Raw genomic sequence first — 243,190 nt, forward strand, 5'->3', positions numbered from 1 at the left:
TTTCTACAAGTCTCTCGCATTCCTTTTTAATAGAAAGTGGGTAAAATCTGAAAGGTGACATCTTCACTTCTGCATAGCTGTCAGCTCCCCTCCACAGCCACCAGCTGTCTACCAACCTTTCCTCCTTGCTCCCCTGACTCTTTGGGCTGCCCCAGTTCCTTCAGAGGAAGAATGGGTCAAAGCTACCACACTTAACTTCAGGACGTGGCAAGAAGGAGAGATAAAATGAGCATGTGCTAAGAGCGTGTGCTAAAATAATGTGCTAAAAGTACTGGCTGTGAAGATGCCAGGAAAACAAATGCTGCCAAATTTTCTTAGAAGTGAACAAAGTGAACATATTTTTCAGTGAGCATTTATAATCCCTTTCATTAAAAGAATTTCCCTGCAATTGAAAACAAAGCTTTATGGAATGGTTTTTACTGGTTTGTACCTTTACAGAACCCAGCAGGTGGGCAACCTGAACCCATCGGGGGCACTGGGTGCTATTGTAACAGAGCTAGTAGTGTCATCACCAAGGTTTCTGTTGTCACACACATAGTAAAAGCACAATCAATTGAATGGTTTAAGTCACAAAGGAAATTTTACATCCTTTGAACAGGACAAAAAGATGAAAATGTGACTGTTACCATTTTTTTTCATTTATTTCTCTAAAAATGGTCGTTTATAAGTGTAGGTTATCCCTTCATTTCCCTTAAGTGTCCTTCCACTTCTAAACAAGCACCCTTATGCACGCCTTGCCCTAGCTGCTTTTGTTGGCCAGTAGGAATCTTCAGACGTGTCTGCATTTCAAAATTTGGCAATTTATTGCCTAAGCATCCCATACAAACCCCATAGGCTTGCTGAAGACCTAATATTTTCAAAAGAAGGACAATATGTTTTTAATTTTTGCTAAATGCTGAGCATCGGATTTGACAAATCTTTTCTGAGGGAGTGGTTAGCCATTAGGAAAAATTACATTTCTTCTCAGAGACAAGCCATTACTTAAAGAAAGACCAATATAAATCCATATGCAGATTATCCAGCAACTCTGGCCCATCTTAGCTTCTGGATTTACTGACGCAGCTGCATACTTATTTTAAGTGACATATAATAATTTTGAAAATTTTCCCACTTTCTTGTTACCTATTTTTATGTTAGATGTATTCTTGAAAGCAACTGCTAAACACAAGAAAAAACACAACGCAGGAAATAAAAGTCTTTCTGCTGCTCGATTAATTCTGTTTTCTTCTTGCATATGCATAGATGTGCTACAGTTCTGCAGTCTTGTTTATATGGAAAAGTAAATGCTGGTTTATTAATGGAAAAATGTGGCTAATTTTAGATTGAAAACTCTTGATATCTCCAGATTAGCAATATCAAGCTAGTCCTGCCTGCTAGAAAGAAACCATGAATATTACCATGAAGAACTGGGCGCTGTCTTGATCCAAAGGCATGGCATGTGATGAGTCTGCGGGACTGGCATTCCCTATGTCATCAAATTCCAAACAAATACACACATATGTGCACATGCACACGTTGGCAAATTGCTTTGCCTTCCAGGTTGAGCTCTGTGACAAAGTACCTGAAACTAATAAGCTAAGACCCTTATGACCCGAGCCTGTTGGTGAGCTCTCCATTTTACTGGATTCATGCAGCTCAATACTGACATCCGATGGCTGGTCCTAATAACCCCAAGTGTTCCAGCTCCTCAGAGGGACGGTGATCTGCAGGTCCAAAATTACTAAACAGCACACAGACAACAAACATAAGCACAGGTGACTTTTTTTCTGTATGGATTACTATGGGGTAACTTTTCTGTTCTGGCTGCTATATGAATAGGCCAAACTTACTGCAGGGTCTATAATTGCCCTAGGGTCTATAATTGCCCTAGGGTCTGTAATTATGACACTAGAAACTTCACAGCCCTATTCAAACGAAGACGACTGTTGCCACTGAAGGACTGAGACCAAGAGAACATCCTCTTTTCCACATTTCCAGTGTGGTTCTGCTCAGAGGTCAACTGAGCTTGCAGCCGTGCAGGAACGTGATAACCAGTTTCTATCAGCATGAGCCAGGTCTCTTGGATGAGGGAACTTAAGGAGAGGCTCGGGGATGCGACGCTTGCAGAACGGATACATTTGTGAATTTTTTGACAATGATGCAGCTTGCTTCATGAAGATATTTTCTTTAAATACCACCTATAGGAATCTGAACAACAGATATAAAATTTTAAAGACCAAAGTAAAAGAGTGATCAGCCTAAAGCAGCTTTGAGAAAAAGTAATATCCTCTCATGTTTTCACCTCTGATTATAGCATATCAAAGGCTGAACTTGAAATATAGTGGGGTATTGTCCAACTTTTTGCTTCTTTTTATGCAATTAATTGCTCCCTTGTTTGACTAAGGAATACTGTATGGATACATAAGGGTAAAATGATAATGAGGGGATTTTAGGAAGAACACAGATGCAGCTGTAAAAAAAAATAATCGTAGGCTAATTCAGAGTTTTGAAAAATAAAAAAGGCTGCATTTTTTTGTATTAGGATGTCACATTTGCAAAAGAATTAGGAAAGCAAAAGGATCTGACAATAGACTGGAGATCCTTATCAGTTATTAAGCCAGATTAATTCAACTTTCAGTTGTTAATTAAATATCTAGAATTTCATGCACTAGGACAGAACTTTGACCAGAGAAATAAGGATGTAGTCTAAAGCAGACTCAATAAAATGGAGATGCAAGTCTGAAAAGAATCCATTCACATCCTAAAGAAGTTAGGAGACATTCAGAAGTGGTACCTTGGGCTGATTTCAGGAATCAAATTTACAGTATTTAACCTAATTTACTAAGGTCATATTTTAAATAAATTTATACGAGGAGTATTGAGGGCTGCTGGGCACTGAAGCTCCTGGGTCTTTGGTTTTGATGCATATTGATAACATGTTAAGGCAACTGTAGAGTTTCAAGCAACAAGGCAGTGCATTTTGGGGATTCTGGTGAGATGTGATGTATGATATTACTTGATATCCACTAAGGGAATAACAACAGTGGACCTAGATCTCTTTAAGAATTGCACTGTGGGAATTTTCTTATCCAAGCCAGACCACAGCTGGCATTTTCTGTTTAAAAGTCTGAGATACAGTTACAAATATAATGTTTGACAAATCAGTACTTACCTGTTGTTTTAGAAAAGAAGTCATATGATTCTGACTGAGCAAGCAGCCCTTTCCACCGTAATGGAGATTACCTTACTTATACATCATATCTTGAAAGCAAAAACTACAGCTGGTCCCATCACTGGCAGTCTTAGTGAGGAGATATTACACCTAGTGGGACAAACACAGAAATTTTGCATTTCCCTCTTTTCTGTATCTTTTCAGATATGAAAAGCCAGATATTCTGCGGCATAGAGCTCCCAAAACTCCAGTTAATTCTGTGGATTTTTTAGTCTCTGAAAGTCACCTACTGTCAAGAGACTGGAAATACAAAACTGAGGTACCCTGTTTAGAGGCCATGTTTGATGATATTGGTCCTAATAGGCAACAGATTTTGCTTACAGTGCCTTCCATATCAGATTTCTTTTGGAAGACTTTTGACCAGAGTCAACAAGATATGGGTGCCCACTTACCTCTTCCTTCATGAATTTCCAAACTTGTTTTTTATGCACTTAATAATATCTCTTATGTAACACTGGTATGGCAGAAAGGATCAGGGGAATATAAAACATGCATCATCCACAGCAGAGCCCCGGAACTCTGCTATTTACTCTCATAACAGCTGAAATAAAGAAAGACTCTAAAACCAACTGTAAAAACCAGAGGGCAGGGATTTTTCCACTTTACCTAAGAAAAAATGATGGAAAAATCTAGAGGAGTTTGGCTGTACTCAGGGTAAGCAATACTTGAAAAAGAAATCTGAGCTGCCTAAATGACACTCCAAAAAGGAATCGATTGTGTTAACTGCTTTGAACAAGTAAATTGATTCCTTCGCAGTTTCGCCTTGGACTGGGCAGGAGCATGCAAGGTTGTCTCCTGTGGCAAGCTCTTCCCATGGGACGTGCTCGTGTACAGGGAATAGTACCAAAATTACTGATCTGAAGTTGTCTCACACCTATTTCCAGAGCTCACCCCTTGCTAACCTTGGCTTTTGGTCAGAGCCCCTGTGTCTACCAGACATCTCCTGGGCATGAACACGGGAAATGGCAATGGCTCCCTTCTGAGAGTGCTTGGGACCTTTCAGGATCAGTCTGCTCTTGCCCTTGATGCATTGATAGCTTGCATGAGACCCTTGAATCTTATTACTGGGTACAAGACCAGTGAAATGAATCTTCTAGAGTGTTGTTTGTTTTGTTTTTTTTTTTTTCTTTTTAAGGTCATATGCTCTTTTTGGATCTATTTAGCACTGCATGCTTCATGCCACAGAGGATTATCTATTTACTACCTGAGTAAAAAGGAACTGAGATCATTTAAAAAACAACTTTAAATCAAAGTAAACACTGAGTCATTAAAAAGCTACAGCGAATTAAGAAATTGTTTGCTTAAATATATTGAATTTTGTGGTTTACTAAATCAAGAGTTGTTGTAGTCTCCATGGAAAAGCAAGCTCCATTTGTCGACCTTTATATTTATGTGCAAAAATATTGGAAAGGGATCAAAACATTCTCTGCCTCTAACTCAAATTTTCTCATTTTAAACTTTTACAAATGAGATACATTATTTTGACACCTTTTGTATTTATTGTGGTAGAGAGTCTTGCAAATTCCATATGCAGTCATAAATTCAGGATACAACAGCTAAAGGCAAATACATTTCAGACAACTAATGTTAAGGATCCTCAGACCTGAGACAAATATCTGTTCAGAAGAGACCGTGCTTATGCCGTGGTCAAACATACTGTCACCATAAACATGCTTTGGAAATTTCTGTTGGAGGTAGCCACTTTTTCTTTTTGGTGGGCCTTCATAACAGACCTACCTGACTCAAGAGGTGGCACCCCCCAGGAACCGTAAGCATACTCTCTCTCAGGAAGGCGAGAGGTTTGGCCAGCTACTCATGCACATGTGGAGGAACAATCCTGTTTTGCACTGCATGTCTTCACCAGCGCAACTCCTGCTGCAAAGGAATTTGGGCTGATGTCTCATTTTAAATCATTCCATCATCTTGAACACTGATTAGGGCTTTTTTCCCCCCTCTTCTCCCTGTTCTTTTTATTTTTATATCTCGGTGCACGTATGACTCCATTTGTCATATCAAAGCTACTGCAGAGGTGTTCCTAAGACAGGGCCTGAGGCTGTTCCTTAAAGTTTGAGTCTGCGATCTGAAACAGTGTTGCCTGCACGTACATATCAGTCTGCTCACAGGTATAGACTGCTCATTTCATTGCTTTATCCATCATAGCCCTAAAATAAGTGGACAGTCCTCTATGAAAACAGAAAGGCACTTAGTACTGCTTTTCTTGTAATGTATTACACAGGGAAATATCTTTCAAACACAAAGTAAAAACGTGATCCAGACATTATTTCTATTTCAGGTTGCAATGTTCCTTTCTTCTTACACAGCCCTGGTCTCTGATGACTGATTTTTTTTCTTCTTCTTCTGTTTGCTATGGAGGCATATTGCATTCAACAGCAAGCATCGATGGAAGAGTAACTTTAAACTGTCTAATGTGCTTGCTGAGAAATTGAATGGTTGCAAAGCCAGTCTATTCCTTCAATTGCCAAAGCGCATTTTATTCTTACTGCTTTGCCTATGGAGGCATTTTTCTTCCTCGAAGGGGGAGATTTCTCTAATCAGCATCAGTGATTTGTTCCATTGTAGGCTTAGTAGTCAAAATAGACTTAGAAAGAGAAGAGGGAAAGGACAGGTGCCTATTTCCTGCTTTTCAAAGTATTGGAAGATTTTTTTGCACAGCTGGCGATGGCACTGCGACGTGGAGTAAGTGCAGATATGGCTAGCCACAGGTCAGTGGTGAAAATACAGAACTGAGAATAATTACAATGATCTCTTCTTTGGCACAAGGCCTGTCTTTGCCCACACATGGATATTTGGCAACTAGCACAGAAGAGCTCTCTTTTTATAAATGATAATGTGTATTGTTGTATTTCCTAAATATTGTGAGCTAGAAGAGAGAAAACACTGGATTCAAAGTTCATTAGTTTGGCTAACACTGTCAGGCTAACATGTTTCATATTTAAATTCTAAATTAATGCAGGAGCGTTGGGGAGGCATAGAGACATTTTAATTTTGAAATCACATGCTACAACACTTGAAACACTATAGAAGAAAACACTACAACACTATAGAAGAAAGATGACAGTAGGAATACTGCCTTAGGTAAGTGGAGATTGTGGAAACTGCAGGTGAATGGTGAACTAGAGATTTGAGGGGCTTATAAAGTCACCTGCAGCCCTTGAGATCATGGTTTTAACTCTTTTGGGCTTTTTTCAGCATCTGGTATGTCTGAATTTCTCCTCCTGAAACAAACAACCAAACAGCGCCCCCAAAACCCAAATTCAAATCTCCAGACATCCAAATAGAGAATCTCTGAAAAAGCATACTGGGAGAGTTAGGTTGTGGCTTTCAGGAGGCTGAAAGAAATAAAATCAGCCAATCACTTTAGAACTAGTTATCGAGTGGAAGAAGCCCCAGCAAAAGCAGAAGACTTCTTTCAGGCATGTTAGTAAAAAGCAGCTAACAGTCTTTCACCAATGATCAAAATGAATTCAAAGAAGTGTTGAATGCACTGTTTTCACATTTGCCCACAACTTCCACTATAAAAATGGTTAAAACCCATCATTAGGTTGTTTAGGTTGAGACTAAAAAAGCACATAGTTGTGCTTGACGTAAGTTACAGGATGGCACTCTGGGGAAAACATGTCATTCAGCACTCTGCAACAAAAACATTGCTATTGTTTGTAGCACTAATTGCAAACAAAGGGCTGTACCTGGTAGAAATAGTCAAGTTATTAATAAGAAAGTTGAAATCTGTTTCAGAACACAGGCTTTGCTACCTGATAGCCTTAAGGAATTTGGACATTGTGCATGAGAATACTTGAATCAATGTGTTTTTATTAATTGCAGCTTTTATATGAGCACTTAGACAATGCATTAAAATAATTACTTTCAGTGAAGCAGCATTTAACATACTTTTCACTTTTGTTTTTGTGCTAGAAAGAGTCATGCAGCTCAGTGACAGCAGGTAATCAGAGCTCTTCATAGCATCATTTCCCTAAAAGCATGCAAAATAGTGGATGAAATTATTTTAAAAAGGGTAGTTAGAGGAGGAAACTATGCCCGTCTTTTGTGCTTTGAGGCCCACTTCAGCAAACATTTAACCACATGCTTAACTCTAAGTACATGCTTGCATGTATTACTGAGCAGGCATAGATTGCTTTTCGAAGGTGAAATGGAGCAGCCGGGCTCTCAGCTGGTGTAAATCAGTGCATCGCCACTGTCTGCAGTCAAGCTGAGAGCCCACCACAAGGTAGCTCACAGTGCAAAACTCCGCCAGTAAAACTCTGCCTGTAACCATTTAACAATATAGTTCTCACCAGCTTCAGCAGGGCAAGAGTTTTGTCTGGTGGGTCTAACTCCTGAAAGCGGCTTTTAGTCTCAGGGAGACCTCCTACTCAGCAATAAATAGTTTTGCCTGAGTCAAGACTCATGGTAGTGAGATTTCCATACTAATAAATGTATCATTAAACTATACACATGAGACCCAGACCTAGCTGCGCACATGTGAAAGGAATAATTACATTTGTCATGAGGCATTCAACCAAGTCAAGGAAGGTACCAAATGACATCTGAATGGAAAAAACACAAAATACGTGCTCACACAAGGCTGCCAAGAAATTTGTCAGCTGCTTTATCAATTGGGAATTTCGAATCTTGATTTAAAACTCCAGACTACGAAGAAACAAGCTTTAGGGGCTCATATTTAATGAAACCCCAAATAGAAGGTAATTTAGTTCATAAAAAAAGTCAGCAGGAACAATGCTCTGCCTATTGCCATCCGGGATCTTGCATGCGGTTTGTTTTTTTTTTTTTCCCAGGGCTACTGTTTTCAGGTTGCCTTTTTTTCTTTGTAGAACTAGGAACTAATATTGGAATTAATTTGAGCTTCATTGCTAGTGAGCAATGCAGAGCCCTAGTGACTCTGCTGCTTTATTGACAAGGAACAAATTGGGCTGGCAGCCGCAGTGCAGACGTTGGCTTGCAAATGGACACGCTGCCCATCAGAGACCACCAGCTGGGCAGGGGGGGAAGGAGCTAACACACACGACCCCTCCACACTGCCTCCCAGAACCAAGGCGTTGTCATATTTGCAGTCCTTCACTGCTCATACTATGGTAGATTTATTAACTAATATGTGCTTTTCAGCGACAACTGATTGGAGTCAATGGCTTCCCCTCATGCAAAGCGAGCCCTAAGGGTGTGCTCAGAGATGCAACTGCTCACTGGAGATGTATCATGAAGGGCACGGGTGTAGCAGTAGAGTACTTCTGAGGTTTCTCCAAAGGATGTTTCTGACCAGACCTGTCCAACAGTAGGCAGGTCCCAATGAGCATCATCACTCTAGCATTTTATGACTATTTTGACAGGTTCTCCTAGCCTCATCCTGCTGGTTCCCAACATCTCACATGAGGTTTCTGCCTCTCCAGGTGTGCACAGGCATTGTCTCCTTTGCTTGTGTAGCTCCTTCATTTTTAACTGTTGTTCATTTTGTTTCCCACGTTGACTTCAGTAGTACCTTCCCAGGTAAAATTAAGAGCTCCATTTGGGACCTGGTATAATGGAAAAGCAGCTCAATGTACCTTTTATAGCCCAATTGTCTCATTTCCATGCTGTGATACAGGTAACAGCTGAAAAAACAAAACCGTATATATTTTTTAAACAAGTTGCAAGATTAAAGCTCCTTTCCTTTTCCATGTACAAAACGTTTAAGTGGAATATTTTATAAACTATAAAGGACCTAGCAGAGGAGATGAATGACAGCCAGAAGAGCAGCATTAGTGCCAGCAAGCTTACTGTAGCTGTGAATCTAAACAACTTGCAAGCCCTTCTCAGCTCACAGGTGGCTAAAAATGTTTTGCTAACCAGATTTACTAGAAGAACTAAGGAGACTACAACCTTGTTTAGCACCTTGGGGTCTTGCATTAGGGAATTGTTTGTGTGACTGGATAAACTCACCTAAGTGGGTTAGTGAGGCAGTTTTGAGTATCCATAGAAAATTAATGTCAGAAACATGGCTATAGTCCCAGTTGTGTTGAATCCAAAGGGAATATTGACTCCTGTCAGGGGAAGGTACTGCTCAGTGTGTTCTTGCTAGTTGGAGTACAGCTGTGATTTCTCAAAGAACTTGATTTCAGAACAGAGCAAAATAAAGAAATCTTTAATATTTTCCCCTTTTCAAAAGCATTATGTTCACATCTCTTCATATTCTCACATTTCTCTAAAAATGGCTGTAAAACTAGTCTTCATTTTAAAACTACCTTTTTTTTTTTTGATAAAGTATTTCCTTTGAGTCTATCATGTTTTTTCTATTTCACTAACTTTTTAAAGTATATTTTTAACTAGGTGCAGATACATAGAAAATATATGTTTTTAATAAATGGCAGGATAGCTCTTCATCCCTGAAATATTCAGGTGTGCTTGTTTTCTAAATGCTGATGAATGACAGAACTCCAGAATTACCAATGGACTCCAAGGCATGCACAACAGGTGCTAAGGTGTGCTGCTCATACAGAGAGGTAAGTAGCATCTAGTACTGGCTTATGGCATTTGCATTGCTAGGGAGACCTAGTAGCCTGCTCCAGCTCCAAATAGCTCCTCCATGCTGGTAATGACTGGAAGTTGTCACTCTCACATTGTGCCCAAGGATAGGCAGTGGGAGACCTACAGCTGGGGAAAACTGGTGTACTTCTTTGAGGCTGATGGAGTTGTGCTAATTTACCAGCAAAGTATAAACATTTTTTCTTATAGGAGCATTCGTTCCTTCAATCAATGTCCAAAGATTCTGCCATCATATGTGATCACATAGCTTGCAAACTTAGCAGCCATAGTTGATAGGAGTAACTTTTAGCATAAATAACCTGTGATCAAAGCCTCCAAAGTAATGAGAAGAGTTGCTGCCATTGTGATTTTGGACTCCCTAAGCAGAGCAGAAAGGGAGATGGAAAGTGAAATGATGCCAACAAGTGAATGGGCACAGACACCAAAGTACTCTCTTACTCCCAGGTGTAATTGTGAGGACAGTCACTAAAAGGACATGTATTTACATACATTGACAAGATCCCCCTGACCCTTCTGTTCATCAGGATAAACAGTCCCAGCTCTCTCAGCCTTTCCTCATATGTGAGGTGCTCCAGTCCTTTCATCATCTTCAGGCCCTTTGTTGGACTCTCTGCAGTGTGTCCATGTCTCTCTTGTACTAGGGAGCCCAGAACTGTACCCAGTACTCCAGGTGTGGCCTCACCAACGCTGAATAAAGAGGAAGGATCACTTCCCTCCACCTGCTGACAACACTATGTCTAATGCAGCCCAGGATATCATTAGCCTTCTTTGCCCAAGGGCACATTGCTGCCTCATGTTCAACTTCATGGCCACCAGGACCCCCAGGTCCTTTACTGCAAAGCTGAAATGCTCCTGAACTGTTGAACTTCAGTATCTTCTTCCTGTTTTTGTCAAACTACAATGCATCATAATTCCTTCCTGCTAAATCTAGGAATCCCTTCTTGCTCTACTCTTGACATATAAAGTATTCTGTAATATATTTTCAGTGTGCAGGGTGACTGGTCCTTAGCATGCGGCTTCTCAGAATTCCCTCCACATTTACATGTACAATAGAAATATATCTATTGTTTGTGTGACTGCAACAAGAAATTAATCATGAGTATATAAAACTCAGTTTCAGGTCAATGCTGAACCATTCCAGGAACACACTTTTGCTTTAGTTATTGCAAACAGGTCCACAAAATACTGTACAGTCTTTTTTGTTATTTATGGTTAGAAGTGCGTAGAACCCATCATATTCCTCTTTGTCTCAACCGCCTGTCTGACAAATACATTTGGTAGTTGATTGCAAGTATGGTATAATCTTAAATCACTTGTTTCAATCATGTAAAATTATGTCTATAGCAGTGACATCTATAAGGGAAATATTTACACACAGGATATTTCTTCTACCTAGAATATTAAAACTCATTTCCAGATGGAAAATATTTTTGTCATAAAAGTTATAATCCATACAGTTAGAAGCTTGTTTACTACTTGTGTTTTCATAGAATAATACTGTAGTGTATAGAAAGCAGTAAAAGGAAAACACTAAAACCCTGGTAAGTGCATTTGGCCAGCAGTGTAATAGAGAGATGCCAAGAGCTGAATCCTCATTTTCAACGTTCATTATTCTGAATAGCTACAGTTTTAAAAGACCTTATAAGACTAACTGTATTGCATCAGACCAAAAATCTTCCTGCCCCTTCTTCTGTTTTTGATATGACCAGAAGTACACACTCAATGAAAAAATATCATAGCAAGCGTAGAGTAATATATCCTGCAGTTTGCTCTCCCCATTTTCAGCGATCGGTATTTTAGGGATTTCTTTAGCCAGAGGTTGTAATTGGAGCCTTATGTTAGCTCCTCAGAGAGGAGCTGCTGCTTCCTCTCTGCATTTGCCTAGTCACAATCTGTCAATGAGCTCCACAGTTTGGGGCGCTTTCTGAAAAAGTGCATCTTTTTGCTTGTCTTAACATGCCACCTGATGATTTCCTTTGGCAAGTGCTAGTTTTTGTGTTTACAGAAGTAGGGAATAATTATCCCTTATTTACCTTCTCCCTGCCATTCATGATTCCTGATCCTTTTGAAATTGCCTCTTTTACAAACTAAAATGTCCTGCTCTATTCAGTCTCTCCTTCTTCAGAAGTCCTTCCCTGCTCCCCCTCATTTCCCTTCATCTGAACTTGTCTGGTCCTGTTACATACTCCTGAGGTGACGGGCTTGACAGGAGTGGCACACGATATTCAAGGCATCAGGTGAGCTGCTTATTTTCGCAGTGACACAATGATGTCGTCTATTTTCTTCTCTCCCACTTTTTAAATAGTTCCTAAAGACCACAGCTGAGCAGTAAATTGACTTTTCCAGTACATTTCACGCGGTGATTCCAAGATGAGTTCCTAGCGCATTCGGAATTGATAACTCTGTGTACTTGTGTGTGCAGCCATATAGGCATAGGAAAACACATGGGAAGAAAGAAAGCACATCTGTTAAAGCTGCTTTTACTTTGCATTTTCCTTGTTGTTACTGTCATATACCTTTTCAGCATTTGGTCAATAACATGAAGGGATGCAATTATCTGACATATAAATATCTAGTCTTGTGATCGCTATAATGGCACTTAGATGAAGAGAAGACCTGCTCTGGCCCGTCAAGTGTGAAAGTGGCAGACTTCATGAAGCACATAAATGATCTCTTCAAAAACAATAAAGATAAATGTCAACAGTGTTGTGGTGTATGTTGTGGAGAGGAAATCTATGCATACGCGGGAAGAGAGGCTCAGGCTTACCAGACCTACACACGGCAGCAGAAGGAGAGGCAGAGACTCAGTGCTTCACTGAAAACCCAGTGCAGGGACGGACAGTTGAGATTTATTACTATCTGGGGAGGACAGGGTCTGTGTAATCCAAAACTGAACCTGGTAACTGAGAATTAAAATGTTAAGGGGGAATTTTCAAGCTAAGACTGGGAGAAAGTCAAGACACGTGAAAGAGCACATACTACAGGATGGTGCATTTCACAGGGATAAAGTGCAAAACCACTATATCCTCAAATAAAGGATGAGGTGGAAACACAAAATGCAGCAAAGCAACAGCAAAGTGCAACTTAACACGTAAATCCTCATTTCAAAACATAAAAATTGGCAAGCAAACTAAGACCGAACATACATGCTTGTTTGTACTGGTGCTAGAACTCTGAACCACACCAAGGACAGAGAAACTGGAATGTCTGGTTCAAAATTGATATAATGAATAAATTAATATCTCAGAAACTTGGTAAAGGAACATAATCAGTTCTGATTTCAGGGAGTAAAATAATAATTTAAAGAGTGGCTGGAATCAAATAAGGTACATATCCTGTGTGTACTGGTCTTGGCTGGGATAGAGTCAATTTTCTTGGTAATACCTTGCATGGTGGTACATTTTGGATTTCTGCTGAAAACAGTGTTGATAACACAGGGATGTTTTCATTATTGCTGAGCAGTGCTGACATAGAGTCAGGGCCTTTTCTGCTTCTCACCCCACTCCACCAGCGAGTGGGCTGGGGGTGCATGAGAAGCTGGGAGGGGACACGGCTGGGACAGCTGACCCCAACTGACCAAAGGGCTGTTCCACACCATATGGCGTCATGCTCAGCATATAAAGCTGGGGGAAGAAGAAGGAGAGGGGGGATGTTTGGAGTGATGGTGTTTGTCTTCCCAAGTAACCGTTACGTGTGATGGGGCCCTGCTTTCCTGGAGATGGCTGAACACCTGCCTGCCCATGGGAAGTAGTGAATGAATTCCTTGTTTTGCTTTGCTTGCATGTGCAGCTTTTGCTTTACCTATTAAAATGTCTTTATCTCAACCCACAAGCTTTTGCAGTTCTACCCTTCCAATTCTCTCCCTGCCATCCCACTGGTGGGGAGGGAGCCATCGGTTGTGGGGTGCTTAGCTGCCTACCAGGCTTAATCCATGACACTGTGTGAATCATTATTGCAGAATCCCTCTGGGCTTTAATTCTTTGCCAATACAGAAAGAGCACAGTCATAGGTCTATACTACCGAGCATCCCACCAAGGTGGGACAACGACCATAACATGATAAGGAAGACCAAGGGACTACAAGATTAGAAACCATAATAGTAATAGGAGACTTCATATCTTCCAGATAGACTCGATACCTGTCATGACAGGGCATGTTGCAGACAATATTATTTTAAACACAGTAAAGGATTGCTTTTTCAATTAATTGGTCAGAAAATCCACAAAGGAAAAGCCATGCTTGATTTAGTTTCAAGCAGAGTATGTGACCTGTTTCAAGATGCAGCCACTGAAGTTCTCTCGGTAAAAGAGACTATAAAGTATTCCAATTTGACCTTCTTGTAGGACTAAAAAGTCAAAACAAATCCACAGTAATAACATTAAACTTAAGAAGTGGAACTATAATCAAGTAAAGAATTTTATTGAGAGGAAATTAAAAGGAACCACTAAAAAGGTAAAATGTTTGCAGGTAACCTAAAGACCATTTCAGGACATCACCGTATTCCAGGCTGAGAATAAAACTTTAAAATGATTTTCAGAGGGCAAAAAAACCCCCAAAACATCCCAAGCAAAAATGATTAATAGTTCAGTGAAAGAGTAAAAAAAATTGTTTCCAGAAGTGGGAGTTGAATCATTATTTGGGAAGTAGACCGATTAATTCCTGACATCCAGAATTACACATTCTAGAGAAGCTTTCAGAGTTTTGCAGCCTTCCCATGAGGGCCACTGTATGAGCAGTCTGAGGCACTAAAGGGCTTCAGCTATGAGAAAAAGGTACTAAAGGGATTCAGATATGCAGCTGCTAGCCCACTAACTGTGGCTGGTAACCTGTTGCCTAAAGTAGCCTTGATGCCAGTGGAAGAGACAGTGATACCTGTAAAGACAGGTTTTTTGAGAAAAATTCCCAGACAGGAGAAATTCAGGAATTACAAACAAATAACTCCAATTTTTGCATTGGTAAATTAGTCAGAACAACAGTAAAACCCAAGTTAGTACATGCATAAATAAATAATGGGCATGTATCCGCACAACTTCTGTGGAGGGAAGAAATGCCTTGTGAATCTGTTAGATTCTTTTCAAATTAGCAATGAGACTAATACCTGATAATAAAAGACAGATGATTTTTTTGTCCTTTTTTTTTTTTTTTAAATTGGCTTTCAGAGAAGCTGAATATATGTATATCTCTGATTTAATTTGGAACTGTTTCTAAAACAGCTCAGCATTTTAGAACTGCCCCAGAGTACATCAAGTTGGCAACAAAAACCTGACACATCACAAGCGAACATATGCCTTCTTTGAAAAACTGTGTTTGAGTGTTTAGATACAGCCTACATCTTCCAAAATGCAGCACTGAAGTGATGTTAATGTCTATTGGGAAACACAAAGAATAAAAAAATACACTTCAGTAATTTCAATTTTTGAAAATTTTTCAGTGATAAACTTAGAACTCATCACTAATTTCAACCTCTCTTTTTTTTACCAACTACTCTATATAATTGTTCACTTTTACTATTTTATACTGTAGACTTTGTTTTTATTTTCTTCCTATGTCTGAAGCTATCTTCTGACCTTTGTTTAGACCAGGACTTTGAAAAATTCCCATCGTTCCTGAACTTTCCTGAAGTTTTCTTTTTTTCATTTCCTTGAGAAGGCTACAGACTGTTACTCATTGTTTTAATTTGCAGTTTCTGTAATTTCACATCAAACCTAAGTAGACCATTTAATCAAGGGAAAACAAGAACATTACTCAAAAAGTAAAACAAATAATGGCAAAAGCAACATTGTTTCATAAGGGGCTTTAAATGTTTATTCCAATGTATACTGATTGTGCCTGAGAGCAGCAAAATGTAAATTAAATTAGTACTCAAGCTTATCATTAGGAAACAAGCCTTTTTTTAAAAAAAAAAAGGAGAAAACCCCCTAAATTAAGCCCGATGTGGGTTAGGCCCACACGTTACATAAGCCACTAATCCACATCAAAACCTTTTTGGTAACATATGGGCCATAATAATTTCCGGTGCTCTTTACTTCTTAAGCATAACAAGCTGTTAACTGAGAGGGACTTACATTTGCATTTGTAGTTACTAAAGAGATCAAAACTGGAATTTTCCCATAAGGATCATTAGAGCCCATTAAAAAGTCTGAGATTCATGGTTAACAATATTAGTTAGTGAAGAGTAGTCTTAAGGCATCAGAAATAAGCAATCCAAATCACCGTCCCTGATGGAAACGCAATGGCAGAGGTACAGTTTGTGCGCAGGATGTTTTGGGGGCCCTTGAAAAATCCATGCAGGCTGTCTGCGTTAACTTCTGCCGAAGAAGTGCAGTGGTGAGAGAAATGGTGTACTTCGGTCCTTTTGGTTTAGAATGAGAACGCATTACGCAAGAGTATTTTTGTAGCTTCTAATAACAAGTCTAGATTTATTTTCTTTAGAAGACAACCTTTGTATTACAAACAATACTTGATGATAGAGTATCCAATTAATTGCTAGCTTTATATGCATACAGCACATAATGAATTTGCATGAGTGTGGAAAAACAAAGCAATATTCATCCTTAGTGTAATCCCCCTAATTATGGATGTATGTTTCAGTTTTCATCTGTTCCATTATTCAGAGCACCCATTCTCCTTCCATTCATTCTTTTGCATCTCTCAAACCTTCCTCCATGGCCATGCTGCCCCTTAAAAATAGGCTCTCATTAAGACATAACTAATCTTGTAGGAGAGACGAATGAAATAACCACTATTCCTCATGAACGCCCAGGATTTACTTTAAATTGTGAGGTATTTGCAAGTACAGTTTGAACAAATCACTTTTCTCTCAAGCTGTTCAGGGAAATATAGGGATGTCACTGAAACATAGAATATATCTCTGCAGGAAAGAGAGTCCATGGTTGCCTCTTTGTTCTGTGTAGTGTAATACTGGTCTGAAAATACAGAATTGGAGCTTTAAACTTAAATGTTAAGCTCTGCAGAGAAGGAGATGGTCTTTTTATTTGGCTATAAAGGGCCATGCTCACCTACAGTGCTGCAGGAACCAGAATAATAGTAATGCTTTAAAAAAAAGTAGATATAGGCCAAAAACTGGCATTAGCTAAACTCTAATAGCTGCTGCATTGACTGCAATCCAAACAAAAAAGATGAAAACTAGTCAACCTAGTAAAGAAGGGGAGAGGACCTCCAAGTACAATGCTGATTTTTGCCCTTTATTGGTATTTAGCTCATTTAAAGGTAAGCTGAAGATTTAAAAGCCATTTTTTCAAATTGAAAATTATTCCTTTTTTTTTTTCCCAACAATATGTTCTAAGCTTGTTCACTTTACTTGAGAACATGGTGAAAACTGTGTGGCAATGACTTTCCTGAATGGAAAGACAATGTCAAACAGGATTGCTCTGTGTGCATGTGTGCCACAGAGAGGTGGTGGATCAGCCTCTCTGTCCGCCTCCAGCAGAAGGAGCAAGAAACTCCCAAACGACAGCTTTGGTCACATCCTCCCAGGACCTGCTGGGCTCCTCGAGCACCACCTTGAGGAAGAAGCTTCTCTTCCTCCTTTCCAAAGTATAAACCAACCCCAGCCTCAGCCGATTTATAATTCTGGCTAGAGGGTCTTCTTTATTTGTCAGACAGGAATTATGTGCACAAAAAAAGCCTTTTTTGCTTTATATTTCTCCTCTAATTTGTACCCAGTATCCCTCTTACCTTCTTTTGTCACCTTAGGACTCCCCTATAGGAACCACAGCACTTTCTAAATAAATATCAGCACAGTACAGTGCAGAAATTCAGAAAGAAAAAAAGGTTATGTGCAGTCAGAAAGCACACCCACTTTAAAACTCCACTTAGTTCAGCCAGGTGTTGTCAGTAACATTTATTTCCTATGAATTCCCCCACGTTTCTCTCTTCCAAGTCAGCGCTCATTCTTGAGGAAAGCGAATCAAACATTAAAGACTCTTCTTGGAGTCATTTCTCAGAGCAGGCATCATCCTTCTCCAGTCAGAAAGTGTGAAGATTGATGCCCCAACTGAACTAGTTCCTGTGGAGTTGATGGATAGCATCTCCATGGTCCTTTCACTGATTCTGTCATTGGCATGAGCCAATGCATATTTTATGCAAAAGATGAGGAGTTTGAGGGAGGGAGAAAAAAACTGCTTGGCCTGCAGAAACTGAAATCAATAGTGGTGAAACTCACTGTTTTAACATACAGGACTTATAGTTCAGTAATTAAACTTTACAGTTTCACAGAATGAACTCTATCCATTAGGAGCACGACCTTTCTTTTTAGGAGAAAGATTACTTAAATGCAACAATCCGCAAAACCTTTGCTGACAGAAAATGAACAAGTGTCTACTCATGAAAGGCCAGGTAATTGGTATGAGATTACCGAAGCTGTTATTTGGAAATTTTGGGAGGGCATTCTCTCTAGATTTTGCACAAAATTGAGAGAAGTTTGCCTTACAGAGACAGATCTAACAGAGATGCTGCCTGCCTTATTGTGACTTTCTAGGCCACAGGTGCCACTGAGCAGTTGCATACTCTGTAAAAACCCTATTTTGCTTTTCCTTCCACCCATGCTGGTCTCTGAGAGAAACTCTTGAGAGAACTAAACAGAAGGGAGGAAAGTTTTGCCACCACATGGCCAAGTGATGGTCAGATGCCACAGAAATAAGACATCTGAATACAAGTAGGATAAATAACCATATACAGTCTTAAGCACAAAAAGTCTTGTAGGGGGATAAAAGAAGCTTTATCTTTGCCCTGAAGTGGTTTATGAGAGCAGCCTTTAGACCTGTAAGTTACAAAACAGATAAACTGTCTAGGAAATACTTAATTCCCAAGAAAACTGATCAAAATCAAGCTCTCCAGCAAACGTATCCTTCCAGGAGAAGGCAATCCCAAACAGCCAGTTACTCTCCCTTTTGGAAGCAATTTATTGAGCACATGCTAAGTCTTCCTCTCATACACGCTCTCTCAGCATATGGAGAAGCTAGATACAGCAAAACAAATATCATCTGTTCCCTGAATATACACAGCCAGGGAAGTAAGACTCCTAGGCTTGTGTAGCTTACCATCCGGCTCAGGGTTGTAGTCATGTATAAGGCTTTTGAGCCTGGAAGATTCACAGGAAGATAAGGACAGGTCAAGAACAGTATTCTTATCTCAGTTACACAATAATTTGCAATCAGAACTTTGTTCAAGCAGATGCATTATCACTATTTGGGGAATACTGCTGCTCTCTGCAATGTGTCTTAACAAATTAACACTTGCCAAGTGCTTTGAAGAGAGCTCTCCCATGAGGACTGCCTTGTTGTTTCTTACTGCTGACGTGCGACTTATGTCCAATCTCAGGAAAAAACGGGGAGGAGCGCTGTCGGTATCTGCCACATTCCCCGTGCGACTCTACTTCTCAGTGCCACGGCCCTGTTTTTGCCATCCAGGGACGCTGCAGGGGAGAAGGTTGGATGGCACAGGTCCAGCTTGTAATAGCAGTGGTACCGTGCTGGTCAGATGGTTAACCCTCTCTCTCTGCAATGTATGTTTCCAAACATACATTGCCCGCAGCTAGCAACATATTATCTTGGCCTATATACCCTCTTCTCAAATTGCTTTGGAGTGAATGAGTGAAATAGCAGGCTGTAAGTGCCCATGGTACACGGGCAGTGACACATACAGATAAGGGCTTTTTCACTTTTACATGCTTAAGGCACTGCATATATTGGCTTGTGATCTTGCCCTAAAAATATATATATCTATTAAACGAAATTGACTTCATTCACTATAGACTCCTGCATAATTAAAAGCCTGACTGGCCTATTAAGCAGAAGGTTTTAATTTCTTCCAGCTAGCTATTTAAAGATTATATATTGATATTATCTAGGTATATTTATGATATCTTCTTTGTTTGGAAGAGTGACTGCATTAGCAAACAGTTAACACAACTTAATCACACATCCCAAAATTATTTAGTTAGATGGTACACAGTCATGTATCCCAGCAGACATATCTAACTGAGCACCATACAGACCTACAAGAAGTCAACAAAATCAGTTTCATTACAAGCTTGTTTGGATTTCAGTCAAAGTCACAAGCCTAATATTGCACAGGGCACAACTGCCATTTTAATACATCAAAAGGACATAATTGAAATGAAAGCAAGTAATTATGACATGCAGATAAAATGTATTTTAGTGCAAGCAAATCTACTGAAGTTCAATTTTAATGTATGTCATTGACTGAAACAAATTCTGGTAATATCTATCTGTAACACTACTCCCTTCTGCCCTTTCCTCCTGTCTACTACTCTTCCCTCCCCTCATACACTTCAAACTGAGATAACTATAATGAGTAAAATACACCAAATCATTATGATAACACGCTTCAGCGGGAATAGGATATTTCATTGATTTTTCTGCTTGCACTGTAGGAACCACTGTGTTGAAGAATTCAGAGGAGCTGAAAACTGAAGGACATATAATGAGAATTTTGTGTATTTGAGTCACTTAGTGCATTTGCATCCTCATAATAAAATTAAATGACCCCTCTTACTCCATTTTTATTTCTCAGTACAGCATTTAACATTTTCTAGTCATTGTAAAAATGTTTGGTTTCTTTCTTAAGAGTAAAGATGTTGAAGTTATAACAGTGATGCTACTAACAATTCACACTTTTTTCCAGAGAAATGTTGTTCATCACGTTATACCTGAAAAGCTTTAAATGTTTTTGAAATCTGTTTTAAGAGCAGACTTTGAAAAGGCACTTGCTGTAAATCATTTGAGAATAGAGGCATATGATATGACAATGAAGAGCGCTGAGGCCAGACGTATTTGCCTCCCCAAATTAAAAAAGACTGTGTAGTGTTTAAGAAGTGTCATTGATGTAATGCCCACTAGTCAAGCACAAGAGAAAGAGTTAAATCACCAATGTGAATTTAGGAGATTTTTGATTTGGATTTTGGCTTTGCTGTTGGGTTCCTTCTAATTTGATGCTGGGCATATATACTTAATCCCTGTATGCTTTATATTCTGCTGTATAAAACTAAAATAATAGTACTTTCTGCCATGATATGTCTTTCTTGTCCTGCTCTGTAAGCTTTTTTGGACAGGTACTGTCTCTTACTATATATCTGTGTGGTGCCTAAACATGGAGCTCTGAATGTGACTGATGCATCTTAGCAATAATAAAATAACACTTTCTATCAATGCTTCTCTGTACAGGGTGCTCCTGGCAATAAGATCTGAGGACTTAGTCAATTCGTCCTAATTTACATCATTCTCTGAGGTATTAGCATAACATCTTGCAGTGGATGACTTTAAATGAACACATTCAGAGGTATTACAATGCATGTATATTATCTCAAACACTGACTCCCACAAGGACAGATGAACATCATGTACGCACACTGAAGAGGAATGTGTAAGTTTAATTTGCAACTCTGGCTCTTTCATGTGAAACAGAGCTTAAGGCTGACAAAGATCTGCTGGACCAAGAGTGCATGGCTGTGCCTTGTGCAGCTGTTGTTTCTTCTGAACGTCATTTTGATGACGGGCTGAAGTAAAATTAATGGCTTAACTTGAATTGGTGGGCATGCTTTGTGGTTGCTTGTTGACTAACTTTAGGTGCCTAATTACTAAGGTCATCTCCTAGGCTCCTTCTGTGCTGAGAAAGGGGCATCTCAGAGCACCTGAAACAGGCTCCTGCTTTGAGCTACCCCCTGGAAGAACATGTTTCTGTCGACTAACTACAGAGGAAACCTGCTTCCTAGTTTAAACATTTTAAGGTCAATGCCACAAGTTATTCAGTGTGAAAGCCGCAACCCTACCTCAAATCCATGGTTGGGTTTTTAGTTTTGTTCTGTATCAGTCCAAAAATTCAGTCTCAGCCAAAAAATCTTCACAATGGTAAATTAATTCTCATCAATCTGAGTATGAAATACAGCAATATTTATTAAAAGACTCAAATACCAAGAGGCTTAATTAGGACAACTTTTATTTTCGCAATTAAAGTGTGGCATCAACCTTTCTGGTGTGCTACAGCCATTTTGCGCCAGGCACATGATGTTAAATGGCAGGTATTCCCTGCACAGCCAGTGGTGGTGGCAGGAAAGTAGCACAGAGCACAGCTGGCATCCTGAGAAGCATGTTGGTGACCCTTGTCCTCTCTTTTGCCATGGCGACCTCAGCCAAAGTCAGGGTTGACAGATACCACTTATGAGACTTGAGTTCTTAAGTTACCATAAATATGTAGCTGCTACTGTGGCTGCTGCTCTCGCATTACTCTCGCTTTTTCAGTGGGACCATCCTGATACCATTCATCCTGTAGAGTACTGCCTTCAGCTGGGGTGGTTTTCTGGCTTTCAGCAAGGCTGTTTCTGTGGCATGGGCACAACTGTTGACAACTGACACTCTTCATCCAATAGCTTTCCTATATTTTATATTTTTCAAGATTATTATTAGTTTCACTAAACGTCAATATAGATTCAGTTCCCTTTCAGAGGCGTTGTTAGAAGGGCCTAACACTATTTGACCGTAATTTATTATTATAAATGACCACATTAAATATGGCCATGGTCTTCCAATAAAGAAAGTGCAGAATAAATTGTAGAATGCAACATTTTACTGAGGTTAAATGGTAAATGGCAAAGTTTCTTCATTTCTTGCAACGCCAGCTGCCACTGACATCTAAGTACTCTAAAATAAATACCCTAACATAGTCTTTTGAACCTTTTGCCCCCACAATGGAAATTTCACTTGGCTGACAAAGCATGAATTAAGTCTTACCTCTAGTTCTTCTATGGCATATAGCTGGTGACCACTTTTGAGAAAGAAAATATTTCCTTTGACATTTTAGATAAAAGTAATGCATTCTGTTTTGTTCTATGGGTATTTCGCATAAGGGCAAAGTCCTGTTATATTAAAAAAGGCAGAGTTCAATGGTGGTTTACAAGTACCTTTTATATCTGTGAAGACAACTACTCTGTTGCAATAGCATCCAGATTCAAAGAGAACAGTCTTTCTGCCATAAGCAAGACAGTTTATTTTTGTGTCAGCAGAAAGCTTTGCTTTCCTTCATAGCTGGGGATTAAAATAGGCTTATTTATTTAAAAAGTTACAAGTTATTTTCCTTGGCAGGTTATTCAGAGAAAAACACTAAGTATCCTGTAGTGTTTTCACTGGAAACGGGAAAGGACAAGTTTTTGAAACAAGGTAACGGAGTTACCACTCTAAACTTCCTTTAAGATAAGCTTCCCTTAAGAGTGAAGAATGGGGTTTACAAATGAATCAAAGGAGGAGCTTCTAACTCCGGTGCCAATAAAAGTAGCTCTCAGGATGCTATGTGTGAATATAACAGGCTTGACATGAGCTAAACTAGAACTCCAGGCATGCTTAGCTTCCTTGCATTAAAAAGTCAGGTTGCAAATAATGTTTGACTAGTGATAAGGCCACGTCAAAAACAGTATCTGCCTTGGGGGCATATATGAAAACATTGTGTGGGTGATGCTTCAAAAAACTGATAGCAAAAGATATGAATTCTGGGCACACATTCTACTGCTCAGTTCTACAAAATTGTCACTAAACTGTGAAGCTGGGAGTAGATTAGGATATCAGAACAGTCAGAATTTAAGAAAGGAGATTAAACAGTAATACTTTCTGTTAAGAAAATGACACACCCTTAGTGGCCAGATGTAAATACTCCTACCAACCAGCTCTAGAAAAGGCAGAATAATCACATATACTGCAACAGCACAGCTAAGAATAGCAATTGGGGTGGTCCCACAATACGATGGACAGGGAATGGCATAGTCTATTAATACATTTGCTTGACCTTTGCATTCAGCCACGCTGCCGTATAAGTAGGCATTGATGCATAGCTATGTAACTTTGCAACAGTAAATGCCTAACAGTGTAATATTGAACGGGTTCTGTCAGTGAGCAATGAATGGTAGAACAGGGGAAACTGTTAAACTCGGAAAACTGGCTTATTAGCTAAGCAAACAGCAGATACTTAATGCACTGGTTTCCCACATACTTCTGTGTCAGACACCATGTGCAGAGCAAGAGAGGCAGAAGAAGGGAGAACTTCATACTTTCCTCAAGGACTGTGATTGTACAAGACTGACTGACCTGGGAAAGTGGGGACAGGATTTAAAATAGAGTAGCAGCAAATTTAATTCATCTTGTGGATGCAGTGTGCTTTGTCCTGTATATGTTATAGGAAAGAGCTTCCTGAACAGCCCTGACAAGAGCCCTGATCCTTAGATAGCTACAGGAGTCAGAGAAACCCGACACACCTTCAGCCAGTGGAGGGACGTCTGATATGTGACAACTAAAATATACCAGACTACAGCAATGATATCTGGTTTAACATTTTGTCTTTTCTCCTGTCAGAGAGGAAAAAGCACGCACATTTAAATCAGTGGCCCATATATGTAGACAAACATGACACTTTTTCATATGAAAAAGAGATTCCAAGTGCCCAGGAATTTTGGAGGTCCATTTCTCTTCTGCTGCTGCTCACCTTAGAGTGGCCCGATATTTTATTTTGAAGTTCAACTTTCAAATATATTTTTTTTCACTTAAAACTTAAGTTATTCTTCCAGTTATCTGCAACTTGGTGAAACAGTGGCCATTCATTTACTTAAGGTTTGGCCAAAAGTATTTCATCATGAGGTCACAGACATTAAAGGTCTGCATGCAGAATTAGTGCCTCCCCTCTCTTTCTCCAGAAATGTAGCATGGGAAGATCATAGAATCATAGAATTATAGAATCATGGTATCGTGGAATTGTTTAGGTTGGAAAAGACCTTTAAGATTATCAAGTCCAGCCATTAACCTAGCACTGCCAAGTCCACCACTAAACCATGTCCCTAAGCACCACATGTACCTGTCCTTTAAATACCTCCAAGGATGGAGACTCAACCACTTCCCTGGGCAGCCTGGTCTAGTGCCTGACTGCCCTTTCAGTGAAGAAGTTTTTCCTCATATCCAACCTAAACCTCCCCTGGCGCAGCTTGAGGCCATTTCCTCTTGTCCTATCGCTTATTACTTGGGAGAAGAGACCGACCCCCACCTCGCTACAACCTCCTTTCAGGTAGTTGTAGAGAGCGATAAGGTCTCCCCTGAGCCTCCTTTTATCCAGGCTAAATAACCCCAGTTCCCTCAGCTGCTCCTCATAAGACTTGTGCTCTAGACCCTTCACCAAGATAGATGAGACTAAGTTTTATTCTCAGTGCTGCAAAATTTGTGCTCTGAAACATGAATGAGCTCTTCACAGAAATATTTGTGAGGTTTGTTTGTTGTTTTATAACCTTGGGAAATACATACTTTTTTCTCCTGGAAATGGCCAGACTGCTTCTTGCTAACTTTTCAAGAAAGTTAAGTTAAAAACGAGGCATGACATCTTTTGAAATTTAGTTAGGTAAGTCCTAAGAAATTACATTTAGAGTTTTGTCAGTATCGCTACTAGACCATCATTAGTGACAGAATAAATCTTCAGTGTTTGCTGGGTTCCTGTTAAAGTTATGGAAATCTGTTTGAAAAATGAAGGCTAAAATGTGCATAGGTACTATATAATAAATCATATATTTGAAAAGGGATATGCAAAGACAGGAATCTAAGCAATAATTTTTATCTTTTCCTTAATTTAACATACAGAATCACCACACTACACTGAGTTTTATATATGTCACACCTCTGCCTGGAAAACTTTTAAACTATAATTATTACAATTAGAAAAGTTTAAAGGATACAAATGTTTTTCACTTATTTTGTGCATTCTACACTATTGCATACAGTGAATTGCTTTATTATGTGTCTTAACTGATTGGGTTTTTTTTCTGATTCCTTGTCAACCACTCTGTTTTTTCTTTTCATGTGTTTACAAGGGAGGGAGGCAAGCCTTATGCACCATTTCTCAGATTGTTCCACTGAGATCAGTTGTCTTCACCACCTACAACAAATGAAGAGATTTTGAGATTTGCTATAAGTACATTGCATTTATTTGATGTAAAAAATTCAGGAGACTGGTGGTCCTTGGACCATAAATCTTCTTCTTTGTCACAGGCTTAATGAAGTGAAAGCCTGTTAATTTAGGTGGACCTCTGATATGCCTGGGACATGGGTGAGATGAAAGATGTATCACCAATGTTTTTTCTTGAATAAGAGTTTTAAAAGGATGTTTTAAAGCTGTGTACAAGATTCTGACAGTCTACTCCCCCAAGGCGGAAAGAAGTTTTTCACAACCAGATTTTTTTCTAGAAAATGTCATAATCCTTCAAGCTGTCCTTGACCTGTTTCTATAGCTGCACTGTGGAACATGTAGCATATTCATGTGTAGCATATATATATGGACTATGTCAGAGAGTGGCCTTCACATGGGATTAAATCATCCCAGCTCCACTGAACTTGGTGCTGTGGCACTGAGAAGTCCCTGGGCCACAGATGGGATGAGCTGGGATGGGGGGTGGGAGAAAATACTGGCCAACATCTTCCTCTCTTATGCCTCTTCTTACTCTCCTCACCTGTGGATAGGATACAGGGCTCATGAACCTTTACTCCAACCCCTGGCAGCTGTTCCCATAATCGTTTCCTTAGTGTGACTTCCAAAGCATGTTGAACTCTCCTGTGTTCACATTCAAACTCTCTGAATTTGTCTCAGAATACCTTTGGGGCAGAGAATTACTGTTCCTTGTGCTTCTCTGTAGTTAATAGTTAGAGGAACGGAGATTCCTAAAAGTCAAATTTTATACAGGACACTTGTTCTTTAAAGAGAGGAATAGCTATCATTCCAGCTTTGGTCTTTTAATATAAATGTTTTCCACAATGTCGTTTTTTTTTTTCCCTGTCAAACCAAGAGCAATAACCATTCAATATCAATTAATATTAATACTTAAGAAAATCATAGAGAATGAACCATTTATGAGATGCGAGCAAAGATTTTGAGCTCAACAAACAAGCAAGTGCATATGTAGGTCGATTCTTGTCTGACTCACACTTTTCCTGATGAATGAAGTAAGAAACTGAACATTTTTTTACTTTATTTTGCTGTTGCAGAGAGGAAATTTTTAAAATATCTAGAAGATTTTGTAGCACAAAGCCTTTGCCCCATTATTAATCTGGCTTCAGATGGCTTCTCACTTGGGATCTGACTTCTGAACATAAGAAAAGGACTTTTTTACTGTAAGGGTCATCAAATACTGGCATAGGTTGCCCAGAAGAGTCTCTGCCCTGGGAGATACTGAAAGCCAGACTGGACATGGCTATGTCTTAATATGGATAATCAGGGAGACTTGCAAGTTTATCCACTTATGGGCACAGAATAATTAAGCTTTCTCTGGTGTTTTTTTTCAATATTTCATTTGTAGTGATGAAATACCTTTCTATTTTTCTTTCTACTTTGGTAAAAAACATAAAGGCAGAAGTAACTAAAAAAAATTCTATTTATCATGGTTAGAAAATTAGCATATTCCCAGCAATGTATAGATTGCATAAGTAGGAAAGAATCAGGAATTAGTGCTGTGAAGGAAGACTTAAGTAATCCAAAGCAGTAAAAATAACTGTGCTGAATAATTTCTCAGCTTATGAAAGCATTTTATTCATTCCTAAAAGACACTGCACTAAGTATCATAGACACAGCTATAGAAGTAGCCCTGTATCAACTGGATTGTTTCAATTAACCTGTACTTCCAGCTAATTAAGAACCACAACAAGTCAAAAGAGATCTAGGAAGGCTGGCAGTGGATTTCTCAATTACAACATCATTGTTTCAGGTATGATCCCGACCCTGGCTTTGATTTACATAGCAAGCTATCAGTGTTGTGGCTAGAGAGAAAAAAGATACGCTTACAGCCAATTTGAGTCTTGTTATATATAGTGCTTTCTCCAAGGGGGCATTTTAGCAACTGGTGATGTCAACCCCAATTTTTCAATGCAACACAAAAAAATGAGAGATTTTGGCTGAGATGTATTATCCTCTTCTGTTTCCTACAGAAAAGGCAGAAAAGTGTTTATAGTTGGTCAAATAATAGGATAGTCATCAGCTAGTTGCAGAGAGCGTTCATGCAGCAACACAACAGAGTGGACAGAATGTGAATTAGTCAGGAGTCAGGACAAACCCAAAACCCAGGCGGGAATGGATAATATGGAGAATGTGACTGTTTTCAACTCACAACATAAAGCTAATCCCAAGGTCTTCAGCACCATTAGCTATGAGAGGCAAAAAGCAAAACATGCAAGAAATTGGCTTACAGATGCAATAGAGCAGCTTAAGTTTAATTTGAACACTGCAGAGGAGAATCACTTTAAAAATATATACAAGTTGCTTACAGAAATGCAGTTTGTATAGGCTTTGGGTTATTAAAACAACAGTAAAAGAATATCATATTAAGGCAAAGGCTTTAGAATAACACAATTTGTTTGTACATAGGAACTTCAGGTTGACTCTGAAAGAACATTTCTCCTTAACTTGATTGCATTTAATACTGGAATTGTTTTCATGTATAATTCCTTTTGTAATTATAGGAAGTATATTAGATGAGAAGCTCACTTTAAACATCAGAATATTAAAGAACTTGATCCAAATCCCGAAGTCCATGGAATGGGCAGCCCCCCAAGGAGCTGAACACAGCTGGAAATGAAATGTTCTATCTCAGTCCCAGCAAGACCAACATGATGTTAGCTGCAAGGGGAGGACCAGCTAAGAGGAAGCTCCAGACACTGTCTGTTCAACTTGTCATTAGAGTTAGGGTAAATATCTGCACTGCACAATCTACCAACATTTAGACACGTGGCATGAACAGGAGCTGATGCACCTCATTATCAGACATGTGAACAGAAGGTACTGGACATCCTGCACTGCCCCAGCTGCTATGCACTAGTAAGAAATACAGTAAATTAGCCTGAGCAGAGCACTGTGTTAGTAATGCTAGACTGCAGAGTGACACAGAGGTGTCTTTACATGGCATGACCTTGGTGACAGAGGAGCCACAGTGGCTGTTATCCTGCTTTTCCCATTCATCTTGCCTGGAGATATGTCTTCCCCATTGGGGTCTGCACCTCCATCACCCTCCGGGGCAGATCTGTGTAACGCCATGGGTCGAGATGTGGGAGCTGTGTGCAGGGCTGGCTCGTATGGACCAGAGACAGTCCAAGGTGGCTGGATGATGTTGATCTTGTACTTCTCTGCATATATAAAAGTATGCGTACACAAGTACATACTGATGACCCTTGTCTGAACATGGAGGAGTCCAAAAAAAGAGTTTCTCCAAGTCCACCCAAGACTCAGTGATGTTGCAGCACTGCTGTTTGTCTATAAGCACTTGTCTCAATGTTGAGATCTTGCCTTGCTGAAAACCCAGCAATGGGCATGGGTTATTTATCAGTATTAATAAAGCTGTCAAGAGCTGTAGCACTGGGAGAGGCCCAGGTGGATCCTCACGTTTCACAACAAGTAGCGCTGTGGGAAGTACAAATGGGATTGCTAATGAAAGCTTCCTTTTCATCCCCCAAGGAATAAAATCCTGCCCCTTCCCCTCTGCCACATGCCAGCCTCTCTGCACGTAATTCAGGCAGTATTTGATCCTCGGGTTGCAGCCACAAGAGCATACTGTTTCTGAGATATATGAACTCCAAATAATTTTTGGCTGCTTCTTAGTGCCTCCCTTCCAGCCCCACTTGCCTGTCTTTTTTCTTCATCTTTCCTTCTAGGACTCCCATTTCTCCCCTCCATCCTTCATTCTTAATGGGCTTCCTTCTACTTCTTTCCTTTCCTTCACACTTGTATCCTAATTTACTCCTCTAGTATTTGTGCAAACTCTTCATAAAAATTAAGCATCATCAACATCAAGGCAAAAATGGAAGGCATAAGCTGCTTTTGCATGTTCTCCTTGACTGTGCAGGTGAAGTATGGTGCCTGCTTTGCTGCTCATCTCTCTACTTTTTCTAAGTTTTTCACAGAGGGGAGAAGATCTCCCTGTGGCTGGTGTCTGAAGAGGGGAAGAAGCACAAGCGATCCCGCATTCAACCAATTCCTCTCACACATAGAGAGAGGAGATGAAAGTCTGCTAATAGATGATCGTGGTGTTCCGACCAGGGCTGGTATGGCACAGCGATGCATACTGCTTCATTTCCAGCACTGCCAGCATGTGTGCCTGCGACAATGGCTGGAAGTGCTGTGCGTTGCCCCAAAAGAAACAATAAATATAAATAAATAAGACCCAGTAACTCAGATGATTAAAAATACTCATATATAATATATACATACGTTATATATGTATGCAAGTATGTAATATACAGATATTAAAATCTTCTAAGTAGCTTTTTAAATTATGTGCTGACATGTGTATATATTTAAACCTGTTTCTCTATACACATATTCAAAATCTCATATATTGTTTTTTACCACAGATAGCATGTCATATTTTATTATCTGTGGATATGTAAAATAGATCATGCAAATGCCAAGTGAAAGACAAAACATTCACTGAGCAAACACAGTTTCTGTGATCCTTAGAATGCAGAGCTTTAAAAATAAAAACTACTGCTCTCTGTGAATTTAATTTTGCCAGGTGCTACATAAATGATGATGCAAGCTATCAAAATATAAATCATACATGTTTAAAATGAAACATTCATTGTTATGGACAAACTTATAGTCTTTCTTAGGCAGTGGAGGATTTTTTCCAAAATCCTGATTCATGTCTCTGGATGAGTGGAAAAAGGCCTACAAATGCCAGAACTGCTCTTGGCACTCCTTGCTACTAGTCCAGCTGCCCTGGGAGTAGGGGCATTTTGGTCTGGGATGAACTGGGCTGCACAACACAAAGGATGAGTTGCAGAAAGGAGTAGGGCACTTCCGAGGGACCTCCAAAGTTTGCACTAACCCCTGGGATCTGCTGAAGCATCGAAGTAGCTACCACCCCAGAGCTGCTCCAGCTGGTAATAAGAGGTGTACTATCTGCTGGAGTCCTTGAGAGGACAAGCAGAAGCTCTCCCATCTCTTCCTGCATTGCTGAGTGCATCAGAGCAGGAAAAAATATATTTCTAGAGAATCAAGGGAACCAATTCCCCTGCTCTTGTCAATCCAAGAAGAAAAGGGCAGAAAATAGCAGGTTCATAATATCCTTTCTCCCTCAGGTCCCACTTGATTTCATCAATGCTGGGGTACTACAATAATAAAGTGAAATACTCTCTTTTTGACATTTAAGTCACTCTTTTGAAGTAAGTGTGGAAGGAGAAAAATGAGTTAGGACACATTTAAATAATACTGGGTAGAGATTTGGAACAGTCATTAATTTACCCCACCAGCTTACTCATAATTAATATTAACTCAATAGCAGAAAAGAGAAATATACACTGGGGAAACAGTGCAGTTTAATAAAAAATAGTATTAATTCTTCTCCCCTCTGCATTACCTGCTAAAAGGTGGTGGTTTTTTTTTTTTTTCTGTAAAAAGGAAATGTGACAAGAGCTTCTCAAGGCAGAAGCATTGCTCTTGGTCGAATGTTGGAAGCTCACATTGACTCCACTCATTTTAGTGGAACTTTCTAGATTTCTATTAATGTGACTAGGCAGAAATTGATAAAAGTCTCTTCTTCAGTGGAAGATGTGCCAGGATGTTCTATGTATATACGGTAGAAGTTTTCTTTTTCAAAAAGTCTCTGGTGTACCATATATAGGAGAAAAAATGTAATAGGTCTTTGGCTGAGAAAGGTTCTCAGTGAGTTGCATTTGAGTTGCAGGTTATTTATGTCTTTTAGCTAAATAGTATGGTGGATAAAAGTATCTACTGCTCAGGAAAAGGCAGTTTTGCAGATTAATGTTAGACCAGTTCAATGGAGTGGATCAATGTTAGTTTGTTAAGAGATTCACTGTAGCATTTTTAGTGAAAAGAGTTTAGAAAGGGGAGAACTGCATTTATGGGTTTGGGAACATAAATAAAGAGAGCACTTGAACCAAAAAGAGCTTTTTAAAATGTGATGTTTAAACTTGCTGTAATCATGGTGCTGTTTTCATTGGGGAAATAATTTATGTTTACTTTCCTATGTATTATGATGCTTCAGTAAAGATACTTGTGTGTTAACATTTTTAAGTTTAAAAATTAATTTAACCTTACTTGCATGAAATTCAGTGGCATTTTGGTAACATGCTGTTGAAGAGAGAGAGAAAAGATTATAAAAATAATCTTTGATTTCAACTGAAGCAAAATTGAGGGCATGTCAGGGGAATATGGAATAATTCCACTCAAACAGCTCTCTCCTGTCCCCTGCCAACACTAGCATGCTCCAACACTCACATCCACCAGCTCTGCTCTACAGACCAGATTTCTTGTCTCGTCATGTCGCCTTCCACAGATCTCTGTAGCGGCTCTCCCAGGGTAGCTGTTCTTCACGGGCAACAGCACCCTCAGAGGCATAAAGGTTATTTGTGTTCCTGCTGGCTGCAGGGATGCTTGGGGCTTGCTCCTTGTGTGTTCACAGTCAGTGAAGTGGAGGACAAATTTCCTTCCTCTCCTCTCCTCTCCTCTCCTCTCCTCTCCTCTCCTCTCCTCTCCTCTCCTCTCCTCTCCTCTCCTCTCCTCTCCTCTCCTCTCCTCTCCTCTCCTCTCCTCTCCTCTCCTCTCCTCTCCTCTCCTCTCCTCTCCTCTCCTCTCCTCTCCTCTCCTCTCCTCTCCTCTCTTCAGGATTTTCTTCTCAAGCACAGTGGCGTGATGTCAGGACCAGAGGCAAGACATGTGGAGACCCAGAAATTAATTTGCAGGGGGGTAAATGGGGCAAGTTAACAGCAAGGAGATGAGTGAGTAACAGCAGAAAGTGTCGAAGAGGTCAGTGGGCAGATAGCTGACAGGAATGGAGGGTGGGAGATACTTGGGCATTTGGTTGGTCTGAGAGGGAGAGAGTGGCTGAGAGGGGGGATCTGAGCTACAGCACCGTCTTTAAAAAGTTCATCACATGAACAGAGCCTGTCTCTGGCAGTGGCAGAATTTTTCAGGCACATGACTTCACTGCGATGATAGCGGCTTGATGCTGGGTGAGACAAGGTCTCTGTGGAGGGGCAGCACTAACCCAGGACTGACGGTCGGGCACAGGAGAAGGTGTGAGGAGGCAGGATGCACAGGGGAAGTCTGAATGCTGATGGAGCAGCCAAACCCAAGCCTGCAACCAAAGGAGCCGCAATGGATGCCAGGGCTCAGGAGATGAAGAACTCGACAAATCATTTGGGTTTTCAGTTCCTATCTCCTCTGGAGTGATATTTATTTTGCAGATGATCTTGAAAGAAAATGTTTGAGCAAGTGGAAAGAGAAAAGGACAAGAAAGGGATGTTTTTGTCCTTTCCTTTACTCTTCAGTTTCTTACAGTTTTTTTCTAAGGTACACTTCAAGTGAAAGATATTTTTGAAGATCCCGGCTATTTGTTGGAAGAGCAGGATGCTGATTTGGTATGATTATTTTTAGATGATGCTATCAATTATCAGGTGTTGCATGTAGGTTATGAAAGACCTGGGGAAATCTGTTTTATGATGTTTCCATTTGGAGGTTTTACTACTGCGATATTCTACAATCTATTGCTGAATCTTATACTGCATGATGGTAGAAGGCTATTGGGAGACAAATGTGGAAAACACAGCCTTCCCAAATGAATGCTAACTGTAGCCTGTCGTTTCAACTCAGTAAGAAAGTAGCTTAGACTGGATGAGGTCTGGTTAAAGTCCTGAGGACAACATAACTCAGCTAAAATTTCTCAGAACTCGACTGAGAATTTGAGAAAATTTCCAGATTTTCTGGAAACTCCCAGATTTTCCTATGCGTTTGCATACACTTGACCTTCTGATACTTTGGCCACATCCAAACCCCAAACCAGAATTCTGAAATAGATGCAAAATGTGAGGGAGGTGGTTTACATCCCCAGACTCAGTCATGAGGCCCTGATATCAGACAAGGTTTTAGCTATTAGCCTAATAGTATTCCTTAAACGGCAAATTGCATAATAATTATACATTATATCTAACTGGAATTTGATCTTGTGAAACAAGAATAAAGACCCCAAATTCCTGTGTAAAGGACTCTGTGTTACTATTTGTAATATTAATGTGCCATGTGATAAGAACACACTTTGATTACACACACTACCTTTCATTCTCAAGGTACTTCAACACATCTTACTAATAAATTCATCTAAATATTGGCAATGCAATGAATGAGTAAGCAAACGTGTCAGCCAGTATGAGCTGAACAACAGCTCACATGTTAAGGCTCTGGGCATTCAAACCTGCTTAACTGGGAGAAAAAAGATTGGCAAGACACCTGGGCTTTTTCCCTACTCTTTCTGAACGAAGTCCAAAAGGAGATTAAGGATTTGAGAATATCGATAACTGGAGACCAGCAAGATGAACTGTATTGAGACTTCTCGTTTTAAAATATCAGCCAGAGATAAGACAACACTGCTTGTAAAGCATGCCATGATTTTGTGGGACAGAGCTTACTGGGTGATTTACTATGTTGCAAGCAACAAAAGAGCTGTATGGATTAGAGCTTACTGTAAAATTAGAAACCTGGAAGACACTTCCAGGGAAATTTCAGTCAATTTAAAACTTTCTTTGTCCTTTTGTGTTTCAAAATGGTACCTTTCTAATTCTAAAACATTTTTTGAGAACTATTTTGAGAAGAGGAAATGTTTCAAATCTCCAAGTGGGCAGTTTAAGTACCCTCTCCTTCTCCCCGAGTTTTCCCGTAGAAGAATTGTGAAAACGCAACCTTCCACTTCATGTCTGCTTCGACCGGTACAGGACACAGGGATCATATACACAAGTAAAAGCAGAAAAACTGGGCAAAAAAGATCTTCCACAATAGCAAATGGACTATTTTTCATTTTAAAGTTTGGCCAGTCTTCGCAGCATTAGAGCCAATTTGAATTTTTCCATAACTGTTGGTAGTTTTTTAAAAGCCATTGCTCTTTATGTACGAAGCTGTAGAATACAAGCTAGGTAACACTTAGCTACCCCCTGAAGCAGAAGCTAGTACCTGTTTCAGGTTTCCTATGAGCCACTCCTGCCACAAGGGGTTAGCAGAGTTTGAGCTGTTCAGGTTTCTACTACTGGTAGCAAGTGTCCGCAGACCTCTGCCACTCTATTGCAGCCATTACCAAGGTCTTATTTTTCCCATTCTGTCCAGTCCATGTTCTTAAGAGCTTCAAAAGAAGCAGAAGACTAAAATCAGTGGTATTTTCAAAAGCCTATAGTTTTGGTCAACTTCTTATCTCACTGAAATGAATGCTGAGGTGTCTTTGATTTTTGCAGGAACCCATTTACACTGAGGACAAGTGGTTCTGAAAATATCAGTAGGTGTATTTTCCTGACAAAATATTTTCCTTTTTTTCCTTCAAAATAGTACCATTTCTCAGTCAAGTGGAACTAATATGACTTCCATCTGGAAGCTGGTATTTGCTGTTATATCACTGTTATTTGCCATGCCAGTGTGCCACGTACGGCGGGTGAATGCGTACCTAAAGGGTAGCTGTTATTAGCCATTGCTTGGTGGCCAAGATTTTCCCAGATTAGGAGGTGCATGCCTTCTCTCATGTACAGCAATTTGAAAGGCAATGACAGATTATAAAATTGCACCAAAGTTACTGAGCCATTCAGTCCAGTCCAGGGTGGCTTGACGGATTCCTTTTCTGCCTCCTACGCAAGAGCGTACGCTGTAGTTACTAACCACACCAGTGATTTAATGTAATTGCCACCTTTAGCCGGTGTGACGTGCCTGAGACAGGTGAGGGTGCAGGCTGAACCTGTCTCACCCTATGTTAGGGCACGTCCCGCGGGAGCAAGAGATGGGGGCGGCTGGTCACGCAGAGCTGTGCAAGTGGGCGTGGGGCCGGAGCAGCGATGCCGACATCCGCAGCTGACACATGGAGCTGCGGAGTGGTGGTGGCCCCGGAGGAGGCACGGGCCAAGCTACGCACCGGCACCGTGGCAGGGCAGCAGGAGACGAGGCATGAAAGCTAACGGGAAATGTAGCTGTGTCACCCTGGGGACTGGGAGGGAGCTTGTGCCTGCCAGTGGATTTAGCTCTATTCCTAAGGAAAGGATGTCTCTTACGTAAACAAGCAAAAAATAAACACCATGGGCAAAAATTCTCCAAGATGCATGTAAAATGTGCCATAAGAAATGTAAAGTGGGGCACTAACTAGTATCCTGGCTGGGAATCTCGGTAGTGAGAACTCCTGAATAGCCTAAATGGCTCTGTAAACAGTAGAGGCAGGCTTTTCAGGAAACATTGGAGACTGACTGGGAGATATAATGTAGACGCTTGCATTTCCATTGCCCTTCAGCATGTGCTGTGACTGCTCCGAGGAGTTACTTTCTGGAACAATAGTTAGAGTGTAGAGGAATACAAAATAAACAAATTTAAATTATTTCAATTTTGGATCTCAGCTATGCAGTTTTAGTTCTGTTGCTAGGTGGGAGTCATTCTCCTATTATGTTTTTTTCTTTTTTCAGATCAGCTCAGGACCCATATGTTTACTTTATAGTGAAGCATTTTGAGTTTCATTGAACCTTTAAAACTGAGATCTTCAAAATAATTTGAGAACGTCAAGTCACGGGGTAAAAGCTATCCGTTGGCCAAGTCAAGGACGGAGAGTGTCATGGTCCCTGCACCCAACTGTTCAAAACTGGCCTTGAGTTTTCATCACTTGAACTTTGTGAACTCCTGATGCCAGATGAGCAGCCCTGCGGTCCCTTCACTGAGGCTCCTGCCACGTCTGGGGAGATGCACTGCGGGGATGTCTCCTGTCCCTCACTTGGTTGCGGAGCTCCAGGCTAGCAAAAGCACTGCAGAAAGTGCTGCTTTCCTTCCACCTTGTCCCCACGGGTGTCCCTCAGCCTCCAGATATTTTGCATCATCGCCTTATCCAATGCCCGCCCCCCCCTAGAAGGGAGCTGTGCACGCACAGGGACCTCCTGGCCCAGCTTCGCCTCTCCTCTTTATTTCAACCCCATACACAACTGGGAGGAAAAAAAGCAGGAATTGTGGGGCTGGCAGGCACGGGGGGGGAAAGCTTCCCCCAGGCCAAGGGGAGGACTCCAGCCTTGCGGGGGGAGACCCGCGGGGGACAGAAAAGCACACAGCACAACGCGGGGCAAGTGGGCTGGAGGGACCAGGGGCAGGGAGCATCTCTGTCCCTGCCCCTGCCCTGCCCTGCCCTTGTCCCTATGTCTGTCCCTGCCCAACGCGGGCCGTGCCGGGGAGCAGCAGGACAGTTTTGTGTGCGCGTGTGCGTCCCCCGTGTGCGTGGTGCCCCGCCACGCCGCCCGTCCCGCTCAGCCCCCGGAGCCGCCCCGCCCCGCCCGGGGCCGCCCAGCGGGAGGAGCCGCCCCTCCCGTCCCCTCCCTCCCCTCCCGGCGGCGGCGGCGGCGGCGGCGCGGGGGGCGAGGGCAGCGGGGTGGCGGGAGCCGCGGGCGGCGGCGCAGCGCAGCGCGGCAGCGGCGGGAGCGCGGGCGGGCGCGGAGCCCCCGCGCCATGGGCGGGCGGCGCGCAGCGGCGGCGCGCAGCCGGCCCCGCCGGGGGTAGCCGCCCGCGCCCCGCACCCGCGGAGCCCGGCATGAACTGAGGCGGGCGCGGAGGATGGCGAGCGCCCTCGGCCCGCGGTGGCCCCGGCGCCCGGCCCCGGGCGGCGGCGGCGGGGGGCTCCTCTTCGTGCTGCTCTGCGCCTCGGCCGGCCTGCCCCGGAGCGGCCAGCAAGTGCTGCGGATCGGTGAGTGCTGCCCGCGGGCCCTGCGCGCCCCGCTCCGCGGGCCCCGCCGGCGGCGTGGGGGGCTTCTCGCTCCTGGGCTCTTCCCCTCCCTCCTGCCCCGGGCGCTGCTGTGCGGGGGCTTGCTTCTGCCGGGGCAGCGGGACCCCCGTACCTCCCGCGGGGAGCCGCCGCGCCGGGGCCGGGGCTGGGGCTGCGGGCGACGCCGGCTGGGCTGCTCCCAGCCCGTGGCTTTCCTCGGCGGGGCGTTTGCCCGGGGAGCGGGGCGCAGCCCGCCCCGTTTGCTCCGCTGCCGGGCTCTGCGGGGCTCCGCGGGTGCCGCTCCCGAAAGTTTGCCCCGGTGCGCGGCGGGGGGAGGCGGGGAAGTTGGGCGCGGGGATCCCGGCGGAGCGGAGCGGGGCCGGGGCCGGGGCCGGGGCGAGCATCCCGGGAGCCGCTCGGGGCCGGCGGCGGGCAAGGAGGTGTCACCGCTGGAGCGCTCCGCGGCAGCGGGTGTGAAGCGCGCCCGCAGGCAGTCACAGACCGCTCTCCCCGCCACGCCGGGGGCCGCAGGGATGGGTCAGTGACCTTAAAATGCGTGCCGAAAAGTGCCGAGGTGTCCTGGGCCGGAGCGGGGAGCCTGGGAAGGGCGGCCTCTTAGGATGGGGGACGTGTTCGCCCTCCTTTGCCCTCGGCCCCTAACCCTGGGGTGCGGGGAGCTCCGCGAGTGCTGTACATACGCGTGGCCCCAGAAAAGAGGAATTTATTTTTAAGTAGAAAACTCCGCACCATGGAAACGGGGCTGAGTTCACAGGAAGCCGCTCTCCCTACAGTGGGTTTCTTGTGTCAGTCAAGTGAGACAGTGAATACAAAGTATCAAAAGAGTTAGGGGTTAGGAAAAACTGTGGAAAAGATGTAGGCAGAATCTGCCGCGCTTCTGTCTCTCTGCCTATCCCTCTTTTGCTTGACAAACACTGAACATGATGCAAAAAAAAAGAGAAAAGAGGCTGTTTATGGCACCGGGGGAGATGCATTCCTAAAGGCATGTTCTGTGCGAAGTAAAAGATTGATGCCTTTTGACCTGGCAAGCGTTAACCCCACTCAGCTTTCCTCACATGAGTGCTCCTTTAAACATCAAGTGGAAGCCTCCTCATACGCTTAGAGAGCAAGGGACCCGATGACTGAAACATTTAAATAAATTAAGGGACACAGTCCCTCAAAGTGCTGAGCAAAGGCAAGGGGGGGGTGTAAAGAAAAGCTGAAGGCGCTCTGCACCTTGCAGCTGAAAATCTGTAATGAGTATGCAACTGCCTATATTCAGCGTGTGCTCACTTCTTTTTTCTCACGGGATGCAGGTGAAGTTTGCTGTTTCTCTGCTTGCCACTACAGTGTAACTGTGCCCCGTTTGGAGCCGAGGGGAATGTCTGTGCACATGCACAGAGCACATCAAACATAAAGCTTTGTGCTTTCACAGACCGGTAGATTTAGGGCCAATGAAACTTGTGGAAGAAACTAAAACATGTTCAAATAACTCAGCCACATGCTACAGCAGGATGCTTTGGAAATACACAAGCATCATCACTGCTACTAGGCAGCCTTAACTTGCTTAGCTTTAATGGGAACAGCCTCTGAAGGAAAAAGGAGCATGCCAGAGTTTAAAGGGAAACATATTTGCTTGACTGTAGTCTAAATGCCTAGCTCTGTGCAGGATGAAACCTCGGCTTCACAGCTGGCATCAGCATTGCAGGGACCCAGGCAGAGATTTCGGGTGTGCACTCCTCCCTCTGTCAGCCTCCTCGTTGGAAAACTTGCTTTGCTGCTTCTGTGTGGTCTAGCAAGGCTCCCAGGCATTGCCCGCGTTGCTTTTCCCTAAAATTGCTCTGCGTGGTTTGTAGACTCTCTGCTGCAAGATCTGTGTGTATCTCTGATTTGGATTCACTCCTTCAGCGTGTGCAACGATGGTACCCTAACATTGCTTAGACTCTGTTACTTCCACCACAATATAAACAATGATAAGTGTGACAAACTGCTCCACTTTCAATCACAGCAACTAAATACATATCCAAAGAGATGCTGCCGGAGAATAAATACTCCTTGTGTGTTACATGGTTGTGAATGCATAAAATATTAAATGTATTCTTATTACTATAGCTATCCTGCCTATAAAGTAATGATGTTATAAAATATTAATCCTTCACATTCGTTAACAGCAGCAAGTTTCTCTATGGAGTCTGTCACTCTTAGAGGTGACAAACAGAAGTAATGGCAATAACTCCTCCAACACTCTTTGTGATAACATAATAAAATCATCCCAAAGTGTTTCTGATGGTGAAGAAAATGCTATTAAGCCATCAGATTTTCTTGTTCATATTTTAGTTAATTAAGGAAAGTACTGCTATACAATGGTGCAGCAGTTTGCACCTGGATTAATACACTGGTAGTTTAATTGCGTTTTCCACTGTTAGGGAGCTTTTGGATTTTTTTTTTTTTTTAATTTTTCTGGCTTATAATACAAATGAATGGATTCTCTTGTTGGTATTTAATTAATTGAGAAAGGACATGTGAGCAATAGAAATTCTAGCTATTTCTCAGCATCTAGCTAATGACTGCTTTTCTAGCCCTCTAAACAAGAAAATGAGGGATGGCAATATGACCAGTAAAAATAACTCGTTAGGATAAAAATAATGGATTTTGAGATAAGATATAGTTTTCAATCTCAGGTAATGCAGTACTTAAATTTTAGTGTCTTACTGAGTATTTCTTTCAGGTTCATGTTAAAAAGCTTTTCCCTTGATATATGAACTAATAGAGCTGTCCAAGGAAATACCATCTTTATCTACAAATAACCCACTAGACTATATTATATAAAGGTATGTTTAAAGTTCATGACCCTAATATTTTTGATTTAATACCAAGGAATTTCTGGTTTTTACACTGAGTCAACCTAACCTTCTTCTCTATCCTACTTGTACCACTTGTATAAAATAAATGAACGCAAATAACAGAAGGAAGAATATAAATTAAGACAAGCAGGCACTAAGTCGCAGAAACATCTTCCAAAGCACCGAAATCTCAGCAGCAACAAAATTTATTTGTTAATACTGGATGCAGAGCTTTCTCATTTCTTACTGTACATCCTTAAGGCCATTACAACTTCTAACTAGGTTATAAGATTATACTTCAGTGATATTACATGGAAATTTATAAATGGTAGTCATTCAAGCTACACTCTGGATTAGAACTAACCAATAGTTGAGAAACTACGCAAGTTATTAACATATCACTGGAGTTAATTAAAAAGAGAATATGGCAGTTTTCAACAAATACCTGAAGGAAGTTATACTTGGATGAATCTTGGAATTAATCTCTAAAATTAACAACTCCTGAAAATGAGAAAATGAGTAATTTTTAGGTTTCATAGAAATTGCTTTCGGTGCTGAAATAGATACCCTTCAGTTCGTACCAGAAGTAATTTTCAGTAATTTGTGTGTTTCTGTAGTTAAACGGAATATTTAAGTATGGGTTCATACTCTTCACTGATTTATTCCTTACTTAAGCAAAATTCCCAATGGTTTAGTGAATTGTGTTTTCGAAGATGCAGGATTAGCACCATAATATTTCTCTCCAATTGAGAAATATAGATGTAAAACAGACACGCATAAGTCAACCTAACCTGCAAAATATTATTTTTTAATAAGGTGAAATTTTCAATATAGATTTCAAAGTATATGTCTATGTTTCCCCAAGCAGCGCTAGAGCTGTGAGGTTTTTTCCTGTGTGATATTATCATTCCCAGACTGTGAGAATGATAAAGACAAAAACCTAATTAATTTCACTGCAAATTCGCTACTTTTTGTCAACTGTTTTTGAGATTTTGTTTGTGAAGGGAATGATATTAATACACATTTGAACTTCATCAGTGTGACATGGCAAAAACTGTATTTGTAAAGTCTCTACCATATTTGAACATCATTAAAAATGTTAATTTTCAAAAGCATTTCTTACTAGGTGTTTACAAGTTATTCTATTCCATAATGTTGTGAGAAGTAGGACTACATTTTCTATCATTAGATGATGAGACATTAACTACATTTGGTTCACCAGATCCTGAATGCTCAGTGGTTTATCATTTCACTGTAATACAATTTGCCTAAATTTCCTCATTCTACAATTAACAGAAAATTATTTTGCTACAAATATTTCTAAAGGATTGCTACCGAGACATCCAAACATCAGTTTTTAAGCATCTTCCTCCTCACTGGATTTAACAGTACTGTACAAGTGTGAGAGTGCAATGTTTGGCTAACATGCTTTAAATGGTTAATCAAGTTGAAAATACCCTATAAAAAGCAGATGAAAAATTTATTTCCAGCACCTTAGCAGGGCACTCAAAAGGTCAGTGGAGCCAAGTGGCCTCAACGTATGTAGTGAGCTTAGGGAAAACAGTTGACTGCATAATGACTTGCATGGTTTCACCCTAAATTATTAAAATCCAAACCTCATTGGTGATTTCTTTGTGACCTGCCATTTAGGCTCAGTGATGCAGAGGGGTGGATTACTTTGGGTTCCATACCATTGTATTTCCAGGCATTTATACTGTGGAAGGTGTTTGCCGTACTGGGTTGCTCCATTGGGGAATATTAAAAAGTCGTGAAGCCAGTGCTCAGCTGATGTAAATGGGCATCCTTTTATTGAACTCAAGGGAGCTATGCTGGTTTAAATTGCCTGAAGAGCTGCCTGGACATACTTAATGTATTGAGAATGATGAAACTTTTGTAATTCCCCTGACTGACCTACCTACTTACCACCCTTGCTAATGACGGGTAGGATCTGACAAAATCAGGTCCTACGCATCTTTAGCTGTTATTTTGTGCCAGTGCACTCTACAGAGCGTTTCTGGAGCTCGATCCCGAGGCCGAGCAGTGGGGGTCATTGAGCACATGAAGCTCACCAGCGTTACGGTGACCCGTTACACCGTCAGCTCTTGATACCTCATTGAGGGTGTTTGCTGAGTGGCTGTGCCGTGGCCAGAATGTCCTTATTGCTGGGGCGGTGTAAAGTGCTGCTCAGGAGCTGAAGAAACTATAGAGGAGACCTTTGCTTTCCAGAAAATTGGCGGTTTGTGTTTCTGTTGTCAGAATATCTACGTCCTAAATATCTGCTTTAGCGTGAAATAGATGAGCTGCAAAGGCGCATGATAGTCTTCAAATAGTCTATAATACTGTGGCTGGATGATTATGCAGCAGGCAGCCAGCCGCTCAGGGCTGTGTTAACAAAAACACTGAGCACGAGTTGCTTCTGTCCTGGACCACTTCTCAGTAAATGTTGATGGAGAACAACAAAGAAAAGGTACTGAGACCAGAAAATGAAAACTAAGGAAGCAAGGCTGGATTTGCCTAGCTTGGACCAGAGCTAGGACAGTTTAGACAGTACTGACAGAGATAAAAACATTTAAAAACTACATCATGAAGATATGTTAGTCCTGCATTTCACACCTTGGGAGATACGTGGTTAACTACGGCAGATTTCACATAGCTGTCTTGGCCAAAAGTCAAGTAGGTTACAGGAAAATGAAATGGAAAGCAAGCCAGGGCATTGATATCTGTGCTGTAGTACTTTATTATTTTCTCTTAACTTATGCAAGGTGTATCCTAATGTGCGCCTGTGCAAAACAGGTCCATAATGCTGCAGTGAGCTCCAGGTGGGCAGATAAATAGGACATCCTGCTGTCATTCACCAAGGCTTCAAATGCATTTATGTAACATGTGTGCATTGATTGAGACAGTTCAGACTTCGGTAAAATACAGGACGAAATCTTCAAAATAAAATTGATTAAATAGGATAAGAATTTTTCATCAAATATTTTGTTTATGCAAAATGGTTGATACTTTACCTAGTGCTTTTTCAATTAACAATTCATGCACAGTACAGTGATCATTGCAGGGGGAACAATCCTTATAAATAAAATAAAATTAAATTTCTTTGAATTTCTTTTCTTGCTTAATAGCCTATTTGTAGTGTGCAGGTGTAATATATTTTTTTTTAAAAATTCTTGCAACTTTCGAATAACACGTAATTTCACTTATTTAGAGGGCATTTGCCTCAGCATCAGTTCTTGCTGTAACTACAAGCTTGTCCATATGGCCCTGTCTTCGCTTAACGTTTTCCATTCAGACCACAAGTACAATCTCAATACTGTTTTTTCATTACAGTCTGGTTTTCTATATCCTGTCAGTAATAAAGTTTAAATCCTGCTCCCCCCACAAAATTTTAAACAACTGCCTCTAATCTTCTTTTCTCAGAAAGGCTTGATTTGACCAACTAGACTATAGATTGTACTGCAGTAAAAAAAAAAAAAAATCCTATCCAAGAACTGATTAGTTTTACTCCACAGCTTTGGATCTGTAACCCGCAAGCCCAGTATGTCCTAGTTTTTGGTTGACTTTAGATTTTAGTTTGCAGTAATGAGTTTATGATTTTGGGAAAGCTTTGCAGTGGGAATGTTATTACGCTTCCCTCTCTCTTTCTGCTGAAGGTGATACAGTATTATCTAGAACATGATTAGCTTTCAAATGATGAATTTGCTTTCACTGAGCAAAATCAAAATTAAAACTGTTTCATTATTCCAAATAGGCATCCTTTTCATTTCAGCTAGAGGAGTGAGTATCTGATAGGGCTGCTAAAGTATCTTTTCTTTTTTTTTTTTTTTTTGGTTCCTCTGACAGTGCAGAAGATTCCTTATATTATCTTTACAGCTTCACCTGTACTGAGATCCTAAATTAGGGTGGCACAAACACTGGGAAATGTGAATCAGTTATACAGCCCAGCAGTATGGACAAAGAGTTAGAAGTGGTCTCAAAGGCTCAGTTTTTAGCTTCTTTTCTCGGGTCCATCAGGCTCCTTACAATTACACCTTCTACCTGTTTTTTCCTTTGGGCTTTCAGACTGCACCACCACAAGTTTAAAAGAGGGACGTTATAAATTCTGTTAGCATTGAAACTGTTCCCACATTCTGCCATCGGATCTGCACATGCGAACTTGGTCTATTTCAAGGAAAATTATGTTTACAGCACATTGATTCTGGCTGGGGTTCAAGACCAGCCATCCTTCCATATTGCTCAATGGCATGGAGGTCCTGGTGCAATGCTGAGTAGGTGGAAGTGACAGTCAGAGCACAGAAGTACTTCCAGAAATATGGAGCAGGACTTGTTCTGAGTGAGCAAGTGTGCGAAACTCATTGTTCTACTTACATATGAAGGAGCAGCAAAACTTCCCACAGCCGTTATGTCCAAGTGACACTTCTGCTAGAAGCATTATCACAGATGCTGAGGCTTTGCTTTGGCTCTCAGGTGGAGAAGGAGCAGAGCCCTCCCTGAATTCAGTGATGCACCACTGAGACCTTAAAATCACTGTGATTTTGCATGCTCTCCTACAGAGAAAAAAAACCCCAACAAACCAAAACCAACAAAAGCCCATTACTTTTTTTTTAAAGATCAAGCATGCTAAAATATAGTAAGAGCCATTCACTACACTGTAAGTAATACAGGCTTTTCAGTTCTAAACGTTTTGGACAGAATAAACAGGAAAAGACACTACTCTATGCTGTGGATCAAAGGGTTTGGAAAAAATGTTATTTTAAAAGAACAACATTAAGTAGCCGTAAGAAAAGAAGAAAAAATGTTTGAATATACAAATTTATTCTCCCCTTCCTCTGGGATGAACGATGCAGCGGAATCCTGCCACGATGTTTATATGGCTCTTGCTGCCACTCACGTCTACTAAAGATCACCTCCCCTTCCCCTCCCAGGGAGAGATGTGTCATTAATGTCCTCAGCATGCAAGTCAGATCCCCAGGTGAGTAATTAGGCTTGCCTAATCTGCCACTGCTGTTTCTGCAGTTAATGGCAGTCTGTATGTCAGCCCAACATATCCTAAGTATTACTTTAGTTGCTTACTTCTTTCATGCTAAGTGTCTTCTCCTACCCACTTTGGTCTTCATGGTCCATGAGAGCGCACACTGAAGCCAGCAGGTTTCTAACACTCTGCTTTCCTGCAGTGAATAGCAAGAGCGTCCCACGCATCTGGGCTTACAGCTATGTCTCTAAACAGGTAAATCAAAGGATGCTACTTCTCTTTATGAGTCTTGCCTCATTATAGCTTTGCCTAGCTATAGTAACACTACTACTGTATATTGTAATGCAGTAGAACAATTAAACAATGAACAACTACTATGAATTGTGCTATCTTTAGGGGAAGCCAGATTATATAAATTGGGTTTAGCATGAATCTGCAAGACAGCACTGAGAAGAAAAGCTGTATGTACCTTATATTCTTGGATCGTACTAGAAGGCAAATCCATGGAAATTGGTGCTTTTGGGGTCTACCGTGTGATGAAAGGTTGTATTGAACTAATTTCCTTGCTGCTTTGTCGCATGTACTATGAACTCTGTCATATTTCAACAAGAATTGTAATGAATAACAACAATATTGAGATCTTCTGAAGCAGTAGAGCTCAGAGTACTTCATAAAGTACGTACAATTAATTTTACTTTATGATTGGGGAAGCCAAGGGCAGATAACTGAAGTGTTTTGCTGGCCAACTTGTGGCAAAGCTGTGAGTGACTCCAGGTCTCTCGAGTGCCATCACCCCCGACCTTTGCCCACTTCATCACAACTTTGACATTTCCTTATAGTGTGTGTATTAGGTGAAAATTTGCATAGATCCTTTGGAAATTAGTAGTATGAAGTGCTAAGTATTGCCACTACAGAAGCCCAAGTGTCTTTAACTACACAATTTATAGATAGGTGTTTTATGACCTGAATGGTTTGCACATGCTTGGAGCTCAGCCCTGGATGTGCAGTGCAAAGCAGACAATGCTGAAGATTTTCCCTGACACTGGAGGATTCTCTGAATAAGCAGAGCACGTGCCTTCCTCTCCCAATTTGGGTAGTAGCCAAATATCGGGTGCTGTATCTGACCTTAGCCAGAAGCCCCTCAGAGGCCACCAGCAACAGGCCCTTGGAAGTGCGTTTTCACTGCTCAGATTTCTTCTGAGCATCTTTTCAGCATGGTTTGCCATGTCCTCTCCAGCCTTCGGCTTCCACCTGCTCAGCAGAGTGGTGTTCTGCTGAAGATCAGGTGTGGTAAGTCTTATCAAAGGATGGACACCTTTAGGTACAGAAGAATTTCAAATATTTTTCCCCATTTTGGCACTCCCATGGACTACTCCACTATGGCACCCATGCCCTCTGTAATTATATATATTTTGAGTACAGAAGCATTTTGTTGTTTATATTTATTTAGGATATTATGTACATTGACAAGGTAGTTAAAAGTGTTTTACTAGGCTGTAACTCCCAGGCAAATACAGCAACCCGTGTGAATTGGCCTGACTCATTCTCTTGCACCATGTTTGTTCCAGCACTGTGTTTCCCCCTTCTACCCCAAGAAAGGGTCTAAGCAGTCAGAAAGAGGCTTTCAGAGCATTCAAACCATGTGCAGTGATGTAGACTGTAATATCAAAACTGTTGAAGTCTTTATCAAATATTCAGGTGTCCTTATAAAATTCTACAGCCACGCTAGCTAGGAATTATCTCTGGCTTCAGGAACTACACATCTCAGTGCTTACAATCCTCTGCTTTCACTGTCTCGGTCTCGTCCCTGACAAGGATGGAGAACTGAAAATTAGATGCACTGAGATGTAAACATCCAGAGGAAAAAAAAACCCCAAATTACAACTTTTGCTTTCGCAAAAATAACCTTTTCTCTGCTTACATTCAAGAAAACTACAAGAAAAGCCAGAGCCATTTTAATCCTCCTTCCTGCTGTGCAAATGGCTTTCTCCTAAATGTCTTGGGGGCCCATTTCTATAAAGGTTATGAATAGGAAGCTCAGGCCTGATGGAATGTGAAAAGTAGTTTACTTGAAATAGTTACTTCATTTTCGAGGAACTGAAAATTAATCGTGATTTCTCTGGAATGGTCCCAAGAGATTAATCTCAAGACATCTGAGCCCATATCAAGCTCAGAGGCTCCCTATCAGTAGTCAGAGGAGAGACGGCCAGGTTGCTGCAGCAACAGCATGACATATGTAAAACTCTATTTGATTATGTCAGTATCACAGAGAAAGCTGTTTAAAAGTTAGGTCAGGTTTTTCAGCTGTACTATATTTTTCTAGAGACTGTCAGTCACTGTCAGGTTGGCCAATGAGTCAAAATGCATGATGAATAACTTCAGCAATCTTCTGTGGATAGCGAGTAAGCTGTTCACGTAAAATAATATAGTAATAAGCCATTGGAGAACTATTAAAGAAACTATAATAAGCCACTTAAGAATTCTTCCCTGCAATTTGGAGACAATTAAAATTACAATTTCTGATTAAAATATTTTCATGTTTTGTTTTTGAATGCTTTTATTCGTCTTAGGGTTCAGAAAGAGCATAGGAAATTACTTAGAAATCAAACAGATGATCTTTGATAGTCTGTTGAAATGAGAGATGAATGAGTAAGTATCTTGTACAGGGCGCAAGAAGGACATGGAGTCACCGCTGTACTATTTTCCCTTATGATTGTTCAGATGTCTTCTGTATGATAAACAGTGCTCACGCTAAACAAAATTGCTTTGTTAATAGAATCCTATATCCCCAATTTATTCATCCATACTTAAAAATATTAAACGCAAAAGACTATAGTAAAAGAGTGCAGTAAATGAGGCAGAAATCTTGAAGAATAATGTCCGTAGTTAGGTAACTAAAGATGGGATTTTGAACTTGTTCAGTCAACGTTAATTCAATATTTCTCATCTTCTGGGGTTTCACTTTTTTTAATCTTACGTGTTTATATAAAAAGCTTTTGGTATAATTCTCTATCACTGTGTAAGAAACAGTCAGAAATGCCAGGAGTGTTCCCCTCACACCCTATGGGCACGGCTAGGACCTCGAGTGGTACAGGAGCTGTGCGGTGTGGGATGGAGACTTGTGCCACCCTTCACCAGTAGATGTGGCTGTTCTCCCTGTGGACCAGGCCCTAGAAGAGGACGAGACAGCTTCTGTTGCTGTTTTTCCAGAGGTGTTTTGTGATGGGAAGCTGGCTGGCAGCACAGCAAAGGGGCAGCACAGGTTCCTGGCTCATACTGCTGCAGACACCAAACCAGACAAAGGACAGGCTTGTTTCTGCAGCTCTGGGCAACACGTGCATCGTGCAAATGGGTGTGGTAGGTACTTCTCTGGCCATTGGTAAAAAGCTGTCACTGACTGCATTCACAGCACCAGGCCACCAAATTTTAAGTCCCTGCATGAAGATATTCTTGGTGAAAACATTCTCAGTGAAAAGATAATCAAAATCTTTGTAGTTTGGGCAATAAAAGAGTATTTGTTATTCTCAGGAACAGCTAAAACCTCCTGTATTCAGTCTGAGACAGCTGCAGGATAGGGGAAATGTCACTTTAGATGGCTAACATTTGACAGATAAGCAGCTAAAGACAAGGTTGCGTAGTGGACAATGTCTGGAGTCCTTTGACAGCTGCTGCAAGACCTTACTGACAACGCTTACAAAAGATGAGGTGGAGCTCCCTTGTGGGAAAGCTCTTTTGCCTTTGCTGGTGTGAAGCACTTTTAACACCTAAGTCATCAGCCAGCATGACAATTGCCAGCCTTGTAGGTCTGATCTGGATGGTCCAAGTTTCAGGTCCAGCATCTGGTGAAGGACCGTGGAAACTCTGGGTACAGTGACAGGATGGTGGCCTGTGGCAGTGCTGACAGCTGTGGCAGGGAGGTCTGGCTTGTCTGAACCAGGCCTGCTAGGACAAGCCAATGCGGGCTGTTCTTCTGACATGTTGCACAATGAAGTACTGTGATCTTTACAGCGACATGCTGTTTCCTTCAATGGAGCTCTGTCTGCTTAAATAAACCCATTAAAGATGGGCATTTGTTCTTTCTTGAATGAGTTTCCATTTGTTTGTCTGCTAATGGCCAAGTAGTGCAGAAAGGAGAAGTACAAGGTTTCCTGCTTCTCCATTTGGAAACGGTTCGAGGAAGGTGCCTCTGAGGACACACAGTACTCTTGTCCATAGTACATGGTCCCTAAGCCTGATAGCAGGGATCTGGGCAGAGAGGATGCTCACTGCAGAGAAAGGCTTAGTATGCAGTTCATATAAGCCAGCATGTGGGGGGACTTTGGAAAGAGACTGCTTGACTTGTGACTGCTGAGCTTCACTGGGGGTGATTTGCCGGTCTGCGATCTCCTGCTAAGCCGTCGCGGTGATGGTGTCGGGATGACTTCAGCACTCACCCGCAGCTCTCTGCTGCAGACAAAGCCCCACAGAGCCGAGCGGACACCATGGAACGCAAAGTTCAACGTGCACGTAACTGAAGATTTTGTCCACAAAGCCCAAGGAGTCTGCGGTTGTAAGGAAGCTGAATGTCGATGCAACTCAATGCATTCAGTGGATCTGCTTCTCTGCGTAAGAACCTTTAAACTTCCCAGCCTTGCCCCCTGTGTTTCTGCTTCCCCTCTCTCTGAGCGTGGAGATGTTCATCTTGCTCCAGCCACGTGCTCTGGCGTGCGATTCGATCCTGCCACCAAGGCTGCTTTCAGAAAGTCGATATAAAAATGATGTCTTTCTTCTCGCTATCTCTGATCCAACAACTTGTACACAAAAAGCTTTTTATTCTTCTAAAGCTGCTTCCTTTCAACTATGCCAAACCACCCCAAAAACTTATCAGTGGGGCACTGCAGCTGAAGTCTAATATGAGCTGATGCTTTTCCAACTGTAACTATCTTGAAAATTTTCATTTCATGTCCAAATTGTTTACTTATCTGCTAGAACATATGTTAAGAGAAGTTAAGGCTCTGTTGCCCAAGGTGCATTTTAATACAGGGGAAGAACTGCTTCAGATATTTCACATTACATCTTTTAGCTTTATCTGGTGCTGTAAATTATAAAGCTGCTCCATTGAACTGAATGAAGATTAAATTTTTGAACACTGTTTTCTGAAGAATGCAGATTTTTCTCTTTGAAATGAAGAACCTGTCCTGCATCAGCATGGCTCACCGTATACTTTGCTGCCCAAGCCTTTCTTTTTTTTACATTAGGGTGCCAGGCTGTTCCCTGGGGACCACGTCCTGTCATTGATCCATGTACTGACATTAAAAAGCATCTGCAGATGGAGTGAGTGTGGGATGTGCCCTGAACAGCAAGTGGCCTGAGAAACTGTAATCCTTATGCTGTCGTCTTGAAATCAGAGCTATCATGAAGGAAAATCATCAAGAAACGTTTATCTTCTCATCTGCATAGACCTTCTCCTGTAGATGCCCAATGTATGTGTGATACACAGATGTGTTTTAAAAAAAAACAATTGCCTGCAGCATCCAAGTGAAATACTTATTCACTGCTGTTTTACTTTGACACATGCCTCTATCAGGCTGAATTCCTGGCTTCCAGCCCTCTTCTCTTAGCTCTCCCAATGTGGGGATATCTCATCTGTGTTTGTTTCCTTCTGTGCCTAACACAAACCCCTGTGAGGAAGCTGAATGGGTGCCTCCTTTAAAGCAACATAGTACCAATAGGATCGAGTGTTGCAAACCGTTCTGTTGCCTCTGTATCAAAGGATGAATTTAGTCATGTTTCCTCTTATGAATTGTCTCCCACATATACCCACATGCACACAAAAGCCAGACACTGCAGCTGCCCCAAACGCCGCTTGCTCAAAATTGCAGCACAACTATCTGGTGCAGACACTTCATGGGGCTGGAGGATGTTAACCAACATGGGAAGAGCACCAGCGTCGAGGTTGCCCGTGGCCTCTTCTCTGTGTTGTCCTCATCACCTTAATGGAGGAGAGCGGAGGGGGAGACACAGTATCATGGCATCTTGTTTTCTCCCCCCATGGCAACTGCTCTTCCCCTTCTTCTCTGCTCTCCCCAAGAGCAGCGCATGGAAGAGCAACAGCATCTCCTTTCCATTGAACAGAAAGCAGTGGTGGGAAGCATGCCTGGGACTGCTGCAGGCAGTGTTTTTCTGGGTGAGTGGGTTGAGGCCATGTCCACCCTGTCAAGTTCTCATTCAGCAGAGACACTCGGGGCGTGCAGCATCCATCTCAACCTTTTCAGGGGCACTGGGGTTTGCACAAAACCAGAGGAAGAGAAAGAAAATGTTTTCTACTAATTAGATGGCTATATGCTTTATGCTCTCTGGTTCTTTGCTTTAAATGGGAATATTTCTGTGTGTAAGCAGATTACTTCTGTGTTAATCAGGGTGTTTCATAGCCTATTTTATATAAGCAAAAGGTAGTCCAGTTTTCCACAATGTACTGAAATACTTTGCACAGCAAAATAATGAGAAAGGGTGATGAGGGAAAAGATAATCATTCCTTATAAATCCAGAATAATTAATATGACAACTACTGTTTTAAGATGACTTGTGTACTAATTTATCTCTACAAGTCCATAAGTGAAAGGGCGATGAGATCCCACCTTTTCTTCCTTCTCACAAAGGTGATTTTAGGAAGCTGTCATATGAATCTTTGTCCTGAGATTTTCTGTGAATGCTAAATTGTTATTATGCATTGTCAATAAACAGGTGCATCTTGTTTCTGGGCAGCTGTACTTATCACTTTCCCTCTTTCCTGTGAGAAACTTCTTCAGAGTCAGTCTTGATCTGTTTTCTGGGTTACGTAGTGTTTTACAAGTACCATGTGCAAGAAAAAAACCTTTGGAAATAATGCTTATGACTTACTGAAACTGCTCCCAGAAACAAACACAAAACGCTGCCTGGCAGTGAGGAGTGAAGGGAAAAGTGTGAGAAACAGCCCTGCGAGCACCAAGGGGAGAGAAGGAGGAGGGGAGGAGGTGCTCCAGGCACCTGAGCAGGGATCCCCTGCAGCCGCTGGAGAGACCTGGAGAGACCCTGGAGCAGGTATTGCCCTGCAGCCCCTGGAAGAGACTACGGTGGAGCAGATATCCACACTGCAGCTGTGGAGGACCCTAGACTGGAGCAGGTGGATATGCTCTGGAAGAACTGTGGCCCGTGGGGAGCCTATGCTGGAACAGGTTTATCCTGGAAGATTGCAGCCCATGGAGAGGACCCATGCTGGAGCAGGGCAAAAGTGTGAGGAGGAAGGAGCGGCAGAGAGGAGCTGCTATGGAATGACCGCAACCCCCCATTCCCCATCACCCCTGCACTGTGCAGCAGGGAGGGGGTAGAGAAGTCAGGAATGAAGGAGTGAAGTTGAGCCTAGGGTAAGGGTGGTGTTTTAATTTGTCTTTGTTTCTCACTATCCAAATCTGTTTTCATGGGCAATAAATTAAATTAATTTTCCCCAAGTTGAGTCTATTCTGCCTGTGGCGGTAATTGTTAAGTGATCTCCCTGTCTTTACTTCAACCCACGAGCTTTTTAATCTTACTTTTCTCCTTCTGTCCTGTGGAGGAAGAGGAGTGAGAGAGCGTCTGGGTGGGCATCTGGCAGCCAGCCAAGGTCAACTCACCACAACTAGGATGTGGAAAAATTGAGAAGTATTCTTTCCATGGCATTTATATTGGAATTGCTCGTTTTTAGTAACTTCTAGTAGGAATAGTGTGAAGCTACTTCTCTCCAATGACTTTTAACTGCTGTTTTAAGGGCTGGAGTTTCTTAGGTGGGAGATGGAGCTGCTCAGTGAAACCAGCTAACTATGCATTTGCACAGTAAGAAATGGGATTTTTAAAATAATTTAAATAACTAAGTTAGTTTAGAAGATTCAGAGCAAACTTTGCTGGGGAGCTTTAATTAATGCTAGAATTCCTGGCTTTTGTATTTGCAACTCAGCTGTTTTCAATACCAAGAGCATATTTTATTACAATTCTTAGAATGATGCAATGATTCATGGTATTTTATAATGAAGTAATATGAATGCACATTTATATTAGTGAAATCTCTTCATTGATTATTTGACCCGTAATTCCTAATCCACAGGAAAAATCTGAATGAAATGTGGTTACTGCTCATGCCAAATTGTCATTTTTTATATCTGATTATAACTGCTGAATTAATCCATATTGGAGAATTAACAAGAATCAAAGAAGCATTTTAAAAGGAATATTCAACATATTTAGTTGCACATTTTAGAATTTTAATACACACAAGTCTGTTCCTTCATTACTCTGAGTTAAAACAGATGGGTGGGATACAAAGTAGCGATGGTCAGCCATACTTCTGATTTAACCCCTTGAAAGCAAGGCTTATTATGAAAACGCTGATTCCTGCTACGTAAAGTACTGCTGACACGCTCCTTCAGCATACATTGTATTTAAAATCCCTTCCTACTTTTGGCAGGGGCTGAAGGAAATGGGCACAGACTTTTTCAGAGATTCAAAGCTCAATCCTTCTTCCATAGCAGTGAATTTTTCATAAACTTCGTTGACGACAGGTAAAGCCCAATGACTGCACATACAGCTTCTCCAGGAAGTTTGATTGATATGAGCTTTAAACTGCCTATCTTTATCAGATTTAACTGCAAAACATCTTTGAAAACCAAGCCCTCACTCTTATCTATGAGTTCTTACAGAAAATCTGTGAGAAAATGGGGTACAAAATCATCTCTTCTAATTCTCTCTCCTTTGTTTTAAGTGACAGACCACTTTTTCCCAGAAAAGAAAATATGACCCAAAGGCTATTTTAGCTCTGCCTCTCCCAGATTCAGTGAAGCTGCGGCAGTTTATAGTGATGAGGTTTTGACAAGTGTATTATTCTGACAGAAGAGAACAGTTGGGCAATTTACTGCAGTTCATCCAAACTGCAAATGAACGTTCTGGGCTCCATTAGTTTGAGGAAATCAATGGTAAAAGGCCTCCTCCTACTTCCTTTTTCTTCAGCTGCTGATTTTATCAAGGTCTCCCACTTTTGTGAAGGTTTCCGATGATACTAAATTAGGAGGAGCTGTGGACTCCTTCGAGGGTAGAGAGGTCTTATAGTGAGATCTGGATAGGCTAGAGAGCTGGGCAACCACCAGCTGTATGAAATTTAACAGGAGTAAGTGCCAGATTCTCCACCTGGGATGTGGTAATTCTGGTTATACATACAAACTGGGGGACGAGAGGCTGGGGAGCAGCCCCATGGAAAGAGATCTGGGGGTCTGGGTTGATGGCAAGTTGAATATGAGTCAACAGTGTGTCCTGGCAACCAAAAAGGCCAACCGTGTCCTGGGGTGCATCAAGCAGAGCATAGCTAGCTGGTCGAGGGAGGTGATTCTCCCACTGTACACTGCACTGGTGCAGCCCCACTTCGAGTACCGTGTGCAGATTTGGGTGCCTCAATATTAGGAGGACATCACACTATTAGAGTGTGTCCAGAGGAGGGTGACCAAAATGGTGAAAGGCCTCAAGGGCAAGACTTAGGAGGAGCGGCTGATGTCACTTGGTTTGCTCAGCTTGGAGAAGAGAAGGATGAGGCGTGACCTCATCACATTCTACACCTTCCTTAAGGTGGGCAGTGGAGGGGGAGGTGCTAATCTCCTCTCTCTGGTGACCAGCGACAGGACATGAGGAAATGGAATGAAGCTGCATCAGAGGAAGTTCAGATTGGACATTAGGAAAAGGTTCCTCACTGAGAGGGTGGTCAATCACTGAAACAGGCTCCTCAGGGAAGTGGTCACAGCACCAAGCCTGTCAGAGTTCAAGGAGCATCTGGACGATGCTCTTAGTCAAATGGTTCAGTTTCAAGTAGTCCTGCAAGGAGTAGGGAGTTGGACTCGATGATCCTTATGGGTCCCTTCCAAGTTGAGATATTGTATGATTCTGTGGTTTCCTTCTCTGCCTTGCTTGTTCTCACCAAAGTGGAGGTGAACGCCAAAGAATGCCAAAATTCACTAGTTTATAGTAAGAACAGATGCTGTCAGGTGTAAGTTATTCCAGCTGCTGATGGTGCTGTAAACAGGCTTGAATAAGAGAGCTGGAATGTCTTCTAGCCACAGTTTCTAGAAATAGCATTATTATTTACATATGATCACATGGTTGGAGCTAGCACAGCAAACACTAAAAGCACAAACCTCTATTTATATAGAAGAATGTCTTGTTAGAAAAGAATCTTCCCTTGCTTTGTGCAGCTTAGCACAGAGCTTCTGATTCAGCACACGAATATATCAAATAAGGTCAAGTATGATACAATTTTGGTGTCAGGCTGAATTCATGGTAGAGCTAATATTGTTACAGTCCTGTTGTGACTGACATAAACCTGTCACATTTTCAATAGGGTGATTCATGAAAGATACAGAAGAATCAATGGAGATAAAAATAGGTAATGCAATAACAGCATCCATCTCGTCATAATTTTGCTTGTATTATACTGAGTAACCTGATTAAAAGGGTCATGTTTAAATGTAATCTGGCAAAACTGCTTATAAAAATGAGAGTGAGAGAGAAGGAACCCAAACTGGTGAGCTTTGCAGGTAAGCCAAGGGGTAATACATCAGTCTCCACAGGACATGCGGCCCCCGTCGCCAGCAGCGAGCTCCCTGTATGAAGGGGGAGAGCAGGCAGCCCCCACCATTCGTGAAACGTGTTCTTAAGTGGAGAACCGCAGGCAGTCTGGCACATTTCTACCCAAGGAGAGCCAAAATGAAATAAAAAGACCCTGAATGCTATGGTACAGAGTTAAAAATCTCCTTTGTATTCATACCTGGGATGGTACAGGGGTCTCTGGGTCCCCATGGCCTGTGATTCTGCCTGAATATTTTGAGGTCATCCTATCTGTCCTATAGCTAGTAGGAATAGCGCATTCTGTATTTTAGGATGGATTAGTTTCTACCATTCTTCATGACATACTTGATGGACTCTGGAGCGTGTTACTCAATGAAAGGAACGACAGCTGTGAACATATAAAACACAGTGTTACAACTTAGTTTATTTTAATTTTATTAATTTATTTTTTTTTCCCACATTATTGATCTCTAAATACAGAGGAATACTTTGGGTGAGGTCTGATACAATCTGAAGAGCTCCCTGACCTTCAAAGAGCCCCATGGACTTATATCATCCAAGGATCATGGGCTGTTCAGTTTGTTTGTACCGTATCCTAAAAAATAAAACATTGCCGCTAGATCCCTTTTGCTGCATAATGATGCTGCATTTATTCTGAGACACACTAATGCTTATATTGCAAGTGAAAGAAAGAAAGAGAGAGAGAGAGAGAGAGAAAGAAAGAAGGAAGGAAGGAAGGAGGAAAGGAAGGAAGGAAGGAAAGAAAGAAAGAAAGAAAGAAAGAAGATAAAAGGGCCCGAGAAACAAACTATTTGCTGAATAGCTGACCTAATGAAGCCCAGACTTGTCTTCTGCTTCTCCCCATCCTACAGCTACTGCAACCTCAGCTGCCTTTCTTGTTCCCTCTTGTCCTCCTTCCCACAGCAGCACCTGTGGTTCTCCTCTTTCTCCAAAGTCCTCTTGCCTGTCCCCAAATGACAAGCAGCAAGAGGCAGTGGTGGTGGTTCCAAGAGACACACAGCCAGCAGACCAAACCTGCAGGTCACTTGAGGTTTTCCTTCAGTGAGGCCATTTACTACATTCCTCAAACTGGAAAAAAAAAATTTGTAGGAATTGCATGACTTTGAGACATCTCTCATTTGTCAAACTTGGCTAAAGGTGGCCAGTGGTTTAATTATTGGTGCTAACAGGACTGAGATAGTTGAGCAGATAGCATGATTTTGCAAACCTCATTTCCACAGAAAATCTTGCTAAAAAGGAACTTAAATTCTTTGGCTCAAGAAATCAGATGCATCTGTTACCCACAAACTAGATTATATCTGAGACAGATAGCCAAAATACAGGTTTCCTCCATTCTACACCCTGTGAAGGTGTATAATTGAAATCAAAGTGCCGCTACTCTTGCTGTGAAGCCTGTGCTTTTGCAAAAGATTAGATCTGGGGAGATTTGTGTTCCTTGTGGGGCAAGAGCAGATTAAGATGTTATGCTAGTTCCATTCAAGCCACACAGCATTATGCCAACAATATCTTTCCTTCTGCTCGAGCCTGGGAGACAGTGTGATCAGGATGTAGACAGACATCAAAGGGAAAAGCTTTGATAGCAATTTCTGGAATATCAGGCCCATCAGTGTAGCTCAGCTTTCTCTTCATTACAGGGAAAAAATGTTTCAAGAAATCAAGGAGCATAGTAAGTTCAGAAGTACACTGACGTTTTCTATTCAAAAAGTGTGATCTACATCCTTCATGCATCTCAAAATTTATCCTGCTCTTATATTGAGGATGATAAGTAAAGCACAAAATCAAAGAGAGTGTTTTTAATATTACTGTAAAAGCCCTTTACAATGCAGTATATTCACCAGTAGCTTCATAAACATCTATGTTTGAATTAGAAGGAAGGAAAAAAACCCTCGCAAAGACAGCAGAGAGCAATTGAGGGAGATGATGTCCTCTACTATCTAAAGTAGTGGAAGAAGATCTGGGACTTGCGTGTTGTTTTCTTGGTGACTCAGTCTGCTGCAATATGCAGAAAGGACACGGAGACATTACGAAGGCAGATGATACATTTGTACAGTGATACCTGCATATGGTGATACAGCTTATATGTATGGACCACATATGGTAACAGGAACGGCAGTCCTTCTGAAGCAGTACTGTACTGTTTGGTTGTAGTCCTTTGCTGATATATTAAGGTAAGTAATAGTCCTCCAAATTCCTGCCTGTCACCATTTTTCAATCATCTGTGCTCCTTTCCCCTGCCCTCACAGCCCTAAAAATTGGAGCTGGAGGCTGCTTCTGAAGCCTGCAGTCTTGCCTTATAAAGGTGATCATTTTTATGAGATTCAGTGATTGGAGTTCTGCTACAATAGCTCTTTACTGCAGTCTTGCTATCTCCTGTCATCATGAGCTCAAGCACTGGTACACAAGGAGGATAAAGAAAAGGAAATGGAATGAAAAAATCTTAGATAAGAGTGAATTGGCAGGTTGATGATAATCTTAAGTATGTGGAACTGTGTTTATGCACGTTTTCTAGTTAAACTCAAGTACTTTCCAGCACGGAACATGCTTAAGAGATTATGGAATGTTGGATTTACTGCAAAAACTGTCATGAAATTCTCAAATACACTTCCATTATCCTGGCATATTGCATTGTGGCCCAAACTTGAAAGAACACTTCAGTGTGAACTCAGACATCTAGCAAGTCACATGAACGTGCTTATAAAACTACCAAGACAGTATAAGAATGCATTTGCAGCTAATGGGGAATAAGGGATTTATTAATTTGTCTTTCAGTAGGGACACCTTTTTATTAAGTTAAGACTCAAAGACGTTCAGTATTTCTGCCAGGATAAGAAAAAAAAAATGACCAAATTATAAGAAAGGCAGCAAGTTTCCTGACTTTGTAAGTCTTAAAAATTTAAATAACTGGCAGTGACAAAACAACAACAACTCTGACTGCTGCTGACAGTCTGTTACTTTTACAGTCACCTTCCAGAGCTTTATTGCTTATCATCAGATAGAACAGTTGGCCCCAATGGAAAAGACAGGTTGCTACAGATGACAGGATCTTTACAACGGGCAATCATGATGGCACTAGTGTTTATCCGCTGCAGTAAGTGTATAAATCACAGCAAATGGGCTTCCCCTTGGAGTCGGAATCTGTTGTGTTATTTTTGCCCAGCCACAAGTATTTATCCACCAAATGGTGAAATTGCCAGACACACTTTACGCCTAGTCCAGTGAACAGTTAGAGATTACTGTCCACAGATCACAAACCCGGTATTAGAATGCCACTTGGAGACACAGTTGTTAAATTAAAGGTAGTTTGTGTATTTATTAGAGAGCTCTCCCTACTCTTTGTGAGCTATAGGTGTTTTGTAATCTGTCAATGTAAATGAATATAAGGTTTAAATGGGTGCTATTGCTTTTTGAGGTCTTTGGTGGGAGAGTGAGTTAACATATTATGGACACAGGGCAGTATGATGTCCCTGATTCACGTATGAAACTCACTGTTGTCAGCAGCTTAGAAACAGAAGGCTAATTTTACCTAGGTAAATACTGATATGCAGTTTTAGCTCCTCAGTCAGACTGTTTATTTTTATAGAACAGGCACTTCCCAGAAAATTCTACATAAGTCAGAGGAATTACAATACAAGCATTCTCTGGAGCTTTTTCATTCCAGTTTACAATGTCAGACAGTATCCAGTGTTAGAGGTTTGAAAGGAAGAAATTAGAAACCCTGTAATGGAGAATTATGGAAATATATCCCTCAAGAAAGCTCTTTCCCCGCTTCTTACCCTCTGGTGTTTCACCTATTACTAACATGCATGAATTCTGCATTTGGTCTTATCTGACATAATCGTAGCAGTTCTCATTCTTCCTGTGTGTCTCATCTTTTCTTGAATCCCACTGAACTCTCAGTTCTCAGTATCACCTTGTAGCAACACATTCCCCAAGTTAATTATTCTTTGTATCAAACAGCATTTTCTTTTATCCGTTTCAAATTCGGTGCTTTCCTATTTCATTGAGTATCTGCATGTATCCATACAAATGAAAAGGATAAGCTGGAGAGGATAATCTTCTGCCTGTGTCCCTCTTGCTATTTTCTGTATATGCATCACATTTTCTCTGCTCGGTTCCATCTGTTGGCCGCTCCATCCCCAAAGGCAGAGCCTGAGCTGTATGCTAGTCTTCATTCCCTTTAGTATTAACAGTCAAATCCAAATCTTAGTTGTGGTTAAACAAGGTGCTATTTTGTTGAGGGGAAAGGAAAGAAACAGCTAAGAGAATGGAGGGAGATTACTTTTCCCTCTGGAGGCATCCTAATGGGAAAATTTGGTCCTGAGAGGAAAATTCCAAGGTTAAACAACAGTAGCAGAAATTTCAGAGCTTGGAGCATGCATCTGTGCTTTTGCTTCTGCTTTCTCTCTTCCCTTTGTCAGAAAAGGATACCCTAAGAGGAGCAGCATCTTCTGATCTCCCAAAAAAGCCATCCCATTTCCCTAACTGCCCTGCAGAGGTGAGCTCTCTCCTGTAAAACCCTGCTGTGGCACTGTATTTTTTTGATATGGCACTCCGAGGTCACCCAAATGTGCTTTTTATAGCACTCCTCCCTCTGCCTCTGGAGGACACTTTCTTGTACAGAACAAAGCTTAACTTCTCTCATATAGAAAGCCTATGATGTTAGCCTCTAGAGATACAACTATAGATAGGTATCGACTCCTGTGTCACACTGATATAAAGGAAAGGGTAATTTTCCATATGTAAATTATAATATCAGGTATACCATCAGACCTTCCATCCTACATAAAGTTAACTTTTCTGAAAGTAGGCTGTCCCCCTCACTAGACAAAGTTTCCTTTGAAATCCACTTCCCATTTTTTATTCAACACCCTATTTCCTGGAGCTCTCTCAATTGGCCTATTCTGTAGAAGGTTTTTGGTCACTTTATGAGAAAGAAAAGGTAGAATCTTGCTAGCTTTATTTGTCCACAGATAATGGTCTACTATGTATTTCAGGCAACAGCAAGATAAGCATCCATATAAAAAAAACACAAGGACATGCTCTCTGATCTTGTCTGGAAAGGCTAGGATGCTTCCTTGGGGCCGAGTTCAGATCTGGAAGTAAAATATGCAGTGATTTAAATCGTCCTCTGGGGTTTCAAATAGAGACATAGCTTACCGCACAAAGAATAAAAATGGTGGTTTTCTTTAAGTTCAGCAGTTTTGTGTGTGTACAAGTCAGAGGCAGGCATGAGCAACCACAAAGGGCTGAGTCCATTGTCCTATTCAAAAAGATGAAAGCTATCTATGAAATCAAGAGAGCAAAGGGTGTACCCTTGGCATCTTACGCTTGTCATCTAATTTTAGAGCTACAAAAAACAGGAGTCTAGTTATTTGTGTCCACATTACTGTCACCCTCTTCTGTTCCCATTTGTGCTATGTATCTCATCCCTATGAAATGCGCTTCTGCTTGCAGCAGCAACTGTTTTCAGCTTTTTCTTTAAAACAGGTGTTATTCTTTGTTTTATTATAAACCAGGGAGCTACTCTGCTAAGCACAGTGTAACCAAATACGTGTATTTTCAGTGTGGGATTTACAAAAGTGCTGTAATTTGTCTTGCTTGCACTAGATGTTCTTGATGGCAAAAACTCAGACTTCATTGGAGTAGGGTTAGCCCAATGTCAAGCACTTCTAGATATTTCTGTCTGCTAGTTTTCTGTCCTCAGTACATCAACAGATGCAAAACATGACTCTGTAGTGGTAAAGTGAGTTTTTCCAGGTATGTGTTGCTACAAAGGAATAAAAAGATATTTGTAATGATCCATATCCAACTATAATGATGCATATCCAACTAGGTGCTTGGAAATGTACCAGAAGTCTTTCCTGGTTGTCCAGCCCTAACAGTGTATACAGGAATATTAATATTTATTAGTCCCATTGCTTTTACTTCCCATGCAGGAATTCTGGCAACTGCAGAATTGCTGAGAATTCATTTTTGATAAAAAAAGAAGAGCAATTCTTTAAATACATAAATCTACTGAGAGCCATGTCAGGAAGAGCTACTTGGATTTGTTTTTTTGTTTTTTTTTTTGGGGGGGGGGGGGTGTGGTGGGGTAATAACAAGAAGGAAGAGCTCACACTGAAGGACTCCTAAGATCAAGAGAACAGGTTACATGCCTACTCCCAAAGGAGAGCCACCCCTGCAGCAATGGAGTATCTTTTTAAAATGCACTGTACAGCCACAATGAGCCTGCCAGTACTCCTTCTTTCTTTGCCTAAAAAGAAAAGGAAAAAGAAAAGAACTAGTCTTAGTTAGGCACCAGGAGCTGAGTAAGTGCTATTTCCCTTTTTCCCCAGGGTGAGAGTTAAGCATTTCACCAAGGAGCAACCCTGAGGAATACAAACATGCTGGAGAAATTCACTATTGTATTCACAAATAAGCCAAGATTGCTTGAATTAAAATCACCTTCACTTTACCTGCTTTTCACTTTCCTGAAAATCTACTTTTTCAGAACTCTGAGAAATACGAAGTATACAATATTTACCTGTGTAAGTCCTCAGAGGTTTGTAAGGACATACCTGCTCGGATGTGTACATGCAGACACAGCCAGCGCAGTCCAAGGGAGGTATCAATGAATCATTGCAGAACACAGCCCAGGCTAGCTTGCTATGTCAAGGGAGCACTAGTGTGGCTCCACAATTTTGACTCCAATCCTTGCTTTTATTCACCCACCTTGGGATGCTGATAGAGGTGCTTAATATCTGTGTAGACATGCCTTAACATGATCTCTACTGTGCAAGGTGCTATACAAGCACACATTTCCCAAAGAAGCAAATGTGAAATGTAATTTGAAATAGGAGTGAAATCCTACAGCATCATGTTTATATCCACTTAATAGTCTAAAAATTGCAAATCAGTAGAAATAGAGAGGCTTACTATCATTTAGCGGCCTTGACCCATGCTGTCACAGAATAATTTGTTATAGAGGGAACATTGTGAGATTGCTTAATTTATACTTATAGTAAATAGAAATAACCCTTTACTACCTAGGTCAAACTGTTCATTTTGTATGGAAAAAAACCCCAAACATCCTCATACTGTTTCTGTGATAAGCATCTTGTCCTCATAATCAGGTGAAAATAACACAGGCCTCAGAACATACACATTTTAGCACTGAGAGGCTACCCCCTCTTCAGTTGTGGTGTCTTTAGACATGTCTGGGCATGAGGCTCTTCCTGCATTAGCAGAAGGTGCTGTAGACCCATCCACCAAAACAGGCGACAGCCTGACTTGAGCGGCTGCAGGCATTCATGGTGGCTGAGCTCTGCTGTGCTCTCACGAGATGCCCGATCGTAGTAGGCTTGTGTTAGGTTACACTTCTGGTGCACATCTTCCTGTTTAGCTTCATCCAGATGCAAAGTAGCTTGTGTGGCCCAAGATTGCTCCAGAATGCAAGCAAAAATCTGATAACTGAGGGCGATCAGGAGATTAACTTCAAAAACACAATCTGAGCTTTGGCTGAGCTAAAATGCTATATGTATGTGCTCCATAACGAGCTTTTCACTTGACACCTAACAGCAGTGCTGTCACTACTGAACAAACTATGTATACACACTGTGTGCCCTATATCTTAAAAAGGATATGCTATATGTTTGTGTGCTCCAAATTTTTGCTCCATACTGGATCTGTCACTCACAGGCTTGCGTGCCAAACATTTTATTTGGCAGTTGTCCTTCTTTGGTAATCCAACAAACCCCGGTTGTGCTAATAACAGAACAAAACCACTGTCAATTGTGACATTTCAAACTGTAGCTTTTAATGGAAGCATGGGTAAATCTTTATAGGAGTGCAAACATCATCATCATCATCCTAGCAGTCGGTCTTGCTGAGGAGGATGTGTGACTGTAAATTGGGGACATTGACAAAAGTGACGGTAAGAGCAGTCAAAGAAAGTGTGAAAAATTGCACACTGGCTGTGATAAAGTTAGGTAAGGAAACTAGCAAATGAAAAAGCAAATATACTGTCAGGAGACACATGTTGTACACAGTGAAAAAGTATAGCTGCCATAAAGCAGGGATGGGCTGGAGCCCCAGGAAAAGAATCCCTGGGGCACTGCGGGCTAATTTAGTAAACAGGATTTAAATTTAGTTCAGCTTTGTCTATTATAATGGGAACCAGTAACAATAAACTGTAATTTCTTGGAAGTTTCTGTCCAGTTTGGGAGGAGGGAAATGAAGGCTGAAAGAGAAAGAAGCCACATTTTTTATTTTTATTTTAGATTCCTTGAGTTAATTATAATACTATGTAGCAGAAGAATAGTGAGCCAGGGACCAGACTCTGAATCCAATATAGCTCTTCTTTCTTTAAAATAAATATAAGAGATTTATCATAAATGGGTTGAAAGAGACAGAAATGTGTAACTTAGCTTCAGAACCACTCTGGTTCTTACAGTGGTTACTTAATCATCAGACTCAAAATATAAGCTCTATCAGTAACAATGATATGTTTGGCTGTGGATGGGAAGCATAAAGGAAAAAGAAATTCCTGGGCAGAGTACATAGCCCTAAAGATGACACTGAAAACACTGGACTTGTGCTTTGAGCTCACTTGTTAACGCGAGTGCAACACCAGACTAGCCCAGGGTGTGCGGAGGTGTCACACTCAGCCCCTCTGAAATGGGAAATTCCATGGGAATTTGCAGCCGAACAGGAGGGACATGGGTGCCTGGCATGCCCTGTGGTTCAGCTGCTGTTCAGGAGTTAACCATAGGTCAGGGCAATTGCAGTATATTAGAGCATCCATGCCACCATACAACTTCAATTAATTTCTCCCCTGACCTGTTCCTACAGGGAACATTAGACAGAAGGAAAAATACAAACCAGTCTGTTTGCCTTTATTCACGCCACTGGCCCAAGGGCCTTTCCATAGGTTTTCAAGTTTAGGGTATTGCAAAAAAACCCTTCTTTGTCCTTTTTTTCTTGTCACAATGTGAGATGCTCTGTTGGACACTTTGTGCTTCCTTCCTTAAATAAGTTCAGAACCAGTTGGGAACTCTCACAGATTGAAAATCCAGTGAAATGTAAATATCAGGGCAGTTTTTCCCCAGGTAATGTGATCTTAATTGCCCCAGGAAACCTCCTTTAAATGCCATTTGCTGCTCCCTATCTGTTTGCTTTTGTTTAGCCATACAGAAGATGAAGAAATGATCTAGTTGGAAGTTTTATTCATGCCTAGAAGATTAAACCCCTATTTATGTATTTCAATCCTGTGAGCTATAAAGCTCTTTTTGGCTTTTTTTTCTTATCAGCTTTGTTTTTCTTCTATTTTGTGGTGGCAAGCACAAAGGTTTTTATGAGGTGTCAGTCATTCAGATTTGGAAAGATGCGCAGGAGTTGTTTGGTGTACAAACAAGACTGTCGTGAGGAAACTATGAGATGAGAAATTTCAGACAGAAGCACGCTACCAGTGCTTTTGCAATGTGCAAACACAGTTTCCCCCAAAACCTATCTATAGATAGAGCAACAAAATAAGTAAATAAATGAATAAAAAACCAAACACACAAATAAAGTATTTGGTGAGCCTATAGAAAATATCCTTCTCGTGAACCCCGCACTGGATGGCTCGGCACCATCTGGCCTGACATATTTTTAAGTACTGAAATGTCACATATTTTTAACGTTTAGTAATTTTTCAAAGAAAAGATCTGTGGAGCAGAGAGAAAAATGAGTGCATACAAGCGTTGTGTGCAAGTCAGGTAATTTGGTGGCTGTGTTCCCTGTTCATGAGACTGGGGTAAGGAAAAAGTGGATCCCAAAACAAGCTCTGCCTGTGTCCCACTCTTAGCTGTCTATTTTTAAAAAGTTTCTCTAGGAGTCATAAATGACTATTTGTGCATGGTTTATAAGGGGAAAGTGTGGGACATGGTGATTTTCCTGAAAAATGGCAACCGAGGTTGGGTCGATAACTGATATGTTGCCAACTGCCTCAATGTCTGTGTGGTTACAACCATGCACCCTACTAGGTGGATTTTTTTCCTTTTTGTGTGTGTGCTTAGAGATGAACATAAGTCTACTCTCCTCACATTAAAACAATTTTTTTCATAAATACAAATATTCTGCCGTGGGGGTATTCATCTGCTAAAAACAGAGTTTGTTATGCTTTTTATTTACACAGGAATAAATAGTGTCTTTGATAGTTTGATTTCCATTTGATTCAATACCTTATATTTTTGATTCCAGAATCAAAGGAAATTGAAGGATAAACTACAGTTTTATCTGATGGGGATAACTGTGATCCGATGAGGCATTTTCCTAGAGACTGGATGAGCCTCAAGAGCTGAACTGATCACAAAGGAAGTTTAGGGGAAAAAAAAGCCAATTTGACAGGATTCATTTGTCAAGATCAATGGTGTGCAACCCGGATGAAAAAATAGTAACTGCATATTGTCCATGCGGAATTGTAGTAATTTTTTCTACTGCTCTCATAAGAAATATGAAGACTCCCACCAGTACATGTCCAAGCTGAGAGTTACTATAAGTGGCAATTAATTCTCTGAAGAGGTTTTTGTTATAAGTATACATTTGACTTAATAACTCGAACATTGGAAAATGACTTCAGATTGTGTTTCGTGTTTATATTCCAGTCCAGATTTTTCTAAACAGATGTGGTGTTCAAGCAAAAATTAAGCTGTTTACTCTTTACTGTGTTTATTTATTTTTTGTTGTTGCCTTTTGGATACAAACACTGTTACACAGAACTGGCATTTTTAAAATGGATGCAACTTCTTTTCAAATACACAGCAAGTTAGACACTTCACTCCAAGCAAACCTCAGAGTAGACTCAGCAGGGGGGGAAAAACCAGCCTCTTGCACAAGAATCTTTTTACTTCTCTTTTTAGATGAGCTGAATGTCATAGCAAAGGGAGTCTGGTACCATTCTTGGTTTACAGAGTGGTTCACGTTTGGAAGAGCCAAATCTCAACTGAAATAAGCTGAGTTGGCCATAATGGGCCCTTCAACGTCCTGAGCCCCTTCAGGGATGTTGGTTCTTCCCCGAGTCTCCTCTGCCAGCCACACGTGCACGGTCTCTGGAAAGGATGTGTCTGATATGTGGGAAGAGTGAGTCTTATGGAAGTGTTGTCTAAGTGAAAGCGATGAAGTAATCTTGTGGATTGCCACCACAACACTCTTGAGACACATTGTGTGTATAACAGCTGTTGAATGTTTGTGGCATGCTCACATATATGGCAATATAGGATGAAGAAATGGATTTATTTATGTATTAATCAGGAATAATACATTTTGTGGCTACGTTTGAAGCTGCCAAACATGTGCTGCTGTGGGAGATGAAATTTTCTGTCTAATTTGGGATTTAAATGGCCTTGGCATCATGATGGGCTGCATGGTTTTGCTTGGAGTTACAGGGTTCCATCCTGCTTCTGGTTGCAGCTCTCCAGCTGATCCATAGATAAATTCTCCCGAATTTTGATTTCCTTTGTATGAGTCTCATATTTCAGATTATGAAGGTTTCAGGCTTCCCTTTGTAGGCAGCAAACCCAAGTAGAATATTCTGCAAAATTGTATCTATGTATAAATAGGACACGAGAGAAGTTATCAACACTGCATGAAAATGTTGGTTGTCTTCAGTAAGAGAGCTGCTCTGCAGGACTATGCAAGGAGCCCAGACCGTTAGGGAAATTTGGTAGCAGCAAGTTGGATAACTTTGTAGCTACATGAAAGCCACCTCAGTAGTGTGCTCCCCTTTTGCCTTGCCTCAACACTCCTAGACACTACGGTACTTTATGCATACAATGTTGTTTAATATATTCTTATCCTTAATTTATATACCATTTGAGTTTTCTCTCAGATAACTGTATTATAAGTTTGGCCATATTTTCCCAATCTTTTCTTTTCCTCAGGCACAAAGTCTTTGTAAAACTGGCAGCTTGCTTAACTAGCAGTGGGGGTAATGGCATCATTGACATATCCTGTGATGGGTGTCCAGTTCTTTCTAAAGGTGCAATCTGTTTTAAGGAATACATTTTCCTTTGGGATAGTCAGTAGATTTTTAGTGTTATTTAATTACACTCACTTGCCTTTTAGACAGTGCTCTCTGATCACTGTAGCACTGTTCTTTGTATGAGAATTAGATGTGCTGCTTAGAGAATGAATTTAATATCCTTTTCCCAACTTCACTTCTGTATCTTCCTCTTCCTTGCTTTTGTTTCTTCTATTTCGCCTGTCATGACACTTTCATTATAGCGGACCTTCTTTGCTATTGTATCCATTTGATCGTTTTCCGATTTTTGCTGAATTTTACTTCCTCTGGTACAATCGTACTCCTCGCCCCTTCTCCCTGCTACAGATCCATTTCTCCCTGTTCAGTCTGTTGGCTTCCAAGTGCCATTTAATAAAGTTCTGACCACTGCGCTAAGTGCTTGAGATAATAAATTTCCTTTACCTGCCAAAACAGTCCATGCAGAGCAGAGCAGTAGAGATGGAAAAGACACAGGCCTCCTGCCCTGCACGGCCGCCTCTGCAGAGCTCAGATCTGGACTGCCCTTCATGCAAACGACCCCACAGGTATCAGACAGAGGAGAACTGAGCTGTGAGAGGGGGTGCGCCACCCTCATCCTTTGCCGGTGCATAAAGGCAAGACTTAGCAGGCTGAAGACCCTCTCATTATGGAACAAAGCATTTTTCCAAAGATATTTTCTATCATTTACTAGTTATCAGTATGGAGCTGGTGAACAACTGGGAAAAAGCTTGAATCCAGAATATAATTATATAGATGAATATCTAACATAAAAAAGAGCCCTTCTGAAAAAGACTTTTCTTCAATACCGGTGTGCATGCTTGCAAAGACGTGAAAATTAGTATATTAAAGTACCTGAAGACACACAAAACATCTCTTAGTTTTCTTCCCAGAGATGTAATATTATTAATTCAGGAAACTGGAATAATAGCATAGCTAAGAAATAATTATGCAGAGCTAAGATCCCTGCTCATTCTGTCTTTCTACATGGTACAAACTTCTTTCAAAATGGGCTCTTCTGCCTATTCCTGAATTTCTTCTGGGTCCAAATTCAGGGAAGTGTGCTTAATCCTATAAGAAGTCACCCTCCCTTAGGGTGACCCCATGCACTTCTGCCGCCAGGCTGCTTTGAGCCTTGTGCCCTGGCAGGAGCAAAGGTGCAGGAAATAAATAGTGCTCAGGGCTCCCCCTCGAATGGGCCATAGTTACGCCGTTATTGGCAAGGCAGGGTGCATATCTCTGCGTTGCCCACCAAATGCGTTTGAAGGGACTGTCTGGCTGTGCATCCATGGGAGACACCCTCCGAAATGTGGATGGACCGCGTGCTGCCTGCAGGCTCAGCCTCAGCAAAACAAAAACACCTGCAGAATCTCACTGGGAAATGTGAGGGTCACAGTGTACCAACGTGCCTTTTTTGGACCAAACTCTCAATCTTCCCGTGACAAGTTGGGATTTGATTACACTACTGCATCTCAGTGGAAAAATATTCTTTTGAATATAGAATGATTTTGACCAGCTCTACCTGCAAGGCAGAACTGAAAATTAAATCCTTTTTGTAGGCGTCATTCATTTATTCAACAGAGCCACTGCCTCTGTTTTAAATTATGACTGCTGCAGAAAACACTGATAAAGTTAAAAATTATTATAACTATTCCTTAACATATTATCCTGTAGTGTTTTGCCATGATAGCTGCCTCAGAGAGCTGGAATATTCACTGTAGTTAACTTTGGACACCTAACTGTGGTGCCTAGGTTGGGAACTTAAGGGACACATTGCCAATGGAGACTTTTCTCCATAAGGCACTTCCCTGTTATCCACTTACGTACCTACCTCTTTCCATTGACTTTATTAGACTGCTAATTTAAACACCTTAATTAGATGTCTGAAAGGCAGTGGTGTGAATTCTCCACTTGCCTGATGTGATCCTATTTCTGCATCTACCAATTCAGCTGACACTTTGCTGTTCTTATCTGGTTTAGTGGAGTCTACAGGCAGAAATATAAAATCACAGGGAACCTGCTCTGTAAATTTTTGAAGGAAAATGAAAATAGTGACCAAAAGATTATTTTTGTCACACGTACTTCTTATCCGATTTTATTCTTTTCTCTAAGGAACACGAAAAAATGAATAAGCCACAAATTCAATCTCTTCCTTATGTTCTTATCACAGACATCTCAATGTGGTGCATTTTTTCTCACCCTGTGTTTACTATAAAAAGTGGAAAATTGAAAAGTACAAGTATCAGATCTGTCTGTACGCAAAAATTCTGTTGACCCAAAAAATTCAAATTTAACCTAAAAAATGCATTAGTTGCTGTCGTGCCAATATAAGGAATTTTTTTGTGTTAATAAATCCATGATTTTACATCATACTTAATAATAAGACAAAATAAAAAACAGTTTCCAAATTAGAAAAATTAATTAAAATGTAATTATGTGTGACCTATCCTGAACTGATGTTCCTGATGAGCTGAGCTAATCCTGCGCCACTTTCAACCTGAATGGAATTGAAATGTAAAAGTCAGAACCCTAGGAAGCTGAATACTTGAAGAATTTTGAGTAGATGCAAACACTGAAATGAGACATTTCCTGGAGTGTTATAGGCCCAACCAAAAGGCCACAGAAATCTTTATGCCTCATAACTCCAATATATTTTTTGAACACTTAAAAATGAAAATAATTTTCTTCTGAAACTAAGTGTGACTTTGTTAGGTGAAAAGTAACTACTTTGGCGTATTTCAGAAGGACCTAGGTATGGATCTGAGCTCTTGCTGTGGAATCCTCACTGTGTTTCCATGGACAATTCTCGGAGGGATAGGAGTTGGTAATTACTCTTTGCATCCTTTCCTGGTGCCAGTGAAAGTCTGTGTGGGCAGAGTATATACAGAATACAAATTCCCTTTCCAGAATCAGTTTCTTTTTTCCTCACAATCCTGGAATGAATAGGAGAGGTAAAGGTCAGAGTCCAGGCCAAACTAATTAATTATATCCTTAAACAATAATGGATCGATATCCTAATACAGAGGCTGCTGTTTTTCCCCTCTGTGTAGGATGTCCCTTTTAAACCTTTCTGTTTCTTTATCCAGATTGTCAGACAGCTCCACTTCGAGGTGTATTGACAGAGGAAAAGTGATCATTAATCCTGGCTTAACATCTCACTCAGGTGTTTGTGCCAGCATGCCTGGTATGTATTTTGGATCATCTCTTGAGTGTGGAGGTGAAGACAGGCTGAGAGATGTAACATCCTGAGGCAAAAAAAAAAGGGCAGATTATTTTTCAGTGTCTTTTCTGAAAAACAATGCACTGTGTTACAGGCACATAATGACACTGCTGATATGCAACATTTCTGTTCTGATTAATTTACTGCATGGATGAGATCATTCTGTATTGCAAGATGTCTTAAATGATGGTTCTGAATGTTTGGCAGGGCTGTTATAAAACATTGTTCTGGAAAGTAGTATATTCAAAATTCACAACATGGGTTTTTTTCACTCTTGCTAGACCATATGCAAGTAGACAGTTTGCATCAGGCCCCCGGTGCCTACTTCTGAATTACTGCCTAAATAGGGAATATTTTGATAAAAGCAAAAAGCTTTCTGATGGCATTTCATGCCCCATTAGAAACTCGAGGACCAATCACTAATAAGGTTATACCAAATGTGTACTTATTCATGTTCTTTTTTCTCACTGTGCAAACATTTCCAGCCTTCGCCCATTATGAATGTTACAGTGTATGATGTGCGAATCAATCCTATCTGTGCAGACACAGCAGAATGAAAGGTATAATGATGTGGGAGTGAAGTGTCAATGCATAATTCATATCTGACAGCGCACTCTGTGGAGTGCTATCCAGCAGCCTTCCATGGCAGAGAGGTCCTCACGCGCTCGGGAAATTCATCTGCATCAGCTCATTGTGTTTCTGCTTGGGTGGCAAGCTCATCATTTAGGATGAGTGAAACGCCATTCAGAGGCACTGCCGTAGTGGAGAATAAGGACAACGTAGTTCTGCGCTACCCCGTGGAGACCTTTTAGCCCAAAAAACTCGTCTGGTGGAGAGTTTCTCCTCTAGGTCAAAAAACCCCACCTCCAGCAAAGATCCAAACCCCTTCAACACAGTAATTTAGTGTTACCAAATTACAGAACAGAATAGAATATTTCAGTTGGAAGGCACCCACAATGATTACTAGTCCAACTGCCTGACCGCTTTGGGGCTGACCAAAAGTTAAAGCATGTTGTTAAGGGCATCGTCCAAATGCCTCTCAAACACTGCCAGCCATGGGGCATCGACCAGCTCTCTAGGAAGCCTGTTCCAGTGTTTGATCACCCTCTCAGTAAAGAAATACTTCCTCATGTCAAGTCTGAAAACTCCTTATAAACTACTAAACACCCTCTCAGTTCCATCCTGCAAGTGCTAGCACCCTGACCTGCTGGGGTTGAAGAGGTTACCAAAGTGGAGGGGTGCAGTTGGCTCTGTAGGTGGCTGCTGTCTGCAACCTGCAGCAAAACAGAAAATTCATGAGCTAAAGTTCTTTCCTCAGTTCACTTGAGCATGTTTATATATTATAAAACTTAGAACCATCAGATTGTCAGCACATTTAAATCAACACCATGCATTGAAAGCTAGTGGAGCCGTGCCAATTTACACCTCAGCAGTGATCTCCCAAACAGTCATTATGTATTGGCATAAGATAAGGACCCAGAGCTTGGTCTCGCACTAGGAAGCAGTGGGAACAGGTCCTGATTTTGACCCAAAAGATTCAGTTGCAGCTGAGTGCACTTTGTGAATCTCTTTGAGTTTGAAATTTCATTTTATCGATGGGCTTTTTTTTAAACCTTTACTTTTCTGAATGAATGCTTTTGTGTACCATGCTTAGTGATTCCTTTCTATTCCAGGATCATAATAACAAGGTTTATTATGTTCTAATGCAGTGTGTTGTGACAATATTGGAAAATTATTGTTTTGTTTCTCCTAAACTCAAGATTTTTTGTAACAGTAATAATAATAAAAGACATACAGGCTGATGAATTATCTACCATATCAAACTGCAGCACAATGGAATCTGAAATAGCTGAGAGAGTAAAACTGAAAAATATCTCAATTTACCAGTGAAACACTAACACATACTAAACTCTTGCTGCAGTATTCCTCATCTAATTTTTAGTTTTGTCTTTGCAAGCAGACAAGACTCACGCTGCTCAGGTGATGAATTTTAAGCAGATTGTAGGGATATTCAGCGCAGGCTTTCTCTGGAACACATAAATTGCGTTCTTTGTGCAGGTTCAGGCTCAGAGGAAAGCAGTACTTCTCAGTCGGGTACAAGATGTATTTCCAAAGGAATAAATAATCACTATTGGTGCACAGCTAGATAATAGCTAACTTCTTGTATAATGTATCAGGTAGAATAATTTGAAATGAAATTGCTACCGCTGACTACGTGCAGTTAACATTTTTCCGTATATAATTCTTGTGAGGTTTACAACTTCGGCCATGGGAGTTGGAATAGTTATAATTTGTTTCGATTTACACTAGTGGGCAGCTGCATCATCTGAAGGCATAGCAAGAAATGTACACTAGCATCTGTTTTTCACCTAAGTTACAGCTTATCTCATCCTGAGATCATGGGAAGGAGGAACAGGAACAGTGGTATGGCAGAGGGAGGTGCAGCGCTCCAAGCCTGGACCTGTGCTAGTTTTCGTAGATGTGGATGCTGCTGCATCTGATCTACTGTGGCCTCTGTCAAGGCAAATTCCTCACCTGGGATCCCAATACTTCTTGGGCAGGAACCCCAGCTGTTCTGGGATTTTTGTAAGCAGAAACTGTCAACTGTGCAGTTTTGAGAGATGGCTATCCTCAAACCCTTGACATCCTTCCTACTAGTGAGAGGATTTAAATCTGAGTCTCCATCTCAGCTCACATGGTATAGTGCATCGTCCACCTTCCCCCTCTGAAACTAAATTCTCATGAACATAAGGAGCATGGGTAAGTAACAGTTATTTAAAGAAATTCCTGGGTAAAGGTAGTGATATTAATTTTCTGTCACCGTAGCAAATATTTATGTCTTACAAAAGGTTGTATCTATTCTGGGAGATAGGGCATGCTATTTAACATCTGTTAAGCTTGCTGAACTACTTTGTATTGAACTCCATACACCCTTTAAATTTCACCAGTTCTAGGGCATGTTAAAGATCCAGTGCTTTATCTGCCCTGGATTTGGAGGCATTTGGCACATTCGAGCATCCTGTGCTACTTGAAATCATGTTCACAACAAAACGTGAAGCCTCAAAATAGGACCCTGATGGGATTTTAGATGTGCATATGCCCTTCGCTGGCCCTCTGTGTGGGGGTGAGCTCCAAGCAAAGCTGGGTGGCTACCTACCTCTCAGTTCCTCACAAGCCGATACGCCAACAGAGTGGGCTTTTAATACTAGGCTCTGATTTCCATTTCAGCAAGCAAGTATACAGAGAATAGCATTAAGTACATTGTAAGTGAAAAAGAAATTGAAGGATTGTTCTGGATTTTCAGATAAAGTGTTGCACTGCTAAAGATTTGAGATGTTGTGTAAAGGCTGGTCATTTAGTTTTGTTATTCACCTTTGTCTCATCAGGCTACAAGGTTTGAGGGCAGAAACCATTTCTCTGTGTGCGCTTATACAACATAAAGAAAATACTCATTTTTCCCGTACCTCTGACTGACCTTCAGAACTGCCCAAACTACTTGATTGGTTTAAGTGAAAAAAATCTTTTCATGGGAAACTAGTATAAAAGACTGAATGAGGGTAAGTGTGCTTCAGATGTCAGACTATGGTGCAGGACCTCTGAGCTAGAGAAGTAGTTTTTGAGGAGCTGGTGCTAAATCACGATTAAAGCTCTTTGCAGCATCTCAACCTGCCTCTTAAAGAATGACGCAGATCACCAGATCGTGCCACCTATGTACACTGAAAAACTTAAAAAGGGGAGGGCTGGGGGGAGCAGTGTTTCATACCTGCGAGAGCTGGTTTTGCGGGAGAAACCCCATAAGAGTGACCTCTAGACACCTTGATGGGAGTCAGTGTCTAGATGGCAAACAGTATTGATAAGGTGCCCATAAAATGATAAATACTATTTTCAAGGGAGTTAAGATGTTCACTGTTGTATACAGTCCTCACCTAGTCTGCTTTCTGAGGAGCATACACCTGGAAATAGTGAGCAAATCAGCTCTACTAGCCTTTTTGGGACCGTCACTGCCTGGGAAGTTTGCATTAGGCTAAGTAAAGGAAGGAAGAGGAACATTAAACAGGAAAGGAAAATGACAGCAGAGTTGGTCAAGGGACATTTAAAGAACCAGCCCCCCACCCCTTCCCATAAATAAATAACTTATGCAAATCTGTTTGCCTTTCCTTACCATTCATCTGCCATATGCTCTGTATCCTCATTGGATTCTTTTCATGCTTTCCTGTGCGCAGAATTAACATGAATCCTCACTTTGTACTGCAAAATTGTGAAGGTAATTTAGCTTTGATTAATTCTAGTTGCAAGTGAATGAGAAACATGCATGAGGGGCAGTTACTCTTTAATCTCTGCTAAATCCCAAAGTTCCTACTATGAAAATATTAATCGTTATCTTCACAATTGCATACGGTAAAATGCAGCACTTGCTGATTATGGGGGAAATCATTTTATCGGTTGCAATTGGGAAAGTAGTGCTTAATGTTATTACACTGAGGATGTCTAGAATGAAAAGGTACTTTTCTGTGCAAACACCCTTGAGGAATGCAAGAGGAAAAGGCCAGGAAAACCTACAGGACTTTTCTTCCATGCATCCCCTCCGCTTTCCAGCTCATTTGGTGTTACAGAAGGCTGCGGAGAGGTGGTATCTTTGATTACCTGATACTCCTGGAAAAAAATGGTCAAGCTCTTAGATGCATAGCCCCTTCCACATGATTTCATAGTGTGAACATCTCTGCTGTGCCTTCACACAAATCCTCTTTCCAAGTTTGAGCGATAAGGCATCCTGCCAATGGGATTCTTTCCTTAATAAAGATTATTGTAGTTAATTTGATTATGAATTAAAATGTCATTAATTCTCTGGTAATGTAAGTAGATTCAAAATGAGGCTTTGCCCAAAGAAGATGTGATGAAGAGTCACTGCAGGGATCCATATTTATTGTGCCCCCCTGATTCTGTATCGGATTTACCCAGAATAAAACAGCCTTTTCCTGTCCTAACCTCCAGGTTCTCTGTGGATTCTGAAACTCAAGGGGGTTTCTTTCCTCTCACTCATCATCATTGTAAGTAGCCAAATTATGCCTTCAGGTCACTTTGTGCAACCCTATTACCTTCAAAGTGAATCCAGTGATGTACAGCCTTATTAGATTTGAGGGAGTTTGCATAGGTTTCTCCAAAGGCACAGTCTGAAAGTAATGGAGTTATAGAATATTACATTAGCTGCAGAATATCTTTCTGCTGATGCTGGGAAGGACCTAGCTATATTGTCAAAGCCTTGGTGGCTTTTTTCAAGGGGGAAGAAAATATTTAGAAGAAAAACATAATATGAAGTAAGTGGGACACAGTACTCACATGGGTTTGGTCCATTTTTACAGCTCATTTGAAGCTGATTCACATTTTCTTACCAACATTTCTGTTAAGCTAAGGTTTCAGTAAAATGAGGAGTTGAGTTACTAGGGGAGATTTACATTTACATGCTGCATCTTTTATGTGTCTACTAAAGAAGGCATTCTGAAGCATAGCATCCCAAATGATTCAGGCGTCAGATTAAAGAGCTATTCAGAAGCGCTAAGCAAAAGTAAACATCAGAAATCACATGTCACAGTCAGAGGAAAATGAAGGATGTATTAAAGGCAGCTTACTTTTTAATAAGAGTTCTAATTACTTTTTCTTACATTATGTCAACATTACCATAGGAAATCAAATGCCTCATCACCTTATGTGTCCTTTTAAAAAGTGCACTTTTTCCTCTGTCTTTTCAAACATTTTCTGGAAGGTAAATGCTCATTAAGTTCTTCAAGCTGGCAGTGCTGCCATGCCAGTTGTTCTTCATGCTGGCAATGCTGCCATCCTATTACATGACGTCATTTTGAGCATCTGTTTTGAGAGCTCCAGTTACAACTCCGTGGCCATGAAGTCCAGTGGAACTGGACACTGGTCAGTGTCTCAGGAGAATAACATCCATGCCAAGCTGACTGAAATACCATTTGATTTTGGTAATATCTGTGGTCTTCGGGTTTTCATTCTGTGCCATACCTTCTACTTTTTCTCTGACTAGATTATAAATTCTTTGGTTCCTCTCACATAGATTGTGCAGCGCCTGGTGCAGGAGAGTCTCAAGGCTCAGATGGAGCAGTAAGGTAATACTCATCTTCGCTTCAGAGCCAAATGCTGGCAAAGTTTGGACTTGACCATAGTTTTGAAAATGTTAAATTTTAGTGAACACTTAAACAGCTTTAAATTTTAGTAAACACTCGTGCTTATTCAACTTCATCTAATTTGTCAGTGGAATTTCAACATGCGTATCAATTTATTTTTGTCCATTTTTTAAATGGAGATATGCAAAATATAGTACGAAATAAAGGCAGTGATAGCCTGATGGCTGTGTCTCATATTCAGGCCACGTGCAATTTAAAAAGAGCTACAAAGAAGCATTCTTCTCCTCTGTGGGAATGAGGTAAACACTGATCAAGTTCAGTAAAACTTGTCTCTAATCAGACTGAAGTAATTTTTCCAAATGGCTCTATAAATTAAAATATTTGCTCTGTCATAAGCACCAGGGGAAGACAGATTGTAACACATTCACCATAAAAGGTCAGCAGACCCAATGAAAATGCAGAAACATCAATTGTTTCCATTCACTAATCATATATAATTGGTCTGGCTCACCTGAACTAGAACACATTTGTTTTTATAATGCATAATTAAAGTTCTTTTCATTTTGCTGCTTTCCAGTTGCAATTATTTTTCTTTTAACAAATGTATGAAAAGGAAACTTCTTGTAAAAATGAAGATACATTTGACAAATTAGTATAATTAAGAAAATGTCCCTGAAAGAGGAAAAAAATTGTAAGTATGAACATTTTCAGTTCCAGATTACTTATTGACTGTCCTCTGTGAATTCCATGAGACAGAAGAAATTCTGATTTTGTCTCCTATGGATGCATTCAATTTTCTGTTTAATTTTAACATGCAGTCAGGCATATTGGGGAACCAACATTCTGAATTAAATCATTAAAGGACAGGGCTAATTTTGATTATGACTGAGAAGTTTAGCATTAAAATGACATGTAAAGACACCAATAAACAGTATAAAGCTATAATTCTCTTGAGTAACTTGAAGAGATACCATAAAGCAACTGAGCACTAAATGTTTTTGTGTTCAACAGCATTAAGGAGGTCTATCACATAATGTGCCATGAATAGGACATTTTATGTTGTCCATTGCTCTGTGATATCTTCTTGCCACTACATATTTTCTGTTAGCAGGAAGACTACAGATCTCCTTTGCTGGACCTTACCCAGTCGTCTTGTTTTTCAGCAGATAATTGTAAGAATTAAAACTTGGAATTTTCTGTAGTTCCACATGCACAGCAGAGTGACAACTTTGCCTGTGAGAAATGAAATTGTACAAATCAAAATGGCTGAAACATTTACATCTTTGTTTTGCTTTTCACCTTTAAATCTTCTCACGCTTTAGTTTTGCTCTTAGAAAAATAAATTTCTCCCCTTCTTCTTCCCATTTCTCTTGTACTAAAATGTCCCTCAAACACACAGTGTCCCCTACCTCACCTGAATTTTCCCAGTCCCACATCCTCCTTCCAGTTCCCTGACTAAGCTGTGTGCGTCATGTCAGGGGTTCTTTTCTTATACATTGTACCTAGACAAAATAGATTAAAGTAAAACATGAGATAACGCACTTTGGAAAAAAAAGTTCCTTTCAAATTGAACCTCTAAAGTGAGATAATATTTTAAGGCAAAGCTAAAGGTATTGCTTTCAAGAGGAATGTAATGCCAGTGAGAGATATTGTATTTTAGCCTTGGAGACACAATTTTTCAGAGCAACCCCAGCCCCCTGTAACAATACAATGTGTCTCTGTGAAAGCAAGTGTTTGAGGGGAATGGGAATATGGACACTTCTCTCCAAAACCTGACTGTGAAGTGAAGACCAAAGGTGAAGATCTCTGAGTTACTCAGGCCTTGCTAGTCTCAGTCTGTGAGAAAAAACTAATAACTGGTACTGCCATATGCACCATCCCATACTCCCGCTGTTTCAGCCTTACCCTTTCTGGGCATGAACAAAGAAATCCCACCCTCAAAATGACGGCCATGCACCGATCGCAAGCTCTGCCATCACTTAAAAAAAGTCTCTGCCTGAAGTCTTATTCCACCTACTTTGTTTGTTTGTTACCACTGCAAGCTTCTTTCAAGGCAGCTTTTTCTGCGAACGTGAAATGATGACACGGCACTAACTGCTACCTGAGTCTGCCAAGCCCATCTCCAGGGGAGAATAAGCTAAATTTGAACAAAGCAGCCTCTTTTAAGCTAAATCAAAGAAAGAAACCACTGCAGCTGGTCCCAGTTAACCATGAATGCAAAATAGGCGCTTTATTAATACAAAAGTTTAAGTGATATCTCACATTCTGACCTACATGTATTTTGTCTTTTTCTGGTGTATAGCTACTTCCTGTAACTTAAAGATAAATTTAAAATTTTAGAAGTGTTGATAATTTTTAAATAATGTTGTTAAAGTCAGTGATGGGTTAGAGAATTATTAGTATCTTAAGGGATCTAAGATTAAAGTTTATGATATTAAGAAAAATGTATGCAGTCATTAATGTAATTTCGAAGTGTAAAGCCTGTCTAATCTAATTTACTATTACAGCATGATATATAATTTTGACTAATTAAATGTCTCTAATCTTTTTGCAAGCTTAAGCTTCAATTAACCAATATTTACTTTCTTAAAATAAGATTAAATTCCTTGGTTTCCAAGGAAAATCTTTAAAAAGTCTAGCATCCCAATTTCAATTGAAGCAATGCCGTGCAGGGTTACTGAGAGCCATTTTAGAGAATCAAAATGCGTTCAATGATTGAGTACAGCATTTACATAAGGAGGACTATTAAACCTCTAAAATGGATTTAATAGAATGTTTTAGGTGCAATACTGTGACAGCACTGTTATCCAGAATTTAGGACGTAGAAAAAGAAAATGGCTTTGTTCTTGTCTGTTTGTGCAGCACACAATGTAAGGCAGGTCTAAGCTCATTAGCAAGATGCTTTAAGGTTCACCTTCCATAGGTTTTCACCACAAAACAGAATGGGTGATAACTATTTCTGTGTGCAAAAGAGGAGACACCACAAAAAGAAAATGCAGCATGACTGGAGGGCAATTTATTCAAATCTTCAACACTGTTAACTGTAGAATGAAAGTTGCATTTACCAACCATGGAATGCATCAGGCAAGACAAGATATAATAATGATAAACAAACTAGAAAGCAGAAAACTTCTTAGCAGAAACAAGCTGAGGCATCACAGCAAAACACTGTTTAAAAATGTGTCTGCTATCAGATATTTCATGCAGCACAGCAGCAATTCATATTTAAGGCTTGTCAAATATACCTATTCTCTGTATAATAAAATACCCCCAAACCAACACAAGCAGTTTTTAAACAGTCACCAAAAGGAGAGGCAAGAGCCTGGAAATCATTGCCTGTCATTTCCAGCTGAATGATGAGACCATATAAACGCAGCTTCTCTTCCCCTGAAGAGTGGCTGGGAATCCTGAGCAGTCACTCCTTTCTGCTCCCGCCCTCCCTCACCCCTGTCTTAACCTCTGTCATTTCTTAGGGGAGGGGGGGTGAGGGGAAGAGAGGGTTTTTTTCCCTAATCCCTTCTAAGAGCTTGTCTTTTAATTTGTGAGCAAGAAAGAGCCTGTCAGGATGGGAGGCTGCTCAAGAACCTCATTTTCATTACTGTCTGATTTATTAATGACTACTTCATATCCACTTCTCTATGTGCTGCTGGTTGTGTCCTTCGGCCTTTGCCTCCCTGTGTATCAGACCCCTCCATGCCACCAAAAAGTGGTTTTAGAAAGAGAAACCTTGTTCTTTTGCAGCCTTTATTTTGCTCTGTGATCAAGTCTTTCTCATCTGTTCTCCACTCGGAAGATGGATTTTCCACCTCCTGAGCATCCTGGCAAGGCATCCCTGCACACCTTTTTGGAATATATAGGTGATGAGGATTGTGTGCTGTCTTCCTGGTGAGCTCTCACCAATACCTAGTGCAATCCCACCAGTATTTTACTCTCTCTAGGGGACAGAGCTTAACAGAGGTGTCCAAAGATTTCATTTTCCTTGCTCATAGGAGCACAGTCATTGAAGAAAATAAATTTCTACATAAACACCAGTCTACTGCAATTTTGCTACTTTATTATGAGCCCCAGAAACTGCTCTTCATTCAAAAGGGAACACTCCCTTTCAGCAGCAGCTGTGGAAGTTCAGTATCACTCCGAGGTAAATCAGGCTGCTTCTTGTCCAGTCACCATCTGGCCACTGATTGCATAAAACAGAATCAGAGGTTTATTTTGTAAGAGCTACAGACAAAAGACAAGCTTGTCAGGAGGAACGGAAGGGAGGATGACTCATTGAAAAACAAGGTTTCAGAAAAGCCAAAATTGTTAGTACATTCAGGTCTATGGTTTTGAAGAGTGTTCATTTTAGTATTTTCACATGTGGGGTAGATTCATAAATTATGACACTGCTGACAGAGGAGGAAGGCAGGTGCTCTCCCCAGGCTCTCCGCAGCTTGCACGTAGGGCAGGGTGCTGGGCCAGGTCCCAGCTCTGCCCCCGAGAGTCTTCACTTGCCTCTCCCCCCTCCCGCCCCAGCATCTCCGCCCTTAGAAGCATCTCTCAGCAGTTGCACTTGATTCTGGTACACCTCCCATTAAAAAGCAAATAAACAAACACTTCTTTCAGTCAGATCCTAGGTTTCCAAAGATGTTTTGCTTTTCTTTAAAAAGTGCTTGAAAATGCTCCAGACTATTTTTGGTTTTTTGTTTGTTTAAAAGGTGTTTGGTTTCAAATCTGCCCTGCTGGTATTTGTTTTGTTTTGGTGTTCTTTGCAGGCAGTCCTAGCCCCAAAAGACACATAGCAAGAAGCATTTAAATACAACCTACATAAATAAACTCCCTTTTGAAACCTATTATGGAATAACAGTTTATTTTTTTAAAGCTTATTAATATTATGTATTCCTTACAGTTTTGACTTACAAACCAAAGCCAGGCTATGAAGCACAGAACAAGTACAACCAAAACATAAGGAATATTTTTTAACTTGAAAATAGTGTGGTTGAAAAGCATTTTCTTAACACTTCACAGTGTAAAATGTACCATTTCACATGTGTTTACAATAATTGCTTTTATTTGGATGCCTAATGTAGTAAGGTGTAACAAATGGTAACACGAAGTAGTAGACTGCCTGTTTTGATCACTGCAGTGGAACATAAATGATCAAATTAAATGGATATGATTGCACTAAATATTACTGTGATGGAAATAGAGCGATTATCGTAAAATGAAACGAAACCAAGAATAGAATAATTTCTTTAGCACAATTACAAAAAAGATTTCCATAAAGTAACCCAGATCTTACACAGTTCTTGTGCATCTCTTGCAATGATTGTGCCTCACTTTAAAAATGTTGTTTTAACTCCACAGCGCTTTATAAGAAGAAATGGCTTTGTTCATTGCTGAGTTAAAGCAATACCTGTCAAAATATACAAGAATTTTTAACAGTGGTTTGGGCTAGGGAGACAGAAAAGATGCTGTGTCTAATAGAAATGCCACAGGAAGATGTGGGTGGAGACAAAGCCTCTCCCATGAATTGGAGCTGGCCACGGATTTGGGTGTAATTCTCTTTCACCAAAGAGAAGTGACAAATGGCCTTTATTTTTCTTGAACAGTCAGAAGTACTGTTATTTTCTGTTTTATCCAAGAACTAGCACTACAGAAGACTGATTCAGTGCTGAGTGAGAACAATGTCAGCTCCTGAGTCATCACCACCTTCTGGGTTTACCCTGGAAATCTGCCACTCAAGAGGTGGCCAGGACTGACACATCTCAACCTGTTGGGAAGTGAGAAAGGCTTTGGTCCTTTAGAGGAATTTTTAGACATTGCATAGACCAAAAGTTTCCTGGGGGTAGAAATCTTACAGAAAACATCCTATTGCTGATGAAGCATACATTTGGGGGAATTATCACTTCCTAATAACAATGCATGAAGAAATACGTTCATGTATCATAATGCTAGGGATATTTATAAATATATTTAAAAAGCAGGAGGGGAAATAGCAGACAATTTTGCTTCCAGAACATAAGTCAGGTGTGTATTATTAAGCCTAAATAGACTGGATTAATCAAATGTCATACTGGCACTTCTAATAATGATTTTACATTGCAAATTCCATTACCTAGCTTTACCAGCCAGGAGAAAAGTTACAGAAGATCAATTAAACAAACAGGAAATTACCTTTTTTCTTTATAGTCCATGACTTCCAGCACTTACAATGGTGCCAAGATTCCTGAAAATTAAACAGGCATTTGCATAAGATTAATAACTCACTTGCTTTCTACCTAAGTCACTGTAGCTTATTTAGGACCCCAGAGTTATCTAATGTCTACTAGAGAGGCTGGAGATGATGAGAGCGAATTAAAAATGGCTTAATATGTCAGAAAGGATCACAGCATTTTAACATGGGACTCTTAAATTAATAAATGCACCTGCAGCATCCCCAAGATTAATGAGTAAGATCTCGGCAGAATTAATTTAAGTAGGACGCTGCCTACACGTGTTCACCAGTACACTTGCCTGCCCTGAAGCAGACAGTGAGGTCCCATGAATGTGTGGGAACAACCTCTTTAGAGACAGACACCCTGTCTGTAAGGAAGGAGCCTTAAATTTGGCTCCAGGGGGCACGTCTAGTTTTAGGAGGAACCTGAGACTTACTGGGTTTAGAGACAACGTACCTTGCCCCATCAGCAGGGAGCTCCTGTTTGAAGCCCAAGCAGCCAAGCTGAGTTAGCCAGTACATCTTAAAGTAGGACTCATTTTCCTCAGTATATCAGGAGTGTGTTTTAAAGGATGCTGTTTGGAAGGATTTCTTCTCCCCCACAGAAAAAAGTGAGGGGTGCATTTTCCTGCCCCCAGTTTTGCCTGCCTTCCCCCTCGCAGCGCTGAGGGCAGGCTGGGGTTTCTTGCCACCAGCCACGCGGCACAGGAGGTGGCACCAGGGGTCAGTACTTCTGAGCTGCACGAGCTCAGAGTTTGGATGAGGCTGGGTGGAGAGCAGTGTTTAGGATCCCAGATGGCTTCCTTGCTTCACTGCTGCATCTGTCCGATGACCGGCTCTATTCATCTGCATGGCTTACAAATCCTTGCGTTTGGGGAGAGACGGTGTCAAGCGGCATGAAACTGGTGCTGTCACAGGCACAGGGTCCCTTTTGTGATAACTGGGCTCATGTACACTAACTAATAATAATTGCTATAGGGAAAAAAAAAAAAGAAAAAGAAAATAGGTTGGCTTGACAATTGGAGGGGAGGGGAATATACATTTCTTGTCGCTTATTTGACAGCCCTGGCTGCACGTCCACGCCCCAGATGGGGCCAGGGAATCTTGCTGGACCCAGGTTTGCACAGACCGAATAAATGATGTGGTTGTTACTACTTGAGCTGCTTAGCAACGGTTTGGGGGAAGAGAGTACTTCCTCCTCCTTTCAGCGGCTGGCTCCTAACAGGATGTTTAGCCAGATGGTGTACATAAGATTACTGGAAAATGATTTTCAGATAAACCATGAGCCTGAACAAACTAATGTAGTTCCAGGTGCATTATATGGTAATCCATAGCAGAAGATCATTTCAGAGGAAAGCGCTACTGAATTTGTCCCTGAAAAACCTGCAAGTTTCTTTTTGTATATCTATCTGTCTACAGAGCCCCAGCAGCAACCTTAATTCTTTAAAAAGTGAGTATGGAGGGGGCTGGAATGAGGCAAAAGTTTCCTTTAGTGGCCGTTCTTTGAAAAGAGGCACAGAATGTGGGAAGACAGGATACGTGGGGATGAGGGGATGAAGGCAGCAATCATCTTTATCCAATCTGAATGAGAATTAAGTTTTGTTTAGGGTAAAGAATTGTGGGTAGCTTCACAAAAAAAAAAAAACCAAACAAACAACAAAACCAACCCCCTATCATTCCTCTTTTTGGTACATGAAATTAATATACTTTAAAACAAAAACCAAACAAATAAAAAACCAAAACAGAATTTGGCAGTTAATTCCTCGATGATTAAAGGATGCAGAAACATATGAGGCAAAAAACAGCTTTTGAGGGTGATTAAATGCTGAAATGAATCCAAAGACATTTGATAACTGCAGAAGCAATTTACTGAGAATGTTCCTTCTATTTTTGACAGTAGCTATAGTATTCATTGAAGGAAAATAGGTTCAAGAAAACACAAAGCACAGACTATATATATGTATATAGTAGTTATAAAAGTAGGAGTTTAAAAGTTTGTATTGCTGCTGGGGTTTGGTTTTGGTTTGTTTGTATTCTGCGTGTTTGCCACACTGAGATCAGACTCAGCTGAGTATTTATTTGACTGGAGCTCACCAAATGGGTAACCCTTGAGAGCAGGATTAAAAAGCCAAATAACATTCAGAGAGCGATGTTGGAAATGCGCAAGCAACTGTATTGGCAAGCCACATTTACAAAGGTCATTTGATCCCAGCATGTGCAGAATGTATGCACATACTAATTGAGAGGCATATCTGAAAATCTGACAGCCTGTTATTTGTGAGAGCATTGCTTGTATTTTCAGAAATAGGGGAAGTTCAGATGAGGGCAATAAAAATAGCTTGAAGCATGACAGGAAAGTGTATAGAGCCGGCATGCAAAGATGGTAACGCTGAGACAGAGGGCTGTGAAATCACCAAGGTGGTGGAGAAGGTGAATCAGGAATGAGCTTTCCTCGCCTTTCCGAATACAAGGACTAAGGGGCAGGAAATGAAACTAGCAAAGGCCAAACTTGCGACAGCGACGTAAAGCGGTTCCTCACACAACTTGCAGTTAAACTGTGAAACTCCTTGCCACAGGGCACTGAGGAAGCTAACAGCCTTCCACAGGTTCAAAAAGGCATTGGAAAAAATCGTGGTAAAATAATCCAGCAAAGCCTACTAAATGCCTAGACATCACCTCTGGCTCTGGAGCTGAGTGATCTACAGACACCCAGATACTGACTACTCAGGGAAAAACTATTACATGCTTCCCTGATACTCATGCTGTTTGCTAAACATCCACAGTTTGCCACTGTTGGAGACAACAGAGCAGGAGAGCCTGCCCTTTGGCCTGAGCCAGCACAGCTGCCCTCTGTTTCTCTTCTTTAGATTGCTTTCACTAGCAATCTACTAACCACCACAAGAGTATCAGTAGGGTATCAGCATGACTGACTGCAATAAAACCAGATCTCACCCCTGAGTTAGATGGGTCCCTTTCATGTGCCCCAGTCACAGGAGAGGAGAGTTGGGGGACCCTCGGGTGGCTGTTGTCAGCCTCCGTGAAGGCATCCAGAGCCAACCAGCATGGACCCAGAGAAAGGAGAGGCAGGCTACAAAGGTGAAGAGCCAAATCAGAAGCGTCTCTCCTTGGAGGGGAGCAATGGTGTCGTCACTGGAGAAAAAACTATCCTCCTTTTGCTGAAGCTGGGGATAAGCTCAGTGGTGGTAGGGATGCCTATACCCTCCAGAAGAGAGTTACTCCCCATCGGATGATGCACTGAGCATCAGGTGAATGAAGCCTAAAGATACTTGAAGGAACTTAGCAGCAACGAGAGATCAGGCAGGGAAAGAAGATGTCTAAAGTAATTAATAGGAGGAAGGCCAGTCCAGAGTCCCCATTCATCCTGTTGCATAAAATTCCTTTTAATTTATCATGCGATTGACCAGATCCCAGTGTTAAGTCACAAAACAAAGATTCTGCAGGGTCTGCCCGTCTGGTATGTGTGTAATCAACACAGTGAGGGAGGAGGGTCAGAAACATGCTGTATTTCACCAGTAGCTTTCTTAGGGCTAGATTCTCTCCTTCCATTAGTTGTTATATGATTTCCAGCTGTACTGGAGGATAGTTAGGATAATATAACATTGTACCCTTGTACAGAAGCCATGTTTTCATAGTCAAGTGTATTTTAAAACTCCCCTACTTTCCTCTGAACCATTTGACATTGGTTCATGTTTGCAAAGGGTTTCAGTGCAGGCTAACTTCTCATCTTTTCTGAAACACATTATTACAAATAAATTCAGGCCTTCTCTCTCCAAACCACTTTCTACTTACATTTGGGCACCTATTCTACACAGAATGTGCACACTCAAACAGAAACTATTTAGGTTACCACTGTTTTTATAAAAGAAAACTTTAAATACATGGATTTTACTTTGCAAAAACTGACTGCAGCGGCAGAACAGTTCAGCATCGCTGCTCATGGAGCCCTCAACACTTCTGCTCATGTTGGCAAAGGAAGGTGTCAACTGCAGGTAGTTCTGTAGTACACAGCCTATCTATGACCCACCAGCACACTTTGTGTAAACCTGTGAAAAGCAGTTGATGGCAGAGCCTCTAATAATGTTATCTGAATTTCAATAGTTTCTTGATCCAAACATGGAATGACTTTACTGTACCTTTCCCAATGTATTTCTTTTCCTTCTGTAGGTCTGGATGAATAAGAGGTATTTCACCATACACACTGTAAATGTGCTTACATTTTTAAGGTTGTTATTTTGCTTGGAAAAACTTAATGTTATTTTTGAGCTATACAAGAATCAACAAGAAAAAAAAACCCAAAGACATTTATGAAAACATGTACATGTGATATAGAGTTTAACCAAAAAGCCTTATCGAACTACAGTTTACCCTGAACAGTATCTGCTTATGGGACACCCCAGTGCTGGTAGATCAGAACAGATTCTTCATATGTATATATTAGGCACAGCGTGCAAATACTCTGTGCACTCTCAAAGCAATCCAGGAGCATATTGACTGCTACACTGGCAAATTAACTAATAAAATAGTAATAGGCACATAGGTACTTAAGGGCTTAAGGGAAAATCTTAGTTTGATTGTTCATAGAAGAAGAGTGCATTCTCTAACAGGTTTTTAGAAAATGAGCCGAATACATTCTACTTGGAAATGAAAGAAACCAGGTTCCAATTACTCATGTGTACCTCATAGCTATAAATGACTGTTTGCAGACTCTATAAAGTAGAGTAGCTTATATTTAGATAGAAAGGAGACAGGAAATATAATAATTTCCTGCTTTGATAGATGGAGAACGAAAAGAAACCCCAAAACCCCCACAACCCCCCCCCCCAAACCGAACCCCAAACCCCTAAACCTGGACTCAGAAAGACTGAAAAATTTCCTTTGAGCTTAATTTTGATAAGTAACTTAAACACTTGGCTTCTGCATAAGCTCGTCTCCTTGAGCTCACTCTACATCAGTTACTGAAAGTGCATAGATTACATCGCACACACTCACCAAAGCAAGCTACACAGAGCTGAGATCTGATGCAGATCTCATGTGTCAGTACCAGTAACATACAAAACCAAGTATTATTTAACGTATAAGAACAACTTATACATAGGTACCCCTAGCATTTATATGTCAGTAACATATAAGAACAACTTTACAGGGGTTCAGACTTCCATTGGTACTAAGCATTTGAAACCTACTGTATTCAGCATTGAAAATGCATTCCAAATGAATCTAAAAATGTTCATATTTGGAAATATTCAATTAAGTCATTCTAATTAATATCTAGTCTGTCTTTAAATTAATGATATGTATGCACCACTTTTATGCCATCTTAATATACTTTTGTCCTAGCATCTCCTTGGTTTTATTAAAATTTTAATAACTTTTTAAGCAAGGGAATTATGTCTGATGTTGACTAAGTTATGGCTAAATTAGAAGCTAGCAGCCTGCATCAACAGCTGAAATTATGCCCCCTTGAAATCTGACAGTTTGTTTAATTCACAGTTCCAGACTAGATTGTCATAGACTGTCTTTGTTCTCCTTAAAGGTTATAAATCTATTTTTAGGCTAGAATATATATCTGTAGTTGATTTTTAAAATAATATCAAATAAGAATGCCATCTGATTCCAGTTGTGGTTATATTTCAAGATCTAACGCAAACCCCTAGAAACAAGATCTAAAACTACCAACATATCTGCAAGTGTAGCATGGGAATAGTGGTGCAGCAGTAATTTTAAAGTTATTATTAGTAAACATTTCTAAAAAAACCAAACAATGTATTGGTGATAGCAAAGAAACCTGTATTATCTTTGAAATCTCTCAGGGCTATCAGTTTTGACACAGTATTCCTTTTATACAATCTTTACATCTTCGTGTGAAAGCCTGAGGCAATTAAGCATGAAAAACAGTGGTTGAGGGCAGCATTGGTAGAGGTGTAGTTATTCAGCTTCTGACGACCAGCTTGTACCAAACTATGTTAGTCCAGCATCCGAAGTAATACTGTGATGGGAGCAGATATTACCTGCAATGCTCTCCATGCTGCAATTCCCATCCCAGGTGCCTTCTAGTTGGCCTAAGAGATTTCTTTATTGAGCAGCAGTCATTTAGTTTTAATCTGAGACCAAATCAATGCATTTGCTTCCTTGCCACCTAGAAAAATCAAACAAGCTTCTGTGTAAGTGAGAGACAATTACCGATGGATGTAGGGAACAAAACAACTGATTACTGCAGTTTTGTTTTCCATGTTGGGCTGTGGTTTCACACGTGCTGGTAGGTATTGCTGAAGCCAGTTTGAACCACAAAGTGCCCTCTTCATCCACAGACACTACTCCTGCCCCCAGGCTAGCCCTTTGTTGCTCCAGCACAGTTGTCAGTGTGGCTCCATGACAAACCAGGTGGGGAACTGATTTGTCCAAAAGGATCTTAGTTTGAAGATATAGTTTTTTCAGCTGGATCTGTTCCCTTATCTGACTCACCATGTGGCTGCACATCCAGCTGTGCTGGGCACAGGGCAGTCTGCAAGTGGAAACGAGCAGCAAGGGGCAGGGCTTGCTTAGGCACTGAAAATTGCGTGGTGAGGGGAGTGGGCACGGTGTCTTGGATAAATAACTTCCCTGTTTTGAATCAGCATTTCCCAGAGAATTCAGAATTTCCAGAAATACTTGCTTACCTTAATTTGAAACAGTCAATTTTCAGCTGTCTGTGCAGAGGCCATCTAGAGGGGAGGTCATAAAAGTTACAGGAGGAAAGGTCTGAAAGATGAGATAAATGCTAGTAAAAATCAAATCTCTTATCTCTGTGCTATCATCCAGTCTCAAATATCTACTGCTTTTGGATACTGTGATAAGGATCTCTTCACCCGTGTCAAAACCCAGCTGTACCAGGAAAGAAAGCCAGCAGAGGAGAACAAATTAATGGGTTCTCATGAAAAAGGAAGGGGAGAGAGGTGGGTCTGCAACGGGACTAAGTTGGTTAGAAAATATAAGAGTGGTTGCATGGCTGAGTAATAGATACTTAAGGGAAAAAGTAGTTCAGGGGGAAAAGTGAAGGGGAGGAGGTGAAAGTGAAATAAAAAGCAAGAGGGAAAGGATGATAGCAGAAGGATGACATGAGTTAGAAATCAAGACAGGGAACAAAGTAGCTGAATAAGGGTTTGAGAGGAAAGACCATGGAAGTTATTAGCACCTTTGGGGAAAATGGGATTTTTAGTAGAGAAAACCCAGTTTTATGCAAGAATAAAAAATAAAATGTAAGACTCAAAGTGCTGATTAATATTGGTTGGGATGGGCTGAAAAAGGGAATAAAGTGATTTAGGAAAGAAAATATTGGCAAGGAAAGTAAATACTGGCACAGTGCAAAAGAACAGAAATGAGGCTACTCCTCATGGAGAATGAATAAAAGTAGGGATGAGAAACAAACTGTTTCATAGAAGGAAACAAAATGGCTTGTCTTGAAAACAGGGACCACGACACTGGCAGAAAGGAATGAGAGCACCAAGGGAAAGGAATAAAAACTAACGACCACAGATTCAGATATTATTTTGGTAGATACTGAAAAACAAGTGACAATATGGAACGAAGACCAAAGGAGAGCGAGAAGCAGATCAGAGGAGGAGAGGTTTGAGAGGAACCTACATTCGGCTTCACCAATCCTGGTGATGTTAAGGACAGGGGAGAGGTGCCTGTGACGTTGCTTAAAGACAGCTACTAAATTCCTGCAAGCACTTGGCTTCCTCCTTCCTCCTGCCTCCTTCCTGAGGAGGGCTTCATTCTGAAGATGCTTAACTGGGATGAGGAGGGCTATGCAAGGAGACCCAGAGAGGGGAAACAGCTACCTCAGAGAACACACAGTGTGGGAAAGGAACATTGTCACTGCTTAAACATACCCAAGAGACAGCCTGAGACCCATAAAAGCTCACTACCCAATGAAAAGTAATATCTCATGATATACTGTGTAGAAGCTGCAGCTAGGACTCAACTGATTTTATGGCTGCCAAGCTCCCAGTAGCTGGAAACCATTTTCAGCTCTTGCAAGGAGAGGCAGGATCACACTCATGATTTCTCAGGAAAGGTTCAATAGCTCATTACCTACGTGAGTGCTTATGCTATACCTTTGGGAATAAGGTTTCTTTTTCAGAAAGATAAGGCTGTTAAATCAGCTTCTGACCTCCTTGAGACTTACACAGACAAGATTATCTACTGCCTGGAAGCAGACACACAGAAAATCCTGATCTGCCACATCTTGTAGAAGAGACAACTCCCATTAAATACAACTAGCACAGTAGCCTTAAACAGCTCGTTTTGGTCCATGCACAAGTTCACACAAGTGTATTTCAAGATGTGGCATCCACAAACTCTTCCAAGATTCCAGCACTGAACTTTTGTCTTTTCTTTCTCTTCATAACAGTGTAAGTCATACATGAAACCGTGTGAATCCATCTCAGACTCATGAGGCCAACTTTCTTCCATGTACATCACACGGGTAAACTGAAGGAAGTGTGCTTTGATCCATTACGAACACTACCCAGTAAAGGAAGATGGAGCACGTTTATTCCAACATTTGCCCATATGCTACAGGACATCTTTCTTACTTTCTCCTTCTGTCTATGAAAGCAGGACATGGACCAGTAACTGCAGAATATGTGGTCAAATATGCTAGCACTAATTTGATCCCTCTCTCTATAAAAACATGAGCCGCTATCACTTATGCTCAGGGTGAGGAGATGTTAGTGTGACCAGTCATACTGTGTGGTATAGTCCCTGGAGTGACACAGAGTTTTATTCTGTTCACGTGGCTTGCACAAACTTGGTTTTGGCCTTACATACTGTAAGAGCGGATGAGACTTTACCCTCTTATATTTCAGCTGTCCTTCCAGCTCTGCCTGAAATGATCTTTCCACGATTTTAGGATGTGTCCACGTTCAGGTGTGGAGACCCCTCCACACAAAGCTTGCTCCCTGTTGCACATTGCACTTGTCACTGCTGATATGTTCCAGTAAATATTAATCAAGGGTTAAACTGATTTAGGGGAGAGATTTTATTTATAATTTTGTCATTTATACTGGTAGTCTACTGACAGTCTGGTGGTGTAAGTGGTGTTTACTGGATTGCTGCCTTCTTGGGACAGGGATGTCTGTGTGTTTGAAGAATGTCTGGAAAATGGAAGAGGGTATCAGACTAAAAAAACCTAACCAGGACACTATTAGTTTGCTTGGTTTTAGCCTAGGAACCTCTCTGTGATGAAGAGGACAAAGAGAAATGTTTATAAGAAAACAACCAGCATAACCAGTTATAGTGGAAAGTGCTCAGCAGAATGTCATTACTATTGTGCATTTAGACATTGATGCAAAAAAGTATTACTCAGTTTCACTGTAATTATATATCACAGAGTCTGCACTATGGCTAGAACAAGAAAAAAGCTTCAATTTCCTTCAATTTTTGTTACTAGAATTTTACTGTTTGTTAATATTCCACAGTTTTCTTCAGGTACTTTTCCCATAACTGCAACAGCTGCCTTGACAGGGAGTGAAAAGCAGGCAATGATTATGTGACAGCTTTAGGGTATTTGCAAAAATAAAATATTTTATAGATGCTTTTATGACCTTTGCAGGGAAAGTCTGAAGTCGCAAGAATAAAACCCGCTGTTAAAAGCCTTACCCCTTCCCTGCTTCACAGCAGAAAGCTAGCACCTCCACTCAGCATGCTAAGGCTATGCAGAAAATAGAGCAGCAGCCTCATTGCAGAAAGACATATGCCTGCCACAAGAATATTATGGCCATAGACACAATCTGACAGATTAAAAATGTGGAAGTCTTCACCTAGAAACCTGAAGGATCTCATTCCCCAGATACTTCCAACCAGCTGTTTTGTCTTGTGTTTGTTCCATTGGGGACAGTGCTGGGGGGGAGAGAGGAAGGAGTTTATTTTTGGCTGTTCCCAACCAACTTCTTGTCCCTCACATGGCTGGGAATGGCAGATTTGTTCCATAACCTTCCCAGGGACTTAGATGAGGCTGACCAGCTTGTAGCTACCCAGATCCTCTTTCTTGACCTTCTTGGACACGGCTATGACATTTGCCATCTTCTCATCCACTGCAAACCTTCCCAATCACCATGACATTTAAGGATGACAGAAAGAGGCCTTGCAATAGCATTGTCCAGCTTGCCTGGCACCCTCAGACGCAGCCTATCTGGGCTCATGGATTTACGCATGCCCCATTGGCCTAAGCAATGCCTAACTCCTTCCCTTGCAAAGGGTAATGCTAGACTCCCACATACTCTGCGTAGGCTCAGGAAAGTGGGAGATGAGATGGCGGGTCTTACCACTGAGGCAAAGCAAAGCATCAGGTACCTCAGCTTTTTTCTTGTCCTTTGTCAAAAGGTCTACCCACCAGGGTGCCAGCTAATAAATACCTCTGCAATTTCCCTATATGCAGATGAGGATGCCAACAAGGCATCCTTGTGTTCCCAAATGTTGGCAGAGCTAATTTGAACGTCAAGGAAGCAAAAGTTGCTTTTCCTGGCTGCATTTTCCCTCTTCCCACTGCCCCAAGTCTTGCAGTGCTCTTTGCCAAGGTCTGGTGCAGGAGCCAGGCTGCCAAGGTCACCCCAATGGGCAGTCAGTCAGTGATGTCCACATCACCTCAAAGGAGGGGAGCTGCAGCCAGAAGGACATGTCAGAGAGACCATACAAGGAAAGGGTGGCTACAATTTTTGCAAGGAATATGTGGCAGATTACTGCCTTGGCCTCATCGTGTCTTCTGAAGCTATAATCACACCTGCTTCTGGGGGAATTAGGGAGTATGTTCTATTCCGTTTTCTCCCACCACTTCCAAAGGCAATCTCATATAGATTTACTCGCATCACCTTTAGAAATAGGATGGAGCATCCTGCCACTACGTGGGCCAATAGAATGTGACTAAGTGCAACAGTTCATGAGTTGCCTCTGTGAGACTGCCACGTGCTGCTTGCTGGGTTATCTCAGTATTGCTCTTTTTAAGTGCTTTATAGCTTTTTTTTGTTAATAACTGTCAGGTTTCAAGACATGCGGCTTGTTATGGTGCTTCATCTCATTACAGTACCAAGAGGCAGATCCTTGCTTTCTTTGGGCACTCAGAACTCAGCTTGCCTTTGGGGGAGATTTAGGTGAAAATGTACAAAATTAGATCCAACATGAATTTGTGAAAAATTGAATTTCAAAGCAACGGTTCACGTACGCCTAGCAGAACTCTCTTCTTTTTCTCATCTTCTGTCCAGCCTAAATTCAGAATAGCTAAAAGAAGAGAATTAATTTCTATTTAACAAGCTGACTTTGCGACACTCTGGCATGAGAGCTGCTTTTCCCTACGATAGAAGCTTGTATGACCATATCACCTCTGTGGGGCTGTCAGTTTTTATCTTCATTAGTGACAGAGAGACAGAGTTCATAGCCATCAAAAAGCCTAAAGACATTATCTGTCAGTTATCTCCTACTGAAGGCAGACTTTCTTCATCTTTTCAAGAGGTGGCAATGGTGTTTCTGGACCACACTGGCACATTATTATCTTGCTCACAAGAGCAGGCAACATTGCAGAAGGAACTGTAACCTTCACTATATTTGCGTATTTCCATACATCCTTTCCATTTATGTTCTCAGTCAGTTTGAGCTTTCTGGAACCTTAACTTTGAAGAAAGTTTAGCCTGTGGTTTGGAATGATTTTTTTGAAGTTTGAATAAAACATTAATTCCCTCTCCTTTCTGGATGGAATTCCTACTTATTTCACACATTTTTTTATTGATTTCAGAACTGTTTCTCAGAAGTTTCTCCTGTCTGGCATTCTCTAGAAGAACCAAATGGAAGACATGGTGAAAAATGTTAGCAAAGTCCCACTCCAAATATTTCAATTGAGATTACAGTTAGAATCCATCCACTAAATCCTGCCCCATGATAATTTGTCCTAGAAAATGCATGGTATATTTATGGTATGTGCCATTATGCAAACTTGTGTATATGTATCTTACAATCTTTTTATCAGTACCATGGTATTTGCATTAAATTTCATGGCAGCTACAACCTTCTCTGGAAAAATAAAAAGTCACCCAATTTGAAAGCAAAGACAGGACGAAGTTTCAGAATGGAAGCTCAGTAGGAAATAAAATTCTTATTTTCATAAGTTAATTATTCCATAAAGCTGGGCCCTGGTCATTACGAGTAGTTTGCAGACGTCAGTAAAGGAGATCTGTCAGAAAATACAAGGTGATTTTGACCAGAGAACCTGTTTCTACATCTGAATGAATGCTGCATCACTTAGTGTAGGGAATATCTCCGCTCCTCAGTGTTTGTTAGGAAGCATTCTCTTGCTACCTTAGTAACTCACTGCATACTGACTCACATGAATGATTAAGAATGTAATAATTTACATTTTTAAAAATCACCTTTTATTTTTCTCCAAGAGAATTAACAGCCCTTACAAGCTTTTCCAGCTACACAGTGGCTCCATAGTGCAGGGAAACAAAACATTAGCTCCATATTTCAGTTTCCTGACTCCTTTGCGTATTAAACAGTGCTGCTCTGAAGGAGGTGCAGACTGTCTCTCCTATGCAGAAAGAAGACATGGGCATTTCCAGGTGAACAACATGGTCCCAGCTGCAGGCACTAAGCCTGGTTGGCCCATAAGATTGGGTGGGAAGTCTGCAACCATCTAAGGTTACAAATACAGCCTGCCATGAAATATCCTTTACCTACTGCCAAAACCAACCAAACACAAAGGACGTATCAATGAGTAGAAGAACTGGGAATAGCCCTGGTCCAATGAGTCATGACCAAGAAATCTGAACGTTGTCATTTTTTGAACCGCCATCTGGTCATAATTTTGGGGGCGGTGATAAATGTTCTGTGTCAGACGTTCTTGACAAAACCTTTCTTTGTGAAACTTTATGACAAAACTGGCATCAGTAGGAGCATTTACTAGGGGAGGGGGGAAGACTCAGGCTGGAAGCCCTGCTCCATCTGCCTAAGACACTGGAGCCTTACTCTACTGGTGAATGAGAGTCTCTGGGCTACTGGGCATGCTAAGTGTTTTTCTACCCCCGACCTTCCCCAGTGCTATCATCCATTAAAATCTCTGTCAAACTGATGTTTTTTTCACAGGCACACAGGAACATTTTTCACTAAGACTGGCTTTAACTGGCATGTCAGAGGAGTACACCAGGTTCACAGGCTTTGTGCTGCCTCAGTGTCTGTGTGGCTGCCAGGGTAGAATTAGGCACTCTTTCTTGCAGCAGATATGTAACTTCCAGTTCGAGACGGAAAAATTTCCGCACTAAAATCGTTAGGAACCTGTCCAGAACTCACAATTGCGGCCATGACCTTCTGGAACAAAGAGGAAGAAACCACACAATTTTCTAAGCAGCTGAAGGGAGAGATAGCATACTAAGATAGTAATAGATAGTAAAAATTATTTGCAGATTTTTATGTATAAAACTCTCAGCTTTATTAGTTCATCAACTGTTCCACAACATACCAAAGTCTGACTGCAACATCTCAGTTTAGCTGCTCACACCCACGTGCCCACTGCTTCCAGAGGGCACACTGCTTTAGCAATGGCTCACTGTAAGCAGAAATTTGGAATTAATCTAAATAACCTCTTCACCCTAATACACATGATATTTATATATAAGCTGTCTCAAGCCCATGGAGAAGAGTGGAAATTAAGCCTTATAAAACCCCTGATATTTTGCCTCCTCTAACATCATTCTTTTTTTTTTTTTTTTTTTTTACTTAATGGTAGCCCTATTTGCTTTTTGTAAGTCTACTATTTTTAAAAAAATTATATAATACATATACACCATGCTTCATAAATCCAGTGCTGGAACATGAAAATAGTTTTTATAACAACATTAAGGAAGATCTATCTTTCTTGTGTTTACCAAAGGCATCACACTGACATTTTTAGGTGATGAACCATAAGTTTGCCAGTGCAGCAAACCCCAGGGAAATGATGATAACAATAAAGCACATATTTAAAGAAAGTTTTTTTAAGATTTTTAAAGCTGTGTTCTGCAAAGATATACAGTAATCATATAATTACTTTTTAACTTTGGGTTTTTTGAGAGAACTTCAACTCAGGCTCCAATTTCATGGAAGCAATTTGCCAGAGACAGATTACTCTGGGAACATTTTATAGCACATAGCCATCTTTTTGTGGAATAATCAGGTAGGCAGAGGTCTACATATCAAAAAATGCCCTTGCATCTATTTGCTATAAATTGTACCTGTAATTATTTTCAGGCACAGAATTGGAAGCTAATTCTGAAAATTGGGGCCTTAATATCCGGAATAATATAGCAAACGGGCTTGGGTAATTTGCAAGTTGTGAAGTATCATAAAATCTAAGGCATTTCCTATATCCATCTGGCATATTAGTTAATATGGGCCAACTTAGTCAGGGTGTAAAAGCAATTTCAACACTAAAGAGGCAATGGGGCTTTTTGCTATTTGTATCAAAGCCACACCAAGTCCCTTAAGCCTGCTTTTCTCTGGCACTGGATATCCGTAGCATTTAGCTATTGTAATAATGGATGACATGCATAAACATTATTGAAGGTTAGTTCCTGCTTTGTGCCTAAAACGGTTCCCTTGAGAGCACATACAGCTTCAGTTTCACCATTACTCTTGTCAGTCAGTCATATATGGTGGGATTTCAGATACACTGGCTTATTAACAACAGAGAAAACTCTGTACATATGCAGACAGTACCAGGACAGACAGCTACCCAGCAATTTTAAGGAGTTTAATTATAATGAGTTTCAGTCATCAATATTTACGTGCAACTGTAGGCCCTTCAGTGGAACAAAAACTGGTGTGTATTGGCAATGCTTTAAATACATAATGGGGAATTAACCATGAACAGACATGAACTAGCTGTGAATAGTTTTATGTAGGATAGGAGGATAAGACCTTGGAAGGCTTCTCGAACACATACAATAGTCTGAGCTCAGGCAGGCTGTCTGCAGTATACAGATGCACCATCGGAGCGGATCCAGGACAGTTTGTTGCTATAAAAGCTTAGTTTAGCAACAGCATGATTTTTATCTCACCATTTCATGGCATAGCAAGGCAAGCCTGCCTTATGCACGCAGCTGCATGCACAGTTGATCTGTATCTCAGCCCCATCCTTATAGAAACAAAACCCAGTGACTCTAATTCCACATACAGAGCTGCTTGCTTTCTCTCCTCCAAGAGCAGTGCCTCAACTCACCTCAAATACTCATAACCTTGTCATTTGCTGTCTTGTCTAGCAGGTTACTTTCCCCACTCCCAGGAAGCTAATGCCTCCCTGCCCTCCTCCCCATGCTCAGGAAGGAGGGCAAGGAGGCATCAGTGTGGTGATGCTCAAACCTGCATCAAAGCACACCCAGGGCAAGGGCTCATATGGCTCCTGATCACCCGTCACAAGCTGAAAAGAAGCATTTGGTCAAATAGTGAGAATATCCACACCTAGGCCATGAATTACTTGCAGTTAAGTACTTTACAGTGTAGTATTTAAAGGGCCTGGCATTACAAGGCAGCACTGTCCATCTTGGATCGCTACATTGTCGTTGTTATCTCTCCTGAAACAGAAGCAACTGTTAAGTCTTGGGTGTTATGCTATTTGATACAATTTTCTGTAACCTGTATGACTGTGCAGAACAACAAAAAAAGGGTCTCCTGAGAAAAGATAATATGCTACAGGCAAATATCAACTTCTCTTCCAGGAGGTGTTATAGTGAATTACCTGCCACAGGCAGGAGCTAGGAAATCCAAAGATTTTTTCTTCCCTATGCTGTGATGGTGGCAACATCCAGTTAGATGCAAAGCTCACAAGTTTTCTCCAAAAATACAATGCAAATGGCTGGAACAGACCAATATGGAGGTCAATAGTTGAATCTGTAAATGGAAATGAGCCACTGCAGTTCTGCCTACTTTCCTACACTCTTTCTGATATTATAAACAGGAATACCAGCCTTTGTGAAAATCAAAAGCTAGCCACAATGCAAAAGAAAAAGATGGAATAAATAAAATACATAAAATACGTATTCCCTTTTCAGAACCAAACTGTGCATTGAGATAGGTCCTCGAAGAATACATTTGCAAGTAACAAATCTGCCGAAACTATTCTGTTCTTTCTGTTTACTCCTTGCTACCAGTCATGGGGAGGAGGTGATGGATACTGCGGGGAACTGCAGAGCCAGATTCACAGCACAGACCAGCCAAAGTTTGGTATAAATATTCTCATATTAAGAGATCAATCAAATCAGCACTGTATTTGCTCTGAACCACCAAAGCAGTGCAGAGGGATGTGTATGCGTGCAAAAATGGGAGAAGAACCTATGCAATACACTGGAAGGGAACATTACCTATATTATTTCAGCTAAAGGCCACTTTCCCAAACTGTGCTGGGAAACTTTCCCAAACTTCTGTTCCAGAAAAGCTATCCAGCTGTTCATAGGACAATAGGATAATTCAGGCTGGAAGGGACCTCGGGAGCTCTCCAGTCCAACCTCCTGCCGAAAGCAAGGCCAGCTCTGGGACCAGATCAGGCTGCGCAGGGCTTTCTCTAGGCAGGTCTTGAAAACCTTCAAGGATGGAGGAGGGATGCCTCTCTCACTGATACACGGTACTAGCCCACAGGCAAGAGTGGTAGCTGTGGCCATTGTGTCCCCGCAGCCACCACAGGACAGCTAAGCACTGGGCCACTTAGGTCCACCAGATACGAGCCGGGTCTTCATCCACCTGCCCCAAACCTTGTGGAACCTCATCTCTCTGACACATGGGCTGAGGAGCTGATGCAAGGTGCCAGCAGGACTGTGGCAGGATTCGCCATCTTTTTGCGTGAGGGTTATTTGGATTGGATGCCATCATCCCAGGTAGAAAGAATGCAAAGCCTTGACCAACTGATTTCCAGTTTGTTTCAAATGCTCCTCTCAAACATGCTGCTGGATGTTGAATAAGCAACTAGCAAATCCTGGAACACTTAAGAATACATGGGTTTATATTTATAGCAGAGTCTGAAATGTAGGTCGTCTCCTCGTAAGTGAGACTGAGTTTTCTCTCCTTTTCTGCCCAGTTTGCTGGAGAAGAATGCAAAAACAATCGTAGGAGAATTTCTGAATGCTGCTTTGCAGCAAGTTTTAACTTCAATATAATCCTCATCATACCTACAGGTTTCATGAGCATGATCTATTCACCATTCACGAAACTGCTCTATTCACTGCTGAAAACATCCTCCCATAGAGCAAAGCTTGTCCTCCTGCGTGTCCTCATATGTACTGGAGCTCGAAAGTGACTTTTAATGTTTAAAAATAAGAAGAAAATAGAAGTATCAGACTTTGTGTCTACCTTAGCAAAGCCTGTTGAAGACTTGCCAGATTCCCGCACGCTGTTAACTTCTCCCACCATGCTTAATACAGTATTGTCTAAGGCCTTTTTCTGTGACTTTTTAACAAAAGTCCTTCTCCCACCTCTCATCTATAAACCTTGAATGATTTTAGCCCTTTTATGGAATAAATACTCTAAGATAGTTATCATAGGACAGCAGTGGCAATCAACCACTACTACCTATTAAAATCTGCTAAACAGGAAAGGCCTCCTGCTGCCCTCATCCCACCCACAGATCCTCGCAGGAAGGGACAAGGGGAGCTTGGCATGCAGTGCACTGTGTCTGTAAGCCATTTCAGCACAAGGGAAATTTTGCGCAAGGTGCACTATTTTGGATGTGGAAATTTTGCAATTAATTATCACCAGGTCTGAATAACGCAAAGGGATCTCTTTCATAACACAAATCCCCACATTAAGAAAAACTTTCTTTCTTTAAAAAAAGTCTTTAATCAAGAAACCCCAGTTGCTTCTAGCAGATGATTTAGATACAAGAAACCATCTCCAACACATGCATGATTCAAATACTCTTTTCAATGAAAGTCTTTTGATGAAATAAGGGAATTAAACATCAAAACCAACGTCTACCAATTGCAAAAGGCAGTCCTTGGTGTGACAGCTGGTCAGCTGAGGAGCAGAGAGCTGACAGCTCTATTACTCAGTTCATTATCCAAATGTTTTAGAACATGAAATAATTTTATTAAAACAGTGATGTCAAAGAGTTATTAAGAAAACCAGCAGAAAATGGTCCTTAAAAGAGAAAAAGAAAACACCAAAAATGTGTTTACCAGTTTGGATGGAGCCACACAGCCACTAGCCGAGCTTTGCCAGCAGCCCACAGGAGCAAAAAGCATCACCCAGGCACAGTGGTGAACTGCTGAATACTTTTCGTAGATGTCTTCTCAGGCATCATCCTGTGAGCAGAAACCTGGCTATCCACAGGTTTCTGAAACCCGGTTATCTAATGAAACCTGGTTATCTGCAGCCACGCAGCAAATTTCTCTCAAAGCCCTCCTTTCCCTCACTCCCCACTTCGATATCCTCTGCTCCGGCAGGGCTCCCCAGCGGGCTGGGCTGGGCTGGGCCCACGCTCCTGGCGCTCAGGTCTGCCTGCCCTGCCTGCCCTGCCTGCCCTGCCTGGCCCTGCCCGCTGCTAGGCTGCTGCTTTTCTCTCCCCACCGGCTGCGCCTGACAAAATTCACAGGAGAGGAATTATCTCTGAGAAAGCTGCTGTTTATTTGCGAGAACAGATGGAAATGACTGACAGATGGACAGAGGCCTGGTTCAAGTCTTCTTGTCCTCAGAGAGAAGCTAAAAAGTCTTGGTTTCATGTGGCATGTGCAAAGGATATAACGGCAAATGGTATGCTGGTGGAACCGGCACAGTTGTGTGAATTTATATCCGACAGGGCATATTGCTCACACCTATTTCCTGCACCTTGTTACAGCATGTATTGCATTAGGTGCTGGGCAGACAGGGGGTTAAAGCGGCACCAGCAGAGCTCTCCCCGGGTAAGGGCCGAGGATGACTGCACTTCTTCATCCTTTACCCGGTGCTAACACTTGCAGTATTCTGTGTCCTGTGCATTTCTGAAAGCTTTCACGTGATGCTGGCAGCAGCAAAACCAGATGAAGGGGCAGGAAAAATGGATGCAGAGTGATCTATCAGCAAGATGGTCACAGTTTGGCAGTCAGCCCCACAGACTGGTTTCTCCCTTTTTTCATCTGTGAGCAGTCTGCAGTTGCCCCATCACCAAGAGCTTAGTTTTGTTTGTTTATTTGTTTATTTTAAATTGCAGTAAATTGCATGGAGTTGTATCTCAATTTGTAAAGGTTTTTGTGTACCCTTTTAAACCCCAACTGTGCTACACTCCCCTGCCCTCCAAGACATAGCCCATTTTCACCACACTGGCTGAGGAGCTTTTCAGACCCTTACGCTGCCAGCAGATGGGAAGCTTTACAAGTCTCTCTGGAAAGGAGAGAGTCTGTGGGTGCAGCAGGAGCAGGCGGTGCCCTGCCGCCTGCTTCCCCAGCTGCAGGCTTGCGTCCTGCAAAAGGGGCTCCGGCCCCTGGGAAGGAGGCTGAACAGCCCCTGGGGCACATGGTGGCCATTGCCCCGTGGTGAGCTGGCAGACCCTTCGTGTGTTTTCCTCACTCCTGCCATGCAGTATTTGCAGGGGAAGCTCCCAGGGACATTTCCAACTGCAATGACCTCTCTAGCTCTTAAGACTGAGGAGTGAGAAATCAGGCACAGAGGAAGACTTCTGCCAGAAATGCCATTAAGTTACTTTTCCAGGCTCTTGAGTGACCTTTCTTCACTATTTGCAGAGGAAGCGTGAACCAGCTCTGCTTAGGAAGAGCACGCTGTGCAGGATGCCACCCTCTGAGCCGAGCAGATGTGCATGCACTGGGAGAGGGAAGCACGACAGGCAAGAAAAGGAGGGTGGGAAAGGCATTTTAATTAAAACCTCAAAACAAGGGGTCAGGGAAATCTGCCTGCATGACTTTGGAGAAACACATAAAGACATATTTGTGCCCCACGGTGCAGTACAGTTCAGCACGCAGAGCCTGCGCTAATGCCACAAAGCCAGGTGCTGGGATCGGGTGCGGCAGAGCTGTGTTGGTGGGGTGCTGCTGAGCAGGCATGCATGCTGGTGTGCGTGTGCTGCGGCCAGGAGCCAGAGAGCCAGAGCTGGTATGCTGCCCAGCTCCTGGCCACCTCTGCAGAGCAGCAAACAGACCAAAAATCTAACAGAGCTAAGGAAGCAGACCTTTATGGTGTTTCTCAGTTTCATACCTCCATAAAATGGAGTTAATCCAGACCTATCTGCAGTCTTTGTTTTGTTGTGGTTTGTTTTTTTTTCTAGTGCAGATAATATAATTTCATGTGCTAAGGGTAGAAAACAATCTCACTAATAGGACATCAAAGCAAACCCAGGCCATGCTGTGTTTTAAATAAAAACCAAAACAGTAGTTTCTCCATGTCATTTTCTTCTTTGCTGTGTGTCTGCATCAGTAATATTCAAAAGGTGGGAAACCTGGAAGACCCTTTTTTGGCAAATAACCATAATGCTTCTGTAATGTTAAATTATACATATGGAAAATATGAGACCCTCAAGGAGACTGAGCCCCTGCCTGCATTCCCAGCAGTGTTGTTACCCTGCAGTCACCGAATCCATGCAAAGGTGCCATACTCCTTAAAAGCACCCTATGGTTTGCCTTGGTGTAAACCTACTTCCTTAGTGCTTTACTTGAGTTTGCTTTTTAAAGATCCTAATGGTGACTGTAAATTTCTGTCAAAGCAGCTGCCTTCCTTAGTGAAATGTGTTCCTATTTTGTAGAAGGGCCCTTTGATCATTGAGGCATCAAGAGAACATGCACAATCAAAAATAAAAAAAAATTACTTGTAATACTAAAAGCTTTGCTATAATTTAAACATGGAAAAAACCAACCAAGCAAATGTCCAGCCTCTTGTGCATTTTCTTCCAGACAGCAGTGACCCAAAACTAAGACTCTGGGCAAAGTGTAGAGAGTAAATTGAATTTCACACACGTGTCAAAGAGGACTGTCTCCAGTCAAACCTATCACCATGTTTTCAGATGTATTTGCAACCGTTCTTGTTCAGTTATCGTCTTTATGTGAGATACCTATAGTACAGTAACTCCAAAACTCTTCTTGCCTCTTTCTGGTTCTCTTTTTCTATTTAGAATGAAGTAATTGTTTTCTTTATCAATACCCTTCCTGATCTCAAGTCTACAGTCAGTGCTCTGCAAAGTATTGTCTCCTGCAGTGAGACTGTAGTTAAGTCTAACTTTCTGAGCGCTCAGTTTTTAAGGTAGATTGTTATCTCTGTTGAACTGGGAACCTCGTCAGGCACTTGTAATAGTCCTTTACAAAGATTTTCTCAGGCACAGACCTGAAAAAAATGACAAAACTGTCCTTCTTGTATCTAGAAAAAAAAGTGGCTGATTTTACACGCACATATAACTTCCAAGGTTTGGAGACCCACGCTGTGCATCCATCTGCATAAAATCTCTTCTACCAAGATGAGAATATTTTAGCTCTGTAACACCTACCATGCAAAGAAGTATGCACTGGCTTAGTTTTAACTTTAGTCCCATTGAGCTCAGTAGGAACAGTCATGTGCATAAGTTTAGACATACAAGTCTTAGCATAATGACTGACAAAGAAAACATTTCTTCAGAAACCACGTATGAAATTTTTACTCATTTAGATGTCAATAACAAAACCTCCATGAGCCAAGACTTCAGCCTTGACTGCTGTGTAAAGTGTGATTCAGTCTTATTCTGCAGGTAATTTATAAATAAGTCATCTGTCTTGTCTCACTAAGAATTAAATCTGATAACATGAAAAGAGTATCCCACTGTTTTTCAGATAGTTCTCACATCTCTCCCTTTTCACTGAAAAAAAAAGAAAAAATGAATTAACTTGTGTTTGCATTGCTTTTGTGCAAAAACTTGATTTTTAATTTTGAATTTGATCAATGTCATCGTAGAGAAATTTAGGTAAAATTCCTGTCACCATTTCCTAAATTCATTTGGCTTTATGTAGGGCATATGGAAAGATTCCTTCCAAAACAAAAACATAATGAAATTAATTTTTACATGTTTTTGTAAAAAATTCACAATCTCCACACTAAAATATTTACAAACATTACATGGGGCTTTCAGAGAAAGAGATTAATTTCTAATTTTTTTTAATTGCCAGAAAATGCCTTAAACAAGGAAGCTGTTCATTCATAGGATGCACATGGAAGAGTTAAAAAAGATCACTGCTGAAATACAGCATTTGCCACATTAGGCAAGGAGAAATAGGTTTTCTCACATCCTGAAGAGATGGACATGATTAAACGTGTGGACTCCACACACAGCTTTCAAGAGGAGGCATTTGCAGTAATAAGAACTCCTCTTAGGCAGCACAAGTGTGATCCATTTACACCCAAAAATGAGAAAGAGGGATTGTGCAGCCTTGTCCTTCTGAGGAGAAGACTCCTGAGGACACCTTGTCCCCTGACGTGCTGCCTCCTCCTTGCTCATTGCTCTAGAGGGAAAGCCATCCAAGTGTCGCAGCGGGGACCCCAGCTGGCCTACAGCTAATGCAGTGAGTTGCAGTGCTCCTCCTTTTCCCTTTTCCCTTTTCCCTTTTCCCTTTTCCTTTTTCCCTTTTCCCTTTTCCCTTTTTTTCTTTTCCTTTTTCCTTTTTCCTTTGTTTCATTTTTTCCTTTTCCTTTTCCTTTTCCTTTTCCTTTTCCTTTTCCTCTTCCTCTTCCTTTTCCTTTTCATAGAATCATAGAATGGTTTGGGTTGGAAGAGACCTTTAAAAGTCATCGAGTCCAGCCCCCTGCAATGAGCAGGGACATTTTCAACTAGATCAATTTCCAGGTCTGTTCATCAAGTGTGTGGAGGGACTCTCTGCCAAATAAGGATAAATTTTTATTTGGGGGTATTGGTGGATGAAAAACTGAGTATGAGGCGGTAATGTGTGCTTGCAGACCAGAAAGCTAGCTGTGTTCTGGGTTGCATCAAAAGAAACGTGGCCAGCAGGTCAAGGGAGGTGATTCTGCCCTTCTACTCCACTCTCATGCAACTCCATCTGGAGTACCATGTCCAACTCTGGGGCCTCCAGCATAAGAAAGACACAAACCTGCTCGAGGGAGCCAGAGGAGAGCCACAAAGATGATCAGGGGGCTGGAGCACCTCCTCTATCAGGACAGGCTGAGAGAGCTGGGGTTGTTTAGTGTGGAGAAGAGAAGGCTCCAGGGAGACCTTACTTCAACCTTCCCGTACTTAAAGGGGGCCTACAGAAAAGATGGGAAGGGACTCTTTATCAGAGAGTCTAGTGACAGGGTGAGGGATAGTGGTTTTAAACTGAAATACGGTAGATTTAGATTAGATATTAGGAAGAAATTCTTTACTGTGAGGGTGGTGAGACACTGGAACAGGTTGCCCAGGGAAGTCATGGATGCCCCCACCCTGGAAGAGTTCAGCGCAAGGTTGGATGAGGCTTTGAGCGACCTGATCTAGTAGAAGATATCCCTGGCCATGGCAGGGGGGTTGGAACTAGAGGATCTTTGAGGTCCCTTCCAACCCAAGCCATTCTGTGATTCTTTGATTCTATGATTTCTTGCTGCCAAGAGCAGGGCTCGCTGCACTGGGGCCAAGCACACCATACGCCTCTGGTGACGTCAAGGCACATGCACCAACAAGCACAGTGGCGTCAGGTGCTTCGTGTGTCTTCTGCGTATGGGTGACAAGAAAGCTGTTAGGTTGGAGCTGGTGTCCTGAAATACGAGGCTGCAAAACTCCCTGTTAAGGGAAGGGAGTGTCCCCACTAAGGAGCAAAAGTGCTGCTGCTTTCGTTCTGGGTCTGCCCCAAGTGGCTGGAGCGGGTGTCCTGTGGAAGGGCAACGCGTGGTGTCAAGCAGGCTGCAGGGCTGGCCTCTGCTGCTCCAAGTCAAAACAGGGTTGCTCTCTGGTAGCAATGCACAAAGTTGGGCTTTAGATACCATGGCAGCCAGAGGGATCTGTCATTGTTTTTCTTGATCTAAAAAGATAGGGCCATGGTGTGAATTTGTACCCTGCTATGAGTGTGTTGTCATTCTGGTCTGTATTGCTTCTCTAAAACTCTTAATGCTATTTGCTTTTTTGACTTTTGCTGCATGCTGCACCAATGTTTTCAGGGAAATATTGACAGTATCTTTGAGGCACCCTTTCTGAATAGCAAGAGTTAATGTAATTAGCTTAATTTTTAAGTTAATCGTTAAATATGTATAACTCAGGTTATTTTCATCAACCATTTTATAAATTCCATATTGTAATTTATCCTTGCACTTGATCTTCCAGGTAGTGAATTTGCTAGTAATTCTCAAAATCAGTCCCAAGCACCTTTTCCGAAAAACCAGTACAACAATGAACAATGTTTGCTACCTCTGAGTCCTCTGGTAATGATTCCTACACTAACGAGAAACTGCATATTTCGTTAGCAGTTCAGCTAGTTTGCTTTTCTGCTGTTCCCGCACACCCCCCCCCAACTTCTTGAATACATGCCATCTGGGCTCATTTGCTATTTAAAAAGTGTCTAGTTACCACAGAAGAAGATTTTAAAGATATACACACCTTTGAAAAGATCTAAATTGTGCTCTAATAAGCTAACCAGATAACACTTGAAAAAAATAAGCCAAATATTAAGGAAACAGGAATTTCTCAGTCAGAAAAATTTTGATGAACCTTTTCTTTTTCATTGTCTTCTATATTCTCCTGCTTTTCATTTTTGCAAATTCTCACACATTGAATGAAATGTAGCAAGGACCAACAGCAATTTCTTACATTAGTAAGCTTATTCAGCTTACTGCTGAAGCTTTATTGAATAAAAATGAATTCTAAATGCCTAATAATACATTTTTACTGTCTTTTCTAGAATTCAAACCTTCAGTCTGCCTCCACTCACAAAATAATGTATACAACAAAAATTTAGCCACAATAGAGAAAAACCATCTGTCAGAGTTCATGAAGGACAAATTTAAGAAATAATTTCTTGGCACACTAAACCGCATGTTGAAATCCTGTCAAGATCAACTGGTATTATTTTTGGCAGGATTAACCATATGAAGGCAGAGATTAAAAAGTAGAATATCCCATGATTATGGACAATGCATGTGCTATCTGAAAGAATAAGCAATACAACTGAATTCCTGACATGGCAATTTTGTGCATTGTGCCCTTCATACAGCAAACAATCTGAAGAGGAGAAATGATTAAAAAAAAATAATTTTTGTGAAAGAAGAATTATAACCATGGCTTTATATCTTCTTTTCATTCCGCATCTATGCTCAGATACCAATTTGTAGCTCAACTCTACTTCTAGGCAAGTCAAAAGTCAGAACTCTGGTATGAATGGGAAGAAGAAGATTCAGATTTTTCATACCCACATCCCACCCCAAACTTCTTGTCTGTGTTTGGGGTTTGGTTGATTTTAGGGAGCTGGATTTTGGGTCCAGCATTTCTGATTTGCATAAATTTTTAATAACATTCTGGAGACTAGTGTGATTATGGTTTATGTATTCAGCAAAATGATCTGAGAAAGGTATCTTTTTATTTTAATGGAATAATTCATTATACACTCACTATTTATACACAATTGACGCTTCAGTTATACAAATTTCCAGTATTATTTCCTGAGACTCCCTTTTTCTTGATGCGCATTGAAAGTCAGTGGCTAGCCCTAGAATTACAAGTTACTTTTCCAGGACCAGGACTGAGCAGAGCATTTAAAGAGATGCCTCCAAACTCCCCAGAAGTAATGCTTCTGCCAGTGACTGTCCAGGAGGTGCCGTAATATAATAACTTGCATTTCTTTTAATTGATAATTAATACCATAAAACTATAGGCTGTATTTTAACTGTCTGAAACAATTTAATATTTCAAAGATTGTATTTGCTACAGTGAATATAAAGTTAAAGGTGTGTCCCAGGAAATACTCCATATTTTGTGAAAGGGAAATGTAATCATCATTAGGGAGGAAAGAAAAATCAAAATGAAGGTTTACAAGATATCCACACACTGAAAAGCATGACATTTCACATGCAATGTCTGCAAACTATTTTAACTTTTTTTCTTAAAAATGCTTAGTGTTTGCTCTCCTCTCAAACTCATTCAGCTAATTTCTATTTAACTCATTTAAATTACACGATTTCTGTTAGGGTTTCACTGAGCATTCAACCTATATTTTACACCTGCTTTAGCCAGACATACCTGCACCGCCTAGAAGAAATGTAGTATACCCAGAAGACATGTATAATTAGTATCAAGTCAGCAGAGGGGACATCCTAGTTCTGAGTCTGTCAAATCTCAGAGCCTCTATTGGTACATGGACTCAGATTGCAGCAGTGGCTCTAGTGAGGGGAATTGCAGTTCTCTGCAATGGGCTAGTGCCAGTCCTGCACAGGGCTCAAGCTAACTCACTCACCCCTGAGGAAAAATAACATTTTCAGAATGTTTCTAGGCTAGTAAGGAGTGCCAGTCTTCTCTTTTCAGGATGGGTTTTATAAGAAAAAGTGTCACTGGCACAAACAACGTGATTTAGATGCAAAGTTCTGCAAGCTTCGTGATTGTTATTTGGTCAAGATTACGCAGTGCAGGAGTCTGAGTTTCTATGTTGCACTATCTCCCAGTGCCACCAGTGCACCACAACCACTAACAGGTTCCTCGAATACAAGTAGGGAACAGCTGGATTTCCGCCCCCTCCCCCCCCATGCATTAAAGGACTAGTTAACATGCACAATTGTCCACATTACCTTTTGGACATTTGGAGAGCCTGCACTAATAGAGTCCTGGAGGTGTAACCCACTCCTTCACAGAGCTCCTAGAAACCAGAACAGAATAGCCAGCTACCTGACAAATCTGAAGAGCACCATCAGCCATCCAGTTTTCAAAAAATAATGAAATAATCATTGCTTCAGTTGCCCTCAGTCTTTTCCAAGCCAGCTGGCACTGTGCTATAGGGAAATTACACATTCATTTTGATTATTTACTCTCATCTGCACTCTGTATTCCCCATCCTCCCCCTGGATTTAACAATCATTACTGTTAATAAGGGCCAGGCCAGTGAGTGCTGAGGGGCCAATCCAAAGGCCAAAAAAAGTTAATGGAAGACCTTTACATTTTGTATCAAAATCACACTTTTGCACTCAGACAACTTCAGTGAAAGCTATGCTTTCAACTCCCATGTCATCCAGCAGGAGATGTGCACGTGCATCTGCAGATGTTTTATGGGAGCGTATGGCTGCAAAACACTGCTTAGTGGAGTTTATCAACATGGGGAGATAATATTACAATGCACAGGGAAGGTTAGTGGCAGCTGCATACCTCAGATTAAGTCACTACCAAATTTGATGGTCACAATTCTGAATCCACAGGTTCCTACAATCAGCAGTTCATTGATGACCAATGATACAGATAGACAGAAAAGTGGAGACTTTAAAAGCTTCTTAAGGGGCTGGATGCCCAGTTCTCGCTAATTTTAATGGGCACTAGACATACAAAACCTGTTGCCAAGGGAAATAGATGGGGAGGCCTTAAAGATTGCAGACATAACACTTAAATAAGTAAAAAATCAAATACAAAAATTCAGCAATTTTATTCTCACATCTGATTTTACAGCAATGGCTGATTGTTCTGGAAACTGGTTAAACAATATGTATGGTGAGAGAAAACTGTGGCAAAAGCCCACAGTTTAGATCCTGCAAGAGATAAATGAAATGTACTCAGCGGATGATCCTTAGCTGAACACAAGCTGCAGGGTAAAACATAAGCTTCAATCAACTCTTGCAAATAATTTGAGCCCAATGCCATAAGTGCCTTAAATTAAATCCCTCTCAACAGGAACCAATCTAAATCATTAAACATATGTCATGTAGAGAGCTATAATCACTAGAAGTGTCATCTACACAGCATTTCATTTACATAGAGAATGTATTGCGGTTGTTAATTTGACCATTTTTCAATGTTCAGTATCTCACAGAAAACATATATAGTTAGAAGCAATGCTTGTTTTGTCACCAAGCAAAAATCACATGTGCACATAATTCTGTTACCCAGTTTGTTGTGACATATATAACCGTGACAGAAAGCTTTCCTGCCACATAAGAGCATCCTCCCTCTTGTTCGAGATTTCCGGTATGATTCATGACTGCCTTTAGAATTTCATAAAGTTTCGGCCCAGGCAGGATCATTAGAGGATCCACACCTATCTGCCGTCAAAAACAAGCAGCAGAATTTCATCCCTTTACCTCAAAACTGAGCCCATTAACTTTTGCATGACTGTAGCACGTCTTTCAGAAAGGCACTCAGGGCTGATTTGAATAAATGACAACCTGTCAAGGAATAACATTCTGGCTTACGGTGTTAAAGTTATCTCTGTTTTTTAAAATCATACAGCACCCTGTCAAGTGTCACATCCTTGGGAAAAAAAACCAACCCTCTCTCTGTCTCTGTGACTCATATCATTAGAAACTTTCACTAATCTGGGGGGACCCAGGTCTTTGGAGGCTTGTCCATCCCCAGGTGGCATGCACGTTGGCGATGTTCCAGGTTTGCATGTTAGGGAAAATAATAACTAGAGACATCTCTATGATCGCTGTGCTTCCTGCCCCGAGTGCATCTTTTAATACAATAATCAACAAGCCCGGTTCACTTGTTATCTTTAGTGTATGTTGGAAGTAAGACAGCTGGGACAGTGACTAGAGGTAGCCTGAGAAACTTCAGTGATACTGAGCTCAGAGTCATGCCCAGCAGGCACCAGCATTTTGTAGGCACAAAATAACTAAGCAAAACATAAAGGTGAGAGAGGGTGTGTTTACACAGTAAACCCGAGAAGCCACTTTGCCACATCTGCACCACTCGGCAAGTGTTTAAAGAGCAGGTTTTCACTGTAATAGCTTGTTTCTTGAGTTACTGAAACCAATATGATAATACTAAAGAATGTGCATATGGGGTTAAATATGAATTTTGTTGAATAAAGAGGAAAAAGTTTTGTTCACATCAGGGGGACAAGAATCACATACTCTGAGAGATATGGTCTATTTCTTCCTACAAGTGCCTGCCTGAATCTGAAGAGTTTATCTGATATTCTGCAGGACAAGGATGCCTCACTTCAGAAGCCCCGTTAGTCAGCCCCTGTTTTACACCCTGCTTTCCTCGAGCTCTGCCTCATTCCCCTCGGAAGGCCTTCTTAAGTGACATTGGGCATCTGAAAACCTTAGTCCAATATTTCTTTTAGGGCTGCAATTCATGCTTAACAAGAAGGGGTGAAGTCATTCAGGTGGTTTTGTTCCTCCAGTTTCAACAGCCACAAAACGCAACAGATTCAGCAACCTGAAACAATCTCCATCCTCTTGTTATGGTAATCCACTCTGAGGTTTTCAAATGTGTCTACATGAGGAGCTCAGTTCAAGCTCTGTTTGATTTTCAGGGGAAGACTAAATTTGGTGTCACTTTGAAACAGACTTAATATATAGCTTCCAAAAAACGTAATCCTGTTCAAATGTAGAAATGTCAAGAAAATTCAAAGTAACACAATGTATAGGAAGTCTTACATGCAGAAAGGAAAAGTAAGTCACTGAGCAAGGAAAATAAATCTTGTCTCTCCTAAGCTGAATTTTTAATTTTATTTTGAAACTTAAGTTTTTCTCTCCTAATTGATGGTAACACATTGAAATTATGGCTATGTAATGGGTTTCAAGCCATACTTTATGCACTGTACTAATTATAAGTAATTACAGTTTTCTCTTCATGGCAAGGTTATTTTATGGACTTTTGATTGAAATTTCTGACAATGGAGCTATGAGTCTAAAAAAAGCCCCACATAATAGCTATACATAGTAGCCTCGGCTTTTATATTTTAAAAATCTGAAGAATGATTTAGTAACTCAGATATTCACCTCCTAGAGCCCAGAGATGTTGTATTCAGTTTTTCAGAGAATTACCTTTTTCTTTCTTTTATTTTTTTCTTATTCATTTAATATTAGGCCACAGTTTTAACCCATTTGTAAAATTTTCTATAACCAAATTTTCCTGTCCTTTTTTAAAAAAAAAAAAAAATACAAACCTAACTTTTCTATCAATACCTATGATAATTAAAACTAATAACTATAAGAAATAAGTGTAGTATCTATAAAAACTAACATCTCCAACCAGCATTAATAATTCCTGATGAAGCTGTTCCCACTGAAGCTGTTTGAGTGTTTTAGCCATGACGAGATGGAGAATTTAATGCTATACCACATCCTATAAGAATTTTTCTTGCAAAATTTGGGCTTGATCCATGGCTCAGAGAAGTCAACGGAAAGACTTGGGCTTCAATCACATTGATAGCCTATAGCAGGTAAGGCTAGATCAGGGAGGGAAAAAAAAGGGAAGAAAACTGTCCTGCAGAGACAGAATGTTGGATGAAACAACCAAAGAGATCTAAAATCTAAAAGTAACACAATCAGTGCAGCACAATTTTAAGCGTGCATTGTGGAAGCGTCCACAACTGCTAACACACTCATTGCACATAACAAGCAAATCTTTTCAAGAATGTAAAATTTGCATGCATATCACATCTTTGTACAGGAAACGGATAATGGCCAGCGCGCTTAGCACATCTTGATGTTGTTTCGGCCAAATCACTGCTACTGAAGTCTTTTTTAACACAAGAATAGACTACCTAGGCTTTGTGGTAAAAATCCAAGGATCATCGTGTACAGTCATGCTACCATAATTTCATTTGCAACCAAATATAAACTAGGATACATTTTGAATTTTCACTTAACACTTGCTGATAAGCAGGGATATATGCACATTTGAGGGGTTTTGTTTGTTTTTAGGAATTTTACGAGTCTTTCACAGACCCCATTCAGACAAATCACATCTGTTCCATGTAGCTCTTGGAACACAGAAAAAAGTGCTATATCTGCAAAAACGCTCTGGAGAAGAAACAAAGAAGAAAAACAGATGTAGCTACTATAGGCTTTTCTACTCAGTTTTATACTGAATTCATCCCTGTGAATCAGGTAGTAAGTCCCAGCACTGGAATGCCTCAATCCAAGTATGATTGCTGGTGAAAGACATTTCTATGTACGCACCAGGTACAAATGTTAAACATTTCATGTTTGCGTTTTATCTGGTTATAACGTTGCTGGCTCAGGTATCCTGAAATTTGCCTACAGAGCATGAAAGTGGCTTACCTAAAAGATACCACTTTTACAGGTTTCGTAAGTGATTTGAGTAGGAGCCTCTCAAGTCCCCAGATACCTGTACAAATGAAAAGTTTGGTTCCAAAGAACCTTTAGGGATACTCAGCATTAAGAAAAGTGATGATACAACCTGGAAAGCTCTCCCAAATCAAGAATTTCTAGAGTTAAGGGTCTTACATCCCCTTTAATTTAGACCCCATTACGCATAGGAATTTCAACACCATATGCTTCTCCATCAGAAGGTTTAACACTGCTGGGAAGCCTTGGTTTCCTCTGCTCATTCTACGTATTTTCAAATCAGTCTTGCTAGAATATGGGGTCTTGAAGAATAGGTGTTCTTTTGTGGAGGAAAAAAAAAAAGCATTACAAGAAAACAGTGTTCCTATAGTTGTTCGGGTTCCCATTCCAAATTTCTATTGAGGCTGTATGTTTTAACACTTCATGGAAAGTTGTGATTAGGTGCAGATGCATTCTGTTTACACTTGTTACTTTAACATTTGCAAATGTAGATGTGAATAAGATATTTTTCAGACACAAATGGCCCTCAGTAGATTTAGGAATAGAAATGTTCCAGACTGATAATTACCAAGAAAGCTTTAAATTGCAGGCACCTCAACTAAGTGTCTTTTCTAGAGCCAACCATCATTATTATAAAGAAATATGGCAACTCAAAGTGCAGGTGCTGATTAAACATTACTTGTAAGAGCGGATTGGTTGCAAAATCTGCAACCCCCACCCTTAGAAGCATAATCCTAGATGAGCCTACTTAGACATTATACTTTCCAAGACTGCAAATGTATCTTGGTATTTGTCTATAAAGCACCTGCTATGCTGAGGCTGCAATATAAAGAATATCTTGTTTAGAAAAATGTCAGCTCATTTTCTATGTGTTCTTTTTTGATCCTTGAGGATTTAAGGATGAAGCTACATTAATGCTAGTAAGAGAGGGACAGAATAATCCAGCAGGATGGAAGAAAATATATTTCTATAAAGTTTAAAGAATAATATGCAAATCCTGAGTAAAATCTGCCAATTTCCTTTCATCTCACAAACTGTAGGGGACTATCAGTGAAGTACCCCGTCCCAATGGTGTGCTTGGAGTTTCAGGAGAATCAAAACAATTGATCCGCTGGGAAACCTGCTAACATTTGGGTTTATGTCCTTCCTGTATACCAAGAAAAGATTAAGGGTGAAGGAGATTTATTTATTTTAAAGAAAATCAATTCACTTTCGTTCACTTTGAAAATCAAGACACATATCTTTCTTTTTTAAGTGTCTGTGTTTAAACTTCAGGTTTATACTTTCTTAATTACATACCTGCCATGATCTGAGTGGCTTGTGGCACTCTTTCTTACCTGTATTTTGTCACTCTTTCTAGCAGTCTGCAAGTCTTTCTGTCACGTTGTAACAGGCTCAGGTGTGCACAAGAGCAGTAAAGAGGCTTGAGAAAATCTTCCACTAGGTTAGCTGCAGCATGAACACACTTTATTCGCAGAGGGGCTGTGCGGGGTGCCGGTCCTTAGCTTTTTTTTTTGTCAAAGGAGCTCAAAGGCTTCTTCCACAGAATAATCTTTTCGTAATAGACATGTTACATAGTTCGCCTGTAAGCCAAGACAAGCTCAACAAGCAATATGTCAAGCTGGCTATGTTTTATTAATGCACGTCTTCTGGGTTCTGAGCATGCACCTTTATCTAATAGCTATAAAAGACAGCTGATGCTTCCCTTTGCTGAGGTGTTACAAGAAATGCCATCATTTCAGTCTGATGAGGACCGAAGGACACTTGGCTCAGTGGTCTATTTCAGTAACAGCCATATTCAAATGGCTGTTGGGCCAAACCCAGTTTGCATCTAAATGAAGCTGAGCAGACCTGAGGAAAAAAAAAAAAGCAGCAAGGCTGGGGCTGCACGTTGAGAAGGTTCCAGTGAGAGATGGTGCTGGGGGAGGAGGAGCAGGGAATAACAGCTTCCCTACACCGACCCCCTAACTCCATGCTCTGCTGGGGGCCTGTGTCTCCCAGGGTTAGAGGTGTGGACAGCAGACGGAGGTGCCAACAAGTTCCCAAGTGTTGTCTCTGGTGGACTTTTGAAGCCGAATCAGGAAGATTTCTCATTCAGTTGCTCGGTGTTAAGAGCACAGGACATGTTGCTTCATGCAGAGGCATTGGAAGACCACACAGGTCCTAGGCTCAAATTGGTCAGGAAAATTTTTATTACGCTTTTCACAGAAACAGATCCATACTGTCACCATTTTGTTGACAAAGTTTTTTGGGGTATAGACTGGCATTTCCTAGTGAGGCTGGAGAGAGGGGGCACATATCTCAGGCCACTGTCCTAGCCCCTGGTTTATTGGCTGCCCTGTGCTACACAAGTCTCTCATATTGCCATAACAAACAAAAATTGGTATGAGATGTCTCATTTTCCTCTCCAATGAGAAGGATAAAGACACCAGAACTGAAGCAGATTTCTTGTTTCCTGGCTAGTCTTACCCCACTGACTGCATTTACTGCCTGTAGCAGTGGGGCCAGAGGCTCCAGCCATGAGCCGAGACTTTGGCAAGGTTAGCGAAGAGCCCTGGGGGACCTCCAGCCACCATGGGAGAAGGAAAGGGTGGTGACTGTAACAGGTGAAGTCCTCTCCATTTTAGCTGAATTATTTTAAGCCTTTCCTCCAGAGTGAGAGGACCAACTTCAGACTCTTCAGTCTACCATAAACAGTTGTTGCATATTAGAAGGAAAGCAAAGTAAAAATTCACTGTTACTTCACGCACAGTGTGTGACAGCAAAAGCTGATGTAATCTTTGTATCCTTAATGTTTAAACTCTTGATTAGGATACTGTTTTTTGCATGCTCAAAAATGCAAAGTGTCCATAGTAATATACAAATAAGGATCTCTGCTGTAGCTTGCTAGCTGTGGGCTTCTTGGCATCCCCCATGTCAATCATTTCTGCATTGATAGGTAGCACTGCCTTTAGGGGAATTGTAACAGCTGGATTTCAGAAAGAAAAGAGCAATTGACTAAAGTTAGAGTGTAAAATGTCCCCCCTACTAACTTTAACCTCCCTCCACCATCACCTCCTTTCTGGAAAGGAGGTACTTTCAAATAGTCTGTGATCTGAGTTTATCCATGCTTTTTCAGGATAAACCTAGATTTCTTCAGCTTTAATAAAGACCTTATGTTCCTAAGCTTCTTACAGATAATAGTCCTTAATGGGCACTCATGAAAATAAAAAGTATATAATTTTTAAAGATATAACCATGATGTTTATGCCTAAAAATGCTGTTTACTGAATAGTGCACATTTCAAAGTATAGTCTAGGATTTTGAAACATCACTCTATTTCTGTCTAACAGCTTGAGAAAAATGGCTAATCCTGAAGTAGTTTCATTGAATATGCAAACTCACAATTGCTTTATAGCAATATTGTATATTCAATATTCTCACACCTCAGGACTGCTCACCAGCTAGAGTAACCTTTTCAGGACTTCAGTTGAATGAATGTATACATCTTTCTATGGGTCATCTGCTGTCATAGTCCAGAAAAAAAAGTAAAATGGCTGCACATACTGTATTGATTGCTACTTTCTGGGAAGTGTAATATCTTGTAACCACTGCAAAGGAAGGAGGTAAAGTACTTTTTGCACAGATATACCTCCTGTTTTAACCAGGTCCCTACATAAAAGCAGATGGCAAAACACCTCCGAATTCAATTTTCCTTGCTATTCTTTTAGATAGGGTCTCTATTACTCTGTTTGGTTCAAGGTTTCCTCAAACATAAGGTACAATTACTTTCTATCTGCAACATATCTTACCATATTTTTTAAGCAATCTAATACTTTTGAGATGGAACCAGATAAAATCAGTAAATAAAACTTCCAGCAAGTTCTGCAGCTCAGTGTCATCAGTCTTTCAGTCTTCATTCAACCAGCTTTCTTTCCATTCTCCTCATCTACATTTTATTTCTGTGAAATTGTTTTTCCCTTCCTTTATTCCTTAATATAAACATTGGGGCTTTTCTGTGACTGTTCCTTCCTCTCTACTTTCATGTTGCCTTTCCACCCCTTTCCATTTTCAGAAGCACCTTGTAGTCCAGCACATGATGAGCAATTAATATGTCAAGATGTCTGGATGTCTCAGAGGGAAATCCTCTGACTCAGACAGATATGTAGGAAAAACATATCTGTGAAATAGTGCCCTGAAAGATTTAAAAAGACACCAGAAAGTAAGTTTCTCTTCCAGTGGGACTATTTAAGTTGTTACAGCATTGTGAGGAAATGCTCAGCTGTGAGAGAATTTGATCAAAACCTATTGAAATCAGTACAAACATTTACCTCCTTCAGTAAAGTCTTATTTCTTCTGAACAAAATGATGGGGAGGGAAGTTTAAAAGCCTGTTCTTTTTTGCTGGGAGCCTTAAAAAAAGGGAATGAAACGACTGTTTCTGCAGAGTCCTGGAGCGTTTTTGCCACACAACTTACGAAGCAGGAGGTTTACAGCAACAGGCACGGGGCTATGCATGGATCCAGCCACATAGCTGCAGCTAACACATGGTTAACAAACACATTCACCAAGATCATCTCATTAACTCAAAGAATGGCTTTGTTACTTTATACTCCTAACTATCCTTATGAGCATTTTGGCAGTGCTCACACTGAGCCCAAACGTTCGCCTGAAGCGCTTAGCACAGGAGCTCCATTGGGCGAGGGCTTCCTTGCTGTGCTGCAGGGAGTGCATCCTACAACACCGCTGCCCTGTTTCACTGGGTTACTGGGGAGCTCTGAAGAGAGCAGCTCTGTTCGCACCACACATCCAGATTAAACCGTGGTTCTGTTGAAGGTGGAGGCTTGATCTGCAATGTACTTTTGCAAAAAACAGCATGCAAGCCATGCTCTGCAAAGCAGGCCAGATAATATGCGCGGGCAGAGGGAAAACAGGGTGCTGAAATTCTGTGTATGCTGATTTAGCCAATACCCTGCTCCTGGCGAAAACATCTCACACAAAATCTAACCCTAGTCTCTTCAAGGCTCATCTGCCTAATTCTAGCTCCAAGAAGAGAAGGGAAACAATTCTTATTCCCTCCTCCTTGCTGCATGGCCAGAAATAGCATCTGATGGGACTCAATGTTGCATGTGTAACTGGGTAATTAGAACCAATTTTCTCCCTCTCTGGTTTTTATCTTGTTTGAAATTAATGCTGCCATGCATGGATAGTTAGTTTGCCCAAGTAGGTATGGTCATGTGGGGGGAAGAACAGCAAACAATATAAATAACATATGTATTACCCTGCATTTTCAGTACCTCCTGAGTAGCCTCTGCATCAAGTGAAAACAATAAAATAAAGGCAGCAAGAAAACATCAAATGGAGAGTTTGTACCTCGACAATGATCCTTTAGTTTCTGGCTGGTACTGCCCCTGTATTGCAAGAGATACCTAAATCAGGTCAACCATTTTTTCCCCATTAAAAAAAGAAAAAGTTCATTACTTAGAAATTCTATAACATGAATCATGCCGATTGAGCCTTTGGGAAATATCTCCAAACTCACAAGCTGAACTGAAATAAATCCCATTGGAAAAGGCAGATCTTTGTATCTTAATAAGCTCAGCTTTTTATATATGTACATACACACATACATATTTTTATCCCTCTGCTTTCCAAAGGATAAAAGCATCACTGAATGCAGTACCTTGCTAGAGTGCAGATAATTATAAAAACCTGGCCCTGGTTCTCATAGAGAATGTTTCAGATAGAGAAATGCTTTAACATTTTCTATTTAAGATCTTTTCCCTCTTTTGTGCTCTTAATCTCAATCTTTAACTAGGTCTTGTTTGCTGTGAGTTATGTATTCAGACCTGGTATAAGGGGTTGCAGCTCTTCGGCAGGCGCAGACCTTGCACCTGTCTGCACAAGGGCTGAAACTGAAATGTGATTTTTACAGGTTTCATTGCTGCGTAATTAAACAGTAACCATGTTGCATGAAAATAACAGAAAGGTTAAGTCCCTGTGAGAGTTCAGTCTAAATCAAGCAAATTTTGAATCAGACTGCAAAGCCTGACAAACCTTGAACCTTACCTCTTGTTAAAGCTGAGAGCAAAATCTTCACGAAAGCAACTGGAATACAATCACGTGCTAAAAACGTGCCCAGAGGTGGATTTCGGATGTGCAGTTCTGAACCTAGGAGGTACTCAATTTGTCAAATAGTCAGTGACCTTTCTATAAACAAGCCTAATCTTCTTAAAAAAACAATCCTCACATTTGCCGAATTTGACACTTGGGCTGCACCCCCTTCCATCTTTCTTTGTCAGGTTTCAGGTCATGAACCTGTCTCAGGTTTCAGCTTCCCAGTCCTACCACGCAGTCATGGAAAGTAAAATGTAACCATCACCCCAAACCCAAAAGGCAGCCCTTCTCCAAATTATTCTGTTTGGTTGCAAATTTCTTGTAGTCTGGAGAAGATTGCAATCTACAGCGACAGCAGAGCAAATAAATGCAGAGATGAGGATAAGGCAGACGGGAAATCCAGGTGAGCACCAGACTGAGATATTTGCCTTTCTGTGCCCACCGTTTCTTCTTTTATTTTAGATTCGGGTGGCTGAAAACAATGAGGGTAGAGTGTAGAAAGGGCAAGGGTATGGGCTTTGAGTTTTCTTTGAAGTGCATCCTAAAAGGAGGAGCCCACAGACGGATGATGAGTTACAGAGGAAAAATGATCCAGACCTAGGATCTGGCATAGGCAATGAAATGGCAGTGACATTTGGCAGGGTATAACAATGAGGAATAAAATCAAAGACACGCTGGACAGGAACCAGGCTGGGTGAACGCAAAGATGGTGAATGCCAAGGTAAGGACAGGGGCTTGGAAAAGGGCGGGAATAGGCTGAAACAGAGCACAATGTATGGAAGGTTTCCAAAACAGCTTTTGAACAGATTGAAGAGGGAGTGATGGTAGGAAAGTCACTCAACCTCTCAGTTTCACTGTCTGTAAAATGAGGATGATAATAGCTGCCTAACTCAGAGGTCCCTGTTGCAAGGCTAAATTCACCAGTGCAAAGAATGCTAATGTGTTCGGTTTGCATTCTGTGAGCCAAATGCAAACCCCATGCATCTAATTCCATGAAAACCTAGGGGAGTAAACCCACTTCAGTCTGGATTTGTAAATGTAAAATGCAATTACTGTTTATTATAGGATTGTGATCGTTAATGATTCTTCCTGAGAAACTTTTTTTTTTTAATACACACACACACATAACAGAGTATTTTATAAGTCATGTATAAATTAGAGGTAATAGCCAATTTCTGGACTAATCTTACACAGTCAGTGAGCTGACTTTAGAAAGAAAGATACTGATAAACTGTCTGCTAAAGGTAAGCCTCTAAGTAATAACTCATTTGATTATTCTTTTCTGGTAAGATGAATGCCCAGACTTAGCTCTGTAATGAGTGCACTTGCACTGGCTCTCAGTCGAACGCCTCATGGCACAGGAGAATATGGTCTCTGGTAAGAGGAAAGAATGGAAAAAAATGCTTGGAGGGGGTTTCCAGTAGCAAGTGCTTTCACTCCAAGTAGCATGCTCTTTAGCACTGTAAGTGGACATTATCTGGACAAAAAAATCTTCACAAGGAATCAAATCTTGTTTCGCTCTGCCCTGTTCCTTTTCAAGCCAGCAGGTCTAGCCCTACCACTCTGCCAGCCCCACTGAGCTTCAGAAGTGCGTGAGTCCATCACCATCTCAGCGGCAGAGCGGCGTGAGTCCATATCTATATTGACAGAGAGCAAGGGCAAACTACATGCTAATTTGGCTTTATAAATCTCCTACATTAACTTGGCATCAGCAACAGCTTCTCTTTCGGGAAACCAGTGGCACATAGCTGCACAGTCATTAGGATTTTAACTCTCATTTCTCTTCAGTGACTGACAGGTGGGTTTTAATGAGGTCTCATGGACCTCCTGGTGTTCAGATGGTGCTGTGGAAAGGAGGGAAGGCTTCTCAGAGCATAAATCCCTCCAGGAGATAGAGGTTCAGATGTTCCTGGAAATCCTGCTAGCAAATCATGTGCATGTTGTGGCCCTGGATTGCCTTTGAAAGCTGTTGGTGGCTCAAAGGTTCAGGGATGGGGCAATGACATCCAGCGGGCCCTGTGCTTCCACATTGCTTATTCAATGTGTCATCCTGTGCAACAAACACCTCCCCAGGCAGACGAGAAGGTGCGTGCCTTATGCTCAGGCTATGAAACTAGGATATCCTTTGAGCAAGGAAAGGAAACCTGGACATCAACCATGTAGAAATAGGGTTTTATCCTTACCTGGGAAGAGTTGTAATCCATAGAAAGTCCCCTTTTGTCTCTACTAAAGGGAAAGATACCTCTGTCTTTATGAGGAAGATCTTAGTTGTTATTCTTAACTATATTTTCCCTCTACCATCCTTCTTAGTCTGTATGTTTTAATATTTCAAACATTTTTTTACTGCATGGTCAGCATGTTTGTTTTCAAACAGCATTCTTTTGAAGTGTAGAACCTGAATAAGAATGTAAGCAACATATGACTTTAAATTTTTTTTAACATCTCCTGTTTCTCACTTTAATTTCTGTCAGAATATCAAATCACTTTGTGTTAGTATTAATATGGCTACTCCTGGAGTCATATGCATATATGAATAGCTGATCTATTGTCTTTAAGTTGCTGGTACTGCTGGCTGTAGGAAAGAGATGGTATGCTGGGAGGCGAAAATCTGGCAGCAAATAAAAATCCCAGCAATATATCTTTTAAATCTCATTGTATCTGGTGGCTCGATTTATGATCCTTGAATACTGTATCTAGTATTCAGTAACACTTTTCTCTATTTTAACAGTACAAGCAAATGACTTCCATATACTGCCAGCATTTTCCATTGGTCAAAAAGTAGAGAGAATTATGTTAGTAATAAATAATATTATTTAAAAATGTGTGGAGGACAGTTCAATAGCTGATACACAGTGTAATCCCAGCATGACAGGAGGGTTGACTGCTGGTCCAGCGTGTAAGCATGGACACAGACCTGCCATAGAGCTGCCTCACACAGCCACCAGTTAGCTGGAGAGACTTTTAACAAATTTAATTGGGAAATATGATATGTATCCACCAAGATATTGAACACAAGAACGTCCCAGAGCAAGATCTACATTTGAAAAACAACTGCTTTTTTGGCATGTCAATGGTGACCGCTGGATCTCAGGCTGGCTTAAGAGCAGAACCCATTTTTTCTCTTTCAGTCTCCTTTAGGTGTCAGAAGGAAATATAGACCACCCTAGAAAAGCGTGACATTTTTACACCTCTGTTTTGGGGGCTATCAGTACTGTCTTTCTCTGTAAGCCTATCTCCATTTCATCTGCATTTCTGTAGTATTTTAATAGAGAGTAACAAATAACAAAAAAACCCCAATGCAGTAAGACACTGTTCTTATGTTTGCTATGGAGTAGGTAAGGAAAATCTCTCTGCAAGTGGGATATAGTTTTTAAAAGTATTTTGAAAAGTTAGCATTTTACTTTGAAAGCATCAAAGGGATACCACTGACTGAAATCACAGAAATTCCTTCAAGGCTACTCAGGCAATTCTATGTATATGCAGCTAAAAAAATATACTACATCTGCTGTATTGGGACTGAAATATGGTAGTGAGATGTTTTGCATTGAGGAAACCTGACCAAAGAAGCCCAGGGAGACAGGCTGATAACTGCCATCAGAAAGGTCAACAATTTTTAGCTGTTGCTGTTTATGACTGGTTTTAAAACAGCAATAGAGAATTTTTCCAATAACAAGCTTTTGCGCTCTGCTTTGTCTTGAAGAGAAACATTGAGACCCATTTGAGAGGTATGGAAATTGATTCAGCCATGACCTTTTCTAAAAGTCTCTCAGTCCGTGATGACCCCTTTAAATGGAAACATTTGTTCGCTCAGAAGGACTGGAGCTGCTTTTTCAGGTGTGCCTGCTGAGATGTGCTTTTATATTTTTGACATTTTACTTGCTGTAGAATTTTTTTATCTTCAGAGGATGAATGGGGCTGATGCTTTGTCATATTTGTCAGTTTGACTTGCATCCCTCGCTCCTCTCTGAAGAGCAGTCACTCATGTGGCTCAGCCCTCATTTCTGTCAGAGCAACATTTAGCCGAGTAGTCATTTTCCTCTTACTTTCCACAGCTAAATTCAAAGTAAGGGCAGATATAGCTCTTTCCCTTCATCCTCACAGACATCATTTTATAAAGTAAATGCTGAAAGTGAAAGGTTTCCTCACACACGTGTGCTGAAGCAGGATTATCGGTTAAGTGAACATGAATGCTGGGTTCTCCTGCTGATGTCCTCACATGTGGCTGGCGGAGAGTTACTCCCTGCGTGCAATAAGATCAGGTAACCTACGTCTGGCATTGCTTCTCAGCTCTACCTGGTGAGACAGCCTCTTGGAGGTGTTGACATCCATGTGAAGCAGAGCAACACCTATAGCTCTGGCACTCACCTGGTTTCAGGTAGGCAGCTTCCCTGGTGACTCAGGTGGACAGTCCCACTCATCATGGGGGCAGACATAGCGTCTGTGCAGAAGAAAGGTCAGGTCTGCCACTGACCAGGACTAAGCAGCCTTTGGTCAGCTGAAGCTGTTGTAGCAGATTCACTACCTGGCTTAGTAAGTGGGGAGGAGGGGAGGGAGATGAAAGGGAGGACTCAAAAATTTAAGCTTTGTCCCATGTATGCACTACCAGCAGCCTACCTTGAAAGCCAGTGCTTGTTTTTGTGCTTAGCAATAATAGCCTCATTTCTGGAGCATCATTTATATCTTTAGTTAACATCGATTTTTTTTTCCTTCCCTTGTAGAAACCTGTGGCTGATTTGTTTTTAAAATGTTGTGCAGTAATTACTTTATTTAAATGAATCATCTGACAAAACGGTTCTTCATCAAACTTGTCACTTACTCTGCTATTTCTCTTTTAACCTGGACCTTACAATAAATTCTAAGCTTGACTGTCAGTCATCAGCAGAACATGGGAGAAGAGAACCTATTTTTTAAATTGCTAGATTTCTTTAAGGACACATGGATGAAAACACTACAGCATGGAACCGCCAGATTTTATGGGCTGGCTTGTTCGTGATACAAATTTATAGACTGATTCAACTCTTTTTTACACCCATAGGTCCCGACAGAAAAATCAAGCTCAAATAGGTAGCAGTTCAAGCTTTTCACAATGTAACTATCCCAAACTTTACTCACAGTAATCAGCGATTTCTTCCATAAACTACCTCATGAACTTTGTTCATGGGTAGCAGGGCATCACTCTTTGTCCTTACTTTAGGGTTTAATCAGGAGAACATTCAGTCAAGTAAACATTTACTGACTTGGAAGAATGACTGTTGTGGTCTCGGAACTTCCCCATCCTAGTGGGGAGGGGGAGCACTAGCTTTCAGAGCCTCTAAATGGCACCCTATCCAGCCTCTCCAGTTCAGCTGCACAAAATTTCCTGTGCAAAATTATGAACTGCTTGACTACCTGTCCCATTCTGACTCAGACCTAGCCAGAGTATCTATCTCACCAGCAAATTAAAGCATGTAACCAAAGTTCTCTGTAAGTGCTTTACTACTATGTTAACGTGTTCGAAAGGAACCTGGAAAATATGTTGAAGCGGTACCAACACATTAATTATACAGCTGACTTTCAGAGACCTATCTGAATACTTTTGAAATGTATGTGATTGATAGTTCATATCCAGTTTTGATTAGTTTGCCTAGGAATCACACCCATGCAAAGTTTTCACTCTTTCCATCACTCCTCCTTTCCGTCCATTTGTTCCCTCTGCCCAGTGAGCTTTTACTCTTTTTTAAAGGGGATCAAGCAAAAATTCTGCAAAATTCTGCTAATGAAGTATAAATAGTTCATGGATATAAATCAATTAAAATTAATCTCCATTTAATAAGCAACTGATTAGAGGTCTGGAAAAACTTCTAGTCCTAGAATGAGAAAGCACTTGTGTATGTATAAGTGTGAAGGTTACCTCAAGGGTGGTTGAATGAAGTTGTTTTAATTAAAAAAAAAAAAATTAGAAAGTGATACAGGCACAGCACAATAATTGTTTCCAAGATGGAGAAGACTTTTTGCCGAGATCAAATGGTAAGAGACTCATCCTACTGGAATTGGGGAGAGATGGTGGTCACCCTGTCTTATTAAATAGTTATCTCAGGCTATCCATTATACTCAGTGACATCCTCCTTGTGTTATCAGATAATGTTCTGCTGATTCTAGTAGGGGCCCAAGCAAAACACAACAGCTGTATCTTGCTGGCCCAAGACCAAGCTGACATTATAGCTAACTGAAAAAACTTGTCTTCCTCATGTGAAAAGAGGGAAAGCAAATTTTGTTTAACCAGATAGGTAGTAAACTTGTTGGTATCATCATTTGGATGAGGAATTATAGGGTCTGAAAGAACAGACTTTAGATTTTTTCCTTTGGGTGATCCTATAGTTTGCAAATCTGGGAAGTCCTGCTGACTCTTAGCATTCTATGTGAGGTTTTATATTTGGTTCCAAAACCAGCACTTCTTAAACTTTTTCCAGCTATTTCTGTGTGTCACAGTCTCCTGTAATCACTTGTATGTTTTATGAGAGAGAGAAAAAAAAATCAGAAAGTCTTTAAGGTTCTAATACATGCATATAGTAAATGGGAAATACATATAGTGAACAAGAAAATTGCTTAAGGTGGCAAATTGCTTAAGCCAAGTTAAGGTATTGTTATATATGGCTTCGAGAGATAATATAATGCTGTATATTCAAGAGTAGCTAGAGAGTACATTGCCAACTTGGGTTTGATAGCCTCCAGTGTTTTCATTGCTGAGTTAAAATTTGAAACAAGTTTTAATTCCACTGTGTTCCCATTTCCTGATTGTCAGCTAATGACTGCACTATTCCTATATTGGTGACATCAAAATTGCAAGAGATTGCCGCGCATTAACTGAATACATTCTGATGCTCAGAAAATATAAAGCAATATCTAGGGCTCAAATTTCACATGGGGAAATGTGAAAATATGTAACTGAGAAATCCAAAGTATTCTCTAGTGACTTGCACTAAATGAGTAAATTATACTTGCAAAATCAAGTACTGAAGCGGGAGATTGCTGTTTAAAGGAGCTATTTTTTTTCAAATTAGCTGTGTTTGTTATGCATTCATCAAATCCCAGTGCTCCTAGACAGTCTGAATGTGTTGTTGGCATAATAAAGTCTCTAGAGGCTAGAGGGAGTAGGCATCCCAGTATAAGTGGGACAGCCTGTTGACTTGAAACACAGCCACCTTCCCCATCGCAGAATATATGCCAAAGTAGTTCATTATGCTTCCAAAATTCAGATTGGTTATTTACAGGTCCTCTTTGGAAAACTTGCTTCTAGGTTAAAAAAAAGCTCAGACTCACCTCATTTGTTTTAAAAAGGAGCAAGAAGTATATAAAATTTCAGTTCGAAATAAAAATAAGTACTGACAAATTGAACACCACTCAAAGAGCAGTTGCCCAGCTGGAATTGCACTGAATGGGTTGGGACACCTCTTGGTTCAAATAGTTCAAAACAGATGTTGGAAGAAGAGTCTAGAGGAATGATAGGAAGTTGAGAGAGATTGTGCTAGATCCAGCACTGTCCTTGCAAGGAGATTTTTAAACCAGTGCCATGATGGTACTGATAGACACCACACGACTGGAGACATCACTCAATACTTTGGCACAGAAGTGAAATCTTCTGTGGGCTCAGCGTGTGGCTCAGCTATGTTCTATATCAACAAGTTCCATTCATTCAGCAATGAGCTTTGAAAAAGTAAAAATATTTACCTGTCCCTGAGGAAACTGAGAAATGACCAAAAATGTTACCTAAGGTTTATAAAAAACCAAAGCCCTACTAAGACACAGACCTCAAGTGGAAACTTTCAGTCCATTTCTACTCAAGCTGCTATGTCATTTCTGAATGTGGATCTTGTACTGCCAAGATTTGCAAAAACACTTCAGAAAACATCTCCAACACATCCAAGTTTCATCTCCAAACACAGATTAGACTGGAGCAGGGAGAACAAGACCTATGAATATCACTACTTGCTTTAGTTAGGAACTCAGCAGAAGTTTTCACAAGCATTTAAAATTTTACTGTGAAAAGCCTGAATAATAAACATGCATCATCTTTCAGAGATGTTTGTCTAAGCAACATTCATAATATTGAGTTAACCTACAGTGACATTGTAGATAAAAACTAATGATCCAGTATGATTTTGCTGTAGTGCTTTTAACAGCGATTTTAACTGTTTTCCTTTACGAACACTCAGATTATTATTGCTCATAATTTATTTTTCTCTTTTTATGTACAGTGATGAAGAGGTGAATAATACTTCTCATTTATCTCTGTTTCAACAGGAGGGATATTTGAAACTGTGGAAAATGAACCTGTTAATATTGAAGAATTGGCTTTCAAGTTTGCAGTCACCAACATTAATAGAAACAGAACACTGATGCCTAATACCACATTAACCTACGACATCCAGCGAATTAACCTTTTTGATAGTTTTGAAGCCTCGAGAAGAGGTAATTATCTCAATTACTGTGTCAGTAACATACATGTTGTATACTACCTTTCCCCATCCTGGTCTCCTTTTTTTGCTCTGATTGTAACGTGTATATGAACGGTAACATAAAATTCATCTTTCAAAGCTATTTGAACTAAGAATCAAGCTGGACTTCGACTTGTCGTCTAGTTTCTGATAAAACACCTACATTCTGTCTGCATGCTAAGAGCCTCAGATGGAAGGTGGCAAGTCCAACCCATTTTTCTTTCCAAAAAATAGATTTGCCACCTGGAATTCTGCAGAAAATGATCACGGACTAACAGGGAGCACAGTGGGATGTCACAACCCATAATTAGCATACACACACAGATATCCATTATTCATAACAAATTATTTCTATTGTACTTTAAAGAACAGAGGCCAGTAGTCTCCCTGTCCTAAAATATTAATGCTTTAGTGGCTTAGAGACAGAAGCAAATTTCTCTGTTATAAAAAACTATAAGAATTGGAGAAAGTTTGGAATTTTTTTGCCTATTTCATTATTTTTCTCAGAGGGAAAATTATGGTCCAATTTGCATCTCATTTACTTGCAGACCAAAACAGAAAGGGGAAAAAAGTCACAACTATCCTTAAGCACCATGTATTCCTTCACCTCTAGGAGGCAACCTTGAAGTTTGATAAAATGTTATATACGGCAGTCTAGTTCCTGGACTTATGTGGTACGCACACAATCTCATGCAAACAAGTCTGGAGAAAGACCCATAAGTCACTAAGACTTTGCAGATGTGCTCTGTAGTTCACTATAACATCTGTCACTGTAAATGGTACAAGATATGCTTGCTCTAAGGCAAAAGATGTGTCTGCTATAAGGCAAATGAAGGCTGGAAAATAAACATGCTTCACATCACGAATCATGCTAGAAAGCTGATGAGCTGTCAGCTTTCAAGCATCTAAGTTACTAAATTCTCCTCGTAGCACTTCAGTTTCTTACTAAAGATTGGAAAAAAAGAGAATGTTTTCAAAGAACACTGAAAATAGCTTTAAATTGTGTTTATTGCATTCTTTTTCAAGTATCAGATATACGCTGGAACTATATGCTATCAAAAATCAAGTATGCTGGATTTACAATCCATATAATCCAGACTGAGACAGGATTTTAGATTCCCTGTAGAGTGAGAATCTCTTCTGTGACTATTGTGAAAGTATCTTCTCCATTTAATCTGTAGGATGGAGTTCATTACAAATTTTTGTAAATCTACATGCAAGGAATCCATGCCGACAGTAATAATTTCTTCTCATCATGAATTATTGATATTATTTATGCAATTTTCACATTAAAACCTGTGATCCTTTAAGGAGGCTTCTGAATTAAACCCTGAAAGCCTGTGCATTTTATGCTGTCTGTAAAACACTCGTTTTCAGACTGAAAACAGAAAAGAATTGATTTTCTGTCATATTTTATTACTGTCAGAGACCTAAATATTAATTTAAGAAACCTCAGCTCTTTGTGGATGTTTGTGTACTTAGTATTTCACCCAGTCACAGTAATTGCTAAATTTCCCACAGAGAACTACCTTACAAAGAGTACAGCACTGCAACTCAGTGCAGGGCTTTATCCCAGTCGACAAACCTTATTAGAAACATTTGCAGTAAATTTTACTAATGGCCAAAAAAATTAATATTACTTCATCTTCTGTCTGTTAGCCTGAAAAGACATGGGAGGGAAAGGAAAAAAAAAGACACCTACAGGAGGCATTCTTTTGGCTGAGATATAGGCACAAGGAGAAAGAAACCTTTGTTGATACTAGCCTTTGACTGATTTGGAAAGGTATTAAAATGTCAGTGTGTGTTGGTTCTTTATTTTCCTGTGTCATTACTGAGGGCTTTAGGCTTTACTGCCTATTTTGTAAACACAGATTATGGAGCGGCGTGAATCATAGTGCCCTTTACTGTTTATATTCCTTCAGTAGTCTGAAATTAAAGCAACTCGCATTGGTAGAAGCTTGCCAGTCACGGAGGGAATCCGTATAGTGTCTGTTGTGACTCCATGAACGTATTTCCTGACACGCTGCCATGAAACTTAATTCATGTGACGTCTCTTTGGCAAGCCCATAGCCAGTAAGCTCCTGGTTTCTCCAGGATAATGCCTTTCTGAGAAAGGCAATTTAGGAAGCAATGTGATCTGAAGGTAATGAACAGAGAAGTTGTTTTGGTTTTTATTTGTAGCAAGCAGGTTATAGGATATAATGCTAATCAGTAAAGCCATTTTCAGGAACCGTTTGCAAATCTCTCAGCGAGTTTGGGAGCAACGTCGTTACCCATTCTCACTTTGAAATGATGGGATGGATGGGGAATCAATGACTTCAGTAAACATCACACAAGTTACTTGTTTTTGCCAACTAACAGCTTCTTCCTCTCCCTTCCTCTCCCCCTCAGCATGCGACCAGCTCGCTCTTGGTGTAGCTGCTCTGTTTGGACCTTCCCACAGCTCCTCTGTCAGCGCAGTGCAGTCCATTTGCAATGCACTTGAAGTCCCACATATTCAGACCCGATGGAAGCACCCTACAGTTGATAACAAAGATGCGTTTTATATCAACCTCTATCCCGACTATGCAGCCATCAGCAGAGCAGTTTTGGATCTTGTACTATACTACAACTGGAAAATAGTAACAGTCGTATATGAAGACAGCACAGGTAAGTAGGTCTGCAGGCCATGTACTTCTGTTAATGTACGTATATGAATAAACTCCCTAAGAGATAATGCCTGTGATAGTTCAGTTTGGCATACTTACAGTAGTTTTCCCCAGAATATAGATGAAAAACATCTTGTAAGGTGCAGCTATCCTTCTGCTGCTGTGGCTTTTGGAAAGCCGTTCACTTCATCAGACCTGAAGAAGTCGCCAGGAAGTAGCTCCTGGATTCTGAATACTCAGTCATGTTTTGCTTCATATTTGTGGAACTAATAACACCACTTCAAACTGATAAATACTGTAGTGTGGGGCTGATTAGGGATTTCCCCTCTCAAGGAGGGGTTGATATTAAAAGGGATGCATCTACAACCCAAAAGCTCAAGCTGCAGCATTTTTAACATAGAGACTATATTCCTCGAAACTGTCTCAGAAACAGTCAACCCACTTGTCATCTGGGTACCAAAGACTGAATCTGCAATTTGTGTAAATGTTTCCAGCCTCGGACTCTTAACTTAGAGAAGATCATTCATTCTTTGTGACAAGAACCTCCCCCTGGGGCACACAGTAGTCATAGCGGTCCAGCGACATACCATGGACAATCAATACCTGTAACACATCTCTTTTTATTCACAGAACAACAACAACAACAAAAGATAATAATAAACTCATTCCTGGGAACAAGTGATTTAAAGGCTTATCAGAGACTAAGACTTTTTTAATACACAGAGACGGTGGAAGAGTGTTGATATTATAAGGAACTCCAAGCCACTGTTCCATGTCTTTACATATCTAGGCTTTACATATCTGTGCCTCTAGTTGATACCATATATTGTACCAACAGCGAAAATATTTCAGGCAGCATCATTTCCCTTACTGGAATGGGAAGATATCGTTTCTGAGAAATGCATTAGCTGCTCTGGTCATTGAAAGAACTGCGTACCTAAGCTGCTCTCAGAAGGAGTCCTGCCTGGCAGGATTACACATCAAAATTTATTCCAAACATGACTGCAGAGAACTTAATCTCTCCTACACTGTAGACTCACTCATGGATTAAGGGTCCATAATCTGGCTTCACAAGAAAAGGTTTGCATGTAAACAAACCATTAAAAGCTCCGACAGGTCTATAGGTCTCCCTGCAAAACACAGGAAACACTAAGCAAGGCCTGCCAACTAATTGGTTTTTGCAGGGCACGAAGTTACAGGTAAGGGCACATTCTAAGCAGCAGAAAAGCTTTTCTTGAAGACATCATATTTACAGAGATGAAGAAAATAGAGGCAACTAAATAAGACTTGCACTGACAGTTATTCCACTGTAAACTCTCACGACCGTCCTTCAACACTATCTTTTTATGTTAAAGGTGTAGCTGAACCATATGCATTTCTGAAAAATCTTGTTGTGCATTAGTGGTCATTGGTGCAAATTAAGCACTTCATGGTCAACCCCACTCTGAGACTTGCATTCCCCTTTCTCTTCCCATTGCCCACAGAAATATAGCATCTTCTAGAGCTCTACAGATGTGCAGGCAACATTTAAACTGATTATTTGATAATGGGATAAAACAAACCTGGATGAGCCATAAGCTCTGGAATCTGTCTAAGCCTTTAAAGGGAGTATGCAAAAAAAAAAAAAAAATCATGCCTTTTCAAATCACGTTATAAAAACATGTCTGAAAGACAGAATTCTGCTAAAAAACCCTCAAAACTCAATTTAAGGCTAAAAATGTTGTATTTATTTCTGCACTGTTGACAGCACAAAAGCAGTGTGTTTCCTCCTGGATCCAAGAGGCAGGTCTCAGTGCCAATGCTCTGCTCACCTTGGACTCAGAGAGTACACCAGAGGGCTGGAGGTAGAAGAGAAAGAACAAGTCAGGCTGGGTTTACTGCCGCCGTCTTCTTGCATTTCCATTACAATGGTCTAGCTCAGCAGGATTTCTGCTGGACTTCTAGCACTGTATGCCAAACTATAATCATGGATAAACAAGTAGAGGTCTTTTTCAGCCTACCCTATTATCAAATTAGCATTCCAAAACACTAAGTGCTGTGTACGTGTTCAGTTACAGAAATGACTGATATTAAAGGGACTTCATTTGCAGAGATATTTACAAAGTAAATTAATCATCAATCATGTTATTAACTTGGAGTCAGGAAAGTAAACAGGTTAACTTTGATCAATATAAATAGTCTTTGGATTTTGGGTTAGAGTGACGCCATTTATCTCAAACTCTTTCTATTTCTCTTCTCTCCTGTTTGACATTGTTACACTGCAAGAAGAAAAAACTTATTAACCCATTTTTTTCTTAGAGATTAATTGTATGTGAAGAGCAGCTTCATTCCTAAACAAACAATGAACTCATAGCTGAAACAGTGAACTTCCGATGATCCACACCCAGATTGTTCAGGTTGAGATTAGCCCTGCTCCAAGTTAAGAGTCTATTTAGAAGTTTAAGTGTGGAAAATCCTGCTTTCATCCTCCACACTACAGCACTGCTCCAAGCCCACATGCCATCAAGGCCAGCTCCAGCACAGAGGCCACGTACTGTGACAGTTTGCCAAGCTGTAGTTGCCCAGCTCCTGTAGGTTTTCACTGCTGCATGGACACATCCATCAATGGGAATGCCGTTATGAGTTTGGACTGAGCAATGTTAACAAAAAAGTTCATCTGAGTGAGCTCATGTTTCCAAATGATCCAAATCATTTGTGCCTACCCTCCTTATCTCAAACACTATTCACCATGCTGCCAGTTTTTGTCATCCAAATGTTTTTCAGCCATAACTTTTTTCCAGTCAATGATTTTGGAGTTCATATGGAGACAAGAGCACTACAAATGTCTGAATGGCTTAGCACAAGCCTTCACAGACCTCTGCTGTTTAATAAGGCTTTCTCATTGACATCTGCTTTTTGAGATCTGGAAAATGATTATTTTATAGACCCACATTTTTCATGAGCAGGTTACATGATATATGAAGATGGACACCTCCTGGGGGCAAGTGCTTTACATCTAGGAAGCTACCTGTGTCAACAGAACTTGTAATACCAAATGAAGGCACTTGGTGTGATACAGAGCTATCTTCCCTTGACAGCTTAACATCTGTCTTAATTGTAGTCCCAAGTTTTCATTCTTCAGCATTTTATCACCATATCAGCTTTACTCTTAGCTTGTACAGTGCTTACACTGAGGTAAGCTGTTCTATGTAATCTCACATACCCTTTCTGATATTGATGAAACATTAGCACTTTTGTCCAATCTTCTAGAATTCATTCAAGGTTCCAGTATTTATCACATTAGTTGTTGTTACTAATCTACTGAGTGAACTCTATAGGACTCTCAATGAGAAGCAAATTTTATATAAGCAGGTCTAGAAAACCTGCAACCAATTGTGCTAAAAATTACAATTGGAATAGGAAGTACTTACTCATCCTGCTTTGTATCAAATATCATGTTAAATGGTACCAAATGCACCATGGTAAACAACTTTACTGTCTCTTCCAAAGGGACCTACAGCAGTTATAAAGCTTGTATTTTGTTCCTAAAATACATTTGCAAAATTTCTTCATGTTTTCTGAGTTGAGCTGATCATATTTTACCCTCTTGTCTCTTAGACTTCAAAATAAATAAAAATAATAAAGCACACTACAGCTGATTTTTATTTCTAATTGCTGTCCTTACTGTGCCATTGAAAGATGGGACTTTCAGCCAAAATCATCTTTCTTGATAGTAAATTAATGGCATCTGGCTATAGAGTAAATATTTATTTAAACACCTTAGTTTTCTCTTTCTGAAATTCTCAGCCCACTCATTAATGCCTGTAGCTTTCCAATGCTAGGGAAAAATAAGACTCCTAAGCAAATGTATTTGCTTTTCAGGTTGAGACTGTGCTCCTTTTTTCCATATTAAGCATAATCCACGTTATGTTCAGAGTCCCCAGGCCATAATCAGCCTTCATTCTGATTATTAATTCCTCTTTATTTTTCATCAAGGTGTTAAAAAGAGTTAGTTTATATCAAGTGCAATGCCTTTTCAGAAGGCAAAAAATTGTCTCCTGAAGTTTAAAGATGATCTAATGAAGCCTTCCAATAGACTGCATGATACATTGAACATGCATTTCCCAAACTTAGGTACCATAAATTATGGTTTATCTTTCCACATGCTAGGACTGGGTAGACATACTGTTCTCTGGTTTAATTTAGTGGTTCGTAATAGATCCCTTCCAATATCTCACTTTTGCACTTTGTTATTTGGCACATTGATCGTAACAGACACATGACTTTGTCTCCGTTATCAACAACTCAAACAAAAGGAATAACACTGCCTTCAGTGCAGGTTTGACTCTGCTTTTGATCTATCTTCCCTGAATTCAATAATTTTAACCTACCAGGTGCTGAGAAGGGCAACTACATCAAATTTCTCATCTTCTGTAAGAATCCCTGACCTTCCCCACTTGTTAGCCTGCTCTCCCAGCATTTGTTTAAGGCTCAGGGGAAGCAAATCTTTTCATCGTATCAGTTCAATTAGTTTGCACAAGGCAGAATTTTGAGTTCTTACTGAATTTGCTTTCTTTGAACTTGGGCTTCCAAGAGACATCTAACTTTGCTAACCCTATAACTGTTTTCTAATAAAAAGGAGTACTTTCTCCCAAAGCATTAAAAGTATTTCTTCAATTTCTTCAAAGTCTGGCTGAATTACATATACATTTTTTTTAATTACAAAAAAACCCAAGGGAAATGGGGAGGTGAAAACTTTCTACCGACACACACTACCACGCTTACTGCCCATGTGTATGATTATTTGCCTGTTGGAACATTGTGTTTATGTTAGGCATGTTTGAACTCCTAAATGCATCACATAGCACCTGGAGTAGACATCATGAAATGATATGAAACATTCGAAGACTTTCACATATTTTAACATTTTACTCAAGTGTCAGAGCAAACCATTTCTCTTGATCAAGCCACTAGTTGAAGTTGGAAATCCAACCCCAAAGCTTACTGCATCCATCAAGGTTAGAGACCACAAGGTAATTCCTCGATAATACAGAAAATTCCCAATCCTGTTTCCAAAGGAAAAGGGGAAAGTGTTTAGATGTCTGGGTAAAAGGCAGCAGAATACAGACAATAGGCCAAGAAAGTTAGTGAAACAAGTCTGGTTTCCATCCTTATAGATATTGTTTCAAAGCCCTAAATTGAACCTTTCCTCTCAATAGTACTGGCTAACACTCCCTCCAGGCCCTTCACAGTCATGCTCAGCCACCACAGCTTCCACCTGGCCAGACTCTACAACATCTTTCCTACCCCAGTTCCTGTTCCAGAGCAGTCCTGCATCACTGTTCTGGTCACATCATCCACCTTGCAGAGAGGGGGCCAATGCCCAGGATATGTCACTTCTGAGCCCTTCCCAGCTTGGCTGCTACTTCCTTCCCAGCCTCATGGGCAGTCCGTGATGCCTCGTGCCTCTTGCAGGCTGAGCTCCAAATGGTCTCACCAAGTGAGATAAAAGTGACTGCCCTGAGCACTGCACTTGCCCAGGCCTTCCCCACTCCCCCCAGGAGTCAGACCAAGCAGTTAAGATTTGTCCCAAATTGAGACTTGGTGGTATCATGTCCAAGGATTTGGGTTTGTTGAGCAGGAGGAAGAGGAAGGAGAGCACTGATGGTTAATCCCCTGTGCTATTAATTATGCTGGCAGTCAGGTGATTCAGGCTTTTGCCTGGTCCTCCAGAAAAATAACTGCAGTTTTTTTACTGCTTCTCTGATTTCTTCAGTACATTTTAGCTAGGCTTCATGTGGTGGTAGGAAGTGATGGGAAGTGCAAGGTCCAAGTCTCATGTGACTGAAGTAGATATTTTAAGGCACACAGCATTTTCCTTCCCCCCAAAAGAAGATGGAGGTAGGTGGGCAAATCCTTTTCTTCACCACACTTGCACTTAAGTAGTTTTTGTTGCTGGAAAGAGAAATGACAGTACTCAGTCTGAGGCTGTAGATAAGATGCAAGCTTCCCTGCATGCTGGACTCTGCCTCCCAAATCTCAGTTTTCCCCCTTAGAGTCACCATTCGTTATAGTGGCCAAGACACTGCAGTCAAGGGCTGAACACTTGAGTGCACGGTACAACCATGCTACAGCTTTACAGCCAGATTACATAAACTCCCCTACTTGTTAGTCAGTGTTGGAAGCATGTGCCCCATTCTCATAATAATGAGCTCAAATTGTTTCATATTTACACAGGCTGGCTTCCAGCCAGGCTCCGATCTCACAGTGCATGCAGTAATTTACATTTGAATACTCATAATGCTTAATATTCTATATTGATTGTTGATACTTGAAAACCTGCAAAGAACAGACCCAGCATTGCAGGCGGAGGGAAAGATTAGTTTTTTCAAAACACGTTGCCAGTACTTGAGTGAAAGCCAACAGTCCTCAACACAGCAATCGCTCACTAACCTCAGAAGAAACAGGGATGCTTTGTCTTGCCTTATATGTACCATTGGACCATTCAACCAAGGACATTCACGCACAAGACAAATATATACCCACTCCCAGCAGGAGAGCAATGAGTTTTTTCATATTAATAATTTGTTTGATTTTTGTTCAAGAAGTGCTTCTTGCCTGTATTCTCTCTCTCTTTATGCATATTTTTCAGACAGCCTTTTACTTTCACTCAGCAGGAGATCACGAGTTTTTTGTGGGTAAATTACATTCATGGATAGTGAGAAAGAGATGGTAATCACACACCTCAAAGAACTCTTAACTATCTTACTTAGGTTTTGGAGGCAGTACAAATTACATAGGAGTGCTGAATTAGCTGGTAGAAGTGCACTGTGTTTAAATACTTGGACAAATCTTCAACTGGTTGAGCTCCACTGACTTCAAATAAGCCGTGTAAATCCGTACCAGCCAAAGACATCATCTTAGAAATCATGTTCTTGTGTTTACAGACGTAGAGATGGATCTCAAAATATTTCGGTTCTTTATAAGATCCCAGACTTGCTGAGTGACCTTACGCAAGTCACTCCTCCTCTGGGCTATTGCAATGTATGCTGAAATGAGGACAATGAGAGCCATATGGATGGCTATTGAGAATAATTGTTGGTAAGTGCCACTCAGGCTAACCGCTGGCTTCAAAGTGAGCCACAATGGAGGTGCTGACCATTGAACATTTTTCTCTCTCTAGCTCCCCTCATCTGCTCATGGCTGACATTGGGCAGGAAAGTTACTAAGGGGGTTTCTTCACTTCTATGCTCTTGTTTAATATTGAGATAATAATTAGCTGCCAAGGAAGAAGCATTATATCCTTTTTGTAATAAGCTGTATCAATATAGCATCAATACAAACATAGCCTATAGTCAAGCAATTAAAAGTGCATTTCAGAATATTTACATATTGAAGCCAAGTATCACCATGAAAAGGAAAAGCTATAACAATATTAGTTAGGAGGCTGGCAAATATGAAGCTAACAACTACCCTTTGGGTATGTATGTGAAATATTTTGGGACTGATAAGAGACCCTGTTTAAGTGACAATAAATACTCATTGCACAGAATGGTTAGTTGTGTAATTGCATATCATTTTTCAGGTCTAATTCGCCTGCAAGAGCTCATCAAAGCCCCTTCTAGATATAACATTAAAATCAAAATCCGTCAACTGCCCTCTGGGAATAAAGATGCCAGGCCTTTACTCAAGGAGATGAAGAAGGGCAAGGAGTTCTACGTAATATTTGATTGCTCACATGAAACAGCAGCGGAAATCCTTAAGCAGGTAAGGGGAAAGGGGTGAAAAAGCACGACATTAATTTTTGTATCCTGAAAGTTGTCAGCCTCTCTGGTTTTCATTTTCTGGGAAACACTAAAACTGAATGTATTTACCAATTAGGCCATAGGCTTGTTAATACCAGAGACATAAGGTGTTATAGAACATGTGGCAACATCTGAGCACTCCACAAGGCTTCAGGGCTTCACAGAGCCATAAGGACCAGCAGCAGTATTGATGTCTGACGAGAAGCCCATAGATATCCTGCAGAAGGAAATATGCATTTCTTTTTGGTACTTCAGGTTCTGCTTGACTAGGAAGATTGTTGGATTTATTTTAGCTTGTCCTGGTTTAATCAATAGAGTTTTTATGTCTTCCCCACAAAAAACAAAAGACCCCATTTTGGAGTGCTTAGGTGGCAGCTCACGTTGAGCTATTGCCTCCACAGAGGCTGCACATCAGGCTCAGTGCTGACTACAGTAACAACGGGGCATTAATCCACTGCAGACAAGAGTATAACTCTGCATTCCCATCCCTGTAACAAAGCAAGATTTGGTCTGCTGGCGCTACCTCATTACATTTTAAACTCCAGTACAGCAAGAAGATGGAACGGAGACAATATCAGAAGAAAAATGTATACTTTAAAACAGGAAGAGAGGCTATTGTGTAAGGGTTGACATGGCCCTGACCTAAGCATGAGAGTTGGGCAGCCACACAAGGCAAGGACAAACACCACAAAGCCTGATGTTAATGGGCTGGGACGTTACCAGGGGCATACAAAGAGTGGTGTAAATTAGAATTTACTGTTGTCACTTGCTATATATTTCTAGACAATCAAAGTCTAAAGCACTGGCTCCTGCAATTGGCCTATAGACAATAATTCCAAGTGAGAAATACATTGTGAATGTCATTTCCCTTTTTGCTGCAATTGTAGGTATGAGGGGTTGTTTTTATTGTCGGTCAGTCTGATGGGAAACACTGATCCCAGAAGACCACCAGAGAGGTTCCACTGATCTCAATGCACAGATATGGGCTGTCCCATAAAGGTTAAAACCTATGCTTCCATCCCAGAATGTTCTGCTGAAATATTTAAGTTATGCAGAGCAGCATTCTATATCAAAATAAGTAAGACAACTTACTGGTTGCATTAGTCTGCGGAGCCTGAAACAATCCTCTCCACACTGGAAAATCTTGGTCTTGTGAGTCCAGATTTGCAGGATGGTGTCCTAAATCGGATGCACTACAGCTGAGAGCAGCACACAAGTTCCTATGAGCTAGTAGGGTTAGATTTACTGCTATCAGGAAAGTTGGCCTGTACTAAATTTTAGGATTTTCTCAGTGTAAAAGTTATATGTTTAAGATAGAGCAGGGCCAGATGCAGGCGTGATGTTGGGAATGTGAGGGAAGAGCAAGGGGAGGGTGCGCAATCACACAGCTGCCCTCTCATGTGATGCGGAGTGCACTGTAGCAGGCGGCATTAATTGGGAAGGGGGGTGGACAGGAGAGCTGCTGTCCCCTCACTCTGCTCCCTGTAGGGCTGTCCAAAAACATTAAAACACGACAACAGGAACAAGCTGCTCCAAAGTGAGATATGTGGGGGAAGAGTTAAACTGACAACACAAATTTTTAAAAAGATCTGCAAGAAGAAAGTACAGATGTCTGGCACACTGCAGGAGGCACAAAGCTTCAGATATACCAGGCTGAGTATGAAAAAAAAAAAATAACCTTAGTGTCAAAAGAAGAAGAGGAAGTGCTAAAAGATGCACTAAGACAGGGCAAAGTGGCAGAACAGTTTGTGTGGGAAATGGCTCAGGGAGACAACTGACAGGCTGCAGATACAGATAATGCTCTCCAATGCCTTAAGAACTCAGAGAAGGATGGTGAATGACAGTGTGGGAGAAAACAGGAAAATTAAGCGAGGTACACCTGTGGGTCAGAGCTGCGGGAAGTGAAGCAACATAAATATAGGCTAGAAAAAATGGGAAAATGGCTTTTATACGAGATAGTTCTGTGGCTTAATCTAGATGCTGGCAGCAGTAACTCAGGTGTTGAAGTTCCTCCCTGTCAAAGGCAGCTGTGAAATGTGAAGGTGTGGAGGACTCTGAATTCATGTGGGACTCATCTGATTGTAGGTTAGCTACATGAAGTACCATGGTTCAGATTCTCATCATTACACACACAAACCCCTATATAATTTTACACTGAATGAAAACCAGATATTGAAGAGAATACTATAGAAATTATTTTAAGAAAACTCTGCAATATTAGTAGAGAATATGTTTTACTTTGTAAGAGATCCAATAGGTATTATGGGAAAAATAAATATCATTGTTAAAGTATATAAGATTTCTAATAGGAGTAGGAATCGGAGCCAACAGTCAACTAAACCTGTCCCCAAAGCAACAATTTTTTGTCTGCCTACTGTATTTACAATAACGTAGTAGATGTTTAGCAGGCCATGCAGGGGAAGATAAATAAAGGAAGTGGAGATTTGTAGCAGGTTGGGTTGCGGAGGGTATTTTATAGATTAAAAATGCAGCAGGGTCACACAGGGACGTACCCACCATTACTTATGCTTTGTTCTTGTGTCCTGTTCACCCACCAAGCCTGCATAGGTTTCCCCCCAAAAGTCTTGCACAAGGGTCTGCATTTCCCCCCCTCCCCTAAGCCCAAGGGTGCCCCCTCTGCACCAGGATCTGCTCCATCTCCTTTGGACAATCCCCCAGCACAGGCAGGCAGCGTCCCTCACCTCCTTCAAGCCTCACCTATGCTGGGAAAGAGGCAAAAGCCCACTTCTCACCTGCTCTGGCCGCGTTTCCCTACTGGGGGCCAGTGAGGCATACCATAGCAGCATTTCTGCTGCCAGCCTGCCTCTGAGCTGAAGGCACAGGCAGGGCAGAAAAGCTACTGCCTTTCCTCCAGTGGTGCCCATGCCACCGGGGTTGGCAGCAGCAGCAATGGCTCTGCAAGCGGGGCCACTTGCGCCAGCACTCAGGGAGCACCGGCTGTGGCACGGCTTGTTTCCCAGGAAGGGAGGGCAAGGGACGCCGCAAAGCTCTTTCTGGATGCAAAAGGATTAGCACATGCAGAGTTATGTCCTGAAAGAGTCAGCACATGGAGCTGTGTTTGGGAGTGTGGAGCTACCTGACCCAGCCGCATTACCAGGCTGTGGGACCAGGGGAGTTGACCTCTTCACTTGCCTCCTTCAACCTCTTGTTTACAAAACAGCACAAAAGGTTTCTTCTCTTAAACAAGACTATATTTTGCTTATTTATAGCTTCAACTAAAATACCATTGAGCCACAATTCTTCCTTGTGCACAGCAAGAACAGGCAAATCAATAACCTAATTTAAACAAAATACAAAGCCTGCACACAGCTGAATAACCTATTCCCTAAACTCACACATTTCCCCTTCTCTCTGACATGCTGCAGAAAACCCAGGCTTTCACAGTCCCCAACCAGCTTAATGAGGCCTGGCCCTCTCCTCACCCAGATCTGGAAGGAGCAAGAGGAAATTGTGATTATTAATTGCTGCCTTTTCCAACAGTCACTTTGAATTTTCTCTCCGCATTCCCTCACGAGGGTTGGTAACCTCATGTGACCGGCGCATGGCAGCTAAGGGAGTTTTCCAGCTCTGTTGCCTGTACCAGGTAACCACTCAAACCAGCAGCCTCACTGCCCAAAGTGACCTGCTCCACAGGGATCAGGATATTCCGAAATTACTTGAACCAGGTGGTTATGCCAGCAGGGTTTTCAAACAAGACGTACCACACCAGCAGAGCTGACAGAAAAAGTTGCAGCTGGTCTGTCACTCCCATAGTTTACTTGCAAATCTTGGCTGCTGGAGCTTTAAAGTTCATGAAGACTGAACAAATCATCTGACAAGGAGCAAGATCTAGTAGAGAATTAGATGCCAAAAGCAGGAGCTAAGTGCAGCTGTGGCTTCTTAGGGTAAAATTGTGATCTCCAAAGTCCCATTCAGGATCTGCTTAAGCTCTGTAGGAACCTCCCCATTTGACTTCAGCATTGCGTGTCCTGCTCTGCTCCGAGGGCGCCTAACATCTCTCTCCATTCCAAGCCTAAAAATAGATATCCCTGAAAGAATGTTAGATAATAAGGCACCCTCCAAACTTGACAAAGACCAGCAGGACTGAGTCCCTTACACAAGGAAGCTGGAAACACTTTCTCTTAAGGAAAAATCTGGTCGTTACAACATTTACCTGAAATATTTTGTGGTCAGAGATTTGGTGCTCTGTCTAGCCTAGGTAAGCAATCCCACATGTCAGTTAAATCTCACTATTGAAAACTGCAGTTTGTTTTATTCGTGAATCTTCCAATATATCCTGCACATACCGTACTTAGTCTGATATTGCCTTTTGTATGGGGAACTTAGTTCAAGAGGTTAAGCTCTTATGTTTAACCTTCAATTTATTCTTCTAACACACCAATAGTTGACATAGATTTTACTGCTAGGCAAACTCGTGTCATAAATTATGTTGCTACTCCCGTTAAATTATCTACTCCTTCCTCCACACCTCTAAAATAAATTTTATGAAATGTGCTATATATTTAATCACGTGTAGGACACTCACAGAGGATTTTATAAAGACTTCTATGTTCACTTTCACTATGTGACAAAGAGCAAAATAATTAATTCAGTTCCTACAGAATTATGAAAACTAAGTGTCACCATAGTATACCTTCCAGGTACAATAACAAATGTGAGTATATAAAATTTCAGTTCCTGAGTATGGTCCTTCTAGTAACTTGACAGGTAGGCTGCAGCCCACTCTCTGCTAAGAAAAGGCAGGATTAGCTCTGTTCTCACTGCTGCTGAAGAAATACCAGTGGCAGATCCCCCCAGATGCCCCCAAGCCCCAGCGTGAGAAGCAGAGACATACTCACCTCACTGGTTCTCCTCTCTCTTTTTGATTTTATAAAGGGGTTGTTGATGGGGAGACATCTTCTTCTGGCCACCTGGTTACTGCTGAATGGCATCAGATGGGGCGAGCATTGGTCCCTAGGGCATGCATGGGTTAAGACATCAGTAAAGACCATGGGCACAGAAATGGTGTGGCAGGGGTAATTCATCCTGAAATTTGCCAGTGTGTTTCAGTTTCCAAATCTAAATGTGGGTCTCTACAGAAGTAAATGTGGCCATTGCCTTGGAAGATTTATTCTGAGATTCGAAGATACAGCAGCACAGGCTATAAATCAGAGTACAGTCTTCTGGGATCCTTGCTGTCTATCATCATAGCTGCACTATGCCGAGACCTCTGCTCCTCTGTTCTTGTTAGCTGTGCTGTCTAGATGAACTAGTTAATAAACTGAGTGCAGTGCCATCCATGCTACATCTTGCACATGTAGCTGTTCTTTGCTTCCTTGGAAGATGCACTGGGTGGTGCGAATTGAAGTAAACTTTCAAACGGAAAGAGTGCTTTCAGTCTTGGTACTGTGAGATGATGTCCATGCTGGAGTTTGAAAGGTAATGCTGCTGCCTTAGCTCCCTCGGATGTCTTCAGGAAAAAGAAGGAGCTAACCACAGCTGACTGGGATGTTGGGCCAACACATTTATCCTGCCCTATTGCTATGGCCCTTGCTTCCAGCTGGACTCCAATGCTAGCAAAGTATTTACAGAATGTATCTTGTTTCTTGACACGGCTCATGTCCATGTCGGAGGAACTCTATACCACTCCAGTTGGACCGCTGCTATGACTGAGTGGGATGCAGATTTCTGCTGAGTTAAGTCATGTCCAAGTAAAGCTGTGTACACAGAGTCCAGGGAAGCACTGTAAGCACAATGTAAACTTTTTATATTGAACACTTGAGAGGTAAGGAGGCAGAGGGGCTTTTATTCGTTATGGTGTATCTTGCTGATCTTAGAAAACAGTGGTGGTACTAATTAATTGGATAACGAAATGCATTCATTTAATGGTCATGAAATTAAATAATAGCATGAGTGAGGAAAATGCAAAGTGAAAGCAATCAAAGTATTTGATGCAATTCCCACTAATATGCTTTTCCATCATCTGGTTTCAGCCCTCCTTGAAGAAAGACTGACACTAGCTCTAAATGAGGTGGTGATTTTCTTACAAGATGAACAAATGCAGGTTGGAGCTGGGATATGATGCAAGCCCGGAACAGGGCACCCAAAGAGATTTACAGACATAAGAGAGAATATTTTTCTCTGGTTCTGTCAGCTTGCCATATATAATTTGACCACAGATACTTTTTCAGATTCACATTGCAGTTCATGACCCACAGCTAAAAGTACAGGTCTGTGAAAGACAAGGCCCAAACTTCTTGTCTGAAATGGATAATTAGAGATGAAAGTGCTTTATCTTATTTGCCAAGATAATCCATAATCCAACCATATCTGAGTTTGGCTGAAGAACAGATTTTATACAGGGTAGGATGGGTAGGAGATCTACAAGGAGAATGGAGAATATTTTAGCCTGATTTCACTAGTTTACATTCATCTAAGTTCCACACTAAGTAAAAGCTGTTATTATTTAAATAGGACATTTATATCAGATGCATAATTATTTAAATAATTACATGCAAAGTTATTTAAATAGGAATGTGTAATGAAATCTCATTCTAGTTTCTTATGAGCAGCTATATATACATAAACCAATCTTGTTGCCTTCCCTTCTCTCTTCTGGGCTGCTGTGCTCATTTTCTCTAGTGGGGAGGACACTTGCTCTGTGGGAAGAGCCTATGCAGCTGCTTTGCAAGGTACTTCAGAGGTGTCCCAGCCTGAAAGGAGTCTTTGCTCCTAACATGCTTTTATTATTGTCTCACTCCTGGTAGTTCCTAGAAGCTGCTTTCCCTGTATCTGCTGTGTTGCAAACACACAGCAGAAGACCACTCCTTGCAACTCTCCTATTTACACTAATAGGAGCATCCACGTCATTAAGGCTTGGGAGTCATTAATGCTTTGGGATCTCCAGCATGGTACTTGGCATTCCTCTTGCTTTTGCTTTAACTTGTCTTCATCTCCTGTTTTCCTAATACCATCCATCAGAGTGGGCATTTGGTACTGTCATTAAATCATCATTCACTGGGAATTTTACTTAGTGACTATGTTACCCTAAATCATAAATAAGTCATTATTACAAAGTCTTTATGATCCATGAATAAAAAGCACCCTATTTAGGTCAATCTACAGATCTAACTTACATGTCATAGTGATGTCTAAGTGCTATATAACTGTTAAATAATTATCATCCTTAATGACTGTTGGAGGGGAGGACAACCAGTTAAGGCTGTTCTTGTGACCAATGCTAAGTGAGAGGGCAGAGCTCAGTGGCAGATCAGGGCCCAGCCTGGGACAGATCCAACATCAACTCTTATTCTTTAACTAGACAAGGACATTATTAATGTGTGTGTGCCACTTACAAGCTCCCTTCCAGCTGTCTGTATCTTCATATCTTAATTGAATCATCATTAATACAGAAAATAAAAAATATGACACATTCATTAAGCTTTCCTGGGCTTCTGCAATACTTTATTTAGCAGAATTTCAGCGAGCATCTCTCATGGAGCCCTTGGGTGCAGGGTCTTTGGCAAATCCAGGGCACCCTTCCAGCAATTGCTATCGTGCACCTGCGTCTTGGTTACGGCAGATGACATTGCTGGCTGAACCCTGCTTTTTGCATGCAATTGCTTTTGGTTTTCAGGGGTTTTGGTTCTGTTTGGTTTTTTTGTTTTTTTTTTTTTTTTTTTTTTAAAAAAGACAATTCCATAGCGTGACTTTTGAAATCATTATTATTCACAGGTGTGTGCGTGTCCTGCCAGCTCTGTTTATAGCGCATTACATGGGAATCAATATCCTCATAAAAAGTTTTAATCAAAAATGTGTTCAGGAGGCAAACACTCCTCTCAGGCTACTACCCTTGGATTTGTGAGGAAAGCAATAGCTGGGCTACCTTGGATTAACTAGCTGGTTACCCAGTAGCAGTGTAGCTGCGGCAGCACAAGCTAGGTAATGCTTCCCAAACATCCAGGCTACACACTTTATAATCATTCTAGTTACTGTATCTGTCTAATTAATGTAGAGTTGTATTTTAAGGCATTATATGGCTTAGCATTGTCCTGGTTCTCCTTTGTCTTACTATTTCTACACAGGCAGATTGCAGTTTATATCTTCTGATAACAGTAGTGCAATGACTTGATGTCAGCTCTTCTATCTCTAGCTAGAATTAAAACTGTAATGAAACAATAATTTAAATCTGGGTATTTGTATCCTCCTATTTACACTTCTTAGTATGAACTTGCTTTCATACTAATGTAACACCATGGACTAACTGCAATCTTCCTGTAGGGGACCAAATAAATTTAGGCATACAGAGGATTACCTGTGCTCAAATCACATTTTTATAACCTAGCAGCTGGTCTGTGCCCCGTATGAAGCAATTGGGTTATTTCAATACTGTTTCAGTTCAAGGGAGACCTGCATCCTAAAAATACTGACTGGCACCTCCTTCCCATAGCAGCGACCTTAGACACAGAAATCCAATGGCTGTAGGGAGCAGAACTGAGCCCAGCCAGGTCAGCTGAGAAATACAGCATGCAAAAGTTTCCATTGATGCTACCACATATCATTTTCTGTGCATAAATAGGGAAGGAACATCAGTCTCCAGGATTGCTAGTTTGCTCATTTCTACAGGTAATAAAATAACTCTAAGAAATGGAATAGAAGAGGATTAAAAAAATAAGAAATAAAAAAGGCAATTTTGACATGTAAATTCAGTGGAGCACTTCTATAAAATAATTGCCTTCTGGCTTGATTTTTAGTGGCTGGAAATGGATTGGTTGTTTGTGATTAACACTGAGCTGTTTTTATTATCTACCACAGCTTAGAAAGTTTAGGTTCTTTCCTTTTTTATGTGAGGAATTGCAATACACAATCACACAACTGATTTTCAGAGGCTTTTGCCATGAAAGAGAATTTTGGCAAGCCAAATCACACTATTTTCCCCTGTCTTTCAAACAGATATTCAGGCACTGCTAAAACTGTACTAAAATGCTATTAATAGCAGATGCTTACGTTACTATGATCAAGACTAAATAACATTTAACCTTTGTCCATGTTACTGTCATGATAATGAATTCTTCAGTAGTTTCCTAGCTCATAATTCCTTCTCCTCTTCACAAGATCCCAGAGAGGGCAAAATGCTCGCATCATGGTAATAGTGGGCGTGGACACAGCGACAAGCATGGGTGATGCTGGGCTGAAACTGGAGAGCATCCTGCTCTATGCCATCAGGGATGTTTTATGCAAGCTTTGCCAATGATTTTTGGAGAGGGGCTGAGGGAACAAAACACATCCCTCTCGAGGTTTCCTGCAATGTGAGGGCTGGGAAGAAAAAATTCATCCTCTTCCAGCTGAGGTGGCCAGTCAGTATGCCTTTAAATGCTAGCCTTACCTTGCAGACCTTCAAAAGGTCTGACTCTGGAAAATTAATCCAGACCAGAAATCCTTTCATACCAGTTGTTTTGACAACCTCCTGCGGACCTGCATTCCCCAGGTGGAACAAAAGGCATTTATAGAAGCTTTTTTCTTTTTGTTTTTCTGGTGTACTTCAGTGAGCACTCACCAAGTGTCTTGTTCTCACTTGGTAATGGAGCATTAAAAAAAAAAAAAAAAATGCACTTAAGCACTTTTCCCTACAAATTCCATTGTCTGCCAGTAAATTCCTTTGTAACACTTCTAAACTGCAGACTAAAGAATTTCACTTTTAAAAAAACAGCTCCTCGTTATTGCTAGTCATTTTTCTTGTCCTAGAAGTTTTGCAATCTTTAATCTCTTTCCTGAGCAGAGGTGATAAAAACATAATTTAAATACAATATGATATTTTTTCCTCCTGAAGAAAAATGTGGGTTTTATTGTAGTCAAGTTTTCATAACCTGTAACGTATCGTTCCAGATTAACCCATGCTTTTCAAAAGACTGTACACTGAAAGCATCCAGTGTAAAGTACATTCACCTTTCAACCTCTTTCAACAGATTCTCTCCATGGGAATGATGACTGAATACTACCACTACTTTTTTACGACACTGGTAAGGAACACTAAACATTTGGGGGTGAATTTTCCCTGTTGCAGAAAAGACAACTAAAAATGTACACTTTTTCTAGTAGATCTTTCTTGCCATTATTCAAGGAAACCCCTGGAGAATGAGTACTAACATTCCTTAGTAATATCAGGAGTCACAATTTTGTAAAGAAGCTGTTTTGCGGTATCTGTGGGGCTGGCTAACACTTTAATACAATCAAAATTAATTCCAGTATTAATTAATTCCAGTATTGCGAAGGAAGAGCCATCAGTACAGGTGGATCAGAGTGAAACAAAGTAATGAATGAATGGTTTGGCAGCGGAACCGAAGGCAAGCACCATGGGCGGTGCGGTTCATTGCTAAAATGTTCAATTTACTTATAAAAACACAAAATCACATATGTATAAAATCACTTGGGAAATTTGATAGTAAAAGAAAACCCCTGAATTTTCTTTTATGGCACAAATCTATAAATACTTATTTCAGCACATTTTTCCTTTATTTTAACTTATATGCTATATATAAACATAACTCAATCCATGCTTAAGGTCCATTTGCATCGTAGACTAGAGAGACAGCAAAGAACCAATATTGCTACAACAATCCTAGAGGGCTGGATTATATCTGTTCATGTGCATCAGCTTATTCTTTATTTCGTTTCCATATAAAATTTTATGTGGAACTGAAAAATCGTTTTGAATCCAATAGTCAATTCATTAGTCAGAAAAGACTCTCTAGCTGTTTGGAACTTGAAGTAGTAGCTTGAAATAGTTCTCTTTGAGCCCATTTTAACATGAAGGAAAATGTGAAAATTTAGGATTTACTGTGGAACTTACAGTTTTATACAATACCAGTGAATCTAACATAAAATGGTAACCACCATCAACAATATACATGAGATAATATAGAGCTGTAAGCAGTGCTGGTGGGATCTGAACATTGTGGTATTGTAAATGTTGACATTTTGATGGTTACTGTGGTATTAAACCATGACCAGTACATTTGTCATTTTACTGGCCTGCTGGGATCAACAAAAAGTTGTTTTGAAAAACAGCCTTCAGGCTTTGAAAAGCAGTTATCATATTTCCATTGCCTGTATAAATACAGCTGTGGAGTGTGCCACACAATTATATCACTTAGAATATCCATTATTTTTCTGCCCTGTAAATGCCGAGCAGTGAAGCACATGGACTTACTGTGCACTGGTCTGACATGTCCATTAGACATACTGGCAGCAAGTCACCTGAAGGAGGCAAGGCAGGAGAAAAATTGGATTCATAAGTAGTAAAAGTGTACCGCTCTCGACATCTCTTGGAATTTTCCTTCCCCAAGTTGAGAAATAAGCTTGATATTGGCCGGCTAATTCCTCATGTTAGTTTATCAGAGCTGTAACACAGTTAGAGGACTGTTATAAATAAAAATTAGATACCGCTGTGCAGATTGGTTGCAAAATAGTGTTGTTGTGGGGAACTGATTTTTACGTTCCAACAAAGGAGATATGTGGTTTGTCATAAATTTCACACAGCTTTGGTTTATTCAGATTTATAACTGAAGCAGCCATGGCTAGGCTTTAGAGCAAGCAGAGCGTTCACAGGGAAAAAAAGCCAGAACTTGAGCTTTGGATTGAAAATCAAATATAGTTTTGGCCTAATTGTACCTTCCAAACATTTTGCTTTAAAAACACTACATGTGGTTTTGTTTGTTTTCTTAATGGTGATTTAGGATCTGTTTGCATTAGACCTGGAACCCTACAGATACAGTGGAGTAAATATGACAGGGTTTCGCCTACTCAACATTGAGAACCCGCAAGTTTCATCGGTCATTGAGAAATGGTCAATGGAGCGTCTGCAGGCACCACCGAAACCAGAGACTGGCCTCCTCGATGGCATGATGACAGTAAGTGAACAACCACAATGACGCAGGGCATCTACAGCATGCTTCGCAATGCTGTTCTAGTGGATGTGAACCGATCCCATTACTGCTTTATTTCACAATGCAAATGCTGAAGCAGCATCTGCAAAACAGACTTCCTTTTGCCTACTTCTACCCAAAAGTGCATTTGCCCTGTGAACCAATGTTGTACTCATCTGTGTGACAAACCACTGGCAGGCAGGTCTAGAGATGCGTGACAGTTTTCCATCACAGTGCCGTCCAGATAACACCGTTCATCTTATTGTTGTCAAATGTATATACTGCTGCCTCATTTCTCTAATAATGTTCTGGATGGAGTGAAGAACATAACAGGAAACAAAAACTTTCAGAGCAGATATACGATTTATAACCTGCAGGGAAAGATATTGTACATGTGGACAGGTAATAGCATTTTTAAATTGGAAAAGTGCCCTTTCTCTTCATTTCCATCATCTACAGCAACTCTGGCTTTTAAGATATAATTTAAAGATAAATGAAAGGTATCATCAAGCCAGGAAATTAGGATTTCCTCCCCATCACTCCCCCAAGAAGTAAAGGAAAGAATAGGAACAATTACATGGACAACATGACTCCATTCAGTTTTGCAGGGTGAAGGGTTGCCATCTTTTTGAAATATAAGGTAATGTATCTTATGTACTGAGTAGAGTTTGAAGTGATGTGAAATAGACTTTACTGCAGATGATTTCAGGGAAGATTTTGAAACACCCTAACATCCTGAAGAGAACTGCATTGTATGCGGTACCTCTAGCATTTCAAAAAAACCGTTGCTTGTTTGGGCAGTGCCATTGTGCTCACTCATACGCAAAGCAGAGGAGAAAACTGTCCCTGGGAACTTCTAATGTGAATACACAGGACCTGCAAGGGTAGCTATTCACACATAGCTATTCACCTGCATTCACCCAATTGTAGAACTAGGAAAAACAAAGTTCTTACTACTCATGCTCTCCTTTGTGTCTCTGACTCTTATCATCTCCTTTGCATCTCTATAATCTCTTAGTGTCCTTGATGCTTTGAAACAGCATGAGCACCAAGGAAAGCATCTTCCTAGTTGGCTATGATCATTTAACTATTCATAGCAAGTTCTGCTTATTCAGTTTGATGGTGAGCTGCAGTACTGCTGTATTTCATTAGACAATAAGGCTATGACAAGCTGCACAGTATAAGGGGATCAGGCTTACATGTCCTATTGTTAACTCAGGATTTCTCCCTTCTGGTTCATGCTATACTGTTTGTATATAATGCCTCATTTCAGCTTGTGGGAAGTCAGCAGGGCATGGTCAAGACAGTTTTGAGTTCATGTCCCACTTTACACCCAAACTGCACACAGAGGCCTAGTTGTTCTAATGAGATCTTTGGGTTTCTTTGCAATAATTTAAATAGAATACAAAAATCAGAGAAACAAGTTCCAGGACTAAATCTTAGTCCCTTTCTTCTTGTGCACAAGTGCAGACACCAATATAAGGTGGTTTGGTTCAGAAAATGAGGTGACCTTTTGTTCCTCCATGCAACCCCAAGCCCTAAAACAGAACAACAGTGGGGGGAGAAATAAAAGGCTAAGGGAAGTAATATAACCTCCCTGTTGCTGCACAGCAGGATGGGTGAGTAACAAGTTACACAATCACAAGATTCAAACAACCACGTCTGGCAATGCTGCCAACATACAAACACTGTGGGATGCATCATGTTATCAAGTAAAAGCATTGGTGGTCCCAGGTAGGAGTGCAAAGTGAGGTGCACTAAAGCATTTTCACCAAGTACCTCCAGAGTCTCTAGGCCTGGGACGCAGGCAGACTGGGACTCCAGTGGTCAAGTAAAATTCAGTCCTGAATGGACATGTCCCCAGTCTAATGTAAAAGCTGATCTGAAGTCCATTGACATTGATGGGAAACTTTCCATTGATTTTGAGGGATTTTGGATCAGGTCTTTAGTCTCTGGGTCCACTTGGAACAACTATCTGTTTTAAGACACTTGACACTGAGAACAGCTGTTATTGTCTCTTCCTGCTTGCCTCACCATTTATAATGTTTTCAATTTGCTCTGATTGTGGGAGCATTGTTTTGGGCAGTTCCCGACTAGCATGTCAAGAGCGATTCCTCATCTGCAGTATATTAAGATTAGTTGATAAATTCAGATCACATTTGATTGCCAGCAAAAACCTCCAATGCTGATAAGACTGATGCTGTTGTAATTTACTTAGGTAAATGAAACAGACGAAGAATCAAATCTATTAATTTCCCAAAGGAATTGCATGGGAAAGGAATAAAAAATGGATTAGCTTTGCAGTTCATATAAATGAGTCTAGTTTCCCATCTGCAGAGTTAGTACTTTTTTTTTAAGGTCGCTGCTTAATTATTCAGTAGCTTTACAAGAAAGGTAAGCACTTCATTTTTACAGCATCCCTGTTCATTAAAGCAAACATGGCCATTCCCACCTCACACATGAGAGCACTGAGGCACAATGCAGGTGAAGGTGAGATTTTTCTAAAACTTGAGAGTGATAAAGAGTGACAGGGTGTGCAATCTCAGTTTGGGATTTACTGGGCATGCTTTTAAACCAATAAACCCATTCTCAAAACGAACACAGATGCACAAACAGCATCCGGTAATGTTAGTAACATTTAAGTATCTAAGGGCTGTATTCCTCTGCCCTGTCTTAGACAACTAGAAGTTAGATGTATAAATCCAACTTAATCACCAAAAAAGACACCTCAAAAAGACAGTCCACGTCTCTCTCGGACAGTGTGGGAGGTATGGCAGGGGAACAGCCCTAGCCAGATCTCAGTGGGGCCATTTCACACATTTGTGCCAAAAGCCAAGATCCTCGAGGACAGTAGACACTTAAAGACAGTAGATGCCTGTCTGGTGGGATACCTACCAGGTGCTCGGTGGCATTGATTTCCCTGGAAAACAGGGCCTGCCTACCTTGTGGGGAAGAAAGCAGTCCCACAAGTGCCATGAGAAGAGTGAAGATGGGGAGCCAGTATGGGCCCCAGACAGGCAGCCCTCCCACATGCCCCATGCCATGCCACCGTGACACGCCAACCTGCAGGCTGGGCAGAGACTGCCTTGAGCACCTACACGGTGCTTTCGAATGACACACTTGGAGGTGCTGAGAGTCTTTGGCAAACCCCATGAGGAAACTATAGAAGACCGAGTACTGCAAAGTTCTTGGCCCTAAGACATGCCTGGACGATGGGACCTGGACTGCTGTATCTCCTGAGGCTTCATAAAACTCTCTGTGCCACAGAGCTATCCATGCACTCCTTCCTGCACTGGACCTACGGACCTCTCTCTTCCTGTAGCTACCCAGTGTAGTTTTCTTCCCAAAGCTCACCTGAAAATATGCTGAAATTAATATAAGCTGCAAAAAAATGGATTTTGTTACACCTCAGATTTCCACGGAGAGCCCAGTAGTGGCCTTTTCCATAACAGCAGCCCAGGGAAACGGTTCTCAGTAGAGAAAAGCAGGGACTGGGCACAAAGATACACATTAAAGAAAGCCTTTCTGTTTTTCCATGCAGACTGAAGCAGCTCTGATGTACGATGCTGTTTACATGGTAGCAGTGGCCTCCCAGCGTGCCTCCCAAATGACTGTCAGCTCCCTGCAGTGCCACAGACACAAGCCGTGGCGTTTTGGACCCAGATTTATGAACCTGATAAAAGAGGCAAGTGTAAACCATCTGCTTATGGTCAGCATAATCCTTCCTTCCTTCTTTACTGCACTGGCTTGTGTTGTTTCTCCCTGCTCTTTGTCATATGCTATGCTCTGGTTTCTGGCACTGGGATATCCAATTCTTCCTCACCTTCCTAGCAGAAAAACATTGATTTACAGACACAAGGCTGTGGCTTGCATTCTGGTGGAGACTTTATCTGGTCTTTCAAAAAAAGAAACTGCTAAACCCTAGGTGTGATAAAATCTCAGACTAACACACCATAAGTCTTCCCAGGTTTTTTGCTTGGTTAACGTTTATTATGGATGTTTATAATTTCTAAAAATATGAGATAACTAACAACAGCCATCCTAGAAATTGAAAGAAAAGTGAGCCTGTAGCTCTGTCTTTGTTTCACTACTTAATTCCAATTGTTTTGCAGATTGTTTGATCAGTAATCAATAGCCAGAAAATATTGCAGCCAGTATTTCTAAAGAAGTAAATTGTTTCATGAAATCATGCACTATCTCATAAGAATCCATCACTGAGCTAGCTTGATCCACAGATGTTCTAAAAAATACACATTTTAGCTGAAATGCTTTCACTCTTCCAAAAATTCAGTTTTTATTATGAATTTCAAATGGAAACTTTTCCTTTAGGGAAGAGTGTGGAAATGAAAATTAGAAATTATGATGTGGAGTGCCCTATATATACTTAATCTTTTCCCCCAGTTCTTGTCCATGGCAGTGTGATTCCTATGAAAGCCACATTCATTAGCACTTGTGTAGGTGGAACGGGGCTTGTAGGCTGAGGTACAAGGTAAGTGGTGGCAGCACGTCAGGGCATACACCTGAATCCAGAAATATAGTAGGAGCAAACTGAAAGACAAGACATGTGGTGGTTACAGAACGTGTAGAAGAGCTGTCATCACCTTCTTCAAACCTTTCCAAGTAAATTTTTTAGAATTGCCATAGGCAGTATATGGCATGGTGATTCACCTACACAGAAAGCATAGAAAGTTACTGAAACAGTACTCTCCACACAGGGTGTTTCATGAATTTTAAGGTTTCCTTGTAAGCTTCTCTCTTTAAAAGTATAAAGAAAAGACAAGTGTTACCCCAGTACTCAGGGACCTGACTTAAGAATTAAGGAAGCTTTGAGATAATTTCCTCACTGAAACACAATCATGGGAACACGCAGAGGTGTAAGGGAAGCAGCACTGGTGAAGATTATTTCTCTCAAACTGACATCAGCCATGCTGCATCCAGCTCCCCCACTGGGGAGGAGGTGGGAAGACTGTAGCAGGAACAGTAAAAGACAGGAGAAAATCGTCTCAGAAGTGTCTGTAATAAAGATGAACTTCTCCCTCCCTTCTGATTTCATCTAAGTGGGGACCTTTGCTCTTCTGCTTCTCAACCTCAAACTAAATGAGGTAGCATTGCTACTCATACAATTTCTGGTGCATTTTAAGAATAATTATAATCAAATTGAAAGTTAGCAAAAGACTTTGTGTCAGTGAACACACCTGCATAATTCTGCAGTGGTGACCTACTTATTTTGGGTGATGCTAAGTATACAGCTTAAGGGTCCTGAATCCTAAGACAGAAGAAGTACTTTGACTGAGAGTACCAGACGTATCTGAGCAGATCCAATTCAAAGCTTAAAGAGTTATACAGTTCACATTTATCATGTACAGCTAGCTTCTCTTGCATGGAGTGAGATATGCGAGTTAATTACTGATCGTTTTGCAGATAATGTCTTTCATGGTCAGTAAAACACTGATTTAAATGCTCCAAGAGTCTTATCTTCCTGTTTCTGTTGTAGCCAAAAAAGACGGTTGTTAAAAGTAGAGAAAAAGCTTTAATAAGACAGTATTACATTTCCTGTAAAGGCTATAACAGGTGTTGCAAACTAAATAGCAAATACATTTGGACCTCCTCAGTTATGTTAGGATCTGGTTTGCTCAACAAGGATAGATGAACTTTATAAATTAAGAATCAAGTTAATAGGCATGGAGAAAAAAAGTCAAGCAGGCAGAATGATAGTTTGAGCCCACATAAATACAATTTAATTTTACTATTTTGTGATATGGTACTGACAGTCTGTGAAGGCATTTTACAGACTGAGCTGAAGACAAATATTCTGTACTGCAGTTTAAATAAACAACTTTCAAAGATGTTACCTGCCATGAGTCCTGAAGGTGCTAGAGCTTAGCAAGTACTTCAATGGCTCTATGGTGGGGTTTTGCATTTTATTTTAGTGGTGATAAAACTGCAGTCATCTCATTTGCTTTGTGGGCCAATCCTATAAAACGTCAGGCTGATGGTAATAGAAAGGACCTCAGAACTCTCCTGGACATGAGCAGAGGTCAAGGTGGAAAGCCTTTGACTTGTATAGCAGCTCATAGGCTGCTTCTCTCTTCATTCAGCAGATGGCAAATTAATTTTTTTCAGCCTGTCACTGTCCTGTTGGGAAGTCAAGGTTCAGGTCATATCTGGCCTTCAGGTACACACGAGTTAGCTTCTTCCTGAAAGCAACTGGGAAGTGGACATCCTAAGGCAAAATATTGCCTTTTGATTCATGCTGATCTGAATGCATGTGCATTGGAGTTGGTTTCTGAATTTTCAGAGAACATCAAAACAAAAGATGGCTAGTTTAATGTGAGAATACTCCCCTCTCAACCTTAGGACTTCAGGTAAGTGTACCAGGTAATAGCAGTAGCAGATCTACTGCCTACTTTTCTTAATGACCAAGACTTGAAGTGTTACCAGCAAGACTATAGGAGAAAACCACTAGCAAAAATGTTTGAGGCTACAGCATAATCAACTACAGCAACAAAAAGAGTAATCTTCTATGCTCTAAAGATCTTATGAGCTAATGCTGGTTGTAGGAATCATTTGGAAATTTGCAGAGAAAAGCAAGCCTGACCAAAGCCCCCCAGCCCTGAGGATGGCTTTGAGGTCAGAGAGGTCATCAGCTAGTTCCCACAAAGGAGGATATTACATAAAATACACTGTCTGGGATCAAGACTTTTCTACTACAGCTCATTAAGACCTTTTTAATGAAAAGTAAATCCTTGTCAGAAGCTTTTGTCTCTCAGTGACCTAATGTCATTCATATCTAAATGATATTTTAATCTTTTAGCCCTTATGGAAGTATTTGCAGGGAGTACATCTTACCTGTGCCCAGAAAGAAAAAGGAGGCTGTTGTCTCCCTTCAGAGAGGGAATAGGGAGAGAAAGGTGATTCCACCTTTCCTAAAAGGAAAATGTGTGTAAACATGAAACAGGTGTTTATAATTGAATGATCAAATTCCCTGGTCATGTCCCCTTTAGAGCATGAGATTAGCCCCAAAATAATGATTTCCTGTTATTCAATTATCATCTAAACCAATGTGAGCTCCCCTCACTCAAATCCAGTAACAATTAAAAGAACAGCTGCATAAAGAAGTATTTCAGAAGATAGAGATGCAGACTTTATCTTGAGTGACTTTTTATTAAATCCCCTCAAACAGAATCACACACACAAATCTCAAAGATTAAAAGAAATCTGAAGCATTTACATTTCAGTTTATATCGTGTTTTTGATAAGATACATTGCAAGCATGTCTAGTTAGTAGAGACCAGGAGTGAGAGCAATCCATCAGATATTGCATCGAGTAATTGAATACAGCCTTCCCTTCATGGTGTGACATTAAAAGCTCTCAAGAATCCTCTGAGCTGAACCAATTCTTTGTGTAGACTAATGTAATGACCATGGAAAGCAACACGATAAGTGGACTTGGTCATTCAGGCACTACCATGTCTGAAAAACTTTCAAACCTCTCTCTCAATTTATTTGTAATAATTCTTCTGAGTGAAGATGTTCCGACTGGAAAACCAGCCTTGTTCAGATGCCTTCAAGCTCAAGAAACTCTTTCCTTAGAATTTATAAAGGGTTTTCCAGCCCTCTGCTAGCTGATTCTTGTTTCTGCAAGTAATAAGTGGTACGCCTCATAGAATGTCACCAGCCTACAACAAAGACAAGGATTAGTAAAATTAAGTCCCTGAAGAAGCCTGCTTAAATTCTCATGTCATTTTTCATTGTTAAAGATTTAAAATGAGGCCTCAATTTAGTTTATTTGTATACAGGAAGAGTACTGTAAATGTTGAACACATTCTACAGTTCTTAAAGCACCTAGCAATGTGTGACTCTGGTCTGTGGATGACACTCTACTTCAAGAGTAAAATTAATTTAAAAAAAAGATGTATCCGGTCCTTCCTTGTACAAAAGGACAGCAACTGACTCAGCATCAAGAAATGAAATTATGCAACAAGGCCATCTTTATTATCTTAGGTTATTATATTGTCTGCTTTTTGAAACCATGATGATAATTCAGAGCATGGTACTCTGTGTTCTGGTTACATTGACTATAAATGTTTTTATTCCATGTTTCTTCTTTACAAAAAGAAAAGAAAAAAACCTCTTAACCTATATACAGAAGAATGTAATTCCTGGAATCTTTTCTTCCAAACTCAAGGCATATAAGCAAATGATAGCTTTGCTCTGTAGAGAAAGAGGCCTCTCCATCAGCATAATTAGGAAAACTGGGAAACAGGCAAGCGTTATAATTTCCAGTCACCACAAAAAGAGCTGGGAGGACCTGCGCCACAGGAAAAAAGTCCTGACAATCCTCTGAGCTAGACTAATGACCATAGAAAGCAACAAGATGGGTGGACTTTGTCATACAGGGACTACCACAACTGTATATCTTTCAAGCAGCTGGCTCAACTTATTTGTAATAATTCTTCTGAGTGATGATGATTCAGTGTGTTAGTCACTTGCTAGCCCATACTTGCCTCCAAAACCAGCTCCAGGTCTACCTCACCTGTGCTGAGAGTGTACAAATGATTTAGAAACTCCTGTCTGTCCTGAGGTATCTGCTATATAAATGCTTATTCTAGACCTGGTTGATCTACAATAAGAAAGTAGTAGATTTCTCTGTTTTCTCACATTTTTAGTGCTGTTTTGTGGCTCTCAGATATTGTTTTTTTTAGCATGTAAATGTTCAAAAGCTTATATCCTTTAAATCTCTGAACTGTTTGACGTTTACCCAGCACTTTAGATGGATGGCAAGTTCCTACTCTCTCATTCTGATCCATCGGTGCAGGTGAGATCCTGCCAGTTTGTTTTTCTCTTGGCAGGGACGAAGCAAGCAACCATCCTCAGGACTGTTAGATTTCCTGGGAAGCTCTGATGCAGGGAACAGAAGAGTTGACGATGGCATGACCACATCCAGATTGATTTTGTCCAAATTTGATGAGCTGACTAACATTCTGAGAAGGAGACAGGAACACACAAGGTCTTGTTTAGCTGGTAGCAAATCACAGGATGTAATTTTCAGGGGATTCTTGATAATAACTAACTAAATCTAAAATAAACATAGAACATCATCGGAAGAAGAAGGAATTGAAGATATTTCATTACAGGAAAAGTACGAATTTAAAATAAGACAGAAGGGAAAGTAATCCATCTGGGGAGATATTAATCTTTTTTTTTTTTTTTTTTTGTTAAAATTGGCCACATCTCCAAACAAAGGAGCACAAAACATCTTGTAAGAGAACAGAGCATTTCTTTTGTTTCATGGTCTTTTACTACTACCAAAGTCAACATGTAAGAGTATTTTCATGGGATTAAAAATCTACAGAGTGGAACAAAAAAAGAAGTGGGGAGTAAAAGACTCAGGATGTGAGAAGACCCAAGAACTCACTCTCTCCCCTGCTGTCTGAGGAAGGGTCTGTGTGTCAGTAACCCAGTCTTTCTGCTGCACAGAAATTTCTATGCATGTGACTGGAGAAAGATGGCGATATTTCAGCTCCAAAACATAAAATAGTGTCTCTTCTGCTGCATCTTTGTCATTGTGTTTTAGTGTTGAGTCAGTTACAGCATCTATAGATACCGGCTGCATTATTCTCTGGGCTCTGATGCAGCAATATTTGGTTAACTCAAAGCAAAGCAAATATTTACTTTGGTAGGACTTTGCTCACCAGATAATTTGATATTAGGATTTGATCCACTCTCATTAAAACAAACATTTTTCTTTGTTTCACTTTTAAAAAACTTACTTCTTGTCCATGAAGTAATGGATGCATTTCTGATATAAGCCTATTACTGTCTGTTACTTTGAACTGAAAACTCTTAATTAAAAGAGCAAACAAAACAACTGCTAGACTTGTATCCCATGATGATTTATTAGGAAATAATGGTCAGCTTTCCAAGAAGTTAAAGTATGGCTGAGGTTAATGCCAATAGGGATTCATATTCTGAAATCAAATTTCAAGTGGAAAATCACTTAATTTATGGAACAATCTATGCACAGATTGCAAAATAATGGTCCTAGAACTTACATAGTAAGAATAAATACATATTGAATTGATAAAAATTTATCTGCCAGGTTCTGATATTGTGATATCTAAAATCAAACCAAGAAATCTCACAAAAGATTATATATATTTTCTTCCATTCCATTTTCACTTTCTTAAATATTACCTAGAAAGTAGACTTGTTTATAAAAAGTGAGCAAGAATTACTATAAAGTGATTTTATCTGAATACATGGAGGATATTTTGATATTTGCTACACAAAACCTTTTTTCAGAACATATTTTGTATGTCCTGGCCTACTAAAAGTGCTCATCGTTTACTCCACGCTGATATTTCTATTTAAGTGTCAGTGCATGGCCTAAACTGGATGATACTTGTACTGGAAAAGCTCCCAGGAGCCCTAGTCACATCACCATTGAGCCATTCACTGTGCACAGTCTTTGCTCCAAAGAGCTTACAAGATAACTGTTAAAAGCAGATGATTCAGGTTTTGGAGCAGTGTACTCTCATTGAAACAATCTGTTCCTTAACTGCACAACCTCCTACTCACTCATTCACAGATTTGCCAGCACTTGGGTCCCATATCTCAGGTGGAAATGACACAGTGCTTTGCACCACATGAAGCCACCACAGGCTCCTTCTCATCCCTGCTGTTCAATGGGTCTATGTCACTGTAATAGGAAAACAGCTCAGTTGGGGAGGACATTTCCCACTCAAGATGATGGACGGGAACGCCAGAGCTTTGGCTTTGGCTCCTGGCTCTGCCACAGGCTCTGTGCAACCATGAGCAAATCACTTCAGGACAGCACCAAAACCTGTGCTGTGGTTACCTGATAAGGCAAAACTTGGTAGGCACTTCCAACACGCTGACATGATCAGGCTGTTCACCACCCATGCTTGTAGCTACCACATCACCCTAAAACAAATGCAGCAGGACCAAAAATCTAGGTGAAGAAGTCCTGTAGCTGGAAATGCTGTGATTCCCCTCTGTAAAAGATGGATGATGGCTTTCATCTGGTTAGTGTATTTAGTCTGTTAGCTGTGTGGAACAGGATTTCTTCACATACTCTCTCCCCTATACAAGCGGTATCTGTTACAATGGGATCCCAATCCCCATTAACACAGTAGTGTAAAGTTATAGTTTCCAAGTTCATAGTCAACAGTAATCCCACTCAGACACATCAGTGACAGTCATGTTGATGCATAGTAAGACAGACCCAGCTCTTACTAGGAAGAATAACTTGCAAAGTTTGACCTTCCCTTCTGATTCTTCACTCCCATTCCCTCATCTCTGGTATTGATATAAATCAAACTGGTAGATATAAGCTTTAAAGGAACTCAAAAGCTTTTCAAACATATGCTCTGAAATGAATCCACCTAAGCCGTCACCCTCAAGTATTCAGGGCTCATTTGTCAAATTTGTCACACCAAAAACCTTTCATATGACTACCCCTGAATGTCATTAAGCTCAACCACTGCTCTGGAAATGAGTGCTCTTGAGTGGCTCACAGAACAGCCTGTGGCTTTCCTAAGAAATCCCCCTTCTCTATTTACCCACCATTCTTCTCTCTTGTTTCAAGGCAGGAGTGTGCTCAGTCTGATAACAGCTGCCTGAGCCCCTTCCTAAGAACAAGCCTCCCCCCACACCTCCGCTTTTCCATTCCAGTGCTGCTTAGTAAAAGCCTGGGACTGTTCCAGTCCTGGACCTCTTCCGAGTAAAGAGACTATGAAGCATCAAGGTTTTCAGTGGGGTAGATAAAACCCTGTAATGGTGAATGCTGAAATGCTTTTTATTACATCTGTTATGCTAGATTTGGACCAGGATAATGGAAAAGTCATACACTCACTCACTATATTCCATAATCCTTGAGGATCTCTTTTAATAAGAGGATTAATTGTAAGAGCTGATAAGTTGATGTGTGGCTCAAAGCACATGGTTTCCACTGTAACTAGAAGCAATATCACTGTCACTTAAATCTATCAACTGTCTCTGCAATTCTAATAAAGCAGGAGCTTTCTCTTCCAAAAGGAAAGAAACCCAAAGGAAAATTAGACTAAACTTTTCCTTGGTCATTACCATTTTGGTTAGTATATAGTGGTATTGTTATTTATGGTGTCGGAAGATTTTGTTGTAGAAAAGTGATCTGTGGTATTCTGAGCATGTGGCCACAGTAGGTTTAGGTACGCCTATGTTTTATAAATTTTTCAGATATCTGATTTTTGTAGTCAAGAAGCAAAAGTTTGGAGTGGGAAAAAAAAAATGAGAAAAAGAGCTTGCTCACTGTCTTGTCCCTTGCCACCAAACAACACAATCGATGTCCTCTGTTTATGTGCATTAATCATTGTCAATAATTCTGTAACCATCAGAGTTCTGCTTTGTTAATAAGTCTAAGACCCAATGGAGGAGACATCATCGCCCACCTCTGCATTTGGATGTCAGGTAGCACCACAGCCCTCATCAGAAATTTTGGATTATCAGTTTAAAGCTAAAGTAGATGTTCACCTTCTTTATAAGCAGGCAATGCTGACTAAACAGAACAGGTCTGTCACTCTGGTACACCTGATATGCTGTTTGAGATCCCCATATGTACTGAAAAAAAAGTACAAAAAAAAAAAAAAAAGTAAAAGCTGAATGATGCCATACCTGAAGTGGCATGGAGACGCTAGCACTTGCGGAGGTTGCTTTGCTGTCGTTCACTCTGGGTTGCTAATGTTTAGCTGAAGTAAAATGTTCTAGTGAGATGGTGGTTAAAGGAAATGATGAAGTAAAGCCTGTCTTCAGGACAAGACTGGTTTCCTTTCAAGTAAGTTGTTCATTTTGGTAGACCAGCACAGAAGCAGAATGAATTTCCTAATCTCAGTTCAAACATATAATGCATTAATTTTAGAGGATATATAGGTCCAAAAAGACTATGATGTTAGTATGTCTCTGCCACTGTGCAATGGTAAATGAGCAAGCATAGTTTGGGGAGCTGAATACTAATGCTTCCTGAATTCCAGGTCAGATGACTGCCAATAATTTTTTTGTATTGTTTCATTCATCATTAAAAAAAGAAAGAAAAACAATGGCATGATGGCAGTGTAAGTTAATACCTTTTACTTCACAACTGTGGTTAATTAGAAATGTACATTAAATCAATAACTGGTGTTCAGTTTTGCCTAGTAACTTCTGATAATAAATAAACAGATTATAACACCAAGAATTAAAAATACAAATATACTTGGCCTGTATAGCCATCATAAAAAAAAAAAAAAAAAAGAAAAAAAAATCAGTTCAATTACTTGCCTTTCTAGGTTACATTTAACATGCTTGGGAAAGCAACCTGCCAAAGGTCAGGATAATCCCATTGACAAAACTGAGTAGACAGGAAAATATTCTTATCTTTGATTAGACTTCACTCTAGCATAGAATCATAGAATCATAGAATTGTTAAGATTGGAAAAGATCCTTACGATCATCAAGTCCAACCGTTAACGTATCACTGCCAAGTCCACCACTAAACCATGTCCTCAAGCACCACCTGAATGTGCTTCTCCCATACTGAAGAGTCCAGCTAACCAATTTCTGTTCCAAGCTCCTGTTAAATCTGTAGAAAAACTCTGCTGATTGCATGCCTTTAGGATAAGGTTTCAAAATGTTCATAAACAGCAAGAGAAAGAAAAAATAAAAGAAAGAGAGAAATAAAGAATACAGAGACTGTTTTACAAAATAAATAACTCAATATGGCCCATTGTCTACTTTGGGAATTTCTCAAGCCAATTGCAGTAGGGTTCCTTTTATGTGCCCAGATGCATTTTTAAGACTTTTGAATGAAGACGACTGTTATTTAGCATTGCAGTTATATTCAAGAATGGTCTTCACATAAGATGTTTTTTGTCATCAATTTACCATACTTTCATATTAAACAATAATTCAGGCTTCAGTGGCAGATGCAAAGTGTCTGAATATCTTGCACAAAGTCAGGCTTGAACCTGGTACTGTGCAGGCTTTTGGAGCTGAACAACAGACCAGTTCCTTTCCTGCCACAATACTGTGCTCAAATAGCTTTTCTTCTTGGCTTTTCATTCAGAAGTTTTATCAAGTCCTTTCGTCTATATATTTTGAAAATTTGTTAGGAGTTATGACAGCTTATACCATTTAAAGCAGATTTAATAGGTACACATATTTGTATGTGATATAGTCAAAGTTTTATTTGCATTTGGCGGTGCATATTTGTGTCTCAGATTTCTGCTAACGTTAGCTCTGGACATACGTTCAAAATGGGGGGTCTTATTTTTTGAACAGAGGGAACAATAAAAGGTTGAAACTTGACTTTGAAACTCTAAAGAGATTGCTTGATTTATTACAAGTGGAAGTTTAAAGAACAGGTTCAGAAAAACTTTTATTTCACAGATTATTAGAATAAGTGGAATATTAATAGAAGAGCAGAAATGCACATTATGAAACATTATTAAACATAATAGTTTAAAAAGTTAAAATAAGATTATGCCTCTACATTTTTGTATTGCCAGGGTGCTTTGAACACTTTAAAAAGGACCTTGAAAAATTTAGTTTTCTGATTGGAAACATAACTATCCAGTATCTGTCACTGTAACACTGGACTCAGAAAGACAAAATACACCATAGGCAGATAAATGGTTAACTAAAATATTTGGATAAACTTACATTGAGTAAGAAAAAACAAATTCATAATAAAAACACAATCAATATTTCTGAGAAAGAGAGACAATTTTGTGTGCAGTAGTGCAATACGGTATCTACAAAATTGGCTATATCCCGTTGAGGCTATAACACAAAGCTGAATATTTACTCAGTCAATGCATTATATACACTGTGCATTATGATTTCTTGATCTAGTTTTATCTTGGTAATGCAAATCTGGAAATATAGGTGAGGTCTAGTAGAGGCAAAAGAAACAGAATATGAAATGTACCTGTTGTTTTACCTTAGTAAGTCTGGTAGCAGCTGAACTAATTGATTCTGTGACTGAACTGCTGATTGGCTTTGGCTGAAACTAAGGCTGCTATGGTCATTGATTCAAGATGATGAAGTGGAAATTGCTATAAAGACTGTATGATAGTAGCGTGAATTAATAGCAAGCTTCGGGAATGTTTGCTCTTAGAAGCTGAGTCAGCTTCATTTTCCAGTTGTTATAATTTTCCATCAATATATTTATAGGGAAACCAATATTGTAATTTGAATATTTAACCCCAGATTTCATTGTAGTTTACCCACAATCGTAATTTTTTAGTAAAAATAGAAAGTTTCACAGTTTTCATTAGGTTGCTTTGGATATTTTTGCCATGTCAGGTACCTGACAGCCTTCAGAGATGACTGAAGACTTACCTGTAATCTGTTCTATCTACTACCTTTTCAATGCTTAGTAAGAAAGGGTCTGAGTAGCTGCTGGTCCTGTATGGTTTGCTTCTCAATTAGCAGTTGAAACCAACATATTGGATTAATTCCCCATTTTGTTTAATAAACAGGAGAAAGTTATCAAATGTTTACAACTTGGAAATAGGAATAATAATTATCCGATAAAACATGGTATTGAAGAATGTGAGACCTTATTTTGAACCTCAGACGAATACTACATTGCACTACTGCTGCAAACCAAACTCCCAAAAGAACAGCGTTTCCTCACGGTTCTGTTGTCAGAGGCAGCCTGCAACCTTGCATAAATGAGATCTAAGACAAGCAAAGGACATTACAAACAGAAGCCACTGGAAACCACATTTTTTAATTAAGCTGCAAGCTCTACTCAAAATTATACAAACAAAATCGAAAACACATTCTCTCCCTAAGAGTTTCAAATTCTGCCCTTAGTTCCTCTAATATTAAAGCAAGGACAGAGTGCAAAAAAGCAATTTCTTTTGATGAATTACATGATTAGGTTGCAATTCAACTTTTATTATATCCTGTAACATTTAACACAGAGTGTCACTAGAAACATTAAAATTGCTATAAAACTTGCGTACAAAAGCATGGAATCTCATTGCTGTGTTAAACAGTTGTGCAGTTTCTGACTATTCAGAAAGTTCTGCTTCATTTCTGCTCATTAATTGCATTTGAGAACTGTGTGACTGCTGCCTATTCTGTTTGCCTGAACATGGCGCCTAATAGGCACTCGCATCCATGGTCTACCAGACAGGCATCTAGAAGTGGTGGTATACAGCTATGATTTCGGAGCAATGATACATTTCACTTTCTTTGCATGCAGCAGGCAGTTGTGCTTTAGGAATCAAATCGTATTAAAAGCTTGGAAGTTTTACCGTTGACTTCAGAAGGCCAGGGATGGACCGTAGGTTCCTAGCTCATCCATCCCTTTGTTTCTTAAGGATAACTTTAGTTTCTGCTCGTGATAGAAACATCACCTGTCTGTCTAGGTGTGCTGCACACACAGGTGCCACAACTGTCTTGAAGTCAGAAATAAAATTATGCTCTCTGGACTCAAACCCAAAAGTTTATTTTTATTTGGCATAAATAAAGTAAATAAAATGAAAATCAGAAATTAAATTTAGAATTCAAATGTGCCTCACAATTAGGATCAAAAAAAATCTTCAACATTTAAGTTTAACTCTTCTGAGTTAACACTCCCTGACTTCTGTTTATAATTCAACTCACATTTGGGTCATTATTTGACGGCCTAAGTGGGACTTAAGTTAGACAAAGGCTATATGCACTTCTCTGCTACCTTGAAATTTAAGCATACACCTATGCAGCTTATAACATCCTTTCCTTCCATTTTTTTTAGTGTGGGGGTAGAAGCACCACTGCCTATTTTCAAAAGCGAGCTAGCATTTCACCATATAAATCTTTTTTACAAGAATGGAGATGTAGGCACCTGATACCTTTTCCAAAAATAACATATTGCTTCCTTTATTCAAGATTCACGTTAGCAGAGAAGCTGAGCATCTGATGTGTAATCAATAAATGTGAGCATTTCACAGAATCAAATTGCCCTCTGAGGAGGAATTGATCTCTAAAGATCATATTTTAAAGAATGTTCCATCTTTATGAATAAGAGATGGGGGTCATGTCAGAGTAATAAAAAGACAGACTGGAAAAGAGATATTATATAATGCAATGCGTTCATATGTGTCGCCTCCTGCTATCTTAATTACATCAGCATACAAAACCACAAGTGTTTCATTGTTTACAGCTGCGATTTTCATAGGTTCCCATGCGATTAAGATGGAAAGTCTCATAGCAAGTTTCTTGCATTTGTGTTTTTCTATTCTTATTTTACTTAAGCATACTTCAAAATCCTGCTATATTTCCACAAAATTCTAGATGCATCAGATTTGTCTGAGACACATGGTGATAACACTCCAGCATCTGAGATTAAATCTTGCAGATTCAGAGCTAGAATTTGGATTTAACAGGAAGGGGAGACACCATTCTGTAAGTCTGCTGATTTTTAATGCAGCTTTCCTTATGTCATCCGTCTACAACAAATTAAATGAAGCAAATAACAACGCGCAGTAGGAAAACTTGTAATTTAGGAACTATATGGCTGACACAATGAAGAAACTGTGCCATCATTTATCATCAGCCTTTCTTGTATCTTTGAAGAATTTAATCTAATCTAATGTGGGATCTCCCAAAAATAAATTATAAAAATCATCTGCAGTTTGAAATCCATCAAATATACTTTCTTTTCTAGATAAGCTTCAGCTTTGGGGAAAAAATGGGGGCTATATGAGAGACAGATCTCATATAAAGGAAAGTGAGCTTGCTGGGAAGCTTACAAGACACAGAAAACTTAAATTGCAGAGGATGTTAGTTCTGGACGTTGATCCCACTGCACTGAAGAAGTGTTCCCCAGCACAGGGAATCATCATGGCTATACAGACTGATATACAAAGTCCACCACTTTAACTTAATCCTGATGTTAATATTTAAAACAAGGAAAATGTGATTTCGCTTAATTATAATAGAACAGTAAAATACTGCCTGGACCAAAACCGATCATATGCAACACATATGCCATACATCAAACACGTATGTAAGACTTGTGTGTACCTTACACTACAAAGTTTTTATTAGGTATCTGTGACTGGGTGAACTTTTCTGAAAGCCTGCTTTTAGAGCCATCATCATCGTGCCATCAACACCTGTGAGCACAGGCAGTGGCAGTGCGCCTATTAGGAATGATACACCTCATTTGCTTACTTGGGAACTTGTGTCTTCTTCCTTGGGATACAAACTGAGTAGGGATTAGTGAAACAATTCAGCAAAGTCCAGGACATTAAGAGTCCAATGCTGGTAGGGGACATTTAACCACAACCTGTCCAAGAAATCAAGCAAGAATGACAAAAGCCCTTCTTCCGTTTATCTCTTTCAGGAAAAATCTGGATTTCTGGGCCCTGAGTAGCAGAGGCAGTATCTATCACACGAGACTAGGAAATGCACAACTGAAGGGCTGAGAAAGCTCTGGTGATTTGGGATGGTTAGCTACCTTCCTTCATTAAGGACCTTCCGGGGACTCCCATTCAGCACCGACTGCCATTTGTAACCCATTCGTCATGGAGAACTTAAAAGGTCCTGGGCTGGGGTAAAGAGGATCACTCCAGTGAGGCTGGTGCATTTTACTCCAAGGTTCAGACCCAAAGCTTGGACAACACAGGCTCCTTTTTTAATTTAGTGAATGCTTGTGCAGTGCAAAACTGCCCTTTGGGAATGCATAACACATATTTTATTCTCTCTTTCTTCAGTGTATCTTTTTATATACAGTACTAGACATATGTAAATCAATATATACAACTGTCACAAACTTGTGCCTGATTGTAAAATACAAAGCATATTGAAGGGAAACTAAATAACAAAAAAGTTGAAGAAAGTGTTTTTTATCGAAGTAAAAAAGCCACATAAGCTTAAAAAACTATTTGGAAGTGATTCAGTGCTACTGTTAAGTTAAAATGCAGTATTTGTTCTGGCTTCAGTTCCTACTAATCATTACAGGGAAGAGTGTTTTTGTGTTCACACAGGCACGGTGGGATGGTCTGACAGGGCGCATAACCTTCAACAAAACGGACGGCTTAAGGAAAGATTTTGATTTGGACATTATTAGCCTCAAGGAGGAAGGAACAGAAAAGGTAACCAGATCTTTTGTAAAACAATGACAAAAAGCTAATTTGACAGGGGCATGGGAAAGTCCATTCTCCTCAGGTTGAATCTCCTGTGCTTGGGGTAAAACCCACTCTTCTCAAGATTATTTAAGTCAAAGTTAAAACAGAGCTACTAAGATTGTTTTATTATTTTATAGCGCATACCTTGCATTTTGAGGTATGGGATAGGAATTTGGGACTGGCAATAATTATCTGAATGGAAATAATTATTTTAAGTGCACTTTATCTTCAGTTCTTGCATCTGTAACTTGCTGTGGTAAATTCACATATATAGATAAAACCTAGACTTATTTTACATGTACTGCTTTTAATAAATGTGACATGAGAGAGAGAGAAAAAAAGGTGCTTGAATAATAACCTCAGCAAGAGTTGAGATGCTAAAAATTCTTCATGTTTTTGAGATTAGATCGGTTCTTTTTCCCTAACATCACTAACAGATTATCATAAACTGTGCTGAAATGGTGAGACTACAGGGGACTGAGTGAGTTGCAGCATCTTTGAAAACAGAAAGTTCTGCGTGATATAATTTCAGAAACTGGTTCTGCATTCAAACAAAAGACAAATAAAATTCCCATTCCTTTAGAACACTCAGGGAAGCATGCCTCTTAAAAAAAAAAATCCATGTTAAAAGTTCTTGTTTTCCTTGCTTTACCACTTGGTAAACTTCACTTGTCCTGAAGAAGCAGAGGTGTAAGGCAGGGAGAGCTCCTTGACTTGCAGAGACCATAGGAAGGAGCCCAAAGCCAAGGACACTTTTGGCCATGTTTCACACTAGCCGAATGGCACTGCTGCTGGCATCCGAACCCTGCCACCCCCAGCTGGGGCCCATGCTGGAGACTGAGGGGGACTTGGGGGGGTCCTGGAGGGTGGCGGGATGGCCTTGCCCCAACCCTCAGCCAGCAAACGTGGACTCCCAATAGGCACTGCAGGGCTCCTTCCACCACTGCCTAGGAGGTGGCTGCTGTGGATGTCCAAAAACCCCTAACACAGGTAACACCACCAGCTCACATCAGCTGGAGACAACGTTGTCCCTTGTTCTGCGTACACTGGCTTGACTCTGAATGATAATTGCTGATGGGTTAATTGAGACTTTAAATGTAATTGCTCCCACACAGCTCTGCAGACTGGTTCTCTTCATTTTTAATGAAGCACTCTGTTTATTTTTCTCTGTACCAAGGCTGCTGGCGAGGTTTCTAATCATTTATATAAAGTGTGGAAGAAGGTTTGTACACAGATGGGTGATGCAAAAAACCTCTGGGCTGGGTCTTCAGACTCATCCTTTGGGTTTTGATAGTGACTCTCATATTGCAGTTTAGAGACAACAGTCTATCCAAGAGTATGAATTTTTCCAGCAGAACAAGTTTTGTCCTGAGTTGAGACACTGTAATTCCAACTAGAAAAAATATCTTGTCAGGATTCAGCTTTTACAAATTTTTTTTTTTAATTATTATTTTATTTCATGGGAGCTGTGCTTTTGTCCTTTTAGAGTAGAGGCTCCTGGCTGCAGCAAAAGTGGTCCTTTCCTCAGCTGTTATCATTCCTGATTCACCTAAGTTTCACCATGAGTGGTAAATTTGCACCATTTCAAATGTGTATTAGCATCAGCAGCAAGGACTGTTTTAAAGTACAGGGTTGGGGGTTTTTTTGCCTCCCACAAAATGCGTACTGTGCAGGCAATGTTCAAGCATTGTTGACTCAAAATTTTGATGAGAGTGTTATTAGCTCCTTACAGAAAATAATATAGATGATTAAGTGGATGCTGTCATTCACTAACACACAGAAATTGGAACTAAGCTTGTTTATAAAAGATCTAAATTACCCCAGGAATCTCAGCCCTCTTTTAATGTGAGGTGCCTCTGCCTGGTGGATAAGGCACCAAAGTGGGAGTCAGAGACCAGCCCCATGTGCTGCTCCGCTCTGGAGGTACAACCCACGGTTGCCATTCTGTAAGGGGAAGGTAACAACTGCATTTGCCATGTTTAAAGTGTTCTGGAGTCACGAGATAGAAATTTCTTATAACACTTAGAACTATATTTTGTGTGTATTATTTCACACAGATCTTATTTTTTCCCACCCCTTCCACATACACAGTTGAAAAAGGTTTTGGTTTTGTGTTGTTTTGAGAGAGATTTTAATGCTACAGAGTAGACCAGTGCAAAACATCCTATAGCACTCTTTTCGTGTTCTTATAAAGCACATGCTTAATAACCTTGTTTTAATCTTCAGTGAATCAGGCTAAGACACAAAGGCCCCCATTTCCCTCATTACTGGTGAATAGATCATCCTACCTGACATGCAGAACGCTATTGAACCAATCTCGCTTTTGACTCTAAGCATTTCATGTTACGCTGAATTGATTTAAACCAAATTACAATTGGTTCAGAGCACAGGCTTTCTGAGAAGGGCATATGACACCTCTCAAACTTGTCACTAAACTGCAATAAATCCCCCAGATTCACCATAGTGATGTACTACCTTGGCATCATTCTTCCAGTGCCCCTCCGACCTCCTCCATCGCTCTAATCAAGGTTGACCTGCAGTGTCATTCTTTTATCCAGACATAGAATGGTCTCCTGGTGTATTTTGTATGCACTGTGACTGTGTCGCTCCATGTTCTTCATGGTTGTTCTCCTCTTCCCTGCTGCCAGCCGATAAAAGCATATCAAGTCAGTAACAACGAGCAGAACGGCTTTTTGATTAGCTCAGCCACCTTGGTACAAATTCAAGGACACTGGTTATTTACTATATTCCTGGCACAGGCTATCATAATATCCAACATTTTATTTCGTGTGTACTTTCCAGATCAGTTTCCCAACCCGATCAAGTTTTGGAAACAAAGGGAATGACTGATAAACGCTTGAAAAAATAATTTTAAAAAAATGGCATGACTATTCCCATTAAGTGTACTTTGAAAAAAATTTTGTGAAAGGCGAAAGCAATGGCACCCAGGGACACAAACACAAAGTTTGTTTGAAATTATACAGTTATTACCCCAAACCCACACTCAACAAGCACAAACTAATCTGTTGGGTTTGCTACAAAGGCAGCACCATCTCTGCCTCACTTAACAACCAAAGAAAAAGAGTCCAGCCTGGGTCTGAAATGACTGAGCATCTGATGGCAGATAGAGACCTTCAGTACACAGGAGAAGTCAGTGGGTTTTGTGTTAGACTTACTTGGCAGCTTTGCTGGCAATCCCAGCAGAGAGGATCTGAAAACGGATCCCTCCTGGGTAGAGCTGAAACAGAAACATGCTAGCAGAGCAGCACAGTGATGCGAAGGGCTCTGTGGATGGCCGATGTCAGACCCCCAAGCTGTCTGTCTGGTGCTCTCCACAAATGTTCAATACAAAACAAACTGCCTGAGCCAGGCTCTTGCCTGGAGTTTTCTCACATCAGCCCTCAGCCACGCTGTGTATGTAAATCCAAAGGCATAAAACCTGAAGATGCTTTCAGACTGCGCTTATGTTAAGTAAATATTTATCTGAATACATCAACATGGTTAAAATTTCTGCCCTCACAAGCTGTAAATCCAAATCCACTGAAATCATGAAGATCTTTCCCTTGAGTCTTTGGATTGGGCATTAAATACTGCAATTCTTCACTATCTCTGGGGCTGGAAAGGAATTTGCCTTTGGCCACTTATATTTACTGAGCAAATACTGATCGGTTGGGTGAATGGTATCACCTTGCTAGCTCTGTCATATATAGTAGTCAAGAAATGACAGAATAATCTTTGCTAAACCTGCTGAAGGCACAGCAGAAGCAACAGGCCAGTGCATCCATCAGTCTGCTTTAACATATTTATTCAAGCTTTTAATCTGTTGTATCGGAAGAGAGAGGTCTTGCCATGTATTTCAACTCTACCATTTACAAAAGTTTAAAAAAATCATAAAAATAGACATTTGACATTTTTTAGCAGGAAACAAAGTCAACATGTTCCACTTTTGTAGCAAATTGGCTCATACGCCACTGTATTGACATGCCGTATACTCTTACAGCTTATTCATTTCTACCTGCTTTTGAAAGGGCAGTATGTTCCCTGTGTTTTCTAAATCAGCCATTTGATGTTGCTGCCTTACTCACACCTAAAGCTGTTTCCCTTCTCTAGCATTTCGTACTGCTGGTGTCTCTTTCTGTGGTGACTAGAGCCAGTGCACTCTTCCTAGGCGGTGAGCGTTTAGGGAAATGTTTCGGCTCGCTATGGCCGGGCAGCTGCTCACCCACTCTCTTCTGTGCAGATTGGGGTTTGGAACTCATACAGTGGCCTTAACATGACGGACAGCAACAAGGGCCAGTCGACCAACATCACGGATTCCTTGGCTAACCGGACACTTATCGTCACCACCATTTTGGTAAGTCTCGCTGGGCAGAGGTGACACCACCAGCTGCTCTGTAGGACACAGGCATTGCTGACAGTGGGTTGCAGGGCTTTCCGTGGTTGCCTTTGCCACCTCTGCCCTGCGCTCCATGGCTGTTTCCCACCGTACTAAACAATGTTTTGTTAAACTAGCCTGTTTTCAAGCAAATTTGTTGATTTAGACTCAGAATCGACATACAAATTTGTCTGTCCACAAGATGATTGATTCAAAAATACCCCACTGCCAATGAAAGACTCTAGGGAACCTCTGCCTCCAAAATTGTTTAGCTTGCTTCAATGTTTCAGAGATGAACCCTGCATACTTTTCTTCCCAGAAGAATTAACACACACAAATACTCAGCTTTGTAGTCAGTGTTTATACAGCCTTCCTTTTTACTGAAAATGAGATGAAGAGGACTGAAAGAAAGTAGCAAACAGTGGATAGACAGATTGAGGTATGTTCTTACTATCATAAATGGAAAATATGAAACTGGGTATTCACAAGTTGTTCTGCCTCATGCTTTCTCCCTGTTCAGTAGTGCCACTTTTTTCAATTATTCTGCCTAATTCCTCAGGAGGAGGGAAAGAGCTCAAAGGCTCCCTCTACACTCCTTTTCTATTGCCAGAGGTCTTGCCACATTAAACTGCAGAAACCTGCTTGCCCAGATCTTGTTCTACCCAAAATCCTTTAAAAAGAAAAGCAACAAGGTACTTTGCAATCTACCTATGCTGTTCTCTATTCTCTCATGTGAATACCTGCTCAACTCACAGCTATTTTGTACATTTGAAGCTTTTTTCTAATAAAGATTTATTTCTCTCAGAATATAAAAGTTTAGGTTCCCCTTATGATTCTTTTTCTGTTATTTAGGCGTCTCTCCTCTTCAATATCCCTTCCTGCCGCTTAGGGTGGGACAAGGTAGAATACAGATTTAGGGTCTGATTTTGGAGCTGCTAAGCACTACTTTAAGTAAAGCTCCTGGGAGCTATGAATGGTCTGTTCCACTGAAAATTAGGGCCCTTATGCTTATTACTAATTGATTCAGTCAATTTATTAACACACCTAAAACAGCTTTTAATGGACACAGTAAATTACTGGTTTTCATCTAACTGCAATCCATTTATAAAATATTAACATAATTTAGAGAAACATAATCCGAAACAAACCTCATTTGTATTGCTACATGTCTACTGTCTTTTTCTACAGGAAGATCCCTATGTTATGTACAAGAAGTCTGACAAGCCCTTGTATGGAAATGACAGATTTGAGGGTTATTGCCTGGACTTACTAAAGGAGCTGTCAAATATTTTAGGCTTCATCTATGAGGTCAAACTAGTTTCTGATGGTAAATATGGAGCCCAGAATGACAAAGGAGAGTGGAATGGGATGGTCAAAGAACTCATAGATCATGTAAGATTGAATCCTTCTCTCTTTATTCTCCTTTCACCTGTGGTATTTTATATGAAGCCAGCCCAAATGAAATGTTTGCTTTAGTTTTAATTTTTTAGAGCCACTGGTCTGTCTTTATTGCCATTTGTCAGAGTAGGAAGTCATGTCAGTACATCTGAATCAACAGTCCGTGGGTGTTGGGGGACACCTCCATCTGCGGTGGGGCAGTGGGCACTGAGCTAGCATGGGTCCTGCCCACCCCTTGGCTACAAACTCCAACAGCGAAGGCTGAGCTTCCAGCTTACTTCCACCCTGCAGCAGCCTCTGATCTGTGGACTTAGTCCCTTCCCAGATGCTCTGGCAGTCCTTGCTCGCAGTCTGTCCTGTTGCACAGGACTGAGCCCCATGTCCCTGGTCATACCTTTCCTACTCACATGGAAGTCACAAATATCCCTCTATCTGCAAAAAGAGGAAACAGGTTATTATGTACCAAAGAATACCCTAGCAATGTTAAATTTTATTGCACACTTCAGATTTATAGTCAAATTTGGTTTAGTTTTTAATACTTGGGGGAAAAAATGAAAGGAATAGTAGTGTGTTTGCTGAACATAAAGAAGAATATTTTCCCATTTGTGTTTTCAGAAAGCTGATCTGGCTGTTGCTCCTCTCACTATTACCTATGTAAGAGAGAAAGTAATTGATTTTTCCAAGCCCTTCATGACGCTGGGAATCAGTATCTTGTACCGGAAGCCCAATGGGACAAACCCGGGTGTTTTCTCCTTTTTAAACCCTCTGTCTCCTGATATTTGGATGTATGTTCTCCTAGCCTGCCTTGGAGTCAGTTGTGTCCTCTTTGTCATTGCAAGGTAAGTTGAAGACATAGTTTTAGATGCATCCACATTAACTACCTCTCCTCCCATAGGTGTTGCATGGGCTCTGCAAAGTAGATATAGTATAATACCATCCTAAAGGTTTTATCCAGTCCTAAAACATAATGTTCTAGAAAGTCTCTTGGCATTTTCACATCAACACTGCTATCACTTTTATATATTGCAATGTGATGAGATTTTACTTTCCTTAAGGGCTGAATGGGGAGAAATATCCGATGAAATGTGTCAGCCTTTCTTTGTCAGTAAACAACACCTCAGCAGACTGCATGTTGAAAAGCGGTTTATATTGCTTGCATGTAAGCACTTCTCTTTTCCACTAACAGTGCATACAGTTAAAAGGTAAGAAAGAGGATGTGAATGTATTTTTTTTGAGGGATGTTAATTAGCTCAGCTGATTTCCCCTTGAAAATACAAGATAATGTGACTGGGAACCTGATGGGACAATCTGCAAGGTGATGTATACCCAAGGCTCTCTCCCAGCTCTGTCCTGAGGTGCACCCTGCCTGTCAGTGGCAGGCTCCAGTGATGTCCCTATTCAAAACCAGCAGGAAATAAGCACGTACACACCGCTTTTCCAAATGAGGCCAAAGCTCATCGTGTTCTCAAAGGCAGGTGTGCCACAAAGTTTCTGGACCAGTGGACCACAGTCACATCTCCAGAGGGCTAGCAGAGCACTCTATACCCTTATCATTGAACTTTACCTTTAAAACTCTAGACAGCTGATATGGTTTCACAAACTGGATACAAGCTACTTATCGTGGCCTCAGAGACCATGGACCACAGTCTGGGAGTCAGTTGCTGTAGGGCTTTGAACAAGAGCAAACCAAGCATGAAAGAAAATGAACTTAGAAACTTGTCAGAGGAAATTGGTCATTTGAGGCATATTTTTTCTGTACTCCTGACTAAACCTGGGCTCCAAACTGGCATAGATATTGTCCTTTTCTTCAGATAATAGCCTTGGAATTTCATTTCCAACTCTGTTTATTTGATCTCATCCTATCCTTCATTTTTTCTTTTTTATAATTTAAAACATAAATATTTTTATTAGTATTTCACAGAGACTCATGCTTTGGTTCTTTTTACTGAGATTACCCTAATTAAGCCTTTCCCCACTTCTCTTATGTATTGTTTTGCATATACAACAATATATTCCACATTAATAAAGTATATGGAAAATAGTCCGAGAAAACATTTATACTATGAAATATAAGAACTGAAGTGATGTATCATTGGAAGTCCACACATTCACATCACAGCAAAAGTAACAGAAATGCTGCAGTTTTTATTACAAATGATGGCATTCAACTTTAAGAAGTCAGCAATAATGTATATAGTCCCATGTATACATACATATACCTCATTCAAAGGTCATAAAATAATTGTAATCTGAATCATTAATTCTGATAACACAGCACGTTGTGCCTGACTTCCACTTCTGTGTGAGCCAGGTCAAATTAAGCTCTTGCTGCTTTTCCTCCAATTCAGTTTTCTTTTAATCAAGCGGCAGAGCTCTGCAAAACCTTTATTCACACAAGCAGTTCTGCTGAGAGTGATTGGCCTTGGAACAACCCTTGTTCCAGGTGGACAACCTATGTGAATACTTTGCTTGTTTGCATGTTTCTATACTGGTACCAAAGTACAGAAATTTGTGGGATTTGCTTTTTTCCTTTAAATTGCTGAGAATGTGAAGAAGGAGGAGGGAATTAGAGGAGGAAAGGTCATGGGTTAACTTATTAGTGTTGGCCCTAGGTAAAAGAAAGAGTTGATCCATTCCTGGCAGCTATGGGACTGTATGCAATTAGTCATGGCTTCCCACAAGCTCTTGCAGTGGCTCACTGTACCATAAATAATAACTCTTACTGTACGCAAATCATGATCTCATTCATGACTAATATTAAATCTGCTCAACTGTGGCAGATGATGATTGACTTTTCTGTAGTTGTGTGCCAAGACTAAAAACATCCCACAGTCCTCTCCACCACAGAACAGGCGGAAGGGAAAACAAAGCCCGAGTTATCCTCAGTGCTTCTATTTTTTAAAATAACAGCATCAAGTTTGCAAGAATAAATAAGCATCAGGGTCCTCTGCTCGCAGAGCTGCCTACGTGCAGACGCGCAGCCAGGAGCAAACCAAAGGGAAACGCACAGTGCTCACAAATCATCAGCTGTGAATCCTGTTTGCTTTTCTTTCTTGGATGTTAAATATTGCTCCAAATCACAGTGTAGCCTTTGGGTAAATCCATAGGTTCGCCCTGTGTAACTGTTTGTTTCTGAAATCTTTCTAAACAACAGTAGTTCCAGGAGCAGTGTAACTAATGAAGCCTGATTTCCCTACAGATTTGTGTCTCATGCTGGATTGTGATCGCCAGTTGAAGTTTGTTTGTCTGTGTGTTTGCTTTCCCTGCAGCTGAAGGATTTATAGGCGATCTTTCCCATGTGGATTAGCTGATACGTAATGAGTTGTGAACTCATCCTGCAGCTTCTCTCCTAGTGGGGCTACTACTGCAATGTTTCACAATACTTGCAGGAGCATGCTAACCTCTAAGGGCTCTACCTATTTGTCAGATGTGGCTAAAATTAGCTAAAAGGCTTAAATGTCATTAGAGGTATAGACCCACACACATTCATAACACACAGCACAAAACATGACTTGTAACAAATATATCAAGTTTGCATATCATTCTCCAACCTACCTATTTTAGAAAAAGAGGAAAAAAACCACACTAGTTCAGTGGAACAGTTAATATAATTTTCTGAATGTTTAATTTTTTTCTGACATAAATTTTTTTTTGAACTGATGCCTAAAACCAGTGCCTAATTAGATTGCGACTATATAGGCTGAAGTACACAAAACTCTGTTCACATGTCATCTTAGTTTACTTTAGACTTTATAAATTTTAAATTACTCCAAGAAGTTAAGCCATTCTTACAGTACATATCTAGACCTGTTCACATCTCCAAATATGTCAAGATTTCTGTAAGATTTGCCAAGTGTTTAAGCAAATATGGATTAGATTGGGTTTAAGAACCTCAGGAAGCATCCACCCCTTAACACTGCCACAGTAAATTAAATGGTTAACAGTATTTTGACATTGGTTCATGGAAGACAAATACTTGGGAATAATTTTCATAGACTGGGATAATCTTCCTATTATTTCTTCAGACTTTTCAGCAGCTGAATAATTTCTCAATTGTCTTTGAGCCTTGTGTAGCCCTGTCATTGTTATATTAATTTTTAAACTCAAACACTGAAGTTTTTATCGCTGTGAAGGGTTACAGACTGACAAAGCTCTTTTCCTAAGTACACTGGCAGTGAATGAACAAGGCGTTTTCTGCCAAAATTTCCCTTTACTGCTAATGCGGTATCAGCTGTGCTGTTGACATCAACGACGGTAGAGATAGGTAGCTGTGGTAACCATCAGTGGTGAAAGTCACACAGACCCTCTAATAAAAAGGTACTTATGAGACCTTGAGATCTTATCTTTATCAGAAACTTCAGCATAGCTGCTGCTGAAGGTCCAAGGAGGGAGAAAAACAGGGGAAAATAGCCAGGAAAACAGGAGGTCTGAGCAGTGAAATAGAGCAGAATTGTAAGCCAGCCTCTTTTTAGAGCTCAGGGCAGTGATAGAAACACAAAAAGAAAATCAGCTTTTGTTTCAAGGTGAAAAAGAAATATATATCCTAGTGCCACATTAAAATATATACTCAGCACTATAAAAATCTTTCCAGTCTGGCAGAAAGAGTTTTGCTGCCAGCGTTTCATTGCCACTTTCTAGCAACTGCCTTTTCATTCTTTCTGTGACGGAGACATTTGTGTCCAACCTACTGAACATGGCTGTTGTCTGAAATGATGCAAGATCCCAGCCTTGGGCTTCCCAGTCAGGTCAGGCAGAGTTATTTGTACATCTCCTTGCTGTCCCATGTTAACACTCTAGGACCCTGTGGGTGAACACTCAGCATGGGACCTCTTCACTTCTCTGGCAGTTGGCAGCTCAGGCAACCTACAGGTCATAATTCTGGGTCTCCTTCTAAGGATGTGTTTCCCCACTTGTGCACAAACTGAGTTGGGAACAATTTTGTTACTACACAACGGTTGGTTCCATTATTCTAGCACAAATTTGAAGCATGTAACTTGGTGATTGCTTTTCTTTTAACTGGTGTATCCAGAACTGTTGTATTTTGAATCTGAAAACTGCGTCTTTTGTTACAATTTTTAACACTATCGTGCTAGTAATGGTAATATTGTGCAGCTAATGGCATCTTAAGCTACATGCTGTTTCAGTTAGTGGGTTCATTACTATCAGAGTTCATTACTTCAGCTAAGCAAGGCACTCTGCTTGCAACTGTGCATAAATTCAATGCTTAATTACATTGTTGAAACAGTAATTAAAATGTATTGGCATGACATTGGTAATTAAAGCTATATTCATAAACTTCCTGAGAAAGTATGCAGCAAGCTGCGCAGCAGTGGGAAGCAACAGCAGGCAAGGTACCTTGGGGAAAAACGGTCCTTAGCCTAACTCTGCCAAGTGTCGGGCAGAGCAGAAGGGGCACAGTTTGCAGTTACAGGACAGTGTGTGGGGAATAGAGCAGAGTTCTTCCATTAAAGGCAATCCTCTGTGTAATTCTCCCCCTGCAATGCCGACGGCGTGGCCCTTTGGCTTTCAGCAGTGCAATTGCTCCTGAATGCCTTCAAATGATCAGCAGCCTTTTCTTCCATTGCCACGGCAGCCTCGCACAGGGAGAGCACATTCAGCATCCAGCGTCTCGCCTACAGAGAGCTAACAATGGTTGCCTTTAGAAGGCTGCTACTCCTTCATTATTTTCTAAACGCTTTACCAAGGAGCAGCTACATGGCTTCCAGTTGTCCCCCTGCCGCTACAAATGTCTGTCTGTCTGTCAGCGCTGCGGGCAGGGAAGTCGTGGCGCATTGCAGCAGTCTCACCCTTGAGGGCTCTACCCCAAGAGCCGGAGGAGTAAGGGAGTAGCCCTGTGCTAGACTGGGGACTGTGAAAACGGTTCCTGGCATTGCAGCGCTGCTCCACAGCTTACACGAGGCACCTGCGAGACGTCCCACGGACAGCCTTTCAGCTGAGGTTTTCTTTTTCTTGTTTCCTTCATTAACCTCCTCACTTTGTGCGTTGTTCAGCAGGTTTGCTGCCGCTGTGTGTACTCTATTTGATGTTTACAGATTGTTTCTGTTAACTGCCACAGGTTTACACCATATGAATGGTATAACCCCCACCCGTGCAACCCAGACTCAGATGTGGTGGAAAACAATTTTACTTTACTAAATAGTTTCTGGTTTGGAGTTGGAGCTCTCATGCAGCAAGGTACACCGGTTACACTTCGTTATCGCACACGTCCCACAGTCTGCTCAAGGGCTTCTGTGCTGGTAAACTCCACCCTCTGTAAATACAACATATACTGTAAAACCTGATCTCAGAAACTAAGCAACAGAAGAAAGGAAGAAAATGACGTGCCACTGCAACCAGGAGCAGGCAGGGGAGGGGAACCTGTGAAGCCCAGAATAGGGCTGCAGCAGGAGGAAGGAGGGGAAGCATCTGAGAGAAAGGGAAGCGGACAGAGCCACAGGGGAGTTTCGGGAGCTGAAATGTAAAAAAATCGCAAGAGGGATATGAAGTGCTTCATGCTGAAGTTGAGTTTATTGGTATAAGAGGTTTGGCAACAGGAAAATGTTGGGCTCCATCCCAGCAGAAACAGTAACAGCCTTAGCTACCCTAGAAAAACTGTTTTAACTACCAAACAAAAAAAGATGCTCTTTCTTCAGAAGCGTTGTTAAGTTTGTTGGCACTTGTCAAACACTTTGTTTAAAACCAAAACCAAACCTTTTTTTTTATGGCTTTTCTGCAGGTATGAGTCCCATCCTTCTGTAAATGCATCCAACCCTAGAAGCATTAACTTAACCCAGTCACAAGTCCCTGTTGCTGATGAGTTTGGAAACAGCAGACATTTTACTCAGTTGACAAGGAAGGGCAGTGAAGCTTACTCCATAAGGGAAGTCAAACAGATATGTGTACTAAACACATTTGTTTATGGCATGTATGTTCTAAGGTTTCCAATTAAATCACTATTCACCAAAACTGGGGTCCGCTGAAAAGAATGAAAATATTCTCTGAGAAATATTTCAAGTTGAATCAAAGCTGAACAAAAAAACCCCACCCCACGACAACAATCAAAAGGCAATCCAGAGGAAAGCCCAGCAGTACCTTGGTATTAAATTCCTAAACATTTAAGTAAGGAATATAAAACCATCTCTGCATTCATCCAGGTACAGTTTATTCTTCCCTCTTTAACAGACATGAGTAGCAGTTAAAAAACATGAGGAGGATTCTTTCCTAGATATGGTAGAGAATAACTTGTATTGTACCTAAGATGCACTCGTTTTTATTGGTGCACTAATGTATTTACAGGATATAGAGCTTTGTCATAGAAATTACTTTGAGGGAGGTTGGATGAAGGAAGAGTCGTTTTGTTTCGCTTTTTTATTTTGTTTTCCTTCAAATTTATCAATAAAACACAGGCTGAGGTTTTACAGTATCAGGCAGGTGTGTGTATATAACTGTGATTGCCCTGTGTGTGAAAGTGCCCCAGGATTTTGTGTTTCGATGTACTGCCTTTTTTGGAGTTTACCATCATCCACAGCAAACTGTGGGATGCAGTGTCTGCTCGTTACCACTACCTTGGGTACATGACAGTCAGCCCCAACCAGACTCTGCTTGTCTTTTAAGAAGATTAAAATCAAAACAAAGGAAAGAAAGAAAGAAAGTAAGAAAGAAAGAAAGAAAGAAAGAAAGAAAGAAAGAAAGAAAGAAAGAAAGAAAGAAAGAGAAAAAACATTTGTAAGGCAACACAAATGTTTCCATGTACAAACTTGTGGTGCGTGTGATTGTAAGTAAGTGCATCATCGTTAATGTGAAGAGTTTGAACATGATGTGAATGATTGTGAAACTCTGCATCTAGCATTATGCTCTTTCTTGTTGGCAGCAGCTCCTTGTTATGCTTGATTGGAAGCCACTTGTTATTAAATTTTAAAATGTGATGATCAGACTTTCTCTTTTCTACAGAGCGTGAGCAAAGTCTGGATCAGGATTGGCTGTCATGTCTGCCATAAAAAGGCACTAGAGAGACTTCAGCAAGTATTGTCTCTGCCCCCGAGTCTTGCTAGCAACATTTTTATTTAGACATTACTTCCCCTCTTTTTCCCCTGAAAGTGTTATGCATACTCTGAAAGCATCCAAGCAGGGCACATTTCATCCAATCCATTCAGAGAAACTATCACTTTCAGAAAGGCAAGCCATCTGTCAGAGCCCCAGTTCAGCCAGACGATGGGTCAGACCAGGATTATCCCATTAAGGAGAGCGCTTAAGGCAATGTCAGTGAGCATGGAGCATATATTAATGTTTTTCGCTGGACTCAAGGCCCTCAAAAAGGTGAACATTGAAATAATCATGGGAGTGATCAAAGGAGATGCTGGGCCCACTTGGTTCAGCTGGGAGCAGAGTGTGCTCAGCATCTCACAAAAGCAAAACTGTAGCTCACTGCATAATTAATAGACTCTGGTGTCTCAAGCTTAATTGACCTGAATGTATTCTGCTGCTTTTTCAAAAACAACTTTTTGCTAGAGGAAATCACAGGAGGTTTGGCATCTCACCCCACAAAACCAGCACACAGGGCTTCTCTGCCTACTCTCTTGTGCTGCTGTAAGGCTGCGCTGGCAGATTTCATGGTTGCTTGTTAAGATACCTGCAAGGTGTCTGGCTGTTATGCATTACTGGGATGTATATGTCAGAGCTAGGTATTACATCAAGGTCCAAGTGTAGAAATGATATTTGTATAGTTGCCTAAGCTTAAAAAAATAATACATTCAGGATGACCTGAATCAGCACTCCTAGAAGCCGGCTTTTGCAGGTCAACTCCATCTTAGAAATAAACACACTTTTCCCGAGAGCAACAATACAAAAAAGGAAAAGACTTCATTGTATTGAAAAAAAAATCTAATCTGAAAAGCAAGAAAGTGCAACAGACCACAAACATAAACCCAGAGAGAGCTACAGCTCTTGAAATGGGTACATTTGGACTCAAAAATTTCAAGTAAGAGTTCTTGCTTTTAGACTGTTGGCTTGATTTGAAATCTGTGCAGCACCAGGGCTGCACAGGGCTGCACAGGCAGAGCATCTGCTCTCGCAGTTTGGCAATTCTGTCAACCTACTCAAACCCTTGGGCTATGCTTAGCTTTGACCTTTAAGCGACATGTCTATGTGTTTACAAAGCTAAGTTAAATCTGTTTGCTGGTTGTTTGGGAAGTTTTCACCCTTTTGGTCTTTGCCCCAAAAGTCACATTCAGAGTTTTTGCAAAGTCTGAAAATATTCTCTGTAACACATTTAAATTTCTTACAGAAACCATTAAATAGTTGAGGAGAGATAGTATGTCAACACATTTTTCCAGTAACAGAAGTATTTGTCACATCAAAAGCTTTACGCGCTGAGATCTCCATTCACAGGCACTTAAGTACTCTCTTAAGTCCATCCTTCATCAACAAAATAATTATGCAAAGGCTTAACTTTGAAGTCAAAGGTATTCAAGTGGCTGCCTAAGTGCTTTGCTGAACCAGGTCCTTGAATCCCACATAATGAGCTAAGTTCAGTGGGGATGCCTCTAGACAAAACAGCACAAAACTTGCGTCAGAATGTTTAGAAATATGAGTACCTGTGTGGTTTAAATACAGTTTGTCTGAGCTGTTTAGAAGCTGTTTCAGTGCACTTAACACCCACTCGTGCTGTTCTGTGGGATTTTATGACAATGGCAGATCACTTTGGTATTTGTCGGTGTGACATGCAGGCAGATCTGCTAAAACCTTTTCAGCAATAATGAGTGTTAAATACACTGTCCAAAACTTTGCATTGCATTGTACACCCAAAGGATATGTCCATTCGCCCTCTGAATTCTCAAATGTAAACCACACATTTCTAATAAGATGTGTTCTGGGTTTTAAGCTCAGGTTCACACAGGCTGACGAGTTCACTGGAACTGTATTGATCGCCCTGTTCCTGCTTAGGTATGTCAATAGGGTGCACAGGACAGGTTTCTCTTGTAAGGTATTTCTGCCAGGTAGCTTGTAAGCAGAATAGCATTCTGCTAAAGATCTCTGATTAAAAAACTGATTAGTATGCTGGCAAAAAGGGATTCAGGAAACGGACAAAAATACTAGTACAGCTTGCTGGGAATGTAAGAGGTTAATATCACAATGAGCATTAGCTCAGAGATGTAATGGGGCTTAGACCCAAGGATAATTCCATTTGTCATGTATCATGGCATACATCCCTTTCACAGTGTGTTACCATTATAAATGTTAGCTGTGCATCTGTGAGATTATTGCTTAAATCATTTTATCATACTACAGCTCATAAAAGCATTCTGTGCCTAAAAACAGTCTGTGGTATCAGGAAAAGCATCTTTGGCATCATTTTAATATGATTGTTTTGATGATATTGTAACAGGATCAGAGCTGATGCCCAAAGCTCTTTCTACCAGAATAGTTGGAGGAATATGGTGGTTTTTCACCTTAATCATAATCTCATCCTATACTGCCAACCTGGCTGCCTTCCTGACCGTGGAGAGGATGGAATCCCCCATCGATTCAGCAGATGATTTGGCAAAGCAAACCAAGATTGAGTACGGGGCTGTTAGAGATGGATCCACAATGACCTTCTTCAAGGTAAGATGGCATCAGCCAGCTCTGTATGGTCCAACTGACTCATGGCCCTCCAGCAATAAATGGTGAGGCGGAATCACAACACTTGGAACGATTAGTGTGGTAGGTAAATATATCATTTGCCCAAATCCATAGAAGATTCTTCAGCAATATTAATGTAAAAGATGGGAGATTTTCCCCCAAGACATATGGATAAACAATCTGATGCTGTACTGCTGTGAGGGTCAAACCTGTGCCTTTGATGGGAGAATGTGAAGGGAACCAGGGCATGGATGTGGGGACATTCTACTTCAGGTTGTTTCTCAGGGCAGGATCTTGGCTTCTTACAGCCACTTGGCTAAGATCACTTCTGAAGGTCACGTTTGCACTGGAAAAACACTGCAGGCAGTCAAAATGCAAGGTTGTTTGTCCCTTTTTTAAAATTATCCCTGGTCAATATTACACAGACTATTAATATACGGGCCACATACACACATGAACACATCTGTAAGTAAAAGATTGTTTCCTGTGGCTAATTGCTTTGTAGATAACTGCATTTTTTTTTCCACTATTAGTATTAATTACATAAAAAATGGGTTAATCTCATAAAATGTCAATGTGAAAGCCAACAAGCTATAAATATAGGATATATGCAAAAAAATCCTGAGACAGTTAGCAGCTTCATTGGTAGTCTCAGCAGGGAAGTTAAGCACTGAATGAACTGGTATCATGCTTTTCACTGTATCGTCTAGGAATGGTGTTTATAGTCAAATATTCCTTTGAAGAGGATGAGGCACGATGGGGAAGCAGCATGTGGGGCAAAATAATACTCATGCCACACATGTGCAGGAGTGAGCGGCTTCGGCCCCCAGTGCCAACAGCCCAAGCCCCTGCTGCTCCAGCCTGAACTTTAACCACAAACGCTTCTGCTTCCACATGAGGCAAAGTGCTTCCACACATACAGACAAAAAGGATCGTGGCTAAAGTATCTGGGTCATCTCTCAAAATGAATAATGCTCATCAAGGATGTTTCAACCATGTAACAGATCTGATGGTAGGCTATCCCTGATGGAGTCAAGGGTGAACTGCCCTTGTAATGGCTTTCCCGTGGCTGAACAGAAATGTTTCCATGCTGAAAGAAATGCGCAAACTGCAGCATTTTTCAGAGCCTCTTTATAGTCAGGTCTTGAAACGATGAGCTGACATTTCCATTAAGATATGCTGGGAAATCCATCTGGAGATATTCCTGGAAACTACGTAAGGCAAGTACCGGACTCTCATCAGGAATATAAGGTGGTAGGAAGCAGCCTGTGCTGCTTTCTGAAGGATCCTGGGAAGCTCCCTTGGTCTAAAAGCTCTGCACTGCCCAGTCACTGTCATTGCTATTCCGAAGTCATATTCAGTGTCAGAAAGAAATCTTCAAAACCTGTTACTTCCACATTCTTTTCAGAGGAAATGTCTTCTTAATTTCAGCATGAGAAGTTCAGAACAAATTTCTAGAGCTGTTTCCAGCTTTACACTGGTTTTTGCACTGTTAATCCCTGAGGTTAAAATTTGTAAGCTTAAAAGAAGGTAAGCCTTTAAAAAAAAAGTTTCAGAAAAATTGATTAAATATTTATATGCTATGCATGCTAGCTTACTTGTGCCTGAAATACATGTGTACACAAGTGAAAGGACACTAGTTTTTGTACAGAATGGAGATGGATTCTCTGGCAGAGTGAAGGTGACATAGTGAAAGATGCATGAAAAATACAATTTATCACACTTGTAAACCAGTGAGATACACACAATGCTATGTAAAAGGTGTTATTATTTTTATTACAGAAGCTCGGCAAGATCCTCACAAAATTAGGATTTCTTTATGCTTTTTTTTTTAAAAAAAATCACAGAGTAAGTCTCTGTACAATAAATACAATAGATACTTATGTATGCAAAAGGAAGACTGTGTGCTCTGTGAAGGCATGACTTTGCCTCCCTTGGACTGTAAAATAATGCATATACTTCTTGAGCTAAGTAAGCACACACACACGCACACCCCCACACGCACACCCACACACCAGTGAGACACCTGGGGATTAAGAGACAGCAGGAGTAATGGTTTCTGGGCAGCAGTTACTCCTGTTTCCGTGCTGCATGTGCATTTTGGTATAGTTTAAGAAAAAAGACCTTTGCCATAACAGTTCTAGAGAAGACACCTGAAATAACTTTGCCTTGTTTTGGGGAGCTGTGAAGTCCTGACCTGGCCTGGAGAGTTTCCACTGGGCTGCCCCATGCCGTGATGGACTCTGGAAGCACCTCAATGCCCAGGGGTACCCCCCAACAGCATGCCCCTGCAGTTTGAGGGCTGGAGGACCTGAGCTTGGGTGAAAGGTGTTTTTCGTGATGGGCAGCCTGTGCTGCAAAGACAGTCCTGCCACTTGGCAGTGCTGATGTGATGGGGACAGGTAAAGGGAAAGGAGGAATCAGCACGACTAGGTGCAACAGCAGTAAAAATGTCCTGCAGGAGTGTAGCGCAGGGCTGGGTTGCACTAAGGAAAGGTCGTTATTTCAAGTGCTTCCTGTGTTGCAAGATTTGATTTATCTAAGGGCTACTCCCAGTACTTAAACCAAGAAATGCCAAGAGAAACAGCAGGCTTTTTCAGACCAACAGTGTTTTTAAAGCAAAACGACGACACTCTGGGCATTACTTGCTATGGAGGAGAGAGAAACAAGACAGTGCCTGTCATGTAGGACACAAGATGCAAGACCACATGAGTCTGATTTTCAGGACTGTAAGAGACATACATGGCAAAAGAATTTCTGAAGACAACAAGTGCAGAAAAAGATCCTGGCACGAAGCAGACTCTGAAGAGCTTTGGTTTAGGACTTTGTGCTTAAAGCAGAATCATAGAATTGAAGAATCATAGAATCGTTTAGGTTGGAAAAGACCTTTAAGACTGTCAAGTCCAACCGTTAACCCAGCACTGCCAAGTCCACCACTAAACCATGTCCCTAAGCACCACATCTACATGTCTTTGAAATACCTCCAGGGATGGGGACTCAACCACTTCCCTGGGCAGCCTGGTCCAATGCTTGACAACATTTTCAGTGAAGAAATTTTTCCTAGTATCCAATCTAAACTTCCCCTGGTGCAACTTGAGGCCATTTCCTCTTGTCCTATCACTTGTTACTTGGGAGAAGAGACCGACCCCCACTTCATTACAACCTCCTTTCAGGTAGTTGTAGAGCACGATAAGGTCTTCCCCAAGCCTCCTTTTCTCCAGGGAGCCATAAGAGAAAAGCAAGGTACTTCCACTGCTTTTCTGAAAACTCTATTTGCATTTATTCAAACTTACATCACTTTTTATTTAGTTTTGTTTATAATGCATGTACTAACAGTTGTGTTTTTCCACTGATTTTGAATGCCTTACACTAGTATCCCTGTTGTAATAGTGTCCTCAGAAAAACTATTGCTAAAGAGGCAATATTTTCAAGAAAGTTTCTGCAGTGATTATGCCTTCTAGCCAGGTAGTGGGGGGAACGAAAGCAAAAGCAATTGAAATTATTTGTGGGAAAAAATGTAGTTCTGACTTTGAAGGAACCTGAGAGTCAGCCTCTTCCTTGTACACAGATCCCAGATCTGGCCATACCAGATGAAAATACACAGAAAACAGGGCCTGGACAGTTAAGGAGTGCTCCAGCAAGGGGATGGGGTTCTAGGCAGGCAAGCCAGCAGGATCTCAGGCAGCATTCGCCACTGTGTGCATGTCCAAATCTGGGAAAAGTCCAACTGAAGGCAAGCTGTTTCACATCCACAAATCGTGACACACACGTATTTCTCCAGACTGCTGTCCTGCTGTTTTCAACATGTCTATAAATCTTCCATTGCTTTCTTGCCCCTCTGTGATAATAGATCTTAAGCTCATGTTGCAACTCTTGCCAGCTCCTACCTTCTGATGTGCAGACATGTTTCCACTGAAGCCAATGAGAATTCAAGGGCCAGAATTTGGTATATGCTCTATCCTGAAAAAAATGGGAGTTGGCAAGTCGAGAAGCTAAGATCTTCCTTTCAAACTTGTCTGAATAAAGAATACATCCTTCCAGTAAATTCAATATCAGACTCAATCTACTGTATAAACTTATCATCAATTTAAAAAAATATTCCCAACTGAGCAGTAAAAAAGGTTTCTACTAGTAAAAAGCCACTTAACCATCTTCAAAGTTTAGTGGTATCCTGTGGCTTACCAAACTTAGGTGGAATTTAGATGACATTCACAGATATTGAATTTACAGGTGAAGCATATTAACATTTAAAGCTCACAGAACCAGAAAATCAACCTCTCACAGGAATTCCCCAGACACTGGTGTTTAATAAGCACATATGGTCTCCACACAGTGAGCCTAAAATCAGCTATGATGGCTATAAACCAAAGATAGGGCCCATGAAGGAAGGGAGGATATACTGCCCCAGAACTGGGGAAACGTGTGTGGAAGACCTTCAACTCATATTTACATTAAAAAGGTGGTTTGTGTGTGTCTGGCTCATGCTAGGCTGCAGCAGAGAGCAGTTCAGCAATGGTTAGCTTTGCCATCTTGAGACAAGATCGTTTCTATTAACAGTTTCTAATGGTCCAGCTGTCTGTAGGTCTACATTGATATTTAATCCAAAAGTGACATTGTGTGCTCAATGTTTGAGAGCGTACAAGGAAGAGAGAGATTTAATCATGTTAGTACTGTACAAGTGCTTGAAGGTTTTTTGGTTTGTAGGTAGCACATCTTGAGGGTAGCAGGCACAGGGCTCCAGCACGTCCCTGAGCAGGTTCAGTCTTTCTTTTCATATCCTCCAACAAAGGCAGAAGTGCGAACAAGGGGGCACCGGCACTGCCTTTCCCTGCAGGGCGCCTGGGTCCCTTGTGGGCTCCCACAGCACGGGGAAAGGAACAGGGAGGAAGGGATGTTCAACGCTGTACGGAGGTGGCTGGGGCTTCTGGCATCCCTTTTCCCTGTGCAGCTGGGCACTGACACAGGACACGTACACACTTCTCCTGGCCAATTCCCCCTTAACTTCAGTGGGAGAAGGATGAAGTCCATAAGTCTGCAATGGAAAGCCTAAGTTTGCTTAGAAGCCGCTTTGGGTTTGTTTCTCAAGCTTTATCCTTGAAGTACATGACTTCTAAGCAAGTGATACCAATACAAAAGAGCCAGTACTTTATTCATCATCAGGCTTTTGGAGCCGTGTGTTTGCCCTGACAGGCAGAAGCACTGCTTCTGAGTGCAACAGTATCCAGCTGCGCTAATTTAGCTGGGTTATGTGCTGTAATCCGTGTAACAGCATTAGCCCAAAAAACTTCAAAGCACTTCGCAGTTGTGCCAGTAATGAAGTTCCTGGCACTGCAAAGGACATGAAAAAAGAGATTCCTCAGCATAAAGCACAGTAAGAGAGAAAGGCTGTGGGAAAGGAAAACCCTGCTACCGATTCTCTTTCATTCAAGATGTACTATTGGCATCGGTCACAACAAAAGACTGAGGAATATTTTACAAGTGTAATTTGGGTGCTGGTGTGATTCTGTGCCCTCATTTTCCCTCCTCAGAAATCCAAAATATCAACATATGAGAAGATGTGGGCGTTCATGAGCAGCAGGCAGCAGACAGCGCTGGTGAAGAACAACGACGAGGGAATCCAGCGTGTGCTCACAACAGACTATGCGCTGCTAATGGAGTCGACCAGCATAGAGTACGTGACTCAGAGAAACTGCAATCTCACCCAGATCGGGGGGCTCATCGATTCGAAAGGCTACGGCGTGGGAACCCCTATTGGTAAGATGCTTTCCAGCACAGGTGTTGTGGAGCACACCCAGCAATGTCCCTTTCAGAAGTTTACATGGCCATTTGAATCATGTCCTAGTCTTTTAGAAACCTTTCTCATTCAAACAGACCCTAGGAGCCTCCTTTTAGGCAAAACATCTACTCTTGCCCTGCTCATCTGCAAGCAGTCTCTGCAAGCAAGAGGGAATATAGCAGTGCAGGCTACATCTGCAGAACAAGGTTGAGTCACCTGCCTGCCTTCTGGAGCATCCCATTCGTAGCAAACCGGGTATCCTCTGTGCTGCTCAAGGTGCAAGTCGCTCTACTGAAATTCAGTTTAGTTTGAGAAATCAGGTAGTTTCTCTGGGAAAATGGAAATGGGCAGGATAAATGTTATGTCCAATGTATGCATCCCGAAGACAGCTGCATGAAAGGAGTTGAATTTCTGATCTATTTCATGACCTCAGAGAAACACATAAGAACAGCGAGAAGGAATTCCAAGGTTCTGCATTTGAGCTAAGCAGAGCCTTAAGACTCCCAGTCTCTGTGAAGTCTTTCCAGTAGACATTTTTTAGCATATCCAGTGTCCTTTTCAAGGTTTTCTAATTGTAGAGAGTTAGAAAGAGTGTCATTTTTTTGTGCTGTGTTCTTGTGAATAATTGGCACTGGGCAGCCAGATATTTTTCTTGTATAATATACTTCACCATACTGCTCACATATGCATTTACCATGCCACGCTCAGTTAATAGCTATGCAATTTTATTGTCTTCAGGAGAATTATTCAAGGCAATATCAGTTTACACAGATATAACAGGTGAAGTATTTGGTCCATCTGTTGCTTGGTAGACCAGATATAAATAAGAGAAAAACACCACTGCACTTTGAACTGTGATTCTTTATGTTACTGGATAGAGTACCTCAGACAGATTGTCATATAGATAACATTTTAAGTATATTTTTCCACTGGCTATGTGAGAACAGGGTTCTCACCCTGAGGAAAATGATACAAAAGCTAAAATCCCAAATAAAGACAAATGTATGGCAAGAGTTTCATTGCAGTTATAAAGCTGCCACACTTTAAACCAAGAACAATGAAGGAGTAATTGGAACAGATGGTAATCCTCAGAGAGAGTGCATCCATTTGAAATACAGCTGTGAAATATATTTATAAGATGTTTCTTGTGTGATAAATGTGCCTTAATTTTTTTTCTTAAGGAAAAGCAGCAAAATTCAGGGGAATAGATATCTCCAAGCACTGTGGAATAATTCAGTGCCATCAGGCATCTTAAATTCTTAAACGATTGATTTCATAAACAAGATAAGCCGTGGAGATCCTTCCACTATTCAGATGGACCCCAAAGGCTCTGTTATTTTTCTCATAGCATTCAAGACTATTGATTGCAGAAGCTGTATGGAAAAAAAAAGAAGACTTGTCTGTGACCCTTAACACCAAAGTTTCAGCAAGTCTTAACTGGTCTGCATTAATTCCTTCAGGAGAATGCACAACCACATGGCTAGGGTTTGCAGCAGCAAAAGTGTGGCTTGCACTCCAAAATTCCCAGCGAATGAGCTGAATATCATCACTATTTGGCTCCCAAAGAAACTTTTTTGAAAGTTCTATGAATCCAGGGAATGTACTGTTTTATCAGAGCATCTTCTGCAAGTAAAAAACTGCAGATATAGGCTGTCTTCCTACTTCTTTGTGCTAAGTTCGGATAAAGGGGATTTAGGCGTATCAACAAAGATCTCCATTTATGTTTATTACGGAGCTGGTGGCTCATGGAGATGAGGGCTTTCATCAGATTCTTGGCAAAGATCCTTACTAATGAAAAGTCTGCAGCGACGGTTGGTGGTGAACTTACCACACTCTGGAAGTACTGCTGCAGCAAAGACACCTCTAAGCAAAACCTATGCAAAATGTCACCCTGGGAGGAATCCGGTTGAAGAGAGCAACATTATTATAGATGTCAGGACAGGTATTAATTCCAGTATCACCGTCAGTGCTGATGCTAATAATTCTAACACTAAAGCTATTACCAGTTACTTGGGAGACTGCTAAGAAAGTAGATAGATGCATTTCTTGGCCTGAGACGTAGGTTGTTAATAGCTCAGAGGCCATAAATGATACGCTGAATATTCAAAGAGGTGTTGAGATGGATTTGTGTGCAGTTTTAGTGCTCACCAATAAAACATCACCAATCCAACACTCCAGGCACACTTGACAAACTTTAAAAGCACGCATAGAAATATAGATGTACCTGTTACCCTCAAGATAAATTGTGATAATCCTGCTGGCAACATAAACATCACAAGAAAGAATGAACATCCCCACAAATCCTGCGTTGTGACTCAGGCTACTTCACTTTACCTAACAGCTATGTCCTTTCAGACAAGGGAAAATAGATGAGTCCTACAATCTAACAGACTCCAGTTCTCAGGGCGACAAACCTCTCCTAAGGTAGAAACAGTTCTGCTATTTCTTCTGAGAGGCGCTGCTGTTTTCAGTGGTAATAATTCACTTCTCTGTGTAAAGACAGTTTTGAAGGTGTTTCTGTTTTGTTTTCTGTTGTGCTTATTTTTGGTTCTTTAACAGCATGCACAGAAATCATCTGTTCTTACTGCGGGCATATTTTCCTTTCAAAGCTGGCTACCTCAAGCAGTGGCTGTTGATTGCTGGCTTCCCAGATGGACTTTGTATAATCTGACACATGTCTCTTGGCATCTGTGGTCACAGCATGCCCTAGTGCTGGCAGTAAGATACACTGAAAAATAGCTGAGTGTTGGCTCAACAAATGAAGAACTGCAATGTTTTTACACTGATTCTCCTCAGACAATGCTGTGGGCTAAAGGAAATGGAAAGCAGAGAGGGGGACTTGTATTCATGGTACAATTATTTTTAATAATGTCCTACATGGCAATATAAGAAAGAAAACTGAAGCTGTGAGGCCAAGTTTCCAATGCTATTTAGATGCATAAAAAGACAAAAGTGGTGCCTAGTGAGATTTTTCGTTAAGTGTCCGTGTCTATGTGTACCACGCTATCACTGAAATTCTGACACACATTCTGCCTTAAAAGTTTGTCTGCCTTGATCAGGTTGAAAATTGCAACCGCTTTAATTTGCAGCAAAATGTGACTTTTGGTGAAATTACAGCTTAAGAAAATAGTCTTATTAATGTGCTAAAGGAGAGGAAAGGATGGATGGTAGGTAGCTACATGGACAAAGGACTGGCAACACTGTATTTCAGCACAGACACTAAACACTTCCAACTGTAGGAAGTCCAACATGGCAGGACTTGGGGGCATATATATATGCCTTTAGAGCCAAACAACCTTTCCTGTAACCCTTTCCTGCTTGCTATCATAAAATCCTTGCCCCATAAAGAAAAGTTTATCTCACAATGCCAAAACCATCTTCCACTTGTCTATTATAATTAATAACAAGATTGCTGCTGTTATTGTTGATAACTTCAGCTTCTGGAAACATGGGAAAAGATAATTGGTAGAAATTTCCTTTAACTAGGCACTGCTCCAGAAGCGGGGCGAGGGGCAAGCCTCTCCCTTGTCCCCCTTTAGGGCTCCAGACTAGCGCTTCTGCAAGAGCACAAGTTGGCTGAAGGGACTTACAGGCAGCAGAGATTTTGGAAGATGGAGAGCCAGAGTAGAGTGCGTGAGAGGCAAACCTAAACAGATTGAACTGCCCAACGTGACCCCGCTATTTGCCAGATACTGTACAGGCCCATTAATGCTGCTGAGCCTGAAGACACATCATTTAGCAAGCTGTTGGCCTGCAAATAAAAAGCATGAAATAGTTGCTATTTTCAGCCTGCAGTGCCAATATTGTTGCAAGTCACGGAAAAAAAGACTTGGCCGCCTTGTGTTCTTATAAGCTGTAAGGTAGCTGGAGTTGTGAGCTTATGCAGGTATAAATGAGAAGAGAACATATCTGACTGACTGTGGGCTTTTCTTACATGGCTACTCATTTTACATGCAGTAGGAAAAATAAACAGATGTTGAAGTAAATAGAAGAGATGCAAAGCGGAAAGTCTCAAAGGATGCTCAAAGCAATATTCAAACATGATATGAAGGAATTACTTAGCAAGAAAACCCACTGCCAAGGCTTAAATAAACCTCAGTAGGAGACCCTAGAAATTATAATGAATTCTCAAACAAATAACTGCACCAAAGGAGCCTTCTGCTTTCCCGTCCCCAGGGCAGACACCAACAGATAGTCCTCTTCCCCCTTCCAGCTGAAGAGAAACCAAGACTTTCTAGCTGGAATAATCAATCTTGCAATAAAGGAGCACTTTTGCTTCAGATAGCAGCAGCTTTCTCCTTCCCTGCCTTCACTTTGCTGCAATCAACACTGATGGGTCTTGCTCTCACCTTGCAGGTTCTCCTTACAGAGACAAGATCACCATCGCCATCCTCCAGCTGCAGGAGGAGGGAAAGCTGCACATGATGAAGGAAAAGTGGTGGCGAGGCAACGGCTGCCCCGAGGAGGACAGTAAAGAAGCCAGCGCTCTCGGGGTGGAGAATATTGGGGGCATCTTCATCGTGCTCGCTGCAGGGCTTGTTCTTTCAGTGTTTGTAGCCATTGGTGAATTTATATATAAATCAAGGAAAAACAGTGATATTGAGCAGGTGAGTCATCCATTTCCAGCTTGCTTATGTTTCTGGGAGGCTGAGGTTTGTGGACATGGAGGTGACTGCATTATAAGTCTCTTTGCTGGAGTGCAGATTTTGTATTGCTGAACTCTAACCACACGTTTCTGGCACTAAAGATAAATAATTTATTAATAAGAACAGGGAAGTACCTCACCCACAGTCCAATTAGTGCTGCTTAGTATGGCAGTGCAGAACAAGAGCAATTAATTTCTCAAACAGTTTCTGCTTGATCTTTAAGACTTCAAGTATAAATTATGTGGGAAAGGAATGAAACACAACTGGATGTTTTTTTATATGGCATTAGCATCAGTCCTTTGAGTAACAATAGGAATGTACTTCCAAATCCCCAAGCATAATTTTTCTCTTGCTCTAGAAAGCATTTTTTTCACAGCCAGGGTTTACACACTGTGCTGAAGCATGCACTTCAAAGCAGGGAGACCTACTGAAAGGTGATATATGCCACATTAAAGTAAGATTATGGAGCCAAAGAAATTCTGGTTATAGCTCCACTGAAGCGTAATGAGCAATTTAAAAGGGCAGAGGGAAAACAAAGGAAATGCTGTGTATAAATCATGCCTTGAGTATTACAGCAGTTTGTGAGATAGAATAAATCATTTAAATAGAGTGTAAACACCCGTTTACCAAACCACCAGCCACTGTAAAAGAAACAAGGCATGAGCAGCAACTCGGAGTCTGTTCTTGGAGTCGTCTGCCAACCTTCTTACTCTGGCTGCCTTCCCTGGTGCTGGTTTGGTTCTGGCCATGTCCTAGAGCCTGATATGGCCCAGACTCCTAATAATTAAAAACTTCAAGTGAGTTAATATGGCAACATCATACTTTTCCAGAAGTAATTTTACAGAAAGTAGAATACTGGCAATTCCAGTGTTACTTTTCTGATTTCTCTCAGTTTGTTTTATTTTTATTCTGGTGAAATAAGAAGCTTAGGTGGAAAATGCTATACAGTGTATATTATCACTAAGCTAATCCAAAGCATGAGTCGAGTACAATCTATGACTTTTCTGTTTCCATAAATAGAATCTCTTTTGATTTAAATAGCTTTTGAATCTCATTCTCATGTTTGTTTTTAATTTTACTTCTTTCATTCATTTATTTTCTCAATTTTTCTTTTCTTGCATGCAAGGCCTTTTGTTTCTTTTACGGACTACAGTGTAAACAAACCCATCCGTCCAACTCCACCTCTGGCACCACCTTGTCTACGGAGTTAGACTGTGGCAAGTTAATCCGAGAGGAGCGAGGGATTCGAACACAGCCCTCAATTCACACTGTATAGTCAGGAAAGAAAAAAGGTGTGTCCGATGGAAAGCATTAAACTTAAACAGTGCACATAATGGCAAAGGTTGTACTCACCAACAGTTAATTGCTTCAAAGTGCCTCTTGCTTCAGTAGGAGATAAGCTTATCTAACACAAATTGTCCAGGTCCTGGAAATTTGGGCAGTTTAAATGCATATCACAGAAAATAATTACACTTACAGCAAAGAGTGAGTGCAATACACTGTAGTAGATTTTAAGAATTATCACAGTCTTTATGTACAATTGTCATCTTGTCATTTCATGGGGTAATTCGCCTTTTTCAGGTAAGAAAAATTATTTACATCCTTTTCATCTTCTACCAAACCTGAGTAAACCAATGGCAATCTCATTACTAAAAGCACTGAGAAATATTTTCCTTGGTCTCTGCTGAAGCATTCAGCAAGTGGGCCAGGCAGTTCTTTATAAACCTCAGAAAATAACCTGCAGGGCTCCATTAACTTTCTGAACCCCTATTATAAGCAGCCAGAGATTTTTAGCTGGCATATCTTATTCCCAGTGTCAGTATTTAATGAATTTTAATTCATCCATTTAAAATTCATTAGCCAAAGCCTCCAAGTAACTATCATAGGACAAAATCATATCTATCCGTTAAATTTTATGCCATGTAACCATTAATGTTTAAGAACATATTCAACAAAAGCACCCTCAGGCACCCCCAACATATACCTTTCACAGAATAACTCTGTTGACTGGGCTTGAGCAATTCATGATGTTCACTATTGAAAGGCTTTATAACAGAGAAAACTCCTGTATGGCAAAATCAGGCTATCCATTTATATCAAATAGTAAAGCCTTGGCATTGCTTTGTGTATTGAAACACATAAGGAAGCTTTTGTGTAGGAGGTTGGCACTGGATGTTTTTTATACCCTGGAAGGACACCAGTTTAATTTTCTCTAGTCCTCAGCTAGTCTGGGGACTGCAAGGGCAGGAGACAATGGACTGGATCTGTTGTTGCCACCAAAAAACATGTGACAACAATTTGAGATACACAAAATGTATAGAAATGCCAGCTCGTAGGATGTCATGAACTGTAGCAAACCACCATGTTTTCAAAACCTGATTACCTTTTATCTGTATTTCATTATATCCCAGCTTACCGCCGGTTTCACCAATTCATTTCCCACCCCTCACACCTACTTTATGTTTTCTTGCCCGCTGCAGTTCCTCCTCATCAAACAAGTTAATGATCTGTTTTATTGAGGGGCCATTTCTGGACTGTACTGCAATTAGAAAACTTGTTCGAGTGGATGCCTTCACACTCAATCGCCAAAGAGCTGTGGCGAAGTTCTGCTCTCCTCTTGAATTGTTTCTCTCATACCTGGCTCCTGAGAAAAGCCACAGCATACAATGACCTGTGTTTTCCTTCTATTCATGTTACAATTTTTGGTCAGCACTGTTTATGCTGGCAGTAGGCTTAAATATTTTTTGTGATAAAGGTGTACTGCTCATAGCTAGGCTATACCAATTATTCTCTGCCAGAGCTCATGAGTGTACATGAGTTTTCATGCTCTGCTCCAGACGCTGCAAGAAATTGTCTTGCTCAAAATGGCATTTTAACTTGTTTGAATAGGGCCTTGAAAGCTTTGGTTCTTCATAAAATGAGCCTTCTTGCCAACAAAGACCTGAATTAGATCTTCTCTATCCTCAATTTAAGAAAGCACTTTTGTTTGCAGTCTCCCAATAGAAAAGGCTTAAAACTAATTAAATTCAGCTTCTCTCAGCTCTCAGAGGAGAAGGAAAATTCCTAATGTGTTTATCTCCATCATTGCTCTACACAAGAAATCCTCCAGGTTGCAGCTTCAACCAGTTTTCTAATCGCTGTTTAGAGGAACACAGAATCCAGAAAGTTTCTGTCACATTTTGGGTAAACATTTTCATATCTGTCAAGGAAACAGTCACGTTGTTAGTAACAGTCATCGTTTCCCCATGTCTAGCTGTCCCCACAGACAGCCTCACAGACTTTGGCTTGCCTGTGGGAATTACAAAGCAGCTCCTGCTTTCCCTAACGGGGCTTCATACCTAGTTACAAAAAGAGTTATTAAAAAACCTTACTTGCTCCTTAGCAGCTACGCCAGCAGCTGAAGCGGTGAAGAGCTGGCATGCCATCCAAGTGCTAACAAATCTATGCTTGTAAAGAGAGTTTTTGCAAGGTTTGCTGTGGCTCCAGGAAAAGGCAGGTTCTTTCAGGTTAACAGCAAGGCCTGAGGAAGGCACAGCCCATAGCATCTCCCATGAAGTGCATGGCACCTGGGAGGACTCATAAACATAACAAGCTTCAAGGAGTTTTAAAGCATTCAAAGATTTTCTGGTTATCAGCGCTCTAAGCTTCTATGACCGCTATACTTTGAAATTTGGCCACAAAAATATACTCACCATTGCATCTTCCTAACTTGCAACCTTGCAACTGCATCCAGGGCCTGATAATCAAACAACAAGGAAAGAAAATAAAAATAAACCTGATTAACCCTTCAAATGGTTCATATGATACTTTTCTTATTTGCCATGGAGTTCTGGAATCACTTTGTAATCTAGATTTTGAAAGCTCAATTAAAACCAAGACAGTAGAGAGAAATTAGCAATGCTAAATCATGGATAATTAGAGCATACATTTTTATTAGTTTGGAAATAAGTGGTGCTACTCTCTAAAAAAGCCTGAAGCAATACAGAAATAGTGTCTGCATTAGGATGATACCTGCTTCACCCACTGCTTCCTCTATATTACAGTGTCAAAGGGTATATTTAAATTATAATTGTACCAGCAAATTCCTGGCTATTACCAGACAGTAATTTGAAAAAAAAGCAGTATGTTGCCCTGGCCTATTTCTGTTACATTTTGGGTCTGGAATGAATTAATAGTAATTTAATTTATGTCTACTTAAGAATTTTAGATGAGCAAAAATTAAGCATCTCAAAGAAAGAGCATATTAAACTATGGATTTAACATACTATGGGATCTTAGTCTGTGTGCAGCCCATCCCACAAAAGGACATGATGGCACACGCAAGATCATACACATTTAAAATACACACACATGCTGATGCACTCATGTCTTGAGCTTATTTGCAGAACCGGGGTTACACGTTACACAGCGGGTTTATACCGGAGAGGAAGAAGCTCAGTGTGTGGAATTCACTTCTTTAGGATTCCTTTGCTACCTTAAACAAATGATTTAACCTTGATCCAGGTTACTCTTGTACTCTCTTTTGCATTTGAAAACATTCCTCTGGAATAGCTGGCTACTAGGAAAGCCTGGGTTCTCTCCTCTTCCAATAATATATCTGTTTTTACTTTCTTTAGCCCTGTATAACTGAGTTCACTATTGGATTATTACTGATTAAGAACTGAACACCGCTTAGCTTGCACTGGCATCACTTTAGAAGGGAACTTGTATTTGATACAGAGAACTGTGTCTGTGTGCTGTTGCTGTCATTTTACAAGAACTGTAGTTTTAACCAGTTGTTTTAAAGCTGGTCAATTCTGCAGTTCTAGAAAGGGTTTGGTAGGAAAGATTTATTCAACTTGATGAAGGTAAGGTGGTTAAAGCTTTGTTTCACACTGCTACCATCACTTCATTTTATATATAAATAATCTATTTATATATATTTGCATGGAAAAATTTTTTGCATTGCTAGATACTTCCACTTCAAGCCTTTTTGTGGATTTTTTGTGTTACATGTAATTATTCCAGCTGTAGATTTTAAAGGTTTCCACTTACGTGAAATGTCTTTGTTAATGTGGTAATGGTGGGAAGAAAAAAGATTTCTGCTTTCTTTCTAAACTATTCAGTTACCTTATTCTTGTGGTAATTTTCTCCTTTCTTCAACACACAATATTTGAAAAAGATTTTTTCCAAAGAAAGAAGAGGATTGAGGGCTGTGCTATATTTTAGAAATGTCTGTTAATTTCATGAGGGGAAAATAACTAAACCACAAAGAAATCTTCAAAAAGGGTGTTCTTTGTTTTCTCTACTACGCCCATTTTTTTTTTGTGGCTAAGGTACATGTGATTATAAAAAGGAGATCTTTTTTCTTTTAAGGTCAGGAGGAAATTTACCTACTGAAAAAGGGTAAGTTTTGTGATATGAAGCCACCAAAACATCGCCAATTTATCTGTGTAGAATTTCAGAAACATTCATAATCAGCTTTAGTTAAGCCAAAGCTAAATTAAATTCAGTGGAAGCCAAGTTAGGCAAAAAACATGACTTATACAGATCACCTATTATACCTCGGGGGCTTATTCAAAGCTGGCAGAACTCAGCAGAGAAGCTTTCTGAGCCCGCCAGTAAGAGCTTAGGTCCTTGCTTCTAAAAGCCACCATTTGTGCAAAGGGTATGGTCGAACTCTGCCTTAGATGAGAAGTGTTTAATGCCATTTCCATCTTCCACCAGTGTCTTTCTTTCAATGCGATAATGGAGGAGCTTGGAATTTCACTCAAGCACCAGAAGAAGTTAAAGAAAAGGTCGAGAACGAAGGGGAAATCTTCATTCACAAGTATCCTTACTTGTCACCAGAGGCGGACAGTGAGGAAAGAAACCATAGCGTGAGCAAGAGAGACCCCTTTGAGGAAATATCAGGAACAAAAAAGCAACAACAAAAAACATTGCTGCCTACAAGTTGATTGTGGTGGGATTTCTGAAATATAGACATTTACCTTGTTCTTCAGAAATTCTCTGTGGTTTCTTTTTTTAATCTAGAGGTACAACAGTTTAAATGCTCACATAGACTGATGTACTACTAATCATCTGGGAAGTGTCTCACTATTTCTTTTGAGATGGATTTGTATGCTCACCTGTTTTACATCTCTCTTCCCCTCCCCATGCATCCCTGTATGTGCTTTCTAAATAAATAAATAAACAAGAGGCAGGGTTCTTTTTTCCAATAATCTGGGAGTGGAACTTTTTTTTCCTTTCGAAGAAAAGATTGCAGTTCTACTGAGCACAGCTGTTTAGAAACCAGGACCCAGACAACTAAAGTAAAAATTCAAACAATTAACTCATAAGCAATGACAATTAACTCATAAATGATACAAAAATGTCTTAAATACAAAGGTATCCAACAATGAATTATTTTTACTTCCTCTGATATTGTAAGGAACACTCTTCAGGTGCTTTTTGTGAGAAAATTGTTTTTCCTTATCTTTTCTCTTTTTCATTTCTTTTAAAACATGACTATTAGGTAATGCCATGGCTCCAGGTGCTAGATGTTCAAAAAGAAAAACCGAAATCACAAAAGTAATGATCAGTGAACAGGGGAAGGCAACACTGACATCATCATACTGCCGTAAACTTCAGCTTCTGAAACCAATTAAACAATTCTTGACTTCAAAATGAAAATCCTTAGCAATTAGAACAGAGAATATTCAATTTATAACAGATCTTAACCACAAAGATAACAACACCTGAGAGGAATACAGCCAATGCTCTGGAATTGAAACCTTTTCTTGCAACTGCTGGGAACACCAGCAAAGTGTTTTAACAGTGAAGGAAGAATTAAGTCTTTTTTTGTGAAGAAACCATTGTCTGAAGAACAGCGATGCATTATAACAGCAGATCCCCCCAAAAACTGTTCCTTTATATCGTAGTAAGGTGAAGCACATTTATATTTATTGCTAAGTTATCTCTGTGATTAATTCTATTGTTCCTGAGGCTTTTATTGGTGCCAGCTGGTTAGCTCTGAGGATGCCTGCAAAAGGAAATGGGTGAAATGCAGGCACATTCAGACTTCAAGGGATGAGGGTGGGTGTAGGAGATGGGTGCCCCTTGAACCCAGCAGCTGGGAGCTGTACTCCTGCCTTCCTACACACTGAGTTATATAGAGACCTGGTCTGTCCAGGGAAATCCCACCACTATGACCACCTCTAATCCTAAGGCAAGGCTGGAAAAAGGGAACCAGAGGACTGAAGCTACCAATTGCTTTTCTGCACAGCACATGGAGCTGGGCAAGCCCCAGTTGTATCAACAGCATTTGCTTCAGCTTGTCATGGTGTTCATGACCCAGGTGCTTCAGTGAAGTGTTGAGTTTTATTGTCCTTCTTATATTCCCCCAGGGAACTTACTGCTTACCATTGATTACCTTTGCCTTGTATCCATGGCCATTTCCTCTGCAAAAGGAGAAAGTAATGTGAAAGCCTTTGAGTGGAGAAATCTCTGCTCCACCTTCACCTCACACCACCGCTCCCTGCAGCCGCCTGTGAGCTTTTACGCTGTGCTGCATGGCAAGGTCAATCTGCAATGAAACGGTATTGCTTACAAAAGCCCTGCTTCATACATTTCGATAGTATTATAGACTATAAGACATCTCCATTCATTTAGCTTTTCCACAGGGGTCAAATTTTCTAAACCTCTCACCATTACTGCTGCTTTTCCCAAGATTCTCTGTAATTACTTCACCTCCTTCTCAAAATACGATGCCCAAAACTAGATCTGCTTTTCCACCCATGATGAGTTGGACAGAAAAACGTCTTCTTGTGTCTCAAAGGCCATACTGCTGCTCACACACTTTGCGAGGACATCTCTTTGCCTGGATTGGGTAAGGTGGGTGGCCCCTCTGTCATACAGGCAATGATAATTTCAGCCTCAGTTTAGGGCTGTGGCCATATGGAATTGCATTTTTTTTTTTTTTTTTTTTTTTTACCAAACTATTTTTCCAGTTTGTCAAGATCAGTTTGTCCCCAGCTTGGCGGTATCTGCAAATTTAGCAAACGTACTCACTAAAAGACATTCATAAAGGAGACCCAGATGGCGGACAGGCTCCTGTAGATCCCCTCCATTTTTGACAGTGAAGATCTGAGAGTTAATGAGCCAGTTAATAGAACTTTCGGCTACCCTACAGTATAGTCATCTGGCCTATTGCCCTACTTGTTTATGAAAATGTCATGCAGGACAGGACCAAAGGCTTATTAAGGACCCCTTCCCTCACCCACTGGGCCTGTTAAGCTGTTAAAGAAGGAAATGCATCAGATTAACAAGACCTGGTTTTGGCAGATTCATATTAGCTCTTGCTCATTTCCTACCAATTACTTACAAAATAGTTGTTTCATGCAAGTGTTTGCCAGGCAACTGAATTTAAGCTGGCCAGCCCAAAACTCCCTGGATTCTTATTTTCCCTCCTTTGAAGACAGGAATTATTATTGCTGTTTTCCAGCATTTCTTCTGGACTCTGTCTGTCCTCCAGGAGTTTCTCTCAGGAGGTTCAGAGCAGTCAGCCTCTGGGAAAGGAAGAAGTGTCTCTTTTAAAATGACTGCAGTAGGAAGCTCTGAAATCAGTGCATGCTTTTGGGAAGTTTAGCCTGCTACGTACTGCAGTGACACGTTGGGCTGATAAGCAATAATTAAGAAAACCAGCCCCTGGACGTGAGACCTCATAGAGGATCTTATAAAAAGGTGCTTTTGTACTTCCAAAGGTAGTTTCATTTATTTGTGTCATCATCAGGTTACAAACAGTCCATGCAGACCACCAGCACTGTTATAATACCATGATTGAAAAACGGGTTATTATTTTTCACTCTGTGTGACTCTATTGCTCTGCCATCCACAGCCTTCAGCTAAGATATTTTTAAATGAGTAAGATGAAGTAAGTTGAAAGTGATAAAAGATTTATGATCAAGCCTTTTTTTTTTTTTTTTAAAGGAACACTCTTCTGTCACTTAGACCTTGAGGTTAAAGAATTCCAAGTTCAATTTTTTAAAAATCTACTAATGTTTTCCTGAAATTAAGAGACAGTACTTTGTTTGCTTACTTCTTACATTTCAACTTTCCCGTCGGTATTAGTGGTCTATCACTTATAGAAAGGTGCTGGGAAAAAAATGAAGTTCTCTTTGCTGTCTGGGAAGAAATATATGAAAGTGGGAAAACAATAAATAAAGCATATTTGATTCTTCTTTGATTTCATTTTTCCTTTTTAGTAGCTTGAAAGAGTCACAGCATATCAGGACGTTGCTATGTTAAACTCGGATGGCAGCTGAACAAACTGTACTTGCTGCAGAGGAGCTAACTAACCCACTAGGATTTCATGAAGCAGCACATCATGATGTGTGGCTTTGCCCTTCCCTGCCAGCTCCAACAATGCAGTTTGGTAACTAATTATAAAATCTCCCCAATATAACCCCCCAATATAAATTTTCCCAAAGACTGGGTGTATTTGAGATGTGAACTACCCCATGAAACATGGGTTCCCTAAAACCTCCAAGCAGCCTAACTCATTGCTCTGCTTTCTCCCCTGACATTTTAAGTGATCCAGAGACAGGTTTTCCTATCAGTCTAACCTGTCCCCTCCAGGCAAGATTTTCTTTGTAAGCCTCTATAAATATATATATATATATATACACATCCATGCATGTACAGTCCACTGTGTCTGCTATAATCACAGCCGTGCTACTCTTCATATTTTCTGTATGTAGACGTGTTTAAGCAAAACCAAATCCTTTTCTAAAGCACCTTCCCTCCTGCAAACCAAGCTATGTCACTAGAAATATTTTCCTTAGCTTCAGATGCTACTTATAAATTCACTCCATGACTGAGAAAGCTACTTTGTCTTGAGGGAGGAGGAACAAGCACAGGCCAATCTTATGTATCGATGTAGTAGCAGATATGATTACTGTGACCTTTTCACAGTATCCCAACAAATATTATTTTCCTGCCTTTTTTCCTGCGTGGCAGCATATGGTAGCAGAGAAGCCTGATTAGAGATTATCCATTAGGAAAGCCAATGTCCTTATTAGATCTCTATCTTGGCAGCAGCAGGCATGCATCCTCATTGTTTATAAAAGAGAAATACAATATTGATGGATGCCATTGAATGGCTTTAATGTGTTTCATTCCAGAAATGGCCTTGTTTTAGGCCAGGTGATCTTTCCCGTACAGCCACCCACCACCAGTCTGTGAGCTTAGTAAGGATCATTTAACATTCCTTAACTTTCTTGAGAAGGCAGGGAGACAGGCTCAGTGGAAAAGAAGGAATATTGGAAATATATAAGCAAATGTTTAAGCTGTGTGCTCAGGGCTCAGCCCAATAGCATGATTGATAAGCTACTGCAGAACAAATGAGGGTCAGCTTATTACCTTTTGGGGCCTTTGTCAGAGGACTGCATCTCATGGGTCTGCTGTGAACCTGTAATCCCATGGGGCATTTATTGACTGCTGAGCTTGTCCCTTAATTACTCTCTGTCAAGCTTGCAGGAGACAGGATTTCTCAGTGATCAGAGCTGCCACTATTTAGAGATATATCGCTTACAGCTGTCAAATGACCGCAATTTTATTTTAGCCTCATCGATTGATAAAGATGCATATGTTTTTGCCTGCTGATGAATTCTGACTCGAGTTACACTCCTGTTTGTTTGCCTCTTGTCACCTCCCCCAAATCCAAACTCTGTTCTCTTTAGCGCAAGCGTTATATAGCTATCAGTGTTAAGATGTGAAGCTCTCCCTTGCATTTCTAGATTTTGATAGCAGTCGCACATCCTAGGAGATGAGACCCACACTCGGGCAACCCATTTATGGTGTGTATGTATGGCCCAGACCCACGTGCGGGCTCAGAGCCACTGGCACGGAGCAGCCTCCCACAAGCCAAGGTCCGGGGGGAGGCCGGATTTCCTGCCTGACACCGAATGATATGAAAACCACAGATATCTTCAGTAAGGACTAAATATCCTTAGTCCTCCCCTTGCCTCTTGGTGGAGGAGAAATGGTTCCCTGGGTAAGAGAGGCTCTGCCAGCACAGCCTGCAGCTGCGTGGGTCCCTGTGGCAACTGGGCACTGCCGGGAGCCTGTGGGCAATCCTGCTCGGGGAGGATGGATAAAACTCGTCACACTGATCATGCCCCTGGGTCATTTAAAGGCTGTTTGCAACAGCACCTTCAATACTGCAGAGACCAACAAATACATTGCAAAGAGACTACAAAAGGAGGAAGAAAATCTGGAACCAGCCAGTACGGCCATGTGTTTCCTATCACAGTTGAGAGCACTGACACCAGCCCAGCAGGAGCACACAGGTGCTAGCCACCCAGTGCTGTGGTTATCCTAATGAATCACAATTACAGAAACACCTGAACCAGACAACACTGCGTGCATCCACTCTGAAATGCATAAAAGCGTGCAGCAGCCCATAACAATTCTCAGCTCCCCAGTGGTTTCAGATAAGGTGCTGTTTGGAAGCTGCTAGACTTTTTTGCTTCAGACAGACCTGCCTTGCATGATGTGGTACGCATCTTTAGCCAAGGCTTTCAAAAGCAAAGGGGATCTTGGATACCTTTTCTAGCAGCTGGACTCCCACAAAGCCTGGAGCTCTCCCTCCCTTAGCACAGCTCAGGACAGAGGCCCTCCAAGGGGATGGCACCCAGAAACCTTACTCACTTTGGGGAAATGGAATCAGCAAACCGGCTTTATACAAACTGCAGCTGGAAAGTAAGTGACTGCTGGTGTTCTTTCTGGTTCCCCCATCCTGAGCCCCTGGAGGGGGCAACATGTTCACCCCCAGGCAAGTGTGGCCAGCTGCCAAGCTCCCCCCTCCCATCCTGGATTGCTGTGCTGTTGGGATTTGGGGAAAGCTGTATGTCTGCAATCCACTTTTCCTTCCTGAGGCAACCCCCCAGCTCCTTCCTTCCTAGGAGCGAGGACACGGCTGGCCTTGTCCAAAAAGACTCCCCCAGTCTACAACCATCCTGCTTCAGTGCACAGCATGTCACCCCACCACCCAAAGGCAGATCTTACAGGGCTTTGTGTTGCTAGAGGTGCATGTTGAACCCCCTTGGGTGTCCTGCTAAGCAGGCCATCAAGAAGTAGGTGTAGCGCTTGGGAAAGGTCTGAGTGCTGGCTGTCCCAGGGACTCCAGGGAAGGGTTGACCCTGTGGACATGAGGGAAGCGCTGCTGGGAATGGCCAGGGAGGTCTCACTCCTTGCTTTGCCTCTCTGCCAGACCAGGGGCACTGTGCCTCTCTCTATGCAGGCTTGTGTATCCTCAGGGCACAACCTGGACTGATGGACGGGGGGGCAAAATTCAACAGAGAAAGACAAGGATAGGTCTGATTGTGGCAGTTTCCCATATTTTAGAGCAGTGTGGTGCCAGAAGCTGCATGCGTGCAACACCTGAGCAGCCAACCGTGTGGGGGGAGGCTGCTGTGACAGTCCTGCATCTGTAGCACCTCCACCCACAAGTGCACTTGAGCATTTGTTGTAGAAATGGGTTTTTGTTATTAATAGCCCCAGAACGCTTACAGCTGGAAGGACTCTTCACCTTGAAAACTGCAAGGAGAATTACAGGGATGGGTAAAGGGCTAAAAGCTGGGATGCTACTCAGCTTTGCAGAGGGATAGTGTAAGGAACACTTACAAGGTTACTGGGTCCGCACTATCCCCAACTTCCAAATGAGCTCCAGCCTGGTGGGTCATCATTCAGAGTAGTATTTGGTTCAAATAACCCAATTACTCATCAGTTGACCCATTTTATCTCCTTTGGGTTCTGCCCACAACTGACATCAGGCTCTGCTAGTTATAAAATATATAGTAAAAGAAACATTGTAAGAGGCCTAGATTTTTTTGTTTCTCCCCCAGCATTGGGTTTTCTACAAAACAATAGCATGCAAAGCTGCCACGTCCGGGTTTTTTTGTGGTTTTGGTGCTTAGTTTTCTGCTGAAAAGCACATTCATGCAGCAGAAGTGTTCCATGGTTTCTGAAAATTGTGAGAAAAACCAACCCTACTGCAGAAGAGTTAAGATGTTTTAAAGTGATTTGTAAGGGTATCCTACGAACAAATACAGATTTCCATCCTAGAGCTGCCTACCATCTCTTCCTGGAAACAACAACAGTAAGAAAATATTCTGCTCTCAAAAACCAGTGAGGCAGGACCAGATGTGGGTACTGTGGATGATGTTTTAACCGTGAAGGTGCGTAGCAAACTAGCACAACTAGAGGGAGAAAAGCCATGTACGGGGAGACTTGTTTCTGTTTGTTACAGGAGGGCAATGGAGATGATAAAAAGACTTGTAAAGCTTTCCTCTGGCAAGCTAGCCATGAGCTCCTTTGTTCCCAAGCAGCAACAGTAGAAAATTTTTAATGAATTATCCACAGATGGAGTTGAAGCTTCTCCCCACAGGCTTTTACTCATGCACACAGCACCATGCTGCTGAAAATACTGGCTAGAGAAACTGCTCTGAGTGATGTCCAGAGTGCTTTAGTCACGCCACATGAACCCTTAACCCTGTCTGTGTAGGGGAAACGATGTCTTGGTTTCAGGGGGAGTGAGCCACGGAAGGTTATCTAGCAAAAGTCTCTGTTAAATCAAGTATGAGTTGTGTTGTTTAAAGAATTTAGAAGCTCAAAGATACAGTTAGGTCCTAGCAGAATATTCAAAAGCAGTTGCTTAAATCAAGATTGCTGTGTTCTTTTGGGTTTTTTTTACACTAAAATGACACCTCTGAGTGTGATTTAACTTAATTCTAGTTACTTACCTATCAAGTCTTTGGAAGGGGAGAAACGTGAGAAATCACATTTAATTGTGCCTGTTAAATGTCTCCCTAATACATACTCTATGAAGTTTTTTTTTCCTGTTCTGCATTCTCTGTTTTCATTTTTTAATCAGCTTTATTCTGTAGAAAAAGGGAACTTGGTATAAACACAGGTATCCCCAAAAGCTTTCAGTTCATGTTTCTACAAAATATTAATATTTCCCTTTCATTTAGTAGTTACCACATTTTCAGGTTTTATGCACATGTACTTAGAGCAGTAGAGTGCTGAACTCTCACCTGGCACTCGGAAAGAGATGCAGAAATGTTTACAAAAATATTTATAGCATGTTTTCTAAAGCTCCTGCTTGCCATCTCAAAGCAAAAACCAAATATCATGTTTATACTGAATTAAACTACCAACTAATTTAACGGTGCCTATTAAAGCCTGTATCATATTTCAACAATTATTTTTTTAAATTATAGCTTTTGCAAGTGCCACTAGAGGAGACTACAGTAACCTTTAACATCCAGCGGTAGATTTCCAGCAGGCAGCTCAGAAAATTGTGGGGAACCCTTTGATCTTTACAGCCACATCCTTCCTTAAAAGCTCTTGTCCCATACCTAATGAAATGATAAAGCCAAAGAGAGGGACTTTTGCTCCTTGTTGTAGCCACACTGAATCCCCTTTTCTTCAAAGAAAACAGCATCTTTTGAGAAGGCAAAGCTTTAAATGTCCAGAGACAGAAAAATGTGTTGCCTAATAAGCAAACAGCAAGCAATACTGCTACCAAAGTTATCCTAAGCTTCAATCAGCCTTCTGCAGGTCAGCACGTTTACAGTTTCCTAATTGCTAGTGCAATAGTTTTTCACGGACTACCAGCTCTAAATGAAAATGGAGGCTTTACATCTGAAAGAATGATGTCTTTAGCAGTTAATCTCTCTAATCACAAGGTTTCCTAACTGCTAATCTAGCATTTTGTTATCCAACAGGGATTTACCCTGTTTCATTCAATCAGATTGCATGTCAGATTAATGGCCGGCTCAGAAGGCAGAGGCTGGGTATCAATCCCCCACAGGCCAGGGCAGAGGGATGGGGAGAACATCTGCATCCTGCAAATCCTTCCAGAGAATTTCACGCTCGGAGGTGTTGAGTAGGCTGCCATTTATTTTTAACATTGTGCACACCCATGAATTTACATTGCCATCAGAACAACAAAATTAAGTGGTTTTTCTTCTTTTGAGAGGAAAGAGAAAGCACAAGGATCGAGTTTCACATGTGTTTGACAGATGCTTCTCTTGTCAAAAAGATGTCACCACATTAAGTCCCCAGAAATGACAGCTTTCTTTACAGACACACTTGTTTTCTGCTTCCCCAGCTTCCCTTTCAAAATAAATAGAAAATTGCTTATCTTTAAAAAAATTAAAACTCAGGTTCATGATAGATTAAATAATCTTTCTGTGATGATCAAAACAGTCTGAGTATCTCTAGGGGATGCTCTGAGGCTTGAGGAAAGCTTTTCGAGCATGCTGTCACTGTCCCTACATTTCCCAAATTATTACCTACCTTTCTTCATACAAAAATGTTACCCCAGTCAGAGACTGCACCCTGCAAGGTGATCTTTGCTATCCACTAGATGTCTAAGTTATCTACTCATTTCAGTGCATATCTGGAGCCCAGTGACTGCAATCCATTTAGAAGGCCCTCAGACAGTCCAGTGATATAAAGTCAGATATAAAGCTTTATCTGACTGTTTAGTTAAAGACAGCAAACTTGTCCAACTATTGATGGCTAAATTATCTTTTCCAGTGTCTGTTCTTAACATTCAAAGCACCCACATCTCCATGAACCTGCACAGAGCTTGGCTGTACACCCCAGAGCTAGAACACTGGTATTTTAAGGGTCGTGACTTGCTCACCTGCAAAGAAAAGTGAACTGGAAGACAATGCCTGACAGCAGCACTTAGTGACAGCTGGCATTATCAAAATAAAATTGTTTTAAATCAATTCCTAAATAGCATGACCTATTTGACATTTAATTATCTAAAGGCTAAATCAGTAAATATATGTCCTGTTGTTCTCTATTCCTTCTATTGATTTTAATGAGACCTAATGTTATGTAAGAGACATTCATCAGGAGGGATATATTAATTATTTATATTGCTTTCAGCTTTATCTCTGCAGGTAGTTACCAACATATCACCAATATATCTACCTCACATGCACAATTTTTTTTTTTTAAATTAAAAGCTGGAAAAACATGCCCACAGTGGTCTACCTCTGTAGAAAATGCCATAGTGAAAGCAAATATTCATAACAGCAGCATAACAGCCTTTTGCTCTTGGGCTTTCCTGTGGAGGTATGGACCTGCTAAGGCAAGCTTACAGTGTTCAGTGGGGACACTGGACAAGGATGCCCATGCCACTGGAGAACATACTAGCACCACAACTGGAGGGAGTTCCTGATCTACTATATCTAAGCTGTGCTGCATTATGCAGAGGCACCAGCTTAACTTGGTTGTTTCTGCATTTGACTCTATTTTGCAGGATAGACACACGCCCAGCACCATTTTCTACAAAAGCTTAAGCAACTTTAATTACTTGAAATTAATCCATAGGATTTAAATGTAGTAGATTTCAGGCATGTGGATGGTTAAGTCTGATAAGTGAAATATAAATTCTTTCTGCATTGTGCAGGTTGTCTGGATGGGACATATTCAGCTGTTCTATGAAAAGGTTTGAAGATGAAGTAGCTGATAACATTCAAAATTCTGTATAATGGCAAGCAGTGATTGTAAGAAAGATGGTAAGTTTATGTCAAGAAATTAATTTTTAAGTTCTTCAGCACTATCCTAGCGAGATGACAGGCATTACTGAACCACTTTTTATGCCACAGTGGCATAGCAGGCAAAAAGCTTATGGACAAATTATTTTTAGTTATTGAAGAATCAACTCAGTCATACACTTAATGGTTTATATGTCTAATACAATACTGTTTGCATCACCTTTACAATCCCAAGGAACTAGTTCATTGGAAATGTATTACACTGAACAAAAGGTCAAAACAGACATTCAGTACTTTAGTATCAATTTGCCATTTCTACAAATACTTTGAACGGTGGGAGACAATACACTTATTTGCAGAGTATCCCAACTTTAGAGTACCCACAAACACTCTGGAGGGCACAATGATAAGGCAAAGTGATCTTGCCAGAATGGAAAGCTCCTCTGACACAGGTAGGATGCAATATAGGAAGGACAAATGTAAAACACCACCCTAGTGTATGAATAATCAGCTGCCTACGTGTGAGACAGAGCAAATGAGTGTGCAGCAGTCCTTCGGAAGAGGATCAAGGGATTATAAGTGACTGTCCATACTGCTGTGAGAAAGCAAACATGCCAGGATGGATATACGGCAGTGCACGTGCAAGGAACACCCTGACACCTAACTAGTGTGCTCTGCTTCAGCAAGAGCCCAGCTGGAGTACCATGCCCAGATCTGGGTGTTGTACTTTGAGATTAAAGGGGGTAGAAGTTAGAGGAGAGCAGTGACAACAGTCAGAGGTCCAAAAGCATCACCTGCGTGGGCAAATGGAAGAACTGAGGTTGTTTAGTCCAACAATGGCTGAGGGGAAACATGATGATTTTCAAATATACACAAGGTTCCTCCAGAGAGGAGCTATTCCCTGTCTGCAGCACAGGGACAAGAAGGAACAGATTCAGACTTTAGCAAGAATGGCATTAATGACACAGAGGCACTGGAGCAGGTTACCTGGAGAGGATGTAAAAGGCCTGAAGCTGAACAGGCGAGACCTCTCTTAGGATTGCCTTGGTCAATGTGAACCTGCCTTGGGGAAGACAAATGGTCTCTAAACACACCATAATAGAGATTTTCTGAGTTGGCAGCACTGCCTGGCATACAACTAAGGCAAACTTTCTGTCCATCCCATGGTGGCCTGGAACAGAAGGCATGCAGCCCCGCTGGAGCATTGCTGCACCCAGCGACCTCCCGGGCTTCTACTCTTGCTAATATCTGCCACTCTAAAATGTCATTATAGAAGGGAAGGGATCCTCTCTGCAAGGTGTGTACCTCAAACACAGTCACCTGAATATCCCCAGCTGGGCACCATGCCTCCCAGCACACAGAGGGTCCGAGGGAAGGGCTCAGCAGATGACACCTCTCCAGTCAGCTCCAGAGCACCCCATGAAGCCCCCACCAGCGGCGCTGGTCCGGGAGCCAGGCGAAAGTGCCATGCCAGCAGAAGAGCCCTGGAGCAGTGACCTAGGCTGCCTAAAAGATGCAGGGAAGGAGTGAAATTACCGACAGTGAAGCTGCAGTCCTGAACGAGGATCTGCAGGAAAAGGCAAAGACATTTAAAAGGAGAGCGAGTGAGACACAGCTTCAACAGGAGAAACAATAGGGGAGAAAATAAAGGAGGGAAGGGGCTAAGTGGGAAGAGAAAATCCTACAGCTGCATGTGAGGGGAATGGGCTGTGAAGAAATTGACTCTGAGTGAAAAGGAAGCAGCCTACACAAAGCCGATGTGGTGGGGAAAAAAAAAAGGAGAAGGGAGCTGACACGCCGGAATGAGAAAGGGAAGAAGGAAAGGGGGGAAGTTCACAAAACCCCTAATCTCAGTGCATGAGAGGAGAGCTGGTCTTGCGAAGAGCTCAAGGGCTGTATTTTGACAGAACCAGAGAACCCACACAACTCGTTACATGCCATTCTCCATCCTACAAAAAATGGGGAAAAATCCAGGATTATGGTAATTACACAAATATTTTATTTTTCAATGTTTGACCCAACGTATTCTCTAAACCAGTGACATGGATCTGCAAAGAGGCTGATTTTACGCAGCAAGGAACTATTGGCCAGAGCTACGAAGAGCACAGTTATGTTAATAAGACCAAATATGACTTTTCAGTATAATCCACATTTCTGAAATTATTTATATCAGAGCTTTGCCCAGTCTAAATCAGCCAAGGCAAGTGTATGAAGTGACTTTCCATGAAAAATATTATCTACATTTAGCTGAGGTTAACAATTTCCCCAAAGTTTACATGAGAATCTCCATGCCATTTACAATTGATTAACTATTATTTGGCAGACTATTTTTGCAATGAATTGCTGGCATTTTGAAAAGAACTATTTGATGATCTAACATGGACTTAAAATGTGACCTTTGATTTATACAAAATGCATATGAAGTGGGTAAAAGGAGGTTTTGAACTTACTGCATGTCTTGTCTGGTAGCTATGCATCCTTTCTGTTTCTGCTTTCCTCACCTCTGAAGTTCTCTGCAGGAAGATTTTGGCAGATTTTTCAGGTACAGATTTGAGCATCATCCATTCCGCAGTGCTATTTCAAAATGTTAATAAACGATGACGCTGATCCAGAGCCAAAGCAGCAGCAAGATGTGTCGTTCTTAATATTAATAGATGATCAATGTTTATTCAACTTAGCCAGAGTGTTGGGTTTTTTGTTAATAAATGACTGGACTTCTACGTTTATTTAAGAAATCCATTGCCTCTGTAGGTAGCAATTTACCATGATATTTAATGTCAAATATTATTTTTCATTTGAAACTAGAAAAAGAGATGTGAAAGTTTCTGAGGTTAGCTTCAGCCCCTGAGATGAAAAAGCAGATGGGGACAATCTATTCTGAAGAGCCTGCCAGACTGACTCCCAGCTATACCATCTGAAGAAATATTATAACATATAGCACTGTGGAAAGGGGAGAAACTTTTGCTTTGTATGCATGCAAGAATGTGTATGCGTTTGTTCTTCTACATGTTTGGCTTTATGCTTATTGACCCACACCTGTTATCCCTACTTCAGTAGTTCCATGTACTTCCAGGTGATCCCAAGCAGAAATACACATTTCCTATCTATGAAGCATTTCTGCACGGTAAGACTCTGCTTCTCTCTCTGCTGTGCAAGAGCTCAAATTTCTGCTCTTGGTGAAACATCTGTCTGAGTTTCCTCATGCAACTGCCATACACCTGTTTTTATTCTGCTGCTTTTTTGCTTTGTTGTGATCTTTAAAAAAATATAGAAGATTAATGTATCAACAGCAACATGGTAGTTAAAGCTTGCATGGGGATTTTCCCTTCAAACCTGACGTTTCCAGTGTTATTGAAAAAAGGCACAATAATAGGATATATTTATATGCAGGATCTTTTCTGCTCTTTCTAGACATATTGCAATGCTATATAGGGAGGCCAGAAAATTAAACTGGAAGGAGTCCTGAGAGGTCACTTATTTCCCCTGCACCAAAGCAGAGCTGCAGATATCCATGTGTTCCTGACAGATGTTGATCTTTAATTCCTCCAATCAAAAGAATCCTAAATGTTTCAGGGTGGTTCCCTTCTGGGGGACTAGTAGGAACATTAGTGGTTTCCTAAGGGTTTTCCTTAGGATATAAAAACAAGAAAGAATTTGTAACTTTTTTGTTGCTGTTGATTAGATCAATAGCAGATGAAGGAGAAGAAATAGGATCAATAGCAGATGAAGGATCAGAAATCTAATCCCATAAACTAAGGAAGGTCCATGGGAACAGAAGACGACAACCAACCTCAATCTGCTTATGAAAAGCAATATATAGAGGCAACTATCTCCACTTTCCCAAAGAAGGCATTTCAGCCTTAATTTTGATTGCAAAACAGATCGCAGCTTCAAGGCCAGACAGTTTTTGAACTGTAACAAGCCAAGAATTCTTCACCTTTACTGAAATCCTTCCCATCCCATCTCTAACTCCACATACCAAATTGATCTTTGAGATTTTCACTATAGAGCAACTGAGGAAATCAAACAATTCTGCAATGCCATCGTGCAGAAACAAAAGTGGAGGTTTCGAAGAAGTTTTTCCCACTAATAAAAACAGGCGAGACAAAATTTTATTTTGCAACTCAACAAATGACCCAAGAAGGACCCTAAAATAGCCAATGGGGCACTGTGGATTTCTACAGTTACATAAAAGTCTCAGAAGTAATAATTATTGATAGGCATGTGGATTCCCATAAACTCTCAGAGGCTGAAAAACTGGTCTACAAATTTCATGGAAGAGAGATTTCTCCTGAGATTTTCTGTCTTATTTTGGCTAGATCAGAAAGACTGTGATTGATGGCAGCCTCTTAGAAATTTGGTACTTTGAACTTGCAGACTGCTCCAGCTTAGGCAGAAGCATGAATTTACAACTTTTTGTTAAGATAGGCATGCATTAAAAAAAACCTTCTCAAAGAGAATTAAAATGCAGTTGTCACTCATATCAGGTTTTCAAGTACTCATCATTTACTACATCATTTAAACCGAACTGCCCAGTCCCCAGTCTTAATAGTAGTATAAGACTACCAAAGGCTTCAGCTGAAGTCAGGTCACATTATGCTAAGCACTGCTCATGAGTAAAATATAGAACCAAAGTAAGCAGATGACACTTCCCATCCACTTAAAATAGAAACTGCAAGTGAAAGCAGAGAGAAATCTATTACTGCTAATTTACACAGAGTAACCCATTGCAGAGGTGTTAAGCAATTTGATCAAGGTCACATAAGACACCTGTGGCAGAGCCAAGAACCAAAGTTAAGAATAGAAAAATCTCATAGGAATTCCCAAACTCATTTGTCTTCTCCTTATTTAAGTCCTTAAATAATAAGGACAAAAGCATAACTAACATGCCCAAAGATAATAGATACAGGATAAAATCTGTACCTATAGGCTTTATATCATGCAGACAGGCATGGCTATGCTGCATCCATTGATTAAATCTTCTAGTTTAGACTGATGCTTCCTTAAACAATTAGATATCCAGCACAAATCTGAAAAAAAGTATATTGTCACTCTTATTGACACTAAGCAGTACTCTCTTTTTCAAGAGTGATGGAGTACATGAATCCCTCCTAAAGAGCATCGTACCAATTAGTAGACCTCCTTACTTAAAATTATAAAGTACCCATTCAACAAGACAGACTATATACACAAAACCAGAGCAAGGATGCTCGCAGAGTGATGCAGCTGACACACAAATCTACTTCCCCTGCCAAGAAGGAAGATGACTGATGGCAGCACGCGTGCACGCATGCATGAAGATGTGCCCCCCTCCCCAGTGCTGCAGTTGCACCTTTTCTGAGGATGGAGAATTTTTTAAGAGATGTAGGTAGGAAAGAGGTGGTAGGGGAAGAGAACTTTTCTAAAAGCTGGGGAGAATGTGCAGGCATCGTTCATCTTGCTGTAGCTGAAAGGTATGGCAGAGGTGAAGGGAAAGACGAGGGAAGGCAGAAAATAGAAGAAAAAGAAATCCAAGCTTGTTTTTAAAAAAACAAACTAACTAACTATGAAAGTCAGTAGTTTCTTGTAAGACAAAAGAATTTGGTTCCTTTAGAGGCAGCTCTACCCCTGTGATTTCAGAGAATATTACAGCTCAGCACAGCCAATCCTCAGCCCCTCCGTGCTCTACAAGTGATAATTCCTTCCTCCTCCTCCTCCTTCTCTTTCCTTAGCCGCCTTTCCTGGTGCTAAAATCCTCCCTTACTCCTTACTTACCTTCTCTCTCAAACAGCCTAACCATCTGAGCCTAACTGGTGAGTTAAACTCGGAGCAATTGTTCTCAGTTTGTATTTCGCTTTGAAATTGGCTGTTTTCATTTCAGCGAAGGACAGTGTGTGTGCCAGAAAACATTTTTACTTTTCCCAACTGTAACAGTTGGTCTAATAAAAGACATTATCTCTGTTCCCAAGCCCCACCTGGCTAATGCTCTTAGCTCATGATAGCCAGAACAACACTAACTCTCCTCGCCTCCTCTGAAAATATGAACAGGGAGTCCTTTATGTTAAAATTGAGCAGCACTTCAGAGAACACTTCAGCATTTGTGGGATGTCTCCTGTTTATGGGTACAAAGATGCTGGGAAGAGGCAGATTTGATCACATTACTCAGTGACTGAAGCTCTGCTTCCAATATCAGAAGGTAGTGTCTCTCTTTAACACCCATCTGTCAACATTATTCATACGACACTCCTCACCCTGCCATCTGAATCCCTTTAATGGATCAGTCCCTGCTTTCCTGTGTAGAGCTTGGTCATAAAAAATGCACTTTGGGTTCAAATAAATTTTTTTCTAACTTTGGTAAAGGTAAGGAAGGGAATTTCAAAACGTAAAGACATTTAGACACCTTCCAAATTATTTTTTGCTTTGTTTTTAAGGTGATTTAAGAAAGGCAGCGGCACTGACCTTTGTAAAGGGACACAAAATATTTTGCTTCATACATATGAAAAGGTAAAGGCAATGTAAAATTTTACATGGCAAAGGAAATGTAAAATGCCTTTGCCCAACCTCAAAGCCCCATGCAAATAAATGGATTTTCCCATCCAGTGAAGAGAACAACATTTTTCCAGTGGAAAAATTTTATGTTCCTGGCTCTGGCTTGGGCACAAACTCTGCCTACTGAAGGCTACGGAAGAGCCCAGAGGTCTTGGAGAGGGGCTGCCACCTGCTGCTTTAGCTTACTTTGCAAAGCGTACTTTTTCCCAGAAAAGCTCCCCTTCAGTGCTGCTCACCCCTCAACGCCGATATGCAAAGCAGTGGCTTTTGTGCTGCTCCCTGTGGGTGACAAAGCCCAGGTTCACTCTATGGATCCATGCCTGGGCAAGCTCTAACCCGCCACATTTTTGAAAACAGGAAGATCCCAGCTGGCAATCTTAACATTTGATTTGATATTTTTGCGGGGATCTCAGGACTACAGAAAGTTGATTACTTTCCTTGAACTGGTTTTCCTCCATGTTTTCAGCATTCCTCTTCTTCCTCACCTTCCCTGTGGCTTTATGTCTGTGAACAATAGCATGGATAGGAGTAGCATTTCATCTCATGAAACGTGGAGAGTTCTTTTTGCAAGAAAATTGCACATATGGTATATGACACAGTCTAAAGATTCATCAGCCTCCGCTCTGCCGGTAGCTAACAAAAGAAAAATCTTCCTAAAAGTGACAGAACAGGTAGGGAGCTCAGGATCTGGCCTTGGAAGAAGCCATTCTAAAATTCTGGGGAAAAATGAGTTTTAACATGCTCACTAAGTTTTGGTATCTGACCACAAATCTTAAGAAGCTGTGTCTTAGAGGGAGAAAAATGCATCAAAACCCACAGTGGAGATGAGTAGGAGAGCTTGTGAAAGTCACATACAGAGCTGCCAAATTAAATGTCATACCAATATATGTTACATGGAGAAATTTCTACACATTGTCCTACTATTCTGTCATTAAGAAAAGCACCCAGAGGTGATGCTGATGACAAAGCTTCCAGCAACACCTGCAGCTCCTGAGCCCTGGGGCAGCAGCGGCAGCAGGAGGGCTCTGCTGGTGCCGGCACCGGGCAGCTGCTCACACACCTCCCGCCTGTCACCCTCACACCAGGGTGAGTGCAGGGGTACCGCCAGGACACCTCCGGAGATGCACATCAGGATTTCCCACTCCTGAAATGTGTGTGGATGTCCAGGGTGATGGGCATATCGCCAAGTCAGTGTGCGTGGGAAGGGCCAGCATTGCCACGCTGCTGCATTGTGGCCCATGTTGTTCAGTGGGGTTTGCACATATGCTGATGAAAAAAACATGGCCTGACTCTGGAGAGGGAGTGCTTGAATGAAGCTGCATCACACACACACGTGCACTGGCCATGAACATACCTAAGTGTATGCATACTCGTGGTACAAAAATCTTAATAACTAGAGCTGATTGATACTTTGTTTATCTCAAACTGCCACCATGTAAACAAACCAACCAAACAAACAAACAAAAAGCAAAGAAAAAGGATATTGTGAAAAGCTGTCATGGTTTAGCCCCGGTCAGCAGCCAAGCACCATGCAGTCGCTTGCTCACCCTCCCTCCCCGGTGGGATGGGGAGAGAATCTGAAGAGCAAAAGTAAGAAAACTCATGGGTTAAGATAAGAACAGTGTAATAACTGAAATAAAATAAATAAAAATAATAATAAATATTAATAAATAATAATAATAATAAATTGTAATGAAAAGGAAAACAATGGCAGAGAGAGAGAAACAAAACCCAGGAAAAACAAGGATGCAACTGCTCACCACCCATCAACCGATGCCCAACCAGTTCCCGAGCAGTGATCGCCGCCCCCCGGCCCACTCCCCCCAGTTTATATACTGAGCATGACGTCATACAGTATGGAACAGCCCCTTGGCCAGGCTGGGTCAGCTGTCCTGGCTGTGCCCCCTCCCAGCTTCTTGTGCACTGGGCCCAGCATGGGAAGCTGAAAAGTCCTTGACCAGCTTAAGCACTGCTTAGCAACAACTAAAACATTGGTGTGTTACCAACATTATTCTCATCCTAAATCCAAAACACAGCACTATACCAGCTACTAAGAAGAAAATTAACTCTATCCCAGCCAAAACCAGGACATAAATGTGTGTACTTTCTCAGCAGCTATTATAAGTGTAATGTGAGACATGCTAAACTTTTCACAACCAATAAAAATAAATGTGCGTACAGATAATAGCTTGTACGGGCTCTATACTGTTACAAGATAAATCACAAATACACTTTTCCTCCTCAGGTTCAAAACATCCAGATTGCCAGCATGTAAACAAACCAAACCAAAAAAAAAAAAAAAAAAAGCAAAGAAAAAGGATATTGTGAAAAGCACATGATAGGTTTGGCTTCAACATCAAGCACTACCACATGCTTTCCGAGTGACACTGGGCAAGTCATGACTTCTTCCTGTGACATCTGATGGCAATGACCATCTGTTTTTGGTGTTCTCTGTGCTTTCCCCCTGTTTAAATTATATGTTTTTAAGAAAGGATTTTCTCCCCCTTCAGTGAGTGTCTATGGATTCTGGTGACAAAATGGGGACTTGGAGCCTTCTACCCAAAAAAGACATAGATATCCAATCTCAGCATAGGGTCCCAAGTAAGACAGTGCAGGCAATAAAACTTCCAGATTTAGAACAGTGCTGTATTTAAGTAAAACACAAAATACCCACAAAACATACCAGTCATTTAGGAATACAGAAGCTGTTCTAGACTCCATAATTCACTACAGCACAGGGAGGTCCCTGAGCCAGCTCCCAGGCAGTCTGGCCCCATATCATCGTACAGCACTGTGACAGCTATGGGTTGCTGCACTGTGGCTGTTCAGCAAGGTAGAAATGCCCTCGGCGTGCTTTCATGACAGAGAATGAGTCTGGATAATCATTACAGCACAATTAGAGATGTCTTGTTCAGACAAATTGATTTTGGTGCCCATATTCCTTTAGCTCTTCAGTCCTGCCAAGTCAAGTCAGATGATAGAAAAAAACAACAGTGAAACAGACTGTAAGCTTATAAGCAGACATAGCCATTGCCTTCATTTCTAAACAGGAACAAACCCACCCTTGAAAATTCAGTTTTTTAAGAAGTTAACAGACGAGTAGCATTGCAAAGCCCTATACTTAGAGATGCTTCATCCATGACTTTTCTTAACTACCAAGCCCACCAATACAGCGCAGGATCTGAGATGTTTCCAGCTCCAGCCCTGTCCCAGCAATGCTCTCAGGTGCTCGGGCAGAGACGTCCCCAGCCCAGACCCTCTGTGGGGCCATGTCCCCGTCGGAGCTGGCTCCCCTCCACCAGTGCTCACACCGGGGCTGATCCAAACTGCCCGCCGGGGCAGAAGTGCACTGCTGTTATCGGGCGTAAGCTGATGTAGCTTTGGATTTACACTGACAAATGCATCGTGTCTGGAGGTGCTTTTTAGGCTAGGACTTACTTTCAGCCTGGCCGTAAGCAGTCTTTGGGGCCCACAGGAGGCAGGATTAGCATATGTGATCGGACAAGACTGCCAGCAGCACTTTGGGCAGACTGAAATGAAAGTCTATTGATTTACTGTAGGGGAAAACACAGTGCAGTGTCCTAGACCATTATAATCCCATTCTGTCTTTGCCGAGGTTTTCAACCTTCCTCTCTGTATTTCTCTCTTTTAATTTTTTCTTTTCCTTTTCTTCTTTTTTTTTTTTTTTCCTTTAAGCAGGAGTATCATTATTCCAGGCACTGGATGGAGCTGTACCCCCAAGATTTGTGTCCGAGGTCTGTACAATATAGGGAGGGGAGGAAAGTGCAGACCTAGTCGGTTGTACTCCTCCTGACCAAGAAAGGGCAGATATTAGGATATCTTGTACCCTGAATATCTATTAACTATCCACTTCATTCCACACATGCAAAGTGAAATTAGGTATTTCTTATATGAAATGATATTAAAATCAAGATGATTTTGGAGAAATCACTACAAAACGTTTAGGGACCAGCTTTAAAAGTGTTCCAATGACACTTTTGGCAAAGTAAATACTCTGTTATTCAAGATATTACAAGTACCTTGGAGGAACTGAACACAAGCATCAGAAATCAAAGTGATCACTCTGCATCTGTGTTCCTTGTATTTTACTCATCATGAACTTATTTTGCTTATTTTTTCTCAGAGGCTTAAGAAGAGAGGGAATGATGGAAAAGAAAAAGCTGAGAAATGCAGACGTGATCTTGATAAAATATTATAAGAAATTCACATAATCTTCTTTTCCCATCACATATGGTCTCAGTTTGGGATTAATGTTTCACTTCAATTTGAACCACACATTTCTTTTAAAATAATAATTAAAATATTAAGAAAAGTCCTCAGAAAAACAGATTTTCAGGCAGCTTTTCTTATTTACAAATGTAGTAGTAGTTAAAAGAACCTGACTATTCCCAGTTAAAGGACTTTACACTACAGCGTATTACTGACATTTATCTAGCTATAAACAAACACCCACTGAAGAGCAGCACGTTATGGTTAATTAAACAACAACAGTCGGGTGGGGGAGGGAGGAGGAAATAATAGTCTTTTAATTTAACTGGAAAAAACGTGAAGAGACTTGTAATGCAGCTACAAATTCAGTAAGTCAAAAATACAAGTCTCTAAAGTTAGTGCTCTAAGTACTACAAACAGCAAACATCAGCACCCCAGGGCACAGTCTCAGCTAATTGATGAGTCATCTTTTGTTAGTGGTACCAGACAGAGATTTGTAGCATCTGTAATTTTAAGAGAAGATAAAATGAATATATCTAATCAATATTTGTCTTTCCACTGAAGCTCTCCCATTTTTTTTTCTCCTAAATGCTGCAGGGTGGGCTTCCTTGTCCATCATGCCATGCCTTTCTGCTCGAAGAGGGAGATGCAGCCCTACTGCAAATCCACCACTAGCCTGGGAGTGGAGTGCTCAGCATCGCCCAGGGACGTGTGATTTGTTTACATTCAAAGTCATTCCCAGGTACTGGCAGGGAGGCGGCTGCTGCCCAGGATTCCTGCTCAACTTCCAGCTCTCCTGCTGCACAGTCAGCAAGGTCTCATTTCTGTGGGGGCTCAGCGCCCATCCATAGATGCACTGCAGTCTGGACCCCCTGCACTGGTGGGGTATACGGGTGGCAGAAACCTGCAGTCAATCAGGCAAATGTGCAAAATGTGCAATCAGCTGGGTGCCTTTGGCACTGGGCTTCCTCCGCGGGCCCTTTCCCAGCAGGATTTGAGATGGCACCACCAGACTGCTTGGCAAGCCCCAGGCTCAGGGGATGCTGAGGCTGGTAGCTCTTTTTTTCAACTTCAGCCAGCTCTGATGTAGAAGGGCAAAAGCAGCCAGGAACACAAATGGGATGGAAAAAACACTCCTACCCTGCATTTATTCTGAGCTCATCTCTGCCCTTCTTTTTAAATAACACATTAAAGATACATTATATAGCAATTTAATAATAACTCTTCATTCCTAAAGTAAGCGAGTATAATTTATCAACCTTTTATAGACCAATAAATAGGGACAGAGGGTAAATGTAGCCCAATGCTGAAAAACCAGCCCAGGTTGCCCTGCCCTGGACTATGCCTATCCATAGGGCAACTGTACCTGAGACAAGATGCCTTAGCAGTCACCTCTTCTCTTTTTTTTGACCTTGCCTCCAAATCAGGCAGCCAGAGAGAAGAGCAGCAGTGCAGATGGGAAGGCCGAGACTGACACCTTGTGCCCATGGCATCCAGCCAGCTTTGCACCCATGGCTGGCGGGCAGATGGATGGCCTCCACTGCCATCTCTGGAGCTCAGCAAAGCTCTCGGAGCATCATGGATGATTTGGGTGGCAGGGAAACCTGGGAGGACTCTGGTCCTACTTCCCACCCAAAGCAAGGCCAGCTCTGGGATCACACCAAGCTGCTCAGGGCTTTGCTCTGTTGGGTCTTGGAACCCCCTCCAAGGATGAAGGTTGCACTCTTGAGTTGGGCTGGGATGCTGCTGGGCACTGGACTTAAAGAGGTTTTCAACACAGATGCCCAGTGAATCAGTCCAAGCTTTAAAGATGAAAAACATATTAACTGGGAACCAGGTATGGTAGCTCTGGGTGACAAGGGACCTAGATTGCAACCCTATCCTTGCCAAAAGCTCCTTGGATGGGAGCAAGGGTTATGGATTTTGGGTGCTTCAGATGCTCCTTCTAGAAAATATGGATAGTCGCTCTGAAGTGACCATTTAAACTTCACTGCTTCAGTCATTGATGTTTGTAAGTTCTTAGATTTCACAATGAAAAGTGCCACAGATGAGATGCAAGATTTTTCTCCTGTGATAATCAAGGAAAAATACTGCATCTGAGCATTTCTATCTTCAGAGTCCCCTGTTAGACTGTAACCAGCATGCATTTCATTTGTGGTTTTATGGAAAATGTATGTTTTAGCACTTTTTCCAAAACTCATTAGCTCAATCAATTTTAATCCATTTTCTATCTTCCTGCAGGGTGAATGAAGGAGGAAAACATAGATAAAGGGAAGAAATGTAAGCAATATCTTCAGATGACATCTTCCAGCAGTAGCACTTCTAGCATCTGATAACCTCCCACTGACAGTCTTTCTTGTGGTAAAGGATGTAACAAACTGTTGCTGGGCAGAAGGAAAATGTCAAGCACATCATAAAAGTCATAGCAAACGTATACCTCAAAATGTTAGAGGATTTATTGCAAGTGTGTATTTCTCCTTTGTGTTGCTGTATTTTGAACTCCCTAGATCTTTCATAAACAAAAATTAAATGGAGTCATATTTATAAGACAAAATATATGCTTTTATGCATAACTTCTTCAATTATTCTTTTGCTATCAATGTACCAGAAAGAGTAGTTACATACTCAATTACCTAAAAGAGTCTATCCAGGCTCAAATGCTCAGCACTGTGCTGCCAGGTAAGGAAGAGAACTTTAGACTCCTCTTCCCAAAGGCATAATAAATAACAAGAAGCTGCTTTTTCCTATATCTTTTTTTTTCTTCAGAAAAATAAAAGATTTTATGCTTTGTTCTTGCTAGTGAAGCTGTGCCACTGCTTGTATAGGAAAGAGCAATATTCAATAACCAGGGCTTTTAATTTGTGCTAATATTTTTTGGTCTATGGTACATGATGTACCTCTAATAATAAAGTAGCAAGCAAGTGCAATGTGGTGGGTGCTGTATTCAGAATACAAATGAACTGGTAGTCTTTTGAAAAAGAGTAAATAAGAGACCTCTAGTGCCCAACAAGATTGAGGGCTCTAATGCACTTGAAAGAACCAGCACAATGCTACAGCTGAATTGTATGTATCGTGAAATTATTAAAATAATTCAATATAACGAAAAGCTTAATCCTAATATGTTTTTCTAACATTAAAAATATACTAATAAGAACTACACTTGTAAACTGCTTTTTGAAAAAGGAACTCAAGGTCTTTTCTTTCATCACTCAACTGGCCCACTGTGACCAACCCCACAGTGGAGGAGAGGTCAGAGAAGGGGAAAAAACCCAAAACAAACAAACAAACAAACAAACAAACAAACAAACAAAAAAGCAAAACAAAACCCAACAATGAGCTCAGGGAATAATGTATCATAAAGACGGCTAAACTTATCTCAACACCAGGGAGACTGGAGGGCAATATTGGTTTTAAATAAGACAACTGCACCAGTGAGTCATTAGGTTCCCTGAGGCAATTATCAAAGAGCAATGACTTCCTCAGCCAGCCAGTCCAGCATGGGGCAGGGAGTGCATACGTGGCTCAGCTCAACATCAAGTATAAAAGCTGGACAACTAACAAAGCAAATTTTGAACAGAACAATGATTTGAGCTGGCTTCAACCTATGTATTCCTTCCTGGCGTCTGGGGATGCCCAGTGTGGTGACAGCAAGCATATAGACACAGGTAACGGGAATCAAATTTGTATTGTAATTCAACTGTATATTGCAATTGCTATATTATACTTGTGTTGTGATTTCAGTACATAGTGTGTAGTCCATATTGTAGATGAAGCTTGGTGACAACCCAATGTAGCACACAATGCTCACACATACGGATTTCAAAACAACATGCCAATTACTAACAATCAGAAGCATCAAGATGTATGAACAAAGAGAGCTCTATAAATTATAGTATTTTCTGAATAGACATGATAACTATGATCCTACTTTTTTTTTTTTATTCAAATGAATTAATTTACTTTAAGTTCAAACACACAGGAGTCCATGGACCACACTGCAGCACTTTTTCTGCCTTAGGAATACTCAGGATGAAACTGAGCCTCTAGCTACCCCTCAGCACTGAGCATCAACTGACACAGCCCTATGGCACCACTCACGGTTATGCCTTAGCCTTAGCTTTAGCAACATCTCCTCTCTTTTGAAATAGTCAGAAAAAGCAGCATTGTTAATTGTGAGAAAATAATGTCATGGTAAAGTTCCTACATGCAACGTGGCATGCCTACACAGAAACAGTAAGAACATAAAAGCAGCTACACAGGGTCAGGCCAAGAGCCCGTATAATACACTGTCTCCAACAGCGGCCATAAGCAGATGCCAGGGGAGAAGAGTGCATGAACGTACATGACGGTTCTCCTAATAGTCTCTCAATAAACTCCCTCCCATTACTTGAAGCTAGGAAACTTCCTAATCTAGATGTGGTTATACAGTAGACTTTCATACAGAGTTACTTCTCGAAGCACTTGTCCATGCTCTCTTTCAGCCTGTGCAACATTTTAGCACCTCTACATACCATTTGAGCAAGAAGACCAAGCCATCCATTAAGTGAAGACCTACCTCTTGTTTGTTTTGAACTTGGTCCCTGCTAGCTTCATTTGATGCCCCATAGAAAAGATGTTGAACATTCTCTGACCTCCCCATGCTAATCACGATCCTGTAGGACCTTTGTAACATCATTGCAGGGCCTCCTCGCCCACTACTCATGCAGGAGTCATTCCCACTTTTGATCCTCACAAGCGAGGCTCAGGGATAACTAGTCAATTTGTGCTGTTTTTCTCAATTAGCTTTTAATAGTAGCTTGTTTTCTGTGGTGCCCCTCAATGATTTACCTTAACTCTCAGATGATAAATTGAATGTCCTTGTCACAGTGGTGCTGAAAGGACATCTGTGGTGTGGGCCAGAGGTGGGGTCTTAGTCCTACCCTGAGCCAGAAAGTAGGGTTATGGTTAGGGTTATGGTTAGGGTTAGAATTAGTGTTAGGGCTGAGCCAAAGAGATCCGAAAGGTGTGGTTGGAGCGGGGCTGGAACTGGGCAGGCCAAGTCACAGTGGTGATATTGATTGTTCAAGGACAACCAATACAGATAAGCAGAGACATCCAGTGACTCCACTCTCTGAAGAAACTGCAGGATTTCTGTCTCTACCCATCGATACGGTAAAGATTTTATATCAGAAATACAGACATCATCTCAGAAGGTCTTGCTTGTTCTGAATTGTGATTCCTCAGCTGAGTAAGGATGGATAGCAAAGTACGGTCAGATCACTTACCATGGATTACTCCACTTCTTCTTTTCATTACTAATCACTGAATTTTCCATGCATACAAAAAAGAAAAGGTGCAAAGAAACAGCCAGTGTCCTGCACCCTTTTTAGAAACCTTAGCAAATGCTGACATTACTACAGCCTCTCAGTATGACCGTGGGAATGCTGGTTTCACTGTAGCCAGGGTTTCACCCCAGCTGCATCCGCGCTGAAGCCTGTCTGCTGCGGGAGGCCTAAGGAGTGTCCTGTGCAGACATTGCCTCCCTTTACAGGTGAGAGAGGAGCCACCTCTTGCCTGGGGCTGCAGAGTATCTATCCAAAATTCAGACAGCCAGGAGTCACTGAATCACTTGCAAAGCCTTGACCAATGTTTTCCTTCCACACCTAAGCTACACAGTCTTGAGTTTTTAGCTTGGGTTCCTTTTCCCATGACGGTACAAGACACTTCATCTCTTCCCTGGCATCAACTTGCGTGCAACGTATTCCTGTGCAAAATGTACACCACACCACACCTGTAGCCATCAGCTATTGTTGACACACTGCTGCTTGATACCCCACTCTCAGGTAGGACAGACGGGCTTTTTCCACCCCCTGCTCTTAGCAACACAATTTCTTTGCCCCGAATGCGGACAGACGAGCTCCTCTCTACAAATGTCCCCCAACGGGGACCCAGAAGCTCCCTGACTGGTTTTGGGCCAGAAAACCACAGGGCACTGTCAGGCTCCCTGGTGCCTGCGAGTGCTTCGCCCCTTTCTCTCCTCCCCTCAGTGCGCTGGGCTGGCGGCAGGGTCCGCAGGCCGGCAGTCAGCACCCGCAGCAAAGCGGGGTGGGGCATCCCAACCCCGTCTGCACTGCCACATCGCTCCGCACCGGCTATACCCAGGGAAGCCAAGAGATGCCACAATATAAATCCTGCAGCCTCCCCAGTGGCTTCCACAGTCCACCTGAAGCATAAACAGAAAATGAGGGCCAAAAAAAAAAAACCCCAACCTGTGAACACCCTTTTTAGAAGGCAACTTCAGCAGGCCAATGCTCCAGGAGTGAGGCACACGGGTGTTTATTCAGCATGCACCATGACAGCCGTATCGGAGTGTATTGAATACGTGTTTCTGATAACAGGCAGGACCTAATCCAAATAACAGTGTGATCCAGATCTTGCCAAAAGTTCAGAGTTTAACCTCACCTAGATTGATTTTCTGGCATTTGCTCATCTGCTTGTTTCAATCGCTATGTAAAATTTGTATCTGTTCATGCTGCAACCATACAGGCCTGATAAAGAAAAGAATACATTTGAAATGACATGTCAAACAGATATAAAACTAAAAGCAGCACCTAAAGGGCCCAAATGCTTGCAGGTGATTTCGGTGTATATGAAGGCAGTATATCAGAGGCTTCGAACATAAGCATACCCTGTACCAAAAATGACTCTGAAATGATTGCTGAAAATGCTGGTGTGGTCAAGCAGAGTAAAGAAAGCTATTAATAGTAAAAAGGCATCCTTCCAGAAGTGAAAGCCATGTCCAAAGAAGGAAAATAGAGATAAATAAAAGGCAGGAATAAATTATTAGCCTTCACCATAGAGAAAGTTGCCACATGGGTCCCTTTACAGATGAGAGAGGAACCACCTCTGTGTTCAACATGCTCATAAATTATCTGGAAAAGAAAGTGAACTATAGGATAAAGATTGCTGATGATAATAATTCAGCACAGTAAAAAGATAAAATGGACTATGAAGAGTTGCAGAAGGAGACTGAGCAGCTGGATGGTAAAATAGGCAGATTAAATTCAATGTTGTTAAAGCACGGTGATGCATACAGGGAAAACCAACCTTAATTAACCATACACACTAATGAGCTCTAAACTAGCTGTGTATCACTAAGGAAAAAAAATCCAGAGCCATAGTGAATAACTTTTTGGAAACTGCTCTGTGCTCAATGGTGGTCAAAACAATGAACGGAAGGTTTAGAAAAGATAAGGAATAGAGAATAAAACAGAAAGCATTCTTTACCAATTTATAAATACACGTCTTAAACAACGCATGCAGTTCTGATCACCATATCTGAAAATGGATATACAGCAGAACTTAGAGGGTAAAGTAAAAAGAGACAAAATGGAAAATGTAAATAAGAAACCTGTTATTCTTCCTTTTTCATAATACGAACACTTAACGGTATCAGAAGAATTGGTCAGGCAGAAGATGTAAAAGGAAAATAAGAGGAATTTTTTTGGGGGGGAGGTACTTAAACTGTGACACTCGGTAGCATGTCAAGTGTACACTTTGTCTGAAAAACAAAAGGAACACTAAACGATTAAAGAGAAAAATTCACATGCAATCTTGGGCTCAGGAAGCACATAGCCCGCAGATCCCTGGGACGAAATAACAGGGGAAGGCTGACACTGTATTTGTCCAAAGCGATTTAGCCACTGTCAGAAAGTGCACACACAGCCAGATGGGACCACGTATCACTGTTCCTACACTCTACATTTTGAAAAAGTCCACCAAATGGCAGGAACAAATTCACCCAAAATGGTAGGAGTCAGCTGCATCCCAGCTTTAACAACGCATGAATAAATTTACCCAGACTCTGCCCAATCTTTATCTGCTTACCCCTGAGGTGAATTTGCCAATATCATTTTCAGGAGGTGGAGTTTGTTGTGGACACCTTACCTGCCACGATTGTTGTGGGTTGGAAATCACGCTCTCCCATTTCCATTTCTGTCTGCAACTTGAGTACCAGTAAGTGAAACCCTGAACAAGGGAAATTCAGATTTAAAATAATTGCAAATCTGCCAGGAGCAGGATGCCAAGAAATTCATAAACAATAACTGTTTTCCCTCCTTCATGATTCTCCTTGTTCTTCTGCATTCATTTTTCCCCATTTTTACTCAAAAGGCACATATTAAACTCTTTCAGAAAACCTAGCTAATTTGAATTTTATTTGCTGAATGAAAGCAATTTCAGGTTGTATGCAGTATGTCGAAAACAAATGAGATCAGTAGGCAGTTTCCAAAAAGGCGGTGGAAAACTACTACAAGGAAAAAAATGTAACTTTTTTCAAAGCCCAGGAATTTATCCCTTGTCTTCCACCATCCTGAAGAATATTTCTGAAAGATACTAGGTACTGACAACAGTATAGTATGTTCACGTCACTTGTATAGCAGTATTTTTCAATGATGTCCCTTAATAAAGGCAACAGCCTCAGACATTATCACAAGGTACAGAGCAGACAGGAAAGAGTTCTTATTCATATACAAATGAAGATACTATATTTCAATAATGACCACAAATTGTAATTTGCTTTTTTTTTTCAAAAAAAGATGTAATTTAGCTTTAAGTTTGATGTTTTGGATAAGACATTCTGCACAGTTCTACAAGAATGTTAAAATGTGGGTTCAAAAAGCTGCATTGTTGTTCTTAACTTACAAAAAATTGTAAGTCTTAAGATGAAATTTTGAAATAAATCACTTACTTTGCACACTATCTTGCAAGGAAGAATAACTTCAAATTAAAGCTTTAATTAGTACTGCATCTAGTAATGCTATTAAGTTATCTTATCTTTTGCGGTTACAATCCTGGAAAGCATAATCTTAATGTAGCTGAGACATTCTAAACTCTATAAATAAAAAATGGAAAGGACCCAATTCGTTATACTGAAAACCAGGGGAACATTTACTTTAATGCAGTACAGCATGAGCTTTAAGTAACATTTATGACAGTTTGTAAAATTTATTACCAAAGTAGTTATTTGCATTAGCAGATTCCTGGATATCATCACTCTCCAGACTTCCGCCCTCCCCGTCCCAGGTTTTCAGTAATTTCTGCCAAAATGATTTGTGGTTCTAAAAAGTTGTGAACATCAATTATGGACTTTTAAAACTCATTTTCAGATACCCAATGGTGAAAATCATATTAGCCTCATCTCATTCTAGTTACTCATTACATTTTCCTTCTTCCCAGATCTTTGGAATCAATCGGCTGAAACGTACAAAGGAAGTGGGACATATTTATTTCTTGGGACTCACAGGAATAGTCTATAATTATCCGAGTGACTAGTACTTTTTTTTCTAAAACAGCCACATTTACTAAGCTTTAATGCATTTCATGACAGTGCATAATACAGAGCAGTACATTGTTGCTGGAGTATAAACTGCAGGTCACAAAAAAATGTAGGGTTCCTAGATTAACTGGGACACGGTTATAAAAAAAGAAAAAGTCAAAGAAGGATCTAGGTGAGATGAGTTCTAAATACAAGACAATAGCTGATTTTATGCCAAGAGCACAAAACTGCAGGGAGTATAATATTGTTGACGGAAGGACATCAAATCAGGGTTCAGGGAAGCTTTGCACTAATCCTGTGTTGTAATGACAGCTTAAAAATTTGGTACTTTGATGAGTTCTGAGATTGACTTAAACCTCTTTAATTTGGCTTGCTGGTATTTAATCTTTTAACTTTGCATTCTTAATCAAAACTCAAAGCAGATCTTTAATCTTGTATGTATAAAATGGAAGATTAGAGGACCCTGACCTTCCTCTGGTAGACAGCTGTTTACTTCCCCTTTTCCTTCTCCTTCTCACAGTAATAGCAAGTGAGAGTCATTTCAGACCTGTAGGAAGGTCTTAGGAGAAAAGGGAAAGTACACAAATATTCTCTGACAGAGATGAATTGGAACCCTTCTCTCTCTTCAATGAAGAATTAAAATCCACCAGAGCCTCTGCATGTGTTTCTTTTAAAACATTGTTAATGTGACGGCAAAATAATTCTGTTTTGGCCAGATTCCTCATTGAAGAGGGAGAGCTATATTCAGATTTCCTTCTCCCCTAGAACATCTGAGACCTCTACAGGATTCAGTGCCTACTCAGGTTTAATAACATACAATATGCAAGACAAGGGCGAGTCAACAAAATGCTTTGTACAAAGCTAGGAATTGTCTTTACTGATAAGAAAATAAATCTGTGAGCATACTTCTACCAAACATGTCTGGTTTTATTGTAAATTCTTTGTGGTTGGGACAGGTTTTCTTAAACGAAAAATGCATACAGCAACTCCTTTAAGACAGTTAGGTGCTCTTATATACCAAGAAGCCCCTCTAAACCTATTTATTATTTGAAGGAGATCATGGTGGCATTAAGTCAGGGCACCTTAGATGGCCCCAGCTGCAGGGACCTCATGGTGGGGACTTACGGGAGCTAACAGAGGACTTTAGCACTTCAGCAGATGTGCAAGGCATCACAAGGTGCGGTAACATCTCCTTTCCTCTTCCCGGGTGTTTCCAGCCGTTTGGACCAGCCATGCAACCTCCAGTGTCAGAGCGTTCGAAGAGGCAGAGTAAAGACCCTGGACCCGGGTCCCTGGAGCACTGGGCTAGAGGCTTCCCAGGCCGCCAGGCTGCTCTTCTCTCTCACCCATCAAGTAATTCATCTCACTTTGCCATAGCAAGATGGCCCCACTCCAGGATTTTGTCTTAGATTTGGCATGAGAAGAAGGATCATTATGGTATGGGTGATTTAATTAGTCCAAAAGCAAGGGCATACCAGGCATTTCTAATTGCAAGAGATCTGGGATAGAAGGGAGAGTCACCTCTCTTTTGTGAACTTCATGTATTCCCTCTAGTCGAGTTCCCTGTCTTGTATAGAAATCTCCACGCGTCTGAGTTGCCTGACAAAACAGTTGTTGATTTTCACTGCTCGTAGCTGAGCTGAAGTCATTTAGTGTCATGAAAATCTTAATCAGCCACGTTAGGAGAAGAACAATCTTGATTTCACAATTCATTTTAAATTCCTTGCACTTTCCATCATAGTCCTGGAAACACTTTATTTTACATCACTGTTAGTGATGGTTATCCTGGTTTATCTGTTCCTGAATTATTCAAAATACTTAAATAGAGAAGTCTATGGGAAAGTCATTTCCTGAAGTTCAGTAAGAGTTTTGAACTATTTTCAACTTAGTTTGATGCCAGTGAGCTAGAATTAAACTTTTCTTAATCTGGATTGTTTCCTTAAAGAACACATATGGCTGGATAGAATAGCAAAAATTATCTGGGGTTTTATTTGGGGGAGGCGGGGGTCAAAAGGAAAAACACATTTTCAATACAGACCAGCAAATAAACACAGGAAAAAATTCCTCAGTGAATAAAAAGAGTGTTTCCAGTATGGCTTCTGACATCATGATTTTTAGGCAGTGCATTTGTAAGCATAAATGTTATTCACGTAATCCAAGGATGAAGATGAGATCTTCCTCCCTTCCTTGAGGAAGATAGCTCAGGATTAAGAAACTTTTTAGAAACAACCCTGACCAACACAAGTGAAATCTTTCTCCACAACCTTCCCTAATGAAAGCGTGTACAGCTCCACTTAACAATCTCCATATTTAGCACGAGGTCTATTACTGTAACCAAAATTGTAAGATTTCTTTTTTCTTGTAGTGGCTTCTCTCACAACTCTTGGTTTTTGAAAGGAACAAGAAAAACCAGTGTGAATAACAAGGAAGATCTTTAATCCTCAAACTTAATATTGTAATGGAAAAAGAATTCAGCAAAACAGAAGTTGGTTGTTCAGCTTTTTAGAAGTTAAAATTGCTGTTTGACTATGTGAGAAATGAAGAAGTTGAAGTGTTCTGTAAATATTCAGAAGTGTTCCCACATCCTTCTTATCATTTCTGGAAGCATTATCAGTGAAGTCAGTAAATCATCATGTGATCAGGCGGTCCCAAATAGGACCAAACAACAGCTGGTATTAAAAGTTTGTTATTTATTAGCTCTTTGGATGCTGTTATTGTTCTACTGCTTTTTTTCTTAATTCAGATGAAAAGTATAGCTTGCCATGCCAAATGTTTAGTAACTTTTCTCAGTATCATTATCCTCACACAAAATACAATATTAAGAAATAAATCCGTGGCTGCACATACACAAATTGATGCAAACACATAAAATTTCTGCAGTGTGCTCGAGCAAAACGGAACGGTCACCTGAAACTTGACGGAGAAAGAAAACAAGGTGCCAATCCACCAAGGAACCAGCCTAACATCAGTCACCTCCTTCCTCTCTTCTCAGTCAGAAATAGCAGGGGTCTTTCACCTTCAGCTTCTGAAACAAGGCATGTTCTTGAATTCAAGTTCCACTATTACAAACGTATTCAATACTTGTTGATTCTTCCTGGCTGTGGCTGTCATCTACACCACTGGCTCTCTTTCTTGGGAATTTTATTTTACTAAGTAGGTTTCTTTCCAAAGAGGAGGGAGGAAAGACTGAAAAAACATATCTTTGTTCCGTTCCCTTTTAACTTCAAACCAAATAACTCTTTGAATTAGGTTTAAGTGATATTTACAGTTAGACTAAAGAATTGGACTCATCCATTTCAGATGACTGCATGAACTTTCCTTCTCTCTTCCTATTTCTTATCTGAAAGCCTACATTAAAATAGACCAAATTATAATCATCTTTTTTGTATTTTTGTTTCTTCGTCTAGACATGATGCTGTGCACAGCCAATGGAGAGTAGGAGGAGGAAGTCAAGAACTGAACTACGGGATTGCTCCCCACAGTCTTGTTATGCTCAAATTCAGGCAAATACCTTGTAGATAGGGATGGTGAGGGTCAAACTTAGAGCTTCTGCACAGCTTCTAGGCCCAGCTGACAATCCTTAAGGTATATTAGATGTACGAGCACTGTTTACACTCTAGGGCAGCCTCAAGTACTGAATCAGCCTGTTTATAGGCTTAGTTTACTAATACATAAAATGGGGCTAATATTTACTGGTTCTGCAACACTGTTAAAATCCATTTACTAACATTTGAAACACATACAACTAGTAACATTAACCTGCTATCCAAAATCCCCAATCGGAACAAGACTGTACTTCTTAAGCATTCAATTCAATGTAGATTTATTTGAAGAATATCTGAGAAATATAAAAGCAAGAGACTTAATCTGCTCTTCACATTTGGTTTTATCCCATTATCTAACACCCTCAAAATATTTGACACCCACAGTTATTATAATGAATAAAGCTTTAACTAAACAAAATATCTCCCTATGATTTTTCAGATTTTCTTTTGGTCTTTCTAACTATGCCAAGAAGGCTCTTGATGAACAGTTGCAGGATGACTAGAAGCTCAGCAGACTTCTGATCCACTTACCTCATCCAGCTAACACAGATATCTATGGGCTGTCTGGATGTGCCCATCAGTTCCACTTGGCCTGACACTGAACTACGGGTGTACTAACTCATCATACCTGTGGACGTACACTTGGATGATAGCATTGCAGAAGGCACCATCCAGTAGCTACTAAGGCCTGCTTCCAAGCTTACCATCTGGATAGGCAAGAAGTTTGGTATCAAAGCTAGCCTTACAACAGCCTTTAAAATCCAACACCAAAATTGTCCATGTCAAATTATACAACACAAAAAGAACTACTTCCTTTTAGCAATTCGTAGGTTCCCCTAATTTCAACCTTATTTCCTGATTCATTTTTTCTGAATCAAGAATTCTTGTTTCTCCTCACAAACTTGTTTTGATTCTTCTGATTTATTTACTGACTACAATATGTTTTCCTGCCTATTTGTTTCACCAGTATGATAATTCCCAATTTTGCTTGGTTAGCTATTGGCTTTCTTTTAATACATAAAGGGTACTTTGTCATCCAGTGCTTTAAAATGTCTTCTTTTAATCTGAAGTTCCTATTGCCCAAATTAATCCGATTCCTGGAATGAGAAGTCTTCGGAGAAAACACACCACCAAGCCCTTAAACTATACTACTTACATCCTTACATCCACTTCCAGCTGTCCCCGAGTGAAGCTGGAGAGCTGCCAAAGCTTTCAGTTCCCTCATTTAAAGTTATCTTTCCCAATTTTGCTAGGTTGACTAGTGGCTTTCCACTGCAATGTCTAAAGGGTCCTTTGATGTCCAGTGCTATAACAACCCTTCTTTTAATCATGCTTCCACTTCACGTATAATAGTAAGTGCCATCAGGTATACAAGACATCACATGAGCCTAACAGATACAACATATGAGTGATTCACATACCTGAAATGGTACTCAACACCTGTCTTTAGGCAACCAAATCCCTCTACCAGTGTCACTGATGGCAGTACCAAAATTAATCACAGTCACAGGTACTTTACCTTGGAGTTCACTAGGCGTCTAGTCAGATAGGGATGTTTCTGTACAGCAATCAAACTACTTATTGCAATTACTGTTCCCACGGAGAGCCCCATTCCTCTGAGTTTCTTCACCCCTGGAAGAACACAGAATTTGAAAGCATATCCACTGAGCTTTTCAAGCTAGCCTTAGTTCATTCAGTATATATCAACAACAGGAATCCTTGCCAGTTAGCAAGATGCTTCAATTTGTCTTAATACTCGTTCTGCCGTTTTGTTACAAAGCCTTGTTATAACCTACATTTTTGTGCCCTCCTGCCAGATCCACTAACATTGCAGCCATGTTATGCTACTTAGCCATGAGACAGTTCAAGCCTCAGAGCAGAGCTGAAGAAACTACCTGACTTTATGATTTTCACGCTAGCATCTTTCTATAGAGGAGAGCTGAAAGCCACACATCGCGTGCACCAGGGGACCAGATGAGAGGTGACAACAACTCCAGAGCAGATCTGGCCTCGACAAGCAGAGAGATTTCAAAGTAGCCCATGAATTTTTGCCACAGTGGCAACTGCTGACTTCCCTGCTTCAGATTACCCGTGAAGGAGGCAAAGGCTGGGGATGCTGAAGCTGTAGCTCTTGAGCTACACGGGCAATTTGCCCTGCCACAGTAGTTTATCCATTTAGATCCCTGACTGCTCAGTGCTAATGTTAAAGACTGGGAATAATGGAACATAACACAAAAGCACTTATTTTGATGATCACCATTTAGTAAAAAATAAGGATGTACCATACCTAGTCTAATTTACAGTTTAGGGTTACAGTTGTAAAAACCCTCAAATGATTAAGCCATCATTTTCAAAACTGTGTGGGAGGAGTCATGACTAATATTACACCACTTTTTCATGTGTTTTACTTCCTATCTGAATAGCACAAGATAGGTTTTAAAGGGGATAAAAATAGAAGAAAATCAGCAAAAGCACAAGACTTAAGTCTTGCACAATATTTTTCTGATTTATAAAAAAATAAATCATAAATCACATTTTAGTGAATGGGGAGGAGAGTATAGTCCTGCATCCTTCTAATTCATACACTCGACTGGTGATGCTGCAGGATGACGGTCCTGCAGCACACACAGGATTAGGATTCTTCTTTTCTATGACTAGTCACAAATCGAGAGGAAGAGAAAGGCAAAAAGGACATTACAAAACCAGCAAGCTTGTGCAAAGCAGGGGGGTTTCCTTCATTCGCTAGCTAACAGCATTGAAGCAAGGTCTGTGATCTTGTTGACTTCTCTCAGTATCCCATCAGCGATTCTGAACATAAAGGATGTTGGGGTGCCGAGACATCACACTTATTCATCAGCATTGCTCAGTCTGACTTGAGATTTAAAGGGAAAATTAAAACTGCCATCGCTTGTGAATAATTTGAATTTTAAAGTATTTTTGCAGGCATTCATAAATGCATCAGCTGGAGTGACTATGCCTCCAGCTGCTGCTACTTGTTTTCTAATGGGAGAACAAAATCCAAGAACTGTTTTTTTAAGATATGAACTTAGCATAGATAGCGACAATGCGTTCAGTGCTAATGTGACTATTTTCAAGTGATAGGCCACCTGTAGAAGATGGTTATGAATGAACAATTTCGACAATGCGATGCCTCCTGCAACGTATGCAAGATCATGTTTCTCCCTGAGGTATTTTCCCTAGAAGAATTTGCACATCAGAAAGTTGTAACGCCAAAATGCCAACCCCAAACAGCAGCTGTTGGATCTCTAAGCCTCAGCCTCAAATCACAGCTCCTTTGGGAAACAAACCCAAACTCCCAACAATGCACAGCAGCTGGGCTCTTGGCATAACAGTTTTTTTGACGGACAGATTTCCTAAATTTGTGAGGCTGCAAGCAAAATCTCAGCCATAAGAATATCTCCAAAAGTACTGGAACGACTGCATGGCAAGCGCCTCAGTTACAGCATTGAGCCTTCCTCCCCCCAGTTTATTTTTTCCCCATTAAGAGCTCCACAGGGTAATCCAGTCAACAAAGAATATTTCTGGGATCAGATACCAGATCTTGAGATCAACATAATAGGAGAAGAGTAAAGAAGGATTAATGCGCCATCTTGTTTTATTGCTTGGTTTCATCACTGTTTCAGGCTGTATTTTCAGAGTTTTATAATCCAGTGTTAAATATACTCTCTGGGCTGAAGCATAACCGTTTGATTTTAAGATGAGGCAGAAATAATTTTTGACAGCTCAAATAAAGGATTTTTGTTAAGCTATTTTTAAGATGAGAATTATACACAGGTCATTTTCCATTACTAAGAAAAAGCATTTGTAATACTTGGAAATTTCTCATAACTGTAAAGTAATAGGGGAATATATCAGCTTTGAAATAAGGATTTTCTTTTTATGACATCTGTACATTCTTGCTTTTAATGTTTGCATTTTAATACATCGAGAACAAATACTTTTCTACATATTGTTCAAGCAAAAAGCTGTTTTCTAGTTCAACTTGTCATTTTTCAAGCAAATTAATATCCCTAAAAGCACTTTTATTACTGTGTCTACAGGAAGAGTTATATAAAAAGGTAACTATTTTTGGCAATATTATGGCAGAAAATTTTGCCACATACACATGAACTAACAAATTTGGGGTTTTTTTAAGCTGATGAGGGGAAAAAAGGATATGGGAGAAGTTAGCACAACACATAACACTGTTAGCATCTGTGTGTTACTGAGTTTTCAAGTATTTTATCTATATAAGCAACTAAGAACTACACAAAGCTTCAGCCTACCACTGAAATGCTAGCTTGTAACTTCTTCATTCTTCTTCAATATACACTCTTAGGCTTAACGTAGCATACTGACATTGATGGGAAAGATACTACCGTAGTTTCTCAGTAAAATAATTAAACGTAGGCATCTATTTTATCTCAACTAATTCTTTCTCCTTCCCCCTTTCTTTGTGGGCAGCGTTACACAGCATCAACTGAGAGCTGAGTTGATGCCGTGTAAAATGTGTAAAAGCAAATCTTTTCTTCGAAAGCTTTATATGAAACACTTGGTACCACCTGGTACCATTTGGCTTGTTTGAAAACAGCACTTTTCTTCTTCAGAGCAGCAGCCGGGAAGAAGAGAGTCCACCAAGAAGGGGGAAAGAGGGAACAGAATCAACCTCAACTTCGTTTGTGGAAATTGCCTCCGAACACCCTGCTGCACAGTATGCACAAACCGGCAAGATCGTAATTTCTGGACCACAAACTAGGGATGGTATTAGATCGCATCTCTTAAAGCAAAGTCATATGATTTAGAAAATAGTAGCTTGATTTTTAAACCATAATCTGTTTCTGTCCCTACTTATATTTAAAAGATCCAATGCTGGCACAGCATTTAAAAACCTCTTCTCTTTCAGAAAATAAATAATGTAAGCTCCTTGAACTAATACAATACTAATACTAGTACATTTAATATTAAAAAGGTGCTAAAATGCTGTTAGGCCAGGCCCCAAGGCAAACTTCAATGTACTCTCCAACTTCGGTATATTCACAATGCAGAAAGCCTCAGGAATTATTTTGTTAATTATTTTTACTGTTGTTCTCATTTTTGTCTTGAATTCAAGTCCATAAGATACGATACACTTCAAGAATGAAGAGTTACAGGCAGAACATATGCTTTTGGAATTCAGACCCGAATTCAATATAACAACGTCAGTAATCAGTACGCTGCATTTGCATCGCTAACCTGTTGAAATTAATAACATGAGTATTAAACACAATTTGCAGGTTATGAAGCTATTGAAATTTTTCTTCTAAATTATTTTCTAAAAAATAATTTAAATTAACTTTTCCACTAGTTCTTGGGGTTTTTTAAACCAACAAATGTCGATTTAGCTCTTCCCACTTTGTGAAGTAGTAGTGCGGTCAGTACGCAGTATTATGCTGCCATCTA

At 40.8% G+C, this 243,190-nt stretch overlaps 1 protein-coding gene across 2 annotated transcripts; it reads left to right on the forward strand.

The window, feature by feature from the left end:
• Positions 1 to 37,375: 37,375 nt before the first annotated feature.
• GRIK1 (glutamate ionotropic receptor kainate type subunit 1) lies at positions 37,376 to 203,456 on the forward strand (the record flags this gene model as incomplete). 2 transcript variants are annotated; one of them, XM_082330683.1, is made up of 17 exons in its annotated part: positions 37,376 to 37,505; positions 129,067 to 129,234; positions 131,652 to 131,909; positions 139,473 to 139,654; positions 149,658 to 149,711; positions 151,428 to 151,601; positions 155,158 to 155,301; positions 170,639 to 170,746; positions 171,957 to 172,001; positions 175,020 to 175,133; positions 176,343 to 176,546; positions 177,168 to 177,391; positions 182,629 to 182,747; positions 186,937 to 187,154; positions 192,701 to 192,926; positions 197,305 to 197,555; positions 203,301 to 203,456. In XM_082330683.1, 17 exons carry the CDS (start codon positions 37,376 to 37,378, stop codon positions 203,454 to 203,456), a joined length of 2,775 nt encoding a protein of 924 aa, XP_082186809.1. The 2 variants fall into 2 exon arrangements, with proteins under 2 accessions (XP_082186809.1, XP_082186810.1); XM_082330684.1 differs by lacking the exon at positions 171,957 to 172,001.
• Positions 203,457 to 243,190: the final 39,734 nt, after the last annotated feature.

Source organism: Platalea leucorodia, assembly GCF_965183815.1.
Source record: "Platalea leucorodia genome assembly, chromosome: 2".
NCBI classification, from domain to species: Eukaryota; Metazoa; Chordata; class Aves; order Pelecaniformes; family Threskiornithidae; genus Platalea; species Platalea leucorodia.